Consider the following 288358-nt stretch of genomic DNA (forward strand, 5'->3'; position numbering starts at 1 on the left):
GTACATCACCGTTGCTTTTCATTTTTGCTTCCAGCGATTCACTGGATGCATTTATTTTCGATTCTAGGAATTCACTATTTGAGTTCATTGCCCTTGTTAATTCGGACTGCATCTGTCCCATTTTCGCAAAAAGTAAACTTACCCAGTCCTGTTGATCCGGTTTTCTTTCGGTTTGTGAGTCATCTGGATCGTCACTTACACCACACACGTTCGAGTCTAACATTTCTCCAACTTCCTTTTTAATTTCTTCTGATAGCGTCATGATGACACCACGTGTTTGGACACAGTTTTGACGAAAAGTTTAAAACAAAGCAGAATTGTGCATATCTTTTCACACGACGTCAATCACAGGTCTACCTCTCCGATAAGCAAGCACTTTGTTGGTTCTCACACTACTTTTTCTGGTCCAGGAAACGTGTACAATGTTATTCACGTTATACTAATTATAAAGTTTGTAATGTTCCGCAAACGAAGCACAATTAGTCCCATCGCGTTTAACTTTAATATCCCGGACGAGCCCCCAAGTTTAACAGACCTCTTCCTATGATTTCCACTGTATATAAGTTGTCCTACTCCTTTGTCCACATGGTGACTTCAGGCACTACAGGAGATTCAAATTTATAGTCCGAGGTCGTTAACAAGTACGAACAGTTTGGTACTTAACTCATATCGATGGCTGCGTTGTTGTCTTCGTGAAGTCTAGAGGTGATTCCACTGCGATGTTCCCGCGCTTTTCTTTGTGTTTGGATGAGACTAACTGGTTTGTAGGGCGACGTGGTATTTTGATTTTTAGAGAGCAAACGTTACATTAGTTTTGCACATCAGTATTTAATTCATTTATTCACATTTAACACTTCTACAAAAATATCAAATACGACATTGTTTTACACCACATCTGTATCATCACCTCCTCCAGCCCACGCTTCCTCTCTAAAGCCACTCAACCACCTCTGCCAAAGATCCACCTCCTTTCCGCATGACCAAAGATAACTGTCTCTTAGTTGTTAAACTCGCAGTCAAAGGCTATATTTACATAAAACGTTACACGTAAAGAAATTACTGACATACACGATCTTATGTTCTGTTATAACATTCAAGAAATCCTTCACGCAGGAGAATCAGACAAACATACCATCATTTGATCATCGAACAGACGCCCGTATGGATGACATAGTAATTAGCACCCCTGGTATAGAGAAACAAATGATGGAGTTGAAAGCAAAGAAGCCACAAGGTCTGGATGGAATCCCAATTCAGTTTTTCAAAGAGTCCTCTATGACTTTGGCCCATTACTTATTGCAAATCTCTCACCCAGTGCAAAGTCACAAGTGAATGGAAAAAGTGCAGGTGACTCTTGTGTATAAGAAGGGCAAAAGAATGGAGTCACAAAATTAGAGACCAATATCCCTAACATTGGTTTACTGCAGAATCCTTGAACATATTCTCAGTTCGAATATAATAAATTTTCTTGAGACTGCAAAGCTTATGTCCTTGAATCAGCATGGTTTTGGAAGGCACTGTTCATATGAAATTCTGCTTTCCTTTTTCTCACATGATATGCTGCAAACTGTAGATGGAGGGCAACAGGAAAATTCCGTATTTCTAGATTTCCAAACAGCGTTTGACACGGTACCCCATTGTAGACTGTTAAAGAAGTACAAGTGTATGGATTAGGTTCACAGATAAGTGAGTGGTTCAAAGACTTTTAATTTATAGCACCCCTTATGTTACCTTCAACAAAAGGTATTCATCAGAGCCAAAGGTATCATCAGGAATGTCCCACGGAAGTGTGATAGGACCACTATCATCCTCTATGTACATAAATGACTTGATGGACAGGGTGGGCAGCAACCTGCAGTTGTTTGCTGATGATGCTGTGGTGTACAGTAAGGTGTCGAAGTTGAATGCCTGTAGGAAGATACGAGATGACTTAGACAAAATTTATAGTTGGTGTGATGAATGGTAGCTAGTTCTAAATCAAGAAAAATTTAAGTTAATGCAGCTGAGTAGGAAAAATGAACCACTAATGTTTGGATACTGCATTAGTAGTGTCCACATCATTTAAATACCATGGTGTAATGTTGCAAAGCAATATGAAATGGAATGGGTATGTGAGGAAAGGCACATGGTAGGAAAGGTGAATAGTCAACTTTGATTTATTTGGAGAGTTCTAGGAAAGTGTGGTTCATCTGTAAAGGAGACTGCATATAGGATGCTAGTGTGACCTACTCTTGAGTACTGCTTGAATGTTTGGGATCCACATCAGGTCAGATTAAAGGAAGACATTGACACAATTCAGGGGCAGGCTGCTGGATTTGTTACAGATAGGTCAAACAACAAGTAAGTGTTACATATATGCTTAGGTAAATCAAACGGGAATCCCTTGAGAAAAGGTGACATTCTTATCGAGGGACTCTGAGGCATTTGAAGTTGACTGCTGAATGATTCTGTTGTCTCCAACATATATTGCGTGTGAGGACTATGAAGATAAGATGTGAGAGGTATATAGACAGTCAATTTTCCCTCTTTCTATTTGATATTGGAAAGGGAAAGGAAATGATTAGTGGGGGTATAGGATACCCTCTGCCATATGCCATAAGGTGGATTGTAGAATACTGATTGGAGAAGAATATAACATTTCAGATGGACCATGTCATAAAATCCTGACACAGCATCTTGGAATGCATTGTGCTGCAACCAGGTTCATCATATGGCTCATGAGCTATTGAATTGAATTGAATTTTGAATTGAATTTTATTTGATCCTGTAAGATTACATTGTGTACAGTAAATGTACGTGTAATATAGGACATGTCAAAAAGAGCTATGCTTCGCAATCTGTGAAGAGATTTTGGATCATGCAAATGAGAAAGAGATGTTCTTTCACAGAATCATAAATGTTGATGAGATGTGGGTTGTGGTTATGATGTTGAGACACTGAAAGAATGAAGATTTGCACCAATAGACAACATAAAAGAAAATTCATAGATTTCATTTCGTGCAATTCAGCAAGAGGCGTGCCAAGACAGCTTTTGCAAGTGGAAATGGCGTTGGGAATAATGTATCAATTGTAGAGGAGAGTATTTCAAAGAAGACCATGCACAATAAGCAAAAGTTAAGTGGAGAAAAATTTTGTGGACAAAGTTCCAGAATTTTTTGAACATATCTCATATCAGTGAGTAACTGTTCAAATCAGAAACTTATACAAATACTTGGGTGTAACAACACTTTGTAGGGACATGAAATGGTAAGGTCACATAGGCTCAGTTTTGGGTAAAGCAGGTGGCAGACTTCAGTTTATTGGTAGAATACTAGGGAAGTGTAATCAGTCTACAAAGGAGACTGCTTACAAATCATTCATGCAACTGGTTCTAGACTATTGCTCAAATGTGTGAGACCTGTACCAAACAGGACTAACAGGGGATATTGAATGTGTACAGAGAAGAGCAGCACGAATGGTCACTGGAATGTTTGATGCATGGGAGGGTGTCACATAGATACTGAAGAAACTGAACTGGAAGACTCTTGAAAAGTGACATAAACTACCCTGAGAAAGTCTGCTGCCAAAGTTTCAAGAACCAGCTTTAAGACTGGAATAAATACAGCATGCATGGAGGCATTCAAGCAACCATTCTTCTCACACTCCATACATTAATGGAACTGGAAGAAACCCTAATAACTGATGCAATGGTTCATACCCTTTGCCATGCCCTTTATGGCGATTTGCAGAGTATAGCTGTAGATGTAGATGTAGAAATGGCCTTCCTCCCAAAATATGGAAAGCAGAGAGCATGTAGAACAGCTGAAGTATTTCATAGCAGTGCAAATGAACAAACACTCGTAGCTTTCAAGGTATTCATTTTAGAGCCCATATTTAACAGAATTTTTTTTATTGTTTTAGTCCATACTACATCCTCACAAAATTTGGATAGCAGAGAGCTTGAAGTAGAAGTGGTGTATTTCATACGATTGGGGGAACAAGTGGTCATAGCTGATAAGATATGTATATTAAGGCCATGTCTACTACTCATTTTTTTCTTGTTTGGGTCCATACTACCTTCCTCCCAGAATTAAGAATGCAGAAAACTTGTAGTACAAGGGCGGTATTTCATAGTATGAAAGACGAACAAGAACTCGTAGCTCTTAAGGTATGCATATCAGAGCGCACATTTACTACATGTATGTTTTATTGTTTTGGTCCATACTATCTCTTACCAAAATATGGAAAGCAGAGAGATTTTAACAGATGTGATATATTTCATAGTACCAAAGATGAACAAGTGCTCATGGCTCTTAAGATATGCATTTTAGAGCTGATGCTTGTTGGCCTTTTTTTCTTGTTTGGTCCATACTACCTCCCTCCAAAGTGTGGAAAGCAGAAAGGCCCTTATATATGAGGCATTTTTTCTTATTTTGGACTGCACTACTTCCTCCCAGAGATATTAAACTAGAAGTGACTTATTTCTTCGTATTGAAGATGAACAAGTGCTCAAGCACATTAGTTATTCATTTTGTTGCCCATGTTTACTAGACACTTTCGTCTTGTTTTGGTCCATACTACCTCCTACCAAAATATGGAAAGCAGAAGATTGTAGTAGAAGTGATGTATTTCATGAAGATGTTCATCCGCAAAGTTGCATGTCTGTTCAGTTGACACCACAATGGGCAACTTGCATGCCAATGATGATGAAACGATGATGAAGACAATACAACACGCAGTTCCAGAGTGGACGTTTCTCCAACCTGGCTGGGAATTGAACCCAACTGCATGGCAGTCCCATGCGCTGTCCACTCAGATAAGGGGTGGACATTGGGAACTGGAATAAATTAATAATGGATTCATTTAACCAACTGCTGGGTCAGATGATACGGTTGCTGAATAGTTCAGAGAAAACTTGAATCATATTTCAAATAGGCACGCCACTTATACAATTGTAGTTGGTGGTGATTTCAATCTACTTTCAATATGTTGGAAAAAATACATGTTTAAAACTGATGGTAGGCATAAAATATCATCTTAAATTGTGCTCAGTCCTTACTCAGAAAATTATTGTGAACATTTAGTTCAAGAGACAACTTGAAATTTAAGGGGCTCCGGAATGCCCTATACTTGCAATGTTAAAATAACGCTTATAAATTACATCTTTCCTCACAAAGTATTTGAGGTAGGAAGTTGAACATTTTACAGATTATTTATTGGAATATAGGCTACAATTTAACACAGGGATTTTACAAAATTTTAGTTCAGTTATTAAAGATGATTTTTTTTCAATTGTAATGAAAATTCACAACATTTTTTTGCAATTTTTTATTTATATATTCAAAAATATACAGTTTTTTGGAAAAAGGCTGTGTTAAATTATGCAGAAGGTACTGTGTAACATTTACTGAAAGTTTGAAACAAATATGTTTGGAAGATCCCTAGAAAACATGTAATTAGTATGAGAAAATAAAAGTTTTGGGAATCGAGCGACAAAGATTGGATTAACTTTTTAGTGCATTCCAGGTCCATAGGATGGATTATCTTCATCCTCTGCAAACTCCTCCTCCAGCTTCCTCTTGTTCCTCCTCCTGTTTACTCTTGCTTGTATTTCTAGACTCTTTACAGCCCTGTCTGCAGCCCGAAGGCGTTCCTTGTCTAAAGCAAGCATCGCTCGTACCATGTTAGAACCTATCTTCATTCCCATATTTCTAAATACCTTGCACCTTACAATGTTGCCATCATTGAAAGTCGCAACAGCATCATACACACCAAAGTGAAGTGTTTCTATTCCAACAAATACAGTCTTGGGGATTCTTGACCATATAACACTATTTACACTTTCATTGGGGTTTTGAGTTTTTCCGTGAATACACTTTTTCAACAGTTCAGGTGCTGCTAAGTCTCTGAAAATAGGTTTTATCACCTCCATTATTGCATCAGGCAGACTATGCTTATGAGTGTACACTTCACCAGTTAGCAATCCTTTGTTATATTTACACCAACTGTCTTCTTATTTGGGACACAAGCTTTGTTGGGGATTTTCATCGTCTTTATTGTTTACAGTAATAACACATACCTTTGGCTTTCCAACATTTCTCCTTTTCTTAAAAGCCTTCAGAGGATTTCTAATAACTTTACTTTTACTCATTATTATACTTCAACAAAACAGAGACTCAAGAAACAGAATTAATTACGAATATTTTCGAGATAGCGACAGAGTAAATAAACATGAAACAATCGACAATCACACCAGTGATATGTATTGAACCATCACAGGTTAGCCACAACACATACTTTATCTCACATCACTAAAATGTACCTGATGAACACGGACATTAATAATAACACCATTTGACAGCAGTTTAACAGCGCCACAGTGGGTCACACCCATGTAGAACACATTTCAAAAAAAATTTAAAAATAGTTGTAGTCTTCGGAATTGAATAAATTATATATCTATTAAAAGGTAACAGTCTGCAGATTCAGAAAACGCAAAAAAGTAAAAATTGAACTTTTCATGATTTTGAGCCTTTCCGGAGCCCCTTAAATGGTTGCGAATACATAGATGACCTCTTAGTAACAAATAACCTCGAGCAAATAGGGAGCATCATGATGGGTACAGTGATTACTGACCACAAGGTTGTTGTAGTGAGACTAAATACCTTAACATCCAAACCCATCAAAAACAAATGCAAAGTACATCTATTAAAAAAAAGCATTGCTAAAAGATAATCTTTACTTCCTCCTCTCTGACTATGTACACATAGATCATGTGTCTTCTGAACTCAAAGAAATATGCCTAGTATTGAGTGCAGTTGAGGAATACATACCACATAAATTAATAAACAATGGTACTGATCCACCATGGTACACAAAACTGGGCAGAACACTGTTGCAGAAACAACAAAAAAAGCACGCCAAATTTAAAAGAGCACAAAATCTCTAAGATTGGAGAAATTTTACAGATGCTGAAAATTTAGTTCTAACTTCAGAGCAAGATGCTTTTAATAGTTTCCACAACTAAACTCTGTCTTGAAATCTGGCAGAAAACTGAAAGTGATTCTGGTCATATGTAAAGCATACAAGTTCAAAATGGGTCAAATGGCTCTGAGCACTATGCGACTTAACTTCTGAGGTCATCAGTCGCCTAGAACTTAGAACTAATTAAACCTAACCAACCTAAGGACATCACACACATCCATGCTCGAGGCAGAATTCGAACCTGCGACCGTAGCGGTCACTCGGTTCCAGACTGTGGCGCCTAGAACCGCACGGCCACTCCGGCCGGCCAAAGCATACAAGTGGCAAGTCACAATCAGTACCTTCACCACATAATAAGTACTGTGATGTCACTGATGACAGTGTCACTAAAGCAGAGTTACTAAGTTATCTGAAACTCCTTCACTGAAAAAGATGAAATTAATATTTCAGAATTCGAATCTAGAACAACTACCAACATGAGTTAGAAGTAGACATCATATGTGTAGTCAAGCAGCATAAATCACTTAATAAAAGGAAGGCTTCTGGTATATCATATCCAATATTCCTCATTGAAAGTCCAATATCTAAAGACTGGAAAGTTGTACAAGTCACACCAACACCCTAGAAAGGAAATAGGAGGGATGAATTACAGAGACATATCACTAAAATTGATCTGCAATGGGGTTTTGGAACATATATTGCGTTCAAAGAATACAATTTATTGACAAATAGTCAGCACAGATTCAGAAAGTATCATTCTTGTGAAACACAACTAGCTCTTTATTCTCATGAAATAATGAGTGGTATCAACAGGGGATATCAAATTGATTCTATTTGTTTGGATTTCCAGTAGGTTTTTGACATTGTTCCTCACAAGCATATTCTAATCACATTGCCTGCTTATGGAGTATCATCTCAGTTGTGCAACTGGATTCTTGAGTTCCGGACAAAAAAGTAACAGTTTGTAGCAATTGCCAGAAAGTCTTTGAATAAAACTGAAATAATATCTGGGTTACTGACCTTTTGCTGTTCCTAATCTACATAAATGACATGGAAGACTATCTGAGCAGCCCTTTCAGATTGTTTGCAGATGGTGCTGTCATTTACCATCTTGTAAAATAAGCAGATGATTAAAGCCAATTGCAAAATGATTTACACGTGATGTCTGTATGTTCCAAAAAGTGGGAATTGACTCTAAATAATGAAAGGCGTGAAGTCATCCAAATGAGCACTGAAAGAAATTTGCTAAATTTCAATTACATGATAAATCACATAAATCTAAAGGTTGTAAATTCAACTAAATACCTAGGGATTACAATTGTGAATAACTTAAATTGGAATGATTACGCAGCTAATTGTGGTATACACCACTTCTAACCAACACCGAACAACGCGCTCCAGTACGCGGCTGCCAAATGCATCACTGGCCGCACTTCTCTGGGCGGCCCGCTGCTTCCATCACTGGCCGAGAAATACATCGCTGGCCGCACTTCTCCAGGGGGCTCGCGGCTACCATCGCTGGCCACCTTCGTGCGCGCGCGTTTGTCAACACCCAGCAATTGGCTACGCCAGGAAACATTGCGATTGGTTTTCCCTGGAAAACAGCGATCCCAGCTGACGGCTCCATTAACTAGCAAGCCTTATATAAACCCGGCCGCCGCCACAAACGACAGTTCTCATCAGGAAGTGCAGTATGCCGTGTTCCAGCTACTTGTGGATGACTCGCCGCACCACTCGAGGTTACCTGGCTGCTCGGCAGAAATCTTGCGACTTCACTTGGAGAGACTGAACTTCACTGGACTTGGGAATAAATATGGGACGTGCACCCCACCATGCATATTTGGACATTGGTATAACCAAACTTTAATTATGCATTACTTCTGAGTGTGAGCCTGGGTAGACGCTTGGCTAACATAACTGTTAAAAAGTGATTTGTGATTTAATAAACCAGACTGAAGATGTTATTGTGTTATTCCTGGTTATAACACAATAAAATGGTGATGAGCACGCACCAGGGGACGTTGGAAGATCTCCTCAAGAAACTTCTCCAGCAGCAGGACGAGAACCACAGGCTGCTCCTCAACACCCTCCAGCCACTTATGCAAGGGTTCATGCAGATGCAGGCCACGCAGCAAGTACCGCCGTTTCCATCTTTTGAAGAAACGGTAGAGGACTGGGAAGCCTACGAATCCTGATTGTTGGAACATTTCCATGCTTTCAAGGTAACTGACGTTGGCCTCATGAAATCTTTGTTTTTGTCTTGGTCTAAAACTGAGATTTATTGGCTCTTGTGCAAACTGGCCCCCTTATCAAAACCTTCGGAGCTGACTTTTGCCGAGATTCGCTCGTTGCTCATTAAATATTACCAGCGCCATACCCATGTTATTTCATCTTGCATCGTCTTTTACCAATCCAAGAAACAGCCGAATCAGACGCATAGAGAGTGGGCAGCGGAATTGCAAGGCTTGGGGCGACGATGTCACTTTGTTACCTCTAAAAATAAGGACTCCTACGCCGAAGAAATGATCCGGGACATGATAATCAGGGGTACACCAGACAGGGAGTTCCAACATGAGGCCCTTCAGCTCGTCGACCCCTCATTGGATAAAGTCTTGGACTTGGCACAAAGCTTCGAGGTGACCCGTGCAGCAGGCAAGAAACTAGAATCATGGGTCGACATTGCAGCAGTCAATGTAAACACATCAGAGCCGGCGGCTAAGGCCCGCCCGAGTGATGATTCCGAAATAGTGATAGTGCGGGCAGGCCGCCGGTCCACTCAGCAGAACCGTCCACCACCTCGCTCCAACCGCTCAAACCGGTCGTGGGTGCCAAAACGTTTGCCATCATGTCCTGATTGTTTTAACAAACATCAACGAGATGAATGTCCTGATCGATGGGCCTTTTGCTACAAATGTTCTTCCGAGGGCCATTTAGCTTCTGTGTGTCGAAAGTCCCGCCGGCCGCAGCAACCTTCGGATCTTCTGATGGATGTTAATCTGATCGCCGCTATTGATCATCAGGAGACCACCAATAGGCTTTTTATTGAAGTCCTGATTGCGGAAAAACCGATTCAGTTACAGGTCGACACTGGTGCAGCCGTGAGCATTCTAAATTATGCCACATATTTGAGACTTGGCGCTCCTCCCTTGCACGACACGCAGCGGCGCCTCATGGCGTATGGTAAACATTCCATTCCAGTCTGCGGTTAAGTCGACTTGCCGACGACATACCGGAATGTCACCCGCCAGGTCACCTTCTTAGTCGTTAACAGGGATTCCTCTGAGAATTTATTTGGGCTGGACGCATTTCGGAAATTTGGTTTTTCAATCGACGATTCTGTGAATTTGGTGTCGGATGAGGTTCCGTAGTCGAATCTGGACAGGCTTTGCCAGGATTATGCAGACCTGTTCACCCCGGCCTTGGTTCCGCAAAGAATTTTGAGGCACACATCACACTGAAACGGAATGCGCGGCCTCGGTATTTTCGCGCCCGTGCCGTTCCTTTCGGTCTCAGAGATCAAGTGAAGAAGGAGTTGGACCGCCTCACGGCAAGTGGTGTTCTTGAGCCTATTCCTTCTAGTCAGTGGGCTACTCCCCTCGTCATCGTTCGGAAGCCGTCAGGGTAGCTCCGTCTCTGCGGCGACTTTAAAGTAACAGTTAACACCCAATCAGAGATCGAGACATATCCTATTCCCAAGCCAGAGGAGTTGCTGTCCAGATTGAAGGGTGGAAAATTCTTCTCGAAAGTAGACCTCGCTGAAGCCTACCTACAACTCCCACGTGATGCCGCATCTCAGCAGTTCCTGACCCTCAACACACCGCACAGGTTATATTGTCTGAAACGCCTTATGTTTGGGATAGCCAGTGCCCCTGCCATTTTCCAGCGGTTTTTGGAACAATTAGTCCTTAAAGTGGATGGATGCATTAACTATTTGGACGACATCGTGGTGACAGGTCGTACGACGGAGGAACGCCTTCACAACCTGCAATCTTTATTCCGTGTCTTACAGGATGCTGGCCTAAAATGTAGGAAAGAAAAATGTTGTTTTTTCCAACCTGAAATTGAGTACCTGGGCCACGTCATTTCCTGTTCGGGTGTTCGTCCGTTAGAGAAACATATAGAAGCCATCATCAAGCTGCCACGACCTACAATGCTGACACAAGTTCGTTCCTTTCTGGGGAAGATTTCATATCACCGAAAATTCTTACCCACGGCTGTGATGGCAACTGCCCCCTTGTCTCAGTTATGCAAAAAAGGGGTTCCTTTCGAGTGGACGCCGGCATGTGACCGCGCCTTCCACAGGTTGAAATCCCAATTACTGCAGGCCCCGTGCCTCGCACGTTTTGACCCTACTAAGCAAATCGTCATTGCAACGGATACCTCGGATACAGGCATCGGGGCGGTCCTGGCTCACAGGGGAGGCAGATGGGTCGGAGCACCCTGTGGCCTATGCATCGAAAATATTAACGGATATGCAACGCCGGTATTCCCAAATTGAAAAAGAGGCACTGGCCATCATCTTCGCCTTAAAGAAGTTCCATGTTTTTTTGTATGGTACAAAGTTTCACCTCATTACGGATCATAAACCCCTCATATCATTATTCAATCCTGCAGCAAAGATCCCTGACCGGACTGCTCACCGTCTTCAGCGCTGGGCTTTGTTTTTGGCACAATACCAGTATGAAATCCACTTTTGCAACACAACCGAGCATGCCAACACTGATGCCCTCTCCCGCCTTCCATGGGGACCGGATTTGGATTTCGACAAAGAGGAAATTCCGTGTTTTCACGTAGACGAAGAAGCACAGGCCACAGTAGAGGCGTTTCCCATTACCAGCTCTCGCATAGCGGACGCAACCAGTAACGACGAGGTGCTCCGACAAGTCTGTCGTCACGTGCGTAACGGATGGCCCGAACGACCGCCTCCCACGGCTTCTGCGGCGTTTCGTCAGTTCTTTACTGTCTGCCATCAGCTTCAGTTGGTTGACGGGGCCCTTCTACTTCTTTCGGGCGATGGACATCCACGGGTCGTCATTCCGCAGTCTTTATGTCAGCACGTTCTGCACCTGTTACACCAAGGTCATTGGGGGATATCCCAGACGAAGCTTTTGGCTCGCCGGTTCACATACTGGTCCGCTATGACTCAGGAGATTGAACGCCTCACGCAGATGTGTCCCTCCTGCCAACGCCAGCAGGCAGCTCCACGACATTCCTTTGCCTCTTGGCCACCATGTGCTCGCCCTCGGGAACGGGTGCACGTTGATTTCGCTGGGCCGGTGTTTAATGCCATGTTTTTTATTGTCGTCGACGCATATTCCAGGTTTCCATACATTGTCCGCTGCAACTCCGTTTCCACCTCCACCACTATTGCAACCTTAGAAAAAATATTTGCCATTGAAGGTGTGCTGAAGGTTCTCGTCTTGGATAACGGTCCGCAGTTCCGCAGTGAGGATTTTCGGGTTTTCTGTGCCCGGCATGGCATTCGCCACATTCCGACGCCCCCCTTCCATCCTCAATCTAATGGCGAGGCGGAGAGGATGGTCCGCACCTTCAAAATGCAGATGAAGAAATACCTCCAGGATCACTCCCCCGACGCATCTCTTACTTTTTCCTTGAGCAGTTACAGGTCCACGCCCATCGGAGATAAAAGCCCGGCGAAACTTCTTCACGGACGGCAGCCCCGGACCCTCTTGAATCTGCTTCTGCCGACACCTCGGTTGGCTCCGTCGCTGTCTGCTTCTCGTTTCCGCCCAGGTACTCTGATGTGGGCGAAGGGATTCGGCCGACAACCAGCCTGGATTCCGGCCACCATCATCCAGGGCAGGGGCAGGAAAGTCTTCCGGGTTCAACTTCCCGACCGGGAGGTTCTTCGACATGCCAATCAGCTTCGCCCTCGCCTGCCTTCCCAATCATTTTTCTCCTCCCCACTCGGCATATTCTCCTCCTGTCCCCTGCTTCCCCTGATTCCCCATGCCAACCAGGGGAGGACACGCCCGGGTGGTCCTCGCAGTTGGCCCCCGGTCGGCTCACGGACGACGCATCCCAGCCAGAGCTTCTTTCCTTGGACGTGGACCAGACCAAGCCACAGCCTGCGGGGGACTCCGAGGTCTCCCCCAATCGCCACCCCCAGGTCACTCCGGATGCCGATGAAGACATGCCACTGGTTCCTCCTGCACTGCCTCCTCTGCTGCCGCGGTCCGCACGCTATAGCCTACGCCCCCGGCCGGGGCGTTTTCACCCGTATGCTCCTGTGCCCAGTCTCACCACCGACGCCGAGGTTTCAGAGGAGGAGGACGCCATGGACGTGGCGTTCATTCGCAGCCAATGTTTCCACACTTCCCCACGGGGCAAGGGGTGTGGTATACACCACTTCTAACCAACACCGAACAACGCGCTCCAGTACGCGGCCGCCAAATACATCGCTGGCCGCACTTCTCTGGGCAGCCCGCTGCTTCCATCGCTGGCCGTCTTCACACGCACGCTCCCTTACGTGGCCGAGAAATACATCACTGGCCGCACTTCTCCAGGCGGCTCGCGGCTACCATCGCTGGCCGCCTTCATGCGCGCGCGTTTGTCAGCACCCAGCAATTGGCTACACCAGGAAACATTGCGATTGGTTTTCCCTGGAAAACAGCAACCCCAGCCGATGGCTCCATTAACTAGCAAGCCTTATATAAACCTGGCCGCCGCCGCAAACGACAGTTCACATCGGGAAGTGCAGTACGCCGTGTTCCAGCTGCTTGTGGATGACTCGCCGCACCACTCGAGGTTACCTGGCTGCTCGGCGGAAATCTTGCGACTTCACTTGGAGAGACTGAACTTCTCTGGACTTGGGAATAAATACGGGATGTTCACCCCACCATGCACATTTGGACATTGGTATAACCAAACTTTAATTATGCATTACTTCTGAGTGTGAGCCTGGGTAGACGCTTGGGTAACATAATTGTTAAAAAGTGATTTGTGATTTAATAGACCAGACTGAAGAGGTTATTGTGTTATTCCTGTTTATAACAATACTGTTGTCGCTAAAGCAAACCAAGGACTGCGATTTATTGGCGGAACACTTAGAAAGTGCAACAGGTCTACAAAAGAGACTGCTAACACCATGCTTGTCTGCCTTCTTCTGGAGTATTGTTGTGCAGTATGGGATCCGCAACAGATGAGACTGATGGAGGACTTTGAAAAGTTCAAAGAACGGCAGCTCATTTTGTATTATCATGAAATAGGGGAGACAGTGCTGTGCACATGATTTGTGAAGTGGGGTGACAATAATTAAAACAAAAACATTTTTTGTTGTGCCAGAATCTTCTCATCTGATTTCAATCACCTGCTTTCTCCTGCAACTGCAAAAATATTCTGTTGGCGCCTATACACATAGGGAGAAATAATAGTTGTGGCAAAATAAGTGAAATCAAAATTCACACAGAAAGATTTGGTGCTCATTTCTCCCATGTGTTTTTTTTAGAGTGGAATGGTAGAGAAATACACTGCCAAAAATGAAAAATTAGTGCACATGGAAAGATGACATCAATTTTGATCTGATGATGGCATATGCCACTTGGGGGATAACAGACGTAATGATAATGGTTTCAATGTTGTCTGCAAAAAGATAGCCATCTGTGTCTGCCCTTTAATAGAGAACGCTCACATCCAGAAGGTTCAGTGTGGTGCAAATACGTGAAGCAAGCAGGCAACCATGCCACAGAGACACACTCGTGCTTTCTTCAGCTGACTGAGTGAGTCTGAAAGGTGTCATAATGTGCCTTGCAAATGGTCCTTTCAGAGAACTGCCACACAAGTTGGATGTGCTGCGTCAATTTTGCAACAATGCTGGTATCAGTGGCCATGTGAATATTCTCACACTCGTGAATGAGGTTCTGGATGTTCAGGCAGCACCGACGGCTGGAAGGATTGTCGTATTGTAATGGCAGCAGTGGTAGATCGTGCAGCTACCACAGCACAGATAAGAGGGCTTGTGAGCCCAGTTGTGTCAACACAAACTATCGTCAATCAGTTATTAGTGGTACGACTATGGGGATGCACTCCTCTAGTCCATCTTCAACTCATGCTACAGCATAAATGTGCGTGGCTCAACTGGTGCCATCAGAGGATCACTTGGAATATGGAATGGCACACCGTCATCTTCAGTGATGAAAACACATTCTGCCTGCATACAAGTGATGATTGTCTGTGCATATGACATAGAAGTGGTGAATGCTGTCTCATAGGGTGCTTTCATCCAAGATAAACTGGCCCTACCCCAGGCCTTATGGTCTAGGGCACAATAAGCTACAACTCTCGTTCATCCTTGGTGTCTCTGGAGGGGCTGCTGACCAGTGCTCAGCACAAGCAGAATGGTGCTAGACATTTTTTTTGCTGTTCTTGCAACAGGAAGGTCATGTTTTATTCAAAGAGGATAATGCTCACCCACACACTACCTGTGAAACTCAATGAGCTCTACAAGATGTGCAGCAACTTCACTACTCAGCTTGATCTCCGGACTTGTCTCGACTCGAGCACGTGTAGGGTACGACTGGATGAGAAGTGACTTGTGCGGCTTGTCAGCCGACAACTGTTAGAGCACTACAAGAACAGGTTGAACAGGTATGGCATAACATATCCCTGGACAGGATTCTCCATCTGTGTGACTAACTAGGTGACAGAGTCAGTGCCTGCATTGCCACCTGTGGAGGCTACACCACGTGCTAATACGTTTCAGCATGGGTCGATACCAAATACCTTGGAACCACTTGTGTAATTGATCTGTAAATGTAATCATTTAGTGTAGTGTGCATGCACTGTTTTAGTAATAAATCTTGAGTGAAATGGAAACCTCTGAAAAAGGTGCACTATTTTTTTTTTCTGTCAGTGTAGCTTGAAGACTTTCAGGCACTTAATTGTGAATTACAGAGTAATCATGTAGATGTAGACGAAGATGAAATCTAGATGACAAACAAAAGCTGAATGCAATGAAAATGAGGGTAAGGAGAAGAATGAGAGATGTGTTCAATGACTTTGGAAGTAAAACTTAGTCAACTGTTCCATCTGCAAACCCTAAGAGGTTTTGGTCTTACATAAAATCAATAAACAGTGAGAAATCATCTATTCACACACTCAGTGACCATAATGGCACTGAAATAGAAAATAACATAGAGAAGCCCATATACTGAATACTGTCTTCCAAAACTGTTTCCCTGTGGAAGATTGTGCCATGACCCCTCCTTTTAATCATCATATGAATTTTGAGATGGAAAATATTGAGATAAATGATGGTGAAATAGAAGAACAACTACAATCAGTTGTAGTGGAAAGGCATCAAGACAAAATGAGATACATGTAAGATTCCACAGAGATTATGCAGAAGAACTTGCTCCTCTTCTAGCAGCAATTTATCTTAGGCCACCAGAGCAACGAAGGATACCTAGAGAGTGTGAGCTGTAACCATTACGTTGCTGCTTGCAAAGGTGGAGAATGTAAAGAAAATAGTCGTAATCACCAACCATTTCGCAGCAGGATGTCATCTCAGTAATGTTAATTGAAATTAGATAAGCAGTGCTTGTTGATTTCTGTTGTGATTTGCTATTACTCTGGACTGGTGTTTGAGAAAAACATAAAGTTACAGACATGGCCAAAATAATTTTGAAAATGTGAGTGCATAATGCCATCAGTCAATCGTGTCAGTCACGTTATGCTGTGTGGTTAAGTGAGTGTTGGGCTTCATTTCTGAGGACTGCAGTTTCATTGGTGAACAATGAAAGATCTAATAATTTGCTTATTTTCCTTGGGATCTGTCGAATGACTAAAATACAGGCAGTTACACGAGTCATCATTTGACTTATCAATACCACAAAATTAGAAGACAGATATATACAAATAAAAACAGTATACAATTTTACATATTTTAAACAAATAGTTGGCCAGGTCAGTTTCAGTCATTCACATGTGAGTTATCTGTACATAGTGCATTAATTTAATATCTAAGCAGTATCATTGTTTCAAGGGTAGGAGGTTAAATCAGTTAAATGGTGTGTTTGCATGCGGGAATTGGTGCAGCACATTAGTCCACTGCTGGATTGACATCACAGGTGGCTTCTTTGATGTCAACTGGTTGGGGACGACAGGCTGAGTGTGAGCTCTGATGTTTAAGATTGGGTGATACAGTTCAGTTCTGCAACAGTACCATTTATATGTGAGTCCATCTGCAGTTCAGTTTGCAAGCGAGTGACACAGTGCGCACGTATTTTAAAGCTTCATTGTTGAAGGCTGGTGCTGGAAACATGTTTTAAGGAGTCCTGTGCCTTGGAATTGATGGACTTCTGTTTGGTGCCACATTCTTAGGAGGAAACAGTCCTAGCTTTCCACAAGGTAAGTGCACATTTCTTCACATGATGGAAATGCTGTCGTGTCATCCTAGTGGTTTTTTAGTGTTCCGCAGGGGACCAAGATTACATGCAAGCACCTCAACTTAAAAACACTCATTAGCCACTGGCTTAATACTTTGCCATTATAGGTTTTGGGTTTATTTGGTTAAAAGTCCAAGTACACTTGTACAATTTCTTATGTTTATGATGGGCTTTTCATGTTGGCATGCACTATTTCCAAGTCTCTCGCATTTACTTTCCTTAATCATCCAGGTGTCATTATTATTATTATTATTATTTTTACAAAGGTTAAAATGTTAGGTTATTGGCTTGTAATTTCAATAAGTTTTAGAGACTGGATGAAAGTGTTTAGACATCACTAAAACTAAAATTGCAATAGATCACACTCATATAAAAGACAGGTTAGAGAAATGCCACTACTGCACACCATTACCCAAAGTATGTGTGTCCAAAGTAAAAAAAACTTCCACTAAAAACAGATTAAGCATCAAACAGTCACAGTGGCTCGATTGAAGTGAGCAGAGATAAAATCTCAACTAACAAATTTCATGTCAGCAGCACGCTACTCTCTTTGTTACTTAGTATTAAAGAAGTACTCCTTGATTCTACTTCGTAAACAAACAAGTGGGTTCAGTGTTTGCGTGTCATTTTGGAGCAGTTTAGCTGGTTCAGAACATATAGTTCAGTGTATCTGTCTCAAGTATTTCCTACATAAATGTTGTTCTTCCCGTAATATGATATCATTCTACAAAATCATTTAATCAGTTTCATAACATTTTATGATTATCTTCCCTTTGCATGAAATGAGTATCATAGTATTACTTTGCCATAGGCATGTTGGATGTTCAACATTGCTTTGATCTCTGGTGCACATCTGCACTCAGAAAAATAAATCCTAAACCTATTATATAGATAGATATAACTTGATCATGTTGTGAGTGTAGTGTTCATTCGAAAGCAAAGTCAGGACATCTGATGCTTCAATTTAGGTATTTTTTACACTTAGCTCACAAATTCACAGAGTCATTGGATTAGTGTGGTAATTGAAGTAAGTCTACAAAGGTGATTAGTGCAGTAATTTAAGTAAGTCTACTAAGGTTTCAAGGTTTCATGTGTCTTTTCTCTCACACAGAGTTTAACATGTTGTGTAGGAGCCTGGTGTCATGGATGATACTTACTTTTCAAGCTACTGATTTACTACATTTTGTGTAAGTTCAAATATTTTTGAATCTTTATGCTTATATAAACTTTGGATCTTGCTGGTTCTAGGCTTCACGAGTAGATAGCAATCAGGATGTGGAATTTGTGTGATGATGTATAGTTCTTCATTAAGTAATAAACATTTGCTATTCTTGCATTTGAGCTGCAAAGATTTTCAATGAGTTTTCAGTAAAACATAGTTCCTCACTTCATGATTTTGTATATGTTTGAGATTCTTGTAGTACTTAAATTTCCTAATGAGTGCCTGATGATTGGGTGCAACCAATACAGTCATTATCTTCCTTTCGTGGGATTCAGCATTACATGGAATTTTTGAAAGAGGATCCACCCACTCATTGTTTTTACCACTGTTCAGCATCAAGTCTGCAGGAGTGTATTGTGTATCACAGATAGGAAGGTAATTCACTACTTGCTCAAATAAATCAAGATATTCTACCTAGTGATGTGTTGATTGTGTATAGGCCTACACATCCTCATAAAATGATTAACCTCATGGAACACTCATTCCACGGATTTCCTTGTGGGCTATATCGGGATAATAAAATTATATGTATGTTATTTTCTTGTAAAAACATTTTCCATCTGTACCCAGTAGAGTATGGTTTGATGACTGTGCTGTTTGGTCCCCTCACTCAAATCAACCAAACATCCAATAAAGTAAGGTGCATTATCTGTTAATAGTGTTCCGGGTTTTCCTGCTGTCGAAATGTAGTTACTTGATAAGTTTGCCTTCACTTTCATACACTGTGCATACACACTAACAGTTTGTGTTGGAATGCCTTCTGTACAACAATATGTTACTGCTTGTTTTACCCTGTTTCGAGTGTGAGTAGAGGGACAAGGCTGGCACTACTCCAATTTTGATATCAAATTATCAGATTATTTAATTGATCAATTAACTACCTCCTTCCACCAGCACTCCCACCCCCAGATGATGTCATGGGTTTTCCCCAACCACCATGTAGGTCCCCACCCCTTCCCCCTCCCCTTCCCCCCACCTGCCCTATTGGTGGGAATTTCAAATTTTGGTGGGAAATTCAAAAAATGGTGAAAATTTTAAAGATGGTGGGAATTTCTTTGTCCAAACTCTGGCACCACTTCTGCGTGCAACTGCCCAACTCGCCCCAACAAGCAGGCATCGGCCAGCAATAGCCAGAGGCTCTCTGCTTCCAGCTAAGCAGGCAGTCTGGGCACTCAGTGCTATCAATGCCGACAAAAGCTACACATACATAATAGCCCATGACTCCAGTGGGCCACAGAACAAAGCAAAATAAATGACAGCCATCCCAACCCTGTGTGGTTTGTTGTGCCACACACACCCTGCTGCAACCGACTGCTTCCATTGGAACCCATCATTCTGTGAGAAACAGTGGTATCTGTTGTCAGTACACCTCTTATAAATGAGAATCTGTTTAAGAAGAACACAATTATGACAGAAAAAAAGGCAGGGGCAAGAAGACAATATAAAAATAGGCACAGTCCATTTCCTTTTACACTCCTGGAAATGGAAAAAAGAACACATTGACACCGGTGTGTCAGACCCACCATACTTGCTCCGGACACTGCGAGAGGGCTGTACAAGCAATGATCACACGCACGGCACAGCGGACACACCAGGAACCGCGGTGTTGGCCGTCGAATGGCGCTAGCTGCGCAGCATTTGTGCACCGACGCCGTCAGTGTCAGCCAGTTTGCCATGGCATACGGAGCTCCATCGCAGTCTTTAACACTGGTAGCATGCCGCGACAGTGTGGACGTGAACCGTATGTGCAGTTGACGGACTTTGAGCGAGGGCGTATAGTGGGCATGCGGGAGGCCGGGTGGACGTACCGCCGAATTGCTCAACACGTGGGGCATGAGGTCTCCACAGTACATCGATGTTGTCACCAGTGGTCGGCGGAAGGTGCACGTGCCCATCGACCTGGGACCGGACCGCAGCGACGCACGGATGCACGCCAAGACCGTAGGATCCTACGCAGTGCCGTAGGGGACCGCACCGCCACTTCCCAGCAAATTAGGGACACTGTTGCTCCTGGGGTACCGGCGAGGACCATTCGCAACCGTCTCCATGAAGCTGGGCTACGGTCCCGCACACCGTTAGGCCATCTTCCGCTCACGCCCCAACATCGTGCAGCCCACCTCCAGTAGTGTCGCGACAGGCGTGAATGGAGGGACGAATGGAGACGTGTCGTCTTCAGCGATGAGAGTCGCTTCTGCCTTGGTGCCAATGATGGTCGTATGCGTGTTTGGCGCCGTGCAGGTGAGCGCCACAATCAGGACTGCATACGACCGAGGCACACAGGGCCAACACCCGGCATCATGGTGTGGGGAGCGATCTCCTACACTGGCCGTACACCACTGGTGATCGTCGAGGGGACACTGAATAGTGCACGGTACATCCAAACCGTCATCGAACCCATCGTTCTACCATTCCTAGACCGGCAAGGGAACTTGCTGTTCCAACAGGACAATGCACGTCCGCATGTATCCCGTGCCACCCAACGTGCTCTAGAAGGTGTAAGTCAACTACCCTGGCCAGCAAGATCTCCGGATCTGTCCCCCATTGAGCATGTTTGGGACTGGATGAAGCGTCGTCTCACGCGGTCTGCACGTCCAGCACGAACGCTGGTCCAACTGAGGCACCAGGTGGAAATGGCATGGCAAGCCGTTCCAGAGGACTACATCCAGCATCTCTACGATCGTCTCCATGGGAGAATAGCAGCCTGCATTGCTGCGAAAGGTGGATATACACTGTACTAGTGCCGACATTGTGCATGCTCTGTTGCCTGTGTCTATGTGCCTGTGGTTCTGTCAGTGTGATCATGTGATGTATCTGACTCCAGGAATGTGTCAATAAAGTTTCCCCTTCCTGGGACAATGAATTCACGGTGTTCTTATTTCAATTTCCAGGAGTGTAATTTTATCAGCAAAGTAGGTATCGTTTGTCAGCATTCCTCATATTCAGATTATAAATTGTCATGCACATTACATTCTGTTCAGTTGCTTGAATTATCAATATAGAATGGCATCTATACAGCCATTCTTTTACGCTCGACTGCAGGTTGCCATTCACATCTCTCTCTCTCTCTCTCTCTCCCTCCCTCTCTCCCTCCCTACCTCCCATTATTTTGTGACATCCAACAATCTGGAAAAACAGCTACAGCCTTACCTCTGGCCCAAAATGTGGAGCTAGAAATACAGAAAATGGAGCAAATGTACTGCATCTGCAGAATATATGATTTTAAGTGACTGGGTGCATTCGAGCACATTGCTATACTATACTGTCTGACTAATGTGCTGTTCTGTCTCATACATAAGAATAATAGTCACAAAGGGCTGTCTCTCTCCATCAATGGACATCTAACACAAAATAGTGGTATTGGGATGATCACGTGCCGTCATCGTAGATCTTTAAGAATATAAAAGAGGTGTGATAGGTGCATCAGGATTCCTTGATTCATTGTTATTACTGGAGAATCTAGACAATCTTTTTATGAAATATTGGTAATATAACTTGCATGAAAGATGTTATGCTCTTTAGCAGGAGGAATTTAAATGTGCTTATACACCCTACAGAACTGGTTTGCAAACAATTTTTTGCTATTTGCACAGCTGTAGCACTGTCAAAAATAAATTACAAGTGGTTGAGATTGAGATTTCATGATTGTCAATATGCATGCAAAGTCTCTATGTGTATATGTATAGTGCTGTTAGTGCTCGACGGTTGGAGTTTGGATGTATAACTCACTAACTGTTCATCTATAAATTACAGTGCCAGAGAAATGCACTCCATAGGTAGGGAGAAGGGAAACTCTTATTGTCTAGTATGTGAAGTGCAGTCGACACTCTGTCAACTAATGAATAACTTATTACTAGTGTAAAAAAAATTATCCAAAATCCACAGTTTGTAGATGTCCTGTCAGGGTTATGGGAACATATCAGAGATGAAACATATAAACAAAGCAGTAAAGTTCATCTGGTAAGCAATAAGAACATATACCTTTGGGAAAAATACCAGAGCAGCAACAGAAGTCAACTCTATATATATATATCAACTCCCCATTGCAGATCCCTACATAATAGAGTAGAAGTCAAATGAACATGTAGAACTGTTTCCAGACTTTGAGTTTCCATCAAGTGCATCACTACATGAGTCTGCAGACAAGTTCTCTGATGTGTCATAGCAGCACATGGAATTGTTTCCAGACTTCAAGTTTCCAATGTATCCATCATCTGGAGCAGTTTTAGAGTCTCAACTAGGTATGAAGTGAGTGTTACTATACCTTTCATGATCATCCTATTCAAAATGCATGCTTTTAGATCATTGGGAAGAGGGGAATTCTTAGGATTTTTTGGTAGGTTGTTGTATGGGATGCACAAATATTCTCATAGAAAATTGAACAACGGATGGGTATGTCAGCAATATGACCATGTACATATGGAAATCTACCAAAAAAGTATGAAAAATGGCATAAAAACAGCAAAGATCGAGAAAAACGTGATATAATTATGACAAATTGATGAGAAATATGTAAAATTGAGGGAAATATGACAAAATATGTAAATTATGAAAACTTTGCAAAATTACGTAAATTGATGAGAATACATAAAATTAAAGAAAAATTACCGTGAAATGTAGGGAATTGAGGTGGGATGGGGGTACCTGGATACCCATGACTGAGAAAAGCTTAAAAATTATGCTCTGCCTGCATTCATTTTAACCCTCCAACTCCTCCTGTAAACAATGTGGGTTTTTGTAACACGTACTTCAACAAAGGCAATATAAGTATTACACAGAAGCACTATATTAAAGCAGGTGAAACACATGTATCCCAATCCAGGACAGTGTTCTCGCACATTTAGATGAATACAGATATTACCGAGTTACGGATAGTTCTCACAAGCAATTTTATTCCGTGAGTATTTAGGAGAAGAATCAACGTGTTTAATAGACTTGAGCTGTTCCGTAGAGTGTTCTGTAGGAGAGTGGATTGATGCCACATATATCTGCCTTAATAGTATAAGGAGGGTGTACTCTGGAGATGTGGTGTTAAGAAGAAATTGATATATTATCCTACACATAAGCAAAACTACCTACCATCAGACTGTGACTTCTGTGTGCAAGAGGAAGGCTACCAGGGCTGTGGTGATGCTACTGTAAACAGCTATAAGACTGTTACATCTCCTTTTGCAACTGATCATGGTGCTTACACCCTTGTAAGAAGTTGCTGTCTTTTTGTGTGCATCTTCATGCAGCAGGGGGAGGATGGTAACTCAATGTACCAACTATCAAAAATTTTCATGTAGTTTTTCCTCACATGTCTGCATCTGTCAAAACCACTACTATTACTAGTAAGCACAACTGACACGGGAAATGTGATTGAGGGTACACATGTTCCTGGCTTAAAAAGATGTATAAAATTTGTCAATTTCCTAAGAGACAGAACAGTAGTCTTCTGACTTCATTCTAGTTGGTTTATAAGCAGTTTGAGTGGCAGATACACATTGATGATATCTTCATAGTAAGGAACAGCTTGATCACCTCCTAGGACCTCCGAATAGTGCAGAAGCAAGTAGTTCATCTTAAAGTTTGTCACTGTGGTGACTTGGGTTAAATACTTGCAAGGTGGTTGTATGTCAGATGATTGGTGTATATGACCTGCATTCGAGTATTAAAAATGGCTAATATAATGGAAACCATACGGCTTTAACAAAATAGCATTTTTAGGAGCAGATCCATGTAGCCTTGGGAGTCTGTGCATTTATGCTCTACAATCATTTCTCTCTTTCCAGTACCTTTTTGGTACTGATTCCAGACATTGGAATAATACTGTATAATTGTAAAATGTTACGAACTCCATCTGTCAGGAGCTCCATCATGCATAAACCACACGTTTCTTCTTAACCATCTGTTATATCACCATAACACTCTCCTGTCTACATGAGACAACAATGTCATCCAGATAATTAATGCAACCCAAAACAGGCAAAGTCAATTGCACTAAGAATTGCTGTAAAATAGCAGGGGCACTAGTCACACCAAAAGGGAGACACAAATATTGATAGAGACCAAAAAGATTATTCATAACCAGTGCTCACTGAGAGTCTTTGTCCACAGGAACCTGAAAATATGTTTCAGACAAATCAGTTTTAGAGAAGTATTGGCCACCTGATATTTTTGCTAATAGTTCCTCCTGGCATGAGAGAGGATACATATCCACGATCAACTATGTGTTGACAGTAGTACTGAAGTCACCTCAATAGATTAAGTTTCCTTTACACCTCCAAAAAACGGGCCTAGGAACTCCTCAAACAATGTTTCCAATTGAGAATATGATACCTGACTGGGCACAAGGTATACTGCTTCAGTGATAGAAAATCAAACTGCCTGAAATCCATCCATTCCAAACAAGTTCTCAACAGTGGCATCAGCAACTGCCAAAAATATAATGGTATGAACCAGTGACTTGTAAGAGGCAGATGCTATAAATTGTCCCAACAGTGTAATGCTCTGTTTGTTATAACTTACCAGCTTCTGTGTGACTGGTGTCAACCTCTACCCAGAGCACTTGGTGAAAAAACTTAAGTTGATAAGCTTGGGAGAAATCACAAGCATTGGAGTCACATAGTTTACATCCATGTCCATATAGCAACCTTCGGCATATGAACAGGAAGGTGATGTGGCCTTTCTTCTGACAAGTGTTACATGTAGCTCAGTGCTTAGGCCACACCAAACATTTGTGCTGGACAAAACAGAAAGGACAAAATGGAAAGCACTGTGGGGGTCACGGCTTCATGGGCCAGTGTTTTGCCTTCTGTGATGTCGTGTAACTCTTCATTAATGTAGGTGACAAAACTCAATAAACATGCAGCTTCACCTTCCATCACCTACTTTCCTTTTCTGTAGCTGAGAGTTTCATGTGCTGGAATTTTTTTACGCATTTGACATCAAAGAAGGATCAGTGCCTAATGCTAAAATTGAACTTATGATTTATATGCAATTATATACACAAAACAGAATTTGGAATGTAGAACAGAAACGTGTGTGAAAAGTAGTTCCTATGGTCTAATTAAAGTACAAAACTCAACTCAAATAACTTAGTTTTATTTAAAAATTAACAGTAGCAAGGTTATTACCTTTTGTGAATGTGTGTGTTCAATGTGGTAAACACACATGATAATGAGCAAACATTTGTAACATCTTAGAAAAAAGTCTTCATTAAAAATATGGATCCATTAAAACTGGACTGTGCAACTAATGTAACATTTCTTCATTTTAAAGAAGAAAAAAAGTTAAAGGTCAAACTGATCTTACAATGTGTTCAGATTTAAGAAAAGGAAACTACAACTCCTTTTTATGATGTCAACACATGTAGACTGATTTCTCTTTAACTTAAAAATTGGATATTCTTTGCCTCTTCGTACAAGTTTGAAGCACAAAAATATAGGTTCTCAACAGGGGAAGAATTGTACACAATTTTCAGATCACAGTACTGTTTTAGAAATATGTTGCACTGGTATGTATTGTGGAAACCATCAACTGTAACTACAGTTCAACACATTTCCTCTCTGTCACCTCAAATGTTCACTTCACAAATAGCTGCTTCTAAAATTATTTTGTCACTAAAAACTCATCTTTACAATATAAAAACACATCTTATTACATCATATCAGGTACATCACATTTACATGTGGTATTGAAAATATGGAACACAGTAATTTAATAAACTGTGTCAGATATTGTTTGTAAGCTACCTCTGTATAGTTCTTATATATATTTGGAAACAGTTGCAGCAATGATGTTGCAAGAAAATTCTTAATGAATAACAGTTTCACAGCTGACCATTAATAAAATGATGACATTCCTATGAACATTACGTAAGGCGACCCTGAACACCAAAAACTGACCTCTGAAAGTAACTTATGCCTCGACTAATTAAGTTCATATTAAATTAACACACACTACTGCAGTGGGTATGCAGAACAGTTTGCTTAGAATCTTTTTGAGGCATCACTTACAGATGAAGTGGTTCATAATCACAATGCAGTCATGAATGATATTCACCTAACATATCAGTGAAGATATGTTCTGTATATAATATTATATGAAAGAAACATAACACTAAACACACTGGTTACTCAACTTTTTCATGCAGTATTTTCCATTTTATACACACAGTATGTATGTGCTGTGCACACTTTTAGAACTGTATATGCTTTTGTATTTGGCTTTAACATGAATTATCTGCTAGAAAATAAAATAATTTAGAGGCCTATTGCAGAGTCAGCATGATACTATTATGTTCTTCAGATACAAAATTAATTTAAACTATATTACCTTTATTTTACAATATGTAGAATTACATTTTAATTTATAGAAAAGGCAAGTGTTCAAACTATTGTACAAAATGTATATATATGTCAGTGTGCTGGAGATTGTACCAGAGTTGAACTGGAACAAAAGTTATGTTCTCACAGGTGAAATAAATTTTCATTTTAAAAACATATGTTTCACTTCAAATACAACATAAAACAGTGCAACAACAATCCTTTTACCAAAGTTGTCTTTCATATGCTGTTCAACAGTCTTAAATACTTTTCTTTCACTTTAAAAGGAAGCTGAATATCCATTTTTCTCAGAAGTTAAAATTCATTTCCTTCTCACACTTTTAAAGAAGAAAATGTATCATTGGGTGCCCAATGACACCTTCTACCTTCAAATTGCCAGGGGCTGCTTTGGTCAATTGTGCGCAACCTTATAAGTCCAATAAGCCTCTGCACTTCAACTAGCCCTATTCCTCTGACTGTCTTACACTCTGTTGTGCCCTTATTTTTGGCATACATGTAAAGCTGAACTTTATGTAACATGCTGATCTATAGACTGCTGGGAGCAGTTCCTTTCAGCATGTGTCCCAACACAGACTTCTATTTGAAGTTCTGACTTGAGTATGTTATACAACTTTCACACAAGAATGGTCTTTATGTTCACACAGAAACCTCATCAAGAGCAGAATCCATCATGATCTTTGTACACTCAGGCACATCACTGAAATCCTCATCTTCCTCAGCAGTTTCTTCTTCCGCTTCTGGTGGAGGAACAAGTAAGGAGCTGTAGTATAAATCTAGCTCTTTTGCCCTCATGCTGTGTCTGAAACAAGAGAGAGAAAGCTACTTTTATCTCTTGTAAAAGTGAACACTTGAAAAGTCTGGAAGAAAATTACCAATGCACTAATCTATAAGAAAGTAATGAGGGAAATTTGAATGGAATGAGGATTGTACACTTATATTTTAACATTTTAAACTAAAAAAGGCGTTCAGTGAAATGTGTTGCAAACAAATTTGTGTCTGTTTAAATAAATTTGCTGCTGTTCCTCACCTGCGCACAATTTGTGCTGCCTCTGCAACAGGTCCCACTGACTGAGGAAGATACTTGAAGTCATACATTTGCCCTCCATTTGATGCTCTTTGAACCCATACTCTTAGGAGCACAATGGCAAATAATCCAACACCAACAATGAATGATAAATACACTATCACCTTTTCTAAGACTGGTAGTACATTCAGGTACAGATAGTAACGTGTGTTAAGAAACCGTGGCAGGCCATACATACCCTGAAAAAGAAATAGGCAATGAGGAAACAATATTTGCAGTTACTGAGAAAACAAATATAATCATGATATAAAACAATTATTTTCTATTCACTTTCAGGTACAATGACACTTCCCCTGGATTACTTCATTGCATTCAGAATGTGCTTCACTTGGTCTTTTTTCAATTTCTTTTTTGAATTGGAAAAATGTACAATTAATCATCTTATTTTGATAGCATCTACCTTATTGAAAGTAATGTTTTATGAGCTACATTTGATGTTTTGCTTTAGGGTGCAAAGACAAATAAGTTTTATGCTTCTACAACATGCAAATCATCAACATCATCATCATCAATCACCATAATCACCCTCATCATCATCATCTTGAACAGTTTTCAGCCCCAGGCTGGGTCTGTTTGGAACATAAGCCTCACAATCTAGTCCTGTTTACCCACCATCTTTCTGTATACACTCTGGTCCAGACACTCCTTCACACCTTTCAGCCCTCTATCCCTGGTCTTTCTCCTGGTCATTCTTCTCACATCTCCATTTTGTGTATCTTCTTGAGAATCTTCTTATTTTCCATTCTCTTTAAGTTCTCTTGCCATCTTAGCTCTGATGTTTCTATCCTGTTCTGCAAGTGTTCCTGTTTTAGTATTTCCCTTACCCTTTCATTCCTCATCCAATATCTTTTCCTTATTACTCCTATCTTACTTCTGAGGAACTTTATTTCACATACCTGTAATCTGCTTACATCTCTTTCCTTCATTACCCATGTTTCAGATGCATGGATCAGTATTGTAGTAACTTCTATATACTACTACTTTGCTTTTTTCTGGGACATCTTTGTTCCAAATGACGCTCCCAACAATTTGCAGGAATACTTCTGCCTGTCTGCCATGTTCACTGATCTCTTTCTCATTTCTTCCATTTTCCTATATCACACTAACCAATTACTTGGTACCTGCTACCTTATTCAGTTGTTTACCTCCAATTTCTATTCCATTAGTTGGTCTATCTTTCTTTCTAGCTGTAACTAGGATCTCACATATTTTGCCATATGTTTGCCCATGTGAGAAACATGCAAGTCAGTATTTGGACCACAATTCCACTAATGTCAGTTAATATTTCCACTTCTATGACAACATTTAGATGCTGTTTTTGTGAGGGAATGCTGAGAAAACTGGCTGAATTTAGGAATTCTATTGGGACATTGTTTCTGTCATCACAGTTCATCACTGTGTCAATGGATTTAAATATTTTTTTCTTCCCCTGGTGTCATATTCTGTATTTTTTGCTTTGTTGAATTACACCATTTTTGCTGCTAAAATTGTTTGATCACATGAACATATAAATGGATAGACTTATTCGACAAGCTGTTCCTTTGTCTTTGCTCAGCTTATCAGTTAAGACAATCTTGTCAGAGATCAGTGCAAAATGTGCCTTCTCCAAGCTGTATTCTAGAACATTCAAGAATATTCAAGAACATTTGTTAACCTTTGAGAATATTCATTAATACAAAAGAGACAAAATATGTTCTGGTAGCTACAACAATGTAATGCCAATGATTTCAAACACACTGTCTTATCTCCACAAACATGACAGCTACCAACACAACTATTACAGCAAATGACAGGGAACCAAGGGTAGCATTAGACATGAAATGCAGTGTCTGGCAGTGAGTTCACCCACAAACACTTTAAAATACATAAAATTAATTTATTTACAATTTTTTGTTTACACTCAAACTGATGTTTTCTGTAAATGTCAAACAACTTTACAGATATCTGTATGACTGGCACATGAGATGCTAGTAAGAGACCATGGACATGGATAGTCAAATAAAACAATTCAAATAAAACAAATCAGTATGTTGTTCAGCACTGTAGGAACCTTCATACAAGGATGTTGGAGCCTGACAGTGGCAGCACATCAGAGTTTTACAGGCAGAAACTAGAAGCAAAATATATGCTTTATTCCCACCAGTCCTGTGGTATTAATTTATTCTGATACCTTTATACCACTTTTTGTCATAATCTTTTCACTTTTTTCCTCCTTGCACTTCTTGTTCTTAGGTGTATCTTCTTTCCTCCTCTCATGTTGCCTTATTTTATTTATTCATTTGTTTCTTTCTTATATACTAAAGAGGAGAAATATCTCCAATTCAAGTATGTTCATAATTCACTCTTGAAGAATTGGAGATATATATACATAAAAGAGACTATCTGCACAAAATACTAAATGAATGCACAGATTTTAAACATAAATATTATCTATAAAACTTTATTAACATATTGGAACACAAGAAAGCATAACACATATGGTCAACAAAACATACTCAGACCAAAAACATAATTCTCAGAAAAAACCAATCCGTGTAATTTAACATTATCATTGCTTAGCTAATTATACTTTGTAAACATATGGCATCATAGTAAATGAACTGTCAAATAAATGCCAGATCTTACTTTATTGCAAACAAACAGTCAAGTAAGTGGCAAAATGTATTCTATATGTTTATAATTATTACATGACATATAATAACTATGAATTAGACAATATAATCCCCATATAGTGGAGATGATGAGTCACAGATACACACTACAGGAAAACTATCAGAAAGTGAGCTTTTGCCCAACAAGGTTTTCATCAGAAACAGTCAACATACAGAAAAACACTTATGCAAATGCAACTCACACACACATGACCGCTGCTGAGGTCACACTCAAGCAGCAACACATGATAGGAGTCGCAATGGCTGGTGGGGCTAAAGAGGAGGCTGTGATGGGTAGAGGGGGGGATAGGAAGGTAGGGATGGGGGATGGAGAAGTGCTGCTTATGGAAGCATACAGGGAGAAGCTGGAGAGAAGGTAGGGCAGATAGGTTGGGAGGGTAATTACGGTCTCTGAAGGCCTCAGTGATGTCCTCGGTATATTTTGAGAAGGTTCACTTGTCATTACAGATGCAACAGCTGCAGTGATGAGTGGTCCCTCGCAAAATATACTGAGGACCTCACTGAGGCTTTCAGAGACTGTAGTTACCACCTCCCCCCCCCCCCCCCCCCCAACCTTGTATAAGAACAAATCTTCTGTGTCTAATCTCCCCAGTTACCCACCCATTTCTCAAATCCCACTGTCCAGCCACAGAGGAGCATTCCCCTTGTGACTCAGTACCATGAAGGAATAGAGCAATTGAATCAAATTTCCTGTCAGGGTTTTGATTACCTCTTGTTATGCCCTGAAATGAGTAATGCCCTACCTACTAACCTTCTCACCCCTCTTACAGTGGTATTCAGTTGCCCATGGAAAATACACAATATCTTCATCCATCCCTAAACAACTCCTGCTCCCAACCCCTTGCCTCATGGCTCATAACCCTATAATAGACCTAGGTGCAAGACCCTCCCACCACCACCTACTCCAGTCCGATCACATACATCACCTATACCACCAAAGGCAGGGCTATCTGTGAAACAAGTCACACAATCAACCAGCTCAATTACAACCACTGTGCTGCACTGTATGTGGGCATGGCAACCAACAAGCTTTCTGTCCACATGAATGGCCACGTGCAAACTATGGCCATGATACAGCTGGACCACCTCATTGCTAAGCACACTGCCCGACATGGCATTCTTCATTTCAGTGGCTGTTTCACAGCCTGTGCCATCTGGATCCTTCTCACCAACACCAGCTTTTCTGAATTGTGTGGATGGGAACTCTCCCTGCAATATATCCTTCATTCCCATAACCATCCTGGCCTCAACCTTCATTAGCCATTGTCCATACTCACATAGCCCCTTCCCTGTTCCCATTCCAGCACTACACAGACCTCTATTCCACCACTGCACCCACATTCTTCTCTCTTTTTCTGAGACCCCCCTCCCCCTCCTTCCTGCCCTCAGTCTAATCTCCTGGCTACAGACTACACTTAGCTGCTCTACCCTCTCTCCACCACCTTGTCCCTGTATGCTTCCACAAGCAGCACTTTACCACCCCCTCCCCCCCCCCCCCCAAACCCTGCTAGCCCTCTCCCTCCCCACTCCAGTATCATCTTTACCCCCATCACCTGTGGCTTCTCCTGTGATGCACTGCTGCTCATAGTGTGGCACCCAGAGACTGTGGTCATGTGTGTGTGAGTTGCGTTTGCATGTGTGTGTGTGTGTGTGTGTGTGTGTACTCTGTTTATCTCCAACAAAGGCCATGTTGGGCAAAAGTTCACTTTATGACAGTCTTTTTGTTGTACATATCTGCAACTCAGCATCTCCACTATATGGTGAGTAGCAACTATACTTTTCATAATATTGTAGACATACACTATGTGATCAAAAGCATCTGGACACCTGGCTGAAAATGACTTACAAGTTCATGGTGCCCTCCATTGGTAATGCTGGAATTCAATATGGTGTTGGACCACCCTTAGCCTTGATGACAGCTTTCTCTCTCACAGGCATACATTCAATCGAGTGCTGGAGGGTTTCTTGGGGAACGGCAGCCCATTCTTCATGGAGTGCTGCACTGAGGAGAGGTATCGATGTTGGTCAGTGAGGCCTGACTTGAAGTCGGCATTCCAAAACATAGGATTCAGGTCAGGACTCTGTGCTGGCCAGTCCATTACAGGGATGTTGTTATTGTGTAACCACTCCACCACAGGTCATGCACTATGAACAGGTGCTCAATTATGTTGAAAGATGCAGTCGCCATCCCCAAATTGATCTTCAACAGTGGGAAGCATGAAGGTGCTTAAAACATCAATGTAAGCCTGTGCTGTGATAGTGCCATGCAAAACAACAAGGGGTGAAAGCCCTCTCCATCAAAACCACGACCATTCCATAACACCACTACTGCTGAATTTTACTGTTGGCACTACACACACTGACAGATGATGTGATGTTCACCGGGCATTTGGCATATCCACTCCCTGCCATCGGATTGCAACATTGTGTACCTTGATTCATCATTCCACACAACGTTTTTCCATTGTTCAATCATCCAATGTTTACACTACTTACACCAAGCAAGGTGTTGTTTGGCATTTACTGGCGTGATGTGTGGCTTATGAGCAGCCGCTCAACCATGAAATCCAAGTTTTCTCACCTCCTGCCTAACTGTCATATTACTTGCAATGGATCCCGATGCAGTTTGGAATTCCTGTCTGATGATCTGGACAGATGTCTGCCTATTACACATTATGACCCTCTTCATCAGTCGGCGGTCTCTGTCAGTCAACAGATGAGTTCTACCTGTACACTTTTGTGCTGTACGTGTCCCTGCACGTTTCCGCTTCACTATGACATTGAAAATAATGGATCTAGGGATATTTAGGAGTGTGGAAATTTCATGTACTGATGAATGAGACAAGTGACACACAATCATCTGACCATGTTCGAAGTCCGTGAGTTCTGTGGAGTTCCCCATTCTGCTCTTTCATGATCTCTAATGACTATGGAGGTCACCGGTATGGAGCACCTGGCAGGAGGTGGCAGTACAATACACCTAATATGAAAAACATGTTTTTGGGGGTGTCTGGATACTTTTGATCACATAGTGTAAGTACCTATGTATAATTATGGACCTGGACAATCACTACATGTATAGATACTGTCACCAATGTTGTAGTCTGGACCTTTCCTTTCAAACTGTCATGTTATGATATATATATCCTGTAGACCCAATCAAATGAAAAATCTTGAAAAGTTCTTGACCAATTTACTGCAAATTTTTACACAATATCCTAATGAACATTCCATTGTACACGGGCTATATACGTTTTTGATGTTTATAGTATACAAATATATGTTTAATATATAAAGGGTAAATGTTTTTACCAAAAATCTTGAAAAGATCTTGATTGATTTACTTCAGACTTTTACATGATTCTCTGATAAACATTCAGATGGAGATGTGTTACATATTTTTTAAATGACAATTTACAGGTTTTGTATGAAAACAAACCCTGAGAATAAAAATGCTGTGCTGTGCTGAGAAAGTGTGCAACAATTTTGATATTTTTCCTGCAGTCATGTTGAACTGTGTTAAGAGAGCATGTAAACCACTACACAAATTGTTTTTCCCACATACATTCTTTCTCCCTATACGTATTTTCAAACTCAAATTGTGTACACAACAATATTCTGTAAAACTGGCAAGAGGAAAAAAACAAAACAGAAAACAGGAAAGATGTATTTATAGCTTATTGGCCTATGAGTAGAAATCATATGAATAGTCTGAAACTTTGTAATCCTAGCCATGCACAGATTAAAACAGCACAAAATACTGTCATCGAGGCAACTGTCCTTGCAGGCACAGCAGCTAGAGAGGTGTCTCTCACAACCCATATACCAATAATCCCAAGCAATTTACACTTTCATTATATGTGACTTCTGTTTCTAATCAGTATTTCATTTTCAATGATAATAAACATGGCTCAATGCCAGAGAGAAGGGTAGGAGAACAGAGAGAGGGAGGAGCAAATGGACATAGAGAGGGGAAGGAGGGGATGAGTTGAGAGAGGGGGGAGAGGGGAATGGGAAAGAGGGGGGAGGAGGAAGAGGAGGAGGAGGAGGAGGAGGAGGAGGAGGAGATGAAAAAAGAGAAAAGGAGGAGGACAAAAAAGGGTGAGGAGTAGTTTGGGACGTATATCAAATTGATATACATATTTAACAATTGCAAAGCATTCCTGGGTTCACTAGTTTGTTATAATATCCACTACAACAGTGAGACTGTTAAGCGAGAAAGCTACGGTGCAAAGTTTTTTCCCCTTTTTTCCAATTAAGAAAGAACAGGAGCACTTCTGGGAGAGTGAGATATTACACTCTACAGATTTTTTTTTATTAAAATTAATTATTTTTATGAAAAATTTTGGAACCTGATATCAATATTTACTCAAACAAGACTATAATAATTTAGCAGATAAAGATCTAAAATAGTTTCACGTACCACTTCTGTCCAGAGCATCGGTATAACCATGTTGCTAAACTGACGAACAGAGCGAAATGATGATACGTCTCCCATTGCCATGTTTATCTGGAATCTGACTTTTACCTCAACTGGTAGTCCAGCATCCTGTCAGACAAGAAAGCACCAAAGTTAATTTTTCCCACATAATTTACATGATAATTGTTACAAGATTTCTATTAAGCACTGTGCTTACTCAGACAGAATACATGACTAAGTTTCTGAAAATTTACATACAGTTTACATTCAGACTTTTTTAATAACAACAACAAAACTTTTCTGGAACTTTCAGCAATACTGTATGACTTATCAAAACTGAAAATACAAGATTTTTCATTATTTTTTATGAATAGGTACCATTTAACAGTTTCTGGGCAGTATATACACTCCTGGAAATGGAAAAAAGAACACATTGACACCAGTGTGTCAGACCCACCATACTTGCTCCGGACACTGCGAGAGGGCTGTACAAGCAATGATCACATGCACGGCACAGCGGACACACCAGGACCCGCGGTGTTGGCCGTCGAATGGCGCTAGCTGCGCAGCATTTGTGCACCACCGCCGTCAGTGTCAGCCAGTTTGCCGTGGCATACAGAGCTCCATCGCAGTCTTTAACACTGGTAGCATGCCGCGACAGCGTGGACGTGAACCGTATGTGCAGTTGACGGACTTTGAGCGAGGGCGTATAGTGGGCATGCGGGAGGCCGGGTGGACGTACCGCCGAATTGCTCAACACGTGGGGCGTGAGGTCTCCACAGTACATTGATGTTGTCGCCAGTGGTCGGCGGAAGGTGCACGTGCCCGTCGACCTGGGACCGGACCGCAGCGACGCACGGATGCACGCCAAGACCGTAGGATCCTACGCAGTGCCGTAGGGGACCGCACCGCCACTTCCCAGCAAATTAGGGACACTGTTGCTCCTGGGGTATCGGTGAGGACCATTCGCAACCATTTCCATGAAGCTGGGCTACGGTTCCGCACACCGTTAGGCCGTCTTCCACTCACGCCCCAACATCGTGCAGCCCGCCTCCAGTGGTGTCGCGACAGGCGTGAATGGAGGGACGAATGGAGACGTGTCGTCTTCAGCGATGAGAGTCGCTTCTGCCTTGGTGCCAATGATGGTCGTATGCATGTTTGGCGCCGTGCAGGTGAGCGCCACAATCAGGACTGCATACGACCGAGGCACACAGGGCCAACACCCGGCATCATGGTGTGGGGAGCGATCTCCTACACTGGCCGTACACCACTGGTGATCATCGAGGGGACACTGAATAGTGCACGGTACATCCAAACCGTCATCGAACCCATCGTTCTACCATTCCTAGACCGGCAAGGGAACTTGCTGTTCCAACACGACAATGCACGTCCGCATGTATCCCGTGCCACCTAACGTGCTCTAGAAGGTGTAAGTCAACTACCCTGGCCAGCAAGATCTCCGGATCTGTCCCCCATTGAGCATGTTTGGGACTGGATGAAGCGTCGTCTCACGCGGTCTGCACGTCCAGCACGAACGCTGGTCCAACTGAGGCACCAGGTGGAAATGGCATGGCAAGCCGTTCCACAGGACTACATCCAGCATCTCTACGATCGTCTCCATGGGAGAATAGCAGCCTGCATTGCTGCAAAAGGTGGATATACACTGTACTAGTGCCGACATTGTGCATGCTCTGTTGCCTGTGTCTATGTGCCTGTGGTTCTGTCAGTGTGATCATGTGATGTATCTGACCCCAGAAATGTGTCAATAAAGTTTCCCCTTCCTGGGACAATGAATTCACGGTGTTCTTATTTCAATTTCCAGGAGTGTATCTTCAAGAGTAATGTCAGAACGGCCAAAACAGACATCTAAGTACATATGCTATTGTAGCTTTTGGCACTAATTGTTCCCTCCTTGCACAGGAGACATATAGATTGTGGTAAGTTAAAAAGGAAGGGGTGGATCACAGACTCCAGGATTAGAGGCACTCAACCTACCTTCCCTCCCTCCACAGAAGGTACTCTTAATACAGAGAGCTATGATGATTTGCGTACTTTCATGTATGTGTACTGGTAGTACCAACATTTCTTGTAAAATTAGGTGCTGGCTTGCAGTCTGTCTCATAATTCTATAGTTTCTTGGGAGAATTTTCATTTTGATCCAATTAACATTGTTAAGAAATGTATTGAGTCCAGGGGTAAATTTATTAGTTCATTTTGCATTATTCATTCATGCATGCATATTCAGTGAATCCTTACATTGGTGAGCCAGCTCTGATGTGTAAAATGCTAAAATTATGATTACATACAGTACGATCCACAACTGTCCCTATTTTTATTTTGCTGCTGTTCAGTCAGAAATGAAATAATAATAATTTTAATGTTATATTATGTTCTGTTCTATGCAATTACATAATTTTTACCTAATTGTTACATAAGAGTCGTTTGTTCCAAGTTAACCATGAATAAGTAAAGATTATACATAAGTTAAATGTTTCTGACTATTCTCTGACAGCAGTTAAAATGGATATATGGTAATCTCCCACAGCAGAACAGAGATGGTAGAGACAGGAGAAGGGGAGATATATGACTCTGGATGTGGAAGCAATAAACTGTTTATGCAACTGGCAAAGCAGTGTTAGCTTTAGTCTCTTCAGTGATAACTGTCTCTGGGGGCCAAGCACCCTTCTGGTGAGCAATCAAACCCATACATAACAAATTTGCAAAGTTGCGAGAATCCCTGAGACAATATCCCTGGTTTATCATATGGTTCAGTTCAATGGTTAAAGAAGAGGCCATGGAAACCACACTTTGTACACACATTTTCAGCAGAGGACTGTGATGTTAGCATGGAGTTTTCTGAATGCATGAATGCTGAATGGGTGGAAGAGGTACCAGACATCCTCGGCAGCATTCTGTGTCAGATGAGGCCACGTTCCGTGGGGGTGGGTTCATAAATCACTAGCTGTTGTACTTAACAAAAACAATCCTGAAGCTGAAATAGAAAAATTGCAGTCATGTCTAGTGTTGACTGTATGCTGTGGTATTCACGATGAACCTCTTGTCGCTCTGTACTTTCTTCAGGAAACAGCAAACGTGGTGAAGTATGTGTATATGCTACAAACTTTCATCTGTCCTGTCACTGCAAACTGGGACAATGTGCACTTCATACAAGATGGAGGATCTTCCCATTTTGCATTGATTTCACAAGATTGGCTTGGTGGTGTTTTTGCAGGCCATGTTATTGCACACTGCAGAAATGTTGAGTGCTACCACAGAGTCCAGATGTGACACTAATAGATTTCCTTCTCTGGGTGACATTTAAAAGAGAAGGCCCACACTAGAAAACTGTGATCTGGACATATTGGACGTATTGGAAGCAGTGATTGGGGTAGTGCACACACATAACAAACAGTATGTTGCCCATGTTGGCCAGGAATATAGCATCCTGACTGAAATAGTGTGCCACTAATGCTGGTGCCTATGTTGAAATGTGAAATGCCAAGAACTTTAGTACCTAATAAAAGTGAAATTAACCATTTAACAAATTTCGTGACAGATATATAATGAAATAAGAATAGGGACATAATAGTGGACTTTTGCATGAAGATTGCATTTACTATCCCACAGATATACAAACAGGTAATATAGTATCACAAATATGGAAACATAATTACCTTCACATTTCAATGTTGTGTTCAGAACAGTTTGCTATACTTCTGGGAAGTCAGCGATAAATGTGTAAGCATATGTAACAAAAAAACATATTCACACTGTTGAGTTGCTTTGAAAGAGAAAAGAATATATACACAATTTGCAACAGGAGGCTCCTGGACTTACTCTAAAAATGATTCTAATCACTCATTTCTGAGCAACAAAGATTCATTAAACAAGAGAATACTGTAAGAAGTGAAACAGATCTGTAATTGTTCACATTTGAAGCCACTCACATTCTTGGAACAGGCCAGGCTTTACAGTAGCAGATTCCGTGCTTTCTGGAAATACGCCATGGTACATTGCCAAGTTAAATGAAAATTCAAAGCCAGGCTTGAACTGTACCTACAAGAGGTATTATTTTCATATAATTTCAAAAGAGAAATTTAGTTACAAATCATTTGTGCGGACTGTGCATCAATTGTAACAAAATTCTTCTGGGTGGACGACATTGTCACACCACTAAATGCCTCAGTGTTTTGGTCCACTGTTAGAAGTAGCCTTAATGAGGTGTTATTTATATTACTGATCTAGTTCCAGCACTGTGTGTGTGGCTGCATCTCCCTACCACTGTTATGTGACAAGCACGTCATGGAAATTGTGACTCACTGATGGGGTCAGGGAGGTTGTGGGGAGGTGTTTAATTGTGGAAATTTTTATTTAATTTTTAATGGCAACTATAGATGAACCAGGTAGGAAACATTATTATTACATAACACTGCTTCTTAAGTGCCCAGTGGTGGTTGAGGCATATCAGTTGTTGGCAACCAAGATGATGATATCCATCATCATGCTTCATGTCAACTGGATTACTGGGTCATCCAGTTTTGCAAATTTTAAGACAGTGATACGGAAGCTACATGTCACCATCAGAATCAGTGGTAACATAAAAAAAGCCATTGACAGAATTGTAATATGGCACTGGTTTGGTGAGGATGAGGAAGAGGAAGAGGAAAACTACATTACTCCCCTCCTGTGTGAACAGGATGTTACTGACTATGAGAAAACTTTTAAACTAGAAGAATTTTATTTGTACATCTTAAATGTCCTGGTTATTTAACTTCAAAACAGTGCCTTGTTTTCAACCACAAAAATGCAGCTTTCATAAATATTGGTGGTATCTTACTGGCTGAATAAGAAATCTCGACTCGTGTTTCTCTGGATCAGGATGTATTCCTTCCACACCTTCTATAAGACTTTTGTCAGCTTTGTAGAAGTGAGGATATGAAACTGCAATAGGAAAACCTGTGAAAAAGTAAAATAATTGTCAAACATTTTCAGAAATATAGTACTATCATACTCATTTGTTCAATTACTTCCACTCAGATAAGCTGTTACATGGTAAGTAGCATAAGACACAGGAAGACAAATATGAACAAATGGTGAAAATACTACTTGTTGTCCCTCCTCCCCCTTCCAACCATTACATTAAGCAACTGGAAAGAGCAAAAAATGTAAGCTTTTCTAGAAGAGTTGTGTCATTTGTGACAAACATCTTTAGTTCATACAACTTTTCTAAAAATAATTAAAGAACTACACTGAGGGTAATATGAAAAAAAGATGCTGGATTACTTGAAAATTCAGCAAACTTGCCTTTGTAAGATGTTGAGAAAATTTTTTAATGCTGAAGCATAAAAATTGGACAAGAATCACAATAACAAAATAAGAGAAAATGAAAATGTACCATATCTAGAATGTATAATCAAATAGAAGCAAAAACAAAAGGTACCAGTAGATATATACAGTGCTCTTTTTCTGGGAGAGCACTGGGGGACATGTATCTCTAGACTTTTCTTGTCTGCAAAGTAACTTCTTTCTGATGTTGGAGGACTTAAAAGTTTGCCAACAAATAATTTCATGCAAGTAAATCAGATTTACTTCATTTTTTCATGTTGATAATAACAATATAAATGGTGCAGTGCAGTCTGTGGCGGGAAAATGACACATTTAACTGTTTCAAATGTTTTGAAGCAGCAGGCAACTGTTCTTGGCAATTGAATTGCTGGCAGCCAATATGAAAGCCTCCTTTCATGTTCTGTGAGTGAGATGGCAGATGGGGTATAGCACACTTGGTTATTCACTTACTTTTCCCTCCTTATTTCTTGTACATATGACTGTATGTTGTGTGCTGTCTTTTGCTGAAAGCTAGCTTAGACATTAAGGCAAAATCAGTGGCAAAAGAACAAATAGTTTACTTAACAGTAATATGAAAATGATAGATTGTTACCTACTGTAAAGAGGACACATTGAGATGTAGATAGGCACAAAGAAAAGGTGTTATATATGAGCTTTTGGACAAAGCCTTCTTCAGAAAAGAAAAATGCACACTCATTCACGCTAAAACACATGTGGGAATGCTCTGTCTGGCCAGAGAGAGTAGCAATCTATCCTTTTCATAATATTCTTGATATTCCAAACTGGACTTTCCATTGCTTAAAGTATTTTACTTGTGTTCATGCATATAAAAAGCTAAAATTTGCCAATAACTCTTGTGTGAGGGAAAAATCAGGAATTTTACACTGTCAGAGGATGATAAAAGTGAAATTGTAAACTTGGACACTAATCCCATGTGTGAAAATAATCAGCCATCTGAGGTTCATTAAATTAGTTGTTGATGCACTGCAGTTGTTGGGCTATGTGCACTCTTGATTTATGAAAGGCAGACAGACATCTTGCTACTGATACCAAGAGTCAAATGAAAACTTTACAGGTGGAAAAAAGTAAGTAAACTGTTTATTATTTCAAAGGTAATTGGCATAACTGTCAATACATTTATCCCACTGTGAGACAGGATGGTCAATATCTTCATGGAAGAATGTTTGCAGTTGCCTAAAGAACAATTAATACACCCAGGCATGCACCTCATCACTGAAACAAATCAATTGCCTCAAATGACTTTCTTCAGGCCTCTAAGAATATGGAAATTGCATGGGGTGGGATTGAGGTTTTATGGAGGATGTTTAAAGATTTCACAACAAAATTCCTGGAGTGTAGTTTGAACACCTGGCCTGCATACATGTTGCCGAGGTTGTTTGCAGTACACTGCAAAAGTTTCGCTGGGAAGCCCTCATACAGCCTCTATACAGTTCTGATCTCTCTCCATGTAATCTTCATATTTTTGGAGCCCTGAAGAAGGACATTTGCAGCCATCAGTTTGTTTTGGACCTGCAGACCTGGATACAATTGTAGTTCCCTAGGCATCCAGAAACATTTTTCCATGAAGGCATTGTCCGTCTTGTCTCACAGTGGAATAAATGTATCAACAGCTGTGGCAGCTGCCTTTGAAATAATAATAATTTTGCTAACTTTTTTCCATCTGTCTCATTTTCATTTGACTGCCTCTTATACGAAGGCCTGAAGACTACAGCAGCCATGAACTGATGTTAGTTAGGAAACTGTTGTAATGCTAAGTGATGTTAATCAGAATGTAGTTTTATAGTCAAATAAATAATCAGCTACATTGAAGACTTTTTTAACTGTGCTGCATTACATATAAAGAGAGAGAGTACTGCCAAACACAGATACAAAAAAATAAAGGCAAAATGTCACCCCTCCCCCCCCCCCCCTCACACACACACACACACACACACACACACACACACACACACACACACACACACACAGAAGAATTAACTTTTGGTACCTTCACCCAGCAAGAGATACTAAAATATTTCAGTGAAGGAAAGACACAACTGTTTTACCAAGAACTGCATTTATGTTAACTTATTCTTCCATTGCTTTTTACTAGAACAACACAATTATAAATGAAATTTTTCATTTATGACTATATTTATTTAAACAATTTACTTGCAATGTAATGTTCCTAAGATCAAGTGAAAACAGGGTGGTTTGAGTACAAGTTATAGAACTTACCATAATAGCAGTCTGTTACATCAATTAAGCCCTCCTGGAGACAGTGCCCATTTCGACAAAAGCATTTGTTTCGTGGGTCTGTGCGACCATTATCCAAAACTCCATCTACGAACTTGTAGCTATAAGCATACAAACCATTCTTTACTGTACTTCCTGTACGGACCTGTAAAAGATTCAACATGTGAAATGATCTGCAATGTAGGAAATATATATTTCACTTAAAACAAATCTATAAAACAGACCTACTGTGGTCAATGACTTCACTTGTGGCTCACAAGGTCTACATATGTGATGGTGATTATGTGTTCAAGGGCTCTTAACATCTTGATCATCAGTCCCTAATTGCCCTGGAAATTCACATAAAATGATGTGAACTGAGAAAAGAACAACTGTCATTGCCAACGTGGTTGAAAATTCATGTGGTAGTGGCATAAGTCAGATGGTTAAATAGGAGGTACAACTCAGGGAGCTAAAAGCTATATCCAGTTGAGGAAAAATACTCCAAGAAGGGTCATCACAGTCAGTACTACTAAACTCAAGACTGTGTGGAGTAGAGAGTCAGTTAGCTTAAACTGTTAGTTAAATGAAATTTCTATTAGATGAAACAAATTAAAAATGCATAACAGTGCAGAGGTAGAAAGTAGCTGGAGACCAGTTGTGGCACACACTGTAGCTTTCTCCGCACCCTTTCCTGAGACAGAATGTTAACATACATAAAATTTTACTACAAAATCCACTTGATTTTGTAAGCTGCTGTCCTGTCCAGAGTAGGGAGATAGACTGGTTGATGTTTCATCGCTGATTAGTGTGTAGTGTACAGGTTATGAGAATGTGGGCTATCATGAGATGAACACAACAGCTGCATGAAGGGAAATCCTCTTGATGCAAAACATCCTCATGAGTAAGTCTGCAGTGGCTGATACACAGTCGGCACAGTGTGATGGCATCTTTCTGTGAGGCCTGGAGAGAAGTATGTCACACCTTGGTGGTCTCCTGGGATGCTCTCAACTTGTTGAGGGTTACAGTAGCCTGCCATTCCATACGCTAAGTTTTTAAAATTTTATGTCGTAGTTGCAGCCATAGATCTGTGCGTGGTACTCCGAGTTCAAGTTCATCGTAACCTCTGTGTTTCCCACATGTCATACATGACAGACAGAATGGATATAGATATGACCTAATGGAAACACCTTGCTTGAAAGAAGAAATCAAGGAAACAAACTGAATGTATCAGAGAAGTACTAAATCTTATCCAGGTGTGCCATTCATTATTCTAGACTTCTCTGATAGAAAGAACAGCGTTGACTTCATCTCAATAATGCAAGAAAAGCTCAGATTAGTTCCCAGTTAATGGAACACACAAATAACCTTCACAGGAAGCATAAGCAATCTGGTATCCTGGCTCGATTTGAAATTGAATACACTGATGACAGGTAAGGATCGTTTAAATGGGATAAACACTAATACATGAGAAGGTAAAATAAATGCAATTGATGAAGTGGTTTGCATTGAAAAGGCGTCACTCGTTCCTGCAGTACCACCAATGAGCCCCAACATCACTAAAATTGCAGTCACAGCCACTACAGCAGCCAAGATGAAGGATAATGCTACCACCCAGATGTTATCCATAAATAATTTTTGTGGATATACATACCACAGTCAAAACCACCAGATAGGGACTGTCACTCACACAGTAAAATATTTCATCTTTAAAAGTGTAAAATTTTCAGTATAGATGCACTATTGGGTGCTGCAGAAAAGTGACAGTGGTGTGTTTTAATGAACAATGGTCTCAAAAATAGGAAATGCTTCTGTGTAACATACAGAACTGTTCACTAGCAACAAGTTTTTGTAGGTCAGACTATAATATATGTATATACCTGGGCATGCATATGTGTGTGTGAAAATAAATAAATAAATAAATAAACAATAGAAAATCCAAGATTCTCTTATTGTCAGATGGGATATCAAGTGAAATTTGTGACTGGATTGTGGACTTTTTGGTAGGGAGGACACAGCATGTTATCTTGGATGGCGAGTCATCGTCATATGTAGAAGTAACTTTGGGTGTACCTCAATGAAGTGTGTTGGGACCCTTGCTGTTCATGTTGTGTATTTATGACCTTAGAGACAATATTAGTAGTAACCTCACCCTTTTTGTAGATGATGCAATTATTTATAATGAATTACAATCTGAAAGAAGCTGCATAAATATTCAGTCAGATCTTGATAAGATTTCATTGTGGTGCAAAAATCGGCAACTTTCTCTAAATGTTCAGATGTGTAAAATTTTGCACTTCACAAAACAAAAAAATGTCATATCCTATGACTATAACATAAATAAGTAACTGTTGCAATTGGCCAACTTATACAAATACCTGGGTGTAACACTTTGTAGTGATATGAAATGGAATGATCACATAGGTTCAGTCATGGGTAAAGCAGGTGGTAGACTTCAGTTTGTTGGTAGAATACTGGGGAAGTGCAATCAGTCTACAAAAGAGATTGCTTACAAATCACTCATGTGTCCCATCCTAGAATATTGCTCAAGTTTGTGTGACACCTATGAGATAGGACTAACAGGGGATATTGAACACATACAGAGAAGGGCATCACAGATAGTCACAGGCTTGTTTAATAAAGAGTGTGACAAAGATACTGAAGGAACTGAACTGACACTCTTTGAGACACATGTAAACTATTCGTAGAAAGTCTATTAACAAAGTTTCAAGAACTGACTTTAAATAAATACACTATTTTGTGTGTATGTTTGTGTGTCTATCGACATGCCAGCACTTTCATTTGGAGATTGAGGCCTGGTGGGTAACGGGAAGAGAGGATATATTGAAGAGCAAGTTCCCATCTCCAGAGTTTGGATAGGTTGGTGTTGGTGGGAAGTATCCAGATAACCCGGACGGTGTAACACTGTGCCAAGATGTGCTGGCTGTGCACCAAGGCATGTTTAGCCACAGGGTGATCCTCATTACCAACAAACACTGTCTGCCTGTGTCCATTCATGCGAATCGACAGTTTGTTGCTGGTCATTCCCACATAGAATGCATCACAGTGTAGGCAGGTCAGTTGGTAAATCACGTGGGTGCTTTCACATGTGGCTCTGCCTTTGATCGTGTACACCTTCCGGGTTACAGGACTGGAGTAGGTGGTGGTGGGAGGGTGCATGGGACAGGTTTTACACCGGGGGCGGTTACAAGGATAGGAGCCAGAGGGTAGGGAAGGTGGTTTGGGGATTTCATAGGGATGAACTAACAGGTTACGAAGGTTAGGTGGACGGCGGAAAGACACTCTTGGTGGAGTGGGGAGGATTTCATGAAGGATGGATCTCATTTCAGGGCAGGATTTGAGGAAGTCGTATCCCTGCTGGAGAGCCACATTCAGAGTCTGGTCCAGTCCCGGAAAGTATCCTGTCACAAGTGGGGCACTTTTGTGGTTCTTCTGTGGGGGATTCTGGGTTCGAGGGGATGAGGAAGTGGCTCTGATTATTTGCTTCTGTACCAGGTCGGGAGGGTAGTTGCGAGATGAGAAAGCTGTTGTCAGGTTGTGAGTGTAATGGTTCAGGGATTCCGGACTGGAGCAGATTCGTTTGCCACGAAGACCTAGGCTGTAGGGAAGGGACCGTTTGATGTGGAATGGGTGGCAGCTGTCATAATGGAGGTACTGTTGCTTGTTGGTGGGTTTGATGTGGACGGACGTGTGAAGCTGGCCATTGGACAAGTGGAGGTCAACATCAAGGAAAGTGGCATGGGATTTGGAGTAGGACCAGGTGAATCCGATGGAACCAAAGGAGTTGAGGTTGGAGAGGAAATTCTGGAGTTCTTCTTCACTGTGAGTCCAGATCATGAAGATGTCATCAATAAATCTGTACCAAACTTTGGGTTGGCAGGCCTGGGTAACCAAGAAGGCTTCCTCTAAGCGACCCATGAATAGGTTGGTGTACGAGGGGGCCATCCTGGTACCCATGGCTGTTCCCTTTAATTGTTGGTATGTCTGGCCTTCAAAAGTGAAGAAGTTGTGGGTCAGGATGAAGCTGGCTAAGGCGATGAGGAAAGACGTTTTAGGTAGGGTGGCAGGTGATCGGCGTGAAAGGAAATGCTCCATCGCAGCGAGGCCCTGGACGTGCGGAATATTTGTGTATAAGGAAGTGGCATCAATGGTTACAAGGATGGTTTCCGGGGGTAACAGATTGGGTAAGGATTCCAGGCGTTCGAGAAAGTGGTTGGTGTCTTTGATGAAGGATGGGAGACTGCATGTAATGGGTTGAAGGTGTTGATCTACGTAGGCAGAGATACGTTCTGTGGGGGCTTGGTAACCAGCTAAAATGGGGCGGCCGGGATGATTGGGTTTGTGGATTTTAGGAAGAAGGTAGAAGGTAGGGGTGCGGGGTGTCGGTGGGGTCAGGAGGTTGATGGAGTCAGGTGAAAGGTTTTGCAGGGGGCCTAAGGTTCTGAGGATTCCTTGAAGCTCCGCCTGGACATCGGGAATGGGGTTACCTTGGCAAACTTTGTATGTGGTGTTGTCTGAAAGCTGATGCAGTCCCTCAGCCACATACTCCCGACGATCAAGTACCACGGTCGTGGAACCCTTGTCCGCCGGAAGAATGACGATGGATCGGTCAGCCTTCAGATAACGGATAGCCTGGGCTTCAGCAGTGGTGATGTTGGGAGTAGGATTAAGGTTTTTTAAGAAGGATTGAGATGCAAGGCTGGAAGTTAGAAATTCCTGGAAGGTTTGGAGAGGGTGATTTTGAGGAAGAGGAGGTGGGTCCCGCTGCGACGGAGGACGGAACTGTTCCAGGCAGGGTTCAATTTGTATGGTGTCTTGGGGAGTTGGATCATTAGGAGTAGGATTAGGATCATTTTTCTTCGTGGCAAAGTGATATTTCCAGCAGAGAGTACGAGTGTAGGACAGTAAATCTTTGACGAGGGCTGTTTGGTTGAATCTGGGAGTGGGGCTGAAGGTGAGGCCTTTGGATAGGACAGAGGTTTCGGATTGGGAGAGAGGTTTGGAGGATAGGTTAACTACTGAATTAGGGTGTTGTGGTTCCAGATTGTGTTGATTGGAATATATAAGCTTTTATTTGGTTAATCACATGATTCTTCTTGAAGACATAAAATTCTGTGAGTGCAAGACACTGCTTTCAATCTGATAAAATCATACTTAATGAACACTATCAGAAGTAGAAATATTACATGAGGAGGGTAATAAATATTACTCAAAGATGGGGAACATTCTAAACAGTGTGCTCCAGGGAAATGTTAGAGGGCAACTACTTTCCTTAGAATATATTAGGAATGTTCCTGATGAAATACAACAAAAATCCATCATATTTTCAGATGATACCTATGTTTTTATTGAGGGGATGGATCTGGAAGAGCTACACATGGAGCTAAAAGAGTTTTACTTAGGCAAGATAACTGCTTTAGAAATTGAAAACTGATGCTAAATTACACAAATTCAGATAAGAGCAGCAAGGGTAGTGTAGAAACATAATTATGATGAAAGAAATGTCTCACATCTAGCTGCATCGGAGCACTGAGTGAACTCAATGGTGCAGATGAAAATTTGTGACAGGCAGAGAGTCGAATGTGCATTTCCCGCTTTATGCAAGTAATTGCCTCAGCCACTTCAGCTGTCCCAGTTCATCCCCTGCCTGACTCATATCTTCATATGCTGCCAGTTAGAGAGAAATGCCCCCTGTCAATTAACCCACATGCTTGCTGCCTATCTATATTCCCACAAGGATTCAGGTATTGTTGTGCATCCCCACTGAAATATCATAATTCTGTGTGAAATATATAAATGTTATACAGGGATGGTGTCTATGTTCTTTGACTTGTATGTTCAAAAGAACAGAAATCATCCATATATAAAACTTAATTATTTATATAGACAGTTCATTCATCCCAGGAATTGAGAATTTCAATGATTTTTGCTTGTTATCAATATCTATACTGCAAAATATCGAACTGTGTGACATAAATGGCTATATCTTTTGACTGTATTGACATAGAAACTTAAATATTTTACATTACCATGGAAACATAGACTATAGGATGTGGCATAAAATCCTACCCATTTCTGAGAAAAAGTGTTTTTACAGTAGGACAGACAGACAGACAACAGACAACAAAGTGATCCTATAATGGGTTTTGTTTTTACCAATTCTGTAGGGAACCTTAAAAAAGCAGCATCATAAGCCTTAAAAGCAGCTAACCAACACAGAAGAAGCCAGAGCTAAAAATCAACAAACTTGAGCAAGTATCTTTGTAACATTTTTGGGTCACCACCTTTATGATAAATTAACATAGACAGAGCAAATCAAAAGTGCAAGTAGTAAATTAAATTCAGTCTGCTATGCATTATGGAAGTCAGCTGACATAGTTGGTATTGAACTCCTTAAAACATTTTACTGTATACACTTTGAATCCATTTCATTATAAGGAACAGAACTGTGGAGGAGCTCAGTAAATATAAAGAATATCCAGGTCTTCATTTAATGATACAACATGTATCAATTGCAATACATCAAATGGCTGAATAAATAAATAAATAATATATTCTTCATATCTCTCCATTGCATCGTAGACTTGAGCCACAATTCCTCTGCATGCTCCTATCCAGAGCTGAATGCTTAAATCTCTTTACTGAGATACAATACTACTTCAGTTTATCTAGTTTACTGAAATCTTTCTACATGCTTTCACTGCCCTTTGCAATTTGGTTATCATTTTTGCTGCAACTATCTCATGGGCAAAGATACCAGTTCCAATATGAACATCCTCAAAGAGGTCAAGTCTGTTCATTGACATTAACTCCAACACATTTCCATGATGAGTGGGTTTCTGTACTATCTGTTCTAGTCAGTTTTCAGAGAAGGCATTTAATGTTATTTTGCAGGGTGTCTTGTCTTACCTACCACTTGCAAAACGAATTTATTGGAGGAAAAAATTATTATTCTGAAAAAGAAAAATTGGTCAAATGTTTTACTTTTATACAAAATATTTCACAAAACCTTTGAATGACATTTTTCAATTTTTTTATTTTCAAGTTTTGTTAAGAAAGCCTGGATTTATTGAAACCTCATTCAGGAATATGTGGGATATGATACCTCATTGGACTAAAACTGAGGTGGTTACTAGGCAGATGAGGGTGTCAGAACTTTAAAGATTTTCTCGTGATTGATGGGAATAAATTTTTCGTATTACAACAATTTTTTCTCCTAATATTATAATGGAGGGAGCTATAGACTCTTACTGAGAGAAAGATATTAGAAATAATAAGTAGATTATTGAAAGTTATTAGCAACAATCAGGGCTGAAGGACAGGGGTTTAGTAAAACACATGAAACTATTTTATTTTTCAAAACACTGACACCTTGAAAAGAGTTAAACATAAAGAAGGGAAAATAATGGTACATTTTCAGCAAATTTCAAATGTCTGCTCCATCACTTAATAAGGTGTTCTTTTTTACTCTGATTCAGTGAAAAACACAATTTTAGCTACTTATTTAGCAGTAACCAGAAAACAAATAAAATCATAAATACAGAGTTATGACTCACCATGGGCATTGCACGACACACTGACTTGCGATACATGAGCAATGTGTCATTGGGATTGATGAGTGATGGAAATTTGGAAGCATCACTGGCACCCACAACACTGCTGCAGTGATCTCCATGCCAATGTGGCAGGTGCTGCGAGCCACGGTACGTGTCAATTAAGCCTGCCTTCCCCAGATGTTTTGACCCTGTGAAGATTGTTGCTGTGTCACCTGAGAAGTCGTACATCTGTAAACAGAGTGGTATGTTACACCAGAACTCTCTTCTCAGGCAGCATTTTCACTATTCATTCATTCACACATTCTGTTCTGTAACTGTCATAACATAGAGCCTTCAAGGATTTGAAATTTTGTTTCTCTAAACTATACTAACTACAAATTTTGGCTACAGTTAATCTACTCATGCTGATGATAATGAGTCATACTTCTAGACTACTCTGTGCATGATTATATATGTTTATTAGGACACAAAAAAGCTACTTCAAAAAAGGCCATATTACTCCTCTTAAAACACTACAGTGACACAAGCATTTATGTCACTTTCCACAGAACACTCTCAGCTGCCTACATATTGGCAAACTCAAGAATTCTTTAATACAAACAGTAGCATTATATATATAAAACAAGTCCAAATATTCTTATAAATTGTAGTAGCAGTGATTAATAGTGTTGGTGTGACTCAGACAGCCTCTGCTGTGTCAGCTTCCCCTTCCTGTGGTGCAGCCTATTACCACAAATGCGGCTCTGACAGCTGAGTACACAAAGGGAATTATAGGAAATAACATTCCCTCCCCATGTGTAGCACCTTGATTGGGAGCAACTGCACAGGCTCAAAGGTGGCAGCCCACCATGGCAATCAGCTGTTGTAGGCTAGTAACCTGTAAATGCTTGAAATCAATATGTCTATATCTTGTGCAGTTGAAAATTGTATGTGGAAAGAACACTTGTCAGTAGACCTCCATATCAACTCTTAATTTCTGTATTTTTCTCATTGTGATCATTTTATGAGACATATATGAGAGGAAATAGTATGTTGCCCAGCTCTTCCCAGAATGTAATGTCTTGGAATTTCATAGTTATCCTCTACCTGATGCACAATGCTTCTCTTTTAGCATCCTCCATTGGAGTTTGTTGCACATTTCTGTAACACTCTCACACCGAATATGTGATCTTGTGATGAAATGCATCACTCTTTGTTGGGTCTTCTCTAACTCTTCTATTAATCCTACCTGGTATGGATCATACCAGTATGTTGAGCAATATTCAAGAATCAGTCTAACATTTGTTTAGCTAGCCACTTTATCCTGCACAAGTTACATTTCCTTAAAATTTTTCCTATGAGTATCAGTGTGGCATCTGCTTTTTCATCAATTTGTTTTATGTAGGCATTTCACTTGAGGTTGATTTGGATGTTTACTCTTAGATACTTTTGGTAGAGACTGTTTCCAACAGTCTTTTCATCACTGGTGTAGTTTTACAGCAGTGGATTTATTCTCCTACATATGTTACATTTATTCAATGTATGAATACATGATCTTTCACCATTTTAGTCACTAGAGAAACCTTTGCAGACACCAAACTGAGCTGTAGCTACAACTTTAGTTTCAGAGAAGTGGTTTACTACTCTATTGTAAGTTAACTTATCAAACTTTTGAGGAACTGGAATCCGTTTACATAATCACCCACTTGAACTTGAAGGTGCATACACAAAGAAAGCAAGTTAATCTGCATAGGAGAGGCCATTGTGAGGCAGCTTGAACTGCTGTAAGAAATATGTCTGTGTTATCTAATGGAGCAGCACAGAGTGGTAGCTCGATGTCGGCACAGGCAGCAGCAGAAACACACCAGCCTATGAGCCAGAATGTACGACACATTGTTTGCCAGCATCTTGATATAATGGGTCATATTTAGTGCATTTACTTCCACTCAGGCATGCTAATGATAATGAAATATTTGTAACATCCCTTGAATTTCATAAACAGTTTGAGATGTGAAAACAAGTTTTTGGTAAATGGCAGCACACAAATAGGATATTATTTTTGCATGTGGTTTAAATGCAGAACTTTCTTATCTACTTCAATATGCGAGTATTTACAGACTTTTTGAACAGAATAATATCATTTTTTAAGTATCAACAATAACTGGCGAAATGAAAATTAGTGTGGCTTTGCAACAGCTTAAGTGAAGAAATTACATGCTTACTTTTATACTGAGAATGTGCTTTTCTCATAAGCTGTTGACCTGACATGTTTTCAGTTCCTCATTTAATAAACCACTGTTTCATGTTTCTGTCACAATTTCAGCTGCATTAGCATGTTAGTAAGGTGACAATTTCCAGCACATGACTTGGGCTGCTTTTGCACCAAATTCAACAACAATCTTAAGAATATGAGATACCTGACATGCAGTAAGGAAATACTTCTGCAGTTGTGCAATATGTTTGTCACCTATATATTATAGTACACTACCAGATTGAGTGCTTCTTCCTAGCCATTCCAAGCAGAAGTCTGTTGTTTTGTATATATTACCCCCTGTCACCAGACCACCTCTTGTAAGTTTTTCAGTGCAGATGATATCATTAGCTATAGGCTTACTGATCTTTGATTTCATTCTGGTGGCTTTTTGACCTCAACTGTTCTCCCTGCAGTAATTCAGAGTTAAAATTTCTGTGGAAGTTTCTATGTTCAGCAATTTTTGAGAAACTCTGACTCTGCTTTCTTACTTTCAGGTTGCTATCATGCCTTTCACAAAGGGTTTCTCTCTTTATGGTCACTTGTGATAATCTTCATCACCTGTAGCTTTTTTCCCTAGTGACTCTTCCACTTCTTCCAGATTTTCATTCTGCTTTTTCCCAATGCACTTATTATTATTTTAGGAATTGTTATTCTTGCTGTATTATATATTTCCAGGTACTCATCATTCTTCCCTGTCTATAGCCTGATATTATCAGCCTAATATCTCAGATATTATAAAACAATGTCAAACAAACCAAAACTTAAACACAAGAAAATTTGAAAATAAATTAGAAAAAGGTGTCTTGTTGAACACTTTTGCTTCAATGATGTGTGAACTATTCTGAGGGGAAACAGAAATCTTTAGCATATGCACCTTTGAACCCAAACACGAACCTGAAAACATATGTATCTGTAATCTGCTTTTGGTGTTAAGCATTTCAGCCAGGCCTCAAGTAAATTCTCACTAAACTCTCTCTCTCTATCTCTGCTTTTAGTGTTAAGCATATCAGAAAGGCCTCAAGTAAACTCTCTCTCTCTCTCTCTCTCTCTCTCTCTCTCTCTCTCTCTCTGTGTGTGTGTGTGTGTGTGTGTGTGTGTGTGTGTGTGTGTAACTTACCCGGTCGACAAGGCCAACTTTTTCAAAGTAGATCCAAGAAGGCATCAATGTATTGCCAAGCGTAGTCAGTGTGCTCTCGTAGCCAAACATGAACTCACGTGCTGTCATCCGCACCAGAGGCTGTGAGTTGGTGTTTCCAATCACGATATTCAGCCCCATTTTCATGAAGAATGAAGAGTCCTTCATGACGTGTGTAATACTCTGTGTGAAAGAAGGCAGTGTAGTGAGAGGCATATCATTCTGACAGGCTGAATACAGCTACTAAGGTACACTCATTAACATGTGAGGATAATTTGCCTTTTAAATTTTGCACAGATTTGTTGGGCAGCTGATTGCAACTTATGGAACAGTACTTTGGAAAATGAGGCACACTGTTACATTTAGTAAGAGATACTGAGAAATAGGTTGAAAGTTTAGTATGCATAGTGTAACAATCAATCACATTATGACAGTAGAAATCCAGGAATATAGCTTTAAATAATCAGGGATGTCGTTATACAGCAGTAGTATTATTAACAATTATAATAATTTATTATGTAATCCAATTAGCATTAACTATTTAGACACATCCAATTATTATTAGTTTAATATTGAATGATAACTTACTATTTGTAAAGCCTTGTAGAATTTTCTTTCACAGTTTTATTAGGAGTAGCTAAAATATTTATGATTCTAGTGGACAATGTAAACAGCAGATACAAGGTATGCTCAAATTACACCAACAAACTATTAACCTCAGGGTCTTCTTGGAGAATCTGTCACTTAAAATTAACAAAATGACAATAAAAAACTTTCTAGTGACTACTTGTAATCTAATACACACTACAATAACTAAAAAATTATCCACACTTCAGTTAATTGATATAAAAAACAAGCAAGGGTCAAAGTATATTTTTCTCATTGGAAACAGCATGCCCACATGCAGGCAGTCATTTTTACAAACAATTACTCAGGCAGTGAGCTGTAGGTATTGCTATCATCAGTGCAGACAATAGAGGGGAAATGAGGGAAATATTAATCGACAATCATTGCTACAAAAGACAGGAGCAGTCAACAGTTTTCAATATAAATTCAATGTGAGGTAACACAGCAAGTTATTTGTACTGACTTGCACAATACAACTTGCATGCAGAGGAAAAATAGGGCAAGAAATATGATGCATGTTACATGAAGATGTGATTCAACATGCAGTTTCTGTATATGAAAATCCACTGAGAGTCATTGAGAAGGAGGACAGATCTATATGTCCTGTGTTGGATTCCAGACAGACCAACACAATCATGCTGCCATAGATGGACAAGCCAGAGAAACTAGAAAAACTATTTCAGAGATTTTATATGGTGAAAGTGTTCTTGTTGATTGATCTCAGATTAAGCTTCTAGCAGATAGGAGTACATCCATTTTGCCACAAATACACAGCTTTACTATCAATTCTGATGACTCCCCTTCAGCCAAAACAAATCTTTGGTTATGTTTATTCATGGGCTTAATGGTATCCTGGATAAATGAGTGAAGGAGGACATTACCTGTCATATGGATGACCTGTTAATTGCAAAAGAAACTTGGAAGGATCAAACAGAACCCTAAAGGTATTGCTCAGTGCTCTGAGGAACCACAGAATAACCATAAATTTAGAGAAATCTTATTTTGGAACATGAAAATAATTTCACCAAATTCAGAAAAGTTAGTAGAGACAATCACACAGTTCACAACACCTTCCATCAGAAAGGATTTAAGAAAATTTCTTAGAGTCATCAGTTTTTATAAAAAGCTCATCAAAATGGACATGTTAGCTCTGAGACTCTGTGGATTAATGGGAAAAAAAGACTCCAGGGGTGTGGTATGCAAATAAAGAAACATACATTGGTAATGGCACCAATACTGTCATCCTGATTTATCAGATGTCCGCCCCTGGTAGCTGATTGGTCAGCGCAATGGAATGTCATACCTAATGCCCTGGGTTCAATTCCTGGCTGGGTCAGAGATTTTCTCCACTCGGTTGGGCTGACTGCAGACACACAAAAATCGCTTCGTGCAAGAAGAAATCTCTGACAATGTACTTTTTTTTCGCACAATGAAGAGAATCGAAGCGTTTGAGCTGCAGTACTATAGAAGTATGCGGAAAATTGGCTGGACTGATAAGACAAGAAATGAGGAGGTTCTGCAGAGAATCGGGGAGGAAAGGAACATGTGGAAAGCATTGGCAAGAAGAAGTGACGGGATGATACGATACGCGTTGTCATCACGGAATAACCTGTATAGTACTAACAGGGGCTGCAGAGGATGAAAACTGTAGGGGAAGACAGAGATCTGAATACATCCAGTGAGTAATTGAGGACGTAGGGCGTGGAACTGCTACTCTGACATGGAGACCACATTGCAGTACCATTTTCGTAATTTTTTATATTCATGGTACAGAAGTACAGAACTCAGCTATCGATTCAATAAAACATGTAGATGCAACTCTCATAAAGTCTCGGGAAAATCGAATCTGAAGTTTTCCGAGTGTCTTACGACTCTAAAGTAAAGTCGTTTTCTCAAAGGCCGTTTGGCTCTGTGGTAGAGTCCTCGCCTGCCAAGTGGGTGGTCGGTGTTCGATTCCAGGATGATGTGAAATTTCAAACGAATGTTGATGTTCCACTAGCATTTACAAGGAAGCATAAAATATAGTAAAAAAAAGGAAAAAAAGCGCTAGAGCTCGAGACTGGTAATAGCTGGATTGCTGATTTGAGTCTCGTTTCGGTCATTATTTTCTCTGTTCCTTTCCGTTTAGTTTGAATACCAATACATTTAAATATAAAATTCATCGAATATACATTGATCAGCCAGAACATTATGACCACCGACCTACTATAGATATAAACCCGTCCAGCCGATAGTAGCGTGGCCTAGTGAGGAATGACCACTCCATGTGTACAACGGGGAAGCGGCGCAATCTGAATTTGACCGAGGCCAGATTGTGATGCGACCACTACGTTCGCAGGTTCGAATCCTGCCTCGGCCATGGATGTGTGTGATGTCCTTAGGTTAGTTAGGTTTAAGTAGTTCTAAGTTCTAGGGGACTGATGACCTCAGAAGTTAAGTCCCATAGTACTCAGAGCCATTTTTGAACCAGTTGTGATGGCCCAGAGGCTCGGCGCGAGCATTTAGGGAACAGCACGAGATGTCAGGTGTTCGAGAAGTGCTATGGCGAGTGTCTTCAACAGGTTGCGAAACGAAGGTAAAACTATATCCAGACGTCGTGATGTTGCATGCGACACCTGATTACAGATGTCGGAGGTGTAGGCTCGGCAGACTGGTAAAACAGGACAGGCGGTGAGCTGTGACGGAACTAACATCAGACTTTAATGCTGGGCAGAGTACAAGCGTGTCTCAGCACACAGTGCACCGAACACCCCTAATGATTGGCCTCTGCAGCCGATGACCTATGCATGTGTCAGTGTCAACACCACGACATCGGCAACTACGACTGACCATCGGCGCTAGACGTCGGCGCAGTGACAGAGTGTTGCATAGCGTGATGAACCCCGATACCTTCATCATCGTGCCGATGAGAGGGCACGAATCCGTCGTCTTCCAGAGTAACAGGTCCTTGAAACCTGTAGTGTGGGACGGAGAAAAGCTGGTGAAAGCTCCATTATGCTCTCGGGAGCATTCACGTGGGCTATGGGATCAATGGATCTCGTGCAAGGCACCGTGCCGGCCAAGGAGAATCGTACCAAAAAATGTTCAAATGTGTGTGAAATCTTATGGGACTTAACTGCTAAGGTCATCAGTCCCTAAGCTTACACTAAACTAAATTATCCTAAGGACAAACACACACACACCCATGCCCGAGCGAGAACTCGAACCTCCGCCGGGACCAGCCGCACAGTCCATGACTGTAGCGCCTCAGACCGCTCGGCTAATCCCGCACGGCGAGTATCGTACATTCGCTGCAGGCTACGTATACCTCTCTATGACGATCATGCTTCCCGATAGCAGTGGCATTTTTCAACAAGATAATGCGCCATGTGACAAGGCTAGGAGTATGATGGAGTGGTTCGAGGAACACAGTGGCGAATTCCAATTGATGTGATGGCTCCCTAATCGCCATATCGGAAGCCGATCAAACACATCTGGGATGTGTACCATGTGTACCATGAATATAAAAAATTACGAAAATGGTACTGCAATGTGGTCTCCATGTCAGAGTAGCAGTTCCCCAGAATTTACAGGAATTAAGTGACTTGTAGATGAAGATGAAATGGGAGATACGATACTGCGTGAAGAGTTTGACAGAGCACTGAAAAACCTGAGTCGAAACAAGGCCCCGGGAGTAAACAACACTCCATTAGAACTACTGTCGGCCTTGGGAGAGCCAATCCTGAAAAAACTCTACCATCTGGTGAGCAAGGTGTATGAGACAGGCGAAATACCGTCAGACTTCAAGAAGAATATAATAATTCCAATCCCAAAGAAAGCAGGTGTTGACAGATGCGAAAATTACCGAACTATCAGTTTACTAAGTCACGGCTGCAAAATACTAACACGAATTCTTTACAGACGAATGGAAAAACTGGTAGAAGCTGACCTCGGGGAAGATCAGTTTGGATTCCGTAGAAATACTGGAACACGTGAGGCAATACTGACCTTACGACTTATCCTAGAAGAAAGATTAAGGAAAGGCAAACCTACGTTTCTGGCATTTGTAGACTTACAGAAAGCTTTTGACAATGTTGACTTGAATACTCGCTTTCAAATTCTAAAGATGGCAGCGGTAAAATACAAGGAGAGAAAGGCTATTTACAATTTCTACAGAACGCAGCATGTCATTCTCAATGGAGAGAAGTCTTCCAAAGTAAGAGTGATTTCAGGTGTGCCGCAGGGGAGTGTCATAGGACCGTTGCTATTCACAATATACATTAATGACCTTGTGGATGACATCGGAAGTTCACTGAGGATTTTTGCAGATGATGCTGTGGAGTATCGAGAGGTTGTAACAATGGAAAATTGTACTGAAATGCAGGAGGATCTGCAGCGAATTGACGCATGGTGCAGGGAATGGCAATTGAATCTCAATGTAGACAAGTGTAATGTGCTGCGAATACATAGAAAGATAGATCCCTTATCATTTAGCTACAAAATAGCAGATCAGCAACTGGAAGCAGTTAATTCCATAAATTATCTGGGAGTACGCATTAGGAGTGATTTAAAATGAAATGATCATATAAAGTTGATCGTCGGTAAAGCAGATGCCAGACCGAGATTCATTGGAAGAATCCTAAGGAAATGCAATCCGAAAACAAAGGAAGTAGGTTACAGTACGCTTGTTCGCCCACTGCTTGAATACTGGTCAGCAGTGTGGGATCCGTACCAGATAGGGTTGATAGAAGAGACAGAGAAGATCCAAGGGAGAGCAGCGCGCTTCGTTACAGGATCATTTAGTAATTTCGAAAGCGTTACGGAGATGATAGATAAACTCCAGTGGAAGAGACTGCAGGAGAGACGCTCAGTAGCTCGGTACGGGCTTTTGTTAAAGTTTCGAGAACATAGCTTCACCGAAGAGTCATGCAGTATATTGCTCCCCCCTACGTATATCTCGCGAAGAGACCATGAGGATTAAATCAGAGAGATTAGAGCCCACACAGAAGCATACCGACAATCCTTCTTTCCACGAACAATACGAGACTGGAATAGAAGGGAGAACCGATAGAGGTACTCAGGGTACCTTCCGCCACACACCGTCAGGTGGCTTGCGGAGTATGGATGTAGATGTAGATGTAGAACGAGATGGCAGTTATAAGAGTCGACGGGCATGAAAGGTAAGCAGTGGTTGGGAAGGGAGTGAGCCAGGGTTGTAGCCTCTCCCCGATGTTATTCAAATGGTTCAAATGGCTCTGAGCACTATGGGACTTAACATCTATGGTCATCTGTCCCCTAGAACTTAGAACTACTTAAACCTAACTAACCGAAGGGCAGCACACAACACCCAGCCATCACGAGGCAGAGAAAATCCCTGACCCCGCCGGGAATCGAACCCGGGAACCCGGGCGTGGGAAGCGAGGACGCTACCGCACGACCGCGAGATGCGGGCCCCGATGTTATTCAATCTGTATATTGAGCAAGCAGTAAAGGAAACAAACGAAAAATTTGGAGTAGGTATTAAAATCCATGGAGAAGAAATAAATACTTTGAGGTTCGCCGATGACATTGTAATTCTGTCAGAGACAGAAAAAAGGACTTGGAAAAGCAGTTGAACGGAATAAACAGTGTCTTGAAAGGAGGATGTAAGATGAACATCAACAAAAGCAAAACGAGGATAATGGAATGTAGTCGAATTAAGTCAGGTGATGCTGAGGGAATTAGATTAGGAAATGAGACACTTAAAGTAGTAAAGGAGTTTGCTATTTGGGGAGCAAAATAACTGATGACGGTCTAAGTAGAGAGGATATAAAATGTAGACTGGCAATGGCAAGGAAAGCGTTTCTGAAGAAGAGAAATTTGTTATCATCGAGTATAGATTTAAGTGTCTGGAAGTCGTTTCTGAAAGTATTTGTATGGAATGTAGCCATGTATGGATATGAAGCATGGACGAAAATAGTTTGGACAAGAAGAGAATAGAAGCTTTCGAAATGTGTTGTTACAGAAGAATGCTGAAGATTAGATGGGTAGATCACATAACTAATGAGGAGGTATTGAATAGAATTGGGGAGGAGTTTGTGGCACAACTTGACAAGAAGAAGGGACCGGTTGGTAGGACATGTTCTCAGGCATCTAGGGATCTCAAATTTAGCATTGGAGGGCAGCGTGGAGGGTAAAAATCGTAGAGGGAGACCAAGAGATGAATACACTAAACACATTCAGAAGGTTGTAGGTTGCAGTCGGTACTGGGAGATGAGGAAGCTTGCACAGGATAGGGTAGCATGGAGAGCTGCATCGAACCAGTCTCAGGACTGAAGACCACAGCAGGAACAAGTGACTTGTGTGTGTAGATGTGATGGCAACTCCCTCCAGTGACCTACCAAAGCCTCACTGCTTCCATGCCATGCTGCTGTTATCCGTGCCAAATGTGGACACACTGGCCATCACGTAGATGGCGATAAAGCTCCAGCTGATCAGCAGATGCTACCTAATGGGTACGTAAATGCGATTTTTATGAAAAATATGCGGCCTTCTTATTTCTAATCACATATGGCACACAGAAGACTGCTAACGTAAGTTACTAGTTACCGATCTTTTATAAAAGATTGTCAACAAAGATTGAATAAAAAGAATACAATTTTTTTTCATATTTCACATATTCAGTGAAATGATCGTAGAAATGCGCCAATATTTAAAGTTTAAGACAACCAGGAATCGCACCCAGACTGCCCACTGTCACAGAGCGGAGCTGCCTGTTGAAAAATCGACTTTACTTTTCGGTAATTAGCATGGTCGGAAAAGTTCACAGTCGATTTTATCAATAATTTTTGAGAGTTGTATCGAACGGTTTTGTGTTATTGATGCCTGAGTTCTGAACTTGACATACCACAATTATAAAAATCCGATTGCCGCGCGGTCTCGTTGTAAGGTGAGGAGATTTATTTATTTATTTATTTAATTTATTTATTGATTCATTTAACCTGGGAGGATTAGGGCCCTCAGGCCCTCTCTTACATCTAACCAGGCATTCTACTTATTTTACATTCATATGTTTTAGTAGGTATGTTAAACTACATATAGTACAAAAAGTGAAATAAACAATTACAAAGGCACACCTGGAAAGATACATACATATAGAGTTTATATTCGTAGTTCATAAGTACTGTTATAATTAGACATTATTGAAGAGACAGATTTTAGATAGGAGTGCTAGCAGCAGGGAGTATGAGGGAGACTGATGGTGAAGGGAGAAGAATAGAGACATGATGAAACATAATTAAGGAAATGCAAAGGAAAAGGAGATTGCGTGGCTAATAGAGATAGGTGAAGAGGAAGGCATCTCAGGAGCAAGACAGAACACGCTAGCTTTGCTATTTGACAGATGAGAGGATTGGCCTTGTACATTAATTTTGTGGAGAACGTTATGAGGATGATGACAGGAAATGCTTCAGCTTCTTCTTAAAAGCAGCAGGAGATTGAATTTTGCGCAAGGTAAGGGACAGTTTGTTCCAGAGGCGGACAGCGGCAACTGAGAAGGAATTTGCAAAAGTTTTTGTTTTGTTAGGATACCAAATAAGAGTGACCTCGTGTTTCGATTATGATGGCATGACAGGTTTTTAATCTCTGAAGCAAGGTACTGGGGTGCTTGCGCGACGAGGAGTCGGTGAAGTAGACATACAGTGTGGTAGTCACGCAATTTGTCCGACCGCAGCCACCCTAGCTGGGAGTATGAAGCACTGACATGATCGGATCGGCGAATGTTGCAGGTGTAACGCACACAGGCATCCGTGGTTAGTTCTAACCGTCTTTTGTTTTCACTACTCATTTGCACAGGAGAGGAATTCGTAGCATGCCGCATCAAAGCAGACACTAGATGGATAGGGGAGAAAAGTTCTGCGAGCTGACCGCTGGCGACTCACCATGAGGGCGATGTGCGGCAGCACGAGCAGGTCGTCCTCGCGGCGCAGCGGGTTGTGGTCGGGCGCCCACACCAGCGGGTGGCGCGGAGATGTGCTCAGCGTGCCGTTCTCGTTGAACGTGACGTTCGCGTGCTCCAGCAGCTCCCTGCCAACACAGCGCCGCGTCACTGCCCTGCCGCACACCCCGTGGAACGTCTAGTAACTTGTGTAGATTACACCACGAGAACCGTCAGCTAACGGAGGAGGGTCCCAGAAACACTGAAAAACTGCTCACTTTTTTCTTTATAACGTTCTACGATAAAATAAAGTACTCTCGTAGAACTTAAGAGGGGTAGGACGTCAAACGGAACGACTTGAAGCAGGAGAGACACCACAGGACAGTTTAATTTCTACTGTCTATACTTTTAAAAATAAATTCATAAAACTTTCTCAGAATGACCAGAAAGGATTCAGGATTTACACTTATAGTGGTGGAAGTTCAAAAATATAAGAAAATAATTTATTTTTTTACATTTGTATTTCACCTTTTTTCACTTACCAGTGGCTGCATTTGTTGCTATAGGTACACTTTACTTCATAAGTGTTGTGTACATAGTTCCGCGTAGTCAGCGCTTACACAACTTTCCCACTAGAGCGCGACCCGCTAAGCAGGACAGCGCAGGCGCAGCGCTCGTCCGTCTGCGCTCTACGAGATGGCGCTGTCATCAAGACGGACCAAATTCTGCTTCCACCGATCCGCGTATTAATATGTAACGCAGCCAATGAGATTGCTGCTAACGTAGAACCTTTTCTCCTCGCGGATCACACTCGCGCAGTGATACCTGAACGCTCGAGGTATTATAACGAGTGTACAGACTTCCGATTAGTCAGTCTGCATTTGTCTGTACCAGTCTATAGTCAAGTTTCAGTCTGCGCCTAATAAGATTATCATATTCCTGTACATAGCCATGAAGAGAAATTTATAGACACTTTGTCAAGTATCAGAGATATGTGAGGAACTTCAGATTGTCAATTGTAAACAGCACCCAGAATCAAGTTACGTAATATCTACGTTTTTTTATTATTTTAATAAATGTGTGTGAAAATTAATCAAGTTCTGTTTAAAGTTGGTCACCGTCAATCTGCTACTCTAAGCGGGCAAGTGGCATTTCTATCGTCTGACCTAACGGCAGAAGACAAACATGCCACGATAAGACCACGACACATATTGCTGACACTCGCCTACTTCGTTAGAGAGACAAGTCAAATAATCTGATGGTGTGTGTACCGAAGGTCTTACAGTACGCACACCGCAATGAGTAAGGGAGATTCTTCGATGAATTTTGCACAGCATACAAACCATACCTACAGGTGTATGAAACTCTACAATTTTTGCAAATCTATTAAAAACTGTGGTAAAAATTGAGATAATTAACTATGAAATTTAAGTTTTTTCTAAACATGAACTTTAAAATATAACAGCACATTCATTTTTTCATAAATTAAATAATTTCTAGAGTTTCATACACCTGTAAGTATGGTTTGTATGCTGTGCAAAATTCATCGAAGAATATCTCTTACTTATGAAGAAATGGGTACCTATAGCAACAAACGCAGCCAATAGAAGTGAAAAAATGATGAACTTTCACACGTAAACAAAATTATTTTGTTATGTTTTTGAACTTCCACTGCTATGATTGTGAAACCTGAATCCTTCCTGGTCATGCTGACAAAGTTTTATGAATTTATTCATAAAAGTATAGACAGTGGAAATGAAAATGTCCTGTGGTGTCTCTCTTGCTCCAAGACGGCCGTTTGACGTCCTACCCCCTTAAACTGCCTACAATTTTCACCACTGTCACCAGTATAACGAACTCTAACGGTATGGCAATATTCTCAAGTTACCGAAATACTGCGAGGTGTTTATTGTCAACTTTTTATTGGTCTGCCAAAGCGGTAACTTCATTTCTTTGTTAAATAAATACACAAGAGAATTTTAATAAGATAAGCATCCTAATTATTAAACATAACTTTACATATAAGACATATAGCATTAAGTTTTGATTTTATGAATTTATATGTATTTCGGTTTTACAGTATCTACTATCAGTAACTATGATTTGTAATACAGGCAAACGCATAAAGTAATGCAGATCAAAATCTTGTAAGGGGTCAACCGCCTCTTTCGTATTGAGAATAATATGTCTTTGCCTCTCGCAGGTCGCCGTAGGTACTATCGATATTCGAGCGCCCAGTGCGCCAGAGGGGAGTCAGTTTTGAGGCTCCAGGCAAGTAAGTTTGAGTCTCGGTCCTGCACACAGTTTTAATCTGCCAGGTAGTTTCATATCATCGCACACTCCGCTGAAGAGTGAAAATCTCATTCTGGAAACATCCCCCTGGCTGTGGCTAAGCTATGTCTCCGCAGTATCCTTTCTTTCTGGAGTGCTAGTTCTGCAAGGTTCGCAGGAGAGCTTCGGTAAAGTTTGGAAGGTAGGAGACGAGGTACTGGCAGAAGTAAAGCTGAGAGGACGGGCGTGAGTCGTGCTTGGGTGGCTCAGTTGGTAGAGCACTTGCCCGCGAAAGGCAAAGGTCCCGAGTTCGAGTCTCGGTCCTGCACACAGTTTTAATCTGCCAGGAAGTTTCAAGTATTCTGTTGGCTGCTAAGCGAGCAGGGTGGATTTCGGCAGGACGACCGACCGCGTTTGCAATTGTTTAATGACTGCGTGTGTCATTCAAAGATGCGGGCCTGACGCCCAGCAAATACGTAGATGGCGTTAATTGAGTGATTTGTTTGATGTGGTTAAGTGTTCATTTGTGCACCGTGATTAAGCGACAACCGTGCCGGACACCCACAATTTGGATTGCATTGATGATTGTGTATTCAGTGCCAAGTGAAGAATTTTGGCGTGTGACGATATTAATAGGCGACCTGTGACGAATTAACCGTTACTACTTTGTCAGATGAATGGAGTAAGTGCCTCATTAGTGCTGTTTAGACAAAAGATATAGAACATTAACAACAAAGTATGTACCGATTATTGTTACCAGACATCGTAATTAGCGTTGTTGGATTTGATACGAAAAGCTCCCGTGCTGTTAACTGATGGGCCTTTATCAGTTGCACAAGGGCAAACTATTTTAAACCGTTAGGCTATAATCCACTAGTCATTAACGGTGGGCTTAATAGAAAGTGATTCAATCTGCTGGCTTGATTGTCAGTTTCAAAACAGAAATAAATAAAAATTTTCCAGGTTAAGTTTCAGTCATCAGTTGCAAATAAATTTTGTTATGGTTTAGTGGTTTCGACAAATTAATTTGTCATATTCAGAATCTTAGTTTTGCTGACAATCAATATCTTTTTCGTAGAAGGATTACGTCATGGTATGCTCGGAAATTTAAATATTGTATGCGATTATTTTATACACTGTTTGACAATTTGTAATAACTGTATCACATCTACTTATACATTTATACTAAAAAATAGTACTGCACTTGCTCAAAATTGCAGCCACGAATAAAATAATAAATAAATAATAGCTGAGCCACACGCGTTGAATCGAACGTACAAACGACTGTAGCAGCTTGTCTGTGGAATCGAGCATCTTGCTCTTGCGTGGTATTTCATAAGGCGAGAACGGTTCCACCAATCGAAATCACTGTACAGTCGTGTAAGGCTTTGCAATCTCTTTGAGAATTCGTAATGAAGCGTTTCAGTCGCTGAAAAATAGTCAGTCGTGGGTGTTGACGACAATTGAATCGATTTTCGGGAAACGTTGCGCGTCACAAACTAGAATTTGGTTTATAGACGTTTTTAATTTGTGTTTAAAAGTGTAAATCTCGTCAGTCACTCAGTCACATCTGTTAGTAAATATTTACCCCTTGCACTGAGAGATTTAATGTTCAAAATGGTTCAAATGGCTCTGAGCACTATGGGACTCAACTGCTGTGGTTATCAGTCCCCTAGAACTTAGAACTACTTAAACCTAACTAACCTAAGGACATCACACACATCCATGCCCGAGGCAGGATTCGAACCTGCGACCGTAGCAGTCCCACGGTTCCGGACTGCGCGCCTAGAACCGCGAGACCACCGCGGCCGGCGGATTTAATGTACGCTCTATTGTTCGTCCTGCATATTGCTTTTGTGATTGGTGTTGTTATGACGTTAGAAATGAGTGTTTTCTCCATAATAGTGTGGTGGTATATGTACTTCGGATGGCGTGCAAACGATACGAAAAGTAGAGCCATTCCCGTTCTATATTGAACGATGAGGCTTGTCGACTCTTCCATCTTAACGCCCAAGAACTTCCAATGAAGAACGTCAACGCAAAACGTACACGACTGGTATTGCTAGCATACAACTGGGGGCGCCAGAGGGCGATTGCCTGGCTACTGTAGGGTCTGGCTGCGCCACCGTCGCGCCCGCCAGGGCTGAGACCCGCCAACCGCCGGCTGCTGGCCGGACGATGTGTAGCGCACGGTTGCCGCCTTGCAGGCGCCACGGCCCGTCTCCACGGAGCAGCCAGGCTTATGTTGTGCATGCGGCTACTCCGTGTGGAGCGTCACAGGCGCGTGTCGCCATGCTTAGGATCTCTCACGCGTCTATACTCTTTATTATGAGAGACAGGAGAGAGATGCATTCGGCGGATAACGTAAATACCAATAAATGAACTCCAGCTGCGTCAGAAAGCCGCGGTAGTTCAAACAGTCTACCAGGTGGCCACGGAGTTTTAACTCCCTCATCTCCCAGTGGTCTTTAATTTCTTTTCGTCAAATTCCATAGGAGTTGTCGGTGCCCGAGGGTTACATCTGAACATTCTGCTGGGAGTTTACGAGACGTCCAAACAGAAGAACGTCAGGCGCACACGGTTTCGTCGAAACCTGTTATTTACGAGATTTACTGATGCATTTAACCTCACGGTCCAGTACGGTAATAGAGAACAATTCGACACTCGCGGCTTAAACTTTCCAGCCCTTTTTCGCTATCAGCAGCAGCGTGAGACGCATTTTTTTTTAGGGAAATGTATACAAGCTTAAACAAGGCAAAGGTATATCTGTACCGAATCGATTTACGTATAGGAAGAATGACTAATGACACAAATGCGGATCAAAAGTGGTTTGAGGGACTTATTGAGAAACCTAGAATAGCACTTACTAACAAATTAGCCAAATTCCCTTTGAACGGACTTGATTCACCTGGTCTACCATGGCATACTTACGCGGATAAAAATCTATATGCGTTTACTGTCTGTTCGAAATGTAAGAGACTGGCGGAGTCCAGTGAACTAGTTACGTAGATCTTGGAAAAAAATGATGCGTATGGCGGAGAATAGTGTTTCAAGAAAAAACCCATTTTATTGTGATATACAGGACATAAAATCCCGTCTGAGCCTGCGATCATTTTATGTTAATAATTCGCAACCAATTCACTGATACAATTGACTCTAAATAAAAATTGAACATCTCTTGACTTTATTGTGATTGTACAGCATTGGTTGCCAATTATTACCATTTTATTGTGACGTACTTTTATCAAGATTAGAACTTAAGAAGGATGATGAAGTATGTTCATAAGTGAATATTTATCGTTTACGGTAACAACAAATTGTATATGGAATTGTAAGATGAAATCTAATGTAGCTTTCCAAACAGAGATTAGTGTGTTACAGTTCATGTCGGCTGTGAGATTTTTTTTTATTTGGTCTGGGACAGCCTCCGGAACTGCTCGTCGTCTCTTCCCTCTCACACAGTGATGAGAGGATACAACATGTAGCGCTAACTTGCTGTGGAAAGAAAATAATTTTTTCTGCGGTTGTTATTGTTTTGGAGCAATTGTGTACTTCAAACCAAATTGATACGAACTGTTAAAATTTATTGAGAGATCTACAGGTACTTCATCTTCAAGTCGAATGGATATGGATTGTACGTGCAGTCATAGCGTGCGCACGCACACACACACACACACACACACACACACACACACACACACACACACACACACACACACACACACACACACACACACACACCCCTCCTTGCGACAGTTGCTGGTACCTAGTCCTCACGGTCTTCCATTAAGTTCTGACATTGCTCACAGTACTGCATTCACTGGTCCGCACAGTCTCCACTTGTTTGTTCAGTATTCTAACGTTCATTTTAAACTCTGCAAATTGGAAAATGCGGTAGCTTGTCTGAACAACCCCCTTAGGACAAATGACGAATCCGTCAGATTCGTGACAGGATGGCGTTTGATAGTCTCAAGGGCAAATGCCACTCTTTGCCACTGCTTAACAACAGTCATTGTGGCCCACGTCACACTTGGCACTTCTACGAAGTTTCGTTACTAGTCCACAATCGAGCAGAGCCCCCTTACCCCCCCCCCCCGCCTCCCCCCTGCACTTTCTGTCCACGCCATAGAGGTGCTCCGGAACTACCAGCTTTGACACGTCACGCAACAAATTTTAGCTCCACGGAAGTACAAGGTCTTCCATCCTCCATTGACTCAGTGCTAGTTTTAATTATCAAAGCTTCTATGAGAGTGAGTCAAACGAAAACCGTGAAGATGTAACAAAAAGAAAGAAGAAAAGGCGAAGATTATCTGCAATAACTTGTAAGTCACCAACACCGTTGACCAGGCGTTAACACCGTGCAACTACGCAAGCGACAGCGCAGGACAGGACACACTTGAAAAGGTGCGTCTCGATTTGTGCTCCTTACTCCTGTGTGTGCCTCACACGCAACAGGAGGCATGCGTGTGGCTGCACTCCTCTTTCTCGACATGCGCTCGTGACTGATTCCATTCATTCCTAGGTAGGTACACGCACGATGTTCCTGTCGTCAAGGTACCTGCTTTCCTAGCACCAACTCTCACCACAGAAGCTATATTTTGAGATAAAGGTAAAATTGTGGAAAGGAGACAGTGTACTGGGATAATTAATACCTTTCGTGTAATGCACATGGGAGCTTGGTAAAAGAGTTGGAGTATGTATTTTAGTAGCGAGATTGGCAACGCTTTGCAATTGCTAAGTAAGAGCGGAAGTTGGATATACTTCCCAGTCTCCTCCCCCCTTCACCTTCCTCTCATACCATCATCCACTTCCCCCATATCCTTGTCCACCTCATCCATCCTCCCTTTCTCTCTGTGCATCACCTCCTGCCCCCCTCACTGTCCATTCACCCCACCCTCTGTGTGTTCTGTTGCCAGTCTCTCTCACCGTGACCCTCGCTTATTTTTATTGCTAACGACACCTGAATTGGGAATCGAAGTAACTTAAAATAAATGGGTAAGTCGCTTGGAGTCGTTGGTATAAGGTGCACGAGAGACAACCCCAGCTGTTGGATTCGTGAGGACACTAGCTTCAGCGACAGTATTTTGCATAGTTTAATGTGTGAATAGGTAGGATTTCAAAGATACGGAAGATTCAGATCCCGTAGTAGTATTCTAATCTCAAGCCAATAAGTCATAAATACAACTTTCCTGTTTTTCGTAAAACTGACATTGAGCGAGAAAGCAAAACAGCGCATTGTGGTGTATGCAGTTTTTGCTTGAAAATATGTGTAAGGAGAAAGCAAACAGCGCATTGTGGTGTATGCAGTTTTTGCTTGAAAATATGTGTAAGGAGAAAGACCATATATGGGAGAAACAATATTTCTAATGGTTTCCATGTCTCCCTATAGTAGCTGAAACTGACTGCGAGAAAGAAGTCAAAATGGCACATTTACACAGCACAGCATGTTCTTTATCACAGTCCGTCTTAACAGAAAACCTATATATTGTTGTTTCAAAAGGTATGTAGCCTATGTCCATCTGAATGTTTGTTAGAGTACCACGTAAAAATTTGAAGTAAATCGGCCAACACCTTTTAGAAATTATTGGTAGCAATGTTTCCCCCTCATATATCACATACTTAGTTACATATTACAAACATTAAAAAAATAGATAGCGAATGTCCGTCAGAATGTACATCACAGTGTCATGTAAAAATTTTAAGTAAACTGGTCAAGTACATTTCGAGCTATTTGCCATAGGCCGTTGTCTGTCCGCTTTGCAGAGCGATCAGGCCTCCGAACGGCACGTTATACGATGGGGCGTGGACGTTTTCCTACTCGTGATTTCACCGTCCTTCAACCACTTTCCACAGGCTCTGGCGACAGCAGGGCGCGAACAGCTGTCCGATTCCGCCATTTCCGGGCTGCTCGTGCTCCGGCGCCTGGCCATAGCAATCTGCCCTTTTTCTCACCGTCGTTTGTGTCAGTGGGTTTCCACTGTTACGGCTCACTTCGTCGCCACTCACCTCTGCTCCGTTTACATACTTTCCTTACCGCCCCGTCACGCATTCGCAGCTGCTCTAGTCTAGCGGTTCGCAGTGGTCACAGTGATTTGGTTCATCATTGTGCAGGTGTTCTGTTGCAACGTGATAACGCTCTATCCCATCGGCATGTACAACATTTGCCACTATGTCAGATCAGAAGTCTGTCTTCTGCATCGGAGGTACTCACCAGACGTCCCGAGAGATTTTCGTCTCTTCGGAGACGTCTGGCGGCAAGATGTGAGTGGTCCGCCACAAGAGGCACGAACGACGCGCGCAAGCTGCGTGAGGAGCTCTTCGCTACAGGAAGTCTGGGCACCTCGAAGGGCAAGACACAAGTTTCAGACGGAATTTGCAGTCTCCCCTCCACAACGGCCAAAGGCCGGTCACGTGATTCCACCTCCACACGGACAGGGGGCGGGGCGTGACTGCCAGCGCTCCTGGATTTATTTGAGTGTACTATGTTCCCATGTTGCCTTTCCCGCCAGAAAACAAACACACACTCGCCTGCTTTGTGTCTGAAAGCAAGACCAGCAAAGTGCACTACACCCAGATTGCACAGATTATTCTTAGGTTTTTACTACGAGTTGTTTAAAAACGTACAGCCCAAAAAGAGCCTAGAAGATTAAGTGACTTAACAAAAGTTTGCCCTCTTGTTCCGTTTTGTTTCTCAAAATAAATATTTTTCTTATTAACTTTCGTGTGTAGCGAACATGTGTTTCTACTGTGATGTTTTTATTGCTGAAAATAAAGTGTCTGTGACAAAATTGCCGAAGGAGTCAGCTTTAATTTCGTGTACGGTAATTAAAAAGGCTTAAGTTCGTGAAATTTCCACTTTAACATGCTGTAACAAGCCGGCTATTTCTTTGTACATAAACATTTAGCAGATGCAAACAGTTCATTGTTAGTTTCGTTTCTTTATTAAAGTTGCTATCTGCTGCTGTTCTTGTGAGATTTTATTCCGCATACTTCAAGCATTATGTTCATAATATATCCGTGTCTTAGGCTGATATAACATCTAATGCATAGTTTGGCAATACATGGGATATGACTTTTCAGAGTTTTACAGTCGGCTGAAGAATGAGTGTCCAACATTTTGTCCATTTGCTGCTCAAATAGAATACAATAATTATTGAACTGTCAATATTTTCCATACAGTCGTTCTCAGCAAACTGTTAAATAGGAGCGCTGGCAGTCACGCAAATTCCGTGTGAAACTTGAGTCTTGCCCTCGAAGGAGGGAGGAGGAGGGATTAGCGTTTTAACGTGCCGTCGACTACGAGGTCATTAGGGACGGAGCACAAGCTCAGGTTAGGGAAGTACGGAAAAGAAAATCGGCCGTACCCTTTCAAAGGAACCATCCCGACATTTGCCCGAAGTGATTTAGGGAAATCTCTGAAAACCTAAATCGGGATGGCCGGACGCGGATTTGACCGAATGCACGTCCAGTGTTAATAACCACTGTGCCCCCTGCTCGGTCTGGACACCTCGGCGGCTTTGCACTGTGCTCGGGGGAGACTGCGCCCCCGCTGCTGACAGTAAATGCTACGGAATGTACTGACCTGTAGACGTAGGGGCCGACCTCCTCGAAGCGCAGCTTCGTGTCCTTGCCGCTGAGGAAGGCCTCCGCGTTGGTGATGTTGAAGAGGTACACCTTGAGGAACAGGTCCACCGGCGGCTTCCGCCACAGCTCGAACGACTCGCCGCCGTCGAAGAACATGATTTTCTGGCAAACACACAGACGGGCCACGCTCAGCGAAGCTTACTGCAGGCAGACAAAACGTACACAATCCGGTGAACGCGCTCTGCGGAACGCTGAACCTTTGTTTACGGGCAGGTAGTGCCGCCGCCTCGCTGTTACAATACTGTGCGTATCTGCACTGTGTATTGCAAAACGTAACTCCGAATTGTTCTCAATTATATGCAACTTTGGGTAGTGCGAATTGGCTGGCTAGGTTCACTAGAATAGAACACAGCTTACATTGCAGCTAAGCTTATATTTAAAATCAATTTACTTTCCGATACAAGCAACGCTGTCTTTACTGATGGCCAGACCAATCACGTGTTAAATTACTGGCGATTGTACCGTAAAATGATAAAAAATAAAATAACATTAAAACTTTTTCAACTATTGTACCAATCACAGTGCCCAGAACATTAAAAAGCAGTTTTTACAAAGTTTATGCTATTTACTCATTGAATGATATTGTAGGGAAGTTATAAATATAGTACAACACCTTTCCATAGAGCCTTTCCTGCTTGGTTCGATCTTAAAGGACAAAGGAGCAGTGTGTGTGTGTGTGTATGTGCGTGTGAAATCTTGTGGGACTTAACTGCTAAGGTCGTGAGTACCTAAGTTTACACACTACTTAACCTAAATTATCCTAAGGACAAACACTCACACCCATGCCCGAGGGAGGACTCGAACCTTCGCTGAGACCAGCCACACAGTCCATGACTGCAGCGCCTTAGACTGCTCGGAAAAGGAGCAGTGGGAGAGGAAGAAGGGCAAAATTGGCAGCTCAGTACGGTTCTGCTTTCACATATTCATCGATCTGTTACATTAGCCACCAGGCGAGAGTTGAAATGTCTGCCTGCCTCCACAGACGCCATAGTCTGTATTGTCTTCCTGTCGCGGTCCCCAAATATGGTCTACGGTAAGAACAGCTTACAGTCTTTCTTGAATGACGGTTCCATAAGTTTGTTCGACAGAATATTTACTCCAAGCAATAAAATCTGTAGTCTATCAACGACTGCTGTTTCATTCCTCTAAGTATTTGTGTTACACTATGGCACGGACTACATCTACAAGTAAAGATCCTTGCAGAGCGTATTTAAGTTAAACAAGGAACCGTTACGAGTGTTGCAGTAATTTGACTTTCCTTAACAGGTCCTCTCCACTTTCGGGGAACTGTCCCAACAAATCTAAATTCCCCACTCGCTTTCCACGCTATGGGTTCCACGTGATCGTTCCGCAATTACACCTCTTGAAAGCGCTACCACTAGGCATTAAACGATGCAATAGACTACAGCGTTAGCCGCACGTTTCTCGAATAAATCTATCCACTTGGCTGTGTTGCTTTTCTGCCACTTATTCAGTCCTGCGGTGAGTGCTCACAACATTCAGAGGTGATAGTATAACGAGGATTGCTCGTTCACTGCGAACGACACCGAATAATTCCACCAAAGCTGAAACTCTTGTCACACGTATTTTCACCTACAAGTTCCAAGTGTGCGATATAACTAGTCTGTTTGTTTAAACATCAGGAATTACACTAACGGATAAAAATCGCAAACCAAAAAAATAATGTAGAATAACAAAAATTTCGGGAATACATTTGTTTAGGTAACATATTTAAGAGATTAACACTGCAAGATCACGTGTTAATGTAAGCGCGAGACAGGCCACCAGAAACGTGAAGTGCTGGTACTTTAATAACCGAAGTAGGGGCCAGGATGTTGAATGCAAGCAGGAAAACGTGCATGCATTGTGTTGCACAGGTGCCGAATGTCAGTTTGTGCAATGGATTTCCATGCCTGTTCCACTTGCTCGGTCGATAGAGGACGCAGATCTGGTGATCGAGCAGGCCGAGGCAACATGTCGACACTCTGTAGAGCATGTCGGATTACAACAGCGGTATGTGGGAGAGTGTTATCCTGTTGTCAAACAACCCGTGGAATGCTGTTCATGAATGGCAGTACAACAGGTCGAATTACCAGAGTGAAGTACAAATTTGCAGTCAGGGTGCGTGGAATATCCAAGAAAGTGCTCCTACTGTCATGCGAAATCGCACGCCAGAAATCGCGCCGGCCCTTGTTGCTGAGCGGTTCTAGGCGCTTCAGTCCGGAACCGCGCTGCTGCCTCGGTCGCTGGTTCGAATCCTTCCTCGGGCGTGGATGTCTGTGTTGTCCTTAGGTTAGGTTTAACTAGTTCTAAGTCTAGGGGACTGATCACTTCAGATGTTAAGTCCCATAGTGCTTAGAACTATTTGAACCATTTTTTTAAGCCAGAAATCGCAGGTCCATTGTGTCTAGTACGCAGACAGGGTGGGTGCAGGTGCTGAATTGACCTCCTCTTAACCAACACGTGGTCGTCACTAGCAGCGAGGCATAACCAGCTTTCTTAGGAACAGATCCCCGCCCTGACCTCCAATCAGCTCTCGATTGACACAAATGAAGTCGCAAACGGCGTTGGTTTGGGGTCGGTTGAACGCACGGTACACGGCATCTGGCTCGGAGCTGTCCTTGAAGTAACCAATTTGTAACAGTTCGTTGTGTCACCGTGGTGCCAACTGCTGCTCAAATTGCTGCTGCAGATGCAGTACGATACGCCTCTCTGTAGTGCCACATGGTCGTCCGGAGCCCAGTCTTCTTTGTATTTTCTCGCGACCACCGCTGCCAGGAGTAATATTACGAGAGGAACATCCAGCTTCTCGTAGGCTTTTTACTCAGTGAGACGCTGGTAATGGCGTCTTTGTCCCATTCGAGGCATTTTTGACTAACTTCAACTCACAGCGTTCAGTATCAAAGGTAAGTAACGCTCACGATCGTTATAGCGTGTACTTACAGCAAACCTGATATGCATCCTCATAGAGGCGATACTAGCGCCACTCTTATTGGACAGGCGCGAAGTTTCAATAGACATCTACATCCATACTCCACAAGCCAACTGACGGTGTGTGGCGGAGGGCACCTCGAGTCTCCTATTGTTCGTGGAAAGAAAAATTGTCGGTATGCCTCTGTGTGGGCTCTAATCTCTCTGATTTTATCCTCATGGTCTCTTCGCGAGATATACGTAGGAGGGAGCAATACACTGCTTGACTCAACGACGAAGGTATGTTCTCGAAACTTCAACAAAAGCCCGTACCTCGAGCTACTTAGCGTCTCTCTTGGAGAGATTACTAAATGGTCCCGTAACGAAGCGCGCTGCTCTCCGTTGGATCTTCTGTATCTCTTCTATCAATCCTAACTGGTACGGATCCCACACCGGTGAGCAGTATTCAAGCAGTGCACTGTAACCTACTTCCTTTGTTTTCGGACTGCATTTCCTTAGGATTCTTCCAATGAAGCTCAGTCTGGCATCTGCTTTATATGGTCATTCAATTTTAAATCACTCCTAATGCCTACTCCCAGATAATTTATGGAATTAACTGCTTCCAGTTGCTGACCTGCTATATTGTAGCTAAATGATAAGGGAACTTTCTTTCTATGTATTCGCAGCACATTACACTTGTCTACATTGAGATTCAATTGCCATTCCCTGAACCATGCGTCAATTCGTTGCAGATCCTCCTGCATTTCAGTACAATTTTCCATTGTTACAGACTCTCGATAAACTACAGCATCCGCAAAAAGCCTCCGGGAACTTCCGATGTTATCCACAAAATCATTTATGTATGTTGTGAATAGCAACGGTCCTACGACACTCCCCTGCGCCACACCTGAAATCACTCTTACTTCGGAAGACTTCTCTCCATTGAGAATGACATGCTGATTTCTGTTACCTAGGAACTCTTCAATACAATCACACAATTGGTCTGATAGTCCATATGCTCTTACTTTGTTCGTTAAACAACTGTGGGGAACTGTATCGAACGCCTTGCGGAAGAAACACGGCATCTACCTGGGAACCCGTCTCTATCGCCCTCTTCTTTCAGATGTAGAAACACGCCTACCAACTTTCAATTGTAACTCCTTGGCGTGGCGTATTTTTCCCATCAGCGTATTACAAAGGATTTAATACGATTTATTCATCCTTTAACGGACAATGTTGCTCTCGAGCAACATAGAGTTCCAGTACCTCTGAGCGAGCACAGAGTCCTCATAATGCGTTCTAGCCGACACTTTTTCTCTGACGCCATTCGTTAATTGGCCATTCGTTAATTGGTTGGCAGTGTCTGCCCGTGGCCAGGGCTGTTTTGTCACCAGGGGGCGCACACACAGCACGTTGCACGAGTTCTGGGAGCTGCCGGATGGCGCCTGCGCTTTTGCTACTCTGATCGTGAAAACTGGCAAAAATAATATCAGCCTGTTATACTCCTACGGCTGCACCATCAGATTGTGGCATACTACTCGCAATCCTATGTACACTTAGTTCTTAGCTATGGGAATCTCTTCTCGGGATCAAACTCACAAAACATAGATCATTTTCAAACTCGCAAGAGTAACTAAAAGTAGCTGTCGGGCTCATTGAAGAGAACTATTTAAAAAAGAGAAATTGGCAAACATACTGCACCAAGTGAGTAGATGTACCAATCTGTTGTTCGTATCAGAGAAAACGTTACTAAGGTTTTCACCAATAGTTCTGCACATAGTCAAGGAACAAGACCTAGTTTGGGCTTACATTTAACAAGGAAAAACAAACAGAAAACTCAAAACAGCATTCTCTATCACGGAAAACTGTAATATACTGTTCAAGAAGATGAAAAGATTACTGAACTACATCTGTTTGGAAAAATGGCAGCTAGAACATACTTAGTAAGTAATGTATACTACACACATAGATTACCTAAAGTAGGCCTTGATAACGGAGGGGTACGACTGAAACTTTCTGTCACTTTGCAGTCCATAATCGCGGTGTAATGTGTTTACAAGCGGAGATGCGCTGGTCTATAGTGCATGATAGCAATTCCATTGAGTTTAGTATCTCACTCATCAGGAGAGATGTTGACTTAGTTTTACAGATGGACTGATGGGACACGGGGACATGCGTGTGTATATTTGAGTTTTATATTTTCGTTATGTAACGAAGACTAAGCCTGTATGATTTTGAGATAATACCTGGAGCTATAAGTAAGTAAACATGTATTTTATCATGATACAAATTTTAATTAATGCAAAGATCAGTAACATTAATGTGTATTAGCGTTACCCCGTGTCAGGGCACTCTATCCAGGCTGCCCTCCCTGCACACACCGCGGTGCTCCGTTATTTCGTTTATAGCTTACGGTCATTTCAAAAACGCCGTGAACTGCCGCGTTTCTGTCTCCCACTTCATTTTTATTCGAAAATTTTCCGGAGCCACAGATGGTGTGGCACTCGCAAGAAGTGTCCATACCAGTTTAACCATCTTGTTTCAGTCCTACCACTGTTTCACTTGTCCTTATTGCAGCTCTTACTCCAACATAAGTTTTTTCCCGATTCTTGAGATTGTGGCTCTCCTTCGTAAATAATCAATTTCCACAACTGTCAGTTTCCTTAGATCAGCATTTAAAACCTACAGTTTTGATCCATAGCACAGGGCAGACTCTTCCATTAGCCTAGCCACTCTTTCCCTACTAGTGTTGGAAATGTTCTTCTCTCGCCAAAACAGAAATCATACGCTCTATGACTTTTCTGCTTTGTTGCATTCTGTATTTTACTTCCGTATTTTTTCAGTATATGACGCTAGACACTGAAATTTTTCTAGCTATCTCGTAAGTACTCCGTCAAGGTACTTCAAATCTAGCACCATTATTCACTACCAGATTTTCGATTTTTGTTACACTTACGTGTAGTCCCATCAGCCATATTCCTGATATAAAGGGTGTTCCGGCAGGAATGGTCAGTATTCAGGGATGTAACAGGAAATCATTCGAAGCAAAAAAAGTCTAACAAACATCGGTTCTAAAATGCATACCCTAATATATATAAGCCCTTCTTAGTCGTCGATACTATGAAGCACATCTCTTCACCTACCAGCTCTTTGATTTCCATGTTTTGGGAGGTAGTGGTATGGACTAAAACAAAAAAGATTGTCCAGTAAACACGTGGTCTAATATGCATGTCGTGAGAGCTACGAACACCTGTTCAGTAGAATAGTTGTTTTTCACGGAAGCGAAGATGAACAGTTGTTCATAGCTGTTAAGGTATGCACTATACAGCCCATGTTTGCTGGACTTTTCCCCTTCGAACGATCCTTCCTGTCCTGTCCCTGAATACTGATCATTCCCCCTGAGACATCCTGTACACACAAGATGTTTGATTATTATACACCGAGGTTACAAAAGTCGTGGGGTATCTCCTAATATCATTTCGGATCTCGTCGTGGCATGGACTCAACAAGGCGTTGGAAGTACTCTCCAGAAATATTGAGCCATGCTGCCTCTATAGCGAAAGTGTTGCCGGCGTACGAACTGACGTCTCGACTGTGTCCTTCAACTGTTCGATGAGATTCATGTAGCTTGATCTGGATGGCCGAATCATTCGCTCGAATTGTCTGGAATGTTCTTCAAACCAATCGCGAACCACCGAGGCACGGTGACTTGGCGCACTGTGATCCATAAAAATTGCATCGCTCTTGGTTGCAAATGGATTCCAAGTAGCCGAACATAACTATTTCCATTCAATGATCGGTTCAGTTGGACCAGTCCGTTGCATGTAAACACGGCCCACATCGTTATGGAGCCACTATTAGCTCGCACAGTGCCTTATTGACAACTTGGGTTCGTGGCTTCGTGGGGTCTGCGCTCCACTCGAACCCTGCCATCGGCTCTTACCAACTGAAATCGGGCTGTTCATCTGATCTGGCCACGGTTTTCCAGTCGTCTAGGGTCCAGCCGATACGGTCACGAATCAATGAGAGGTGCTGATAGCAAAGGCACTCGCGCTACTCGTCTGCTGCCAAAGCCCATTAAGGGGCTCCGGAACGCCCTATACTTGCAATGTTAAAATAACGCTTATAAATTACATCTTTCCTCACAAAGTATTTGAGGTAGGAAGTTGAACTTTTTACAGATTATTTATTGGAATATGGGCTACAACTTAACACAGGGATTTTACAAAATTTTAGTTCAGTTATTAAAGATGATTTTTTTTCAATTGTAATGAAAATTCACAACATTTTTTTGCAATTTTTTATTTATATATTCAAAAATATACAGTTTTTCGGAAAAAGGCTGTGTTAAATTATGCAGAAGGTACTGTGTAACATTTACTGAAAGTTTGAAACAAATATGTTTGGAAGATCCTTAGAAAACATGTAATTAGTATGAGAAAATAAAAGTTTTGGGAATCGAGCGACAAAGATTGGATTAACTTTTTAGTACATTCCAGATCCATAGGATGGATTATCTTCATCCTCTGCAAACTCCTCCTCCAGATTCCTCTTGTTCCTCCTCCTGTTTACTCTTGCTTGTATTTCTAGACTCTTTACAGCCCTGTCTGCAGCCCGAAGGCGTTCCTTGTCTGAAGCAAGCATCGCTCGTACCATGTTAGAACCTATCTTCATTCCCATATTTCTAAATACCTTTGGCTTTCCAACATTTCTCCTTTTCTTAAAAGCCTTCAGAGGATTTCTAATAACTTTACTTTTACTCATTATTATACTTCAACAAAACAGAGACTCAAGAAACAGAATTAATTACGAATATTTTCGAGGTAACGACTGAGTAAATAAACATGAAACAATCGACAATCACACCAGCGATATATATTGAACCATCACAGGTTAGCCACAACACATACTTTATCTCACATCACTAAAATGTACCTGATGAACACGGACGTTAATAATAACACCATTTGACAGCAGTTTAACAGCGCCACAGTGGGTCACGCCCATGTAGAATACATTTCAAAAAAATTTTAAAAGTAGTTGTAGTCTTCGGAATTGAATAAATTATATATCTATTAAAAGGTAATAGTCTGCAGATTCAGAAAACGCAAAAAAGTAAAAATTGAACTTTTCATGATTTTGAGCCTTTCCGGAGCCCATTAACGTCAAATTACACATCACTGTCGTAACGAATACGTTCATCGTACGTCCCACAGTGATTTCTGAGGTTATTTCACAAAGTGTTACTTGCCTATTAGCAGCGACGTCTCTAGACCAACACCACTGCTTTGTCCGTGGTGACAGGTAATGCCTGCAATTTGGTATTATCGGCACACGCTCGACACTGTGGACCTCGGAATATTCAATTCTCTAACGATTTCCGAAATGGAATGTTTCATGCGTCTGGATTCAATTACAATTCCGCGTTCAAAGTCTTTTAATTGCCGTCGTGCGGCCATAATCACGTCGGAAAGCTTTTCACATTAATCATCCAAGTATAAATAACAGCTCTGATAATGCACTGCTCTTTTATATCTTGGCCGCCATTTGTATATGTGCATATCGCTATCCCAGTGTAGTTACAAACTAAAGGTACGAGTCGGAAACTGAAACGAGCTAACAATCCTAATAAATATAGTTCCCGAGTCATGTCACTCTTACAAAAGTGTTAATATCTACAGCTACGCTTATATGGAAATACAGTGAGACGTAAATTACAAAGTGATGAACTGCTCTCGTTTACGATCATTCTGGGTATCCAAGTACCGGTAAATAGCGTCTCGACAAGAAGTATCTCGGTCGTGACCTCCCAGGTCCTCGTGATTTGAAATCTCTGGATTTCTTTCTTTTTTTCCAGTCCAGGCCCGGTGATAGTGTCGATAAAAGCTGGTAACGCGTTGTGTACGGTTGTTAACGCCCAGGGAACACACCTGGGGTTTCCGTATGTTGAGGAGACATTCTAAAGCGTGCCTTCACATGAAAGAATGCCACGGGGAACGCCAGTTGTAATGCGTTCGCCCTCAAGTGTATAAGTGCTGTGTCTAGCCTGGTTGTAAGTTGTTCAAGTACTCAGTCGTAATAGGTCGTATCGGCAAAGCCACTGGTTTCCGGACCTATGTTTACCGCGATTACTTTCTTGTTTCATCGTCGTCTACTCGCCCCTTTCACAAGTACCTGTAACACCGTGGTGAAACGCTCTGTACAACAGTAAACTGAATAGAATGAAAAGACACGCAGAATCTGTCAGTTCACTTTTAGAAAATGTACAGTTAAGCTTGCACACATATAAAAACAAAGTAATGTTTTAGGCACTCTGAACAACTTGCCGAAAGAAACACCCAATCTGTTTTTTTAATTACATGAAAATATATTTACATAAATGCACTCTAAGACAAAAATACGACGCAGCGCAAAGGAATTATGCAGATGGTTCGGAAATCGGTAGAAGTGATGTACATGTACAGACAAACAAATGACTACAGTTTCAGAAAAACTGAATGATTTATTCACGAGAAAGAGCCTCGCAAATTGAGGAAGTCAATAACGTGTTGGTCCACTTCTAGCCCTTGTGCAAGCAATTATTGGGCTTGGCATTGATTGACAGAGTTTTCGTATGTCCTCCTGAGGGTCACTGTGGCGAATTCTGTCCATGTGGCACATTAAATCGTCAAAATCCGGAGCTGGTCGGAGGGCCCTGCCCGTATGCTCCAAACGTTCCCAACTGGGGACAGATGAGGTGACCTTACTGGCCAAGGTAGGGTTTGCCAAGCACGAAGACAGCCAGTAATAACTCTCGCCGCGTGTGGGTGGGCACGTAAGCCCCTGGATGGCTCGCCATGAAGGACAACAAAACGGAGCGTAGGATGTCGTCGACGTACCGCTGTGCTGTATGACAGCCAAAGGCGTCCTGCTATGAAGTGAAACAGGACCGTATGGTGGACGGCAGACAGGTCTTCGCTGGTCGTCAGGGCTCAGTTCGAAGCAGGACTCATCACTGAAGACACTTCTGCACCACCCAATGAGATTCTGGGCCGAATGTGTCCGACGCCGCTGTAAACGGGGTTGGTGAGCAGAGGTTAATGGTAGTCGGCGGAACGGGCTCCGTCAGCTGAGCAACCTTTCTGTGAGCTGCCCGTTAATGTTCCTTGTGCTCACTGAAGCTCCAGTTCCACCTCGGGTCGATTATGATGAGTAAACGTTACTCCGTCTTGCACCTATAGGGTGTGGAACTGCGCCTGGCCGTCGAACTGTAAAACAAGTATTCCAACAAGCGTTATTTGTATAACTTTTTATTTAGACTACCAGTTTCGACTTCTCAATAGAATCAGCTTCAGGCCCTCCAGCATGAACGACAGAAAGCATCCAGTCGTACACGTACATAACAGGGAACCAATATTTGCGCCTGGTTTCCATAGAAAACTTCACGAGCAATCATACATTTTCTCTTATATACATGCACGACTGGATGTTTTTTGTCGTTCACGCTGCACGGCCTGAAGAAAACCCTATTGAGTAGTCGAAACTAATTTAAACTAATTAAAAAGCTACAAAAATAACAGCTATTGGAATGTTAGTTTTAAAATCCGAGGCTCCCGAGTGTCTCCTGACGATTGCTCGGGCCTCTAGATTGACAACTTCCTTCTTGACGTTGTCTTCACGTATGATTCACCCATTCCAGTCAATATCGTTCAACAGTGGCATCGCTCCTATTCAAATGTCGAGTGATTCACCGATTATTCCAACCGGCTTCTTCGAGCCCAACTGCATGTCCTCTCTCAAATGCTGACATCTACGTATATTGTCCACATCTCTGTCTGCCAGGCATGGTTACTGCCCAACTGAGTACGCGGAATGAAATTCGCAAAGGTATCGACATGTCCTCTGTTTACTATCCTTCACAGTTGCGTGGTTAAATTGCGCTGCAGCGTGACACAGTCACCCACCGGCCGCCAAAGTTTACAGTTTTGCATATTCCGTCGATAACTGTATGAATATCAATTTGTGACCAATATGCATAGCTCCTTTGTGGTACGTTTTCTTTGTCTCAAAGTGTACTTGATTGCGTTCATAATATATTCTGTCCTTGAAAATTTTAAAACAGTGCCAAATGGTTAAAGCTGCGAAGCACAAGATACGTAGAGGGTACGTACCATTCTGAAGAGCAGGTCGTACGGCTTGAGCGCCATAATGCCGGCTCCCAGCCCTACGGAGAACACGCCTGCCAGCACCAGCAGCCACGAACCTGCAACAGTGCGAACAAATGTCAGCCGGTTGCATGGGCTGACACTCAGTGGATGCCGTTTTGCAGGCGCGAAAACTCCCAAGCCATCATTTTGAGTCGTAGATGCCAAACACTAACACGAATTATTTACAGAATAATATGTAAAGCCTGTAAAGTCGACCTAGGGGAACATCAGTTTAGGTCGCGGAGAACTTCAGGTACACGCGAGCTGACAGTGAACCTGGGACTTAGCTCGGAAGATATACTGAGAAAAGACAAACCTAAGTTTACGTTTATAACAGACAACAGTTACAAAACTGTAAAGATATTAAACAGAAGCTGTGGGACAGGATGCTAGTCTATCGCCAATATTATTCGATCTGTACATTGAGCAACCAGTACAGGAAAAACGGGAGAATCTTAGACAGGGAATTTAAGAAAATTAGAGGTCTGTCTGTTACATTGCACAGACACAGCACAGGACCTTGATAGTGTCTTTAACAGGGATGTAAGATGTACACCGACAAATTTAATGGAGTGTAGTCGAATTAAATGAGGCGATGCTGAGCGAATTAGGTTAGGAAATGAGACACTAAAAGTAGTAGATGAATTATGGTATTTGGACAGCAAAATGACTGATGACAGAAGTACAGGCGATATAAAATTCAGACTATCGATTGCAAGAAAAGAGTTACTGAAAAAGAGTAATTTGTTAACATCTAGTACAGACGTAAGTGTTAAGAAATCTTTTCTGAAGCTGTTTATGTGGAATGTAGCCTTGTACGGAAGTGAAACAACAAGAGAAAAGAAGCTTCTGAAATGTAACGTTACAGAAGACGTTTGAAGATCAGAGGGGTCGAACGAGTAACTAATGAGGATATATTGATTCGAACTGAGGAAAATAGATGTTTATGACAGAATTTGATAAAAGAAGGAATCAGTTGATAGAACGTATCCTGAGGCATCAAAGAGTACTTTTCATTTTCATACCGGCCAGCTATCGGCCGCAAAATTTCAACACTTTTGTCCTTTAGTTTCGTTCGAGTGTTCCGGCATCCTTCTCCGACGAGTATTCTTCTGTTCTTAGGTCCATATCTTTCCTATAGAGCTTTATGTTTTAGCTAGAGACTTTCTTTGGTACTGAGAAAAATATCGATAGGTTAACGGGTTGAATCTCATCAACTCTGTGAGCAAGACCTCTTGTCTTTCCTTGTTAAAAACAATGCAGGCAAAGAATCGAGTGGACCGTTTTTGTGATGTCTTTCATGTTAAGTTACTGAGTCTTGGTAGGACGTCAAACGGGCCAACTTGTAGCAGGAGAGGCACCACTGAACATTTTAATTTCCACTGTCTATACTTTTACAAATAAATTCATAAAACTTTTTCAGCATGACCAGGAAGGATTCAGAATTCACACTCTTAGCAGTGGAAGTTGGAAAACATACGAAATAATTTTTTTTACATTGAAATTTATTCATTTTTTTCACTTACTAATGGCAGCATTTGTTGCTGTAGGTACACTTTTCTTCATAAGTAAGAGAGATTCTTCGATGAATTTTGCACAGGATACAAACCATACTTAAAGGTGTATGAAACTCTAGAATTTTCTAAATCTATTAAAAACTGTGGTAAAAATTGAGGTCATTAACTATAAAATTTGTGTTTTTTCTGAACTTGAAGTTTAAAATATAACAGTTCATTCGCTTTTTCATAAATTAAATAAGTTCTAGACTTTCATACACGTGTGAGTATGGTAAGTATGCTGTGCAAAATTCATCGCAGAATCTCTCTAACTTATGAAGAAAAGTGTACCTATAGCAACAAATGCAGCCATTAGTAGGTGAAAAAATGATAAAACTTTGCACGTAAAAAAAATTATTTTGCTATGTTTTCGAACTTCCACTGCAATGGGTGTGAATCCTGAATCCTTCCTGGTGATGCTGACAAAATTTTATGAATTTATGTGTAAAAGTATAGACACTGGAAATTAAAATGTCCTGTGATGCCTCTCCTGCTCCAAGTCGGCCCGTTTGACGTCCTACCCCCCTTAAAGCAGCGGTAAAAAGAGATATTTCTCGTGAAAGAGGCATTAGAAAAATCTGAGCTTCACTGGCCACTTCAAGTTGGACTTTATAGTTTCTACCAGCGAACTCATTTTATTTAGTATACAATCTGATCTGCCACTGCTATCTTGGCTACCGAATTGATGATCAATATTTTGTTTGTTTAAAACAGAACTTCGTTCGCTTCACGGAAGAACTCCGATTCGCCCGGCTATAATTCCACATTTACTATTGCCGCCGTACTTTTATAGAGTGTGGGTGCAGAATATGGGAAAGGAGAGGGGAAGGGATGAGCGTGGAGAACGCGGCTTGTATGGGAATGAGGTGGAGCTGGTGTGGAGCCGTGACACCGCGGTCTGCTCTTGCATAGTCGTCTCCTCTCGTCCCCTGAGGCCGCATTACGAGTTGGCTTTCCGCGTGTTTCACAACTCAGGCCTCACCCGGGGAAACCGCGTCTGCGGGTCCAAAGGCGGTCGGTGGGGTAACACGGCCGATCGCAGCTAACGCCCACCTCAGCTCTTAACCTCACTCCTCACCCATTGCTTTTAGCAACACGCACCCTTGAACTATTGAATGACGCAGACAAGGCTGCCTGTTTGATTTTTATTTTTGCTTTGGTTGAACCGGCATCGGGCTTCATGCCAGTCCTGCAGAACACACACAATACATAATGCTGCACTCTACGGGACGCGTTTGCTGTTCTGGATTACTTTGCCCCGTAGTTACGTGTAATTTACTATTGTGCTCTCTTAAAATTTTCGTAGACTCTTTTTGGATATTCTACGTTAACTTTTGATTAGCTTTCAGATCGTTCTTGGCATATTACACACGACGCAGTGTGGTTTATATTTAGATCTGTGTATTCTGTCTTCTATGACATCGACATTGTAGGTTCATGTCATCTGTGTTTTGCATAATATGGTTATTGTTTGCTGTGACAAGTGATCTGTACATTCGTTTCATTTGATTACTTTGGTTGTTTCGAGTATTGAAAGTAAAATACGAGTATATAATTAGTATACGAGCAGACCTCTGAACACCCATGCGACGAAAGATGCGAATAATATTCTAAAATCTAAATGAACAAACAGAGCAATGAAACGAGAATTTTATCGCATATTTCACAAACGTCCTCACAATAAAGAACTCCTCAAGAGATGAAATCAGTTCAAAATACATACAGCTGAATTTATGCTAGTTATATTTTATACGGTTTTCCTTTATACTAATTATATTTTATATATTTTACTTTCAATACTCTAAACAACCAAAGTAATCAAGTTAAACAAACATTTCACTTAAGTCACAGGAAGCAACATGCACATTACGGAAGATACAAATAACACAAACCCACAATATCGATATGTGACGACAAAATAAATAACTGGTAATCTAAGGTACACTGCCTCATTTGTAACATGACCAAGACGCGCTAAAAACAAATTAAAAGTTGAAGTGAAATATCTAAAGACATCAAGTACGGAAATTCTATGAGGGAATAACAGTAAATTATATGTAAATATTGAACAAAGTAACGCAAAATTGTGAACGCGTGCCGTATCATATAGTATCGTGTGTTGTGCGTCTTCTACAGGACTACTGAAGATGGGCATGCAACTGAAAATAAAAATAAACAATAAAACACAGTTGTCTATGTACGGACACATTCAAACAGTCATACACCAAGTTCATACAGGCTGCATAACACCACGAATTCCTAAACTGTACAGGTTCACGTTCTTGTAAGTAGTATATCCACAAAGTACAAAAAAACAAAAGTGGTGTGTGGCAGAAGGTACTTCCCATTGTACTGGTAATTAGGGATTCTCCCCTTTTCATTTACGTGCGGAGTGGGAGAATAGGTGTTTAAGGAGGGTAGGACGTAAAACGGGCCGACTTGGAGCAGGAGAGGCATCTCAGGACATTTTAATTTCCAGTGTCTATACTTTTACAAATAAATTCATAAAACTTTGTTAGCATCACCAGGAAGGATTCAGGATTCACACCCATTGCAGTGGAAGTTCGAAAATATAGCAAAATAATTTTTTTTACGTGCAAAGTTTCATCATTTTTTCACCTACTAATGGCTGCATTTGTTGCTATAGGTACACTTTTCTTCATAATTTAGAGAGATTCTTCTATGAATTTTGCACAGCATACATACCATACTCACAGGTGTATGAAACTCTAGAATTTATTTAATTTATGAAAAAACTAATGAAATGTTATATTTTAAACTTCATGTTTAGAAAAAACACAAATTTTATAGTTAATTATCTCAATTTTTACCACAGTTTTTAATAGATTTGGAAAATTCTAGAGTGTCATACACCTTTAAGTATGGTTTGTATGTTGTGCAAAATTCATCGAAGAATCTCTCTTACTTATGAAGATAAGTGTACCTATAACAACAAATGCTGCCATTAGTAAATGAATAAAATGATGAAATTTCACACGTAAAAAAATTACTTCGTTATGTTTTAGAACTTACACTGCTATGAGTGTGAATTATGAATCCTTCCTGGTCATGCTGACAAAGTTTTATGAATTGATTTGTAAAAGTATAGACAGTGGAAATTGAAATGTCCTGTGGTGCATCTCCAAGTCGGCCCGTTTGACGTCCTACCCCTTAAACGGCTCTGTGATTAATCTAATCTTGGCCTCACTATCCCTATGTGAACGATACGTAGTGAGTTGTAGTATATTCCTAGGGTCACCATTTAAAACCGGTTCTTGAACCTTTGTTAGTAGAGTTTCTCGGTATAATTTACATCTGTGTTCAAGAGTCTGCTACTTCAGTTTCTTTAGCATCTCTGTGACACAAACGTCTGACAATTCGTGTTTCCCTTCTCTGTAGACACTGTTGCTCCTATTTGGTACGGGTCCCACAAACGTGAGGCAGTATTCTAGCATGTTTCGCACGAGTGTTTTTTAAGCAATCTGCTCTGAAGATTGATTGATTTCCCTCGTATTCTGCCCATGAATCGAAGTTTCCCAGCCGCTTTATCCGTGACTGAGCCTACGTGATCATTGCATTCCATATTGCCGCACATTGTCGCAGTCAGGTGTTTGTACGATTTGGCTTGCTGGTATTTTAGTCATAGGACACTAGGGTTTTTTGTTTTATGAAGTTAACAGTTTCACTTTTCTGAACATTTAAAGCAAGTTGCCAGTCTCTGCGTCACTTTGAAATCTTACCGAGATCCTGCTGAATATTTGCAAAGGTTCACTGTAGATAACTGCATCATATGGAAAAAGTCTGAGGTTACTATTAATATTGTCCGCAAGGTCATTAGTATACAAAATGAACAGGAAGGGCCCAACATACTTCCGTGGGTACACCCGAAGATACTTCTACATCTGTCGATGACTCTCTAGCCGTGATGACGTTCTGCGTCCCAAAGGCTACTGCTCTACGGCCTGCAAATTTTCTCATTAGCGCTAGCTGAGGAGAGCAGATTCTTCTCTGGCACAGCACGAGGCGACCGTGCGCTGACTGGGCGCCGAGAAACTACAGCGTCGAACAGTTTCTAACACGAGAACGGAGCTCAGCTGGTCGGGGATTCTCTGTGGCCCGCTGGTGAAAGTAATCCACGCCGGCAGTGACATCTGGCGCGTCTACGCCGCGTGATAGTGACTCAACAGTAGCAGAGCCGTCGTAACGCGCGGATCTGACACAGCCAGTTCCCGGCAAGAGAAACCCGCTGTGTGGGCCGCCGCAGCTGCGGGCAGGCTTTCACGGTAGAGTCTATGGCGTCGCGAGGCGCAGCTTGTAAGCTGCGGGTTCCTCTCCCGTCCTGTCTGATTTCGTCTCCTCATCAGTCGTCGCACTATGAGATATCCTGTAACTTATGTTCAAGCTTATAACTGTCTTCGATTAATGCTCCGACATTGTGATACCGGCCGTTACCTATTGTACCGTTACAGCGCTTTCGAGTCTTGGTGCTCGGTTCCTATTTGAGCTACCCTTTCGAACATCTGTTTTACTGTAGCTATCTTGCAGTATATTAAGCAATGTTTGAACGATGAACCAGAGCTGGCTCCCAGGCTATTTGTCGCAATCGATTAATTCCTGCCGGCCGCTGTGGCCGAGCGGTTCTAGGCGCTTCAGTCCGGAACCGCGCTGCTGCTACGGTCGCAGGTTCGAATCCTGCCTCGGGCATGGATGTGTGTGATGTCCTTAGGTTAGTTAGGTTTAAGTAGTTCTAAGTCTAGGGGACTGATGACCTCAGATGTTAAGTCCCATAGGGCCTAGAGCCATTTGAACCATTTTGATTAATTCCTTTTGCAAGAGATCGTATTTGGTCTGAATTAAATTCTCAGGTAATGGCGCCATTTGTATTTACACAGTGGGGATTTTAGGTGCAAAAATAGTCACCCCTGAATAACTCCGGACAGGAGTGGACCTGATGGTTTGAAGTCGGTCTACTGGTGCATCGGACCTTGGTCTAAGGTAAGTGTGAACCTTTTGGCAAAATCTTGCTTCGTTTGAATTTTAAGTGCAAAAGAAAAAAAGAATACATTTTCTGCGAGGTTTTCGAAGCTCATCACATGTGTACTTTAAGATTTGTACGAATTCGTTCAAACTTTGCATGAAGGAATTAATGGATAAAGTCAAAAACAAATTTTTCTACCCAATAATCTCTAAGTCGGGCTAAGTGTAGCAATTAAAATTCGTTCTTACGTGAACTGAATCCGTAGAAACGGTTTAAAGTGAATAAGATACATAAAAAAAGCTTGTTCTGATAAAACGGATAAGCCGATTTCAGAAATCTGGCTTCATACGCACTTCGCGTGCAAAAGCACGTTTTTTTGTGAGTTTTTTCTATGTTTCGAACTTGTGCGAATCGGTCCAACTTTTTTTTAAGAAGGTAGACAAATACATCAAATTAATGATCGTCCTGTTGTTTTGCGAAAGCTTTACTCGTTGCCTCGACACAAGCAACATGGTTCGAAAGACAGTACAAAAACCTATGCCGCATCAGTGGCCGCCCGAGTCAACAAAAATCTGCACGCTATGACGGCCTCAATGTCAGAATTAACATAGAGTAAAAGTTGGGAACGAGAATGAAAAACGCTCCTGTCGTAGCACAAAAAAAGATCAATATATCCTGTGTGGTTTTAGGTATGTAAAAGAAGGGAAGTAGCTTTTCGACTTATCTAGCAGCTACGAAGAATATCTTGACATATTTTTTACCAGTTAACCCTACTTCGTCCGCAGCTCGTGGTCGCGCGGTAGCGTTCTCGCTTCCCGCGCCCGGGTTCTCGGGTTCGATTCCCGGCGGGGTCAGGGATTTTCTCTGCCTCGTCATGACTGGGTGTTGTGTGCTGTCCTTAGGTTAGTTAGGTTTAAGTAGTTCTACGTTCTAGGGGACTGATGACCACAGATGTTAAGTCCCATAGTGCTCAGAGCCATAACCCTACTTCCCCAGTTCAGTCGGCTCTGTTAGCTGCAAGGGAATTGGTACACCTGCATTTTGCAATGCATAGGCTAAGGTCCCTGTTCCTGTGCCCAAAATCATGAAGATTCGTGAGCCATACTAAACAACAGTATCATATGGCTGAAGACCATACAAGTAAGAGCTAACAAAGTTTTTCTGGGGCGATAAAATTTGCGGGGCTGGATTAAAAGTGCGTAAATGTCAAGATGTTTTATTTTAAACAATATCTCTGAACGTGCCAGATAAGTCGGAAAGCTGGTTTCCTTCTTTTGCATTCCTAACTCTGCTCAGGACATTTTCGACTTTTCGTGCTATGATAGGAATATTTTTCATTCTAATCAATTGCTGTTGTCTTTTCAGCACTCAGATTTCATTCTTTGCGTCGGGATGGTTTGGTACGAATGTGGTTCATAACAGATTTTGTTTGATAACGTTGAAATACAACTATCGTAAAAGGAGCGGTCATTTATTCATCCGAGACAGATTATACTTAACTCATCACATGCAAATATGCAGTATGCCACGATTATTATTCGAACTTACGCACTGCAACTTTATATTTAATGACGATGAACAAATGCATTTTTTTCTATTCCACTCGTGTCGTCAACTTTTTACATATTTCTGTGTCCAACATGAGCCTCGGAAAACCGTTATCTAACGCCGCCCACACGACATACGTAACACGACCACGCTCTTCGAACAACCGCCAATCGCACGCAGACTCCAGCCGCTCGCAACTTAAGCACACGTCCCATCTGAGGGTACAGTGTCCTCATAAGCTGGAGGGAAGAAAAAGCAAAAAACAAAAAAAAAGGATAAAAGAGGAAGACGAAGAGATATCTATACGTTTTATTATCTTTTTACTGATAAATGGAAATTCCCCTTTATCTCCTGTGACACAGAGAGTGTATCGGACAGATAATTATTTGAATAGCGACTCTTATTGGGAGAGATGCTTTTCCTGTCCTGCTGGTGATGTAATGAGTGAGTGCTATCGACACGGGCTCTCTCAAGTTGATCCCTTATTTCTAGATTCCCAGAAGGCTTTTGTCACCGTTCCTCACAAGCTTCTGCTAATGCGATTCCATGTGTTTGTAGTATCGCCTCTGTTATGCAGGTCACACTTCGTAGTGAATGACGAAAACTCAACGAGTAAGACAAAACTAATATCTGGCGTTCCCGGCAGTGTTACAGGCCTCCTGTTGATCCTGGCCAAGACTCATGTTCAGAAAAAACAGAACATCCTGAACGACTAGAGATAGGACGCTCATATTTAAAAGACTTGTACGTTAGTATGTTCCTCAGAAATGATCATTTCAGTCATGCCGGTTCAGCATGTCTCCTGTTGCCTACTACGCACAGGATCCGCCATGGGCCATAATAATTTGTTCCGTGCGTGATGGCATCGACGCGTATAAGGCGCGAACGGCGTCCTGTGGTACAGCCATCCGTGCGGCTCTCACCTGGTTCCAATTTAGATTGGCGACATGTGTGGTGACTTGGTGGGCCACGGTAAGAGGCTGACGTCCTGTGACACCAAGAAGGCACGTGTTCACGCAGCAACATGTGGTCTTCCATTGTTTTGCTGAAAAATGGCGTCTGGGGCAGTGTGCAGCGAGAGTGAGGCTACGGGTCGCCGTATAGTATTCACGTAGGTTACATGCCCTGGACACACACTGAATGTGATTTATCGTTGCACCCAATAGCAAAAAACTGGTTCAAAATGGTTCAAAAGGCTCTGAGCACTATGGGACTTAAAATCTGAGGTCATAAGTCTCCTAGAACTTAGAATTACTTAAACCTAACTAACCTAAGGACATCACAAACATCCATGCCCGAGACAGGATTCGAACCTGCGACCGTAGCGGTCGCGCGGCTCCAGACTGAAGCGCCTAGAACCGCTGGGACCCAATAGCATCCCACACCATAATGTGCGAATGCAGTCACTGTGATGCCGCTTCCCCTGCCTGCGGCGAACCAAAATGCGGCCGTCATTTTGAAACAACGAGAACCTGAATTCGTCCCAAAACGCTATCTCGTGCCATTCTTGTACCTATTAATGTCGTTCCATACACCATTGCCGCCTAGTATGTTCCTGCACATTCGTCAGAAGTAAGCGGAGAAGTGGACGACGCGCACGTAACCCATGCCGTAATAAACGGTGACGGACTATCACGTCTGTTAGTATACGATGTGAAACTTCCTGGCAGATTAAAATTGTGTGCCCGACCGAGACTCGAACTCGGGACCTTTGCCTTTCGCGGGCAAGTGCTCTACCATCTGAGCTACTGAAGCACGACTCACGCCCGGTACTCACAGCTTTACTTCTGCCAGTATCTCGTCTCCTACCTTCCAAACTTTACAGAAGCTCTCCTGCGAACCTTGCAGAACTTGCACTCCTGAAAGAAAGTGCCTAAGCCATGTCTCCGCAGTATCCTTTCTTTCAGGAGTGCTAGTTCTGCAAGGTTCGCAGGAGAGCTTCTGTAAAGTTTGGAAGGTAGGAGACGAGATATTGGCAGAAGTAAAGCTGTGAGTACCGGGCGTGAGTCGTGCTTCGGTAGCTCAGATGGTAGAGCACTTGCCCGCGAAAGGCAAAGGTCCCGAGTTCGAGTCTCGGTCGGGCACACAGTTTTAATCTGCCAGGAAGTTTCATATCAGCGCACACTCCGCTGCAGAGTGAAAATCTCATTCTGAGTATACGATGTGATACAATGTTCCACTGCTTCGCCAGAGCCGAGGAAAACGCAGATATGTTCTGCAATGCCATTCGGATAAGATGTCTTCCCGGGTGTTGGTCTGGGTGGTGCGACCTGACCCATCTCGTCGTGTTCCACGGCCTTCCGTGAATCATTCTGCACACTATTTGACCTGCCGAAACACTTCATCCTACACGAGCAGCTATTTCCCGGATGGATGCATCACATTCTCTCAGGCCAATAATGCGCCCTCTTTCAAACTCACTGATTTGACGGTAGGATTCGCGCGTGCGTCTGCGAAGCTCCTTCACGTCTGCTCAAGTCACTCTGATCCGTTACCTTCGGCTTATAATGACAACGAGAGCCGCAGGCACATTTTACCGGTAGTTGGTGTTGCGCCGCCATGTCGATGTTGACGTTGAACCCCGGGCCGACATCGTTCAGATGCTAATCATCTCTGCAGAACATTGTAATGTACATGTCCTGTGAATATGGACGTCCTATCTCTAGTCGTTCAGTGAATATTTCTTCTGAACATTGAATATACATAAAAGGAGACACTGTGAGCGACCGTCTTTACTGCTTGCAGGTGAGGCTGTCATTTACTAACGTCATCAGGTGATCAAAATCAATTACAGAATGGTTTAGACAAGATATTGACTCTAAATAATGAAAAGTGTGAGGTCATACACACGAGTACTAAAAGCAAGCCGGCCCATGTGGCCGAGCGGTTCTAGGCGCTTCAGTCCGGAGCCGCGCTGCTGCTACGGTCGCAGGTTCTAATCCTGCCTCGGGCATGGAGGTGTGTGATGTCCTTAGCTTACTTAGATTTTAGTAGTTCTAAGTTCTAGGGGATTGATGACCTCAGATGTTAAGTGCCATAGTGCTTCGAGCCATTTGAACCATTTTGAACTAAAAGCAATCCTTTAAGTTTTGGTTACACGATAAATCACAGAAATCTAAAACCTAAATATCTAAGGATTACAGTTACGAATAACTTAAACTGCAATCTTTAGGTACAAAATATGTGGGTAGAGTGAACCAAAGACTGTATTTTACTGGCAGAGAGCTTATAAGATGCAACGGATCTACTAAAGAAACTACCTAGACTACCCCTGTCTGCCCTCTTACAGAATATTACTGACAAGGGAACCTCCCCATCGCACCCCCCTCAGATTTAGTTATAAGTTGGCACAGTGGATAGGCCTTGAAAAACTGAACACAGATCAATCGAGAAAACAGGAAGAAGTTGTGTGGAACTATGAAAAAAGTAAGCAAAATATACAAACTGAGTAGTCCATGTGCAAGATAGGCAACATCAAGGACAGTGGGAGCTCAGGAGCGCCGTGGTCCCGTGGTTAGCGTGAGCAGCTGCGAAACCGGAGGTCTTTGGTTCAAGTCTTCCCTCGACCGAAAATTTTAATTTTTTGTTTTCAGACAATTATTATCTGTCCGTCTATCCGTCCGATGCGATCACTTTTTTGGGAGTGATAATCACATCCACAAGAAAACCTAAATCGGGCAAGGTAGAAGAATCTTTTTACCCATTCACCAAGTGTACAAGTTAGGTGGGTCGACAGCATATTCCTTTCACGTGACGGACATGCCGTCACCAGTGTCGTATAGAATATATCAGACGTGTTTCCCTGTGGAGGAATCGGTTGACCTATGACCTTGCGATCAAATGTTTTCGGTTCCCATTGTCGAGACACGTCCTTTCGTCTACTAATCGCACGGTTTTGCGGTGCGGTCGCAAAATACAGACACTAAACTTATTACATTGAACAGAGACGTCAATGACCGAACGGACAGATCATAACTTTGCGAAAATAAAAAAAAGTAAAAATTTCACTCGAGGGAAGGCTTGAACCAAGGACCTCTCGTTCCGCAGCTGCTCACGCTAACCACGAGACCACGGCACTCCTGAGCTCACATTATCCTTGATGTTGCATATGTTGCGCATGGACTACTCAGTTTGTATATTTTGCTTTTTTTTTCATAGTTCCACAGAAATTCTTCCTGTTTTCTCGATTTATCTGTGTTCAGTTTTTCAAGGCCTATCCACTGTGCCAACTTCTAATTAAATCTGAGGGGGGTGCGATGGGGAGGTTCCCTTGTGAGCAGCGTGGTATTCATACCAGTTAGGATTGACCGTCTACGTGGAAACGTTCAAAAAAGGGTAGCTCGTTTTGTATTGAAATAGGGGAGAGAGGAGTGTCACGGTTATGACATGCGGGTTGGGGTGGCAATCATTAATGCAAAGGGGCTTTTCTCGTCGCGGTGAGATCTTTTTAAGGAATTGCAAACGTTCCTCTCTGGATGCGAAAATATTTTGTTGATGCCGACATATACAAGAGAAGGCTCGGAAGGATGTGACTTATATTTTTCCCACGTGGTCTTCGGAATATAGTGTGAAGATGGTTCTATGAACACACTACACAACACTTAAATGTGAATCGTAGAGCAGTCATCGTAGATGTAGATGATACGCTCATCATGGGGCTTTACTAGGCATTGTCCTGTTGGAGATGGCACGCCGTTTTCTTTGTCTGTTCTTCCGATCGGACCAGCTGTAGATGGAGCTACAGTTTAATGGTGTTCCTCACTGTGATGGACCTTCACGTTTTTCACATCAACAAATCATTGCCAGTGAACGGGCGTGCATCAAACATGTAACGTTACATGTTGAATGCTGTGCATTTAGTATGTCCTTACGCATCTGTTTGCATTACCAAATCAGGTCGGTGCTGGAATGTAAGTGTTACATATTTGCTTCGTTTACCCAGGGAAACATCCTTCCTGATTAGCATAAGAGCTTAATTATCCTTACAGAGCGACTAGTGTCCGCCATGTTATTTTATTCACTGCTGACTTTGTTTATCCTGATGTCGGATCTGTACTAAACTTTTCATTTCGCACTTGTTCTACGTTTTCTTATGTTCAGAGAAAAATATATCATCTTTGAACAGTAGTTTTCCCACAATATCACCAGGAAAGCAAACTACCGAGCGAGGTGGCGCAGTCGTTTGCACGCTGGACTCGCATTCGGGTGGATGACGGTTCAAACCCACGTCCGGCCATCCTGATTCAGGTTTTCCGTGATTTCCCTAAATCATTCCAGGCAAATGCCGGAATGGTTTCTTTGAAAGGGCACGGCCGCCTTTCGTCCCCATCCTTCCCTAATCCGATGAGACCGATGACCTCGCTGTTTGGTTCCCTTATCAGAATTAGACAACCAACCAAAAAAAAAAAAAAACTTATTCGGGAAAACGCCGTCCTATTTCCGTAATCAAACCAAACGTCAGTCTCCGTTTTGAGCTGAAATGGAAGCCGAGTCATTTACGAAAAACATTTGTTTGCTCTTCTTGAATTTGAAGAATTTAAAGCTCTGTACCCAAAAAATTTAAAGATCTAGGCTCTTCTGACCTGAATACTATGCACGAGTACAGTACGTCGACTATTTCTGTTTTTTTTTTTTGTAGAGGTGGCAGCACTTTATGTCTAACGAGCCCGAAGCATCGCTTAACTAGAATGGCGTAATCGGGAATCGATACGTGTTTCTTATCTAACACGAAAAACGTGCCAGTGGACGCTGTCCTTGAAGATGTGTACACGCCAGCTTCAGCTGCGTATAAGGTGCGGAGTGTGAAAGCTTGTGGGTCACGGCTGAATGAAGCTGGCTGCCTGCCTAGGGGGACTGGTACCACCATCCGTTACGTCGGAAGGAAAGCAAATGCACCTGCGGCAATGCTGCATTACACCCCTTTAAATGACTGACACCCGTCAATTACTGCAGCCTTTTTTATTTTTTAAATCGTATTTGGCCTACATCCAGCTATTTATCTCTGCCCACCTCCTCTCCCCCTCCCTCTCCCCCTCCTCTACCTCCTCCTCTCCTCTTTATCTGCATCCTCAAATTTCCTCCATCTTCTCCTCCCTTCTCTATCTGTCCACCTACTCACTCATTCTTTCCTTCTCCTCCTGCCCCTGTGTCTGTCCCTCTCGTCCTTTCCACTTTCTATGTCCATTGCTTCGATCCCTCGGTCCATCTATGTTCTTCTCTCTGATCTTAAGTATTGTTTATTATTGTTACAAGCTCAGCTTTTGTAATAGTGTTCTAATCATAAGTCGATAAGTCACAAATACATCGTTCTTGTTTGTTAACAATGTGTAAATCGATCAAGAACTTTTTGAGATTTTTGGTAATAACGTCTCCCCCCTTATATATAATACAAAACACGCGCACATTCGGTGTAACCTTGCGTCAAAATTTCAAAGCAGTCGTTGGAGAACTTTCGGAGGTACATGATTTTAAACAAACGAACATTTACATTTTTATTTACACAGTTCTTCATGAAGTGCATATTCATTTCATATTTTTTACAGGGAAGCTCCGTGGGGAGATGCTAATGAAACAGCAGTGTGAAACGCTATTAGACCCGATCTGCAATCCAAGGCCACTCCGCTCACTCGTTTAGATTCTCCCCAGTTAAACCCGACACGCTGCCTGCCAATAACAGAGTGTCGGCTGAATATTTTATCCATAAGGGACGGCGTTATGAGGAATGCGACTGTTGGCAAATAGAAAAAAAAAAAAAAAAGGTTCAAATGGCTCTGAACACTATGGGACTTAACATCTATGGTCATCAGTCCCCTAGAACGTAGAACTACTTAAACCTAACTAACCTAAGGACATCACACAACACCCAGCCATCAAGAGGCAGAGAAAATCCCTGACGCCGGCCGTGGTGGTCTCGCGGTTCTAGGCGCGCAGTCCGGGAACGTGCGACTGCTACGGTCGCAGGTTCGAATCCTGCCTCGGGCATGGATGTGTGTGATGTCCTTAGGTTAGTTAGGTTTAAGTAGTTCTAAGTTCTAGGGGACTGATGACCACAGCAGTTGAGTCCCATAGTGTTCAGAGCCATTTGAACCATTTTTGAAATCCCTGACCCCGCCGGGAATCGAAACCGGGCGTGGGAATTGAGAACGCTACCGCACGACCACGAGCTGCGGGCAGGTAAATACAAGTAGAGGAGTTTCTGCGTCAGTCACTTGTTTGTTTTGCCACTACGCGTTTCGATGGTTCACACCGTCATCTTCAGGTGGAGAATTGTTTACTTATACGACTGGCGTTAGTGAAGAGTACACACGTGCAGGACAGTGTAGGTTATTTTGCGTCTTCTGCTAATCATAAAAACTGTTTATTCGGAAAAGGCACTTTAGAGATTAAAAACATGAATTCCTAACTGTGAATTGTACTTACAGAGATGGTTCAGTAATAAGTACGATTCACTGTCAGTAATTTGTGTTTTTTCGCCTCTGATGTGCCTTTGCTAAGTAATCAATTTTTGTCATTAGCAAAAGTCGCAAAATAACGTATACTGCCAATGGTTTGAGACAGTAAAAAGGCGTCTGCACTCTTCGCCAGCACCAGCCGTGTAACTAAACAATTCTCCACCTGAAGATGATGGTCTGAACCATCGAAACGCGTAGTGACAAAATAAACAAGTGACTGACGCAGAAACTGTTTTACTTGCAGAGTAACGACTGTTCCATTATGAGCTACCGTCAGGACGTTTGATCCCTTCTTCTTCCAGGCGACATTATGAGTACTAGGGCCTGCCACCGTGTTACTTCCCGCAGGCCGCTGTGATCCACACGGCCCCCAGCGCGCGGTGGAGCTGCGTTGTGTAGCTGCGGCCCCGGGCACTGCTGCCCACGCAGCAACACATGGAACTGGCTCTGCGTCGTTTTATTTTATCTGCTCTGTGATATTATCTCTTATTGACTTGCAGCAGTTATTCTAATTTTTCTAAGAACAAAATTCTCACGAAGTAATGAGTGCTATCGACAGGGAACATCAAATTGATTCCGTAATTTTTAGATTCCCAGAAGGCTTTGACGGCGTTCCTTACAAGTGATTTCTAACCAAATTACGTGCCTGTGGAGTACCGTCTTAGTTGCGTGACTGCATTCGTGATATCGTGTCAGAAAGGTCACAGTTCGTAGTAATAGACGGAAAGTCATCGAGTAAAACAGAAATATCTGGCGTCTCAAAAGCCCCCTGCTGCTCCTGATCTACATACCCAATTTAGGAGAAAATTTGGGCAGCGCCCTTGGACTGTTTGCAGATGATGCCGTGATTTACCTTCTTGAAAAGTCTTCAGATGATCAAAAAGAATTACAGAATGACTTAGACAAGGTAACTACATGGCACAAAAAATGGCAATTGACTCTAAATAACGAAAAGTGTGATGTCATCCACATGGGTACTAAAAGGAACCTGCTGAATTTAACCTATACGATATATCACACAAATATAAAGGGTTTGAACTCAACAAAATACTTAGCGATTACAAATACGAGTAACGTAAATTGGAACGATCACGTAGATAACGCTGTGAGGAAAGCTGCGGCTTATTGGCAGAACACTTAGAAAATGTAACGAGACTGCGTACTCTAAGCTTGCCCGCCATCTTCTGGAGTGGGGGATCCGCTTCAGGTAAGACTGACGGAAGACTTCGAAGAAGGCCAAAGGGGCGTCTCGTTTTGTATTATCGCGAAATTAAGGAGGCGGCGTCACCAATACGATACACGATTTGGGGTGAAAGTCATTAAAACAAAGGTGTTTTTCGCTGCGGCAGAACCTTCTCATGAAATTTCAGTCACCAACGTTCTCCTCAGAATGTGAAAATATTTTGGTGGAACCCACCTACACAGCGAGAAATGACCATCGTAATAAAATAAAGGAAATCAGAACTCGCACGGAAAGATGCAAGTGTTCGTTTCTACCGCGCGCTGTTGAAGAGTGGACTAGTAGAGAAGCACCTTGAAGGTGGGTCGATGAACCCTCTGCCAGGCACATAATTGTGAACTGCAGAATAATCATGCGGATTTAGATGAGCTCGAGCGTGAGAAATTATATATTTATGGCATATTTTAAGAAGAGAACAGAAAGAAGAGAGGAAAGAGTAATTACATACGTCTCTTCACGAACACCATCCGGAGAAGAGGACTTTGTATGGAACTTCATGTCCAGTGTTCGTGCATGGTGCTATCCTTGCTAGTACTATCCGCATGAAAGCCACTCCTCGGGAAAATCCGACGTGTTCAGTCGATGCGGAGCTAATCTAGAATGGATTGGTGTTGTTTGTTGGCGTGCTGTGTGTTAATGTTTGTTAGGTTACAAAAGAAACACTGCTGATACATTATTAAGTAAATAAATTTTGTGTGGCTTTGGAACGATATCTTGCCGTGATTTAATCTAATTAAGTTATGTACACATGTTATGTAGCTGTAGAAAAAAATAATAAGACGCAACTAACTCAATTATTACTCCTGTAAATACGTATTTGTATAATAAAACTAATTTCTTTGAGTAATGTATTTGTAAATTTTCTACATATTGAGTAATATCCTGTGTATGAACACTGCCTGATTGCCTTGTGTCTATGTGTTACTTTATATTACATTCATATTGTTACATTTACCATGACATGTCCATTTTTATTATTACTTTATAATGATGTGTACAGGTTTAGAATAGTTTCTATCCGCAGACGATTCTAATTGCTTCCACTTTTAATTTCCTTCATGCACAATGGTGATCTTTGACTAACGTGCATCTTAATTGTGTACGTTTTGTGTGTTTTATGTTATGTTTTGTGTGTCTATGTTCTGTCAGCGTTGTCTGTGTTACTCGTTTCATCGTCAGGGTACAACTATTCGAACTATCTATGTCGACTTGTCCTTGTCTTCTGCGCCTTCTCTGCTTTTCAGACGTTGTTAGTGATGGTGTTCAGTTGTGTCCTTGTATCTTGGTTCTTCAGTGCATCGTAAAGAGTATTTTTCGTTGTGTGTTCTATGTTGTTACGTAAGTGTGTGTGTATCTAATGCCTTTTGACAGGAACTGTTCTAGGGGAGCAATGTTCTCGCATGTGCACCGATCGGTGTGTGAAAGCGACACGCACTCCAGTGCGTGAGATAAAGGCTGTGTCCAGGCGCATCCGCAGCTGGACTCTCCGGAAGATGCGGGCAGCTTAACTCGGGGTATCTACGTCACGAATGTAACCACAGTGTCCTCGAGCGAACACCGTTGTTCAATGGTGCGCTCAGTTTTCCAGCAAGATGCCACCTTCAATTTCACGGTGTGTTAGCAACTAGATGATTGCAGGTCTGACCATTACTGTAAATTTCCCTACCTGCTGGAAAAGGTTTCTCATTTACGACTGCGGACGTGAATGTTACGGCCGTGAAACCCAGTGACGTTCGTACGATAACCTTCACGCTTTGATATCAGGGAACGCATGAGAAAAGGGTTCGGCCGCATCCTGTAACATGATGCGGTATTGTTTTTAGCGGTAACCATCCAAGAAAAACTTCTCGGCCCCGGAATCCAATATTTATTAAAATGGGTACTGCAGAAACTCATCCCAGATTCTTTAAAAAATTTAATTCGAATGTATAAATCAGCTTTAAACGTCCGTTTACCGTACGAATGACGTAGAGTGTTAAACATTTGACGTTAAGAGTCTAAAGTCTTTTTGGGTGAAGATACAAAATCGTAATTACGACGGTTTTATTAGTTCCGGATTATGCTAATGAAAACTTCAGAACCAATACTGGTAAGGCCTTCTTTATATACTCATGTAAGATGTTTCTATGTATTTGACGATCAGGAGCTAAATGAAATATTATTTCAAATTGTACAGTTCCTGTGACTAAATTGGCATTCGGCGAATAATTTCGAATAAGATCTTTCTGGTAAGTAGGGTGTAGTGTCAAATCATTTTCAAGGTTTAACCACAGCAAAAAGTAAGCTACAAAAGCGAAGTATGCTGGAAGTCGCTAAGTGCGCTCATTATTGAATATACTCTGGGTAATTTGCACGTAGTGAGTTAAACTGGTCTGAGAAATCCATCGGTTCTAACTTGTCTTATTGAGTTAAACCTTTAACGTAAGATTATATGTGTTAATGAGTAGATTACGACAGCATTTAAATTTTTAAACGCGGTCAGTAATTGTATAAAAGACTGAAAATCAAATTTTTGTTGCCCCTGGAACCTGCTGAATAGGCAACTTGCAACTTGTATAGTGTGACCGTTTTAGCCGTTTAGTGATAGAGGTCACAATTCAGTTGCAGCAGGGCAGGTACTGACGGTTACTGCTAAAACTGAACAAAAACGATTTTAAAATGTGGAGATGGCTCTGTCCCATCACCCATCAAGGTTTTTTATATGTAAATTTCTGGATTTGTGTGTAATCGTTGTTTGGAGATTGACGAATCTAATGAGGCCTAGGTCGTAGAAGAAACAGTGCGAGCGGCAGGTATACGAGTCACAAATGAAGTGTCATTTTATAAAAAGCTGAGTATTTTCTTGAAACAATTCATGTTGACACTTGTAACGCGTAAATGGTTCAAATGGCTCTGAGCACTATGCGACTTAACTTCTGAGGTCATCAGTCGCCTAGAACGTAGAACTAATTAAACCTAACTAACCTAAGGACATCACACACATCCATGCCCGAGGCAGGATTCGAACTTGCGACCGTAGCGGTCGCTCGGTTCCAGACTGTAGCGCCTAGAACCGCACGGCCACTCCGGCCAGCTGTAGCGCGTAACAGACTCATATTTCCCGAAAGGGATCGTTGCCTTGTGCGTTCTTTCCTTATGCGTCATGGTAGTGGAAATGTGGAGTTTCAAATTGAAAGTGTCCATCCGGTTGCAGACAATGCCCTCGACAGCCACCAGCAGAGCCTGCTCCACGTCTCGGACGAGACTCCCCGCTAAACGTACTGAGTGCACACTGGTTTTCTTCCCCGCCCTGCGTGCTATTTCCCTGAGGGGCTCCGTTACGCACCCAGTACTGCTGCAAATCACTTCTATAACCGCCCTCCGCGCTTGTCCGGACAAGAAAATCAGCCCAACAGGAGAGGAGGCTCATGCTTGCTGAGAGGTAGTGCTATCAGCACGAGGTAGCAGCTCCTAGCTGCGGCTGAACCGTAAGGTGCCCACCGCGCTGCGCGTTTTACCACTTTCTCCCTCATCCCGGAGATACGGGAACCCACCACTGTCCGCCGTTCACTCTCGAGTGGAGCGGAGTTGTCAGACGTAGCGTATCGGAAGACGCAGCGACATAACGGTTACTAGGGGATTCCTCCAGTACCAAAGACGTCGCACGTCTCGTCACTGGTGCCCCGACGTCGTTTGAGTTTCGAGCAGTAGTCTGAAGCCTGTCCACAGCAGGTTCCAAATGTTTAGGGACAGCTGTCAATTCTCGTCGTGTCCGGACACAGCAAGCGCAGTGGCTTTCCACAGAACGTTTCTCGTTGTTACAGGTCGGGACTGACGGCTGCTCGAAACACGCTACAGACCACGGACGCAGGCCGTTGGAAGTAGTATTCTGCAACGGAGGGTGCGGATCTGAGCTACCAAGAGACGATTGGTAGTAATCGAAAGCACTGACATCTACATCTACACCCATACTCCGCAAGCCACCTGACGGTGTGTGGCGGAGGGTACCTTGTGTACCTCTATCGGTTCTCCCTTCTATTCCAGTCTCGGATTGTTCGTGGAAAAAAGGATTGTCGGTATGCCTCTGTGTGGGCTCTAATCTCTCTGATTTTATCCTCATAGTCTCTTCGCGAGATATACGTAGGAGGGAGCAATATACTGCTTGACTCCTCAGTGAAGGTATGTTCTCGAAACTTCAACAAAAGCCCGTACCAAGCTACTGAGCGTCTCTCCTGCAGAGTCTTCCACTGGAGTTTATCTATCATCTCCGTAACGCTTTCGCAATAACTAAATGATCCTGTAACGAAGCGCGCTGCTCTCCGTCGGATCTTCTGTATCTCTTCTATCAACCCTATCTGGTACGGATCCCACACTGCTGAGCAATGTTCAAGCAGTGGGCGGACAAGCGTACTGCAACCTACTTCCTTTGTTTTCGGATTGTATTTCCTTAGGACTCTTCCAATGAATCTCAGTCTGGCATCTGCTTTACCGACGATCAAAATGGTTCAAATGGCTCTGAGCACTATGCGACTTAACTTCTGAGGTCATCAGTCGCCTAGAACGTAGAACTAATTAAACCTAACTAACCTAAGGACATCACACACATCCATGCCCGAGACAGGATTCGAACCTGCGACCGTAGCGGTCGCCCGGCTCCAGACTGTAGCGCCTAGAACCGCACGGCCACTCCGGCCGGCACCGACGATCAACTTTATATGATCATTCCATTTTAAGTCACTCCTAATGCGTACTCCCAGATAATTTATGGAATTAGCTGCTTCCAGTTGCTGACCTGCTATATCGTAGCTAAATGATAAGGGATCTTTCTTTCTATGTATTCGCAGCACATTACACTTTTCTAAATTGAGATTCAATTGCCATTCCCTGCACCATGCGTCAATTCGCTGCAGATCCTCCTGCATTTCAGTACAATTTTTCATTGTTACAACCTCTCGATATACTACAGCATCATCCGCAAAGAGCCTCAGTGAACTTCCGATGTCATCCACAAGGTCATTTATGCACATTGTGAATAGCAACGATCCTATGACACTCCCCTGCGGCAAACCTGAAATCACTCTTACTTCGGAAGACTTCTCTCCATTGAGAATGACGTGCTGCGTTCTGTTATCTAGAAACTCTTCAATCCAATCACACAATTGGTCTGATAGTCCATTACTTTGTTCATTAAACGACTGTGGGGAACTGTATCGAACGCCTCGCGGAAGTTGAGAAACACGGCATCTACGTGTGAACCCGTGTCTATGGCCCTCTGAGTCTCGTGAACGAATAGCGCGAGCTGGGTTTCACACGTTCTTTTTCGAAACCGATGCTGATTCCTACAGAGTTGATTTCTAGTTTCCAGAAAAGTCATTATACTCTAAAATAATATGTGTTCCAAAATTCTACAACTGATCGACGTTAGAGATATAGGTCTATAGTTCTGCACATCTGTTCGCCGTCCCTTCTTGAAAACGGGGATAACCTGTGCCCTTTTCCAATCCTTTGGAACGCTACGCTCTTCAAGAGACCTACCGTACACCGCTGTGGAGTAGTGGACATTCTTGTGGACCAGGTGCTTCGCTTCGGCTTCTGCCTTTCCAGACGGCGAGGGTATCTTCCAGCAGGAAGACTGGCCGAGTCACGAGACCAGGATCCAGCTACAGTGGTCCAGCTACAATGTTGTGAACTCGCGTTGGTGTCTCGGCCTCAGATTCTCCTGTTCTGAACCCGATGGCACCCACCTGGCACTCAGTGTTGCGCCCACGAACCGCCGGACCGTACTTTACGACGACCCTAAGAAGGCCGTTGAGGACTCGTGGAAATCGTGTCGGACGGAATCGCCGCCTTCCAGTGGTGGACCGGCGCGCCGTGAGGCAGCTGGTCTCCGGTGTAGGTGGGACTGAGGCTGTGGAGCAGAGAGGAGGCGGCAGGCGCGGCTTTCCAGCACGCTCGGCTGCCCGCGCCCCGCCTTACGTAAGGAGAAAGTGCGGCGCCGGCGGCCGCTTCCGGGCGCATGCGCACTCCGCCACCTGCCGTACCGCGGCGCGTCCGACCCTGGGCCCGCCGCGTCACGCCCGCCTGACCCAGAAGGTGCGACCCTTCCGTACGCTACCCGCCTCTCCTCGCTGCCAGAGAATACGCTGCAGGCTGTCTAACGTTCGTGGTGCCTTTGCGAAGGCGGGAAGGCTAATCGCGCCACCTGCTGACTTGGCCTTTATGGACCTCTGTTGACATTTAACCAATCCTGTTACGCGACTGCCAAACTCTCTCCCCCCTCCCCCCCCCCCCCCCCATCTCCCTCACGGTCAGCTCACCGGATTGGTATGGGTGTTGTGTTACGTCCTATTCTACTGACGCGTCACCGACACAATACAAGCACACTACGTTTACACTGAGCGCCAGCTATAGGATGCGCTACGAAACGAAACCGAATGGACATTATTAAATATAATAACAGACAAAGTGTCAAAGGCAACACACCAAGAATACCGGCGCACACGACTGTACAGAAAACAAGGCAATGCGATAATAACTTCCATAGGGTGGATAGCAACACGGAAGACGACACAAGAGAGCAATGCGGCGGACGCTGCAGACGATACCACGTTTAGTAACCAGACCGCTACTCAACTTATTCATTTAACTGTATCTGTATTTAGTAATACGCTAACCGCCGACGTTTGGTTCTGCACATTAGGCTAAGGTAGTTAGTTAAGTGCCGATGCATCGTAACAAATTGCCAAAGGCAACGGGCACTATAAACCTGTAAATAGTAACTAGATAAATAACTAGGGGTATTTTAGTATAAATTAGCATTAAAAGCGCAGGCGTATTGTCACAAATTGCCTACGGTAAGTGGCACTATAAACGCGTAAATCCGTGTATAGACACAACAGTTACGATATAGGAATATAGTGTAAGGACCATCCTACTTGCCGGCCGGGGTGGCCGAGCGCTTCTAGGCGCTACAGTCCGGAACCGTGCTACCGCTACGGTCGCAGGTTCGAATCCTGCCTCGGGAATGGATGTGTGTGCTGTCCTTAGGTTAGTTAGGTTTAAGTAGTTCTAAGTTCTAGGGGACTGATGACCTCAGAAGTTAAGTCCCATAGTGCTCAAATGGTTCAAATGGCTCTGAGCACTATGGGACTTAACATCTATGGTCATCAGTCCCCTAGAACTTAGAACTACTTAAACCTAACTAACCTAAGGACATCACACAACACCCTGACCCATAGTGCTCAGAGCCATTTTTGAACCATGCTACTTACTGACATGCAAGATGTCTGGGACTCAGTGGCTCGAAGTACATTCCGAGATATTCACACTCAGACATCTAGGTGGCGGAACTAATGTTTCTAACTCTTTTTTGTTTCTTTTTAAAGTCAACAAAATCTTCATATTCCCATTTCCAGTTCACGTATTATATTTTGATAAAGCGCAAAATTGCTAAACGAACAAACGAACAAACAAACAACATCAAAAGACAGAAATGAACAAAAGGCCGCCTCCATGTGACGGGACGCGGGCAACGGTATGATCTGATGTGGTCGCCGGGGGGAATTGTTACTTACACCCATTCGGGTCCCATACACCGAAAAGTCCCATAAACCGACAATAGCGGTCAACAGGCAATAAATGATCTACCGTAAGCAATCAGGCGGTGGATCCGTAAACATAAGCAGCAAGATAAAAAAAAAAGGTCCTTACGTTCGTATCGTCATAATTGACATTCCACTGTTGACGTGGCTTAATGGACAGGTCCCGAAAGCCAATAATAATAATAATAATAATAATAATAATAAAAAGCCACTCCTGGAAACCGCAGCATATTCGGAAATTAACAGCTAACTATTTGTAAGAAGCAAGAATAAGAAAGCCAGCGGGGCTATTTTCATTCGCAAAAAATTCATATTTCGTTTTTTAATCAGGCTGAAGTTACAGAATAATTCCTGGGACTGTGCGCTCTTATGTACAAAGGTATCATAATTAATGGCGTAATCGCAAAATTGTATGATACTAGAAACAAAGGAGTTGCAGTATACATGGACTCTTAAATGCATACCGTAAGAGCTATGAGCACTTATTCTCCGCTACAGTGAAAAACATCTCTTCTACTGAGCAAATGTTCGTAGCTGTTAAGGTATGAGTTTTAGAGCCCATGTTTACAGTAAATTTTTTGTTTATTTGGTCCACACTACCTCCTTTCAAAACATGGAAAGCAGAGATCTCGCAGTATAACAGATTTGTTTCGCAGTAAGGATGATGAAGGGTCCATAGCTCTTAACTTCCACGTGTATTCACATTGTTTTGCTTCTTGTATCGTGTACTTTAACTGCATGCGTTTGCGTCATTAATTATGACGCAGCCTGTATAAATAGCATCGTATATTACACAACATACCTGTGTTACATTGATAACAACGTCCTACAGTCTGCTTGAACGGTAAGATGATATCAGAGTAAAACTTGCACCGCAGATATTTCGGAAATGGAAAATGGTATTGATGTGTAGCTGTCGTAGAACGGATAAGTAGTCAGGGGCTCATATTGTTAGCGAATAAACAGATTGTAATAATAGTTAGAAAGTGTATTTTTGTGCAAAAATACACTTTTTAAGTGGAACAATGCCTATTGAAAAAAATGGCTCTGAGCACTATGGGACTCAACTGCTGTGGTCACCAGTCCCCTAGAACTTTGAACTACTTAAACCTAACTAACCTAAGGACAGCACACACATCCATTCCCGAGGCAGAATTCGAACCTGCGACCGTAGCTGCAGCGCGGCTCCGGACCGGAGCGCCTAGAACCGCACGGCCAATGCCTATTGACATTAACAGACTAAAAGTAGTGTAAATTAGAGTCTGAGTGGTGCCTGTTGAAGGATTCTAGTGCTAGTCATTTATGAGATATCGAATCTTGAAAAGTTTCGACATCGACACTTAATTGTGCCATTCAACCTTCTTAGTTGCTAGCTTAGCTGGTACCTTCAAAGCAGACTAGCATCTGTAAAAAGGGCATTCCTGACCAGGGAAAGTCTACTAGTATCAAACATAGGCCTTCAATTGAGGAAGAAATTTCTGAGAATGTACATTTGGAGCGCAGCAACGTAGGGTAGTGAAGCATGGACTGTGGGAAAACCGAAAAAGAAGAGAATCGAAGCATTTGAGATGTGGTGCTACAGAAGAATGTTGAAAAGTGGGTGGAATGATAAGGTAAGGAATGGGGAAGGTATTTGCAGAATTGCTGAGGTGAGAAAAGTCTGGAAAACATTGTCAAAAAGAAGGGAAAGGATGGTAGGACATATGCTAAGACATCATTGAATCCTCCTGTTTCACCCCATTAGGGGTAAAAGTTCGAAAAATTGCTTCTTAAACGTAGCCTACAGTATAAGATAAATACTTTCTACGAATTTCAATTTTATCCTTAGTGGTTTGGGCTGGGCGATGATGATTCTGCTGTGTTGGCAGAAGAGCCAACACCGTGTTGCTAGAGGAGGCCGAAATGCACGCGTCTAATTACACGCAGACTGGCGTGAGGTCTGGAACAGTTAAGGGAATTTTTAGTAGCAAATAAAGTACGTAGTTGATGTAATACTTAACTTTAATCCATAACTGTAGAACATCGGTCTGACGGTACAGGCATCACAAGTTAAATATCTATTGATAATGGCCCCTTGCTAGGTCGTAGCAAATGACGTAGCTGAAGGCTATGCTAACTATCGTCTCGGCAAATGAGAGCGTCATTTGTCAGTGAACCATGGCTCGCAACGTCGGCTGTACAACTGGGGCGAGTGCTAGTAAGTCTCTCTAGACCTGCCGTGTGGTGGCGCTCGGTCTGCAATCACTGACAGTGGCGACACGCGGGTCCCACGTATACTAGCGGACCGCGGCCGATTTAAAGGCTACCACCTAGCAAGTGTGGTGTCTGGCGGTGACACCACAGATTCAATAAGTGAATCAGATTGCATTTCCCACGTATTCTGACACTCAACCTAAGTCTTTATCTACAACTGTCTATGAATTTCATATGCCTACAAAATATTGCACTTGCACGAATTGTTCCATTCCAACGGTGACTCATTGCTTATTCGTTTCGTGAAGTACACCATTTTACATTTATGAACATTTAAAGCAAGTTGCCAATATTTTCACAACCCCTGTAGCGTGTAAAAGTCGTGTGCTCTCTCGCTTGGAGATGTCTCAACATGAATTTCAGAAGTCGGGACGACGGTGTGTGAAATTTTACTGCATGAGCAGCATACATATAAGCAATAAACATTTTCGTTTTATTATTATTATTATTATTATTATTGTGTGTGTGTGTGTGTGTGGATAAGTCGCCGAGTGTCCTGGTTCTCGAATACTGAATGAGTTGAGTCTGCGTCGTAATTTGCGCCTCGTGAGTTCCGCTGCCCCACTATATATGCCCAGTTTCTAACTTAAATATCTTTCTTATTGTGTCAAACGTTTGGCGTAGTATTAGTCCTCCTGATGAGCTGATCCCGACAGCATTTAATATTTTCAAAATCGACCAATAACTATACGAAGTACTGTAGATCAATAAATTCGTTACCCCTGCAAGCCGTTACATAGGCAACCTGCAACAGAGGCTCTGCATCGTTTTACTCGTTTAGTAACATAAAGTGCCTGGGTATTGACCGTAGCTTACTATCTGATAATGAACTAAGGTCGAAACTGCAGTTATGGAAATTGTAACAAAGAATCCATTTGGTGGCGAATATAGAGTCATTTAAAAAATTCGGTGCGACGATAATGCCAAAACAAAGTTTGTAAATTATGACAGTGGATGAGATCCAGATACCCTTTTTCATTGCTTTATCGAAGCCTGAGCCAGCTCAGTGGGAATACGCAGGTTCGCATCCACGAAAGGAATTCTAGTAAGGAGCAATGCTGGCTAAAAAGAGGGATGGAGCCACAGTTCGCGACAGCGATGGTGTATTCCTCACTCACTGCCCTCCAGACTACGGCGTCTGCTGCGAGATACGAACACGTTTTGGAGAAAAAGCTCATTCCAGCAATGCAGCCTGGAAGCGTTGATGGGTTGATGGGTTCACCGAGACACAGCATCATAGATTTGGGGGAACGCGGCACAGAAGTTTCAACGTGGGCACAACGCTGAAATCATTTCTCATGTTCCTTATTCACCAGACCAAGAATCTAGTCATCTTTGGCTTTTTATGACGATGAAAAAGATGGTCGCACGCTCTTCAGTCGTGGCGTTGTTGCGTGGGTCATTGGTCAAAACGAACTTCCAAAGAAGCATTCGCATCGGCCATGGGATCTTGGTGTCGACATTGTGAACAGTATGTACAGCTGAAGAAGTGAGATTACGTTTCGGAAGTAACAGCAGTTTCGGTTTTTTGTGTGACTTCTGTGGAAAAAAACATCAGAGTCCTTAGAAGTTTCAAACACCTCGTACGAATCAGTATGTAAGCAATTTTAGACGGTCAAGGTGAAGGTAGTGGATTCGCTGAGTGCCGTGTTTTAACACGGTGCAGCCGGAGCGGGCTGCGTGCAGACTCTTGCAGCACCGGTTGTGGACGCGCCGAACGGTTTGCCTGCGCCGCTGTCCGCTTTTGAATCTGGTCTGGTGGTCTGGTTCCACCCACCGGAATTCCCAGGCAACTCGTTCACGCTTCACACGCGAGGGAAACCCGCTGTTACGAATTGCAAAGTGACGTTTTGTGGAAGGTCCTTAAGCAGTCGATAGCTGTCGTAGTTTCCCGCGACTCGTGCGTCTTCAATTTCGGGCATTTCTTCGTTTCGTAAGGGCGCTTTTTGCCGCGGTTCAATGGCGCAATGCTGTATCTGCGCGTTACTGTCTCGGTTGCGACATTCCAGTATTGCAGTTTTAATCAGCATGTCAGAGATCCTAACATACGTAGTTTTAAAAAAAATCGGGCTTTAGCTAAAGATATCTAAAGAAAGATAAAAAAACCTGAAATTCTGTTTAGAATTGAATATAACAAACGAGTAGTTTATGAGACAGTTGATGACACGATTGTTGCAACTGTTTCATATCGCATGTATGCGTCATTGTTTTAAATAATCGGACGTTTCTGCTCTAGGGAAAGTGACTGCGCAACTTATCTGCTGCCTGTATATGGTCTACCCCTATTTCAGTTACCAGGTGAGTATCATAGTATTAAAAATGTGTTGTCATTTATAATTTATGCATTAGAAATGTTTGTTGAGAGCCTGCGATTGCAAAAAGAACTGGTTTCTGTATAAACTTGCTCTCTCTACAGCCATTCACGACTTCATTTTTATTTTTTATACAAGTTGCTTTGGGGACTCATTCCCGTTTTGAAGTGCGTGTATTGTGTGATTTATACGTGATGTTTTGGATATATGATGTGCTGCGTAGCTCCGTTGTCTTTAGTGAAAAATACTGGGCGACTCAAAAACAAAGAACAGATTTCAGATGTTCATTAGAGACAAACTTTATAGACAGAAACACGTTACGTACGTCACTGGATAGGGGAAGGTTCAAAGTTTTGACACCGCTGCGCTGTTATTCGTTTGTAAAAACGTGACGGCAAGACCACAGGAGGAATTTTTTTGGCTATTGAAATTTGCGCGAAGTCAATGCATTGTTGAAGTGCAACCTGCATTCCGCCGTCGATGCAGTTAGAAGCCCCTTCTGCAGAGTCATATTATGACTGGCGTAAAAAATTCTTGGAAGTTTGATGCATATGCAAAGGGAAGAACAGTGGTAGGTCACGCACGTCTGATTCTTTGAAAGAGGTGAGCAACAAGATCTTGTTCATTGCTTTTGGTCTCGCAGGTCACTAGAGCTCACACCCTGTGATTATTTTCTGTGTGTGTGTGTGTGTGTGTGTGTGTGTGTGTGTGTGTGTGTGTGTCAGTGTGGGGAGGGTTACATAAAAGACAGAAGAGCTGAGAAATCGAATTGTTCAAGGTGTTTATTAAATAAACAGACCTGTTGGTTCGTGTGTGGAACGAAATGGTATATCGTTAACATATTGTGGACAATTCGAGCGAACAATTTGGGCACCCAGATGGCACCACATGGATCCCATCGACCACTCACAGGACGTAATCGAGACGTCAGTTTGTGCACAAAATCCTGCAGTGGCAACACTTTCGTAATTATGGATGACTATATGGGGGTGGGGGGGGGGGGGTGTAGCTCAGTAATCCTGCAGGGCTTCCAGCGACTTGCTGAGTCCATGCCACAAAGAGTTGCTGCACTACGACTGGCAAAAGGTAGCCTGACACGATATGATAAGGTACGAGGGCAGTTCAATAAATAATGCAACACATTTTTTTTTCTGAAACAGGGGTTGTTTTATTCAGCATTGAAATACACCAGGTTGTTCCCCAATCTTTTAGCTACACAACACTATTTTTCAACGTAATCTCCATTCAATGCTACGGCCTTACGCCACCTTGAAATGAGGGCCTGTATGCCTGCACGGTACCATTCCACTGGTCGATGTCGGAACCAACGTCGTACTGCATCAATAACTTCTTCATCATCCGCGTAGTGCGTCCCACGGATTGCGTCCTTCATTGGGCCAAACATATGGAAATCCGACGGTGCGAGATCGGGGCTGTAGGGTGCATGAGGAAGAACAGTCCACTGAAGTTTTGTGAGCTCCTCTCGGGTGCGAAGACTTGTGTGAGGTCTTGCGTTGTCATGAAGAAGGAGAAGTTCGTTCTGATTTTTGTGCCTACGAACACGCTGAAGTCGTTTCTTCAATTTCTGAAGAGTAGCACAATACACTTCAGAGTTGATCGTTTGACTATGGGGAAGGACATCGAACAGAATAACCCCTTCAGCGTCCCAGAAGACTGTAACCATGACTTTACCGGCTGAGGGGTATTGCTTTAAACTTTTTCTTGGTAGGGGAGTGGGTGTGGCGCCACTCCATTGATTGCCGTTTTGTTTCAGGTTCGAAGTGATGAACCCATGTTTCATCGCCTGTAACAATCTTTGACAAGAAATTGTCACCCTCAGCCACATGACGAGCAAGCAATTCCGCACAGATGGTTCTCCTTTGCTCTTTATGGTGTTCGGTTAGACAACGAGGGACCCAGCGGGAACAAACCTTTGAATATCGCAACTGGTGAACAATTGTGACAGCACTACCAACAGAGATGTCAAGTTGAGCACTGAGTTGTTTGATAGTGATCCGTCGATCATCTCGAACGAGTGTGTTCGCACGCTCCGCCATTGCAGGAGTCACAGCTGTGCACGGCCGGCCCGCACGCGGGAGATCAGACAGTCTTGCTTGACCTTGCGGCGATAATGACACACGCTTTGCCCAACGACTCACCGTGCTTTTGTCCACTGCCAGATCACCGTAGACATTCTGCAAGCGCCTATGAATATCTGAGATGCCCTGGTTTTCCGCCAAAAGAAACTCGATCACTGCCTGTTGTTTGCAACGCACATCCGTTACAGACGCCATTTTAACAGCTCCGTACAGCGCTGCCACCTGTCGAAAGTCAATGAAACTATACGAGACGAAGCGGGAATGTTTGAAAATATTCCACAAGAAATTTCCGGTTTTTTCAACCAAAATTGGCGAGAAAAAAAATGTGTTGCATTACTTATTGAACTGCCCTCGTATCTCGTGACTTTCGTCACCTCAGTGTAAACACAGGTTCCTTAACTGTCCTCTGACAAGGAGACCCTCCATACTGTAAATCCCGGATTTTGATGCGCTTCAAATATGTTGTAGATGCACTTACCCTGAGCACCTGGCTATCCAGTTTTTTAGCGACGGGCTTTGGTTTTTGAGAAAATCGATTTTGAGGTTTATTGCCTGCTTTGTATACCCGTACATTACTTAAATTTCGAGTAAGTCATCGCAGCGCAGCGGTTAAGGTTCACGGCTACCGTGCAGGAGGTACCGTGTTCGAATCTTGCTCCTGCAATTGCCCATTATCGTCCCTTCTCCCGTGAATACCGTTAGCCATAGCGGGAACCCCAGCTCCTTGGCCAATGAGGATGCGAGTTCCATTCCTTTGCGTTCGCGTCCAACTACAGCGACAGCGTCTCTAGTGGCGTGTGTTAGAAAAATTCCGTGAAATGGAAGAACCAAGTGTTTCTGCAGTAGTGCAGCCAGAAGAAGGTCCACAAGTAGAGGAGTTGAACGAAGAATCTAAAGGCGAAATCACAAATGCTATTAAATACGCCGAAAATCTACTCCGCGATTTAAATCTCGTAACGAATACACCGCCTAGCGTTATCTCTGCCAATTCCGTTGCAATTGCCGATGAGATATGTATCGCCATACAGGATCTCATGGCTGAAAGACAGATGATGAATTGATAGGTTCCAGCGAAGAAGACGAACTGGGAGAATATGATGCGAACCACAAACGGAATCAGAATGAGATTTTCACTCTGCAGCGGAGTGTGCGCTGATATGAAACTTCCTGGCAGATTAAAACTGTGTGCCGGACCGAGACTCGAACTCGGGACCTTTGCCTTTCGCGGGCAAGTGCTCTACCAACTGAACTACCCGAGCACGATTCACGCCCCGTCCTCACAGCTTCACTTCTGGCAGTACCTCGTCTCATTCTGGAAACATCCCCCAGGTTGTGGCTAAGCCATGTCTCCGCAATATCCTTTCTTTAAGGAGTGCTAGTTCTGCAAGGTTCGCAGGAGAGCTTCTGTAAAGTTTGGAAAGTAGGAGACGAGGTACTGGCAGAAGTGAAGCTGTGAGGACGGGGCGTGAGTCGATCTCGGGTACCTCAGTTGGTAGAGCACTTGCCCGCGAAAGGCAAAGGTCCCGAGTTCGAGTCTCGGTCCGGCACACAGTGTTAATCTGCCAGGAAGTTTCACAAACGGAATATTTGAAAAAATTAATAACTGAATATATCCTTATAATTTGACACACCTTACACTGTTTGTTGATATTCTTTGAAATAAAACTGAAAAATTCGGTCGATTTTGAAAAAAAATTACACGAGCAGGATTCGAACACCGTACTTCTAGCGCGATAGCCGTGAACGTTTACCGTTGCGCTACGCTGACTTGAAAGAACTGTACGTAATGTTACTGGTATACAAAGACCGCAATGAACTTCAAAATCGATTTTCTCAAAAACCATGACCCGTCGCTAAAAAAAAAAAAAAAAAAAACCGGATAGCCAGGTACTCAGCGTAAGTGCCTCTACAACATATTTGAAGCGCATGAAAATCCGTGATTTACAGTATGGAGGGTCCCCTTGCGAGACGTGGGGTCAGTATTGCTTCGTGGGTTCCTAAATTTGTGGTCTCAGTCTAAATATAGCACCAACTTTTGTAGAGTGGCTGGAAGGCCAGTAGCACGCGGACACGGGGCTGGTGCGCGCTGCACCCAAACAGCCGGCCGGCCGCCCCGCGAGGCCTTGCCGTAAGTTTCCGCCCCTCCCCCCTCCCCTCCCCCTCCCGCCTGCCCACATCTGACGCCCACGCACACGCCGCTGGACGCCAGGGGCGTCCGGCGCTGCCGACTCGGGCGTCGCCGCGAGGCCGCTGCAAAAACATTGTACATAAATTACCCGCTATTATCGCGTTAGCTGTATCGCTTTGCTACAACAGCGTTACCATTATCTCTGATCCGCGGCGGACAGCATTTGAATTGTCTGTTCTCTGCCAGAGCGCGCTCCTCTGTGACGATTCGCCGTTTTGTGTAATTTTCCGTTACGTGGGCATTGTCCAGAGGTTCTTGCCGTCGGTTTTCTGCTGTCTGTTGAAGAGGCTACTGCAAGAGTGTTATACCTGCAGATAACTTCCTTACGTTGTGTCGAGATGGCTAGCCCTACGGTAATCTGATACCTCAGTTCTAACTACGCAAAGACACTAATAACCCAAAACATTATCACCGCTATCCACGCCGTAGTGGAGCTGTGGACACATTGTGGAGTAAGGACAGTACACCAGCCTGCTCGTATTGGAGCACAAACAAAAAATGGGAACATGTTCCTGTTTATTTAAAAGACTGACTGAAAGGTGAGGTACCCGTTGCCTCATTCTACCTCTCCCACCACTTTTAAAAATTTTCCCAAAAAATTTGCATGCGAACACATTCACGCTTTTTTTTAACATGCGACGAACCTCAAACTCCTAAAAGCTCCCCTAACTGCAAATCGCTCATACCCACTAGTATATCACTGTAAGTCGCTCATACCCATCCACTACCATCTGCGCATTCTCACTCACTCATTCAGCCCAACTCACTGCCGTTATTCCTTTGCGTCTCTCTGTCATTGTCTCCTGTGTCACAGAAACAGTCCCCTTCGTTCTGCCCTACTACTACAGTCTCCATCACTTTCACTGTCTCCCTCTTTTCCTCTCTTACTATGTCATTCATTCCTTCCTACTGCTATCGCTTCTCGTCGTCACTACCTCGTTGTGATTCTCATAAATTCTGTCTCTCGTTTTCACTTGCTCTCGCCCGCTTCCACTTTCTCTTCATTCCTCCTCCATCACTGTCTCCTCCACCCTTTCCTTACACTGTCAACTTTGTTGTACCACTGCCGCTGTGACCCTCTCTTTCTTTCACACTGTTATTGTCCCCTTCGCTCTCTCTACGCCGCAGCCACTGCCTACCACCTCCCAGTATTTATTTCTTCTCCATCTCTTCGCCACTGCCATTGTCTTCTTCTCTCTCACGATAAAAAAGCGCGAATACGTCCGCGTGCCAAAATTTTTGGGAAAGTTATTACAGTTGCTGAGGAGGGTAGAATACGGCAGCTGGTACCCCACTTTCCAGTCAGACTCTTTTAAATAAACAGGAATATATTCGCATGTTTTCTCCTACGATAGGAGCATTTTTCCGTTTGTTCCTCTTCCCTGCTGCATCTGGGCATGTAACTCATATGGACAGAAATGTATTGGTCAATAGAATTTACATAGTTTACTTATGTAAAACTAAATAACGCAAATCTAATTTTACACCTCAGACCGGATTTTAACTGCATGTGCTTCACTACTACAACATGCGGTTCCAAGATGATAACGGAGACACTTCACAACATATTTCTCCGTTCGACGCCACTTTATAAACTTCACTTTCGCCTCACATCGGATTTTGCGTGCGTACTTTACGCGTGCAAGTAGGGTAACTTTGAACCTCTGGATCTGCGCATAGCGGTTTCGGTCTCCTCGGCTGGGTTTTGGCCCGCTGGTCTCCGAAAATATGGTAAAAAACTTTTGTGGGGTTTTCCAAGGAACCGCCCATGAATTAATGGTGCCTCCCCAAGTCCCATCAATCACACTGTAGACCACATAAATGCAGAAAACACCAACCAGTTTGTCCTTTTGTTTACTCAGGAGGAAGTATGCAATACTGATGCTTCGAGCCTGTAGTGTAGGATAGTGACACGAGCACGATGCTGTTACTGGTTATACAAATGGTTCCGAGCCCAAGGGTTGTCCAATATTTTTATCACCAAGGTATGAGCGCCGGGAAACCCCCTTCTTATGTGCGGCGTTTTGGAACATATTACGAGGGTAATCCCAAAAGTAAGGTCTCCTATTTCTTTATAAGTACATAGACCTGTTTATTTCTACAATGGTTTACATCAGTTTACAGCTTGCACATTTAGCTATTTTTCGACATAATCACCATTTCTGTCTACGTATTTTTGTAGACGCTGTGGCAGTTTTTGTATGCCCATGTCATACTAGCTCGCCGTCATGCTATTCAGAAAGTTATGAACCTCTTTTTTCACCTCGTCGTCGGAGTTGAATCGCTTTCCGGCGGAATGTTCTTTTAACCTAGGGAACAGGTGATAGTCACTGGGCGCCAAGTCAGGACTATAGGGTGGGTGGGTGATTATGTTCCACTGAAACTGTTCCAGGAGAGCAACGGTATGCCGAGCGATGTGTGGGCGAGAGTTGTCATGGGGAATGTGTTCGCCCTTGCTCAACATTCCTCTCCTCCGGTTCTGAGTTGTCCGTTTGAGATTTTCCAGAGTCTCACAGTAGCTGTCAGCATTAATTGTGATCCCAGCGATTCAGCTCCGACGACGAGGTGAAAGAAGAGTGCGGTGGCACGGTTCTTTCTGTCCCTTTACGAAGAACCTGGCCATACCTGTGAACATTGTCTCAGCATATCATCAGTAGGGAAGCAGAGTGAAACCTACTGTACTTCGACGTGAACAAGGCTGCAATTAAAGTCACTAATCTACGTTTCGGTAGAAAGCTTTCACACGAAATGAAAGGTTGGGAAATTTCGTCCTTACTTAATATATTCTGAAACTTAGGTGAACAAGTATCACTACCAAGCGCGTGCTAGTCTTAACACAGTCACTCACAATCCCTTTCACTCACGTTAGCAAGTTTATGGTGTTGCATTTCCCGAAAACGTAATAACTACAAAAATACGGATTGTTTTTGATTGAGAATGCTCGCCAAATATTAAGTCTGTCGGTACCTAATGCAGTCACAGTTTTTAGCCACCGACCTGCTCAATACGCCACGCGGAATTTATGTCTTTTCTCGTCACGAAATTCACCTAAAAATTCCGAAATTTCTACACACCTATCGGAATACTTATTCCGTCACTTTACAACACTTTTGATGTATGAAACACTGCTAGATCCGGCAACTTTTCATTTCCATCGGAACTACTACTACACACGTCCGAACTGTTTCATGGCTAGGCTCCGACTCTTCTCTAGAATACTCTGTCTTCTCTACCAGCAGAGAAAGGCGCGCGAAGAATATTACTTTACCACTGGTCAGTTTACTCAGCAGCCAATAGCAAAACAACATTCTCCCGCGTCAGTCCGCGCTTTTCATCAATAACCAATCGCAAAATAGTAAACCTAACGACTGCACTTTTTACCGACGTAATATCTAATATGTTGAAGTTTTGTTTATGCATAAAGTTATTTACTATTGTTGTTTATACCTGAATTAACTTTCCCTTTACCATAAACTTACTTTACAAATCTATTCTACAAAAATCCATTTGTCCACATCCATACTTCTTCGAAATGTTCCCACAATAAATCCCACTACATAACTCGTTAAACAATTATCTTCATATTAACCTTAAACCCCATTCACGCATTATGCATAATGCTGAAACACATTTATAACAATTTACCTACACAAAAAGACATAATAACATTTTATGAAAATACTAGAACAGTTTATGGGAAACATTCTATTACTTTAGTGCACTATAGTGGGCACAGTCGAAACTAAATCAGTCCCCTATCCAATATTGTCCTCTATCGGCTGATACATAAACTACGTGCGCGTCCAGTCTCGCGTCACCATCTGTCACTATCCAGCTCTGAGACACATCTCCCACTTAACCGCCTCCAAGGCAGGATCGGTATACGGCGCTACGCCTCAAGGGGTTAATAACTTTCTGGACGGCATGGCGGCGATCTGGTATGACACGGGCATACAAAATCTGCCACAGCGTCTACAAAAATGCATCGACAGAAATGGTGATTATGTCGAAAAATAGCTAAATGTTCAAGCTGTAAACTGATGTAAACCATTGTAGAAATAAACGGGTCTATGTACTTATAAAAAAATATGAGACCTTGCTTTTCGGATTACCCTCGTAGCTATGCGTTCTGTCGCATGCACACCGCAAGGCGCAGTAAAGAGGAATGGGGAATCATTCTAATGAAGATTCGGACTGCAAGGGAAAAATCAGCTGACATGAGCGACCTCTGACTCATGGAAAGTTGTTACGGCCCAGGGTCTGGGAACGCGCGCCTCTTGAAATCGTAGAAGCTGGCCGGCTGGAAAGACATTGAAGGACGGTGAGCCCACGAGCAGGCGACAAGACGTCCAACGTCCGCGTCTCACGACAGAATGCGAAGGTCGCAGGCCTGACCGCCCTGAAAGGCCGCAGAGGCTATTCTGGTGCAGCACAGCGTGGAACTGCGCTCATAACGCAGTCTTTGTCTCAGGTGTGGGAATGGAAGGCTCGGGACCCAGCTGTGCCTGGCGAGAAGGAGATTTGCGCTGACACATCCTCAGCTCCTGGCGGCTAACGGACGTCGCCTTCATTACGGAAACTTCCTCGCTTCGAGCGGGACGGAAAATAACAGCGAATTTAATCAGTAAACACTCGTTAAGACACCGAGTCTTTTACTTTTGCAAGAAGGATACCCGTAGTCCGGCTGTGTGGGCCAGTACGCCTAAACGACAGCAGCATCTCCTTCAACAGTTCGACGGGTCAAAGACAGAGCCTACATGATATGTGGAATCTGGAATCGTGGCGCGAAAATATTGAGAATGAGTGCTACTCTACCAAGATAGATCCAAAATAACAAAGTATCTGCACTTGTTACTTTGTACTCTGTGAGCGGAGCCACATTTCGGTAATTTGTTCCATCCTCAAGTGCTGCAGTATCGACCCATACTTCAAAATGGCGTCTGCGTCAGTATTGTTCTGTGTTTGAGTGCAGTCTCCATCTACTTTCGCACTGCGGTGCGGAAAATTGTGGTAATATTGTCGTTAAGGAAAAAAATTGACGTGAAACTTAAATTGTGTCTTATCCACTTACGATTTCAGCGAATCTTTCCCACTGCTGAGATGTACGCAATTAACGTACCATTTGCAAAATTTTGACGTCACGTAACAAACGCCGGCCGAGCGGTTCTAGGAGCTTTAATCTGGAGCCGCGCGACCGCTACGGTCGCAGGTTCGAATCCTGCCTCGGGCATGGATGTGTGTGATTGCCTTAGATTAGTTAGGTTTAAGTAGTTCGAAGTTCTAAAAGACTCAGATGTTAAGTCCCATAATGCTCAGAGCGATTTCAACCATTTGAACCACGTAACAAACACAATACAAAGAGATCACGATATCATTTGCTAGTCAAAGAGTGCATATACTTCAGCAAAGGCCATGGGTAAGCTATCTAGTGAAAATCCTATGCCATCAGACAGTCTTTTCGTGTTATTATTACATGCAAGAAAATATTTGATAACTTTAGTCTATTCATTACCAACATAGTAGTTCATCAAGATACAAAGGAATTATTACACGTAGCTGCTAGTAGGCACTGATTTACATCAATGCGGAAAGTTGAAAATTTGTGCCGGATCGGGATTCGAAGTCGGGTCCCTGCTTTGCGTTGCTTGTTTTGATTTGATATACGGGGTGAACATTAAAAAAAAAACCGACAAATTGCAAGGACGGATTCCTGACTGGAGATGCAGGAAAAATGGCCCTATGAACATGTATCCGGAAAAGCTTCGTTGCCACTGTAGATGGCGCTGACGAATGAAACTTCCTCTGACGTCGTGCAGTTTGTTCCTTGTGTGTTGCGGGCTGTGTGATTGACGCAGCGTACTGCAAGCAGCAGAATGGTCCGGTATTCGTGTCGGGAACCAGCCGAGATGGTGTTTCTGTACGACCAAGCAGATGGAAACGGGTGAGAGGCAGTACAGCTATACCGAAACCAGTACTCTCACAGATACCAACCACATCCAGCAACATTTCAAATCCTTTTTGGTAGTTAGAGAGATCATGGGTCCTTTCAGGGAGGCGGCGGATTGTGCGTTTACCAGATTTGTAGGACCAGGTTCTATAGGATATTGAGACGAACCACAGTAACATCCTAGTACAACGTGCGAAAGTATGCTACCTGTGAGCGCGTGCATTGCCTCCCATGGAGAGCACTTTGAACATCTCTTATGACACGGATGCGATGCAGTTCTGTACAGTGTTCCGGGATGGGTTGTTGTTGCACGCACACCATCCATTTCCGGACACATAGGACCGTTTTTCCTCCATATACAGTAAGAAATCCGTCCCTCTAGTTTGTCGGTTTTATTAATGTTCACTCCGTATATGTGTAATAGTGAATGCGTTCACAATATCTGGTGCGGAAACATAGGTCTACAGATGTTTGTCGTACGTAGTAGCATGAGCAAATTTACCATAGAATTTCGTGTATCGAAGTTAAGGATGTGGGATGAAAATTGTTTACGTAACTTAAAGAGCTAGGTTGAGATAGTAGACTATAATAAATAGAACAACTTTCACTAGCTCTCAGATTTGTGAGTTAGGAGAGGTAGGTTATCAAATTATTCGATACTAATGTTTCGGTAACCATGGGTTACGTGAACATGCCGCAGATTATACTCACCTCTGCCAACTTCTTCGTCTGAGAGCAGCACTTGCAGCCAACGTCCTCACTTACTTGTCGGATATATTCCGGTTTCTGTCGTACTTTACAGGTCTGCCGTCTACATCTGTCTGAACTATCATGGAAGTTTAAATGCGAACATTTTAGGTTAGACTTTACCGTGACTGTTATTCATATCGAATGAAACAACAAGTTCACTGTTACCAGCCACTGATTTGTTCGTATCCACAATGCGTTTCTAAGGTTTGTTCCCCATGATTAGGTGGATTTACATGTGTTGGTATGACATATGTGCTTGTTGTGTTACGATTTTAGGGTAATTTGTGGTACTGTCTTTAGTGATTATAGGCTCCTTTCTCTATCGTAACACATCACATATAACTGTCATATCTTGCAAACAATAATGGTGTCTGGAAGGTGATAGACACCATCTTTGTTTACAAAATATGACAGTTATGTGAATTCTAACGACAGAGGAAGGAGCCTGTGACCACCAAAGACAGTGCCACAACTTACCCCAAAATCGTAACACAACACGCACACATGTCTTACTAACACATGTAAATCCACCTAACAATGAAGGTGTAAATCGTCGAAACGCTTTGTGGATGCGAATAAATTAGTGACTGGTAACAGTAAACTTGTTGTTTCATTCGATACCGGGGAAGCTACTGCTTGTTGTCTTAACAAATGTCCTATCGTCCTGTCCCTTTCTCTTGTCAGTGTTTTTCTCATATTTTTATGGTCGTCAATTCTGCGGAGATTTTCAACATCGATCTATAGCACTCTATTTGAAACGTTTTGACATTCCTGTTTCCCAATTTTCCCACAGTCCATACAATGCTGTGCTCCAGACGTACCTTCTTAGAAATTTCTTCTTCAAAGCAAGGGCGATGTTTGACACTATTAGATTACTTTTGGGCAGGAAAACCGTCCTAGCCTGTGTTACTCTGCTTTCATGTCGTCCTTACATCGTCTGTTATGTATTATTTTACTTCTAACGTGGCATAATTGCTTTGTTCGATTCGTGATCTCCAATCCTAATGTTAATTTTATTAATAAAATAACACCTGATACAACCCTTCACTCTCGTCTTACTTTGGTTTCGTCTCAGTTCACAGTGTGTGCTCATTACACTTGATTCAGTTAAACAGGTGGTGTAACTATCGTTTAATATTTCTGAAGATGACTTTATCATCAGCGAATATTATCAATTAATCTTACCCTTTCACCCTGATATTTTAATGCTACTTTTGTAGCTTTTCTAATTTCCGTTATCGGTTCTTCAGTGTACAATCGAAAGGCTACATCCTGCCTTATACTTGGTTCTTGATCATCCATTCATATTGTTTTCTCTTGGGTCTTGTATATTGTACATTACCTGTCTTTCACTATAGCTTACTCGAATTTCGTGGACATTTGCGCCATGAAATCATACGAAAGGGTCTCGATTTCTCTTAAGTCTTGCTTCCATTATCAAGCTGATCGTCAGAATGCCTGCCGTGTGACACGTAAATGACGCGGCCGGCCAGTGATTTGAAGCCAGTAACTTGCGAGCAGCTCTCCAACGGCTTCACCGGTCAGGTGAATAATGACGCGGACCTCGCTGCAGGCGGCTCGTTGCGTACAAATGGGACGGCCTAATGTGCGAGCCACAGTAGCGGCGGTAACCGCTGCCACGTCCGCTAAGCACGTGTCGCACAGACGCCGGAACACTGGAATTCACGGTAAACAGCGGCCGCCCGTGTCGTCACCGCCACCGCTGCTGGAATGTTCCTACGGATTTTGCTGCGGACGTCGTTTCGACACCGACCGCCTCGGTGCGCTCAGGCGCCATTCATTGTTTGCGCCTCCAGCGGCTGGTGGTCTCTCAGCGTGCGCCCCAAGTGACAGTCGCGGTGTACCTCTCTTAATGGGGTTCCACAAGGGTCAGTCTTGGGTCCTTTGTTGTTCTTATTATATATTAATGACTTGCCATTCTATATTCATGAAGAGGCAAAGTTAGTTCTCTTTGCTGATGATACAAGTATAGTAATCACACCTGACGAACAAGAATTAACTGATGAAATTGTCAATACTGTCTTTCGGAAAATTACTAAGTGGTTCCTTGTAAACGGACTCTCACTGAATTTTGATAAGACACAGTACATACAGTTCCGTACAGTGAATGGTATGACGCCATTAATAAATATAGACCTTAATCAGAAGCATGTAGCTAAGGTAGAATATTGCAAATTTTTAGGTGTGTCCATTGATGAGAGATTAAATTGGAAGAAACACATTGATGATCTGCTGAAACGTTTGAGTTCAGCTACTTATGCAATAAGGGTCATTGCAAATTTTGGTGATAAACATCTTAGTAAATTAGCTTACTACGCCTATTTTCACTCATTGCTTTCATATGGCATCATATTTTGGGGTAATTCATCACTGAGGAATAAAGTATTTATTGCACAAAAGCGTGTAATCAGAATAATAGCTGGAGTCCACCCAAGATCATCCTGCAGACATTTATTTAAGGACCTAGGGATATTCACAGTAGCTTCTCAGTATATATACTCTCTTATGAAATTTGTTATTAACAACCAAACCCAGTTCAAAAGTAATAGCAGTGTGCATAACTACAATACTAGGAGAAAGGATGATCTTCACTATTCAAGATTAAATATAACTTTGGCACAGAAAGGGGTGAATTACACTGGCACTAAAGTCTTTGGTCACTTACCAAATAGTATCAAAAGTCTGACAGATAACCAACAAGTATTTAAGAAGAAATTAAAAGAATTTCTGAATGACAACTCCTTCTACTCCGTAGAGGAATTTTTAGACATAAATTAAGAAAAAAAAACAAAAAAATATTAAAAAAAATAAAAAAAAAAATAAAAATAAAAAATAAAGAAAAACACAATAAAATAAAGTTGTTATATTAACTTAAGTATGTTGTTAAATTAACCTAATTATGTCATGTATTGGAAAATTCGACTCGTTCCACATCATTACGAAATATCGTATTCATGATCCATGGAACTAGTATTAATCTAATCTAATCTAATCTAATCTATACATCGATTATTTGGTATCGATACCAATACGGCGACAGTATCGATATCTCGTTAACCCACTGACATCGTACACTCATAAGCCAAAGAGTTATGTCCACTGCCCTGCGACTTTGGATGCCACCTTGTGGCGACGCGGGCAGATGACGCGGTAACAACAGTATGTAAGAGGAGCAGAGAAGGGTGGAGGATAACCGTAGCGAAAATAAGCGACTATGACAAAGGGCAGATTATTATTACACAGAGCCTGTGAACGTGTTAACATGTTGATCCAACGACATCGACACTTACGACTGCAGTGGACACGGGTGCACGAGCTATAGGACACAGCATCTCCGAGTTAGCGATGAAGTGGGCATTTTCCCATACGACCAATTTACGAGTGAACCGTGAATACCAAGAATCTGGTAAAACATCAAATTTCCGACGTCGCTGCGGCCGGAAAAAGATCCTGTAAGAACGGGACCAGCGACGACTGAAGAGAAGCGTTGAGTGTGACAGAAGTGCAACCCTTCCTCAAATTCCTGGGCCATCAACAAGTGTCAGCGTGCGGACCATTCAACGGAACATCAACGTTATAGGCTTTCGGAGCGGAACGCTCACTGGTCTACCCTTGATGACTGCACGGAAGAAAGGTTCACGCCTCGCCTGGGCCCGTCAACATCAACATGGAAACATGTTGCCTCGTCGGACGAGTCCCGTTTCAAATTGTATCACGCGGATGGAAGTGTACGGGTATGGAGACAACCTCGTGAATCCGTGGACCCTGTATGTCAGCAGGGGACTGTTCAAGCTGATGCAGGTTCTCTAATGGTGTGGGGCGTGTGTATTTGGAGTGATATGGGATCCCTGATACGTCTATACACGACTCTGACAGGTGACACGCACGTAATCTTCCTGTCTGATCGCCTGTATCCATTCATGGCCAACGTGCATTCTGACGGACTTGGCAATTCCACCATGACAATGCAACACCCCAGACGTCCAGAATTGCTACAGAGAGGCTCCAGACTTGAAACACTTTCGCTGACCGCCAAACTCTCCAGAGATGACCATTATTGGGCATATCTAGGATGCCTTACAACGAGCTGTTCAGTCTCCACTCCCTCGTACTGTTATGGATTCATGACAGCCCTGCAGGATTCATGGTATCAGTTCCCTCCAGCACTACTTCAGACATTAGTCGAGTCCATGCCACGTCGTGCTGCGGCACTACTGCGTGCCCACGGGGGCCCTACTCGGTATTAGGCAGGTGTACCGGCTTATTTGGCTCTTCAGTGTAGAATCGCTTTGTTGTCCGTCTGTCTACATGGCCGTCTGACTGTTCAGAACTCCTTTTCTCAGGAACAAGAAGACGGGTATAAAGTTGAAATTTATGTCACATATTGAATTCCAAAAATTGATGGTTCTAACAAGGGAACCTCCCCATCGCACCCCCCTCAGATTGTTATAAATTGACGCAGTGGATAGGCCTTGAAAAACTGAACACAGATCAATCGAGAAAACAGGAAGAAGTTGTGTGAAACTGTGAAAAAATGAATAAAATATACAAACTGAATAGTTCATGTGCAACATATGCAACATCAAGGACAATTTGAGTTGAGAAACGCCGTGGTCCCGTGGTTAGAGCGAGCAAGTACAGAACGAGAGGTCCTTGGTTCGAGTCCTCCCTCTAGTGAAAATTTTACTTTCTTTATTTTCGCAAAGTTACGATCTGTCAATTCATTCATTGACGTCTCTGTTCACTGTAATAAGTTTAGTGTCTGTATTTTGCGACCGCACCGCAAAACCGTGCGATTAGTAGACGAAAGGACGTGCCTCTCCAATGGGAACCGAAAACATTTGATCGCAAGGTCATAGGTCAACCGATTCCTCCACAGGAAAACACGTCTGATATATTCTATACGACACTGGTGACGGCATGTGCGTCACATGACAGGAATATGTTGTCGACCCACCTAACTTGCACACCTGGCGAATGGGTAAAAAGATTTTTCTACCTTGCCCGATTTAGGTTTTCTTGTGGATGTGATAATCACTCCCAAAAAAGTGATGAAAACATAAGACTTTGTCACATAAACTACAACAAATGAATGCAACAGTTTCACAGTCGCACAGTTTTCCCTGTGCTCTGTCAAAACATACGTTTTTTACGTTTTCAAATGTTTCCGTGTGTAGACCGTCAAATCCTACATATGTCCAAGCAAATCTAAACATGTCCTGGAATTTTGGAGAGCGAAGTTGATTATGTGTGAGTGCCTGAACTTTAATAATTGTCTGAAAATAAAAAAATAAACTTTTCACTCGAGAGAAGATTTGAACCAAAGATCTCTCGTTCCGCAGCTGCTCACGCTAACCACGGGACCACGGCACTCGTCAGCTGACACTCTCCTAGATGTTGCCTACCTTGCGCATGGACTACTCAGTTTGTATATTTTGCTTATTTTTTTTCATAGTTCCACACAACTTCTTCCTGTTTTCTCGATTGATCTGTGTTCAGTTTTTCAAGGCCTATCCCTGTGCCAACGTATAACTAAATCTGAGGGGGGTGCGATGGGGAGGTTCCCTTGTAAGTAAATGCAATCAAAGGTACGACCATTTATGTCACATGTATTGATACTATCTCTCTCATCAAAACTTACAGGCTACTTCTCGTTGACTTAGAATCATGAAATTTGGGAAGAAGCAAGGTTTCGCTCCACAAGTAAAGGGAAACAATCCGGAAATTTTGAATTTTTAAGCACATCACACTAACAGAATATTTGTTTTCTTATTTGTTATCCAACTTGAAATTAGTTCTGCATTCCGGCTGAGTGGACCGCAATGGTAAAAGTCACCCATCAGGCAGGGAATGACTTTATTGATCACATGACACGTTCCGGAATTTATCCATCATTAGACATCGTGCATATCTGTTGGGTATGGAAGATCACAAAACAGTCTTCTGAATGTAGAGAAACGGCATACTTCTCACACGGCTATACACTTTCAGCTCTTTTCCTCTCGAGTAGCAAACAGTTGGACTTGTTTTTGTGGCATTATCCGTTACCGCTTCATCACTATAAAGGTGAAGTCCCGGGAGGTGTTCTGGAAGTTTTGGAAACAGATGAAATTCGGATGGGGCCAAGTCGGCACTTTGTGGAGGACGATCGACGACAGCGAACGCAAGGGCCGGATTGTTGTTGGCCTCGCAGTGCTGGTGTGTGGTCTGGTATTGTCACGCTGCAACACAGGGCGCTCTCTGCGTGTTCCAACTCTTCGGATTCCAAACTTGGTTACGGGACACTATTTCTCACGCAACGACTTAGTTACGTTACACGCTGCGATTCGGTGTCATCTAGCGGTAGAGGGCTGAAAATATGTAGAACGTTAATATCGATTGTTTCGTTTAAAAAGCTTTAAATGTTTTCGCATTAAAAATTCGGCGGCATCAGTTTTTACCATGCCCTCCTGCATGTATATTATTATACGAGTGAGAGAGGTGGGCAGCAGGAATACTCGTTTCGGGCCGCTGCTGTAGCACAAAATGTCCGCTCCCACTCCAGGACGCTCGTACCGGTGATGGAGGAGACCGCACAGTCGCGACGGTGGGCGGTGTCCCTGATACACGGTACGCTCGCCACAGCCAGTGTCGCACCCGCCGGAAAACTCCCCCCTTTCTGCGAGGCGAGGCTGCACGCCGGCCGAGCTGTTGACCCGGGGCGGTCGCCAGCGGCCGGCGGCTGTTTACCGGGCCCCGAAAATGGGCGGAAAGTTTCTGTAGTGCGCCGGCGCGGCTGTCGGTTCCTCGCGAGTCCTCGGCCACCTGTGCTTGTCCCCCAACTCTGGTGGCAGGTCCCGATTTGAGACCTGCGGGCAGCAACGGCGGTTATCGCTGCAGAAACCGCGTTTCGTGTACGTTGTCCTCGCTGATGAATATTCATCGGAGGTGAGGGTATCATCTGCAGTCCCCCAGGGAAGTGTGGTAGGTCCGCTGTTGTTTCCTATCTACATAAATGACCTTTCGGAGAGGGTGAATAGCAATGTGCGGCTGTTTGCTGATGATGCTGTGGTGTACGGGAAGGTGTCGTCGTTGAGTGACTGTAGGAGGATACAAGATGACTTGGACAGGATTTTTATTTGGTGTAAAGAATGGCAGCTAACTCTAAATATAGATAAATGTAAATGAATGCAGACGAATAAGAAAAAGAATCCCGTAATGTCTGAATACTCCATTAGTAGTGTAGCGCTTGACACAGTCACGTCGATTAAATATTTGGGCGTAACATTGCAGAGCGATATGAAGTGAGACAAGCATGTAATGGCAGTTGTGGGGAAAGCGGATAGTCGTCTTCGGTTCATTGGCAGAATTTTGGGAAGACGTGGCTCATCTGTAAAGGAGACCGCTTATAAAACACTAATACGAACTATACTTGAGTACTGCTCGAGCGTTTGGGATCCCTATCAGGTCGGATTGAGGGAGGACATAGCAGCAATTCAGAGGCAGGCTGCTAGATTTGTTAATGGTAGGTTTGATCATTACGCGAGTGTTACGGAAATGCTTCAAGAACTCGGGTGGGAATCTCTAGAGGAAAGGAGGCGTTCTTTTCGTGAATCGCTACTGAGGAAGTTTAGAGAACCAGCATTTGTGGTTGAATGCAGTACAATTTTACTTCCGCCAACTTATATCTCACGGAAAGACCACAAAGATAAGATAAGATAGAATACGGCTCGTACAGAGGCATATAGGCAGTCATTTTTCCCTCGTTCTGTTTGGGAGTGGAACAGGGAGAGAAGATGCTAGTTGTGGTACGAGGTACCCTCCGCCACGCACCGTATGGTGGATTGCGGAGTATGTATGTAGATGTATATCGATTTCTTTCCACGCCGCTTTAACCTTACAACCACTAAATATAGCCGGTTTACGAAATAACCATTTCCGTTTTTTCCCCGTTATGTCGTGCAATAAACGCTGAAATCGAATTAAGATTGGAAAATTTTTGTCTCTCCCAGTTTGTTAAAACGGCTCACGGGAACCGGTTTATCAAGTAACAGATTTTCAGTTTTTTATTCCCATTATTTCAGCGAGCGAGGTGGTGCAGTGGTTAGCACACTGGACTCGCATTCGGGAGGACGACCGTTCAAACTTGCGTCCGGCTATCCTGCTTTAGATTTTCCATGATTTCCCTAAATCACTTCGGGAAAATGCCGGGATGGTTCCCGTGGAAAGGCCGGCCGACTTCCTTCCGCATCCTTCCCTAATTCGATGGGACCGATGACCTCGTTGTTTGGGCCCTTCCCCCAAGTCGACGAACCAACCTGTCATTTTCTTTGATAAACGTAGACAGCGAACAAAGACTGAAAAATACTTGACTAACTCAGTTTCAAGATACATAGAAAGAAAATATTAAATTAAAGACACAAAGAAAAGAGAACATAGCCCATCCACCGTTCGCTGCTATTCATTAAAACTGATAGGTAGTTCAATACTACAAAAAATAACCAGCATTTTTCTATTGACAATTATTTTTTTGAAACCCTGCTCAAAAGCCACGCTGTAATCGGGGATCATATCGCTATTTGGGCATTACGAATAATCGGTGCTTAAGGGTGAAAATTGAGGTTGAGGAACTATTTTTCGTGTCAATTTGTCCGTTTTCAAGGCCTACAAGCAGATAAAGGCATGTTATGTAGACACAAGCAGCACATAAGCTACTTTCTATTTTTATTTTACTAAAAAATGGCTCTGAGCACTATGGGACTTAACACCTGAGGTCATGAGTCCCCTAGAACTTAGAAGTACTTAAACCTAACTAACCTAAAGACATCACGCACATCCGTGCCCGAGGCAGGATTCGAACCTGCGACCATAGCGGTCGCGCGGTTCCAGACTGAAGCGCCTAGAACCGCTCGGCTTTTTATTTTACACTGTGAATGAATTATTGCTAAGTTTTTAATTTATTACTGTTACCGTAATTTTCTTCCTTCTTTATTATTTCATAGAAATGGCAGACAGTTCTTTAATCTTTTAAAATAAACGAAGCATTGTACTTCGTTGTTATGGCACTTCGTAAAAATATTTCCACACTAGGGCTGGTGCCGTTCTGCAAAGCAATGGTTGTCGGGCGACGACGGCGAGAAACCACCGTACAGATCAGGTGGGGGCAGGTCTTACACGTTACACGCACAGGAGTACTTTAAGCCACGACACACGGAAACAGGGACGTTACTGTCTCAGCAATGCTGTACCAATTTTTACGCTCCGTGTTTGTTCCTCGTTTCTGTCGATATTGTTCTTGAAATAGCACTGATAGTTTTTCCAGCCGGCCGCGGTGGCCGAGCGGTTCTGGGCGCTTCAGTCTGGCACCGCGCGACCGCAACGGTCACAGGTTCGAATCCTGCCTCGGGCATGGATGTGTGTGATGTCCTTAGGTTAGTTAGGTTTAAGTAGTTCTAAGTTCTAGGGGACTGATGATCTCAGATGTTAAGTCCCATAGTGCTCAGAGCCATTTGAACCATTTTTGAGTTTTTCCTATTTTCTCTAATAACACACTATTTCAAACCAATGCACATTTTAAGAATAATTTAAAAAAAAACGGTTTACAAGGCCATCTTCAGACATTTACACAGCCACTGCTTCGATTATAATGTTAATGTTAAAATGAAGTACCACCACACTCTCAAACTGTAGGTTATTTCTGTTTATCTTATTGATATTGCTTAAGTTCCTTATGTATTCTGTATTTACATTGATAACTGTCTCTTCTTTAATTGGTTGTGTATCAGTCTTCATGTTTCTTGCCTCCTGATGCAGCCTTGCCGAATACTAATTTTATTTTATTTTATTAGTTTTGTTTATTAATAGAAACTGTTATGTAGGCATGCTATTCCTATTTTGTGCTAAAGGTTTTCCTGTCTACTCCATTGTTATTTATGCACTGTTCAGTTTTTACTTTTCATTGCAAATATGTTACTTACTGTATGTTTCTACTTCAGTCTAGATGTGTTACTTCTCTTCCAGTGTTGTTTGCTAACATTTAACTTCTTTGGTGATAATACTCAGTAAATGTCTGAAGATGGCCTTCTAAGCCGAAAACCGGTTAACAATAAAAGTAATATTGTAGAACAAATGCGAACTGGTGCTTTTCATTTATTACAATGTTCTACCAAGAACCGACGGGAGATTCTGTTAATATAAAAAGACATTGATTTAGAAACGAAAAATTTTAGCAGTGGTGCTACGACTTATTGCTGTTTCAGTTTTTTTATTCCCTTATTAGCCAAAAATAGAAAACACATTTTGTAGCCTACACCAAAGAAATGCCGGTTATTTAGAACTCAAAGACCGTTATCGGTTTCAACCGGTCGGTTTTTCCCACTTGTACCTGTAGATCGCTAGCCTTATTACGCGGCGTGAGCCCTACAGAGAAAAACTTTTGTAACAACTTACTCACGAAAATAGCACGTGGAATTGAAAGGCTACGACGCAGCTGCGATATCGTCGAGTGCCGAGAGGGGCGCAGGAAGTATCGACTACAGCAGAGATGTTGCACAACAGAGAGTATCATATCACGAGGCGTCAGTAGGACGCTAGGAAGGAGACGTGCCGAGGCGTCAGTTCCACACCTCTGCCCTGAGGTAGCATCGCCAGAGGCCAGAACGGCAGATCTGTCCCAGGTCGCATCCCGCCCTCTTCCAGAAGATCCAGTCGGAGTAACGTTGTAGTGCTGCACAGTCGGCATGACACAGCTCGTATTAACCGCCGGGGAGTGAAGAGACTTCCGTCTCCTGTGAGCGTCAACGCTATCAGAACCGTGTCAACAAGTGTCTAAGAGCTTATGTTTTCCAGTGACTGTCGTGAAGCCACAGTACGGCCATTATGAAATTGTAACAATTTGCCACTCAGTAATCGTGGCTCACTTAATGTGTCCTGAATCGACGTTTGTTCTTGAACCAGTAACCCCCTCCTCCCCCCCCCCCCCTCTTGACACCATTCTTTAACGAATCGCACGCCCTCCCATGTTCTGCGTAATTAGCGTTCAGCTTTAAGAAAATAGGGGTTTTCACGCAATTCGTGATTCGGTTATCACATTTACTGAACTACGTGTCGTACAATGATATAATTTTGCTGGTACGCTGGTGTACGTGGATACTGTCTGAAAAATGTACTGCGGATAGATCTACAAGTAAACAAGTAATAAATTAAAACATCATGCCTCATGCTGGAGTTTAACTGCATGGACACCAAAAATGAAGTACATAGGTTGTTTTCCTTTCATTATTTTGTGTCTGTGCGTGAAGGGAGAGCTAGGATACGCGATAAACTATTTCCGTTTCATTATTTTGTGCGTGTGTGTGTGTGTGTGTGTGTGTGTGTGTGTGTGTGTGTAGGGAGACCTGGCGTTCAGATACTGGATGCATATAGTCTGGTGAATTTGCGAGTCGTGAATTACACTGCCTGAAGGCACGTACAGAGATTCTAACTTTAATACTCGACTTATTGTGTTCAGTCTTTCACATAAAATTTTACCTCGTAATGAGTAGATTATGACAGCGTTTCAAGTTTTTAATTCGGTCATTCGTTCCCCTAGAAGCCGTTCGATAGGCAACTGAGACTGGATGTTTGTACCGCTTCAGTAATATAAAGTCTATTAAACTTCACAGTAACATTTCTGATTTGTTTAAAAGGACAACAATTGAAACCTTCAATCTATTTAAGATAGTTTATAACATTGCTAAGAATAACTATATTTCATCAGAAGTTTTGATTCACGTCTGTGCGGGAATCAAAAGTAATCCAACTTTTTTTTTTTCCTTGGCTAACATCGGTTGAAAAACGCGGAATTTATTGGAGGGTATCGTGCTTCATTTCGTGTAGTTTCATGAACTTCCGGTAGGTGGCAACGCTACACGTACCCTTTGTAACGGAGGTACGTTCCAAACAGAGACCTGTCGTACTGCCTACAGCAGTCTACATCTACATCTACATCCATACTCCGCAAGCCACCTGACGGTGTGTGGCGAGGGTACCTTGAGTACCTCTATCGGTTCTCCCTTCTATTCCAGTCTCGTATTGTTCGTGGATCGGTCACAGGCCCCCACGATTAATTGGATTTGATGATAGTTTTAGTGTCTTACGCATTCCGCTTCTCGCTGAACTCTGTGCGAAGCGTTGACTGATTTTTTGCACTGAGCCGTACGTATTGCGGACGAGCTAGCTTTTACGATAGTAATCCACTTGCCATGTAAACTAAATAGCACAGGTGAAATATCCTCAAACTTCAAGCACAATATAATAACTCGTATTCCAAAGATGGTAGATGCCAATGGATGGGAATGTTATCGAACCATAGTAACAGGAATTATTTACGGAAGAATGGATAAACTGGTAGAAGATGATCTCGGAAGAGATTGATTTGGATTGCGGAGAAATGTGGAAACACTCGAAGCAATACTTGTCTTAGAAGAAGAGCTGAAGGAAGGTAAACCTACATTTATACCTTTGTAGACTAAGAGAAAACTTTCGTCGATGTTCATTGCAATACACTTTTGAAGTTATGAAAGTAACAGGGATGTATTATAAGTAGCAAAAGTTCATCAACAACTTTTACAGAAACCGAATTATAATAGTCGAAGGGCATGAAAGGGAAGCAGTGGTTGAGAAGGGAGGGAGACAGGGTTGTAGCCTATATCCGATGTTATTCAATCCGTACGTTGATTGAGCTTCGACGAAAACCAAGGAGAATTTTGGAAAGGAAACGAAAAATCTGAGAAGAAGAAATTAAAACTTCGGTGTTTGCCGACGATTTTGTACTTTCGTCAGAGACGCCAAATGACGAGGAAGAAGAGCTGAATGTACTGAAAAAATGCTGAAAAATGAGATTAGAAAATGAGACACTAAGTGTGATAGATACGTTTTGCTATTTGGGCATCCGAATAACTAACGATAGCCGAAGTACAGGGGAATTGTAAGGGGTGATCAAAAAGTTTCCTTTCGAAGGCCTACATGTCCAGGCTTACATATCCGCGTCAGAGTCGCGCTGGGTTGCATATACGCTGCAGCAGCGCTCTCAAGCGGAAACTTTTTGATCGGCTCTTATACACTCCTGGAAATGGAAAAAAGAACACATTGACACCGGTGTGTCAGACCCACCATACTTGCTCCGGACACTGCGAGAGGGCTGTACAAGCAATGATCACACGCACGGCACAGCGGACACACCAGGAACCGCGGTGTTGGCCGTCGAATGGCGCTAGCTGCGCAGCATTTGTGCACCGCCGCCGTCAGTGTCAGCCAGTTTGCCGTGGCATACGGTGCTCCATAGCAGTCTTTAACACTGGTAGCATGCCGCGACAGCGTGGACGTGAACCGTATGTGCAGTTGACGGACTTTGAGCGAGGGCGTATAGTGGGCATGCGGGAGGCCGGGTGGACGTACCGCCGAATTGCTCAACACGTGGGGCGTGAGGTCTCCACAGTACATTGATGTTGTCGCCAGTGGTCGGCGGAAGGTGCACGTGCCCGTCGACCTGGGACCGGACCGCAGCGACGCACGGATGCACGCCAAGACCGTAGGATCCTACGCAGTGCCGTAGGGGACCGCACCGCCACTTCCCAGCAAATTAGGGACACTGTTGCTCCTGGGGTATCGGCGAGGACCATTCGCAACCGTCTCCATGAAGCTGGGCTACGGTCCCGCACACCGTTAGGCCGTCTTCCGCTCACGCCCCAACATCGTGCAGCCCGCCTCCAGTGGTGTCGCGACAGGCGTGAATGGAGGGACGAATGGAGACGTGTCGTCTTCAGCGATGAGAGTCGCTTCTGCCTTGGTGCCAATGATGGTCGTATGCGTGTTTGGCGCCGTGCAGGTGAGCGCCACAATCAGGACTGCATACGACCGAGGCACACAGGGCCAACACCCGGCATCATGGTGTGGGGAGCGATCTCCTACACTGGCCGTACACCACTGGTGATCGTCGAGGGGACACTGAATAGTGCACGGTACATCCAAACCGTCATCGAACCCATCGTTCTACCATTCCTAGACCGGCAAGGGAACTTTCTGTTCCAACAGGACAATGCACGTCCGCATGTATCCCGTGCCACCCAACGTGCTCTAGAAGGTGTAAGTCAACTACCCTGGCCAGCAAGATCTCCGGATCTGTCCCCCATTGAGCTTGTTTGGGACTGGATGAAGCGTCGTCTCACGCGGTCTGCACGTCCAGCACGAACGCTGGTCCAACTGAGGCGCCAGGTGGAAATGGCATGGCAAGTCGTTCCACAGGACTACATCCAGCATCTCTGCGATCGTCTCCATGGGAGAATAGCAGCCTGCATTGCTGCGAAAGGTGGATATACACTGTACTAGTGCCGACATTGTGCATGCTCTGTTGCCTGAGTCTATGTGCCTGTGGTTCTGTCAGTGTGATCATGTGATGTATCTGACCCCAGGAATGTGTCAATAAAGTTTCCCCTTCCCGGGACAATGAATTCACGGTATTCTTATTTCAATTTCCAGGAGTGTATAATGCAGACTCGTAACAGCAAGAAAAGAACTTCTCAAAACGAGAAATTTATTAATATCTGGCATGCATTTAAATATTAAGATGTCTTTTCTGAAGTTATTTGTCTGGAATGTAGTCTTGTACGGAAGTGTAACGTGGGCAGTGTATAGTTGAGACGAGATTGGAAGCTTTTGAAATGTGAGGCTAGAGAAGAATGCTGAAGTTTAGTTGGGTGGTTCCAGTAAGTATTGAGGAAGTATTGAATCAAACTGATGAGAAAAAAAATTATGGTGCAATTTGGAGAAAAAAGTGGAATTGGTCCATAGGAGACATCTGAGATGTTATGGAATGTTCACTTTGGTAATAGACGGAGATGTGGGGGAGACTGTCTTGGTAATGGACGGAGATGTGGGGGAGACTGTCTTGGTAATGGACGGAGATGTGGGGGAGACTGTCTTGGCTACAGTAATCAGGTTTAGAGCGTTATAGGTCTCAATAGTTGTACAGAGACGAAGAGGCTTGCATAGGATAGAATACAGTTGCATCAAACCAGTCTTCGGACTGAAGACCACAAGAGAAAGGGCTACATCGGCATCCATATTCTGTAAATCATCATTGTGAAACGTATTTGAATTTCTTCTCGTTCTATTCTCGTGTGGAGCATGCGAACAACGTCGGCATATTCGGCTCAGCGTGTGCCGTATTTCGTCCAATGCAGCTTTCGCGGTCCCTACGGAAGCACAGGATAGCGTGTTCGTAGATTCTTCACTTGATACTGGTGCTTGAAACTCCGTTGATAGGGATTAACGGTAAAACTCACGTCTGCCTTGATGCGTATGCCAAGTCAGATCCCTCTGTATATCCCTGGTGCTCTCCTACTAATGAATCACACCTGTGACCGTTAGTGCTGCTGGTCTTGGTATATGTTTAGTATGCACTGTTAATTCTATTTGGCCCCACACAATCAATATGATGAGGTAGGCGAATGCTTTTTAAGCAAGCTCTTTTGTAGACTGTGTTTTCTCACTATCCTATCAACAAACAATTTGCTACACCGAAGAATGAGTCATTGCGACTATTAAATTTCATATTCACACAGACTGTTACATCCAGTTATTTGTGTGATTTGATTGATTCCAATTGTGACTCACTATTTTTTTTTCATAGTTATACCGTACTGTGATTCTCGTATTTTGTGAAGTGTCGGAATTCTGAACTGAATTCTTTATCGGCATATGTAGCCGTTTGCCTATATCTACGAAAGCCTATTTTCGGCGCACGCTTTTGTCTTGATTTTGCGGACGAAGAAAACGACATTTGTTCCAACATGTCATCATTTTGTTAATATTTTTCAATTATCCTATGCATTCTGATAGAAAATATATTGAAAATGACTTTGTTGCACGTCCTGTAAGAGGGCTTCGGGAATTCCCGTCGATGACTAATGTTCCGGATGGAAGGGGTTTTTCCAGCTAGTGCGGCGATTACTGGGAGCGTCCTATGTGGACACAAAAATGATTTCTAAAAAGCTAAAGTTTAAGGAGTAAAACTATTTCATCAGATTTAGCACTACTTTTTATTTTAACTGTAAACATAAATCACGAAAATCAACTATTTTTTATGCGTTCAACTAGGGGTAAATATGTTGTCCTCTGTTTTTGTAGATAGTAACTTTTTATATAACTACAGCAGAAAGGGTCGTCTCGCTAAAGCTGGCACTCCGTAAGGCGCCACATGACAGTAATCCACTGGCGCTGAAACAAAAATAGTAGCAGCAGCAGGTGATGTTTTCTAAAACGCGAAGGTCGGACTGGCTGAGTGAGAGGAAATTTACCGACAGCGGCGCTCCTGCGGGTGTTTTTGCGCCACCGGCACCCTCTGACGTCCGCAGAACGCGTTCCACGGCCAGCCGGTCTCTCCACTTCTTTTGCTGCTGCTGCGGTTTTCAGCCAGAAGACTGGTTTGGCGCAGCTACTGTATCCTGTGGAAGCTTCTTCATGTCTGCATAACAACTGCATCCCACATCCGCCTTCAGTGTCCTGCTCTCCACGGTTACCTGCATTCCCAAACAGGAGCCTCAGGATGTGAATTCCAATCAACAACAACTGCCATGATGAGAAACATAGGTATCCTCGGAGTAACGAGCAGCTTAAATCACTTAATAAAGGCGAGGCCTCCGGTCCAGATTGTATACCAGTCAGGTTCCTCTCACTGTATTCTGATAAAATAGCTCCATATTTAGCAGTTATATACAACCACTCGCTCACAGAAACATCCGTACCTAAGGAATGGAAAATTGCTCAATTCACACCATTACCCAAAATGGGAAATAGGAGTAATCCGCTGAATTACATCTACATCTACATACATACTCCGCAATCCACCATACGGTGCGTGGTGGAGGGTACCTCGTACCACAACTAGCATCTTCTCTCCCTGTTACACTCCCAAACAGAACGAGGGAAAAATGACTGCCTTTATGCCCTAATCTCTCTTATCTTATCTTTGTGGTCTTTCCGCGAAATATAAGTTGGCGGCAGTAAAACTGTACTGCAGTCAGCCTCAAATGCTGGTTCTCTAAACTTCCTCAGTAGCGATTCACGAAAAGAACGCCTCCTTTCCTGTAGAGACTCCCACCCGAGTTCCTGAAGCATTTCCGTAACACTCGCGTGATGATCAAACCTACCATTAACAAATCTAGCAGCCCGCCTCTGAATTGCTTCTATGTCCTCCCTCAATCCGACCTCATAGGGATCCCAAACGCTCGAGCAATACTCAGGAATAGGTCGTATTAGTGTTTTATAAGCGGTCTCCTTTACAGATGAATCACATCTTCCCAAAATTCTATCAATGAACCGAAGACGACTATCCGCCTTCCCCACAACTGCCATTACATGCTTGTCCCACTTCATATGGCTCTGCAATGTTATGCCCAAATATTTAATCGACGTGACTGTGTCAAGCGCTACACTATTAATGGAGCATTCAAACAGTACAGGATTCATTAATTTACATTTATCTATATTTAGAGTTAGCTGCCATTCTTTACACCAATCACAAATCCTGTCCAATTCTCCTACAGTCACTCAAAGAAGACAGCTTCCCGTACACCACAGCATCATCAGAAAACATCCGCACATTGCTATCCACCCTATCCAAAAGATCATTTATGTAGATAGAAAACAACAGCGGACCTACCACACTTCCCTGGGGCACTCCAGATGATACCCTAACCTCTGATGAACTCTCACAATCGAGGACAACGTACTGGGTTCTATTACTTAAGAAGTCTTCGAGCCACTCACATACTTGGGAGCCAATCCCATATGCTCATACCTTAGTTAGGAGTCTGCAGTGGGGCACCGAGTCAAACGCTTTCCGGAAGTCAAGGAATATGGCATCCGTCTGATACCCTTCATCCATGGCTCACGAAATATCATGAGAAAAAAGGGCGATGCCTTCTAAAGCCGTGCTGATGCATGGACAGCAACTTCTCTGTCTCAAGGAAATTCATTATATTCGGAGAATATGTTCCAGAATCCTTGAAGAAACCGATGTTAAGGATATTGGTCTGTAATTTTGAGGATGCGTCCTTCTACTCTTCTAACAGGCCTATATCACTAACGTCGATTTGCAGTAGGGGTTTGGAACGTATACTGTATTCGAACATTATGAAGTACCCCGAAGAAAACGATTATTGACACATAGTCAGCACGGATTCAGAATATATCGTTCTTGTGAAAGACAACTAGCTCTTTATACTCATGAAGTAATAAGTGCTATCGACAAGGGATGTCAAATTGATTCCATATTTTTAGATTTCCAGAAGGCTTTCGACATCGTTCCTGGTCAACCGTCTTCTAACCAAACTGCGTGCCTACGGAGTATCGCCTGAGTTGTGAGACTGGGTTCGTGATTTTCTGTCAGAAAGCTCACAGTTCCTAATAATAGACGGAAAGTCATCGAGTAAAACAGATGTAATATCCGGCATTCTCCAACGAGAAGAGTAAGGAGAACTACAATAGCGGCTGAGTAGCGCTGCGGCATGGCGGTAGCTCGGGCCGGTATTGGCAACAGTTTTGGTTATTCTTGCTGTTTTACTGTTCCTTTTAATACAAATCGATAAATGAAATATTTCCTTCATCAGCGTAGGTTTCACAACGTAAGAACGTAGGCTGCTGCACAGGTCCTTAGACATCCGGAAGGAAATAGTGAGGGAGAAATTCGTGTACGGCGTAGCTGAAGGAACCACACCCAGCAGGGAATATTTAAGGCAGCATGCGTGTGCTGCGATTGGGAACAACTTCTGTACGAGAACACACTGTGAACGCCGCCTTCAGTTGCATTCTTGTGTTACGAAACGACGCAGATTTTTTTTCTCCTTTCGTTTTTCTGTTTTATTTGTGTAGTAGAGCTAACGAGGCGCTCCAATTCAGATGTGAAAGGCAGAGACCAGTTTGTCAGTTGGAAAGCCGTTCTTTAGTCGTTCCTTGACTTTACCTCAAGTAAACGAAACGTTTTCTTTATTACTGACAAGAGGACACCAATACGTTCGGATCACGGATTTACTTTGGACTTTGTGCAGTTCATTAGGAAGACATAATGTGCAAGTAGTAACCCGTCCCACTTAGACGATTTCGAGAAAATCGCAAGAGAAGTTTTACACGTCAGGAACTGGTGGCGGCCTCGTTGTTAGCGTCCAGGCTCCGCATCTGGTGGATCGAGGGATCGAGTCCCAGCCATGATTTACTTTTTTTAATATTTGTAGTTTTTTGAATATTACTCATATCTGATACATATTACATTTGAAAGGTACTATGATGAAAAGACATGCTCTTGCATGAACATTTGTTGGATTTCCAATATTATTTGGATGTTTTCTAATTTTTAGTAGCTCAACAAATGTTATATTTGCAGTGATCAACACGTAAACGACCAAATACTTAACAGTTCTCCTGAAAATGTGTGCCTGTCGTGATTTCCAAAATCCCTTATACCTGCAATCGGGTCAGGTACCGTTGCTTTGCTCCTGGACGCTTCGATAGGCAGACAGGGGTTCAAGGACGAGGGACAGGGTTCGAAAGCCCAGGTCGAACATCCATAAATGAAGGTGTAAACAGCTTTATTCAATAACAGAATGAGTTACAGTATGCCATGATACGAGGTTAAGGTACGAATGATCATCGGATGTGCTTTCGACATTAAACGTTGCGGGATATAGTACCTGTATATACAGTTTTTCCGCATGCACAGTCGTGCGGTTAAAGGCGCTGCAGTCTGGAACCGCGAGACCGCTACGGTCGCAGGTTCGAATCCTGCCTCGGGCATGGATGTTTGTGATGTCCTTAGGTTAGTTAGGTTTAACTAGTTCTAAGTTCTAGGGGACTAATGACCTCAGCAGTTGAGTCCCATAGTGCTCAGAGCCATTTGAACCATTTGAACCGCATGCACAAGGACTCCTCAGTGTCTCTCTGAAGACGCAACGGCGTCGGCTTGAGGGACGTAAATAATTATTTTTAAACTGAGACGACCATCACTAAACGGTATTTTCCAGCTGCGCGACAAAAGAACATAGTAACTGGCTAATGTTATTCAGCGGGCTACAACCGGAGTGAACGCCAGAGCTCTAGAAAGAGCACACCAATTCTGTGCGTCTGTAGTGTAGCGGGGCTGAAACAGCTCCTTTAACACATGGCTCTTTCTGCAAAATTTTCAGTGTCGCACAATTACTGCCAAGGTAACAGAACCTGGAAAGATAACTTTATCGGCAGAATGCAGTGAATGAAATGGTATCTACTGAAAGATGGGCACGCTTACGGAATCTTCTACACCAGTGAGCCAAAATACCGCATTACGGCCAGCGGCGAGCGCGAGAGTGGACGCCGCTCGGTGGTGTTTCGAACCAGTGACTGGGTAAGAAAAGCAAGCAGTGTGTGAAAGCCTTAACGGTTTGATATCAGATACTCGTGGTCTATGAAGCTAGGGGACAAACAGCCTCACACATGCCTGCAAAAGCCACGTAAGGTACATCGCAAGGGCGCCGAGATAGAGTTTTGCTACGATGTCTCGGCCTCTTGTGACATCGGCTGTCGTTAACATTAGTGAGTTAACATTTCGTGTCGGAGTAATGAAAGAAGAAAACGCTTTTGAACACGATATGCAAAAAATTATTACGTATCCAGCTCGATCTAAATGATAGAGGAGAGTTACCGGCGTCAGCCGCACGAGGGCACTGAATTAATACAACGGCGACAAGTGAAAGTTTGTGCCGTCCGGGGCTCGGTCGGTCACTTTAACACTTCGGCTATCCGAGCACGCTTCCCACGCAGCCCATATTCGCAGCTTGTCGCACACTACTTCCTGGTGCCCCTTGTCCACTCAGTGCACACAGGACTTAACATGATTACCGCAAGAGGTCAGACCTAGGGTGCATCGCACGGGAGATATCATGACCTGCCGTCAAAGCGTCTACAGGGTTATCCTTATTGACGTTTAAAAAACCCGGAAGCGACGTAGATCACACTACGACAAGTAATTTAACATAAGACACAATGGGGAGACAACTGTCGGCAAATACCCCAAAAGTGGATGACAAATGTTGAACGTATGACGTCACCAGACGACGTACCTCGCGGTACGTGCTGCGATTGGCTTCGTCGATCCCACCCTTGCCAATAGGGCGCAGTGCTGCAAATCGCTCCGCTAGGTTACTCTGTTTTCAAACAGCTTTTGTAAATGTGATATGTTGTAAACATACAGGTTATGAAATTGTTCTCGCTGTAACCAAGCAAAAGCAGTTGTAGTTTTGTCCCTTCTTTTTTTATTTGCAGACTTTATTTAGTAAAGAATGAGTAGGTCATTCACTGGTAGCGGTGCAGTTCGGAACCTTACACTAATTTACTTGTGATACAATAGAACGGGCTTTTGTTGTACTCTACTTTGCAGTTAATCAGCCGGCCGCTGTGGCCGAGCGGTTCAAGGCGCTTCAGTCCGGAACTGCGCTGCTGCTACCGTCGCAGGTTTGAATCCTGCTGCCTCGGGCATGGATGTGTGTGGTGTCCTTAGGTTAGGTAGGTTTAAGTAGTTCTAAGTTATAGGGTGACTGATGACCTCAGATGTTGAGTCCCATAGTGCTCAGAGCCATTTGAACCATTTGAGCAGTTAACCACAGGAGACCACGAGACAGGTAAACACACAATTGTCCAACGCAATGCCAAAAATACCGCGTGCCAGACACAAGACTGAAATCCTGAGCCCCACGAACTAAAGCCGCGTGAGCAGGCCCGGAGACACACAGACGTGAGTTCAAATGGCTCTGAGCACTATGCTGTGGTCATCAGTCCCCTAGAACTTAGAACTACTTAAACCTAACTAACCTAAGGACATCACACACATCCATGCCCGAGGCGACCGTAGCGGTCACGCGGTTCCAGACTGAAGCGCCTAGAACCGCACGGCCTCACCGGCCGGCCTGACGTGAGTACTGGACTGGTTTTGCGCCGATCAAGTGCGACAGACTGACAAGCTCCACCACTGCAGAGGAGAGACGCGACTTTGACAAAGTGTACATTGTTATGGCCAAATGCCTGGGAACAAGCATATCAGAAACTGAAACGTCCCGGCAGATTAGAACTGTGTGCCGGACCCACACTCGAACTTGCGACCTTTGCCTTCCGCGTGCAAGTAGAATATCTTTTCTTCCAGGAGTGCTAGTTCTGCTAGGTTCGCAGGAGAGCTTCTGTGAAGGTTGGAAGGAAGGAGACAAGTGACTGGCGGAAGTAAAGCTGTGAGGACGGGTTTGGGTAGCTCAGTTGGTACAGCACTTGCCCGCGAAGGGCAAAGGTCCCGAGTTCGAGTTGCAGTGGTCACGGCACCATCGAGAATGGGCCGTGGTCCAGTGGGAGCGTGCCGGCCGCTCGGATGATTCACGGTCCCCCTCCAAGCCCCACGACGGGCGCTGTGTTGGTAGGTGGACCACGCACAGCGGAGCAGGGCGTATTGCTGCTGTCCCAGCCTGACCTCGTGTCCAGCTGCGGCCGGCATCCGCGTCACTGAACACAAGTGCGGCGGACCTGTTTGCCATCAGCGTGACGTCACCTGATGGAGTCGCCGTTTCCCCGCCAGCCTCACTACTTGTCAATAATAGACTCGCTCTCCCAGGCAACCGGCCGCCGTTGCGACACGCAGCAACTGGGAAAACAAGGTGTGCGGGCATCGAAAAGAAGAGAAAAAGCGCGAAGGTGTCCGGCGGAGCGATGGGGCGCGGGAGCGCAAAGTGTGGGCGGCCTTCGGGTCTATTTTTACAGCGTTGTAAACACCTGCTCAATCATTATTTCCAGGTACATATAGATGCCACTTGCCGGCCATGGGCGACATGCGTCTAATTACACAAGATAGCATAAGATAAACTATGCTTACTCCTCGATATCACTTAGTTAAAACTCAAGAACACTGAACCCACATCTGACCACCTCAGTTTTTTGTCATCAGCCATCACACTTAATCGATATGGCACGCTACGTATGCCTCTTGCGCCAAACTCTTCCTCTCGTTGTAGCGCTTGCACCCGCCATCTACACTAATAATAAATCTGTGAAAGTGTCGTGTCTGTCTGGTCATCCGTTTGAAAACGATAATCTCCAGAAGTACTAGACGAATTTTAATGGGGTTTTCGCAAGTAACTTGAATATATCTTGGGGCACCGTACACACTTTATTTCATGAAAATGGGATCACAGGTAAAAAAGACATCGTGATTTAAAGTTTTCGTGTTTGTCTGAACGGGATTTTTTCATTAACTTAAGGATAGCTTGAAACACCACATAGGCTTTATTTCATCAAAATTGGATCATGAAAAATAAAAGATATAGTAATTGAAAGTTTTATGCATACTAATGTTATAAATGATAAAGTAATTCTGTTACATTTTAACGACTAACTCGCTGAACCGTTTTTGATGAAATGTGGACACAGCTTGTATGCTGAAGAAGAAAATAGTCTACTTTAGAAATAATATTAGGCGAATTAGGGAAAAATCTTTACTCTTTGAAAGAGCTATTTACTCTTTGACTTGGGGCCATCATATTTGTTAAATTGCTTTTATTGCTTGATATTTACCATAGGTTCAAACTAATGAATATATAATGCTTATAAAATCTTTAGTGACTGTAATCCATACCTCCACAGTACTTGTTGCAACATGTACACATCGTATAATGTAGATGAAGTTCGTGTACTATGAAATACCATTTACTTTTGTTGTTGTATCTTCAAATTGAACTCATTCTCAACTCTCAAACATATTTTATCCTAAACATCAACTCTTTAGCAAGAAGTATTTGTATTTCCCTCAGTAAAATTTAAAAGGCTTGCCACGAAAAAAGCAGTTTAAAAAGTTAGGCTTTGAGGTTACTATGGAATGGTCGGAAAAATATGGAATACATTTCGATGGCCGAATGAAAGCTGCATATTGCCCATCATAGACGTAAAGCAAATCTTTGGGAAAAAATTATGGTGACTGTTCAAAAAGTAGATATCGAGGCTTATAAAACAGCCTAAGGTATTCAGCTTTTTCAGCATGTTGGCTAGAAGAAAAATTTAATGTGTGTCATATTTGTTACTGGAGAATTTGGCACCAATGTACTCGAATGGATATCAAAGCCTCCGTTTCACTGTGAATATTGATTCAAATTTGGAATCGAACGTCGGTTCTCGAATTTCAGTTCCAACAAAAACGCCTTCTTTCAGGTGAACAGACTTCTCACAAAGATACTCGGAACGTTCTCCGTTTGAGTGTTTCACCAAGTGTGTGATTAACCCATCGTTTAGTATAGAAATCGCAGGAGAATTTTTTTTTCTGATCCAAAAATAGGAGTCAAAGAGCTTTTCCTAAGAAATACGAGAAATACTAACCATTGCAAACACTGCCACCGAAACGTTACCATCAAATAGTTATTGAAATAGTGTATAAAACACATGTAATTAAAAACTCTTAAAACACTTACTAGGTTCACGGGCCTAGCCTCGAGTTGTGTTTTCGAAGCTGTCGCCTCTAACACACTATCTGATCAGAACTGTACGGACACGCTCGTGTAATGCGGAATGTCACGAGAGGCGGCTCCGCCAGTAAAGGAGGCGGGGACTACCGTGTTGTCAGCAGAGAAGCAACAACAGCAGACTGGGCCTGTCAGCACGGCTCAGTGACTTCGAACGAGCTGCTCACCAGGGACATTTCAACCCTTCTATAGCAGCCCAAGTCGATCGTTGGTGATGTGGTGGTGAAGTGGAAACGCGAAGTAGCGACCACAGCCAAACCAACACCACTGACGAACAGGGACTGTCGATCATCGCACATAAAATCAGCGGAAGGTGTTACTTGTGAGTTACAAAGTGCTACTAGCAGTCCAGGCAACATAATGACAGTGTAGACAATGTAGTATAAGAGTAGTGCACCACAGCACCAAAAGAACTGGTATAGGCAAGCGTATTCAAATACAGAGGTATGTAAACAGCCCGAATACGGCGCTGTGGTCGGCAATGCCTATATGAGACAAGTGTCTGGCGCAGTTGTTAGTTTGCTTACTGGCACGTTATCAGGAATTAAGTGAGTTTGAACATGGTGTTGTGGTCGGCACACGAGCGAAGGGACGCAGCATCTCCGATGTGGCGATGAAGTAGCGATTTTCCCGTACGACCGTTACACGAGCGTACCGTGAATATCACTAATCCGGTAAAACAGCAAATCTCAGGCATCGCTGCGGCCGGGAGATCGGGACCATCGACGACTGATCGTTTAACGTGACAGAAGTGCAACTCTTCAGCAAATTGCTGCAGATTTCAATGCTGGGCCATCAACAAGTGTGAGCGTGCGAATTATTCAACGAAACACCATCGATATGGGCTTTCGGAGCCGAAAGGCCACTGGTGTACTCTTGAAGACTGCACGACACAAAGCTTTGCGCCTCGCCTGGACGCGTCAACACGAAAATTAGACTGTTGATGACTGGAAATATGTAGCGTGATCGGACGAGTCTCGTTTCAAATTGCATCGAGGGTATGGATTTTCAAGGCTATGGGGACAACCTCATGATTCCATGGACACTACATGTCAAAAGTGAACTGTTCAAGTTGGTAGAGGCTCAGTACTGGTGGAGACATGTGCAGCTGGATGATATGGGACCCCTGGTACCTCTCGATACGCCTCTGACAGGTGATACGTACGTAAGCGTCCTGTCTGATCACCCGCATCCATTCGTGTCCATTGTGCATTCCGACGGACTTGGGCAATTCCAGCAGGACAATGCGACATCCCACACGTCTAGAACCGCTACAGTGGCTCCAGAAACACTGTTCTGAGTTTCAACACTGCCGCTGGCCACCAAAATCCCCAGACATGACCATTATTGAGCACATCTGGGATGGCTTGCAACGTGCCGCTCAGAAGAGATCTCCACCCCCTCGTACTCCTACGGATTTATGGACAGCCCTGCAGGATTCATGGTGTCAGTTCCGTCCAGCACTACTTCAGACATTAGTCGAGTCCATGCCACGTCGTGTCGCGGCACTTCTGCGTGCTCGCGGGGGCCCTACACCATAGTAGGCAGGTGTTCCAGTTTCTTTGACTCTTCAGTGTAAATGCAGTGTAGACAGTACGATCCAACGCTAACCCCGTGAACTTTCCAAGCAGTTATTACTTAGGGAAATCCTCCAACAGCACTGTTAGCATACATTTAAAAGTACTGAGTTTCACTGAAAAGAATGACAATAGAGGACTTTATTCTTATAGCATACAGTGATCTAAAAAACTCAGAGGTCACATTCAGAAATTAATCCTCATTGTATGATATCTATCTGCATACTGGCAACCGACGATTCTGACCCTGAAACAGGGTGCAGAACGGCAGCGGAAACGATGAAGCAAATAAAATAAAAATAAGTGTATCTATCTTTCACTTGAATCACACCTTCCCTTGAAGATAGTCAAGTAGGTCAAAACTGCTTGCAGTTTGACACCCACCTCGTACTTTCTCGTCTGCAGTTGTCTAGTCAAGGCCGCGTGAATGCGGGTAATGATAGCATTTCGAGGGACACTGGAAGCGAACCACCTTCGTCTGGATCTCGCTCGAGGCAGCAACGCGGAAACTGCTTCGGCAGGCTCGATGGCCGGCCCGGAACCGGCCACGCACCGGCCTACTTTCGATCGCAGTTTGCGCACTTGCTGCAGGGTCTGCCTGCCGCTTCAAGTGGCGAAGACTATCAGCGCGGGCGCGCTTTGCTGGTGCGTCGTGGGCCAGGCGCTGCCACGCAGGGAGCGTAACTGGGAAAAGGAGAAGCTGGTGTCGCGGCTTAAAGTCCGGTCGGCGACAGAATGATGAGGGACGGAGCAGTAGCTCAGATAGGGGAAGCAAATCGGCTGTGCACTTTCGAACAAACTTCCCTGACATTTGCCTTAGCCCCTTCACCCTGGAGACATTTTTAAAGAAAATGGTGAATAGCCGGCCGGAGTGGCCTGCGGTTGTAGGCGCTACACTCTGGAGCCGAGCGACCGCTACGGTCACAGGTTCGAATCTTGCCTCGGGCATGGATGTGTGTTATGTCCTTAGGTTAGTTAGGTTTAATTAGTTCTAAGTTCTAGGCGACTGATGACCTCAGAAGTTAAGTCGCATAGTGCTCAGAGCCATTTGAACCAAAATGGTGAATTAGTACAAATATCAGAATTTTCTAGCATATTCAACGATGAAAAAAAGTTAAAAAATATTTGATCAAACATTTAATGGGAAAAGAACTACCACTATCGTGCGGGACAACTTTTATTTCTCCTTAATGATGATTCTCTGAATTACTGTAACAAATTTGATATTACACCGGGGTGACAAAAGTCATGGGACATCTTCTAATATCGTCTTGGAGCTGCTTTTTGCCCTGGATAGTGCAGCAACCCGACGCAGCATGGAGTCAAGACGTCGTTAGATGTGCTCTGCAGAAATATTGAGCCATTATTCCTCTGTAGCCATCCATCATTGCCTAAGTCTTGCTGTGCAGGATTTAGCACACAAACTGACCTCTGGATTACGTCCCATAGATGTTCGATGGGTGCATGTCAAGCGATCAGGATGACAATATCTTTCACTCGAATTGTCCAGAATGTTCTTCAAACCAACGGTGAGCAGTGTGATTCAAAGGGCAAACCACGCGGACTGTACAGAAACGATGCGTCGAACACCAGCGGTACACACGTCTTCTTCAGTCCAACAAATCAGCAGTTGCCGAACATTGCATTTCTACTGGCCATGCCATGGATTACAAAGATGTTAAGATTTTAACTACTGCTTCATCTTTCTGGGACTCAGTTGTTAAGGAAGCTGTAGAAATACAACTAGCCGACAACCTGCTAAACCGTGACGAAGGATTTTATCTTGACAATGCTTGGAAACCGCTTATTTCACACCTTCGTTCGGAAAGAATTTCTGTATCTTGACTTCCGACAGATGTTACCACTTTTAAAGATTAATTGTTTATTTACAAGCACGGTGGATTCGCAGCAGCACTATTTTGTTTGCACTCTGCGCGTATATGGTTATCTTTGCTATATACATCTTATCTATGACTAGCGCAGTAGTGGCGACTTTGATATCTTTGACGCATGCGCTTTCAATCCTCAGCAGCTTTGTATCACGTCACTCTCCGTATAAATAGGCACGCGGAAACGATATAAACTCAGTCTCCGACTCGCCTTGAAGATGGCTGGGAGGTTTCTAGCCGAAATATCGCAAGAAGAATTGCCACTGTCCCGTGTGCACGCCCGAAAGATGATGGAACAACCGTGAGCAGTTGTGGCCTGGAGACATGTTTAGGATCTTTAAGTCCATGAATGGCTGCAAATGGTCTCCAAGTAGCGGGGCATAACCATTTCCAGCCAATGACCGGTTCACTTGGACCAGGGGACCCAGGCAATTCCACATGAAGACAGCCCACACCGTTACAGAGCCACCACCAGCTTCCTCAGCGCCTAATTGACAACTTGGGTGCGTGGCTTTTGGGGTTTGCACCACACTCCAACCCTCCCGTCAGCTGTTACACGCTGTAATCGGGTCTCATCGGTTTTCCAGTCGTCTAGCGTCCAGTCACGGGCCCGGGCGTGGCGCTGCAGGTGATTTCGTGTTCTTAGCAGAGGCACTCGCACCGCTCGTCCGCCGCCGTTGCCCCTTAACGCCACATTTCGCCGCACTGTCGTAAAAGATACGTTCGTCGCACGTCTCACATTGATTTCTGCAGTTATTTCACGCGATGTTGCTTGTCTGTTAGCACAGACATCTCTACGCAAACGCCGCCGCTAAGTTGTCCGTGGTGAGAGGTAATACGTGACATTTGGTATTCTCGACAAACTCTTGACACTGTGGATATCGGAATACTGAATTCGCTAAAGTTTTCTAACAAATGGCTCTGAGCACTATGGGACTTAACGTCTATGGTCATCAGTCCCCTAGAACTTAGAACTACTTAAACCTAACTAACCTAAGGACATCACACGACACCCAGCCATCACGAGGCAGAGAAAATCCCTGACCCCGCCGGGAATCGAACCCGGGAACCCGGGCGTGGGAAGCGAGAACGCTACCGCACGACCACGAGATGCGGGCGTTTTCTAACATGCAATGTCTCAAGCGTCTAGCTCCGACTACCATTTCGCTTTCAAAGTCTGTTAGTTCCCGTCATGCGACCATAATCACTTGGGGAACCTTTGCACATGAATAGCCTGAGTACGAATGACAGCTCCGACGATGCATTGCCCTTTTAAAGCTTGTCTACGCCACACTTCTACCACCTGTATGTGTGTTTATCGCTATCCCATCACTTTTATCACCTCACTTTGTGAGAAAAAATAACGAATAAAACCGTCTCCAAATTTCACTTTCTTCTGATAGAAATGCGAGCAAAATGTTACGCAGTTTACAGCTAATACAGGGTGTTTCAAAAATGACCGGTATATTTGAAACGGCAATAAAAACTAAACGAGCAGCGATAGAAATACACCGTTTGTTGCAATATGCTTGGGACAACAGTACATTTTCAGGCGGACAAACTTTCGAAATTACAGTAGTTACAATTTTCAACAACAGATGGCGCTGCAAGTGATGTGAAAGATATAGACGACAACGCAGTCTGTGGGTGCGCCATTCTGTACGTCGTCTTTCTGCTGTAAGCGTGTGCTGTTCACAACGTGCAAGTGTGCTGTAGACAACATGGTTTATTCCTTAGAACAGAGGATTTTTCTGGTGTTGGAATTCCACCGCCTAGAACACAGTGTTGTTGCAACAAGACGAAGTTTTCAACGGAGGTTTAATGTAACCAAAGGACCGAAAAGCGATACAATAAAGGATCTGTTTGAAAAATTTCAACGGACTGGGAACGTGACGGATGAACGTGCTGGAAAGGTAGGGCGACCGCGTACGGCAACCACAGAGGGCAACGCGCAGCTAGTGCAGCAGGTGATCCAACAGCGGCCTCGGGTTTCCGTTCGCCGTGTTCCAGCTGCGGTCCAAATGACGCCAACGTCCACGTATCGTCTCATGCGCCAGAGTTTACACCTCTATCCATACAAAATTCAAATGCGGCAACCCCTCAGCGCCGCTACCATTGCTGCACGAGAGACATTCGCTAACGATATAGCGCACAGGATTGATGACGGCGATATGCATGTGGGCAGCATTTGGTTTACTGACGAAGCTTATTTTTACCTGGACGGCTTCGTCAATAAACAGAACTGGCGCATATGGGGAACCGAAAAGCCCCATGTAGCAGTCCCATCGTCCCTGCATCCTCAAAAAGTACTGGTCTGGGCCGCCATTTCTTCCAAAGGAATCATTGGCCCATTTTTCAGATCCGAAACGATTACTGCATCACGCTATCTGGACATTCTTCGTGAATTTGTGGCGGTACAAACTGCCTTAGACGACACTGCGAACACCTCGTGGTTTATGCAAGATGGTGCCCGGCCACATCGCACGGCCGACGTCTTTAATTTCCTGAATGAATATTTCGATGATCGTGTGATTGCTTTGGGCTATCCGAAACATACAGGAGGCGGCGTGGATTGGCCCCCCTATTCGCCAGACATGAACCCCTGTGACTTCTTTCTGTGGGGACACTTGAAAGACCAGGTGTACCGCCAGAATCCAGAAACAATTGAACAGCTGAAGCAGTACATCTCATCTGCATGTGAAGCCATTCCGCCAGACACGTTGTCAAAGGTTTCGGGTAATTTCATTCAGCGACTACGCCATATTATTGCTACGCATGGTGGATATGGGGAAAATATCGTACTATAGAGTTTCCCAGACCGCAGCGCCATCTGTTGTTGAAAATTGTAACTACTGTAATTTCGAAAGTTTGTCTGCCTGAAAATGTACTGTTGTCCCAAGCATATTGCAACAAACGGTGTATTTCTATCGCTGCTCGTTTAGTTTGTATTGCCGTCTCAAATATACCGGTCATTTTTGAAACACCCTGTATTTTATGGCATAAAATGAAGATATCAAAAAGGAATTGTAACTTTTGTAATACAAAGTTTTGGTTCAGACTGCGTCACTTTTTGTTCAAAAACGTTGAGATGTGTGTGAAATCTTATGGGACTTAACTGCGAAGGTCATCAGTCCCTAAGCTTACACACTACTTAACCTAAAGTATCCTAAGGACAAGCACACACATACCCATGCCCGAGGGAGGAGTCGAACCTCCACCGGGACCAGCCACACAGTCGATAACTACAGCGCCTTAAACCGCTCAGCTAATCCCGCGCGGCTCACTTTTTGTGAAAGAGTTTGAAGCAATCCTTTACCTTTGAGAAACAGACGTACTGATTGCATTTTTTGCATTTTTGTAGATACGATACTGCCGTGCTCATATTGAGATGTTCACGGTGAAAAGCTGTCAGCCCCTACGTGTTGCCAAGTTAATTGAACGACATCGTCAGTTACAGTTTTAGTGGGTACTAGATCATCGAGACCGGATCTTGGATCAGTGTTAAAATGTCGCCTAATAGGATGAATCACGTTTCTTCTTGCAGCAGGTCGACGGGTTGTGTGCACTTACGCCGTCATCCAGGCTCGGAGCTTGAACAGTGTGCCGGTAATCGAACCCACGACGACAGCTATGTGCGTTACTGCGGGCAACCTCCATTCGTTCATGTTGGACGTCTTCCGAGACGGCGATCTCATCTTCCATCGTGATAACTGTCCAAATCGTGAGGGCTGAATCGTGTTACAGATGTCAGAATAGAATAATAGCCAACTCTGGTTTATGTCTAGTGTATGTCTTGGCCACGAAATTGGCTTAATCTGAGGACGCAGCTCCGCGCCCCCAAACCATCGTCCTGCAATCTACGGCAATTGCGTGACTTGTGCCTAGAGCTCTGGTGCCGCCTGCACGGGTCAGCCAAAATATTATGTCCACTGCCCGCTGCAAGGCTGGGTGCCTCCTCGTGGCGTTACGGGCACGTGATGTAGTAAGAAAGCCCAGCAGACACGGACGGGGTATTACCCTAGCGAAGATACGGGCTGCAAACAGAAAAATCCATTGAGATAAGTGACTTTGACAAAGGACAGGTTATTGTTACGCAGAGCTCGTGAACGAGTATCTGGAAGACGGCGAATCTGGTCGAATGTTCACGTGCTACTGTCGTGAGCATCTGCGGAAAGTGGTATAGGGGCAGTGAAACTACCACGACGTGTGGTGTTTGGAGGCTTTTTATATTAGGATAGATGGCGATCTGTGGCACCTCTGGCGAAAGAGCAAAATGCCGGTGGTCGCAGAGAGCTCCGCAGCACACCACCCCTGTGTGTTCATACGTTGACCAAACGACATCGCCAGTTACAGTTGTAGTTGGCTCGCGATGGTCGAGATTGAGCCGTGTCGTCTCACTCGGATGAACCACGTTTTTGCTACACAAGGTCAATGGTCGCCTCCATAAACGCTGTCGCAACGTGCATCGCGCCGCGGACGCCGGCTGGTGGGAGCAGTATTATGCTATGGGAGACGTTCTCCTGCTCTTGCATGTGGTAGTAATCGAAGACACCATGTCAGCTGCGGACCAACTACAACCCTTCATGCTGCATGTCTTCCCTGACGACAATGTCATCTTTCAGCAGTACAGTTGTCCGTGTATCGAAGCCACAATCGTGCTGCAGTGGTTCGAGGAGCATGATAGTGAAATCACTTTAATGTGTCCGTCCCTATGGATCGCAATCGAGCGCCATCACCGCGTACAAAAATCAGCTGTCAGTTGTTTACGGTAATTTAGTGACCTGTTGTAAGTAGGCTGTTTATGTTTTCTTGTTGGCAACGTTACGTAGCGCTCTGTATGAAAATCACTGGCTGTGCTGTGTGCAGTCTGTGGCTAGTTTGCATTGTTGTCTGCCATTGTAGTGTTGGGCAGCGGTAGCTGGATGTGAACAGCGCGTAGCGTTGCGCAGTTGGAGGTGAGCCGCTAGTAGTGGTGGATGTGGGGAGAGAGATGGCGGAGTTTTGTAATTTGTAAGACTGGATGTCAGTTATGACTATTAAGGTAAATACATTGTTTGTTCTCTATTAAAATCTTTCATTTGCTAACTATGCCTATCAGTAGTTAGTGCCTTCCGTAGTTTGAATCTTTTATTTAGCTGGCAGTAGTGGCGCTCGCTGTATTGCAGTAGTTCGAGTAACGAAGATTTTTGGTGAGGTAAGTGATTTGTGAAAGGTATAGGTTAATGTTAGTCAGGGCCATTCTTTTGTATGGGTTTTTGAAAGTCAGATTGCGTTGCGCTAAAAAATATTGTGTGTCAGTTTAAGCACAGTCTTGTATAATTGTTCTAAGGGGACGTTTCATACTGTGTGTAGATACCTGGTGCCACATAGCTCCAGAAATCCACCAACGAACTGCAGAATCGGTGATGTACTGCGTTACAAAGATGGCCCAAGTAGGTGGTCGTAGTGGTTTGGCTCCTCAGTGTATTTCCGGTAACCCATCAACAGTCTTGCCGAATTTATGCCTAGGTATTACTGCTGTATTTCCTTCCCGAGGTGGACAGGCACGCCGTTAACCGGACAGTCAGCATGTTTTGGCTCCTCAGTGTAGATAGCAGCCGGCCTCTGTGGCCGAGCGGTTCTAGGCGCTTCAGTCTGGTACCACGCTGCTGCTACAGTCGCAGGTTCGAATCCTGCCTCGGGCATGGATGTGTGTGATGTCCTTAGGTTAGTTAGGTTTAAGTAGTTCTAAGTCAAGGGGACTGATGACCTCAGATGTTAAGTCCCATAGTGCTCAGAGCCATTTGAACCATCTAGGGGACTGATGACCTCAGATGTTAAGTCCCATAGTGCTCAGAGCCATTTGAACCATTTTGTAGATAGCAGGAGGCACTGATAATCACTGGCAGAAGGAAGGTATGTTTAACGCTCCGTCACTAGGTCGCTAGAGACGGAACATGAGTTGGAACGATACAAGTACGGGAAAGCACATCCGCCGTCTCGTTTTCAAAAACACTGCCGCGACATCGCCCCATGTTGTTTAGAGAAATCACGGTAAACCTAAATGTAGGCGGTCGAACGGCGATTTGAAGCGATGACCTCCTGAATTGTACTATGCAATCTACGTCACTTGTACTTATGCTTAACTGTACATGTTCAGGGGATGTTTGACGACCTATAAAAAGCTCTAACATGTTCCTATCTACACTGTGAGAAGTGCCATTGCATTCCAGAGTGTCTTTTTCACGTGCTAACGCGGTAGGTGCTAGTGTAATTGCCGCTGAGAATATACCCACTTAGGGAATTCCATTATTGGGCGTTCTTTCCGACGGTTGTCTGAAATTCCGTAGTTAAAAGATTGCTTACAGTCGAGGTGGGAATAGCCTCGTGGGAAGGTGCTGTGACCACCCTGCTACAGCTTTTATGTAACATCGTTACGTGATGATGATATCAGCTCCCATGGCCACAGCATTTATTGCTGGAACTTGTTTTATGAAGCTAATGATGCAACAGGGTAATATAAGCAGTGTTCTAGCTCATCAAACAGAACAACAAAACTAAGAAAAGAAATAACTTTAAGAACCGACATGCCTGAAGGTTGGGTGGATGACAGAGAGTAAGATTAGACTTAAATGTCCCGTCGGTAGCGATGTCATTAGGAACTTCGCGCTACCGTAGTAGATCTAGGATGAAACGGTCGTCTAACGGTTTCAGCGAGGAGTCAGAATGGCATTCCTCCGATACGATTTACGGAAATTTAGGAAGACTTAAGTCACTCCGGTATTCGAAATTAGTTGTCCCATTGTTGCAGAGAGTTATGTTCGACAACCACGCAGCAACTAAGTTGCCGTATGCTGTCGATATTACTATCGATCATTTGGACTGTACGATAGAAGATGGACGTCGTGGCCTTCATTCAGTTCTACTCATTTTTTATAAACGTTAAAAATATTGATTTATATTGTTATATAGTTACTACGCATTTCATCGTGTATTCATCATTTTATTCACTGTACGATTTTTAGATTGATGTAGCAGATTTGCGCCGGCCTTGGTGGCCGAGAGGTTCTACGCGCTACAGTTTGGAACCGCTTGACCGCTACGGTCGCAGGTTCGAATCCTGCCTCGGGCATGGATGTGTGTGATGTCGTTAGTTAGATTTAATTAGTTCTAAGTTCTAGGGGACTAATGACCTTAGAAGTTAAGTCCCATAGTGCTCAGAGCCATTTGAACCATAGCAGATTCGCAAAATCTGTTGTAGATATGTCTAAAAGTGCAGTTTGCTTTTTTCTTTTTTTTTATAATCAGAAGCGGCTCGTCGTAACTGTTCATGAGTGACGATAGATCAAGTACGCTCCTGTTGTATTTGCTACTGAGTCATCAATAGTGCTGGACTGGTCGCCGATGATGCTGTTGTCAACAAGAGAGAGACTAACTGCAGAACTATCATTCACTCGCCACTGCCGTTACTTATTGTGCGGAACGGCAACTCTCAGTAAACGTGAGGAAATGTAACGCTAGAAGAAAATAAAGAACCCTCTGTTTGAACAAATGAGAATACTTGCTCACACATCGGACTATTGGGATTCTGTGAACTGGGAAGCATTTGAAATTAGACTACAGTATAACAGCTTTAATAGAGACACAGGCTGTGCGCTTAGCGTAGACTTCTCACAATTTAGCGACTGATTTGAATGTACAGGGTGACAATTCTTGAACTAGATGAAAAAAAGCGTAAATTAGCTACCAACTACGGTGTGCACACACTTTATTCAACACGTAAACGTCACTGCTGATATTCCGATTTAGATGATGACATATTCGATGTGCCTGCCATCATTGGTGATGATGTGGCGCAGACGAATAGCGAAATTCTGTTGATCCGCTGAAGTGTCGGAACATTGATGCTGTCGATGACCTCCTGAATGTCTGTTTTCAGATCAGCAGTGGTTTGGGGTTATTGCTGTACACCTTGTGTTTAATAAAGGCCGACAAAAAGGAGTCGTATGTGTTCAGATCCGGAGAATATGGCGGCCAATTGAGGCCCATGCCAGAGGTCGCCTCTAGGTACCCCAGAGCCAGAATGCGATTCCCAAACTGCTCCTCCAGGACGTCACTCTCCTGCTACGTTGCGGTCGAGTTCCGTCTTGCATGAACCACATCAGAACGAAACCATGGTCACTTTCGATAATGGGAATGAAATCATCAAATGGTTCAAATGGCTCTGAGCACTATGGGACTTAACATCTGAGGTCATCAGTCCCCTAGAACTCAGAACTACTTAAACCTAACTAACCTAAGGACATCACACACATCCATGCCCGAGGCAGGATTCGAACCTGTGACCGTAGCGGTCGCGCGGTTCCAGTCTGTAGCGCCTAGAAAGGCTCGGTCACTATGAAATCATCTCCCAAAACCTTCACGTACCATGCGGTAGTCACCGTGTCGTCAAGGCATATAGAACCGGTTATTCCGTGACTGGTCATTGCACACCACACAGTCACTCGTTGAGGGTGAAAAGACTTCTTGATCGCGAAACGTGGGTTCTCAGTCCCCCAAATGTGCCAATTTTTCTTATTGACGAACCCAAATGAAACTGAACTTCATTGCTAAACCAAACAAGAATGCGCAAACTAATTCCTATCATGCCCCGCGGCCAACCGTGCAGTTTGAACCCCCTAACGCAAACCGTTCAGAAGTTATGGCGATTTTATTTCATATAGTTCAATAATTGTCACCCGTATGTAATCTATGCACAAAGAGGGTGCCATCTCCGTGGCGTAATGCAGCCAGAGAGACGTTTTCTCCGAGCGCAACCGGAGGTGGATCCCCAGTTGCGCGATGGCCAGGCATAGCCACTGACCACGACGATGGTGGCAGTCGTCGAGAACTTGGGATTTTATCTGAACGTGACGTGGCTAGTCAGCCGAGAGCTTTTTGTGCAAGCACTCCGTCGAGAAGGACTTCATTCACATCCTTAACTGTGCTTTCGTAATAACGAACTGTCTTATCACAAGTCTGAGATTATGACAAAGTATTTTAGTCGAGGGGGACGTCCAAGTGTGCTCTGAGACAAGTTTGAAGTAACCTAGGAACATCTAAGCCGTGTTACTCACACGTGTAGTATATGACAAGCTGCCGTCTAGATCGAAACTGGTACTTTAACCTGAATCACTGAGAATATTGTCTTGTCACTGATAAATATGATAATTTTTGAATATCTCCCTGGGATGACCATTGTTATAACTCATTTTTATAAACTTTTTCTAGGTGTAATATTACCATAGTAATTCTGAAGCTTCGTTATCTGTGAACTGTGTTGTACAGGGCATCCCAAAAGTACCTACTTGAAACGGAAGTAAAACGCCTAATATACTAATTATAAACTTTTAGTTTGTGGCAAAGGACTTGGAAGAGCAGTTGAACGGAATGGATGGTGTCTTGAAGGGAGGATATAAGATGAACATCAACAAAAGCAAAACGAGGATCATGGAATGTACTCGAATTAAGTCGGGTGATGTTGAGGGTATTAGATTAGGAAATGAGACAGAGTAGTAAAGGAGTTTTGCTATTTGGGGAGCAGAATAATTGATGATGGTCGAAGTAGACAGGATATAAAGTGTAGACTGGCAATGGGAAGGAAAGCGTTTCTGAAGAAGAGAAATTTGTTAACATCGAGTATAGATTTAAAGGTCAGGAAGTTGTTTCTGAAAGTATTTGTATGGAGTGTAGCCATGTATGGAAGTGAAACATGGACGATAAATAGTTTAGACAAGAAGAGAATAGAAGCTTTCGAAATGGGTTGCTACAGAAGAATGCTGAAGATGAGATGGGTAGATGACATAACTAATGAGGAGGTGTTGAATAGGATTGGGGAGAAGAGAAGTTTGTGGCACAACTTGACTAGAAGAAGGGATCGGTTGGTAGGACATGTTCTGAGGCATCAAGGGATCACCAATTTAGCATTGGAGGGCAGCGTGGACGGTAAAAATCGTAGAGGGAGACCAAGAGATAAATACACCAAGCAGATTCAGAAGGATGTAGGTTGCAGTAGGTACTGGGAGATGAAGAAGCTTGCACAGGATAGAGTAGCATGGAGAGCTGCATCAAACCAGTCTCAGGACTGAGGACCACAACAACAACAACAGTTTGTGGCAGGTTGTTGCTATGACCTTGGAGATTAATCATGGACAGGTGGAATAATGAAGAACGAGCTGCCATAGCTGAAATGTGCTTTATACGTGGAAAAAGCGTTGTGCAAACCCAGTGGGCGTACAAAACAAAATGTTCGTACTGCATCATTAAAAGACGTCATAAGAAGTTGCCGATACAGTAAGACGACCAAAACCCTCGCGGAATGCAACGAATATTGACAACTCCCGTGTGTCAGCGGGAGCAGCCCCGAAAACTCACTTCGTCGTCGGTCTCAAAAGGATGACACACCAAACCCCTCGTTACATAGGAATAGTAAAAACTGAACAGTACATAAATAACAATGTACTGCTCAGTTTTTACTATTTCATTGCAAAGATGTTACTTACTGTATGTTTCTACTTCACTCTAGATGTGTAACTTCTCTTCCAATGTTGTCTGCTAACATTTAACTTCTTTGGTGATAATACTCAGTAAATGTCTGAAGATGGCCTAGTAAGCCGAAAACCGGTTAGCAATAAAAGTAATATTATAGAACAAAAGCAAACTGGTGCTTTTCATTTATTATTGCAAATTATATCTAACAAACTTACAAATTAAGACCCACTAATCATATAATTATTATTGAAGGTTAATAAAGAATTAGCCGGCCGCGGTGGCCGTGCGGTTCTGGCGCTGCAGTCCGGAACCGCAGGGCTGCTACGGTCGCAGGTTCGAATCCTGCCTCGGGCATGGGTGTGTGTGATGTCCTTAGGTTAGTTAGGTTTAAGTAGTTCTAAGTTCTAGGGGACTTATGACCTAAGATGTTGAGTCCCATAGTGCTCAGAGCCATTTGAACCATTTGAACCAATAATGAATTTTTTTTCTTTAAAAAAAGTTCTAGGGGACTGATGACCTCAGATGTTAAGTCGCATTGTGCTCAGAGCCATTTGAACCATTTGACCAGTGTAGGTTGTAAATGTGAACTTTTGAGTTGTAACGCCGCTAGTAAACAAATCACGTGTTGCCTCTGCCGAGGTGCAGTGATACTCCTCTAGTTCCCAAAGCACTCTGGTAGATAGAGGTCTCTTCATACGTGCTAGTCTGGTGTTCCCTGACACTCGACTAAGATCCACCAGAGTGGGCTGCACCCTCCTGCCTGGGCCCACTTATTCCGGAAACCGGAGGAAGGGGCTAGCGTACGTGAGGCGCGGTCCCCTTCGGCCGTGTTGCGTCCGTCTGCGGGTCAGGTGGTGGGGCCGCGGGCGAGCTGCCGGTGTCGTCTCGGCTGCTCGGGGACGGGGGAGGGCAGCAGAGGAGAGCGGAAGCGGCCGCGGGCTGCCCGCTTTCTCCCGCGCCGGGGCAGGCCGGGCAGCTGAAGACTCTGGCAGGCTCCCGCCCACTGAGCGCGAGGGCGCAGTCACCGAGGCGTTACGCAACCTCTGCGCTGATGAGCCACAACGTAACCACCACTGTCCACCGCGAGACTGAACGTCGCCTGCTTGCTCTGCGGAACGGAATCGGAAGGAGAGTCATTCCAGCGACTATACTGGCTCCAAATTTTTTACATCTACATCCATACTCCGCAAGCCACATGACGGTGTGTGGCGGAGTGTACCTCGACTACCTCTATCGGTTCTCCCTTCTATTCCAGTCTCGTATTCTTCGTGAAAAAGAAGGATTGTCGGTATGCCTCTGTGTGGGCTCTAATCTCTCTGATTTTATCCTCATGGTCTCTTCGTGAGATATACGTAGTAGGGAGCAATGTACTGCTTGACTCCTCGGTGAAGATATGTTCTCGAAACTTCAACAAAAGCCCGTACCGAGCTACTGAGCGTCTCTCCTGCAGACTCTTCCACTGGAGTTTATCTATCATCTCCGTAACGCTTTCGCGATTACTAAATGATCCTGTAACGAAGTGCGCTGCTCTCCGTTGGATCTTCTCTATCTCTTCTATCAACCCTATCTGGTACGAATCCCACACTGCAGAGCAGTATTCATGCAGTGGGCAAACAAGCGTACTGTAACCTACTTCCTTTGTTTTCGGATTGCATTTCCTTAGGATTCTTCCAGTTAATCTCAGTCTGGCACCTGCTTCACCGACGACCAATTTTATATGATCATTCCATTTTAAATCACTTCTAATGCGTACACCCAGATAATTTAGGGAATTAACTGCTTCCAGTTGCTTTGCTGACCTGCTATATTGTAGCTAAATGATAAAGGATCTTTCTTTCTATGTATTCGCAGCACATTACACTTGTCTACATTGAGATTCAATTGCCATTCCCTGCACCATGCGTCAATTCGCTGCAGATCCTCCTGCATTTCAGTACAATTTTCCATTGTTACAACCTCTCGATATACCACAGCATCATCCGCAAAAATCCTCAATGAACTTCCGATGTCATCCACAAGGTCATTTATGTATATTGTGAATAGCAACGGTCCTACGACACCCCTGCGGCACACCTGAAATCACTCTTACTTCGGAAGACTTCTCTCCATTGAGAATGACACGCTGACGAGATGGAGTCTGACGAAGGGCGGCGCCTGGGAACGGATCTCTCCGGGAGGGCCAAACCCGTAGGCTGTCCCCGAGGTACACAAGTGGGCGTCTCTGCTGCAAAGTGGTTGAAGGACAATGAGGCCACGGGCAGGCGACAAGAGGCTCGTTCGAGCGGCTACTAGTGGACTCACGCGCTGATGCAGAACTGAGATCTGGTGTATCCAATGCCCTCTCCAGCTTCTGCTTCCTAGGGATACCTAAAACCGACCGTTTAATACTGATACCGTTGTTTTAGTTCGGAATAACTGGTAATTTTCGCCATTTATTCGGTCTCGGTTATGACAGGCGATTATTTTTTATTCATAAACGAGTATGTATGTCTGTGTGATATCGTATGGTACTGAACTGCTAAGGTAATCAGTCCCTAAGCTTTCACACTACTTAATCTAAATTAACCTAAGGACAAACCCACACACCCATGCCCGAGGGAGGACTCGAACCTCCGCCGGGACCAGCCGCACAGTCCATGACTGCAGCGCCTTCAAACCGCTCGGCTAATCCCGCGCGGCATAAACGAGTAAAAAACCGAAAATCAATTAGCTATAGTGGCAGTGCTAAATTTTTTCTTTTAAATAAGCTTATTTTTAAAGAGGGAGTACTTTTTATTCGTTTCTTATACTGCGTTATTAGATAAAATGGGAATAGCGATCACTGGTATTTTTTATAACAATGCGAACAGAAGCGAGCAGCAAACACGCGACATAAGAATTGGTACAGCACTGCTGAGACCTTAATGTGGCTGTTGCCGTGTGTCGTGGCTCAAAGTACGCGTGTACGTGCAGCGTGCAACACTTGTTGCTGCCTCGTCTATTCCGGTAGTTTCTCGCTGCCGTCGGCGGATATACTCGTACATTGTATTGCAGAATCGTACCACCGGCAGTCTGGAAATATTCTTACGAAGTCAGATAGCACAGAAGTACAATGGTTTGTAAATTTTTTTTTGTTTATTTATAGATGCAGTCACATTCTTATGACACAGTCATAACCGGTTTCGGCCATACAATGATCATCTTCAGATTCTAAAGGCGGCATGCACTGGACACAGCTTCATGATTTTTTTTTTTTTTTTGACAACGCATGTACCTGTGTTCAGTGTATACCGCCTTTAGAATCTGAAGATGGTCATTGTATCACCAAAACCGGTTATGGCTGTGTCATAAGAATGTGATTGCGTCTATAAATAAACTAAATATTTTTACGAAATAATCAATCAGTCACTCACTCCAGTGACAAAATGCCGTTTTTCCAAAGTAGAATGCTTAGTTTATTTTAAAAGACTGAAGATCTGTCTGCCATTTCTATGAAATAATAAAAGAGGAAGGAACTATGGTAACAGTAAGAAATTAAAAACTTAACATTCATTCATATTATACTATAAAAATAGCTGTTCTGCAGCCTGCGTCTACATAATACGCATTTATCTGCTTGTAGCTCTTGGAAACGGACAAATTAACGAAAAACAGAGCTCAGCTACCTCACTTTTCACACTTTGGCACCTATTCGTAATGCCCATGTAGTTCAAAAATGGCTCTAAGCACTATGGGACTTCTGAGGGCATCAGTCCACTAGAACTTAGAACTACTTAAACCTAACCAACCTAAGCACACCACACACATACATGCTCGAGGCAGGATTCGAACCTGCGACCGTAGCAGCAGCGCGGTTCCGGACTGAACCTCCTAGAACCGCTCGGTCACACAGGCCGGCGCCCATGTAGTGGTATGATCCGAAATTAAAACATAATTTTTGAGCTGAGTTTCAGACAGGTTCAATAGGAGAATACCGGTGATTTTTTGTGGTGTTCAACTACTTATGATTTTTCGAGAAAAGTGGCTAACAGTTGACGGGCTAAGTTTTGTTTTATTTGCCTGTTTAAACTAATAATTTGATTTATGCATTTTGACAATAACAGAAACAAAATTTTTCAAACTTAGTTGGAATTATACATTTATTATAGGAAATAGTAGGAATAAAAAACCAAAAATCGGTTTGAGAAACTAATTATTTTGAACGGTTTTAACAGTGAGATTAGCCGGCCGCGGTGGTCTAGCGGTTCTGGCGCTGCAGTCCGGAACCGCGAGACTGCTACGGTCGCAGGTTCGAATCCTGCCTCGGGCATGGGTGTGTGTGATGTCCTTAGGTTAGTTAGGTTTAAGTAGTTCTAAGTTCTAGGGGACTTATGACCTAAGATGTTGAGTCCCATAGTGCTCAGAGCCAACAGTGAGATTAAACTAGCAGGGAAAGAAACCGGTGTATCCGAAAACCAGTTGTTTCAGCGATAAGGGCCATCCCTACTGACTACTTGGAGCGTGGCTTTTTGCTGTCTAAACAGTAAAGGCAAGCAGCCAGAGTCTGCCCAGGAAAATTCTTCTGGCGCTCACAAGCTGGGGGCAGAGCTGTGGTGGTAGCCTCCAGGTGACTTGTGTTTTGTTCGTGGCGGCTTCTTAAATCTTTTGTAAGCTGTTGCAGTTCCCCTGTTGGACTATTTCATGTTTATACTTCATCGTTAAGTGTCAGGTAGGCATTTTACTTGCTCCTACAAAATCACCTGAACTTGTGAAAGCGCCAAAGAATTGCAGTTGCTTGAAATATGAAACTTATAAGGGCCGTTTATTCCGGATGTCCAGTCAATCAGAATCAGATTTTCTGTCAAGTGACAAGGAGCTGGAAGTGTTACATCGTACGAAGAAAAAAACGAATTTATTTCGAGAATGTGGAACCGTAGTATATTCTCACTAAATTTATGGAAGTTTTTCGTGTGCGGCGTCGTGCAGCAGCAGGATTAAGTCAAAAATTCACAGACGCTAGAAGTCGGCAGTGGGACGCTGCTTCCTCTACAGCTTATCTGATTTTCTGTGGGTCGCTGGTCACGAAACAGTAAGCTATAGAGAAGTGACAGGCAGATTTAACATCGCTATTGCTAAGTCTCACTTTCAAGCAATCGCAATTCTTTTGCGCTGTGTCGGTCACGAAGTAGATGGCGTTAATGAATTCTGCTACCTAGGCAGCAACATAAACAACGGCCGACGGACCGAGGACGATGTCAAAGGCAGACTAGCACTGGCAGCAAGGGCATTCCTAACCAAGAGAAGTCTACTGTACGAAATATATGCCTTAATTTGAGGAAGAAATTTCTGAGGGTGTGTGTTTGGGGCACAGAATTGTATGGTGATGAAACATGGACTGTGGCGAAAAGCGGAATAGAAGAAAATCGAAGCATTTGATATGTGGTGGTACAGACGAAATTTGAACATTAGGTGGACTGATACGGTAAGGAATGAGGAGATTTTGCGCAGGATCGGAGAGGAAAGGAATATGTGGAAAACACTGACAAGGAGAAGGGACAGGATGATAGGACATCTGTAAAGACATCAGGCAATGACTTCCATGGTACCAAGGGAGCTGTAGAGGGCAAAAACTGCAGAGGAAGAATGGAGTACAACCAGCAAATAGTTGAGGACGTAGGTTGCAGGTGTTACCCTGAGATGAAGAGGTCGGCACAGGAGAGGAATTCGTGGCGGGCCGCATCAAACCAGTCAGAAGGCTGATGACACGCACACACACAAAAGAATGGTTCTTTGCACCATGGTACAGGAGAAGTGAATTATTTAGTTAGTGGTTTAGGAGACTACGTTATAAAGTGGCCATCTGCCGTGCTATGTTCGCGAACCTTCTGACACTTCTTCCCCACACAGCATGCAGTTGTTACTGCAACACGACTGGGACATGTTTTATTACATTCGCCAGACAAATAATAACAAAGTAAATGGAAGTCGTGCTTTACTTTAACCTCGTACAGTTTTGCGATGGCTTCACATTAGCGAAGTTGCTGAATTTGAGGCAAAATCTTTTATTAGCCGTAACTAAACATTTGCGGACCTATGTTTACACGAACTTTTTTCTTTAGTTTTGTAGGATGAAATATTAAAATATTTGCATAACTTCGTGAACCGCGCTGTATATGGAGCGCTTTTGGAAAGGAAGTGTTTCAAATATAGTTATACAGTGCAATGAATAACATTTTCTTGATAGTAGCTTTTCATTGCACTGAGAAACTACTATCAAGAAAATGAAAACTTATAAGAAAGCTTTCTGAACATATCGTGCATGAAGGCTCTATGTTAAATGACGCATATCAAGTCAACGAAACCACAAGGTGGTGACAGCTAATATCACAGCAGCGTAATAAGGGACAGGGGTTTGCCATTTCCGCTGTTTCTTTACCTTTTATTTTTAGCAGAGAACAATACGACTGGAAATAACAAGAATAGCGAACGCGAGGAGTGCTATCTAATTCCATCTTGTTTTGTTACATAACGGTAGCGACAGCTCTGACGTCAGAGAACGAAAACTAACGCCCTGAGAGTATCCACTCGTCTTCTGAAGGAGCGGAAGCTCTGCTTCCCACACGTGCTGTAACCTGAACTGCTCGACGTATAATAATCACTTGCAGTTCACGCTACAGGTATGAGTGCTGTCGTTAAGTGTAGGGGAAGGTTGAGTGGTATTTCGACACACAAGTCTCTTTTTTAAATTATAAACATTTAATGAAGTGTCTGTTGGAACATTATTCACGCTAAACATTGCTATGGTACGTTACTTGATAGCGTTATAAAACTCGACATCATTAGAATATGCGTTCGTTGCAATATAAAAAAAAAATTTTCCCCTCTTTGTATTGTGGTTGCTTGAATTTGTGGACATTAAATTGAAATGTATAAAAAAGTCATTTTTGTTTCAGTAAAAGCTGTAATTTGATCGTAAATGGTTATAAATTTGAATTTGTCCAGCAACTCAGCTAGTCTGTCAAACAATCCTTAAAGTTGTTTCCTTGCTGCAGCCTGCGTCCAGCTACAAACTCACGAATTCCACTTAAGCCTTCATGTCTCTATAAAATCATAATACGAGTCTTCACTCGCTTTTATTTTTCTCTTATTAAACCCATGCTTCATTACCTGTTGCTTCGGACATTTATGCACTAGACTGAAGAACTCATTTTTACTCAAAGACAGAAGCTGGCAATCAAAAATTTTAAGGTGACAGTACAACACTGTTTTCTGCTCATCACTGAGTGTTCTCGGCAGGGAGCATTACTTCCTAAACGGGTTTCATAGCCATTTCTTTGTTTTCCCTTAAAACTTTTAAGTCTACCTCTCAAAACTGAACTTTTCTCATTTGCTTTCCTGTCCCTGACTGTCATTTAAATGTGTATGGCTTTTTATATGACTTATATGGCTTCTTTCGTCTTATTTTTATCCCATTATGTTCTGCCTTCTCCCTAGTTGCCTATCAAAGAGAAAAAACCGCACAAATTCAAGTTATTATACTAAGTGTTTTATCCGGTACACCTCGAAATTGCTTTGTCCACTGCAACTGTTGATCTAGCTTAATATTCCCATTGTAATCGCTTAAGCTGGACGTTGTCACAGCCTGCAGTATAGACAATAATGACCTATATAACTGAAGACACAATAGAAGAGTAATATTGCTTGAAAAGGAAACACAGCACTCGAAAGTTGAGTTCGTGCACCGAGAAAGTCATTAGGAACTGATAACTTGTTCGTCCGTAATTGACATTGCAACGGCACGACTAGCGCCAGAGTTCAGAAACAGCTCTCGTCCGATGCAGTCTGCTCTTCGACACTACACGATTTTCCACCAATCACAAATAACGGTCTGAACGTGGCTCTGAGTTCACGGTAGTTCTGCCTTCCCAGCTGGTCTCTCGAATCAGTGGAATACGGCACTGCCTTAGCACCTACGGCGCAGCTGCGCTGGTTCATCCAGCCACGGTTTACTGGGTGCTGTAGTTCTCTTGGTCAGGTTCTCTGAACGGCAACCACTGAGCAAGTGTGGGGAGTCGCCCGACAGAACCGAGTCCGGGCCCGCCTGGATTCCCGCGGGCGGAAAAACACTCCCGGGCGCCGCTGCCGACCTGTTGTGGTCTTCAGATAACCGGAGGTGCGGAGCACGGATACAGCTCCCAGTAGAGCTTAACAGCTCATGCATCGAAGCTACTTACAATATACAGAAGAATGGAAAAGAAAATTGAGAATGCGCTAGGTGACGATCAGTTTGGCTTTAGGAAAAGTAAAGGGACGAGAGAGGCAATTCTGACGTTACGGCTAATAATGGAAGCAAGGCTAAAGAAAAATCAAGACACGTTCATAGGATTTGTCGACCTGGAAAAAGCGTTCGACAATATAAAATGGTGCAAGCTGTTCGAGATTCTGAAAAAAGTAGGGGTAAGCTATAGGGAGAGACAATATGTACAACAACCAAGAGGGAATAATAAGAGTGGACGATCAAGAACGAAGTGCTCTATTAAGAAGGGTGTAAGACAAGGCTGTAGCCTTTCGCCCCTACTCTTCAATCTGTACATCGAGGAAGCAATGATGGAAATAAAAGAAAGGTGCAGGAGTGGAATTAAAATACAAGGTGAAAGGATATCAATGATACCATTCACTGATGACATTGCTATCCTGAGTGAAAGTGAAGAAGAATTAAATGATCTTCTGAATGGAATGAACAGTCTAATGAGTAAACAGTATTGTTTGAGAGTAAATCGGAGAAAGACGAAGGTAATGAGAAGTAGTAGAAATGAGAACAGCGAGAAACTTAACATCAGGATTGATGGTCACGAAGTTAATGAAGTTAAGGAATTGTGCTATCTTGGCAGTAAAATAACCAATGACGGACGGAGCAAGGAGCACATCAAAAGCAGACTCGCTATGGCAAAAAAGGCATTTCTGGCCAAGAGAAGTCTACTAATATCAAATACCGGCCTTAATTTGAGGAAGAAATTTCTGAGGATGTACGTCTGGAGTACAGCATTGTATGGTAGTGAAACATGGACTGTGGGAAAACCGGAACAGAAGAGAATCGAAGCATTTGAGATGTGGTGCTATAGACGAATGTTGAAAATTAGGTGGACTGATAAGGTAAGGAATGAGGAGGTTCTGTGCAGAATCGGAGAGGAAAGGAAGATGTGGAAAACACTGATAAGGAGAAGGGACAGGATGATAGGACATCTGCTAAGGCATGAGGGAATGACTTCCATGGTACTAGAGGGAGCTGTAGAGGGCAAAAACTGTAGAGGAAGACAGAGATTGGAATACGTCAAGCAAATAATTGAGGACGTAGGTTGCAAGTGCTACTCTGACATGAAGAGGTTAGCACAGGAAACGAATTCGGGCGGGCCGCATCAAACCAGTCAGTAGACTGCAACTGTGTTTCCATTTGTAAACCGCAGTGCCGTGCTCCGTACTTTGCGACAACAGAACAGAGTAATATCTACAACTGCTCGTATATGTATTATGACACTTTATAAGTTTTCTAGCTTACGCATCTTATATAACCGGATTTTCCTTTAGGTATGTGAATCTCAACCTTATATACGATAATGATGTAAGCTGAAGAAACGAGTGAAAATTTGTGCCACTGCTGGAACTTGAATCCAGGTCTCCTGCTTAGTCGGCAGAAGTGTTACTTATTACATCAGCGTAGCAGTGTAGGTAACACAGCTGCATGGAACTACGGTAGTCCAAAGCCCTCCCTGACACAAACTCCCTACTTAAATCGTCAGTATTGCTCAGGCTCTCCGTTATTGAAATAGCATCCCACCTTTGTACGCAATGGGGAGATCCTGCCTGTACCCGAGGCGTATATGGTCTATATATCTTATATAATTAAATTTTCCTTGAGACGTGCGAGTTCAACTTTATTTATGATAATGATAGAAGCTGAAGAAATTAAGATTTGTTCTACAGCCAGGACATGAACCCATGTCTCCTGTTTACTAGAAAGATGATAGGAAAGTAAGCTGAAGGCGTGAATTTGCACTTTGTGCTGAAGAGGGCACTGTACTTTGGTGGTCTGCGCAGCTGCGTTGCCGCTACCGCTGTGATAGCGTCATGGCTAATATATCTGCGTAGTAAGCAGGAGAGCTGGTTTCAAGTCCCGGCCGTCAAACTAATTTTAATTCATTCCTTCAGCTTCTATCATTTTGTACTTTATTTTTGGTATTCAAGGGAAGTGATGATGTAATCTCTATTTTCATTCAGTATATCATATTTCACAAGTGCATACTGTATATTTTTTTCAAACAGTAGTTTTCGATGCTCGATATGTTACGTCACAGAGTTCCTGAGTACAAGCACCGTGATCTTTGGTTGCTAGCTCTCCTCCTTTTTATTCCCCTCATCTGTCCAGCCCCCCCCCCCCCCCCATCCCCCTCTGACCTTGGCTGTGGTGTGTTATCTTCGTGCCAACTTTTTAGTGCAGTGTTTCACGTGAGTGTTTAGAAGTGTTGTCTGTCTTTTCCGAAGTGTTGCGAACGGAAATCATACTGTCGCTGGGTGTGATTTTTATATCTCTTGCTAACAGAAACCAGACTGTCGCCGTGTTTTTTAATTGCCTGTCAACTACTTTACCTGTCTGCTTCCTGTGTATTTTATTAGCATCGACAACCCTTTGTTTTATGTTTTAACGTCCACAATTTTGCGCCACTTTACAATTTAAGTCACCGTTTTTATCGCTTGCTTTTATTGTTTATTATCTTCTTCTTATGTTTTAAAAATTCTGTAGGCTGAACAGCGCCGTACTAAGCTGCTGCCAGCCCACCCCCTTCGGGGGGAATCGAAACTCAATAATGGAAAAAAAAAACTGGTTGCTAGTAGCATTGTCGTTGCAGTAAGTATTCTAAGAGCAGCTATGGAGACAGTCGGAATGTTCGCTATGGTACTAAGTGAAAAGAAATTGCTTGCAGAGCCCAGAGATAAAGGTACAAAGAAGGATGAAATGTGAATTATGATTTTGTAAAGATTAATTCAGAAAGTGAAGATTTTTTGAGGTAAAGTGTTGTTGCACTGCTTGCTTGCGCGTAATTATGATGTGCGTGAATAAAGGAAAGCTTTAGTGGATTTTTTTATTGCTTCGGGTTTGTTGATGCATTGTTCAGACGAGAATAAGTATTGTTTTTTATTCACATGGCTTCCACTTTACCACTTCCTTAGCATTTTTCAGAAATTATTACTTGTCAGAGACACGTTAGTAATAAAATATATTTTTTTGCAAAGATGATTGTAATAGACGAAGACTTTCAGTTTTCGCAATATAATTTTTTAAAGGTCAGTTATTTTCAATCATTTAGCAACATAAAATTCCACCCCCGTGTCCTCAGAGAAGAGTGTAATTTTTTTGGTTATTTAAGTTGTCGCATTGTACTTTGCGGAACTGAGTGACTGAAGCACGAGCTGCTCATAATAACTGCAAGTCATTGCACTGCACCGCGCAAGGCTGTCCTCTCCTTTTAGACTACACGCTACTGCGCTGCATAGTTTGTGTTCATCGCTTCGAGCAGTACGAAGGTTTCGTTGCCGCAGGTAAGCCACACATGAAAATTGTTAGGGTCAGTTTCCCAGTACAGTTAGATCTTCAGTTAGCTTTCATTTTCAAAATTCATTATCAGAGTCAGTTTAGGTAAAATTTATTTCAGTTTCCATTTCATATGCAGACAGTTTTATTTTTGACAGCACGTTACATTTGCTTGTGTATTATTCTGTGTCTACAAATTTCCCAGTCAGAGTGCCTAACCAAATTAAGAGGGCGTTTTTAGAGCAACATTTTGATGATTCATCCTTTCAAAATTCAGTCAGTAATTTTAGGTAGCTTTTTCATTCTGCTAGCTTTGTATGTTGCAATCGCAAGTCACGTATTGTTACGTCATGCATCGTAGCACTGCTCACTCCTGTACAACACGTAACTGCACTGAACAACTCATTCAGTTCATGGTTTTGGTTTCCTAATTACTTTGTTAATTTAAAAAAAAGTTATAGCGTTCAATTTTGGTGGCTCAGAAACCAGCTCATTAATTACACCACTTGTATTGTTCAAGATAACAATACAGATACACGAGTATAAAGAATTTGTGTTCAGTTCACTGTCCACAAGAATAGCAAGTAGAAAAGTTACAATTTTCGGATGCCACTTAAAATTTGAGAGAGAAAAGCCGAAAATAAACGTAGGCCAACAACTCACTCAGGAGACTGAATTGGAAGTTTTCAGAAGATTGGTTTACAGCACGCACGATATTAGACCCTATACAAGTGACAGTATTGGAGGAAAACGAAAGGTCTTCGCAGTCAATGAAAACAATTAGATCAGCACGCAACGGAAAACCATCTTCCACCAGGACTGTTGCAGCCCGCTGAGACGAGAAAGTACCTCTACACCTACATAATACTCCGCAAGCCACCGTAATATGCTAACAGTCTTTCCTCTTCCACTGGCAAATAGAGAGAGGGAAAAACGAATATCTATTTGCCTCCGCATGTGCCCTAATTTCGCTTATCTTGTCTTCGTGGGCCTTAAGTGAAATGTGCTTGGGAATCGTACTGTAGTCAGCTTAAAATGCCGGTTCCCTAAACTTTCTCAACAGTGTTTCTCGAAAAGGACGTCGCCTTCGCTCCCGGGATTCCCATTTGAATTCCGAAGCATCTCCGTAGTACTTACGTGTCGACCGAATCTACCGGTAACAAATCTAGCAGATCGACTCTCAATTGCTTCGATGTTTTCCTTTAAGAATGGGAGTTACCAAAACAAAGACGGGCAGCAGTGCCTAGTAATTAACATTGTTTCCATTTTAATTTGTTGTCCTGTACCCTATTGTAGTTAGGCTATTGTAACAAATAGGTACGTCTAGAAATGTTGTTATTGTTGTGGTCTTCAGTCCAAAGGCTGATTTGATACAACTCTCCATGCTACTCAATCCTGTGCAAACCCCTTCATCTCCGAATAACTTCTGGAAACTACATCCTTCCGGAAACACTTATTGTATTCCTCTCTTGGTCTTCTTCTACGATATTTGCCCTTCACGCTTCCATCCAGCACTAAATTGGTTTCATATTGTTCAAATGGTAAGGAACATGTGATAGGAAAATATTTTCCAAAACTATTGATTCTCGTATAAAAACAGCGTCGCATCCATGTTGCTCAGGAGTCGCTAGATAAATTATAAATGTTACGGAACTACTGAAACGAGTCATAACAGGCGATGAAACAAGGATTTACTGATGTGATTTCGAACTACGGCTCAATCGTCTGGTTCGTTAAGATCGGGAAAATGACAAGTGCGCTCGGATTTACAGCTAATGCTCACTGTGTTCTAATCGCCCATTACTTTTTGTACGCTTGTTACACAAAAAAAAAAAAAAAAAAAAAAAAACCCCACCTCTGGTTCTTATTTCCAGTAATGTGGACAGCAGTCCTTACGTTGGTGACCTATTATTGTGGTCTATCATCAAGGTTTCCGTGACTATCTCTGAAAATATAATCCAATACAGCACTGTGTGCGTATTCTTCTAACCTACCTCTACCTCCGAACACAAAACTGACACAGAGCTGAAGCACTGTAACGACTACAAGTATCTGTAAACCAAGCTGAGGTAGTCGGATGGGTGCCATAATAGCTGGAAGCTCTACATTGAAGTTTTGAACCCTGTATTCTTCGTACTGCTCTATATATACACATCATAAGTGAACTTCCGCTCTTTGCTAACCTTCCTGGAGTTACCATTTTAATGGGCAGCAGTTTATTTACTAAGTGGCGGTGACAGTGCGAAGTCCTCATGGAAGTAAAGAACTGAGGCTAAGATGGAAAAAGAAGTGCTTTCTATGGCATGGATTTATTTAGTAGGTAGGCAAGTAAAGTATGTTATGTTTATGTAAATAAAGAATTCGAGGAAGATAGTGTTTGACGGCTAGATTACGCAGGAGATTTCAATGCTCGGTAAGGAAACGAACACAAATATCTAAGGCTGTGTAATGTAGAGGAGAGTCTTTATTGAAAGGTATCTGATTTGATGGTGATGACTCCAAACAGGCTTCGAAAGGCCCAACGGCAACGACCGACCGCCGCGTCATCCTCAGCCGAGAGGCGTCACTGATTGCGGATATGGGCGGCATTTGGTAATCACACCTTTGTCCCGGCCGTTGTCAGTTTTCGTGATCGGAGCAGTTACTTCTCAGTCAAGTAGTTTCTCAATTAGCCTCATAAGGGCTGAGTGCACCCCGCTTGGCAACAGCGCTCTACAGACCCGGAGGGTCACCGATCCACGTGCTAGTCAAGCCCGACAATACCTAACTTCGGTGATGTGAAAAGTGATGGTTCCTGTGTTTTTTGATTCAGATGGTCTGTTGGTTGTGGATATCACGCCACACGAGACCGCTATCAGTTCTGACGCTTATGTGGCAACGCTTAAAAAATTTCGTGCTCGGATCTGTCGCTTTCAACACTGGCGAATGATAACACCACCACCGAGATGAAAAGACTTGGTTGGACGACATTGTTAACCACCCACCCTACAGCCATGGTCAGGCACCATGCGATAACTACCTCTTTGGTAAAAAGAAGGAAATGCGGAAAGCGATTTGAAGATAACGACGCCCTTGTGACGGCTGCTAAACGACGGCTTAAATGTGCCAGTACTGATTTCTATTGTGCGGGAGTGCAGCCCATAGTTCCACGTCATGGCGGCACCAGACTCTTCCCGCCTAGGTACCTCGCGATTCGATAGGCGACTCACCTTGCTAAATGAACAACTGTGAACTTCTCAGACAGGTCTCACTAAGCGCCTAGTGACTAAGGAAGTCGCTTCGCGTGTCGCTAGACGGTCGTGTTGGTTCTACTTAGTCTGTTGCCTAGTGGCTTCGAATATTATACTACATGATACATGCTGCTGATAACGAGATTTCGTTTGTTCCTTCTCTACCACTGATGACGAAGAAATAATATCGGCAGCTTTCAAACACTGATACACTATTTCTTCTGGCGCAGGAAGAATAACAATCGATGTAACCACTGCCGGCCTCCTTTTAGTCGAGCGGTTGTAGGCGCTTCAGTCCGGAACCGCGCGACTGCTACGGTCGCAGGTTCGAATCCTGCCTCGGGCATGAATGTGTGTGATGTCCTTAGGTTAGTTAGGTTTAAGTAGTTCTAAGTTCTAGGGTCCCATTGCTCTGAGCAATTTTTCGATTTAACCACTTTACAAGACAATGATTCTTCGAATGGCGTTGTGTTATCACAGCCTCTCATACAATTCCCCAAATAAGTGTACCATCATGTCAGTTTTCCTTATGCTATCATCGATTCCTTGGAAATGTAAATTAAGTTTTAGAAAGTTTCTTTTTACTAAATCATTTTGTGATATGCATTCATCCCGCAACTCTTTTTTTTCTTTCAACGAATGCATTGCGTTTATATTTGTCCATATTAATGTTACCGATACGCGCCCCTCAGGAGATATACTAGCTCAATAACGGTAGCTTCTTTTTGTAGTTTTTCTGTAACTGACGTGAGAACGATGTATAGCGATTTTACATTCATTCGTAAATAACTGAAAAATTTGTCTTGAAACTCCCGGAGTTGTACCACGTGTTGAATTCACCATATTCACTTCCCTCACAATTAATACTATGTACCCAGCGTGATGGTATTTTCCGCAACAGTTCATATTTAAAAAATCTGCCAGTAGTATTTTCTCACTCGGAACTGGAAGAGATATTTGACACTGCGATCGAACAACACGCCTACAGCGTCGATGCTCCAATGTGGCCACCAGGCATCCAAGCGCTTCGCAAGAGGCTAGTCGCGAGGTACCTGGGAACCAAGCGAGGCGCGGCTGGTGTGGCCGCAGCCTGAGGCAGTTGAAAGGGACTGAAGCTTTTTCGAAAAATGATGTTTTGTCTCTCAAGGACGTATCAGTATACTGCAAAAGTATGGAAAATAAATTGGATGTTTGAGAAAACACTGCACATTTCTTTTGGCATGACCGTGGTATTCTGAAGGGGATGACGTTGATGTAGACAAGTACAATGATCAGCCACAACATTGTGACTACCAACCTGCTATAGATATAAACCTGTTCCGCCGTTGGAACGTCACTGGCGGGGAATTGCTAGTCATACAGACGCATGGTGCAAAAATTGGTTCAATTGGCTATGAGCACTATGGAACAACATCTGAGGTTATCAGTTCCCTAGAACTTGGAACTACTTAAACCTAACCAACCTAAGGGCATCACACACATCCATGCCCGAGGCAGGATTCGAACCTGCGAGCGTAGCGTTCGCGTAGTTCCAGACTGAAGCGCCTAGAACCGCTCGGCCACACCGGTCGGCACGGATGGTGCATTTAATGTCAGTGAACATAGTGTCCGTGTGTAGGATGGAGAAGGCGCGTAGTCTATCCGAGTTTGACTGAGGGTGGATTGTTATGGCCCGCAGGCTCGGCACGTGCATTTCGGAAAGTGCACGACTTGTCAGGTGTTCGAGGAGTGCCTGTGGTAAGTTTCCTCGACACGTGGATAAACCAAGGTGAACCCATTTCCAGACTTCGTTGGATGGGCGGCCACCTCTCATTACACATTACACATATAGGATGTTGTAGGTTGGACAGACTGGTAAAACAGGACAGACGACGAACTGTGGCGGAACTAGCATCAGTTAAAGCTGGGCAGAGTGCAAGAGCGTCTGAACACACAGTGCACCGAACACTCCACATCGGCAAATACGACTGAAATGGGCATGTGGCTAGCGGCACTGGACACTGGAGCAGTGGTAGAGCGTTGCACAGTCTGATGAGACCCGATACCTCCTTCATCATGCCGATGAGAGGCTGAGAATCCGTCGACTTCCAGGAGAACAGCTCCTTGACACCTGTCCTGCGGCAGCGGCTCCATTGTGCTCTGGGGAACATGCACGTGGGCACCCATGGGTCCAGTGGAGCTCGTGCAAGGCACGATGACGGCCAAGGAACATCTTACACTGGTTGTGGACCACGTACACCCTTTCATAACGATCATGTTTCCCGACTGCAGTGACATTTTTCAACAAGTTATTGTGCCATGTGACAAGGCCAGGAGTGTGGTAGGTGGTTTGAGGAACAGAGTGGCGAGTTCCAGTTATTGTGCTGATCCCCCAACACGTCAGATCTGAACCCGATTGAACACATTTGGGGTATTACTGAACGGAATTTACGGGAATTTTTTGACTTGTGTGTGGGGATGTGGTGCCAACTCTCTTCAGCGACCTTTCAAGGCCTCATTGCTTCCATGCCACGACGTGTTGCCGCTGTTATCCGTCCCAAAGGTGGGCGTACCACCTATTCGGAAGGTGGTCATAATGTTGTGTTTTATCAGTGTAAATATTTATTTTTCGAAAAATTAAAAACTGCCGTCAGTTTCTGAATGTATGTCTTACAAATGGTTACGGTACGTGCACACCTTCCGTGCTGGGCTGCCCTCGCCGTGTATTAACCAGTCGGCACCCAGGTGGACTATTCGAGCCGGCTTCCGCGTCGCTGCAAGGACAGTTTGCAAAACGGTCGGCAGCCGGTATCTGGAGGCAAACGGGCAGACGCTTAGCAGGGGTGCTACGCTTGACACAGTTGCCCGCGGGCGGCAGGCGAGGTCGCCGACAGAGCACAGCGCCCGCCACTGGCCACTGTACGCTGGCTGCGGGCGTCGGTCCAGACCGTTCTCCCAGCAACGCACCCGGCGCGGGCGGCCTGACAGTACAGGGAAGCGGAGGCACGCGAGTACTGGCCGCCGCGGCTATCGCTCCTGGTGCCGGCACTGCCTGTCGTATCTCTCTACACGCCTGCTGCTAAACGGCTAAACTGGTGCACAGTTACAGTTGCAGACTGTCAGTCTTACTGCTTTCCGGGAAAACCGAAATTTTAATTTTAATATTTCATATAATTACTGTTGTTGTTGTTGTTGTTGTCTTCAGTTCTCAGACTGGTATGATGCAGCTCTCCATGCTACTCTATCCTGTGCAAGCTTCTTCATCTCCAAGTACCTACTGCAACCTACATCCTTCTGAATCTGCTTAGTGTATTCATCTCTTGGTCTCCCTCCACGATTTTTACCCTCCACGCTGCCCTCTAATGCTAAATTTATGATCCATTCATGCCTCAGAACATGTCCTACCAACCGGTCCCTTCTTCTTGTCACTTGTGCCACAAACTGCTCTTCTCCCCAATTCTATTCAAAACCTCCTCATTAGTTATGTGTTATACCCATCTAATCTTCAGCATTCTTCTGTAGCACCACATTTCGAAAGCTTCTATTCTCTTCTTGTCTAAACTATTTATCGTCCATGTTTCACTTCCATACATGGCTACACTCCATACAAATACTTTCAGAAATGACTTCCTGACACTTAAATCAATAGTCGATATTAACAAATTTCTCTTCTTCAGAAACGCTTTCCTTGCCATTGCCTCTCTACTTCGACCATCATTAGTTATTTTGCTCCCTAAATAGCAAAACTCCTTTACAACTTTAAGTGTCTCATTTCCTAATCTAATTCCCTCAGCATCACCCGACTTCATTCGACTACATTCCATTATCCTCGTTTTGCTTTTGTTGATGTTCATCTTATACCCTCCTTTCAAGACACTGTCCATTCCGTTCAACTGCTCTTCCAAGTCCTTTGCTGTCTCTGACAGAATTACAATGTCATCTCCGAACCTCAACGTTTTTATTTCTTCTCCATGGATTTTAATACCTACTCCGAACTTTTCTTTTGTTTCCTTTATCGTTTGCTCAATATACAGATTGAATAACATCGGGGATAGGCTACATTCCTGTCTCACTCCCTTCCCAACCGCTGCTCCCCTTTCATGCCCCTCGGCTCTTATAACTGCCATCTGGTTTCTGTACAAATTTTAAATAACCTTTCGCTCCCTGTATTTTACCCCTGCCATCTTTAGAATTTGAAAGAGTATTCCAGTCAACATTGTCGAAAGCTTTCTCTAAGTCTACAAATGCTAGAAACGTGGGTTTGCCTTTCCTTAATCTATTTTCTAAGATGAGTCGTAGGGTCAGTATTGACTCACGTGTTCCAACAAAACCATACAGTTAAGCTGCATGCCCTCGGGAAAAATTACGGCTCTAGTTTCCCCTTGCTTTAAGCCGTTCGCAGTACCAGAACAGCAAGGCCGTTTTGGTTAGTGTTACAAGGCCAGATCAGTCAATCATCCAGACTGTTGCCCCTGCAACTACTGAAGAGGCTGCTGCCCCTCTTCAGGAACCACATGTTTGTCTGGCCTCTCAACAGATACCCCTCCGTTGTGGTTGCACCTACGGTACTGCCATCTGTATCGCTGAGGCACGCAAGCCTACCCACCAACGGCAAGGTCCATGGTTCATGGGGGAATTACTGACCTAATTTAAAAATTTAAAATGCTGTTACAGTCTACTCATCAAGGCGTATAACTATACCTTAAAAGTTTAAAATAATAAATCAAGTGTTGTCGGTAAAAACGGAGTACATGTCTTGAGGTACAGTAACTCGAGGTGCCCAAGTCACCCAGACTATAGTCATCTAATATTTAAGGATGGGAGCACTTAGCGTCTTCCTACAAACTTTGCAAATAAATTCAAGTATTTTCCAATTTTTTTTCTCGCTCGCCCTATAAATTATTGAAAGGATGAAAGTTTATTGCCTGCCATATTTCCACTGTTATGCAGTAAAACTTCAGCGCCAGGTACGATGTTTCAGTTTATTACTTCCTCACTACTAACTCTATTCGCGATAGATTTTGCATAGTGTGTCCACATATACCACTTGACGCACCAGCAAAATTACATCATTGCTCGACACACAGTTCAGCAGATGCCACGTCACAATCGTCGACATGCGTGGAAAACCAGCTTTTCTTAAACCGCAGCGCTAGTTACCCGGATTATACTCATCCAGTGAATAATACGAAACTAATAAAACCAACACAATTACAATTTTGCACCTTCGATCATGAAGGTTTTACACACTTAACGCCAAATATTTAATATACTGACTCATTTGTAAAGTGAACAGACATCTGGAGCCGTTTTTTTTTACGGGCCCGGAATGTAAAGTCGTTTCCATACACTAAATTTAAACTCATGAAATGTTAACAAATTTTTGTTTTTGATCAATGATTTAATCAGGCTCGGTGTCAACAACCTTTTGCCATCAAGTGCAGGATCGACGAAAATGAATTGGCGTTTGAGGAAAATATCAACAGATGGCATTTTGGACGTCGTCCATATTTTCAAATTTTTTGCAGCGTTCGCAAGAAACGGAAATCCGATCGTGCAATATCGGAAGAGAATGTTGCGTGAGGCAACATCTCCCAACACAATTCATTAGTTTTTTCTACGGTTCGTCTTCAGCAAAGTGGTCTTCCATCATCATGTTGGAGAATAACGCGTTTTCGCAGTGGCTAGCACACTGGACTCACATTCGGGAGGACGACGGTTCAATCCCGCGTTCGGCCATCCTGATTTAGGTTTTCCGTGGTTTCCCTAAATCGCTCCAGGCAAATTCCGGGATGGTTCCTTTAAAAGGGCACTGCCGACTTCCTTCCCTATCCTTCCCTAATCCGATGAGACCGATGACCTCACTGTCTGGTCTCTTCCCCGAAACAATCCATTCCAATAACTCGTTTTTTTGTTGACAATCACTGGGCACTTTTCAATTAATGACTGATTAATTAGATTCTGCCGCCCACTGTTCACGTTTCAGCACTTCAAAAGGAACGACCCAGTACGTTCTGCGTTATGGACTATCACAGAGGATCCATTTTTTATCTCCATTGATCAGGCGAACACGGAACACTTCTGTATTCTGGTGATGAAGCAATAAGTTGCATGTAGGGGATCCTTTAGCTTTGTTTGTCTTTACCGATCTGCCGCAAATGTTCTTGGATGGTCGGCCGAGGTTGGTTTAGAGTATCTGACGGTTTCTCGGTTGTATGATACGAAGTTGCTCGCACGTCCTCCCTTAACATGTCATTGTCTAAGGTTGCTCGTCTTCTTGATCGATACGAGTCGGGAAGTTCAAATTTATCGGATTTGAACTTAGAAAATCACCTTTAGCATTTACGAACGACTAATGCACTTGGATAAACACCATTAATATTTTTGGTAGCTACTATTGCGTTACTACTCTTGCCAAACACAGAAAGCACACCATGCCGCATTTGTAGCTCTTGTGGTATTTTGACTGCGAATTACAATTGAAAAAAAGTTATTTACTTATAAACAGGTCACTATAACCTTAAAAATCTTTGGTACACTTTTGAAGTGCATAATAAGTTGACAATTGACAAACGAATATCGATTCCCTAATTCATAGGAATCGATCATGGGGACTACTGCTATTTATCCGACATAGCGCCATGCATCCAGAAACCGTCATTTCCTTCGCTGATAACACAGTGATACACGTATTACAAGGACATCAAAGTAATTAGAATTCACAGCAAATTCCAACCGGCTTTACTACTGCTCGAAAAATGGTTTACAGAATGGCGGGTAAAAATAAATTTGCACCTATTATGCAATTAAAAGGCAGCATTTACAAACTCCGCTGCTGTTATTGAGTGCTTTGAATCCGCCATATGTACTAGACTTCCCTTGGATGAACACTTTATCTTCAAGAAACATATAACGAACATAGTGAACAAAGCAAAGACTTCGTTAGCTGCCGTATATCCCTTAATGAACATAAGGTCGTCTGTAAATACTTTACAGATCGATAGCAAAACTAAAAATGTTGTATTTTTCACCCCAGATTAGGCACGTTGCCTCTACGCGTGTTAACGAACTTCAGTTGTGTCCGACAATGATTTAAGAATTAAAAAGATTTCAGAGGATATCCACTCCATTTCTCAAACATTATGCAACAAACTTCCTCACTCAGCCAACACACTAATTCGTTAGTTACCAAGGTGTGACCTACATGAGCAAAAAAATGGCTCAAATGGCTCTGAGCACTATGGGACTTAACATCTGAGGTCATCAGTCCCCTAGAATTTAGAACTGCTTAAACCTAACTAACCCAAGGACATCACACACATCCATGCCCGAGGCAGGATTCGAACCTGCGACCGTAGCGATCGCGTGGTTCCAGACTGAAGTGCCTAGAACCGCTCGGCCACACCGGCCGGCGTACATGAGCAACACGAACCTAAACGTTCAATGTTATGATTGCACGTCACTTATACGAAATGAGGGGTGCCCAAAACACCGTAAACATTGTAATAGGATATTCATGTATGTTACAGGCGAAGTAATTACTGTAAGTAATATCTTGTTCGTTTTTTTAACATAAAAGTGATTCTTCACAATGTAGTTTTCTTCAACAATACCGAAGTAATTACTATAAGTAATATCTTGTTCTTTTTTTTAACATAAAAGTGATGCTTGACAATGTAATTTTCTTCAACAATATCAATTTTTTTCTGTCGAAAAGTACAGTGATATGGAAGGGAAGAGACGTCCTAGTGACAACCACGGTGTGATGGCGACCACTTGAAACTTAATTCGTATCTTCACAGCCACAAAAGCTGCTGGTGCACAACGCTGAAGAAAGGTTAGCTCTAGGCACAAAAAATAGAGACTAGGTGTGTGGGTTTGAAGATATCGTGAACTTTGCTCATAAACGTTTTAATATGTGTGTATATGCAGGTTGTTCCAGGAAATCACCGACAAACTTTAGTGACAGGTTCCTTACACGGGAATAAGTAAAAAATGTGTAGTAAACATGGGCTCTAAAATGCATACATTAAGAGGTATCAGCAATTGTTCATCTTCACTGGTATGAAACACATCTCTTCTAATGAACCAGCGCTCACAACTCTTAAAGGTAGGCATTTTAGAGGCCTTGTTTACTAGAGTATTTTTTTCTTATTTTGGTGTATACTAGCTCCTCCCACAATATCAAAAGGAAGGAGTTTGCAGTAGATTCGGTGTGTTTCAAAGTATTGAAGATGAACAAGTGTTCATATCTCTTAAAGTATGCGCTTAGAGCCTTTGTTTACTAGACATTTTTCCTTGTTTCGGTGTAATGAACCTGTCCCTAAAGTTTGTCGGTGGTTTTTGTTTTGGGACACCCTGTGTATATATATCGTATATTTGTTTAGTAGAAAGGAAAGACCGGTGTATCGATCAGTGAGAGCGCAACGACGACGCTAACTTCCTCGGATTTCACCATCACGCGCTGGATCGATGGAGAAAGGCCAACGCCTGTACAAGAGTTCAGTGAATTTACAATGTAATAATTTTATTATTTTCATACTGAGACGTCTCTACGATCCACTATCCTTACGAACGATCTGCAGTAATTTATGTCTTTAGCAAACAGTCATCTGCATAAGCATTTTCCTTTATGTCAGGAAATGACGTTTCTTCGAAATTTATAAGATTCTAGAAACACCTTCGAAAACACAAACGTTGGGAATCGTATTGGGGCGAGGTCAGATTTCGGGTTTAGACCCCTGCATGTTTTTGAAAACTCATCAGTTTTTCCACTGGTTCGATGTCAGAGCAGCTTCATTTATTTCCATTCTGTGAAAGTGTTTTAGCTATTGTATGCCAGAAAGGATAAACGCTCTTAATAATCGGTAAAATACCTTCTGAGTCACCTTGTTCTGTATTTTTGGAAACATCACGCCAGAACGTACATGCTCATTCGTGGCTACAGACTGCACTCCAGCGAATGTTGGCCGACCATCCTTGGAAGAGCGTATTTATTTGCGCCGAGAGTTATGTCTTCTTTTTTTAATCACACGACACAAATAAAAACTGTCACAATTGATTTTTAACCATTTGGCTTACATAACTCGTTACGTATCAACACGGCGCGCTGGAATATCGAGTAGCTGCGTTACGTGGCCCCTGTCGCAACACGCTACCCTCTGCTTTCGATCTGAAAAGCGACGCTGGCTTTTCAGAGTCAGCCCAAAACATACAGTGTCAAGATGTTACCATCCGCAGCGATTCACGGAACAACGACCACATAAATCTGATCATGAGGAGCCGGCCGCGGTGGCCGAGCGGTTCTAGGCGCTCAGTCCGGAACCGCGCGACTGCTACGGTCGCAGGTTCGAATCCTGCCTCGGGCATGGATGTGTGTGATGTACTTAGGTTACTTAGGTTTAAGTAGTTGTGAGTTCTAGGGGACTGATGACCACAGATGTTAGGTCCCATAGTGCTCAGAGCCATTTGAACCATTTTTTTTATCATGAGGAAGGCCATTGCCGTGTCGATTGTGAGTTTCATTAGAAGAATTGTAATGAAGTGCAATTCATTATTCATGAATGACGACACTTCCGCAGCTGTCGTACGATCTGTTCTGGAGTATTATTCAGCGTTCTAAGACTTTATTTTCAACAAGACAGGCTAGGTTTTGCCCGCATCTCGTGGTCGTGCGGTAGCGTTCTCGCTTCCCACGCCCGGGTTCCCGGGTTCGATTCCCGGCGGGGTCAGGGATTTTCTCTGCCTCGTGATGGCTGGGTGTTGTGTGCTGTTCTTAGGTTAGTTAGGTTTAAGTAGTTCTAAGTTCTAGGGGACTTATGACCACAGCAGTTGAGTCCCATAGTGCTCAGAGCCATTTGAACTATTTTTTGAACAGGCTAGGTTACGATATAGAGAAGAGATACATGATCCACAGCAATTTTGTTTGTCAGTGGATTTCCTAACAGGTGGGAGTTAACGGTACGAAATCGATCGATGTAAAGGTAATTTCGGGGACAGTCATACGAAAATCTATGGAACCCTTACTGTTTACACTGTATGTAAGTGATGTAATGGATGACGTAGAAGCTACGTGAGGACACTGTCGTCTGTGTGAAGGCCGCAGCGCTATAAAACTATAGCGAAAAGAAAGAAGACTTGCGGAGGATCGTCAACTTGTGCAGTGTCTGCCAGCCGACCCTGAACGTGAATAAATGTGAGGCGCAGTGCGTAAGTAAGCAGGGAGGGCCGTTGCTGACAGCGCAGTTTCCAGCGGCGACATTCATGAAGAAATTCTTCACGGAGTTCTTACCGCGTCAGATTTATATTCAGTGTCAAGCTTTCGACGACTTTCTCAGTCGCCAGGAGTGTACTGCAGACCGCTTGGTACTTTATTTAGTTGGACGAATTATGTCATGGAGACGTCACAAAGTCAGGGAATTTCGTGGTGTATGCGTGAGTCAATTAGGCCAGGTAGAGAAAGAACCTAAAACTCAAGACGACGACGAAGGAGGTAGTCGTAGTAACCTTGAGACTGAAAGCAAATACGACGCGACAAGAACTCCGTGAAGCATTTCTCCAAGATCCATCTGCAGAGAATCTAAATAGTTGATGTACACTCCTGGCCATTAAAATAGCTACACCAAGAAGAAATGCAGATGATAAACGGGTATTCATTGGACAAATGTATTATACTAGAACAAACATGTGATGACATTTTCACGCAATTTGGGTGCATAGATCCTGAGAAATCAGCACGCAGAACAACCACCTCTGGCCGTAATAACGGCCTTGATTCGCCTGGGCATTGAGTCAAACAGAGTTTGGATGGCGTGTACAGGTACAGCTGCCCATGCAGCTTCAACACGATACCACAGTTCATCAAGAGTAGTGACTGGCGTATTGTGACGAGCCAGTTGCTCGGCCACCATTGACCAGACGTTTTCAATTGGTGAGAGATCTGGAGAATGTGCTGGTCACGGCAGCAGTCGATCATTTTTTGTATCCAGAAAGGCCCATACAGGACCTGCAACATGCGGTCGTGCATTATCCTACTGAAATGTAGAGTTTCGCAGGGATCGAATGAAGGGTAGAGCCCCGGGTCGTAACACATCTGAAATGTAACGTCCACTGTTCAAAGTGCCATCAGTGCGAACGCGTTGACGAATACACGCTTCCAATGTGCGTTCACCGCGATGTCGCCAAACACGGATCATGATGCTGTAAACAGAATCTGGATTCATCCGAAAAAATGATGTTTTGCCATTCGTGCACCCAGGTTCGTCGTTGAGTACACCATCGCAGGCGCTCCTGTCTGTGACGCATTGTCAAGGGTAACCGCAGCCATGGTCTCCGAACTGATAGTCCATGCTGCTGCAAACGTCGTCGAACTGTTCTTGCAGGTGGTTGTTGTCTTGCAAACGTCCCCATCTGTTGACTCAGGGATCGAGACGTGGCTGCACGATCCGCTACAGCCATGCGGATAAGACGCCTGTCATTTCGACTGCTAGTGATACGAGGCCGTTGGGATCCAACACGGCGTTCCGTATTACCCTCCTGAACCCACCGATTCCATATTCTGCTAATAGTCATTGGATCTCGACCAACGCGAGCAGCAATGTCGCGATACGATAAACCGCAATCGCGATAGGCTACAATCTGACCTTCATCAAAGTCGAAAACGTGATGGTACGCATTTCTCCTCCTTACACGAGGCATCACATTAACGTTTGATCAGGCAACGCCGGTAAACTGCTGTTTGTGTATGAGAAATCGGTTGGAAACTTTCCTCATTTCAGCACGTTGTAGGTGTCGCCACCGGCGCCAACCTTGTGTGAATGCTCTGAAAAGCTAATCATTTGTATATCACATGATCTTCTTCCTGTCTGTTAAATTTCCCGTCTGTAGCACGTCATCTTCGTGGTGTACCAATTTTAATGGCCAGTAGTGTAGATTAGGAACAGTCGCGGGTGCATATCACTTTCTTCGGGAACCGCAAGTATCACTTCGTGTCATTCGATGACTTTCCGTCAGTTACTTCGAACTGTGACTTTTCGGACAGGAAATCGAGAATACAGTTGCATAACTGAGACGATACTCCGTAGGCACGCAGTTTCATTAGAAGCCGATTGTGAGGGATGGTGTCAGAAGCCTTATGGGAATCTAGAAACATGGAATTAATCTGAGAGCCTCTGTCGATAGTATAGATGTTGATGTCAGTGTTTTAAGGAGGACAGCGTCAGACAAGTGTTTCACAGCCTCCAGTAGGAGACGATACAGGACACGTGCATTCCGTCAATTAAGGCTCACTCGTAACATTATGGGAGCGTAAGATCTAAGGCAACTCCAGTGTACGTCACTCGTAGTGACCACAGCGGTAAAAACAAGGAAAGCGGACAGGCACTAACGCTCGACCCCCATAGGCGTTAAATGGGGCGACGAAATTTTCGTTCCACAAGGAACAAAAATTACAGGACTAAACTGCGCCTAGGCTGGAGTTGCTGATGTATCTGACGGACAGACATGAGAATGGAACAATAACGTCGGAAAAATTACGCAAATGTCGCCACTGTTTACAAAAAAGGGGAAAACACCGTAAGTAAAACGGCAGGCGCTACCTGTTGACGGTTTTCTTTGACAACTTTGAATTGAAATCGGGGTTAAGGCCTGTGGCAGACTTCGGTTCGTTGGTAGAATACTAGAGAAATGCAGTCAGTCTACAAAGAAGATTGCTTACAAAACATTCGAGCGACCCATCTTAGAATGTTGCTCAAATGTATGTAGAACTCGTAGCAAATAGGATGGAGATGGGATATTGAAAGTACACGGGTTTGTTTGGACCGTGGGAGAGAGCCAGGGAGACACTAAAGGAACTGAACTGGCAGGCACTTGGAGACAGACGTAAACTCTCTCGTAAAAGTCAACTCGAGAATTAGTATCGAGTGAAGAATGCAATGCACTACGGTCCCTTACGGATCGTTCCCGTAAGGATCGTGAGGACAAGATTAAACTGTCCCCAGTACGCCCAAAGACTTCTAAAAATCAATCTTCCTGCATTCCCTACGCGGACTGAAAGGGTGCAATGGGACCTATCTCCCGCCATGCACTTAACTGTGGTTTGCAGTGTGCGGATGTAAATGAAGAAGTCACTTCTGGCACCATTCAAATTCACCGAGTGAAGCATTATTTTTTGCAAGTCTTTCGACACGTTGCATGCCACAGCGAGATGTCACTGTTCAGGAGATTCAGTCAGCGCTAATACTAGCTGACATTGACGGCAAAGTGTTAACAATTTATCCCCATCCTGTCGTGATACTTGATAGCAAGCTATTCACGGCTGTTACATCATATGCTGCATTGTCTACAAGGATGCCCTACTTGTCCACTGGCAAGTTTTTGACACCTCCGTCGTGACTTAAACGGTTGCTGCATTTTTCTGATACATAGATTGTTCGACGGAGTGGGGGTCTTGCAAATGAGGCGGCGGGTGGTTGAGTGGTTACGTGTCAACCGGCCTTCTCGGCTGTGTCATACGATAGTTTTTTCGCCGCGGAACCTTCAGCGACATTCACGCGTGGAGCACTGGCGGCGTTTCGGTGTTAAGGTCGCCCTGAAACCGCGAGGTGAACAAGACGGGTCCCGAAAGTCAGCAAAGTCTGAAACCAAACTCCCTCGCTGTGTTTTGAACGCTGTATTTCTGCTAAGGTCTATCTTTTTGGCTAACGTACTGTATATGACTTTAAAGTGACGCTCTCTGTGATGAAAATACGCCGGACATCGATACGTCAATAACATTACTCCGCAAGGCACCTAATACTGCATGTGGAGGAGTGAGCATATTGTTATATTGTACGAGGTTCAACACCCTCCCTCCTCGAATAGCACGTTATGAGAATGACTGTGTTGCTGCTGCTGTTGTCGGTGTTGTTGTTGTTGTTGTTGTTGTATTGCAGTCGAAGATGCAGCTCTCACGTTAGCCTCTTCATCTGCAGCCTTCATGTATATGCACCATCTTTCTGTGGTTGAGCCTTGGTTTGGCTCTGCAATTTTTATCACCCGATACTTCTATTACCAAACTGCTGATTCCTTGACGATTCTCTGCGTTTTCTATCTACCGACATGTTCCTTCGGTCAAGTTGTGCCGTAAATATCTTTCTTTCCCATTTCGATTATGTACTTCCCCTTCAGTTATACGGTCTACCCTTCTAATCTTCAGCATCCTTCTGTAACATTACGTTTCAAAAGCTTCTACTCTACTTTTATCTCAACTGTTTATCGTCCGCCTTTCACTTCCGTAAAAGGCTACACTCCAAACACCTCTTAAATTTATATTTGAGGTCAACAAATTTATTTTCAGAAACGAAGTCCTTGCTTCAACCAGGCTACATTTTATATCCTCTCTATTTCGGCCATGATCAGTTATTTTGGTGCAGAAATAGCAAATCTCGTCTACCGTACTACTTTGAGTCTTTGATCCCGCGTGCCTTATTTACTTCGATTTTATTCCATTATCCTCGCTTTACTTTTGTTGATGTTCATCTTCTAACGCCTTTGCAAGATACTATCTATTCTGTTCAGCTAATTTCCAAGTTCTTTACCGTCCCCGATAGCATTACAATGTCATCGGCGAACCTCGAAGTACTTGTTTCTTCTCGCTGAACTTTAATTCGCTTTCGAAATTTCTGTTTGGTTTTCTTTACTGCGTTCTAAAAGCACAGCTTGAATGACATCAGGCAGAGCCTACCACCCTGACTCATTCCGTTGCCGACTACTGCTTCCCTTTTACGACCTTCGACTCTTAGAACTACAGTCTGGTTTCTGTACATTTTGTAGATAACCTTTCACTCTCCGTATTTTATTGCTACTACTTTCAGTATTTCAAAAATTGTATCCCAGTTAACACGGTAAAAACATTTCTCAAAATCTTCAAATGTAAAAGCACTAGGTGATCAAATGTCCAGATATCAATTACACTTGACATTAATATGAGGTACGTCCACCCTTCGTCTTTATGACGGCTAGAGCTCTAGTATCCACACTTTCAGTGAGGTGTTTGAATGTCTGTGGAGGAATGGCAGCCATTCTTCCTCAAGAACCGAAACTAGAGAGTGTTGGGCGCTGAGGTCTGGAGCCAAGTCGACGTTCTAGCACATAGCAACAGTGTTCCACTGGGTTCGCGTGGGAACTCTAGAGAGGCAAGTGCATTTCAGGAATGTTATTGTGCATAAACTACCGCTCCACAGTAGCTGCTTTATGACAAGATGCATTGCCACTCTGATAAAAAAAAACATCCTCTCCGAGCTGCCTCTCTAGTATATACACTACACAACGCTGTGTAATGTGTTGGTATCCTTCCGCATTTAGCGTTTTCTTAAGTGCAACAAGCAGAAAACAATCTACGCATTAAGATCACTGCCATATCGTCATACTGCGCCCTCCGTACTTCACTGTTGCTATTAGAGATGATGGCAGGTAACGTTCTCCAGGCATTCATCAAACCCATCCATTCCGTCGGATGACCAGAGCCACAGGGTACAGCATGATTCATGTCTACAAATCACTAGTTTCCGATCATCCACTGTTCAGTGGCTTTGCTCTTTACTCCACCTTAAGCGTCACTTTGCGTTGACTGCGGGGGACGACGGTTCAAACCCGCGTCAGGCCGTCCTGATTTAGTTTTTCCGCGGTTGCCCTTTATCGCTTCAGGCAAATGCCGGAATGGTTCCTTTGAAAGGGCACTGCCGATTTCGTTCCCTACCCTTCCCTAATCCAAGAGGACCGATGACCTCGCTGTTTGGTCCCCTGCCCCAAATCAGCCAACCAACCAACCAACCAACCAAGACCTGATCGACCATTGTACCCCATTGTGTTTTTAACTCGCTACTCGCAGCGACTGCACGAGCTGGACTGCTGCTAGCACTGCAAATCGCGAGTGATTGTTTCCTCTGATTTCACGCGATTTTCTACACCCACCATCCGCATTGCTCGGCGGCCCTTGCCCGTCAGTAAATGAGGTCTTCCTTGTTTAGCTGTAGTGGCTCCTTAGCGTTTCCACTTCACATTTATCTCACCAACGGTCGACCTAGGCATCTTTAGACGGGTTGAAATGTGGCTGATGGACCTGTTACTCTGGTGACCTCCAGCGATTGTTCCGCCTTCGAAGTCAAAGAGCTCTCCGAAGCGACCCACCGACAGCACAGTACTCGCCGCCTCTGGTGAGACCTGCTGGTCGACTCATCGTGTAGGGCATCGGACTGCTTTTGATCAGGCAGTGTGTGTCACGTGAAATGCGTTGCGCCACTCGTGACTTCACACTGGTGTGTCAAAAGCGTCTATCCACAGAGCTGCTCACTAACTGAAGCTGGAGACTGACGATGGGGCATTGACAGAGCGATTGACGCTCGTGTTACGAGGGAACTTCCAGTAATGGGAAACGCTTCGTAACACAGCCATTGAATCACTGGCGCTGTGTATCCTTGCATTTTCCAGAGTGAAATATTCGCTCTGTTCTACTGTGTTTTTCACATACGTGTCTGAGGTAGTTTGTGCTTTCATCGAGAAAGATCGGTCGCACTCTACACTCTTGTTTTCACGCCATGCAGAGGCTCTTCATGTAAAAGTATTTTTAGAACTTCAGAATCGACTGTTCTGCTAGCAATCTAATCGGTCGGTCGATGCAGTACGTTTACTCTGTAAGGTTTCAGTAGAGTTTGAGCAGACCAGCTCTGTGGAGGGACGCTACTGAGAGGCCAGTTTGTAGCGATAAATTCTGTATGCAGCCAGAGACTCCAGAGCTGCTTTCTCGTTTCGAAATCGCATTTGACTGTTGGCTGTTCGTGCGATGTTCGTGTTATGCCACGCGTAGGAGGGATCAGAATTCCACAGTGGCAGCGTCGCGGGTTATCGAAACGCACATTATCATTTTGCGATAATGCTGCTCGCTTTTGTTAGGATCTCACGACTGTCATGGGAATACATTTTTGACGTCTTATGGCCGGTGGCTGCGACCTATCTTTGAGGTCTCTGTGACGTTACCTTTCAACAAGACCCCCTGCTGCCTGAGATGCCGCGACCTACTCCCACATAGAGGGTGTTCGACTGCCGCACTAGGCAGTGCATTTTCCACATACTGAAAACATGTAGACGAGTGTTGCCGACAGACTGGCACCACCACTGATGAACTCTAGCACAGAGTTGAAACAGCGCGGAATGACGTAGCCGTTTACCGAAGCGCAGTTAGACTCCTTGTCTGTGTCATAAATTTCGCACCCCGCATAAATGCAAAATGCCTAAAAGATTCATGATGATTTCTTCCGATTGTACTGTATGTAAAGAATAAGTAAACTTTTGTTATCAGCTATCCTTCCCACTTTTGCTGTTTTAATAGTCGGCGGCGTATTTACCATGGCGGCACTTTACATCGAAGACTTCCCGGAAATTAAGAAACAGGGCTAAGATTGCAAAAAGTACTGTCTAGGCCGTGGATTTAGTTATGAATATATGTTACATCAACTAGGAGGGAGTGTGGCATGTTTGGTATCAGTAAAAAACGATCGAGGAAGAAAATGCTATATGCCAGCATTAATAGGAGATTTCGACGATCGGTAAGGAAACGAACTCAAGTTTTTAACACCTTAAAGTCAAGGATGGGGACTGTAACACCTGACCTGGTGGGTGAGAGCACCCGTACGTACCCTACGTTCACAGCATCAGCGAGCCACATAGATCAGTGTAGAGACGAGCATGAAGAAGATTGAAAGTTCAAAAACTCTCTCACAAAATCGTTCTTGCTCACCCTTAACTTACAGTAGAGAGCCAGATATTGCAATATGCGGACATCTGAAGTAAACAGAGGCACAGTTCTTCTACTGAAGTTTTTAAAAGGTGGCAGATTTCCAATGTCTAATCAATAAAGTAATACAGAGTAAGATTGCGCACTTACAGTTTGAATGGAGATGTACTGAAGGGAATTTCCGAACAGCAGTAATATTTTGACTGGCATTTCGTCTGACTTATAGCTATAATACATATAACATTGTCTGAAAGGGGTATGTAAAATTTAAACTGTAGAGCATAATTCGAAAGAAAGTCCATGAAAATACATGAGATAATGGTGCGTTTCTAGTGCGTTAAGATTTGGCATTATTGCTAAAATGAAAAAAAAATATATTTTTTTCTTTTCATTTAATTCTCAGTATGCAGTCGTATAACGTAATCAGTTTTTCAGCAAGCAGTTTGACTTAATGAAAAATTCTGATGCTCATGAACAAGGCAGAGAAAAATACACAAAATCCTGCGAAATTACTCTAATCAGAGGAAATGCTACTTAACAATGATCATAAATGAAGCAGGGTCATGTCAACACTGTTTGCACTTTAGGCATTAAATTCAGTCTGTAGATGGAGGATTATTGTAGTTTTACAAATGAAAAACACACCATTCTTCTGCAATATTCTATTTTTTAAATTATTTAACTAACCAGTTTTCGGCTGCCAAAATCGGTTTGTAAAATAATTAATATTGTAGAATATTACACAAGTGTGGTTTTCATTCATAATGTATAAAAGATTCTACCAGTAACCACTGAAAAAGTCAAGTATTGCTTTGTACTTGTGAATACAGTTGAACAATGAAAAGTTTGTAGATTTACTGCATTTTTGTTTGTTTGATCAGAATTAAATAGTTTTGTGTTTTGTTCATTCTTTCTTTTTCTCTTAACTGCGATTAGAGATATGAGTTGGTTTTTTGTACTGGCCCCTGGACACCATTTCTGACTTTTGCCCTTTCTGTTGTTTTTGGCGATATTATATTCTTGCCAAAGGAACTGGAAACCAAGGTACTTGGTGTCGATGGGTTCAAATGGCTCTGAGCATTATGGGACTTAACATCTGTGGTCAGCAGTCCCCTAGAACTTAGAACTACTTAAACCTAACTAACCTAAGGACATCACACACATCCATGCCCGAGGCAGGATTCGAACCTGCGACCGTAGCCGTCGCGCGGTTCCGGACTGAGCGCCTAGAACCGCTAGACCACCACGGCCGGCGGTGTCGCTGGGGTTCAATTGTAGATGCCTGTTGAATTTTACTCTGGAGAGGTTTATATTCAAGTGTGATTTAAACGCTGCGCAGTTTTGCCCTTGCTGCAATGAGTATTAAGCGACTGCAGTTTTTGTCTGCACAGGGAAACGGCTTGTAGGAACGCCAACGTTTGGTTATGTCACAAGAATGACAATACGTTATAGTACATGATGGTGTGACATTAAATTTCATAAGCTCATTACTGCTTGAGCGATAGTTTATTTTGGCAATATAAAAATTTATCTGAAAATAATGTAACAACTTTTTTACCGCACCGCACAGCAGTTAACGGCGGGACAACAACCCACCTACGCAACAAAGTCAGCCACAGAAAGCTGTTACTTGTCCCCAGAGCAGCCAGCTGCTGAATTACTGAAACTGAGGTATGGGCTTTGCGTAGCCTTATCTGCTACGACTAATTGTTCTAGTCTGTTACTGTTGACGCTGTTTTCCGAAATTACATGTTTAAATTTACACGCCTAGCTTCAAATTATTGGCATAAAATTTTTACGAATATGAATAGCATCCAAAGGAAATAACATCGTCTACACTGGAAACTTGAGTTGAACCAACAAGAGCTGTTTACGCTGACAGTGTTTGATGTATGTTGCGAGATTACACATATTCCAGAAAAACCTGTTAGTAGTAATAACTTTCTTGTAAGTATTGTGTTCAAAATGTCAAGGCTATCTGAAGTGAAGGAGAAAACGTTGTGAAATTGCAGTGAACAGTCGACAACGTTTGAGCAATGTTTAAATATGTAAGCAATATTTGCGAGAAAAGCTTTAGGATGAAATTAAAGGCACACGGAAAAACTACTTGAAAGAAATTTAATTGCTTATTTGGATGGATTTATGTAGCGCTGCTACAGGAAGGTGGATTTACGAAATCACATGAAACAGTGACAGTGTGTGTGGCTCTTTTTCTCTCACAATTAAGGGCCGACTGGAAATGGAAAAAGAGACCATATTTTAACTACATGTAGCCATCTAAAGGTTAGATCACTGGTAACAGAAACAAAAATAAGGAAAAATAGTTTGACATACACTGGAAATTTAGTTCAATATTCAAAAATGAAAAAGAAAAATATTACCAGAAAGATTCACACAACGTACTTCTATGTGTAACGGTCCTCATTATCATTCAGAAAGCCGACTGCAATAAAAAAGGGTCAGTATCAGTATCTGTCAATAAGAACACGCCAACGAACTGAATAAATAATTTAAAATATCAAAATAACGCGGCATCAGACGTAGCACAGTGAGACTGGTAAGTAACGGGAACAGACACACTCGCAACCAAATACAAGTAACAACGGAAATATCAAATGAACACTACCGTATACAAAATAGGCCTACATACAAAAAGAATATTGACTTGTATAAGCAAGAGTGACTGGTACTGAATACTGATAAGACTAATGGAAGTACTATCTCTTTCATTCTGTTGATGTCTGCATTTCTTACCGTACCCATTACTGTGTTTTGCAACGCCATCTCGAAAACGTCATTTCCGTCACGTAGAGCCTTTATTTAATCGTTTTTGACTGTGTCTACACTTCTGCGCCGTATAGCACAGTGTTTTCGATAAAAACTCTTGCGGAGGTGCTTCTCTGTAGCTTTGGACACACTGTCGTTCTGTAACACTGGATGTGCTGAGGTGAACTGATTTTCACTACCTTCAGATCGTTTTCGGTACACAAAAGTTGGCTGAGGGAAGGTGGATGGCGGCTGATATTTTCCACAGTGTCCAGCAGATTGGTCTCAGACGTATGCTGGTGTCACAAGACATCCGTTCAAGTTGATCGTTGATTCCTTGACTCAGCTACTGTGCCAGCATATGCTGGGTGTTTCTACCCCATTATAAAATTACAGGATACACACTGGGTGCTAGATAAAACCTTGAATGAAAACCCACTTTTGCATATGTACATTAATCCACTGTATATCTGCGGAAATTATTAAATTTCTATTCAGTTAACTCACGTTGCGAGAATTTCCCAACAATGCTGTACTCATAATTGTGGAATGCGATGTGGACCACGAGTGGTAATACAGAGAGCGTGTGACCTAAAACGTTAGCCTCGGTGTGAACATAAAGACGTTAGCGAGCTGGTTTCAAATTAATTAATTACGACAAATCACTATTTAGCTAAAAAATTTCCCTGAGAAGTGCGATAGCGGAACATATTGTGGTACGTGTGTTCAGCTGTAGCTCTGCGCAAACTCTTCGTTTTCGAATGTGTACCTAGAGGTTCATATGGAAATCAGTATCTGCCCCGTGCCTGTTTCATATCCTAGGAATGTGTAGAACGTATATACAGGGTGAACGTTAATAAAACCGACAAAATGCAGGGACGGGTTACTGACTGGAAATTGTGGAAGAAAGCTCCTATGAACATGTGTCCGGAGATGAATCTTTCCGACGGTAGATGACGGAGACGAACGACGGTTCCTCTGAACACGTGCCGTGTGTTGCAGGCTGTGAGGTTGACGGAGCGTACTGTAAACAGCAGAATGGTCCGGTATTTGTGTCGTGAATAAGGAGAAATGGTGTGGGTGCAAACGAGCAAACAGAAACGGCAAGAGGCAGCAGGGTTTTACCAAAACACACGCCGTCACAGACACCAACCACATCACAAAACATTTCAAGCTCTTTTTGGGCGTTTGTGGTATCATGGCTCCTTTCAGACAGACGAACGTGCAGGGAGACGTCGGACTGTGCGTACACCAGATTTACAGGATACTGAGACGAACCCTAGTACGAGGCCTGTTCAGAAAGTAAGCTCCGATTGATTGCCAAATTGAAACCACAGTGAACATCAGAAATGTTTTACTTGTAACAATTAGCTACACCTTTCAGCTACTTCTCTACGTAGTCGCCGTTCTGACTTAGACTTTTGTCATAGCGTTGTACCAACTTTTCAATAGCCTCATCATAGAAGGCAGCTGCCAGTGCTTTCCGCCAATTCTCCACGCTGGCCTACACCCCGTTGTCTGTGTCAAAATGTTGTCTTCAAAGACAGCGGTTCATGTGACCAGAGATGAAACTCAGGGGGAGACAATTGCGGACTGTATTGTGGGTAATCTAACATTTCCATTTGAAAACGATGCAGGAGCATCTTCATTGCCCCTGCAGAATGCGGCTGAGAATTGTCTTGAAGAAGAAACAGCACGACAGTTATGTAATGTTAGCTGCATAGCTTCAGGCGAAATTTCTCACCAGGCCCTCGTACTTGGCGGCAGACACTATTTTCTAGACATCTTTACGCACTCACTGCGAGCTCAGAAATGAGAAGAGCGACGTGATGCTAACTGGGGTTATACTAGAGACACTACCCAACACATCTGTGCAAAGCTTTATCGGATTTTCATAGTCGTTTCCATTTCGCGACCGATCGGAGCTTACTTTCTGAACGCCCCTCGTACAATATCATGGCAAGTAGTCTGCCAACATGGTGCAAACCAAAGTACGATTATATACATCCTGCATGACAACAGCTACTATCTGTCACCTGCAAGCTCACGGAGGCCACTTTGAACATCAGTTGTGACGTGGGTGGGATGCAGCACTGTAATGTGTCCCGGGGCGATCTGTTGTCGTTGCACGCACATCATCCATTTCCGGACACATATTCACAGGACCTTTTTTCCTCTATTTCTAATCGCGAATCCGTCCCTGCAGTTTTTCGGTTTTATTAACGTTCACCCTGCATAATTTAACAGCGCTGCTTGGACGAGAGATGGTTTTAATATTACCGGGAATTGGTAGCCAATAAACATGAAGGTTGGGCTGGGTTGGGTTGTTTTCGGGGAAGAGACCAAACTGCGAGGTCATCGGTCTCATCAGTTTAGGGATGGACGGGGAAGGAGGTCGGCCGTGCCCTTTCAAAGGAACCATCCCGGCATTTGCCGACAGCGATTTAGGGAAATCACGGAAAACCTAAATCAGGGTGGCCGGACGCGGGATTGAATCGTCGTCCTCCCAAATGCGAGTCCAGTGTGCTAACCACTGCGCAAACATGAAGGAAAAACTAAAAAACCCCTAAAAATATTTCCTGACGAAATGGCGTAGTATAGTGATCTACTGACGAGCGCTACGTCATGAGACTGCGCAAGTGGAGAAAGCATAGGATGAATGATTACTTGGAAGAGCTGAAAGAGAGGATGAACGCACCGAGAGCTACGAGACAACGTGGAGTGGCCGAACGCATGACAGACGGAACGATATTATTCGCTTTGGGAAATCGGTACATGTATGTGAAATTAGCGAGACTCGCTTAGCAAGCACGCTTTACGAGGTGTGGCTAGAAAAAAACCGGACTAGTACTGGTGAAACAATAAAACGAATGCAATAAGGCTGAAAGTCGCGTGGCCTGTCACGTGACTCTCGCTCCGCCTACTGCTCGAGAGTCATCTGCCTCCTGCACTCAGTCTGCCCGTGGCGTCTGTTTTAAGTAGTTGACGTTTTGTCTGTGCGTCGGAAAATGTTGAGTGTACAGAAAGAACAGCGTGTTAACATCAAATTTTGTTTCAAACTAGGAAAATCTGCAAGTGAAACGTTTGTAATGTTACAACAAGTGTGCCCGCATCTCGTGGTCGTGCGGTAGCGTTCTCGCTTCCCACGCCCGGGTTCCTGGGTTCGATTCCCGGCGGGGTCAGGAATTTTCTCTGCCTCGTGATGGCTGGGTGTTGTGTGCTGTCCTTAGGTTAGTTAGGTTTAAGTAGTTCTAAGTTCTAGGGGACTTATGACCACAGCAGTTGAGTCCCATAGTGCTCAGAGCCATTTGAACCATTTGAACAACAAGTGTACGGCGATGATTGTTTATCGCGAACACAAGTGTTTGAGTGGTTTAAACGATTTAAAGATGGCCGCGAAGACACCAGTGATGACACTCGCACTGGCAGACCATTGTCAGCAAAAACTGATGCAAACATTGAAAAAATCGGTAAACTTGTTCGACACTTTCCTTGTCAACTCCTGTTAACTCAGACACTGCTCTGATTGTTAAACGGCGATCTTGTCGAACAAGTTTACCGATTTTTTCAAAGTTTGCATCAGTTTTTGCTGACAATGGTCTGCCAGTGCGAGTGTCATCACTGGTGTCTTCGCGGCCATCTTTAAATCGTTTAAACCACTCAAACACTTGTGTTCGCGATAAACAATCATCGCCGTACACTTGTTGTAACATTACAAACATTTCACTTGCAGATTTTCCTAGTTTGAAACAAAATTTGATGTTAACACGCACAGACAAAACGTCAACTACTTAAAACAGACGCCACGGGCAGACTGAGTGCAGGAGGCAGATGAAACTCGAGCAGTAGGCGGAGCGAGAGTCACGTGACAGGCCACGCGACTTTCAGCCTTATTGCATTCGTTTTATTGTTTCACCAGTACTAGTCCGGTTTTTTTCTAGCCACACCTCGTATGTCTTTGACCCCAGAAATCTACGAGACAGAACAGAAGCAAAAGCGAGTTCAGATGGTTCAAATGCCTCTGAACACTATGGGAGTTAACACCTGTGGTCATCAGTCCCCTAGAACTTAGAACTACTTAAACCTAACTAACCTAAGGATATCACACACATCCATGCCGAGGCAGGATTCGAACCTGCGACCGTAGCGCTCACGCAGCTCCAGACTGAAGCGCCTAGAACCGCACGGCCACCCCGACCGGCTGAAAAAGCGAGTTCAGCACGACTAGGTCGTGTTGAGCGGACGTAGTCGGCGGCCAAATCGCAATAGGTGGTGCGCACAGCGTATTCAGTGCTGGAATCGCGCACGAGAGCTACGCGCTTCCCTGTATTCCGCGACTCCGGCAGCTCTACGGGACATTGTCTTACGCAAGAGCGCGGCCTTGTCGCCGTGACTGAGTGCCGCGCCGCTAATGTCCTCGCTGTCCACTGCGGGCACAGCAGCGTCCAGTGAACGTCCCGCGGCGGGCTTCTCGGCATACACAGAGCTCGATGCATGCAAACTGCCGCGCACGTCTCCGCTGGCGAGGTTGCTGGGAATGAAGTGAGCTGTACGACGGAAATACTGGAAAACAAACAAACAAAAACTTTTCAGTGTAGTAAGTTTACGCGCTGACGAAATAGAGACGCTCTCACTAGATCACTCCTAGTAGCGCCTCGCAGGCTGCGGTGGGGCAGTATAGACAGGCATAAGGTCCAACCACCCACCGAGTGGTGTGCTGCTAAAGGCGTGGAGTCTGTTACCGTTACACTACAGTTCAGGGACGAGCAGAAAACCCGCCAGAGACCACAGGTGCGCCTCGAGGTCACGTTTCAGCACTTACTGCGGAATGCATGTTTATCTGCGAAATTGGACACTCCTGTAGCACACACGGAACCTTGAGTCCTTCTTCCGGGGAAGCAGACACAGACGTAGGCACTGCTGACAAGGACGACGACGCCGCGATAAGCGTGGAGTCCTCTCACCGTCGCCAAGGACGACCGGACTCCAGTTTTACAGAATTTGGCCGCACCGCTATGGGAACGTCCGGAGAAGGACGATAAACTCTGAAGCTGGACAGTCATTCAGACTTTTTATTTATTTTTTATTTTTTACATCTATGTACGAGTATTTTAGCCCACCAGCGGGAGGCGTTGGTCCGTGATTTCGTCTTATTTACATTATTTTCGGTTATTTTAACGGTGTAAGATGCAGTGAATATTGTTGTATTTAATCAATGAGTTTCGATCAGTACTTAATTTATTTTATATGTGCACAAATGTCGCTATAGACTGCGACATATGTACACTACTGGCCATTAAAATTGCTACACCACGGAGATGACGTGGTACAGACGCGAAATTTAACTGACAGGAAGAAGATGCTGTGATACGCAAATGATTAGCTTTTCAGAGCATTCACACAAGGTTGGCGCCGGTGGGGACACCTACAACGTGCCGACATGAGGAAAGTTTCCAACCGATTTCTCATACACAAACAGTAGGTGACCGGTGTTGCCTGGTGAAACGTTGTTGTGATGGCTCGTATCGCGACATTGCTGCTCGCGTTGGTCCAGATCCAATGACTGTTAGCAGAATTTGAAATCGGTAGGTTCAGGAGGGTAAAACGGAACACCGTGCTGGATCCCAACGGCCTCCTATCACTAGCAGTCGAGATGACAGGCATCTTATCCGCATGGCTGTAACGGATCGTGCAGCCACGTCTCGATCCCTGAGTCAACAGATGGGGACGTTTGCAGGACAACAACCATCTGCACGAACAGTTCGACGACGTTTGCAGCAGCATGGACTACCAGCTCGGAGACCGTGGCTGCGGTTACCCTTGACGCTGCATCACAGACAGGAGCGCCTGCGATGGTGTAGTCAACGAAGAACCTGGGTGCACGAATGGCAAAACGTCATTTTTTCGAATGAATCCAGGTTCTAGAATGAGATTTTCGCCCTGCAGCGCAGTGTGCGCTGATATGAAACTTCCTGGCAGACTAGAACTGTGTGCCGGGCCGAGACTCGAACTCGGGACCTTTGCCTTTCGCGGGCAAGTGCTCTACCAACTGAGCTACCCAAGCACGACTCACGCCCCGTCCTCACAGCTTTACTTCTGCCAGTACCTCGTCTCCTACCTTCCAAACTTAACAGAAGCTCTCCTGCGAACCTTGCAGAACTTGCACTCCTGAAAGAAAGGATATTGCGGAGACATGGCTTAGCGACAGTCTGGGGGATGTTTCCAGAATGAGATTTTCACTCTGCAGCGGAGTGTGCGCTGATATGAAACTTCCTGGCAGAAGTAAAGCTGTGAGGACGGGGCGTGAGTCGTGCTTGGGTAGCTCGGTTGGTAGAGCACTTGCCCGCGAAAGGCAAAGGTCCCGAGTTCGAGGTTCTGGGTACTGATTTCTCAGGATCTATGCACCCAAATTGCGTGAAAATGTAATCACATGTCAGTTCTAGTATAATATATTTGTCCAATGAATACCCGTTTATCATCTGCATTTCTTCTTGGTGTACCAATTTTAATGACCAGTAGTGTATTTGATAAGAAAGGGTAATGTTGTAGAAAGGTGACATTGCGTCCCAAGCACAAAACAGTGTTCTTGTTTACATTTGTATTTCAATATTTTGGGAGAATTATGGCATCTACCGATCTGAAGTACTGCATGAATATTAATGAAACCAACAAACTGTAGGAACGGATCCTGACTTGAAAGGCAGGAAAAAAAAAAAAAAACCATGAACACGTGTCTCGAAATGCATTGTTGCCACGATAGGTGGCGCTGACAAATGAGAGTTCCTCTGACCACGTGCCGTGTGTTCCACGCTGTGTGACTGACGCAGCGTTACTGTAAGCAGCAGAATGGTCCGGCATTTATCTCTGAAAGAAGCCGAGATGGTGTTTGCGTGCAGCCAAGTAGACGGAAACGGTCGAGAGGCAACACGGCTACACAAAAACAAGTACCAACCACGTCACACAACATTTCAAGCCTTTTTTGAGAGTTTGTGTGACCATGAGCTCTTTCAGACGGACGAACGTGCAGGGAGGTGGAGGACTGTGCATACATCTGAAAATTTGGATATTTGTGGTAAGATCCTATGGGAACAAACTGATGAAGTCATCGGTCCCTGCGCCTACACACTGCTTAATCTAACTTAAACTAAGGACAACACACACACACACACACACACACACACACACACACACACACCCATGCCCGAAGGAGGACCGTGTCAAGGCGCTCTAGACCGCGCGGCTACCCCGCGCGGCTTGCATACACCAGATTTACGGGACCGGATTCTACAAGTTATTGAGACGAGCCCTAGGACAAGCTCCAGGTAAGTGGTCTGCCAAGATGGTGTAAGCCAAAGCACGATTATGTATATCCTGCATGTCAACCGCTGCTACACCCGCCAACTGCAATCCCACGGAGGCCAGTTTGAACATGTGTTGTGGATGCGATGCAGCACTGTACAGTGTTGCGGGACAATCTGTTGTTGTTGCACAAACTCTTCCATTTCCGGACACATGTTCATAGGACCTTTTTCCTCCATCTGCAGCCAGGACCCTGAAGGTTTGTCGGTTTTATTAGAGTTCATCCTGTATTGAGAGGGTGATAGCTGGCGCTTTAGTCACACACTGCTCCTCGTCAAAACGTTCCGTTAGGTGCCTGCCGTCCTCTCTGTACGTCACATCTGAAAATTACTGACTCCGACAGAATCAATAATGTGTTCTTGGAAACTAGTTATTGAACACAAACATAAAATGTGAGTATGGAAGATACGAATGAGTCGAAGTGATTTAGATTCATAATCATATTAGCGTTTCCGTACACACACACACACACACACACACACACACACACACACACACACACACACACACACACAACAGACACATACACACAGACAAGTGCGCGCGCGCTCGGCGTTCCAAATAAAGAGACTGTACCTTTCGTGACGAGGTAAGGTAAAACTGGGTTTCGTGCGGCAGTCCTCTTCCAATTACGGCAACTGAGCAAGTACCGGCTCGGCTCCAATTACAACTGCACACCGTCGATTTCACCTACGCCGTTTGCTCAATTGGAGTAGCACAGGATGCAGAAAGAAGATGAGGAGAAACTACTTACTTCGACTGGTATGACTCTTTCTCTATTCAATGGAAGGGCATCGTGTTCGTGGGGGTGTACTTAGGCAGTGAATTACTGTGTTCAAAAATGGCTCTGAGCACTATGGGACTTAACTGCTGAGGTCGTCAGTCCCCTAGAACTTAGAACTGCTTAAACCTAAGGACATCACACACATCCATGCCCGAGGCAGGATTCGAACCTGCGACCTTAGCGGTCGCGCGGTTCCAGACTGTAGCGCCTAGAACCGCTCGGCTACAGCGGCCGGCAATTACTGTGTTTGAAAACAATTTCAGTCTATTTCTGCAAGAAGTTGTAGATTTGGCTGATAACAAAGTCGTCAAATCTAATGTTTCATATTCATTCGTAAACACGATGTAAATTTGACCTATATGTTGCCTGTTTTTGTATTATTTCTATACACAAACTTAGTTACTGTAATGTGTTTTGATCCCGTCCTAGCCGGCCGGAGTGGCCGTGCGGTTCTAGGAGTTACAGTCTGGAGCCGCGTGGACGCTACGGTCGCAGGTTCGAATCCTGCCTCGGGCAGGTTAGTTAGGTTTAAGTAGTTCTAAGTTTAAGGGGACTGATGACCACAGCAGGTAAGTCCTATAATGCTCAGAGCCATTTTGTTCCCGTCCTATATTGTTACGGAATTGCTTAGCTTTTAAAGGCAATCTCACGTCCCTGACCTGAAAGCGATGTCGGAAAATAACGGTGGCCTCTCTCTGCTCACAGATGTCAAGTTGGAGGCGCGTAGGCTTCCCGGAGACGAGAGTCGGAGTTACTTCAGTGGAGGTGCGGTGCTTACACCGTCGGAGGCGGGGAACAGCTTTCGCCGGAGCGGCGCCTTTGCGGAAGCGCGTTATGTCACGAGGGCCCAGCGGGGGAGAAACCTGGCCCCGTTGCGTCAGAGAGGCTCCGCTCCGCACGTGGAGGTCTGGACTGGACGCTGGAGAGGCGGACGACGGCGCTCCAGGACAGAGTGCAGGCCGGCCGGCGGGTCACGCGGGCTGCGACATCTGACACCTGCAGCTGTAGCCTGGGGACCTCACAGCGCAGCACTGCAACCTCAGTCTGCACCTGCATCACCACTTCTAGTGATGCCCATTCTTACTTCTAAAATTACTGTGGCTGCAACAACCTCTTCGGTTTCTGCCTGCGAGTTTGACGTTCTAGGATAATGGTCGTCCAACGCTGTTGCTCACGAACCAATACTGACATTGTGAGCCGGTACTTTGGGCCGCATATGTAACGATGTTGTTATTGATTGGTAACGTACACGACCTGCTATATTAAGAGCGCAAAAATGGTTCAAATGGCTCTGAGCACTATGGGACTTAACATCTTAGGTCATCAGTCCCCTATAACTTAGAACTACTTAAACCTAACTAAGGACATCACACACATCCATGCCCGAGGCAGGATTCGAACCTGCGACCGTAGCAGTCCCGCGGTTCCTGACTGCAGCGCCTAGAACCGCACGGCCACCACGGCCGGCTTAAGAGCGCAGTCCCGAAGTATTACTAATCGTTCAGAGTCGGCACCATTCGACTTTGTGTCGACTGTTCTTTGTGTCAGATTGCTTCCACCCTCGGTGACCCCAAAATTGGGGCAATGTAATCGCCTGACGAAGTGCTGTTGTGTTGTCAGTGTGAGCGGATGATTAATAAAAGTAATCGTATATTCAGATGCATTATGCGATACAGGACACGGTCACAAATGCTTACTAAATGTCTTGAATGTAATTTTTGGCGAGCGGTCTAAGGCGCTACAATCATGGACTGTGCGGCTGGTCCCGGCGGAGGTTCGAGTCCTCCCTCGGGCATATGTGTGTGTGTTTGTCCTTAGGATGATTTAGGTTAAGTAGTGTGTAAGCTTAGGGACTTATGACCTTAGCAGTTGAGTCCCATAAGATTTCACACATATTATTTTGAAAACATCTTCTTTGTATTTTCTCGCGACCACCTTTGCCAGGAGTCATGTACAGCGGCTACATTCCTGTCAAGTCTTTCTATACTTCTCACAAAGATACTCGGAACGTTCTCCGTTTGAGTAAGTGTTTCACCAAGTGTGTGATTAACCCATCGTTTAGTATAGGAATCGTGGGAGAATTTTTTTCTGATCCAAAAATAGGAGTCAAAGAGCTTGTCCAAAAAATACGAGAAATACTAACCATTGCAAACACTACCATCAAATAGTTATTGAAATAGTGTAAAATACATATAATTAAAAACTCTTAAAACACTTACCAGGTTCACTGGCCTAGCCTCTAGTTGTGTTTCCCAAACTGTCGCATCTAACACACTGTGCGGACACCCTCATGAAATGCGGAATGTTAAGAGAAGCGGTCCCGCCAGTATAAAAAGGAGGCAGGGAATACCGTGTTGTCGCGTGGGATTAGCCGAGCGGTGTGAAGGCGCTGCAGTCATGGACTGTGCGGCTGGTCCCGGTGGAGGTTCGAGTCCTCCCTCGGGCATATGTGTGTGTGTTTGTCCTTAGGATAATTTAGGTTAAGTAGTGTGTAAGCTCAGGGACTGATGACCTTAGCAGTTAAGTCCCATAAGATTTCACACACTTTTGAACATTTGAATGTAATTTTTCTTTTACTAATTGCATTGTATTATAACAGCCTTAATTTAATTTCACATTTATTGCTACAGATGTGTACCGCATTTGAAGACGACTGTCTGTCTAACGCGCATTCGCGATTCCATGTCACTTCCGCGTCAAAATGTATACCATACCAGCTGATCGATACGAGTCGCACACACCCGTGATTGTCAGTAATAGAAGACGAAGATAAACAGTATAACTAGCATTATCCCCCCCCCCCCTCGTATCCTCCTCACCACGCAGTGACAGCGCTATTTACCCCTCTGCCCCTAAGGCAAGCGCCCAAACTTACTTAGCTGGCGGTCGAATTAGCCAAATTCAATTAAAATTAAGCACATTTTAAAATACTACTGTTTCTTTAAATATTTTGTTTGTTACTGAGCAGAGAAACTATGCAGAAGCGCATAACACTAGTTTTTTGGCTTGGGCTGTTAGATGCTAGACGCATATATTATAACGTACGGCCTGGAACCGCTGAGCGCAGGAATACTTGATTCGCTATTTGACTATCATTGGCCTGTTTTACCACCTCCCGTGCCTTTTTTTCGGCATTGTGGAGTCGCACCGCCGTTATTACAGTTTCTAATAAGCGGCCATTCGAGAACGTAGGTGTCGGGAGCCAGAGGTGTCTGGAGCTACCAGTAGAGGTGTCGGTCGGATTGTTAACATGGGGATCGGCGGCCATCAAAGCTAATGACGACACTGAAACGAAGAATGTCGAGTGAGTAATTATTGAAAGTCATGTATATCAAAATTAAGCTCAAATGGCTCTAACAAGGGAACCTCCCCATCGCACCCCCCTCAGATTTAGTTATAAGTTGGCACAGTGGATAGGCCTTGAAAAACTGAACACAGATCAATCGAGAAAACAGGAAGAAGTTTTGTCGAACTATGAAAAAAATAAGCAAAATATACAAATTGTGTAGTCGATGTGTAACATAAGGCACATCAAGGATTATGTAATATGAGGAGCCCCGTGGTCTCGTGGTTAGCGTAAGCAACTGCGGCACGAGAGGACCTTGGTTCAAGTCTTCCCTCGAGTAAAAATTTTAACTTTTTTATTTTCTAGCAATTGACGTGTGCCAATTATCAAAGTTCAGGCACTCACACAATCAACTTCGCTCTCGAAAATTCCAGCACATGTTCAGATATGCTTGGACATATGCAGGATTTGACGGTCAACACACGGAAAAAATTGGAAAACGTTAAAAACATATGTTTTGATAGAGCACAGGGAAATCAGTGTGACTGTGAAACTGTTGCATTCATTTGTTGCAGTTTATGTGACAAACTCTTATGTTTTCATCACTTTTTTGGGAGTTATTATCACATCAACAAGAAAACCTAAATCGGGCAAGGTAGAAGAATCTTTTTACCCATTCGCCAAGTGTACAAGTTAGGTGGGTCGACAACATATTCCTGTCATGTGACGCACATGCCGTCACCAGTGTCGTATAGAATATATCAGACGTGTTTTCCTGTGGAGGAATCGGTTGACCTATGACCTTGCGATCAAATGTTTTCGGTTCCCATTGGAGAGGAACGTACTTTCGTCTACTAATCGCACGGTTTTGCGGTGCGGTCGCAAAACACAGGCACTAAACTTATTACAGTGAACACAGACGTCAATGAACGAACTGACAGATCATAACTTTGCGAAAATAAATAAAGTAAAATTTTCACCCGAGGGAAGACTTGAACCAAGGACCTCTCGTTTCGCAGTTGTTCAAGCTAACCACGGGACCACGGCGCTCCTGAGCTGACAATATGCTTGATGTTGCTTATCTTCCACATGGACTACTCAGTTTGTATATTTTACTTATTTTTTTCCATAGTTCCACACAACTTCTTCCTGTTTTCTCGATTGATCTGTGTTCAGTTTTTCATGGCCTGTCCACTGTGCCAACTTATAAGTAAATCTGAGGGGGGTGCGATGGGGAGGTTCCCTTGTAAGCACTATGGGACTTAACATCTGAGGTCATCAGTCTCCTAGACATAGAACTACTTAAACCTAACTAACCTAAGGACATCACACACATCCATGCCCGAGGCAGGATTCGATCCTGCGACCGTAGCAGCAGCGCGGTTCCGGACTGAAGGGCCTAGAACCGCTTGGCCACAGTGGCCGGCTCAGACGATTGTAAACCCAATGTTTGCGTGGTATAATTATGGTTGGTGTACGCGTACGTGGAGACAGTGTTTGCGCGCAGCAGTAGGCGACATAGTGTAACTGAGGCGGAATAAAGGGAACCAGCCCGCATTCGCCAAGGCAGATGGAAAACCGCCTTAGAAACCATCCACAGGCTGGCCGGCACACCGGACCTCAAGTCCGCCGGGCGGATTCGTGCCGGGGACCGGTACGCCTTCCCTCCCGGAAAGCAGAGAGTTAGTCAGTCAGGTCGTAGCGCGCCCAAATTCGTGCAGACCGCTAGGAGTAGTGTTGTCAAACTTGTTCTTCGTTTGGTTTCCTCAAACAGAACGAAAGCATCTTTTGTTAACGTAGCTTAAATGTATCACCTCCCGAAAAAGGCACATTTTAGATGGTAATGTGTATCTGAACAATTGGTAACTCAAGGAACCAGTCATATCTATGCATTACCGCATTTTAGCTCGTGTTAGTGCTTGAATTTGCACATACAATGATCTGACTGGCTAATTTCAATGTTAAATAACTACGAAACGGTGCAAAGTGTCGAATTTTTTTCTTGACGATAGTTTGTCAGCACAACCTCCCCTTACAAGTTTTTGACTATGACCACCCTGTACATATAAAAGTTCCCTCCCTGGAGATTTGAACAGGAAAGTAGTTTACCGCCAATTTACGTTCACAAAGGGATGGATATCTTTACGCTGGCGAGAGACAATGTATTTGAAGAAGCGTTGCAATACCTTACGCCGCAGCGTGGTCACACAGGCGGGCGACTGATTCAGAACGAGAACAAACCCTCAGAGATGGTGATACGAAAGTTGTTGGTGATACACAGTTTCTGGGTTGGTAGATAGATAGGTCACTTTCAGATACGGAACACCAATCCAGCGATAGAACGTGTTACTTCTCCGCCAATGAAATAAGTAAATCCACGAGTCGTTGTCTGATTTATTGCAAACGTAGTTTCTGACATTGTGTTTAGACAAACCCGAACACCTGCACAAAAGTGCGTCGTTTTCCTGACAGAATCACTGCCCACGTTGTTGGAAGGTAGCGCCATAATATATGGAGTCTGATACTTGATTCATGTAGTAGCGTAGGCCATCACAACCGGGGTGCCTTTCAGTGAAATTTTCGGGGTCTGCCACATTGCCAGAAAGGCAGACTGTCTTCAGTGTGATACCACCCTGATGCAGAACGACGAAGACAGTTTTATGGCGACATGACAGTTTGGTTGAAATCTGATACACAGATGCTAGGAGGCAACGGCGGCATCCACTTGTGCGCTACAACACGGGCTTTTGATCGAAACTAACAAATGGTGCCAAATAGAGCGCTTATTTTAACCGAAATTTTGGTGGAAATGACGATGTCTTTCTTTGAACCTGTCCAAGCTCTGGTCCCCAGCAAAAAATAACTAATCAGCGATGTACGTTGTAGCAACCACGACACAGTGAATAAGATGGTCGAGCTAGCAGTGTATATGTATTTGAGATACGATAAAGAGAGAAAGCACGTCATGACCTGCCTACATTGCGTAGTAACGATCCGGCAGACAATATTAGTAGCGACCTCAAACTTTTTTATGATTCACATATCTATAATAAATAGTACCAGTAAACAACTTCTCAAGTATTCAGTCCGAACCTGATAGGATTTGAATGTGCAACAAAGAACAGCACCTTTTTCTGAATGTTCACAGATGTAAAATAGTCCACTCTACAAATTGGAAAAACGTAATCTCGTAGTATCAGTGAGGCACAGATGGAATCATTTAATCCATACAATTACCATGTTATAACATCAAATTAGGATAGGTGAACCAAGAACTTTTTATACAAGGACTTCGTCGCGAAAACTTCATAGACACTATATTGTAGCAATTTGTGGTGATACGCAAGACCGCTACGGTCGCAGGTTCGAATCCTGCCTCGGGCATGGATGTTTGTGATGTCCTTAGGTTAGTTAGGTTTAACTAGTTCTAAGTTCTAGGGGACTAATGACCTCAGCAGTTGAGTCCCATAGTGCTCAGAGCCATTTGAACCATTTTTTTGTGGTGATATGTGACGGAGTGATCACAATGCGAGCGTATGAGCACTGCCTTTTGAATTTTAGATACATTACTGTTTATTTATTGTGCGGAAATTTTGCATTAGCTCCTCTACGCTCATTTCCTCAGTTTTAGTGCACATTTTTTGTCACAATAAATTATCTCAACACCATCATCATATGGATTACTCTTTAAATATCTGTCTAAAACTCTTTGCTGTAACTAAAACAACATATGTTGGAAAGGGTGAGAGGGGGAGGGAGTGCGAAAGAGAGAAAGAGGGGGGCGACAGATGAAAATATATGATTTACTGGTGTACAACTAGTCGGCGTCCTCCGCGTCATTTACGCGTGGTATTTGTTGCTGACTGCTAAGTCTGAAATGTAAGACACGAAGCTCAACGTGTCGACGAGCATCAGATCTCAGAATAGGGCGGCCAGAACACAGCAGGGCGTTGCTGGCGTTGGAACTGCAGGTGTCCCAGCCTGTGGTTACGCCTGTGAGTGGGCATTTGTACGAGGGCGCGCTAAAAAGTAATGCCTCCGAATTTTTTATGTTAAACCGCTTAAAGCTTTTTAAATAAAACAAACATGATTAACATTCCACATCTTTATTCTTCATTTCTGCATATTTATTTCTCAACATAGTCACCTTGGCGACGAACACATTTTTTCCAACGACAGACCGATGTGAAATTTCCTGGCAGATTAAAACTGTGTGCCGGACCCAGACACGAACTCGGGACCTTTGCCTTTCACGGACAAGTGCTCTACCAAATGAGCTACCCAAGCACGATTCACGCCACGTCCTCACAGCTTTACTTCCGCCAGTACCTCGTCTCTTACTTTCCAAACTTCACAGAAGCTCTCCTGCATACTTTGCAGAACTAGCGCTCCTGGAAGATATTGCGGAGACATGGCTTAGCCACAGCCTGGGAGATGTTTCCAGACTGAAATTTCCACTCTGCAGCGGAGTGTGCGCTGATATGAAACTTCTTGGCAGATTTTCAGTCTGACTGACCGATTTGTTGATACCGTCGCTGTAGAATCCTTGAGCCACAATCTCACTTCTGCATGCACCGTTTCATCACTATCAGAGTGAAGTCCTCGAAAGCTTTAAGTTTTCGAAACAGATCAATGTTGCACGGGGCCAAGTCGGGACTCTATGGAGGATGATCGATGTCAGCGAACCCAAGGCGTCGGATTGGTTGAAGATATCGCAGCGGTCGTGGATTTTCCGGTATTGTTATGCTGAAGGAGAAGCTGCTCCACGTGTGGACGAACTCTTCGAATTTAAAACTCGATTACAGCACGCTGTTTCTCACGCAGCGACGTAGTTACGTTACACACTGCCACGTTGCACGCTACTATTCAGAGCTGTCTAGCGACTGACCGTTGTAAGTATGTAGTCGTGAAGAATAAAGATATAGAATGTTAGTAACGTTCGTTTTATTTAAGGGGGGTAGGACGTCAAACGGGCTGAGTTGGAGCAGGAGAGTCACCACAGGACATTTTAATTTCTACTTTCTATACTTTTACAAATAAATTCATAAAACTTTGTCACCATGACCAGGAAGGATTGGGGACTCACACTCATCGCAGTGGAAGTTCAAAAACATAACGAAATAACTTTTTTTTACATGTGAAATTTCATCATTTTTTTCACTTACTAATGGCTGCATTTGTTGCTATAGGTACACTTTTCTTCCTAAGTAAGAGAGATTCTTCGATGCATTTTTCATAGCATACAAACAGTAGTTACAGCTGTATGAAACTCTAGAATTTTCCAAATCTATTAAAAAACTGTGGAAAAAATTGAGGTAATTAACTATAAAACTTGAATTTTTCCTAAACACGAAGTTTAAAATGTATCAGTTCATTCATTTTTTCATAAATTAAATAACTTCTAGAGTTTCATACACCTGTAGCTATGGTTTGTATGCTGTGCAAAAGTCATCGAAGAATCTCTCTTACTAAGGAAGAAAAGTGTACCTATGGCAACAAATGCAGCCAGTAGTAAGTGAAAAAAATGATGAAATTTCACATGTAAAAAAAAAATGCGTTTTGTTACGTTTTTGAGCTTCCACTGCTATGAGTATAAATCCTGAATTCTTCCTGTTCATGCTCTTAGTTTTATGAATATATTTGTAAAAGTATAGACAGTAGAAATTAAAATGTCCTGTTGTGCCTCTCCTGCTCCAAATCGGCCTGTTTGACGTCCTACCCCCATTAAAAAGCTTCAAGAGTTTTCACATCCAAAATGACTTTTCAGCACTTCCTCGTACATCGTTGCCCTGATGGTGAGCTGCAGCAGGAATGGCCGAAACCTGAGAACTTGCGCATTACGATGCACTCACACACCGAGGACGCTGTAACGGTAGAGATGAATAATTATTGCAATTGTCACATCGGACATAAAGCTGTGAAACAAACAGAGGGGAGTGGTGGAGACAAAAATAAATGTGAAGGGGACAGATGCATGGTGGGATGTGGATATGTGGTGCACGGTAGAGAAGAGAAGGGGGAAGAGGAGTGGGAGGAGAGAGGGGAAGAGGGCTGCGGTGGGGGAAGGGCAGAGGGAGAGGGGAGTGGAAAGATGGGTGAGGGGGGAGAGGGGGAAAGGGGAGCAGGAATAAGGGGGGGGGGAGGGAGGAATCCCGATAAGCAGCGCTGACCGTGTTGTGCCGAGCACTGCCGACTTAGCAGATGCCCGTACTTATATGCCCAAGCGCTTCATAGTTGGTGCGGATGTCTACGGGGAAGTGACACTAAAAAAATCCAAATACGCCTCTACAGAGCATCGTAAGTAGTCAGCCTGATGCAAAAGGTTGTCAGTAACTATAAACGTGAAGAAATGTAAAACCATCGCGTCAGTATTTGCAAATGCGCTGCCCGTGGTCCACATAATTAAACATACCAATATTTGGAAGCAGCAAGGCGTGGGAAAATGATGATGACAGATCATAAAGGTTCATCTGTGGCTAATTGGCAAGACTGGGAAACTGTAACTTGTGAGCAAATGAAGCGTTTGTCCGGCCTGTATGGCAGTAATTTTCAAATAGGTGGGGTGTACATCATGGTGCCCTGACAAGGGAATCGTGCGTTTAACAAGGTCAGTTCGATGGTCGCAGATTGGTCTCATTAGCGAGAACTGGTGAAACCAGTCAGCACTTGTAGAAGGATGCCACTCACGAAGAATTATTTCGAAAATCTTAAAATTGTCTTTTCGCTGTGTTATTTACGAATATTCCTTAGCTGTTTGCATACACTACTCGTATCCGAACAAAAGCTCGTGTTAGGGTGCATGAATAGCCTTTCCTGCCATTGGCCGGTCACCAGAAGAAGGGAAGACATGACACAAACTGGTGCAGTAAAATGTACTGTGTGTCGCTCACCTTACAGTAGTAAGTAGAATACTGCTCTGGATGGAGATGGAAGTGAAAGAAGAGGGTAAAAGAGAAAGAGAGAGAGAGAGAGACAGAGAGAGAAAGGGTGGTAAGAAACTGACAATCATTATTTGCAAAAAGACACTCCTGTGTTCTGCTCAATATCGAGCGAGCCCTTTTCATGTTTTGTCATGTGTTAGGCCAACGGCCTTCACGTCTGTCGGTAGAAACTTTGTGTCATTTTCCTCATGTACCAGCGTCTACTTGGTCGTAGAGCTGGGACACTTAATAACATTCCTCCCACCATTACTCACATATTTTCTGTTGTTGAAATCAACAGCTTATTTTTTTCGATTAGTTGTTTCGTTCTCCGTCTTATCAATATTTCTTCGTCTTCCATTCGGTTGTGTCACGTATTTTCAAATGCATTGGTTAGAAAGTAACCCCCGTCTGGTATTTTTATTTTGTTTGGTGCTGTTGACGAGAGTGTTTTCCTTTATTTTTCAGAAAGGCTGATAGTACAAACATTGATCGTAGTTTTGTCCATCACTGAACGTAGTTTCCTGCATTTTCTTTCTTTCTTTTTTTTCAAAAAAATATTGTATCCGTCTAAGTATCGGCCAAGACGAACTTATCTGTTATATCCGAGGTGCGACATTTTTCAACGTAGAAATAAAAAAAAAATTACGTTACACTCGTGTTATTTATCAAAAATGTCGAAGAAGAGTTTCTTGCCCCAAAAGAGTGCAACTTTCATATCTGGATGTTGTACGAAAATTTTTTATGACTGAAAATATAGAAAACGATCTAAGGAAAATAGACACTGCTCTGGGATCTGTCAGAATCCGACCTAGCGAACAGGACTCCGTCAGATCGTGCGATTGAGTCACTATGTTGCTGTTAAACACCTCGTATCATAGATTCTGCGCTAGTTACTTTTGCCAACGTGACTCACTTTATTCGATCAGAGGATAACATTTTACGTTTTACAATCTTTTGCTGCTACTTTGGATATATTTTGACTCCCATGTGGACGTGTAATTGGAAAGGCTTCCTGTGAAGCTGACACACATGCATCCATGCTCCCGCATCGCCATTTGAATTTCAATGTGAGTCGCACATCTTACTAACAAGTAGCGCTCTCAGCTCGTAAGACACGTCACAACCTTGTAAAATGCCTCCGTCCATTTGTAACGACCTGCGATGACGAAACTGCACAAAGCGGTTGCTCGGCGCAGCAAGGTTCCGTTTCTGCCTCATCTCCGTCGTCGGTTTCTTAAGTCTGCCTGCGAGAGCTTTCACCGCGGGTGACGTCTTCAGGCTCGTTTGCCGAGTTCAAGAGTCCACCGGGTACCGAGGCGACCCGGCTGGAAAATACGCGCAATCGCTGATCCACCTCGTTTCTAGTCTGCCGGCTCTAAGAGGACAAGCCAGTCCTGCCAACTTTGCGCAACGTAAGGACAGTAGTCGTGAACTGGCGACCCGCGTTAACAGGCCAGAGATACCAGAGAGAACGAAAAAAAAAAAAACAATAACCGCGAGCCCTAAAAATTACTCAGTTCAAACTATGGCGTTCCAAGATGGATGCAGACAGGTTATTTGTGCAGAAAAAAGAACTAGTCCAACAGTATTCCGTTTTACGTAAAAAGCTCAATGTGAAATGAACGACTCACCCTACTCCATTTTCTTCAGACTTACAGCACTTCTTTTCCTTTTCTTTCTTTTTTTTTAAGGCACTCCAATAAAATCTCCTTTCAATCTTGCGAAATTTCCATCCGCCGTTAACTAGGAGTATTTAACAACATTTCCGGTAGGTAAGTGAATGCTAGTTCGCTTCTCGCTAGCAATAACTCTTGTTTCTACTTTTATTTTAATTCTGCATATATTATTAAATTCAAATATTAATTAACAAATAACGAATCATTATTTTTAGTAAAAACAGCATCTTTCAATTTTTTATCACCAATCATACGAAACAAACAAAGATTTGACAAGGACATAACGAAATGCCTCATCGTCACACGAAAAAAATTAATATCATAAATATTGTTCAATCTTTAGAAATAGAAAACATCTCTTTTAAGTGTCATTTTTGTACCAAATTTTAATTAATTGTGAACTCTCGAATTTGATTGCAATAACTAATTAAAAAATGGAAAGATGTTATTTCTCTGAGAACTGCGTCGTGTGGCTTTAGGACGTTGATAACTTGGCACTGGCCTCGAAATCCTGTAAGTATGGAGAGAATCGAAGCTCCCCTTGTGGGTGAATCTGTATTTGCGAAGTTAATCCTCACAGAGAACGGATAACGCGATACAACAACAAAATTATGTATCTCCAACCAGTCGGGATGACTTCACAAAAAAAACTTCAGTTCATACAACGACCAAAGTCACAGACAAATGGATTCTGGGGCTGGTACACACCGCAATACCTTAAACACATACAAAATGAAAAAGTAGCTTTACATATGAAGTTTTTAAAAGGTGTGAGCAGGCTCTCCAAGGCAATTTGGAAAAAGAAGTGTGGTTATAGGAATCACCACCCAGGTAGCAGTATCAGATCGATGTTACACAAAATCGAGTCAGAGGAAAGAAGAACTGACTGTAGGGTCTGTACTACTTTTTAATTATTGGAAATATGCAAAAGTGATTTTCTTCTGGTGGAGTCCTTATGAAATACACCTGACGGCTCTTCAAGCTAGTGAGCAAAGCAGGGAATGTGGCCGAAAGAAGCATGTTCCCTCTTTAATGTGGCGTTAAGGGTGCAACGCAAAGCGTTACAGATTCGTACACTTTCTGCATGTATAGATATATACTGATAAACTATTGAGGCTGTGAAAGCAAAACACGGACAATGAAACAGTTGCTAGATATAACATATTAAAAAATCTTACAAATCGTCTTACGACAGTCGTGTCTAAGTACGCAATATTATGAAAAATTATTTTAATCTGTATACCCCGTCATCCTGGAGATTTCTTGAATTGTAAAGTTCTGTATGCGGAAACTATAAGAAACATGAGATACGTATTGTTGAAGTGTAGCTGATTAATCGACCTCCGGTACACGAGGAAAGATGAACAGCGAAGGTTATTACAAGTTGGCTTGTTGCCTGTAATCATCAACATTAACGGTTCTTAATTGAACTGAAATATGCTCTTACGTAAGTTAAGTCCTTCACTGCTCTGTAACACTGGATTAACTTGAAGATGATGACGAAGAAAAAATTGAAACTTTTCATCCACGTTACATAATAGAATAGGTCGTTCGGAAGAAATATGAAAGCCCCCAGCTTAGTGATTCACAGTCGTGGCTAGCTAGGTACGTGCAAGTCACTCCCCCCGCCACAGAACGCGGTCACTGCCTGCGGCAACAATGAACGTGAGGACTGCCAAGTAACACGGTTCACAGATCGGTCGTACGCACTTCTGCGTGTTCTCAGACAGGAAAATGTTAAACACAGAGGTATTTATATCGCGCTTCTCAGACTGGTCACAACTTTTCTTCACAAAATTTCTGAATGTGACGCTTCGCGTCTCAGTTGCTGGCGATGTCGTCATGACATTTTAAAGGTGGTTGTCATGAGCAACTCAATGAAAAATTTTTAACGTAGACATTGGCGTTTCACTTCATTTTTTTCTGAAACTTCTTCATCGGCTAAGTATTGCACTTCTACATTCATAATGAGCACAGATGCCTCGGAAACGAGTTTTTCTGATACAATAAACTATTTACACTGATTAACACCGCAAAACACAGCACACATTTCCACATCGAATAGCCTTCATCTGTTTCAGTTAGACGTGCAGGGGGGTCATAAAGTGGTGACCAAAGAGTTTCCGTAATTTTGTCTAACCGCTGAAGTAAACACATCATCTTTTATTTTTCAATCAGAACTGAAGTTTCGGCTGCAGAATAGTACTCGTCCGTGAAACAAAATCAATGACGGGGTATTTCGTAAGCCTGACGAAAAACGACGAATTTGCGATATGTGTTGATTGTGGGGCAAGCTCTATGAAGAACCGCTTGGAAGTTAATGCCACTCTGAAAGTAGTTATCCGTCAACAAGATCTGAAGTACCTGATCACAAGTGTTCTACTTTCCATATAGATAATGGAAGAGGGACATTTTCGTTAATAAATGACTGGGAACTCTTGTGAAAAAATTTAAGATGCGTTGTTTGCCTGTCGTACAAGTGCACTTTTAAGTTAGCATTGAAATGACCTGTTGAAGGGCACCACCAGTATATAGTGATCCAGTTTGTCTCAGATGGTGATGGAAAAATGGTTCGAGAAAGATTGTAACACGTGATTTCTGAGATGCTTCCTGACCAAGACATGACAGTTCGACGAGTTACAGCTGCCCCCAACAAAGTAATTTGAGAATCAAAGTGATTATTCGTCAATCCCGACATTTGAGATGAGTTACCCATCTACAGAGGCAGGGACACACAGCTGTCCGTTCACAGTCTAACAAGACTTTTTGACATGTAGAAATCACAATCAGATGTGAAAAAAGCGATAAGTGACAGAAAGAGATCCAATGACCGACAGAGGATTCGGAGGTTTGGGTCCGTAGTACGAAACTTTGCCACTTAACCACAAAGCTGCTCTGGCAGTTTGCTAGAAGAGCCGAAAGCGAGAACGTCTGTAACTATCATACCAACAAATAAATGTCTTCCAATCGCCTTGCCCGATACTGATTTTACGTGTTGATTTCGCGTCGCTTCTTCGATTTGCCACAAATATTTATACGATGCGACGTGCTCAAAATATTGACCACGAATCTTGAGATACTGAACAGTTGTTTGTTACAGGCATTACTTTACATTTCTCAGCATTTAAAGAGAGTACGTTTCATTACCACTAATGGAAATGTCCGAATCTTTCCGAAATTCCTCAAAATTGTCCATCGACGCTACTTTTCTGTACGCAGCAGCGTCGTCAGCGAAAGATATTACAGCGCTGCTGATCCTGTCTAACAAACCATCCACGTACAGGGCTAAACAAACGACGTATACAAAATGTGAGAGTGTTTAGAGAAGACAAAAAGGAACATTTTTTTATGTGACACCAACGTTACAGGTGCACCGTTGCATGAAAGGTTGCGCACTGGACTTCACCTAGGCCAAGGTTCCCGGTTGTTTTGACTGTTTCGTAAGTAACATGTTGGTATACTCTGATCTGCAACATAATAACATCTTACTGCTAAAAGGGCAAGTTTTCGTTGTTAGCGGTCTCCACGTTCCTGGATAAGGAGTTACATTGTTATTTATCTTGTGATGCGTTTACACGGAAGTTTCTACTCACGTTTACAGTTTCTTGATGGCTGATTACACTCTAACCGAGTTAGCTGTCACAAGCGTCATTTATGGAGATTTAACGCAAGCAAACATTTAGACAACTTTTCCGCAAGTAGCTGAATTGCGAGGGGTTTGTCAGCACCGTGGCCGTGATTTTCTCACGACCTACCCTTATGAATTTCCTTCTGTGGGGAAGAGATGAATCGTTTGGTGTACGAGACGCCGACAGACACTGCAGGAGATCAGGCTGACAGTTCGGCTATTGCTCCAACCATTATTTGTGAAATTCCTGGCTGTTTTGAGCGCGTTAGAAAGTCATTAGTACGCAGATCCCGGTTGTGTATTAACGTGAACGGACAACATTTTCACCAACGTCGTAGGGACAATATTCATCACACGGTAGTTTCAACACCTGAACAACATCGTCGAAAGCTTGAAGGAGCCCTAGTGCGGAAATGGTGCACCTGTGACATTTCTGTCAAATAAAAAGTGTTTCTTTTTGTCTACTCCAAACACACTAAATCTAGTTTTCTTACACCCTACATAAGGGGATTGAATATTATAGGTACAAAAGAAAGGAACGAGTAGAGGAGAACGCAAAAAGCAAATAATCATAATAATCATAGATCCATGACCCAATGGTTTCCTCCATTCGACTCATTTGTGCTAACCACATGAGTATCTTGTAACAGAGTCCCCGAGGATCCAGGGAAACACATTACAACAGGCTTTAGCGGGTTTATTCATCGATTCCCATACCCGTTCAGAAATGCCAGACGCGTTCCCAATGTGTTGGCAACCACCCACAAAGCGTTTTTGGAGTTCATCGACACTACCAAGAGCGTTGGTGTAAACTAAAGCTTTTAAATGTGGCCTAAAAGATCCAGCTTGTTCAAGACGGACAACCTGGGAAGCCACGGAGTTGCCGAGCTACGATCGAAACACGTATTGTCGAAGATCTGCGCCACATTAAGCTGTCCTGGTGCATCATCGCGCTTGTAGTGGGTGGTTATAACCAAAAACTAAAAACCTGCTCGCGGAGGTTCAGGGTGGGTTGTAATCATATAGTACGGTAGCGAAAGTTGGCAACTATTATAATACGTTAACGAGGAACCAATTTATGCTGAAAAAAATTAAATTTCGGCCACCAGACGCAAATTTAGCGCTGTACACCAACTCGTAGACGTCTCTGGTGCTGATATTGAACAAACTGTGTAAGTGGTGATTGCGTAGGCTTTCCCGGCGTAATAAGTCTTGAAAGTCTCTTCGGGTTTGCTGCCGGATCCTAAAATCAACTTGACTCGATTTTTCGGCGATCCAACTGTTCGCCATCTTCAGGAAAATGCTGCCTCTGGTGATGAGTCCCGCTGATAACTGTCAGTTCAGCAGAGGAAGCATTTTCCTGAAGATGGCGAACAGTTGGATCGCCGAAATATCGAGTCAATTTGATTTTAGGATCCGGCAGCAAACCCGAATAGACTTTCAGGTGTAAGTGGTAATTAAAAATAGAATCAGCAGTATGCGTCTGTCGCTCGTCTGATCTTTCCTGCTCGCGTCCCATTTCTAGTCTATTACACATCAACCATTTCTACACGTCTCCTCTTGAATTCATAGCGCCAGATTTGTAGCTGGTGGCCAAAACTGCAACTGATTTTTTTCGAGTGCGTTAGAATATCTACCAAGTTTCGCTACCATACAATAATTACAGCCACAATGGAACTCTCCGGATAGCTGAACTTTAGTTGTAACTATCCAGTATGACACAGACATTTCACCATAAGGAAGATCATCAAAAACACGATAACAGTGATGTAACACTGGGACGAATGCACTTGTGCATATGTCGTATCGGGGAAACCACTTGTTTCCTGAGCTTCGTTCATTAAGATTATTAGCTTGTTCCGTTATCCTCTAAGGGCTCCTTTCGTTTGTAGCTATGACTATCAAACACGCACTATATGGTTAACATTAGAGTCTTCGTTGTGGCACACGCGATGGTACTTTCGTTTCCGTGGTACAGTCGCCGTCCATTGTCACCTGTTAGGCTAATACTGAGCGAATCGATGACACATGAGCGAAGAGCGAACAGGGCGTCGCGCGTCGAGGCTGCGGACTTACGCCTGAGGTGGAGCCGGCGCTGGTAGTCGGGGTCGTGGAAGGCCCTGTTGACGACGACGCCGGGCTTGGAGCCGCGCCGGCCCAGCTTGGCGGCGGCATCGCAGGTGCTGGTGCCCTCCTGCTGGGCCTTCTGGAGCTCCTGCTGCTTGTCGGCGGCGTCCGCCTCGGTCTTGGACGAGCTGACCACGCGGTACGACTTGGCCACGAAGCCGAAGAGGCTGAGGAAGTCCTTCATGGCGGCGGCTGCCTGGAGCTAGTGTGCGAGGCGAGTCGCGGGCAGCGCGGCACTGGAGCGGCTAGCGGGCGGCCGTCACGACGCGTCACTGCACTGGGGGTGGGGGGCGGACACTGTGGGAGCCGACCGGAGCGCGCGCGGGGTCCAGCTGAGAGTGGCGGCGCGCCGCGCGGCTGCCGCAATATCAGACGCGGCCGGCCGGCCGGCTCCGGGAAAACCGAAGCCGCCGCCGGGGGCGGGGGGCGGCGGCGGGGGGCGGCCAGGAGGCTCGCCTCCCCCACCAGCGGCCGGCGGCCGGCGCGGCGCGGCGCCTCCTCAGCTGAGCTGAGGCGTCGCGTGGTGCGGTAGGCCGGGCGGCGGGGCAGACCCCGCAGCATCCAGCGTCCAGTCCTGGCGTGTGGAGCGCAGCCACACTCTCCTACCGTCCCCCGACCCCCAAATATAGCTTACCATTATACCGATTTTTAATGCGCCAGAGAAGCCTGCTTCTTCTTGCGTCCCTTATTTCCATGCCTCTCGTTCTCTGCCGTCTTGTACGGAGATACCATACTGCAATCGAATTTCTACAATCCATACATACACTACTGGCCATTAAAATTGCTACACCACGAAGACGACGTGCTACTGACGCGAAATTTAACCGACAGGAAGAAAATGCTGTGATATGCAAATGATTAGCTTTCAGACCATTCACACAAGGTTGACACCGGTGGAGACACCTACAACTTGCTGACATGAGCAAAGTTTCCAACCGATTTCTCACACACGAACAGCAGTTGACCGGCGTTGCCTGGTGAAATGTTGTTGTGATGCCTCGTGTAAAGAGGAGAAATGTGTATCATCACGTTTCCGACTTTGATAAAGGTCGGATTGTAGGCTATCGCGGTTGCGGTTCATCGTATCGCGACATTGCAGCTCGCGTTAGTCGAGATCCAATGACTGATAGCAGAATATGGAATCGGTGGGTTCAGGAGAGTAATACGGAACGCCGTGTTGGATCCCAACGGCCTTGTATCACTAGCAGTCGACATGACAGGCATCTTATCCGCATGGCTGTAACGGATCGTGCAGCCACGTCTCGATCCCTGAGGCAACAGATGTGGACGTTTGCAAGACAACAACCATCTGCACGAACAGTTCGACGACGTTTGCAGCAGCCTGGACTATCAGCTCGGAGACCATGGCTGCAGTTACCCTTGATGCTGCATCACAGATAGGAGCGCCTGCGATGGTGTACTCAACGACGAACCTGGGTGCACGAATGGCGAAACGTCATTTTTTCGGATGAATCTAGGTTCTGTTTACAGCATCGTGATGGTCGCATCCGTGTTTGGCGACATCACGGTGAACGCACATTGGAAGCGTGTATTCGTCATCGCTTACTTGCTTATCATCCGGCGTGATGGTATGGGGTGCCATTGGTTACACGTCTCGGTCAGCTCTTGTTAGCATTGAAGGCACTTTGAACAATGGACGTTACAATTCAGATATGTTACGACCTGTGGCTCTACCCTTCATTCGATTCCTGCGAAACCCTACATTTCAGCAGGATAATGCACGACCGCCTATACGGGCCTTTCTGGATATAGAAAATGTTTGACTGCTGCCCTGGACATCACATTCTCCAGATATCTCACCAAATGAAAACGTCTGTTCAATGGTGGCCGAGCAACTGGCTCGTCATAATACGCCAGTCACTACTCTTGATGAACTGTGGTATCGTGTTGAAGCTGCATGGGCAGGTGTACTTGTACATGGCATCGAAGCTCTGTCTGACTCAACGCCCAGGCGTATCAAGGACGTTGTTACGGCCAGCCGGCCGGTGTGGCCGAGCGTTTCTAGGCGCTTCAGTCTGGAACCGCGCGACTGCTACGGTCGCAGGTTCGAATCCTGCCTCGGGCATGGATGTGTGTAATGTCTTTAGGTTAGTTAGGATTAAGTAGTTCTAAGTTCTAGGGGACTGATGACCTCAGCTGTTAAGTCCCATAGTGCTCAGAGCCATTTTTGTTACGGCCATAGGTGGTTGTTCTGGGTACTGATTAGTCAGGACCTATGCACCCTAATTGCGTGAAAATTTAATCACATGTCATTTATAGTACGATATATTTGTCCAATGAATACCCGTTTATCATCTGCATTTCTCTTGGTGTAGCAATTTTAATGACCAGTACTGTATTATTAAAATGGGTGTATGTACACCCATCAGCCAGAACTTTGTGACCACTTACCTAATAGCCGGTATTGGAAAGCGTCGTTGCATGGAAGCAATAAGGCCTTGGTAGGTAAGGGGGGGGGGGGGGAGGGGACCCGCCAGAGTAGCCGAGAGCGCTAACGCGCTGCTTCCCAGACTTGAGTACGCCGGTGTGCTGGCCAGCCTCGATGTGGTCTTAGGTGGTTTTCCACATCCTACTAGGTGAATGCCGTGCCGGTCCCCACACCCCACCTCAGTTACACGACTCGCAGACATTTGAAACACATTCACACTATTTCTACGTCTACATCTACATCCATACTCCGCAAGCCACCTGACAGCGTGTGGTGGAGGGTACCTTGAGTACCTCTATCGGTTCTCCCTTCTATTCCAGTCTCGTATGGGTTCTAATCTCTCTGATTTTATCCTCATGGTCTCTTCGTGAGATATACGTAGTAGGGAGCAATATACTGCTTGACTCCTCGGTAAAGGTATGTTCTCGAAACTTCAACAAAATCCCGTACCGAGTTACTGAGCGTCTCTCTTGCAGAGTCTTCCACTGGAGTTTATCTATCATCTCCGTAACGCTTTCGCGATTACTAAATGACCCTGTAACGAAGGGCGATACTCTCCGTTGGATATTCTCTATATCTTCTATCGACCATATCTGGTACGGATCCCACACCGGTGAGCAGTAATCAAGCAGTGGACGAACAAGTGTACTGTAAGCTACTTCCTTTGTTTTCGGACGGCATTTCCTTAGGATTCTTCCAATGAATCTCAGTCTGGCATCTGCTATACCGACGAGTAATTTTATATGATCATTCCATTTTAAATCACTCCTAATGCCTAATCCCAGACAATTTATGGAATTAACTGCTTCCTGTTGCTGACCTGCTATATTGTAGCTAAATGATAAAGGATCTTTCTTTCCGTGTACTCGCAGCACATTACACTTGTCTACATTGAGATTCAATCGCCATTCCCTGCACCATGCGTCAATTCGCTGCAGATCCCCCTGCATTTCAGTACAATTTTCCATTGTTACAACCTCTCGATATACCACAGCATCATCCGCAAAAAGCCTCAGTGAACTTCCGATGTTATCCACAAGGTCATTTATGTATATTGTGAATAGCAACGGTCCTACGACACTCCCCTGCGGCACACCTGAAATCACTCTTACTTCGGAAGACCTCTCTCCATTGAGAATGACATGCTGCGTTCTGTTATCTAGGAACTCTTCAATCCAATCACACAATTGGTCTGATAGTCCAGATGCTCTTACTTTGTTCATTAAACGACTGTGGGGAACTGTATCGAACGCCTTGCTGAAGCCAAGAAACACGGCATCTACCTGGGAACCCGTGTCTATGGCCCTCTGAGTCTCGTGGACGAATAGCGCAAGCTGGGTTCCACACGATCGTCTTTTTCAAAGCCCATGCTGATTCCTACAGAGTAGATTTCTAGTCCCCAGAAAAGTCATTATATTCGAACATAATCCATACATATTATGAAAATGGGTGCACGTATCAGCCACAAGATTGTGACCACCTACCTAATAGCCGGTATTGGAAAGCGTCGTTGCATGGAAGCAATAAGTCCTCGGTAGGTAGCTGGGGGGGGGGGGGATGACATCACATCTGCACACACAGGTCACCTAATTCCCGTAAATTCTGGGGAGAGGGGCGATGAGCTCTGACGCCACATTGAATTACGTCCCAGAGGTGCTCGATTGGGTGCAGATCTGGCGAGTTGGGGGAGCCAGCACATCAGCTGGAACTTGCCACTGTCTTTCTCGAACCGCTCCATCACACTCCTGGCCTTGTCACATGGTGCATTATCTTGCTGAAAAATGTCACTTCCTTTGGGAAACATGATGGTCGTGAAGAGGTGTACATGGTTTGCAACCAGTGTACGATATTCCTTGGCCGTCATGATGCCTTGCACGAGCTACACTGGAGCCATGGATGCCCAAATGAATGTTCGACAGATTATAATGTAGCCGCCGCCAGCTTGTCTCCGTCTTGTAGTAAACATGTCTACATCTATGTGACTGCTATTCACAATAAAGTGCCTGGCAGAGGGTTCAATGGACCACCTTCAAGCTCCCTCTCTACGGATCCACTCTCGAACGGCACGCGGGAAGAACGAGGAATTAAATTTTTCTGTGCGAGCCCTGATTTCTCTTATTTTATCGTGATGGTCATTTTTCCCTATGTAGGTGGGTGCCAACAGAATGTTTTCGCTATCGGAGGAGAAAACCTGGTGATTGAAATTTCATGATAAGATCCAGTCGCAACGAAAAACGCCTTTGTTTTCATGATTGCCACTCCAATTCACGTATCATGTCTGTGACACTATTTCCCCTATTTCGCGATAATACTAAACGAGCTATTCCCCTGCAAGATGCCCCCTCCCCAATCGGCGTGATGAAGAAGGTATCGGCATTCGTCAGACCATGCAACGTCTACGTGCCAGTGTTACTCATATTTGCCGATGTCGTGATGTTAACATTGTCACACGCATGGGTTGTCGGCTGTGCAGGCGCATCAATAGGAGTGTTTGGGCCGGCCGTTGTGGCCGAGCGGTTCTACGCACTACAGTCTGGAACCGCGCGACCGCTATGGTCGCAGGTTGGAATCCTGTCTCGGGCATGGGTGTGTGATGTCCTTAGGTTAGTTAGCTTTAAGTAGTTCTAAGTTCTAAGGGACTGATGACCTCAGAAGTTAAGTCCCACAGTGCTCAGAGCCATTTGAACCAGGAGTGTTCGGTACATTGTGTCTTGAGACACAGTTATGGTGTGCCCACCATGTAAGTCTGATGTTAGTTCCGCCCAGTTCACCACCTGTCCTGTTCGGTCTGCCCAACCTACGACGTCCCGACATCTGTGATGTTGGGTGACCGCCTAACCCCACGACATTTAGACGTGGTTTCACCCTGATTTCGCCTCGTGTTAAAGACTCAACACAACTCCTAGAACACCCGACAAGTCGTACTGTTTTCAAAATGCTCGTGCTGAGCCCCTGGGCCATCACAATCTGCCCCACTCTACACGCCGACAGCTCGCTCACTGATACTAGATGCACCGTGCGAGTGTCTGACTAGCAGTTGTTCCTCCCCAGGTGACACCGCTGTCGCCTGGACGGGTTTATATCGATATTAGGCTGGTGGTCATACGTTCTGGCTGATCAGTGCATAAATGTATTTCGACATGTCCCCCTAAACCACTCGACTGACATCACCAAAACTTGGTACACATATTACTTACCCGACTGTCGAATACCCATACTTCATGCATACAGTATCTGCGAATGAGAGCACTTAGACACTTGCAACGAACTTTATACGTAATTTAAAACCTTGACGAAACTCTTTCTGTCTGGCGGCCCCCATAAGATCTGGGAAAGAAGAAAGCTTATTGATTCCTATATTTTCGCCGTTCGTGCAGTAAAATTGCCGCATGAAGCATCGCGTTTTAGTTTATTACTTCTTTACAACTAACTGTATTGGCGACACATTCTGCAGACACTGTTCAGACATGCCAGTGAATGTACCAGAAAAATTATACGTCAGATAATTCAGGAAATATGACATGATACTGACACGATTGAAAAACTGCTGCATCCATGACGGTTTAATGTACCACTAGTTTACCACCAGTTCTACTCGCAACACATTTCGCAGATAGTATCCATATGTGTTGCTGAGTGTACATAGGTGATAGGAGATGAAGAGAGCGAAGAATTGGACGAGATGGGTGAAGCAGGGCATGGCTAGAGAGAGGGGAAGGAGGGGATGGATGAATACAAGATTGGAAGTAATACATACCCGGACAAAAGAGAGCGAAGAATTGGACGAGATGGGTGAAGCAGGGCATGGCCAGAGAGAGGGGAAGGAGGGGATGGATGAATACAAGATTGGAAGTAACACATACCCGGACAATGCACGTTTTCAGCTTGTTTTTCTGGATTTATGGCACTTGAAGTTCTGGATATCAAAAATCAATAATCCGAAGCATTTCGATGGAACTCGAACTCTGCGTTAGAGTGCTTGCCTGCCATGACGGCAGCTTGAGTTCGATTCCTGTCTGATGCAAACATTTAAACAATGGTGTATGCTCTATGAGCATTTCCGTGAAGCGTAAAATACATAAAGATGGAAAAAATCGGTAGCACTCGTGATTAGTAATCGCTGGTTCGAATCTACTTTCACTCATTGTTCCTTTCCCTTTTTTCCATTCAGTCCGAATATCTACTACAATTAAATATAAAATTCGTCAAATGTATGCTAATTAACACATACGTAATACTCATTTTTATGAGAAATGCGTCTCTTCTTATTTCTAAAGACATATCACACATTGCAAATAGAAATACTTCATTACTGATGATATATGGAAGATTGTTAATATTGTTTGTTTACATTTAAAAAATTACTAATAATTTCAAAAAATTCAAATAATTTAAAAAATATATTTTTTCAAGTTTCTGTTTTATTCTTCACTGAAATGCTCGTTTCTACGAGCACTTCCCTTGAAAACTTTCCAATGGATAGAATCGAAGCAATGGGTGCCGCCGTGGCAAGCAAGCATTCTGCCACTGAGTTACACTGGTCATAAAGTAACTGATCGTACCTTAAGGTGCTAAAGGCGCTCGGAAAATTCCAAAGTAGATTTTGTCGAGAACTTTTGAGAGTTGCAACCAGCTGCTGGGTAAGACTCATATGTGAGTTCTGAAGTTCACGTCACATAAATTTAAAAAATACAGAAGTAAAACTGACAGGTTGGGTACTCCTTAGTCTTGTTACCCTGTTCTGAACTTATTCGCCTCATTTCAGCCTTTACTCCCATCAAAGAAGTAGAGAATATACAGGGTGCCCCGGGAGAGATGGTCACTATTCAGCGATATGACAAGAACAATCATTCGAACCAAAAAAAGCAGTAAACATGTGTTCTAAAATGCATATCTTAAGAGCTATGAGCACTTCTTCGGTAGAAAAGATCTACTACACAGTAGCGACGATGTACAAGGTATGCAGTGTAAGGTATGCACTTTAGAGACCGTGGGAATTTTTTTCTTGTTTTGGCCCACGCTACTACCTCTCAAAATGTGGTAAGCAAAGAGCTTGCACTATAAGAAATTTGTTTCACAGTATCGAAGATAAACAATTGTTCATAGCTCTTAAGGTATTCATTATAGAGCCTGAACATTCAGCCATTAGTGTTTATTAGTGACAGACAGAACCGAAATTACTCCCGATTATTGTGGACGACCGCATGCTGTACATCGTCTTTCACCAGTCACTGTAACGTATAGATAGGAGTATTGTGGCCCCAGACGTACGGCTGGGTGACTTTCACAACGAGTTGACATTGTCTTGGTGTGGTTTAATTAATATATCCTTTGCTGTACGTAAGACGTATCGGACACGGAAACATTGTAAAATCTGTAGGCGACGTGCGTAATCCAGAAGTTGGGAAGAACAGAGATTTCAGAGAGAAACGTTCTAAAAAAAATTACTTTATATAAATTGTTTGTGGTAAATTTGTATTTTAAACGAACTGTCTGTGTTATGGATCTGGCTCACGGATGAAATACGATACGATTTAACCCACACAGTCAGTCGAATATACAACGAAATTGTTGGTTGATACTATGTTTATAAAATTAATAGCTGAGACACTACCTGGCTAAATTGTTTCTCGCCTGAATCAGTTTATCATTATATGGAATCAGATTCAAATAGATTTGTTTATAGAGATATCTTCTGCTACCAGTCACGATTTTTCTTTATTTACTTTTCGCACGACGCGTTTCGGGAAATGATTCCCATTTTCAAGTGCGTTTGTTGTGTGTATTAAGCCATTTCTATTGATGTTGTCAATGTGTGAGAGTCTGCTTCATTTCGTTGACTTTTATTGCAATACATAAGAAACACGCGATTTTTTAGTTGGTTATCGATTCTTTTGGCGAAGTTAGAGGCGAAATTTAGAAGAATTTCTATTTACAGTTTTCCAATGGTCCATTTGTGCAGAGTCTGACACGCACTAAAACATAACACTCAACTTGTTGTACACTATACACATCGAAAATATCTTATACAAACAAAACAGTTACAAAGATTATAATGGATCAAATCAGAGGAATCAGATTTTGCAAAATAATTAGCCAGGTGCAAAAAGATACCAAGATTGCTTCATAGAGTAATTTGTACTTTGTACTTTTCACCTTGCTTACGAAGGACTCCTACTCAAATTCGATATAGTAATTTAAAATTAGTATCTATTTACTCACAAGGTATTACAGACTTCCTTGCCTGTAATCCACATTTTCTAATGTGAAGGTATACTTCATTTAAAATGTAACAGAAAACAGGAAGAGCAGTTATTGTAGTAACGCCTACTGCAATCGTCAGCAACTTAATAACACTCCTACAAGAGAGCCATAGTTCGCCATAGGTTTCCAACCGGCAACAATGTTATGGTAAGTCTGCAGGCTTTCGTGGCTGTTGTCACTGAAGTTAAAATCTTCTGGGTTATTAGGCCGCGTCATGTTTCTTCTAAAATGATCGACGTTTCTAGCCCTCTGCTGAGATCTTCTACAGGATCTTCTGGTGTCCACTACTGCTATGAGAGGTAGCGGACACCAGAAGATCCTGGGGAAGATCCAGCAGAGGGGTCGAAACTTCGATCATTTTAGAAGAAACATGACGCGACCTAATGACCCAGAAGATTTTAACTTCAGCCACAATGTTGTCAGTCACAACAAAATGTTTGGATCTTCTTTCCCCTAAGGTATCAGAAGTGTTGCAAAATATACTGCAAACGTTTGTCCAGATTTATTTATCGTCACAAAATGCTGGTGTCATGTAGGTTAAGGTATGTGGCAAGGAATTGGATGGAACAAGCTTTGTTACACAAGTAAACAAATACATCAATGTACACAAAATTCAGCTCAGTTGCATAAGTAGAACTACGTACACGAGTCTTAGATCTTCTCTTCGGATATGTGCGCTTATTTATACCCTGGACACACGACAGGTACGATTCCGAAAAGAAATTCAGCGGTTGTGTAGCTTATAAAAGAAAACACCGACTCTGTCGCTTGGCTTAATTCTAGCTCAGGGGAAACACCAGTCACGGTGCGGTGGTTTTTCTCTTCTGCTCGTAAGTCGGTGACGCCTCAGTTTTGCGTAGTTAGCGAGAGGCGAGATAATAGGCGGTGAATTTCTAGTGCCTTGTCACAAATGTTTCACTTTATTTGGAACAAGTCCCGAATTGTGTGAGGTTATGGTGAGGTTGGAAAATACCGCAACACGAGCAGCAATTAAATTTATTATCTTGGTTGTCACAGGTATTTGACTGCATTTTCGTCGAATATTTCAGGAATTACGAGGATGTGGTATTTTGAGGTGAGAGTGCCACAAAATCTCTTAGTTCGGAACACGCGTCAGTCCGCTGCACTCTCATTAGCTACGTACAATCAGCAGCCGATTCGCCTCTTTCGTTGCCGTCATTTGCCACGGCGACCGCTGACAACATTGCCGCAGTCTCTGGGGTAGACATTTACCCTCTCGCTTTCGTAACAACAGCACAACGGCCACATAAAATGTAGCGGTAGCACTATGGCGTGACGCCGCAGCGAGCGCTACAAAACGTGTCACAGCAGCCAGCGGTAATTTCGGTTCTGCCTGTCACTAATAAAAGCAAATGGCTGGATGTTACTTTGTAGTTACGTGACACATTATGTGCCACTATCCCACAAAGGGTCCATTTGTTCTGACAACATAAAACATGGCGGAGAGTTGCTCAGCTTGCATCACTGTCGTCGCTTTGTTACCTCACTGACTTATTGACCCTTTGATTCCCGCCGTTTTCAGGAGCTTTAGGGTCCTAATATGGTGTCACACCTTTCATACCCAAAATATTCGAAAAATTCCATGGCATTCATATGCCAAGGTCGTCAGTTACTCCTCTACTTGCTATCCTACAATCATTGATACCATTTATTGCACTTTTTCGACGATTTCATCTTCTTCACGGCGTTCTTATAAATGCTTATACCACTCATAAACAATTATTTTACCCATTGCAGGTTCACAAAAACAATATTCAACATGACTAAAATTTTGCTGCAATTTATTCCGTTCTTGTAGCAAAATTTAACACAAATTTTTTCATCTACACACATCAAAAAAAGTTTTGTATCATCCCGGTTCCCAGAACTCCGGAAGTTAGACGTTGACTGTGGATATTCTATCACTGACACAGTCCCTTTGACTGTTCAGAGATGTCAGTAAACCCGACCAAAGATGTAAATAACCATGCATGAGCCTATTAGACGGAGGGGGTGCGACAGCCGATCAGTTCCAGCCAATTCACCAGGAAGGAGGTACACGGCTCGTGTTGTCTGTAGTTCAACTTTGCCTAGACGGTGAATACCGCGGTTCGATCGCGACCGCTTTGTTACTTTGTGCCGGGAAGGGCTCTCAACAAGGGAAGTGTCCAGGCGTCTCGTAGTGAACCAAAGCGATGTTGTTCGGACATGGAGGAGATACAGAGAGACAGGAACTGTCGATGACATGCGTCGCTCAGGCCGCCCAGTGGCTACTGCTGCAATGGATGAACGCTACCTACGGATTATGGCTCGGACGAACCCTGACAGCAACGCCACCATGTTGAATAAAGCGTTTGGTGCAGCTACAGGACATCGTGTTACGACTCAAACTGTGCCCAATAGGATGCATGATGCGCAACTTCACTCCCGACGTCCACCATGCAGCGCGGTACAGATGGGCCCAACAATATGCCGAATGGACTGCTCAGGAGTGGCATCACGTTCTCTTCACCGATGAGTGTCGCTTATGCCTTCAACCAGACAATCGTCTGAGGTGTGTTTGGAGGCAACCCCGTCAGGCTGAACGCCTTGGACACACTGTCCAGCGACTGCAGCAAGGTGGTGGTTCCCTTTTGTTTTGGGGGGCATTATTTGGGGCCGACATACGCCACTGGTCGTCGCGGAAGGCGCCGTAACGGCTGTACGATACGTGAATGCCATCCTCCGACCGATAGTGCAACCATATCGGCAGCATATTGGCGAGGCATTCGTCTTCACAGACGGCAATTCGTGCCCCAATTGTGCGCATCCTGTGAATGACTTCCTTCAGGATAACGACATCGATCGACTAGAGTGGCCAGCATGATCTCCAGACATGAACCCTATCAAACATGCCAGGAGCAGATTGAAAAGGGCTGTTTATGGACGACGTGACCCACCAACCACTCTGAAGGATCTACGCCGAATAGCCGTTGAGGAGAGGGACAATATGGACCTATAGTGCCTTGATGAACTTGTGGATCGCATGCCACGACGAATACAGGCATGCATCAATGCATGTGGACGTACTACTCGGTGTTACAGGTACCGGTGTGTACAGCAATCTGAACCACATCTGAAGGTCTCGCTGTATGGTGGTAGAACTTGCAATGTCTGGTTTCCATGAGCAATAAAAAGGGCGGAAATGATGTTTATGTTGATCTCTATTTTCTGTACTGGTTCCGGAACTCTGGGAACCGAGGCGATGCAAAACTTTTTTTTGATGAGTGTATTTTTATATCTATTAATAAAAAAGCTGTTGAACAGTCGTCTCAGGCTGCTTGAACACGCTAATCTCCGAAGTAACTATACAAACTTTCATTGGTTTTTCAACGTTAACTTGAGTGTAGCTTGGGGCAACGTATAGGCTTCATTTCATCAAAACTGGCTCGCGAAAAAAGATATCGGAAGTTAAAGTTTTATCTAAAATCTTCTGCTTAGCTTAGTAGATCAGAAGTTTAATGATCACGAAGCAGTATATCAAAGAACCAAAAGCCGTTATTTTCTTTTAACTCAAAAGGAACCCGTTGGGTGCGAGGTTCGCGAAAGGCCAATGATGATTACCGCTTTCGACGTTCCTCGTATTGTCAATCATGCAACCACAATATGGGGTGCTAATGGCAACGAGGGGTGACACTGGAGATCTCCGATGGTGGGCACAGCATGAGGATACGCAACGTAGTTGAACCGCTTAATAGAAGGGTAACTCAATACAATGGTACAGTGCTAGTAGCGTTGGTATAAAGCATGGCAATACAACGATAAACAAAGCAGACATTGTATTATATCTATAACAGTTCCCGAACTTGACATTGTGTCAGAAAGGAACCCAAGGAATTCTGCAGAGTAAGAAAGAAGTGGCAGATGAAATACTAGCTTTTCTGCAAGATGAGTCAGTGGAATGTGTGGTGTCGCATAAGTTCGACTGTGCGAACAATGTACATGACAGGTACAATGAAGGCGATACGTGCTTAACAAGTGAAAGTGATACTGAAACAGGTGTTGAGCCATGTAGTTCATCATCGTTGCCGGACAGGAAGCCACAAATGCCATGTCCGGTTAGACGTACTGCTCCAAGGAGCAGGTACTACACATAATCACGTACATGGTAGAAAATCCGCAGCATGGCAAAAATTAAAAATGAACAGATTTCGAATAAGTCTGCAGCAATATGACCGTGTAGTGCATACGAAAAGCTACAGATATTCAGGGGAGCACAAGGCACATTTGTTACAACAACCGGTGTTCGCGCGTTTCAAGGATGCTCGACCAAGGTGTTTCCAGGGTGTTCATGATAGTGACCACATCAAACTGCGCGTGTCACAGGTTACTGTGATTTCAAGGCAAGTAGTTGATGGAAGCGTCAACTTGACGATGCGCAGCAAACTGCGGAATCCGGCCGAAAATTTATAGATGAGATAAACGAACTTATACCATCGTTCAGAAAGGCATTTGTTTTCAACACCAACCAATCGGGATTTGAAGAGGAAGTGAAAGGTACCCTGGAAATCAGAGGTATCTTAACGCTTTCGTAGACAATTATGGTGACTGTTAATCTGGACGGTAAATTTGCTGAAAAATAATTTATTGTGCTGCGAGAAGTTGAAGGTCGACGATGTCCATTTTATGAAGTGTAATACATGCAGCCCATAGAAGAACCCAACGACCTTGCCGGTGCCCGTCAGATCACCAAAGTTAAGCGCTGTCGGGATTGGCTAGCACTTAGCTGGGTAACCGTCTTTGTCTGAAGCAAGCTGGGTGCACTCAGCCCTTGTGACGCCAATTCCGGGGCTACTTGATTGAGAAGTAGCAGCTCTGGTCTTGGAAACTGCCATACGGCCGGGAAAGCGGGTTGCTGACCACATGCCCCTCCATACCCGCTCCAGTGACGCCTATAGCCTAAGGATGACACGGCAGTCGGTCGGTTTCGTTTTGCCTTTCGAGGACTCTTCGGTCGGAGATAATAGAAGGTTGACACTCATTTTCTGTCGTCCTCCTGACGCAGATGGTGCATCATTAGTAGCTTGTATTTTTCCTGTCGTAACTGTTAACACAACACTTTCATGTGAGCCTTACGAAAGACTGATATTGTGACTTCGCACTCAAGGGCTTCCTCCTGAGTGACCTACGTATTTTCGGAAGTTTACGTCAGTGACAGAACTGATAACAGCAATCTTATCTGTACAAATACATGCTAACAATGAATTTACTTGACTAGAATGTATACATTTACTGATTAGGCTTTGTGTTAAAAAAACTTAACGACATTGCTTTGTTTTTTCGATAGGTTTTATTTCTTTATTTTTATAGGAAAAGCGAATTTATTAAGTCTGGTCTGTGATTTGGGTGCCTACTCATTACATTTTGATTTCGTTTTGTTTGCGAATAGAGATTCATACAAAATGATTGACTTTTTCTCAATACATCAGAATGACTAAAAAAAAAGAATGGCTCTGAGCACTATAGGACTTAACATCTGAGGTCATCAGTCGCCTAGAACAGAATTACTGAAACCTAACTAAGGACATCACACAAAACCATGCCCGAGGCAGGATCCGAACCTGCAACCGTAGCGGTCGCGCGATTCCAGACTGAAGCGCCTAGAACCGCTCGGTCACAACCAGGATATTAGGATTTAGCTCCATCTTTGTAAACTTGTTCCGAAAGCGACGTAACTCTGATCGAGAGTGTCATGCGTTATCTCGCTTCTGAGAACCCTTCACCCACAGAGAAGGAAAGTTACTTCTCTCCAATGTAACACCACGGAAGCGGAAATTTTGACTGGAAGTGGTACAGGCGAGCGAGATCCTATTTAAGCTGATCTGACTTCCGACCCCTGTTTCACACACACAGTACCTTTTTTACACCATAATAATAGTTTTAATTAGAATGATAATAGTTTTAATTAGAATGATCTGAGTGCCTATAGTGACAATAAAACTATGTCTGTGCGGCGCACTGGCACCACTTCATCACTGCTGGACACGACGCTGTGTATCGCCAGAATTTCGCGATGAACGTGTGTGGAGTTTAGCTGTTTCACCCACGAGAGTCGCACTGTCACGCTTACTTGAGCCATGAAGTACGGTTCCTGACGTCGCGCCATTCCACTCACACACACTGTGATGCAACTGCTAACAGTGCAAGAAACCCATAACGTGCACTCTTCTCTGACAATGTTCCATTGTTATTGCGCAATGATGTTAGCGGGGGGAGGGGGGGGAGGTGGGGAGGGGGGGAGGGGGGAGGGGGGGGATTACCTGTGTAACGTACTTTTCGCTGTCCCTTCGTGTATTACATGTAATGTATAATATGTTCATCGCAACACATGCAATATAAAACACGTAGAACGCCTTGTTAGGTGCCAGGTTATATAAAAAGAAAAAGAAATGGGACTGACAAAATACACTTAAAACTATACTGAAACACCGCACAGATTTAATAATACACAGTAAGAAATATCAATGTGTAGGAACCAATAAAACCAGCAACTCGTGACACTGACAGACATTTAGTAACGAAGTGGTCCACTGAATGGGAAACATCACGAGGCGAGACGCTATATACAGAACTGACGCGACACTAAAAAAATATAAAAAAAAAGTGTCTAAACGTTAGAGTAAGACGCTCCGAACACCAAAGAGCACTAAATGAGAAACTACACTCTCCACATTTGCAAACCATCACTTAAAAGAGGGTCAATAACATAATGACTTGGAGCATAGACCTCCAGATACTAAAGCACAGGCCTCAGCAGTGACAATTAGTAACAACCGAAGAAAAAAAGATTCACATAGTACAAGGACAGTGTCAAAAGCTTTCTATAAATCCCCAAAATGTCATTACGCATGGTTGCCTTACATCAACGTGTCTTCTAATACAAGTCGTAGGGCCAGTACTGCGTCGCGTATTCCTACATTTCTCCGAAAACCAAATTGGTCTTCCTCGAGATATACACTATGCGATCGAAAGTATCAGAACACCGCCCCCCCCCCCCCCCCCAAAACATACGTTTTTCATATTAGGTGCAATGTTCTGCCACCTACTGCCAGGTACTCCATATCAGCGACCTGATTAGACATCATAAGAGAGCAGAATGGGGGGCTCCGACGAACTCACGGACTTCAAATGTGGTCAGGTGATTGGGCATCGGTTGTGTGATACGTCTGTACGCGAGATTTCCACACTCATAAACATCACTAGGTCCACTGTTTCTGAGGTAATAGCGAAGTGGAAAGGTGAAGGGACACGTGCAGCAAAAAAGCGTACAGGCCGACCTCGTCTGCTGACTGACAGAGACCGCCGACAGTTGAATAAGGTCGTAATGTGTAATTGGCAGACATCTGTCCAGACCATCACACAGGAATTCCAAACGGCGTCAGGATCCACTGCGGGAGGTGAGAAAACTTGGATTTCATGTTCGAGCGGCTGCTCATAAGCCACACATCCCGCAGGTAAAGGACAAACAACGCCTCTCTTGGTGTAAGGAGAGTAAACATTGGACGATTGAACAGTGGAAAAACGTTTTGTGGAATGGCGAATCACGATACACAATGTGGCGATCCGACGGCAGGGTGTGGGTATGGCGAAAGCCTGGTGAACGTTATCTGCCAGCGTGTGTACTGACAGCAGTAAAATTCTGAGGCGGTGGTGTTATGGTGTGGCCGTGTTTTTCATGGAGGGGGCTTGCACCCCTTGTTGTTTTGCTTGGCACTATTACAGCACAGGCCTACATTGATGTTTTAAGCACCTTTGTAGTGGACTGACAAGGCAGCCAGTCCACAATGACGGGTAGCCGAAAGGGCACACGTACACACACGCCGACTGGCGCGAAGTCTGGAACAGGATTCGTAATGAATGCAATAAAGAAAAGAACGTAGCTACTAGAACATTTAACTTTTATATCGTCCTTTGGTATACAGCAATCTTGATGAGACAAGTGAGACTATCTTGAGATACATGCAATGGTACAAATGGCGCCTTGCTAGGTCGTAGCCATGGACTTAGCTGAAGGCTATTCTGTCTCTCGGCAAATGAGAGAAAGGCTTCGTCAGTGTAGTCGCTAGGAACGTCGTCGTACAACTGGGGCGAGTGCTAGACCGTCTCTCGAGACCTGCCTTGTGGTGTCGCTCGGTCTGCGATCCTGACAGTGGCGACACGCGGGTCCGACATGTACTAATGGACCGCGGCCGATTTAAGCTATCACCTAGCAAGTGTGGTGTCTGGCGGTGACACCACAACCTTCTTGCTTCCCACTGTTGAAGAGCAATTCGGGGATGGCGACTGCATCTTTCAACACGATGGAGCACGTGTTCATGAAGCACGGCCCTTAGCGAAGTGGTTTCATGACAATAACATCCCTGTAATGGACTGGCCTGCACAGAGTCCGGACCTGAATACTATAGAATACCTTTGGGATGTTTTGGAACGCCGACTTCGTGCCAGGCCTCACCGACCGACATCGACACCTCTCCTCTGTGCAGCATTCGGTAAAGAATGGGCTGCCATTCCCCAAGAAACCTTCCAACACCTGATTGAACGTATGCCTGCGAGAGTGGAAGCTGTCATAAAGGCTAAGGGTGGGTCAACACCATACTGAATTCCAGCATTACCAATGGAGGGCGCCACGAGAAGTCATTTTCAGCCAGGTGTCCGGATAGTTTTGATCACATAGTGTATGACGTATTAGGCTCATGCGAAGGGGCTTCAAAAAATACGTTACACATATCGTTCCACACTATGACAATTGCGCAGCAAAAGTAGCTCACTGTCCAAAGGGAGTACGTGGCCGGATTTCCTGCAGACACAGTGTAATGGCACTTCCTAGATGTTTACAAAGAGGTATACGCAAGATAAAAGAGGAAGCGATGCGCTGCATCAGAAATGTTGTTAGATGAGAGAGATGTGACTGCCACCTTTTTTTTGTTAGTTTGGCAAAAAAAGAGGAGTATGTACTGTGTCTTGATGAAGAGAGGACGCGAACATTTTATCGCTCTTCCTATTGTAACTGTTTTGTTAATAGTATTGGATTTTGAATTAGCATAAATAACGTCAAGTAAAATACAGTGCCTGTCTCTTTATTTGACTAACAGTTCATCTGACAGCATCGAGATTTGAGTTTCTTTCATTAGACAACACGGTCGATAATTAGCAACTTCTGCGGCGGCGGTATTTGAGACGACCATTGCAGCAGAAGAGGTAAAGTTTCCCTCTGAGAAAAAAATACAACTAAGAACATTTACTATGAAATGTCCTAGAAAGTTTATTCCACGTATGTCTGATGGTGTCTGTTCGGCAGCTGGCTGTAAAAGCTTTCCTTTATTTTCCATTTATGCCTTACCAGTTAAAAGTCAGAAAATATTTCCAATTAAAAAACTCTAATTTATTATCTAGTCAGTAGTAAAAAAATGGAATACAGGAGTGGTGCTGCAACAACAGGTACATCACAGCGTGCGATTGAAATGGCTCGTACTTTAAAGTTGGAATCCTCGGGGCAGTACGATTCTTTCGGGCAAAACGCCTAAACTGCACTGACATCCATGGCAAAATTCTGGTGCCATACGGACCGAATGTCGCCCCTAGCTGTTGTGAAACGGTGTCAACAATTTGACCGAGGCCGCACAGACGCAGGCAGTCGAGGAACTGACTCACAGCAGTCCAGATTTTCCGACGATGCGGACGCTATACAGCGGTTCTAGGAAGTCTCCGTGACAAGGGAGCGAGTTTCTGTCGTCGAGAATGTGAATGATTGACTGTTTACAGAGACTCTGTGACTATGTTGAAAAATAGTGTCACGTATCTGAGTCACTTTGAAGTGCAGGACAGCAGTCAATACAACTTACATTGCCTGGCCCAACTGTGTGTAACTTACTTTTTCACGTCCCCTGTATTATTCACATCTGCCAGAAACTGTCTGCTTTGGAACTGGGATTATTGGATTCATCCTGGTGTCAGAGAGTAATTCGATTGTCTCGTATATCTTACATACTTACGGAATAATTTTGTCAAGTTATGTTCCCCAAAGGACGTCAATAACTGTGAGGGAATTTAATCTACTTGTGGAGCCTTGTTTCGAGTTGGATCTTTTAGCGCCCTGTCAAATTCTTGCAGCACCACAACTCCCACCTCATCATCTACGTCCTCTTCCATTTCTATAATGCTGTCTTCGAGTTAGTTTCCCTTGTGTAGACCCTCTACACAGGATGAACGTTAATAAAACCGACAAACTGCAGAGACGTATTCCTGACTGGAAGTGGAGAAAAAATAGCCCTGTGAAGATGTGTTCGGAATTGGAGGTGTGCGTGCAACGACAGCAAATCGTTCCGGAAAGCAGTACTGAGCTGCATCGCATCCACGTGACATCAGATGTTCAGAGTGGCCTCCATCTCCTTGGCCGTACACAGACACCATTTCGTTCTCGACATGGACATCGGACCATTCTACTGCTTACAGTACGCTGCATCAATCACAGAGCGTGGAATACACAAAGAACACACGGCAAGTGGACAGAGGAACTGTCATTCGTCAGCGCCATCTACCGTGGCTACGATGCATTCCCGGACACATGTTCATAGGACTCTTTTTTCTCGGTTCCGACTCAGGAATCTTTCCCTGCATGTTGTCGGTTGTATTAATGTTCCCCCTATATACTCCTTTTTTGAAATCTTGCCCTGTCTGTCAGCCTCATCTTTTACATTTGCCTACTCCCTTCTGCCTGCTTCATTTGTTACATTCTTATAGTTTCTTCTTTCGCATATTATAGTGAATATCTCGTGTGTTATCCAATAATTTCCACTAGGTCTTGTCTTTCTATTTTATCTTTTGCTGTCTTCACTATTTCATCTCTCAAAGCTATCCATTCTTCTTCTGTTGTATTCCTTTCCCCTATTTCAGTCAATCGTTTACTAATACAGCCTTTGAAACTCTCAGCAACCTATGTTTCTTTTAGTTTATGCAGTTTCCCTTATGGAAAGAGTCCACATCTGCAGCTTAAATATTTTTACAGTTTGAAGCCAGGTTTCAAAATCTCTACCTTTAACTCTTCCATGCAGACAACATTCTTCCATAATTCTTAAACAAAGTATATGCAAACGATTAAGTTATTCTTCTTCTGTTGTACATTCACTAATGGATGTTTGCGATCACATTTGCACAGGCTTCTGTGCCTCTTCCAGTGTGGATCAAGTTCCATTTCTGTTCACTGTCTGACGTTGCTCCTACCAATTCCTCTCAAGCCTTCAGTCTTCCCCTCAATTATCAGTTGAAGAAACTGATACCTTTCATTTGGTATCACATGACCTAAGTAGGCCGCTTTTTACGTTTGATTTTGGTTAGTAGTTCTCGGTCTCATTTTACTATTCCCAAGAGCTCTTCATTTGTTTTCCTTGCTGTCCACGGAATTTTAAGGATTTTCGATCTAACCACATCTCGAATACTTTAAACTTGTTCATAGCACTTACCTTAAGCGTTCAACTTCCCACGCCGTACAGAACTAGTGACCACACATAGTTCTTTATAAATATAATTATGTTATGAAGATCAAAGTCAGTGCTTATAAATTGTTAAATTTCATTTTTGCCTTTTTGGTGTTGATACTGAGGCCCATCTTGCTACTGTGTTCTCCCACTGCAGTAAGAAGCTCTTCCAGATCGTTCATGTCGCCATCAATTAAGACTGTGTCAGCCGCATATCTTATGCTGTTAATCCATACCCCATTTAGTTTGATACCTGTCTGACGGTCTTCAACGCCTCCTAGAATATGTGTTCTGATTACAGATTAAAGAGGAGTGTTGAGAGCACATATCCTTGTGTAACTCTTCTACAGATTCTTGTGCTTATGACTGTCAATTTTGACCTCAGCTTGATTCCAATAAAGATTTTCTATGCAGCGAATATCTTTTCCGTCTATGTCAAGTATTCTCAAAATTGAGTTATAGTCTGTTCAAAATTCTTCCAGGCGGCTTCCTCTCGCATTCTTTATACTAAAGTTCATGTTCACCTGCTATTTTTCTTCTATTGTACGTGCTGATATTAATTCCAGTCCTTAAGCATTAATTTTGGCCTCAATATTTTTTTTATCTCATCACACATTCTTGAATACAGCAAGTAGATTCAAATGGATGTACACTGCAGTACTCGCGCAGACATGAAGAGACTCGCACAGCGTAGACCAGAGTGCAGACTCGCCCAAGTGCTCGCTTTGCGGAGTGGGCAGCACGTATAAAACCCGTGGCCTCACTTTCTAATTTCCGCAGCCTCTTGGATGACTGCGGCCCAGTTGTATTTACTAGTTGACAAAAGCGGCATTATCCGGGTATCCATTTTGCAATTATCTGTTAAGAACGAAAACAGAAAAGAATTGTTTTTGTAATGTGATATCGAAAAATTTCATTTCCATGAATCGTGAAAACTCGTTTAAAATTATGAAACATTCGTACTAAGAAATAGGCATAATGTTAAAATGCATAACTTCAGTATCCAAATTAGGAAACGTAATATGCAGTATACAAATTCTCCGTAATGTTTGTTTCTATACGCTGGGCTCAGCTGCTTCGCGTGCCTACAACACTATTTTGTAAACGTCTGTATGGCACCGCCTCTTCGAAGCTCTACACGCCACGGCCGGCCGGTGTGGCCGTGCGGTTCTAGGCGCTGCAGTCTGGAACCGCGTGACCGCTACGGTCGCAGGTTCGAATCCTGCCTCGGGCATGGATGTGTGTGATGTCCTTAGGTTAGTTAGGTTTAATTAGTTCTAAGTTCTAGGCGACTGATGACCTCAGAAGTTAAGTCGCATAGTGCTCAGAGCCATTTTCTACAGACCACGTTTTCTCAAGTATGTTCCTTGGAGCAGTGGGGTTCCCCACGAAGTGAATAAGTTCTGAGCGGAAAACTTAACAACATGGCGTTTTTTCCGACATTTTGACTATACAAATTATTTTTTAAATTTCATTATGATTTATGTATTATTAGATATTTGCTGATTGAAATAATCTAAGTAAAACAACTTTTTCTCATTTCTTAAAATTTTATCAACCTAGAAAATAAACATGATGTTCCACCAAAGCACCAGGATTCTCGAAGTTTTCCATCAGACGAAAAGTTTGGGAACCCGTGCGATAGACGGCTATTGTTCTTGCCCACAGCTATTTGCGCTTCGCAGTTGAAAGCTGTCAAAATGGTTCTGAGCACTATGGGACTCAACTGCTGAGGTCATAAGTCCCCTAGAACTTAGAACTACTTAAACCTAACTAACCTAAGGACAACACAAACATCCATGCCCGAGGCAGGATTCGAACCTGCGACCGTAGCGGTCGCGCGGTTCCAGACTGTAGCGCCAGAACCGCTCGGCCACCAGCGGCCGGCTGAAAGCTGTCAAAAGCGCTGCCAGGTATCAGAGATTTTCTTATCTTGCCTCCACTGTGGAACTAAAGGTGTGTCTTAGCAGTAAGGAATAAATGGATTAAAACTTTATGCAAGATTCGGCATTTTTTGACGCATTTTAGTGTTTATGACATCATATCTCTTGAACTATGTGTCGTGCATATATATTTCGTAGGTACATTCAGCGCCATATGTGAATACTGTCTACGATATATGTTCCGAACAGTTAGTAGCAAAGAAGTAGTAACTTTAAAAGTCATGCATGACTCCGCAGTTACACTACTGGCCATTAAAATTGCTACACAAAGAAGAAATGCAGATGATAAACGGGTATTCATTGGACAAATATATTATACTAGAACTGCCATGTGATTACATTTTCACGCAATTTGGGTGCATAGATCCTGAGAAATCAGTAACCAGAAAACCACCTCTGGCCGTAATAACGGCCTTCATACGCCTGGGTATTGAGTCAAACAGAGCTCGGATGGCGTGTACAGGTACAGCTGCCCATGCAGCTTCAACACGACACCACAGTTCATCAAGAGTAGTGACTAGCGTATTGTGACGAGCCAGTTGCTCGGCCACCATTGACCAGACGTTTTCAAATGACTGATCTGAAAAATGTGCTGGCCAGGGCAGCTGTCGAACATTTTCTGTATCCAGAAAGAACCGTACAGGACCTGCAATATGCGGTCGTGCATTATCCTGCTGAAATGTATGGTATCGCAGGGATCGAATGAAGGGTAGAGCCACGGGTCATAACACATCTGAAATGTTCAAAGTGCCGTCAGTGCGAACAAGAGGTGACCGAGACGTGTAACCAATGGCACCCCATACCATCACGCCGGTGACACGCCAGTATGACGATGACGAAAACACGTTTCCAATGTGCGTTCACCGCGATGTCGCCAAACACGGATGCGACCATCATGATGCTGTAAACAGAACCGGGATTCATCTGAAAAAATGACGTTTTGCCATTCGTGCACCCAGGTTCGTTGTTGAGTACACCATCGCAGCCGCCCCTGTCTGTGATGCAGCGTCAAGGGTAACCGCAGCCATGGTTTCCGAGCTGATAGTCCATGCTGCTGCAAACGTCGTCGAGCTGTTCGTGCAGATGGTTGTCGTCTTGCAAACATCCCCTCCTGTTGACTCAGGGATCGAGACGTGGCTGCACGATCCGTTACAGCCATGCGGATAAGATGCCTGTCATCTACACTGCCGGTGTTACGAGGCTGTTGGGATCCAGTACGGCGTTCCGTATCACCCTCCTGAACCCACCGATTCCATATTCTGCTAACAGTCATTGGATCTCGACCAACGCGAGCAGCAATGTCGCGATACGATAAACCGCAATCGCGATAGGCTACAATCGGACCTTTATCAAAGTCGGAAACGTGATGGTACGCATTTCTCCTCCTTGCACGAGGCACCACAACAACGTTTCACTAGGCAACGCCGGTCAACTGCTATTTGTGTATGAGAAATCGGTTGGATACTTTCCTCATGTGAGCTCGTTGTAGGTGTCACCACCGGCGCCAACCTTCTGTGAATGCTCTGAAAAGCTAATCATTTGCATATCACAGCATCTGCTTCCTGTAGGTTAAATTTCACGTCTGTAGCACGTCACCTTCGTGGTGTGGCAATTTTAATGGCCAGTAGTGTATGTTAATGCATCTCAGTGTGTGTTACGTCATATTTCATGGACTGTGATAGGCAAGTTGTTCTTACGGCCACAGCGATTGTTGCCTGACACACACACACACACACACACACACACACACACACACACACACACACACACTCGTATCTACATCCATTTTTGTAATATGTGTGGATTTATTTAATTTTATGGGCGTTTGGCGGAAAACAATACAGCTATTACTGTTTTAATACAAAGCTATTTTATACATATAAATTCAAAAATTCTTTATTTGATACGTCTGAGCACTATATCCGCTTCTTGTACGTAACGCACATTTAAACCGTTAATTTTGATGTTGTTCTCACCGATTAGCGTCTTAATGTTTGTCAGCAAGGGAATCTTCATTTTTATGTGGTTTTCCCACAGTCTATTTTGGGGTGAAGCATATTTAGCACATGCCAAAATGATATGGTTGAGATTTCCGTCATCTTCTGGATGTTCGCTGCATGCGTGACAGTCCGTCACTCCAACGCTGCTGAGACGTGGGGGGAAACATGCGTGTTCGTACCTTATTCTAATAACAGATGTCACGGAACTCCGGTTGTGCCACGGTTTTGATGGTATAGTGCGCTGGACTGAAGCGAGCGAAAAGCCCTTTTTCTGGTGTGATAGTTGCCACCGCTGTTCTCATTGATCGTATCTCTCTTGTCGCGAAATGCGGAATAAATCTTAATACGTAGTCTCTGGCTTATTCATAACGCTGTTATTGGCAGCAACTATGTTTCTGTGCTCGCTGTGAATCTGGTGTTCGGTACGGCTCAGTGGGCACTGGGACACCTGCTGCATGTGTGTGATTTCGTTCCTTCATCGACAGCCGGTTGCTTTCCAGACAAGGACAGCAATAGTTATGGTGGAGAGATTTAACTTTTATAGAGGATTAGCGAGACAAATACACTGAGAACATTTAGTACAACAAATGCGTCGTGAAAGATTTGTGTGCTCAGGCGAAACTTTAATTTCAGAGCATCGTGCAGAATGAAACGCTGGATCCATGGGGCAGCGCACGATTGTGTAGATGGAACGTATAGATCGAAAATCGGAAACTTCAGAAGAGTTTCAACAGAAGAGAAAGACGGAGCATTTTAGGCAAGTTAAATGAAACAAAAAGGGTAAATGCATCCACCGAGCCTACGCTAGGGTCATCTTATATTTTCTTCTGCTCGTCTGACAACCTTCGAATGATGTCAAGACGATGCGGCTGTTGCACAAATACGAACAAACAGTTGAATTGTTGCTGCTGCCGCTACCAGTAAAGAGTTCCGGTGTACTCGCTTTTCGTAGCAGTCAGTACTGGAGACTCGAAATATCTGCCTGTGTAGCCTCTGGTGACGTTTCACGTAGTAAGATATGAATAGCTACCCAGGAAACTGTGTTCAAGATCTCAGACTATTACTAAAATCTGTGTATGACTATCTTGTGTTACAAAAGAATTTTGAAGATTGGTTGGATAGATCCCATAAATGATGAGGAAATACTGAACTGAACTGACGAAGAAAGTAGTTTGTGGCAGAGCCTGACTGAGAGGTCAACGATTTTTCTTCTTTAGTGCCAGCAGCGTAATATATGTCTGATAACGACATGATTGTTATAGTATATACACCAAATAGCTGCTTACGCATTATAAGCAGCTATTTGGTATATCTTCTGTAACAATCATGCCGGCCGCGGTGGTCTCGCGGTTCTAGGCGCGCAGTCCGGAACCGTGCGGCTGCTACGGTTGCAGGTTCGAATCCTGCCTCGGGCATGGATGTTTGTGATGTCCTTAGGTTAGTTAGGTTTAAGTAGTTCTAAGTTCTAGGGGACGTATGACCACAGCAGTTGAATCCCATAGTGCTCAGAGCCATTTGAACCATTTGTAACAATGATGTCGTTATTTGACTAAGAGGGCTCTGTTGATGTGATACATTACATCCTGAGGCATCAAAGAAATGTCAGTTCGGTGTGGAAGGAAGCGTGGGTGGTGAGAGATGTAGAGGAAGACCGAGGCATGTTTGCAGTAAACAGGTTCAAATGGATGTAGCTTGAAGGAGTTATGCAGAGATGAAGACACCTGGAGAAGATAGAGCAATCATAACACTCTCTCCCAACAGAACTATTAGTCCTGTCATGGTAAAAGTACTGAACTATTCTCATTTCTCGAAATAAGACTATCGAAAGGAAGCAATAGCAGAACAGACGGCTTTTGAACCAACATTCTATTAATTATAAGTAAACAGAATTTACGTAAAAGGAAACTTTCACCAGCCTAATTAGACAAATTTGTACCAAGTACTAGCAATGTTCATAAAGAGAGTTAACTATTCAGTCTGACATTACTTGATACTGAAATTCTGTTCTGTATGTAAGGTACAAGCTAATAGCGCGATTTAGCAACAATCTAACAGTGGAGAACAGCTGTGGCAACAGCTGTCTCTCAGTAACATTTACTAACTCTATACTATAGTGGTCATTACAGGTATGTGACTACTAATGGAGGATGAATATTAACCTGGAGAAGAGGTTCCTTTATCTGCTAAATGGAAAATACCATCATTGAAATGTTTTTCAGGTAATTCTCTATTCTGATAACTATTTATTTTCGCAAGAAGCGTTCACTTTTATATACTGTATAGCTCAAATGAAATACGTGCTTCCTAGGTCTGTTACAGTTGAACAGAGGTAGCCAGTTACTTATTACAGCAGACACAAGTTATAAGAATGAAAGTTACACTTCTTTAGTACAGTTATTGTAATTTGTACTGCAAAACTGGCTCAACAACTGGCATGGGGACCTGGAAACTATTCTATAAACTGACTCAGATAGAAAATGAACATTCTAGGTAAAACACATGAGAAGCACCTTTTGACAACATAGACGTTAATATATAAACACTATTACAAACCTGTACCGTAATTGTTCCTGGTGCTGATCCTTCTTTACTAGCCAGTAACTATTCTGAATTATCTCAGTCTTGATGAATTCTTTCGGGTTACCAGCCGAGTGGTGGTGTCGTCTTGTCGCAACGTTTCAATGAGTTTCGTACCCATCATTTTCGCCAGAAATTAGATCATCTCTTTGCAATTGTACTTTCGCGAAACTATCTTTTTATACGAACCAGTTGGAGTACTTCAAACACTGGGCACACTGAATAATTAAGAAATTTACGGCTCCACAGAAATCATTAAATTTTGTTATAGAAAATAATTACTTTTCAGTTCAATAAAATACGATACTCGGAAACATTGCAGCACTTGGAAAAGGACCCTGTCCCAGTAAATGATAAGGGATTAAATATGGGTCTTCGACAAGAAGTTTAAACAGAGTAGCGATATTATTAGGATAAGAAACCAAATTACTGGTCCACGCTGTTATACAGTACTCAGCTGATAATTTGAGACGAAGGTGGTGGCTGTGGGGAAATCGTGCGGCTACTCAAAAAGGCAGCGAAAGTACCCAAGGCTCTTGCTCTATAGCAAGTTCTGAAAATTCTCTTCTTAGCGTCGGATTTTGGTAGCGCAGAGCTAACTAATGCACGTCATGAATAATCAGCAAAACTGCTTGCACATCCGAGGCTATGTTGAATAATTTTGCCACTCTTCTTGCGTCATTCGCACAGAAGTTGCGAACGCTTAGCTTGGTAGCCACCGACTGACTCTTGCCCCGAAGGAGCCTTGCCGATCGACCACCAAATCCATTTTGTCTATTCCCGGCAGGGCGGTTTCGTTGCGGAAGGACTTCGCCCCACCTTTTACATGATCACAAACCTAGGTAACCTATGTGTGAACCAGTATTAGATGTAAAGTTTTAAAATTTCCATTCCTTTTTAGAACATTACTTTTAAATTATCTCCACAGATTAATTACAATGACCTAATGGACATAACTAGTGAATAAAACATTTACATAGATGTTACATCGAAGGCCATGGTGATAGAGAAGTTATATTAAAGACAAGCAGACAAAAAAATTAGATAAGAATAGATAATATAAAAAAAATGGTTCAAATGGCTCTGAGCACTATGGGACTCAACATCTTAGGTCGTAATTCCCCTAGAACTTAGAACTACTTAAACCTAACTAACCTAAGGACATCACACACACCCATGCCCGAGGCAGGATTCGAACCTGCGACCGTAGCAGTCCCGCGGTTCCGGACTGCAGCGCCAGAACCGCTGGACCACCGCGGCCGGCTAGATAATATCGATAATGGTGTTACGTAGTGTGTAGAACTACATCAAGCCGGTCGTCGGACTGAAGACTGCAACAACATGTATCACCAACAAATGTAATACTCTGAAGAGCCAAAGAAACTGTTACACCTGTCTCTAATATGGTGTAGGGCTCCCGCGAGCATGCAGAAGTGCCACAACACGACGTGTCATGGGCCAGACTAATGTCTGAAGCAGTGCTGGCGTCAACTGACGCCATGAATCCTGCAGGGCTGTCCATAAATTCGTAAGAGTACGGGGCGGTAGAGATCTCTTCTGAACAGCATCCCAGATATGCTCAATAATGTTCATGTCTGGGGAGTTCGGTGGCCAGCGGAAGTGTTTAAACTCAGAAGAGTGTTCCTGGAGCCACTCTGCAGCAATTCTGGATGTGTGGCGTGTCGCATTGTCCTGCTGGAATTTGCCCAAGTGCGTCGGAATGCACAATGACACGAATAGATGGATGTGATCAGGGTGCTTACGTACGTGTCATCTGTCAGAGTCGTATCTACATGTATCATGGGTCCCATATAGCTGCAACTGCACACGCCCTACACCATTACAGAGCCTCCACTAGCTTGAAGAGTCGCCTGCTGACATGCAGGATCCATGGATTCATGAGGTTGTCTCTGTTGTGTCGGCAGACTTGCCAACACTACGCACACTAATTGAAAGAGGCGGCCAAGATGCACGCGCTAACTCACGAAGGATGGAGTGAGGTCTGAAACAGGAGACTTAATGAATGCTATAAAGAAAAGTACGTATCTTCTGGACTACTTAACTTTTAATCCTTCCTTTGTATACATCGTTCTTGATGAGACATCTGGAGATTGTGGCGATACAAGTGCGACTCTTTAGATACAAGCTATCTAAGGCTAATGGCGCCTTGCTAGGTAGTAGACATGGACTTAGCGGAAGGCTATTCTAACTGTCTCTCGGCAAATGAGAGAGAGGCTTCGTCCGTGTAGTCGCTAACAACGTCGTCGTACAACTGGGGCCGAGTTCTCGTACGTCTCTCGAGACCTGCCGTGTGGTGGCGCTCGGTCTGCGATCACACAGTGGCGACACGTGGGTCCGACATGTACTAATGGACCGCGGCCGATTTAAGCTACCACCTAGCAAGTGTGGTGTCTGGCAGTGACACCACAGTCTCCATACCCGTACACGTCCATTCGCTCGACATAATTTGAAACGAGACTCGTCCGACACCGCAACTTGTTCACAGTCATCAACAGTCCCCTTTCGGTGTTGATGGGACCAGGCGAGGCGTAAAGCTTTGTGTCGTGCAGTCATCAAGGGTACACGAGTGGGCCTTCGGCTCCGAAAGCCCATACCGATGAATTTCGTTGAACTGTTCGCACGCTTTGTTGATAGCCCAGCATTGAAATTTGCAGCAATTTGCGGAAGGGTTGCACTTCTGTCACGTTGAACAATTCTCTTGAGTCGCCATTATTTCGGTTCTTGTAGGATCTTTTTCCGGCCGCAGCGATGTCGGAGATTCGATGTTTCACCGGATTCCAATTCACGGTACACTCGCGAAATCCCTACTTCACCACTACCTCGGAGATGCTGTATCCCATCGCTCCTGCGCCGACTATAGCACCACGTACAAACTCATTTAAATCTTGATAACCTGCCACTGCAGCAGCAGTAGCCGATCTAAAAACTGCACCAGACACTTGTTGTCTTATATATTCGTTGCCGACCGCACCGCCTGTTTACATATCTCTGTATTTGAATACGCATGCCTATACCAGTTTCCTTGGCGTTTCAGTGTAATGTGTTCGAGTGCAGTGCCGCTGCTATCCTCACTACACAGTCGTGGAGAGTATTTACATACTGTCGTCAACAGTGTAGTGAGGAGCGGCAGTCACGTGCGCGGACTTTACCTCTTCCTTCAGTGATGTGATCGGTAATTCCGCTGAGAAATGAATGAGGCGCCACTGCTGCGCGTAACCGCGAATGGCCTTATTCGCGGAAGGGAGTGCGTCAGTCAGTGTTACGTTGCGGGCGCCGGGGAAACGGCCAGCGGAAGGCAGACGTTTCCCGGGCCCCGCTCGTCCTTGAGGGAGGACTTGGCGGAAGCCTGCGGTCAGAACGTGGCAACATACCTGCGATAATAATAAAAAGTAAAAAAAAAGGAATCTGGAGCGGAACTGAGTTTTCCACTGGTAGAAATGTTTGTGGAACACGCGCATCACGTCATATCTGAGCAGCTTACCATCATTGTGATACCAGTGTTGAATGTGCTGTGTATGAATAAAAGTGCGTGTTTCCCAGGTTGAAAGTTAGTTCAAACTGCAATCTTTCTTTAAATGCCAGGAAGTCTTTAGAGTAACATTTCGTGAAACGAAGGTGTCCAACAAATCAACGATTTCACGCACAGTCGTTCGTTTCAGAAAAACTGGTAGTGTGAATGAATGTCAAGTTTGTGGTCGACGTTCAGTGTTACTTGATGCCTCACTGGAAAATATCCGCGTATGCTTGTTATTTTCATCAAGATAGTCCACACGAAATCTGTGTCAGCAAGCTGGACAGAGTAGTCACAGAGTCACAAAGAAGCTCAATCTCCTTCCGTATCACATTCACATTGTGCATGAGCGTCGAGGACCTGATACAGGAGAAAGATTACATCACTGTCAACAGTGTGTGTTTTATATTCGCAACAGTATTCACGTGTTGAATAATGTTTCCTACTCTGATGAAGCATGGTTTCATCTAAGTTCAGAAAATGGCTCTGAGCACTATGGGACTTAACATCTGTGGTCATCAGTCCCCTAGAACTTAGAACTACTTAAACCTAACTAACCTAAGGACATCACACACATCCATGCCCGAGGCAGGATTCGAACCTGCGACCGTAGCGGTCACGCGGTTCCAGACTGAAGCGCCTAGAACCGCACGGCCACACCGGTTCATGTAAGTGCCTATGCGAACATCCAAAGCGATAGAGTTCAGAAAACCTTCACGTTTTTCACGGGACTCCGTTATATTCACAGAACGTTAGAGAGTGGAGTGCAATTTCGCATAAACGAATTGTAGTCTCATTTTTTTCCCCGGATACGATAACAGGTGAACGTTAGCCAGACATCATCGTGGAATTCGTAGCATTGATAGAGGCTGACGAACGAAACTGCTGGCTGCAGCGAGGTTGTGTAACAGCGTAGACGGCGAATAGCCCTATGGTACTGTTACCTGAGTTCTTTGGTGGAGAGATCATTTCTCGTGACCTGTGGCTGAATAGATTTCTACAGTTATCTCCACCCAACTTGTTTCTTTCCAGGCGTCTACAGGACGGTCACAGGTTCGAATCCTGCCTCGGGCATGGATGTGTGTGATGTTCTTAGGTTAGTTAGGTTGAAGTAGTTCTAAGCTCTAGGGGACTAATGACCTCAGAAGTTACGTCCCATGGTGAACCATTTTTTGAGCCCTCTATAACCGCTGTTTTGATTAAGAACAATATTATCTTGCTTATTTTCACCTAGGGGACAGGTGATCGATAATATCGATAATAATTAATAGCATTGAAACAGATTTAATTAAAATTATCGATATATAATCTCTCATGAGAATAACAACCGCAGCGAAGTAGCGCCTCAGGGAAATCAAAGAGCGTTTAACACGGCTACTTTTGTTTCTAAATTTTACTATAAACCATGAACGGGTATTGTTAGTTCTCTTGTCTTGTTTTCTGCGCTCTGAATAAGTCTACGTAGCTGCGGTGTGCGATGTAGCGGGCATTTCCGTGTGATATGCTACGGAAGGGTTCAGGGCACGTTCGTTAATTTGCCGTAAGGTTACGGATGGAGAGCTGCATCAAACCAGTCTCAGGACTGAAGACCACAACAACAACAACAACAACAACAACAACAACAACAACTACAACAAGGTTACGGACTAAGAATATCTATGGAATTGTGTGCGCGAGAAAAAGTAGCGTTCAGTATTAAATTCTAGTAGACGCCGAATAACTGGCAACTGGATCTGTGGACCATACGAAGGGACGGTAAATTGAATATAAGAACGGGGTTTGACATTTAGCTTTGTGAAAATAAAAGCGTACGTAGTCTGAATGACTGTATCGAAGTATAGTTTTCGTTGCTATCATGTCTCTGAGTGACGAACTATAAAAATCACGTACATTTTAGTTGCCGTAATTGCTGAGAATAACTGTAGGGTCGGCCCTCCTTTACCCTCTATACAAAACTCAATCATTCATGGTCATTCAATTATTATTGAATGTTGTTAATATAAAAACTAAAGTGATTTTCATAATGACGTGTTACTAGTAAATAATAAGTAGCATCCAAAGGCGTTACTAACTATCGTGTCTTGGGTAACGCAGCAAGAAATGAAGGGTGATCGACTAAGCAAAAAGGTAACATTAATTATCATTGAAACTAGAAATTTAGTCGCCGATACAGTGAAGGTGTTTGTGGCTGCTCCATCTGAGGTACGGATATAACGAACAGTGAGGCGTATACAGTGGATAACAACATAAATACCGTACGTCAGAGAGGTGGACGGCAGCAGATCGACGGAGGGCGGCTACAACTCACACAATCGACCAATTGAAGCACAACATCGAAGACGAAATAGCCCCGCAGAAGTTCGTTGATCATAACACGAAGAAACGTGTAGAGGCGTGTGTTGCAGCACATGGATGACATTTCCAGTATGTATTGCGAAAAAACGTATTTTGACGTCGTATACATTACAAGTACGTTAATAATGATTTGAATTTAGTACTGCGTAAAATCTGGCTGATCCTTAATAGTTGAACATGGCACAAACGGTAAACACTTCGGATGACTTATAAAAAGGCGGAACGGATGCTACTGTTCCCCCAGGCTGCTGTCAAGTTCTGCTGGAAGTGGGTAATCTGCCCCATTTCTTCTTCTCCCATCCGGGAACCCGAGCACCTTCATCTATAGGGGCTGGACGAAAATATGGGAACACGGCGAGATATGCACGCTTGAACATACGAGGTGTGGCTAGAAAAAAACCGGACTAGTACTGGTGAAACAATAAAACGAATGCAATAAGGCTGAAAGTCGCGTGGCCTGTCACGTGACTCTCGCTCCGCCTACTGCTCGAGTTTCATCTGCCTCCTGCACTCAGTCTGCCCGTGGCGTCTGTTTTAAGTAGTTGACGTTTTGTCTGTGCGTCGGAAAATGTTGAGTGTACAGAAAGAACAGCGTGTTAACATCAAATTTTGTTTCAAACTAGGAAAATCTGCAAGTGAAACGTTTGTAATGTTACAACAAGTGTACGGCGATGATTGTTTATCGCGAACACAAGTGTTTGAGTGGTTTAAACGATTTAAAGATGGCCGCGAAGACACCAGTGATGACACTCGCACTGGCAGACCATTGTCAGCAAAAACTGATGCAAAAATTGAAAAAATCGGTAAACTTGTTCGACAAGATCGCCGTTTAACAATCAGAGCAGTGTCTGAGTTAACAGGAGTTGACAAGGAAAGTGTTAGGCAGATTCTTCATGAAAGTTTCAACATGAACAAAGTGTGTTCAAAAATGGTTCCAAAGTGTCTCACAATTGAACAGAAGGAACGCCGAAGAATGATTTGTTCTGACATCCTGGAAAACATTGAAAGTGATCCCACCTTCTTACAAAATGTTATTACTTGCGATGAATCGTGGTTTTTTACTTACGATCCCGAAACTAAACGCCAATCGATGCATTGGAAAACTCCTGGTTCTCCACGACAAAAAAAGCACAAATGTCAAAATCGAAATTCAAGGCAATGATGATTGTTTTTTTTTGACATCAAAGGGATCGTGCACATTGATTGGGTACCAGAGGGACAAAAAGTGAATCAGCATTACTACATTAGCGTCCTGGCTACCCTACGTGAGCGAGTACGGAGAAAACGGAACGATTTGTGGAGAAAAAAGTCGTGGATCCTTCACCAAGACAATGCCCCAGCTCACAGTGCGTTGTCAGTGAAGACGTTTTTGGCAAAACACAACATTCCCATCTTAGATCATCCACCCTACTCACCTGATTTGGCCCCCTGTGACTTTTTTTCTTTTCCCTAAAGTCAAGTCAGCTTTGAAAGGAACTAGATTTGAGACTGTTGAAGCAGTAAGAGAAAAAGCGACGGAAGTAATGTATGGACTTACCGAAAATGATCTGCAGCATTGCTATGAACAGTGGAAAATTCGTATGGAGCGGTGTAGAGACCGAGGAGGAGAGTACATTGAAGGAGATAACATGAAATTGTAAATAATTGTAAATAAATGTTTTTTCCAGCATCAGTCCGGTTTTTTTCTAGCCGCACCTCGTACATGCAGATGCTGGAGAAGCCTGCAGGTGGTGCTGTCGTACGGCACCTGCCCAAAGTTGTCCTCGGCAGCCTACAAGTGCCACACGTGGTCCGAGCAGTGTTCTGTGTAGTTGTGAGCGCTTTATGTCGGAGCTAAGTGAATCCGAACGCGGAAATATTGTTCGTGGTGGTATGTTGGATGCTTCCGCAACTAAGGTAGCCGAAGTGTTTGCTGTTTCAATGTTTCAAGAGGCACCGTACCGGACACAGGGCTAGCAGAAAATCATCATCCGTTAAGACACAACGCGGACGAAAGTGTTTTGAGTGATCGCTGCGGACGCTTATTGGAGAGGACGAAAGCTGTAAAAGTCACTGCAGAACTCAACGCTGTCAGTACCAAAAAAGAAACAGTAAGTTCGATAAGCAGGGAATTGTAGGGCAAGCTGAAAGTCCATTGCCGCTCGTCTGTGATGCAGATGCCCATAAGAAGAAAACGTGGTGCCGACATTGACTGCGAAGTAATGGAAGAAAGTCGTTTTGTCCAGTTAATCTTGTTTCACACTGTTTCCAACTTCCCACCCAAAGAATCAAACATGGTGGGGGTTCGGTGATGGTACGGGCACATCTGGCATGTGTTGACCATAGGAACTTCGGAACCGCCTTGTTACATGAAACCACAAGACACATTGCGCTTCCTTGTGTACAGACGCCACTGTAACAGGAGCACTCCTAAATTACGCTGCTTGTCACAAGGGAGAGAGAAGGAAAAGAAACCCAGTGCTGTCAGAGTACATGTAGAAGTACAGCCACAAAAGCTTCACCAGTTAAGATGGCATTTGCAAAAAAACGGTGGAGACATTTTCAAGCGTATGTATGAAAACCTTGCCTGAGCTAAATTACTATTTGCGACGAACAACATAGATGTATCCAGCTTGGTTCCTTAATAATAAATTTTTGTAATCAAGGAAATACTTTACGCTCATCCTGTGTTTTAGTTTGTAAGTCGACATTTATAAATCGTGTGTATGAAAGGAGCACCCAAGTGAGCTTGTGGTTGTATATCCGTCCTTTTGCTCTACATACATTGGCTTAAGTGTATGTTCATTAATGACTGTATGAGTCCCTACTGCGAGGCTAAAAGGAAAACAAAAAGTATACGGGAGTAAACTCATTGCTCCCATTTACAACAGTGAACTGAGCGGTAAGTTTCCTGTATTCTTTTCATGTTTTACTTACATCTACATCTACATCTACATCTATACTCCGCGAGCCACCTTACGGTGTGTGGCGGAGGGTACTTATTGTACCACTATCTGATCCCCCCTTCCCTGTTCCATTCACGAATTGTGCGTGGGAAGAACGACTGCTTGTAAGTCTCCGTATTTGCTCTAATTTCTCGGATCTTTTCGTTGTGATCATTACGCGAGATATATGTGGGCGGTAGTAATATGTTGCCCATCTCTTCCCGGAATGTGCTCTCTCGTAATTTCGATAATAAACCTCTCCGTATTGCGTAACGCCTTTCTTGAAGTGTCCGCCATTGGAGCTTGTTCAGCATCTCCGTAACGCTCTCGCGCTGACTAAATGTCCCCATGACGAATCGCGCTGCTTTTCGCTGGATCATGTCTATCTCTTCTATTAATCCAACCTGGTAAGGGTCCCATACTGATGAGCAATACTCAAGAATCGGACGAACAAGCGTTTTGTAAGCTACTTCTTTCGTCGATGAGTCACATTTTCTTAGAATTCTTCCTATGAATCTCAACCTGGCGCCTGCTTTTCCCACTATTTGTTTTATGTGATCATTCCACTTCAGATCGCTCCGGATAGTAACTCCTAAGTATTTTACGGTCGTTACCGCTTCCAATGATTTACCACCTATGGCATAATCGTACTGGAATGGATTTCTGCCCCTATGTATGCGCATTATATTACATTTATCTACGTTTAGGGAAAGCTGCCAGCTGTCGCACCATTCATTAATCCTCTGCAGGTCTTCCTGGAGTACGTACGAGTCTTCTGATGTTGCTACTTTCTTGTAGACAACCGTGTCATCTGCAAATAGCCTCACGGAGCTACCGATGTTGTCAACTAAGTCATTTATGTATATTGTAAACAATAAAGGTCCTATCACGCTTCCTTGCGGTACTCCCGAAATTACCTCTTCATCTGCAGATTTTGAACCGTTAAGAATGACATGTTGTGTTCTTTCTTCTAGGAAATCCTGAATCCAATCACAAACCTGGTCCGATATTCCGTAAGCTCGTATTTTTTTCACTAAACGTAAGTGCGGAACCGTATCAAATGCCTTCCTGAAGTCCAGGAATACGGCATCAATCTGCTCGCCAGTGTCTACGGCACTGTGAATTTCTTGGACAAATAGGGCGAGCTGAGTTTCACATGATCTCTGTTTGCGGAATCCATGTTGGTTATGATGAAGGAGATTTGTATTATCTAAGAACGTCATAATACGAGAACATAAAACATGTTCCATTATTCTACAACAGATTGACGTAAGCGAAATAGGCCTATAATTATTCGCATCTGATTTATGCCCCTTCTTGAAAATGGGAACGACCTGCGCTTTCTTCCAGTCGCTAGGTACTTTACGTTCTTTCAGAGATCTACGATAAATTGCTGATAGAAAGGGGGCAAGTTCTTTAGCATAATCACTGTAGAATCTTACGGGTATCTCGTCTGGTCCGGATGCTTTTCCTCTACTAAGTGATAGCAGTTGTTTTTCAATTCCGATATCGTTTATTTCAATATTTTCCATTTTGGCGTCCGTGCGACGGCTGACGTCAGGGACCGTGTTACGATTTTCCGCAGTGAAACAGTTTCGGAACACTGAATTCAGTATTTCTGCCTTTCTTCGGTCGTCCTCTGTTTCGGTGCCATCGTGGTCAACGAGTGACTGAATAGGGGATTTAGATCCGCTTACCGATTTTACATATGACCAAAACTTTTTAGGGTTCTTGTTTAGATTGTTTGCCAATGTTTTATGTTCGAATTCGTTGAATGCTTCTCTCATTGCTCTCTTTACGCTCTTTTTCGCTTCGTTCAGCTTTTCCTTATCGGCTATGATTCGACTACTCTTAAACCTATGATGAAGCTTTCTTTGTTTCCGTAGTACCTTTCGTACATGATTGTTATACCACGGTGGATCTTTCCCCTCGCTTTGGACCTTAGTCGGTACGAACTTATCTAAGGCGTACTGGACGATGTTTCTGAATTTTTTCCATTTTTGTTCCACATCCTCTTCCTCAGAAATGAACGTTTGATGGTGGTCACTCAGATATTCTGCGATTTGTGCCCTATCACTCTTGTTAAGCAAATATATTTTCCTTCCTTTCTTGGCATTTCTTATTACACTTGTAGTCATTGATGCAACCACTGACTTATGATCACTGATACCCTCTTCTACATTCACGGAGTCGAAAAGTTCCGGTCTATTTGTTGCTATGAGGTCTAAAACGTTAGCTTCACGAGTTGGTTCTCTAACTATCTGCTCGAAGTAATTCTCGGACAAGGCAGTCAGGATAATGTCACAAGAGTCTCTGTCCCTGGCTCCAGTTCTGATTGTGTGACTATCCCATTCTATACCTGGTAGATTGAAGTCTCCCCCTATTACAATAGTATGATCACGAAACTTCTTCACGACGTTCTGCAGGTTCTCTCTGAGGCGCTCAACTACTACGGTTGCTGATGCAGGTGGTCTATAGAAGCATCCGACTATCATATCTGACCCACCTTTGATACTTAACTTAACCCAGATTATTTCACATTCGCATTCGCTAATAACTTCACTGGATATTATTGAATTCTTTACTGCTATAAATACTCCTCCACCATTGGCGTTTATCCTATCCTTGCGGTATATATTCCATTCTGTGTCTAGGATTTCGTTACTGTTCACTTCCGGTTTTAACCAACTTTCCGTTCCTAATACTATATGCGCACTATTTCCTTCAATAAGAGATACTAATTCAGGAACCTTGCCCTGGATACTCCTGCAGTTTACCAATATTACGTTGACTTTTCCTGTTTTTGGTCTCTGAGGACGGACGTTCTTTATCAACGATGATGATGTCCTCTCTGGTAAGCCGTCAGGTATTTTATCGTTTCGCCCAAGGGGGGGTCCCTCTAACCTAAAAAACCCCCGTGTGCACGCCACACGTACTCTGCTACCCTAGTAGCTGCTTCCGGTGTGTAGTGCACGCCTGACCTGTCTAGGGGGGCCCTACAGTTCTCCACCCAATAACGGAGGTCGATGAATTTGCAACCATTATAGTCGCAGAGTCGTCTGAGCCTCTGGTTTAGACCCTCCACACGGCTCCAAACCAGAGGACCGCGATCGACTCTGGGCACTATGCTGCAGATATTAAGCTCAGCTTGCACTCCGCGTGCGATGCTGGTTGTCTTCACCAAATCAGCCAGTCGCCGGAAGGAACCAAGGATGGCCTCAGAACCCAAGCGGCAGGCGTCATTCGTTCCGACATGTGCTACTATCTGCAGCCGGTCACACCCAGTGCGTTCAATAGCTGCCGGAAGGGCCTCCTCCACATTACGGACGAAATACTCTGGCAATTAGTGTGTGAATGTATGCATTGCTATGCGCAATAGTATTAAAGGTCTGTAATGTTTGAGAGATTATTCCTAGGATCAAAAATGTAGCGTATTCGTACTACCGACAGAGTACGTCCCTTTTCTTTTAATTTAATATCTGCTTACCTGTTTACGCTATTGGCTTTGCTTTTTGACCTCGGGATGTGGGAATCATCCAGTTGCACGATACCGCCCGCCCCCAAACTGCCTATCGGACGAAGGCGAAGTTTCAGCAATATGGTTGGGAAACACTGCACCATCCTTCGTACAGCCCCGGTCTTTCACCTTGTGATTTTCACGTCTTTGTCTGCCTGAGGAAAGACAGGAGCAGATGTAGGTTCCAGTAGGACGAGGAAGTGTTCTACAAAACTGCAGTTGATCGTCTCGTCTCCCCGTGGGATAAACGTCTAAATACGTGTGGTAATTATTTTTGAATGGAACCGTTCCATGGCCCACTGTGGAGGGTGTTCACTATTCACTGGACTGCCCCGCATAAGTGCGACGGAAGGGAAGATGAAAGATTAGTGTTTGACGTCCCGTCGACTTAACTGAGACAAACTCGGAATCTTTCAAGAAAGGGGAACGAAATCTGTAGTGCTGTTTCAAATGAACCGTCTGTCATTTGCCTGGAGAGATTTAGGGCAATAACAAGAAACCTGAATCTGGATGGCCAGACGCGGATTTGGATTGCCGTCGCTCCCAGTCGGAGCTAGTCTAGTGTGGTAAACACTGCGCCGCTCCTCTCTGTAGTGCAAGTTTATTGAGGTGAGTAGCTGTTCTCGTAATTAATAGTTATTATGGTTCAAACGGCTCTGAGCACTATGGGACATAACAACTGAGGTCATCAGTCCCTAGAACTTAGAACTACTTAAACCTAACTAACCTAAAGACATCACCCACATGCATGCCCGAGGCAGGATTCGATCCTGTGCCCGGGCGGTCGCGCGGTTCCAGACTGGAGCGCCTAGAACCCCTCGGTCACAACGACGTCCGGCTCACTGTTTCAGTTGACTATAAGCTAGCACTTCGTAAGCTATATTTACGTTAAGTGTAACGGAGGGTTACTCCGGGCTCTCGCTGTTTGGGAACAAACTGCTACAGAGAGTCTGTAAAGTGAGCGTCTGTGACCTATTACGAGGACTCGTACCGGTTTAGCGTGAAGTAATGTGGGTGAGCACCGCGCACGGGGTTCGAACCTCGGTGCTGCTGCGTGCCGTCCTTGGTGGCGGCTGCTGGCTGCCGGCCAGAGCTAGCCAGTCGCGTCGCGTCTTCCCCTGATCTCGCATTCCTCCGCGACGAGGAAGCCGCGCGGCCGCTGACTCACTTCACACTGCGACGCTTCGGCGGCGGGGGCACCCGTTCACGGCGGAGAACTCTCTGGACAGTCTGCTCCATCAGCTCCACCTCCTGCACTGATCAGTCATTACATTATTTCCACAGTCCAACACGAGGCTAAATGCCCCGGCCAGGTGACGCGCTAAGTATACAAGGGGAGTAGAGGGGAATGGGGAATAGCTCTAGCTAAGGTAAGGCACGCAAATGGGCCAAATTCACTGAGACTGGAGACTCTGACAAAAGGCGGACTGCGATGGCCCAGCGCCGGCGAACGAGCGCTAGGAATGGACCGAGCTGGTCGGCCGTTGGTGTGCTGCTGTCGGGAGCAGCTATGGGAGATGGCCGAAGGACGGTGTAACGGCGAGTAGGTGCCAGACAGCGCGCTGGGCGTCGTCATCACAGAACGTGGAGGTGGGGAGTTTGCCCGCTCAGTAAAACACGCTAGGTGGCGATCTGTGGGAAGTGTATCTGACACCTGAGGACAATCCTGGTGTAGGCACAAGCGTGTCGGAGCACATCGTTCAGCGCGCTTTGCCGAACGTGGCACGGCGTAACTGACGACCATCACAATTTGCACAATTCAACAGAGCCGACCAGAGTGGCCGAGCAGTTCTAAGCGCTTCAGACTGGAACCGCGCGACCGCTACGGTCGCAGGTTCGAATCCTGCCTCGGGCATGGATGTGTGTGATGTCCTTAGGTTAGTTAGGTTTAAGTAGTTCTAGGGGACTGATGACCTCAGATGTTCAGTCCCATAGTGCTCAGAGCTATTTGAGCCAATTCAACAGAGATGTGTTCTTTTAATTGTCATATCAGCCACTTCTGGACGCCGCACAGTCCTCGCGTCCCATTCGAACACGACCACCCACATGTACTGAACGTACGGGTCAGTAATATCGTCGAATGACGTTATCGGACCAAACCTCCTGTCATCAAGTTTGAGTGGAGTGAGAAAAAAAAACTTAACCGAACAGCTTGTTCCTCCACTGTTACAGGATGTGCCACTTAAGATCTGTCGTCAGATGTGGGTGCAGTAAAAGGAGAAGCTGCTCACTTTTCTGTGCAAGCACGTGACGACCCACTGCCAGACATCCCAGGCGCTGGATCGGAATGGGCAGTCCTATTTGCACGGCCACGTCGCTCGCCATGTGACGTCCCTCACTGTTACTTGCTGGGTGGCGCGTCAACAGCGTCGTGTACGTCACAGTTTCCGTCTTCTGTATTTGCAGCACCTGACGACGTTCGCGCGCTGCCCCTGGCACAGTGGGTCAGCATGTTCTACGAAGATATTAAGTACGTACTGAATGCGGTGGTCGCTATTTTGCACACCTTTTGTAGTGCCCAGCATTGATGTGTAAGCAGTACAGTCTATAACGGTACTTCGCGGGCAGGCGTGTCAAATGGTTCAAATGGCTCTGAGCACTATGGGACTTAACATCTGAGGTCATTAGTCCCCTAGAACTTAGAACTACTTAAACCTAACTAACCTAAGGACATCACACACATCCGTGCCCGAGGCAGGATTCGAACCTGCGACCGTATCAGTCGCGCGTTTCCGGACGGAAGCGCCTAGAACCGCTCGGCCATCGCGGCCGGCTCAGGCGTGTCAATTAGCATGGTGTTAATTAAAATCGGGGAAGAATTAAAAAGGGGAAAGTAATACGAAACTTTAATAGCTGCACGGTATTACTAAGAAGCGATATAATGGAAGGTAATAAAAAGCAAAGTAGCAAAGACCAAGCGGGACGGAGAGATATAGGGGCGCGTTTGTTTTTTTAATACATATAAAAGAACATGTAACACATTATTGAGCTCTCTACCTTCAGTGATCGCGATCTGGCTAGTCGATGAGAAAGTGGTACGCGTCTGCGAAATTCGTTAAGGAGATTATTTAAAGACTCTTCAAGCACGATTAAAATACATTACGTGTGACGAAGTGATCAGAGACATTTATTGTCGGGTGAAGTAAAAATGTATCCGATAACATAATTCGAACTTTGTGTCAGCTGGGAAAAATACTCTTGGGAATCTATTATGGTTGTGGAACCCACGAAAGCTGTGCGCAACGGAAAGCTATAGTTTACGTAATTCTGCATTTTATAAAATGGTGAAACACGTGTGCGCGGAACATTAATAGAAACTTATCCTTGGACGGTTGCGGGGGCAACTGATACAAACAACGCGCCAGCATAAAAAATAGTTCGCTTATTAACTACCAGATATTAATTAACGGGGTCCTAAATAAATCCCGATTCATATTTCATATTTAATTAGTGAAAAGAGAAGTGTTAATAAACATACTACATTTCAATTTTATCCACGATTTTGGCTTCATTTCGTAGTGTTGACTAGATGATAAACAATATCTGTGGAAGTTGTATGCAACGTGTCGTCATAATATTTAGCCAACCGATATTGTGGGACACCAAAAACGTAAATGCATGAAATCGTTCTTACAGTGGATGTATAACGTGTGAGTGCGACGAACTGTATTGAGAAACTGAACATCCATTACGTACTTGCATGTTTATCTGCCAAAATGGTCATTGTCGGTACATCAGCATAGAGTTCGAATAGAATCGCTGGAACATTGCAAACCATTCAGATTAATCGATCTAAATACGCATAATGCTGGTACCACCAGGATGTGTTCTTTCTCCTCACCCCCGTGGCAGTAATTGAATTAAGAGTCAGGCGGGAAATAAATTTAAATCAATTGACGATAATTGAGCTAGCGTCACGAATTTTCAAACGTCCACTGCCATGTATGAAGGCGAGTGACACCACGAGTGCTAACGTCGATCTACGGGTGTCGTCGTGATCGTATTGAATGACATTAAGCGGTTACAAGTCTCTTTGCTGAACTTGGGACGCGTGTGCAATGATTGTCTGTTGTTCTTGCATTCTAAAGCTTTCACTGGTTCAGGATCATTTCCAGGAGGATAAGTTAGTTGTTGTATTTTATCTCCTCTACGAACTTCTTCAGTTTTAGCGCAATCTTTTGAATAATCCTGTGTAAGACAGTACTCTTTGCTTCTATTCATCCTGCAGCCACGTTACATGAAGGGAACAACTGACAGTACACAGTATCAGACACACAGTCCATGCACAATCTTGAGGGTTTGGTAAGGCGAGAATACAGTGGGTAATTTGAAACTTGCTGACAGATTAAAACTGTGTGCCGGCCGAGACTCGAACTCAGGACCTTTGCCTTTTCTGGGAAAGTGCTCTAACGGCTGAGATACCCAAGCACGACTCACGCCCAGTCCTCACAGCTTCAATTCTGCCAGTATCTCGGCTCCTACCTTCCAAACTACACAGAAACTATCCTGCGAACCTGCAGAAAGGATGTTGCAGAAAGAAAAGACATGGCTCAGCCACAGCCTGGGAGACGGTTCCCGAATGAAGTTTTCACTCTTCAGTGGAGTGTGCACCGATATGCATATCAGCGCACACTCCGCTGCAGAGTGAAAATTTCGTTCTGCAGTGGGTAATTTCATTACGGCAGCCGTCGACGTAATGGTGCATGCCTGGCCCACGTACTGGTTTCTGTGAGTCGCGGAAAAGTGAACCTGTTACGTTGGGTCAGCTGACAGGCAGCTGAGCGCGGGCTGTTGTTTCTGGTAAGACTGGTTTGCACTCGCTCACACGGAAGCGGTGAGGTCGTCACACGTCACCTGCGTCTCGTTTCCACCGCGACTCGCTGAGTCACTTTTTCAGAAATACAGGAATAAAATCTGCTTTCAATGTATATACTACTTGATTTCTTTTGAGAAAAACCGTCCCGAAAAGTTATATATTTATTAACAGTGCACAATATATTCCGTGAAAACATATTTGTATTTTTGCATGATGTTCTACTAAAAACTATCTATTAACTTGAGTGATTGTGAACTGTGATCGTAATCTTGGGTCCTTTGGGTAAAATTACGAATTTTAATTCAGGTGCCGGCCGCGGTGGCCGAGCGGTTCTAGGCGCGTCAGTCTGGAACCGCGCGACTGCTACGGTCGCATGTTCGAATCCTGCCTCGGGCATGGATGTGTGTGATGTCCTTAGATTAGTTAGGTTTAAGTAGTTCTAGGGGACTGATGACCTCAGATGTTAAGTCCCATAGTGCTCAGAGCCATTTGAACCATTTATTTCAGGTACCTATATGACGTTATGTCTTGGTGAAATAAAGATTGGTCCAGTAATTCGCACTGCACTAATTGCATACCTCGCTCCTGCTGGCACGTCATGCTGACGCTCTTGAAAGAGGTACAGGAGTAGGATTCATAATCACTGGTCGACTTGACTGTAAGGGGCGTGCCTGTGATAGGTGTACGGGTCTCGTACATAATAGTAGCTATGGAGAACCCACGGCATCACACCCATTCCCCTAATCAACAAGTGCTCCCTTGCACTGAAACAACTGAGCCACATCCCGTGTCTGAGGAAAGCAGTTGGCAAACCGTAGTGATCTGTCAAATGTAATCAGTTCGAATTTGTTGCGAGTTATGGTACCCCTTAGGAAAACTGCAGCAAGGGATGCGGAGAATCACGTGGTGCGCTCTGTACGTATTGTTTTCAGAACTGACCTTGCCTACCTGGGTCTGAGTCGAGTGAATGGTCTGAACCATAGAGTCTGTGAAAAGCTAGGCTGCAACTTCCAGGAGCACAGGGTTGACAATTAGAAATCAGGTGCTGCTACCCAGGTGTGTGGGATGCCAATAAGAGTACATTCGAGGAAACGTCAACTCTGAGGTACAGCGCTTCTTACTTCTTGGTAGAGCACTTGTCCACGAAAGGCAGAGGTCCTGAGTTCTAGTCTCGGTCCAGCACGCGTATTTAATTTGCCAGGAAGTTTCATATGAGCGCACACTCCGCTGCAGGGTGAAATTTTCATTCTGGAAACATCCCCCAGGCTTTGGCTAAGCCATGTCTTCCCAATATCCTTTCTTCCAGGAGTGCTAGTTCTGCAAGGTTTGCAGGAGAGCTTCTGTGAAGTTTACAAGGTAGGAGACAAGGTAGTGATGGAATTGAAGCTGTGAGAACGGGTCGTGGGTAGAACATTTGCCCGCGATAGGCAAAGGTCTCGAGTTCGAGTCTCGATGCGGCACACAGTTTTAATCTGCCAGGAAGTTTCAGCGCTTCTTACTGTTTTCGATAAATGGAACCCTTTTTAATGTCCACTTGTACTGTAGCACTCCTTCCTGTAGCTTACTTCTTTAGTATATTTTTATGCAACAGTTTGTAAATAAAGTATTTGTAACAAAGATGATAATTATTTCAAATAATGTATATTTGCCTCAAAACTGACCCAAAAGTTCTTACAGTTATTTTACCTTAAAGTAAAATAACCAATCAGAACTTTAAATTTTAAATTTGAATGAGAAGTGTTCTACTGGCTCTCATTTTCACAGATATCTTTGCTTCTGAGTACAGTCTCGACATGAAGTCTGTTCGGGTATTTATCTTTCGTCAACATATCAGCTAAGAACCTGTTTCACATATGTATGTTATATCAAATATGTAAAAGTACCACCACAGCTTCTTTGCAACTAATGAGGTTATTTACCTTTTAAACTACACCAGAATTCCAGTACTGGCGTTAATGAAATTTTTTTCTTCACGACTCAGATGAATGAAAAATGCTCAAATGGTCTCAGTTCCTAAGGGACAAAACTGCTGAGGTCATCGGTCCCTAGACTTACACACAAAGCCGGCCAAAGTGGCCGTGCGGTTCTAGGCGCTGCAGTCTGGAACCGCGAGACCGCTACGGCCGCAGGTTCGAATCCTGCCTCGAGCATGGATGTGTGTCATGTCCTTAGGCTAGTTAGGTTTAATTAGTTCTAAGTTCTAGGGGACTAATGACCTCAGAAGTTGAGTCACATAGAGCTCAGAGCCAGTTGAACCATTTGAACTTACACACTATTTAAACTACCTTAAACTAACTTATGCTAAGAACAACACACAAACACCCATGCCCCGGCGGGGGAGGCCGCACAATCACTGACATGGCGTATCTAACCGCGGGGCGACGAATGAAAGCTTCGTCTTCTGTTGACGTGTTCGAAGGACGTGCGTTGGCAATGAATGAATTTCTAAACAGCAATGATTTCTGGTGATAATTTGATATTCGTTTGGGAAAGACTGCTTAAGAAGTTCACTGAAAATTTTCAGATTTCGTAAAGGCGCTAAATTTTATTGTTTATTAAATTACTTTCTTGAATGTTACGAGAAAATGCACTTAACTTTCGTGGAACAATTGAAGGATGTCTACGGAACCACAAAAAACAGTTTACCCGTTCGCCTGTCGTTCAAGAAGTGGTTGGAATAATTAGTATTGTAAGTAGCAGACTGACAAAACATCCTGCAAAAAAGCAATAAGTACCTTCTCTGGAAAATACCTTCAAGAGTTGCTTTGGAAATTCTACCATAAAGGAAAAGTATTAGAGCTAATGGCAAGAAACAGACGCGACTTCTGCGGGGGTGCCCGCATTGCAGGAGTTTATTGCAGGTCGCTGGAGCACCGAAGGGTACCCAGCGACTGGAAAAAAAAGTGCAGCTCATTCCCGTTTTCAGGGAGGGCTGTCGGACAGATGCCCGTAATTATAGGCCTATACCGCTGCCGTCGGTCTGCTGTTGAATTACGGATTGTGTTTTATTCTCACGCATTATGATAGTTTTGGAGAACGAAAATCTCCTGTACAAAAATCAACATGGATTCCGGAAATGGAGATCTCGCGAAACCTCGTTCGCTCTGTTCGTCATGAGAGTCACAGTACAGTAGACGATGGCGCTCAAGTTGATGTCTTGCTCGACTTCAGAAAGGCATCTGACGCCGTCTTCACTGCCGTTTAGTGGGGGGAAAAATACGAGCTTACCGAGTATCGCATCAGATTTACGACTGGATTCAAAACTTCCCTGCAAACAGAACACGTCCCTCTTAACGGAACAACATCGACAGACGTACATGTAATTTCCGGACTACCCCAGGGAAGTGTGACAGGAGCGTTACTGTTTAAGGTGTATATGCATGGTCCAGTGGAAAGCGTCGGACGCTCTTTGACTCTGTTCGTAGACGATGCGGAGTCTACAAGAAAGTAGCAACGCCAGAAGACAGTAGCGATTTGCAGAATGAACCGCAGAGGGTTGGTGAATTGTACGGTCTCTGGCAGTTGACCTTGAAAGTAAATAAATGTAACATACTGCGCATACACAGCAAAATGATGTGAGGCTCTTAGTGTGAAATGTGTGTGAAACCTTATGGGACTTAACTGCTAAGGTCATCAGTCCCTAAGCTTACGCACTACTTAACCTAAATTATCCTAAGGACAAACACACACACCCATGCCCGAGGGAGGACTCGAACCTCCGCCGGGACCAGCCGCACAGTCCATGACTGCAGCGCCCAAGACCGCTCGGCTAATCCCGCGCGGCTGAGGCTCTTAGTCCTGTGGTTATCAGCGCCCGTACAACTTCTCAATCTTTGCACTGTCCAGTCTCTCCAGTTTCCCGAATGACGGTGGAATGACGAGGACAACACAAACACCTAGTCCCCGGGCGGAGATAATGGCCGACCCGGCCGGGAATCAAACCCGGGACGCAGTGATCCAGAGGCAGCAACGCTAGTCACTGGACCACGAGCTGCGGGCCAGACGTGGGAGAAATATCCCACTACTGCACAACTGCACGACTAATGACGAATATCTTGGATTAACCAGCCAGAGCGACCTTTAGTGGAATGACCACAAAAAACAAAGAGTAGAAAAAGTAGATGCCAAACTAAGATTCATAGGGAGAAACTTAAGGAAATTTAACTCATACACGAAACAAGTGACTTGCAAAACAGATGTTCCACTGATTTTTGGGTATTGTTCATCAGTCTGGGACTCTCGCTGATAGTGACAGAGAGGATCCGACGAAAAGCAGTGCGTTTGGCCACAGGATCGTTTAGTCGGCGTCATGCGTCCAGGAGTGGTTTGCTATTGAAATTCCGAGACAGTATTTTCCGTGAAGATTCAGAAAACGTATTACATTCTCCCACATACATCTCGCCAATGATCGCTACGTGAATATTCGAAAACATATAACTGACACAGAGGTTGACTGACAATCATCCTCCCGTCGCGCTATTCACGAACGGAACAGGGACACAGGGACGGCAACACTTAATAGTACCAGAAATAACCCCCCCCCCCCCCCCCCCACACACACAGTCAGATGGCTTGCGGAGTATTGGTGTAGATTTAGATGAAACTGATATCAGGGACCCTGAGGCAGTTGTAGCAGCAACTAATGTACAAAGGGTAGCTAAAACAAAAAGTTTTATACGTTCAGTAAACCAGACGAAAAGGCTGTGGTATGGTATCGTAAATGAGGAACTTGAACCACTCAACTCCGGATAGGACAATGTTTAAGTTCAAATGGTTCAAATGGCTCTGAGCACTATGGGACTTAACATCTGTGGTCATCAGTCCCCTAGAACTTAGAACTACTTAAACCTAACTAACCTAAGGACATCACACACATCCATGCCCGAGGCAGGATTCGAACCTGCGACCGTAGCAGTCGCGCGGTTCCGGACTGCGCGCCTAGAGCCGCTAGACCACTGCGGCCGGCCAATGTTTAAGTACTATGACTCAAGTTTAAAGTAAATAAATGTTGATAATGCACTGTGTAGACATGTAGCTACTGGCACTGTTCACGGTGGCAGGGACACACCATGGTATGCAGCCAATGCAAAGATATTGTAAAGAAACAGCGACCGCTACATGATAGGTGTCAAACAAAGCGTAGGACTGTAAGTCGAGAGATACTAAAGGAGACGAGTTTGACAAAAAGACAGTGTCTGAAGTCTTCAGCGATTACTGTAGCAGAATGCTATCCCAAGGTTTCTCATATAACACAAAGAAATTCTATTCATATGTAACAGTGAAGTAGCAGAAATGAGAACAGTGAGAAACTTAACATAAGGGTTGATGGTCACAAAGTAGGTTAAGTCAGAGAATCCTGTCACCTAGGCAGCAGAATAACAAATCAGGGACGGAGCAAGGAGGACATCAAAAGCAGAAGAGCACCGGCAAAAAGGGCATTCATGGTCAAGAGAAGTCTACTAGTATCAAATACAGGCCTAAATTTGAGGAAAAAATTTCTGAGAATGTGTGTCTGGAGCACAGCATTATATGGCAGTGGAACATAGACTGTGGCCGAGCGGTTCTAGGCGCTTCAGTCTGGAACCGCGCGACCGCTACGGTCGCAGGTTCGAATCCTGCCTCGGGCATGGATGTGTGTGATTTCCTTAGATTAGTTAGGTTTAAGTAGTTCTAAGTTCTAGGGGACTGATGACCACAGATAGTAAGTCCCATAGTGCTCAGAGCCATTTGAACCATCTTTTTGGCACCGGACGCGACGTGCCCTCGGCCCAGGGGCCGTTCAGCTACTCTCAGCCGCACGAGTAAGTTCATCTGCCCTCAGTACCAGACATACGCGGACAAACATTGAGCCGCCCACATTCGAGACCGCCGGTTTGCTTCGAAGAGGCGCACGCTTGGATACAATCATTGTTCCGTATGATACTGCAAACATTTCTCCATGAAAGCACTGACCGTGTTGTCTCACAGTGAGATAAGTGCATTAACAGTTACGGTGGTTACTTTTGGGACAATAAACAGTTTACTTCCTTTTTTTTGTATTTGTCTCGTTTTCATTTGACCGCCCCTTATATAACGATGAATCTGTATCATTACTAGAAATAATCTACCGAAAATTTTGAGAGCACTACTGCTCTCCGAAATCAGGAAATAGGTAGCTTTCCTTGCATTTCCTCCCGCTCGCTTCCAGCAGCAATTCTGTGTCATTACCCCGCGGCAGAAATTGCCTACAGTAGTCTAACGGCCCCTGACAGTCGCGTGAAAATCCTGTCGGCGTGTCCCAGAGAAGTCTGCGCGAAGGTTGCATGTGATACATGCCGACCCACAAGCCCAGAAAACAGAACGAGCATACAGTGGCTTGCTGAGGCTGCGGAACCTTCACCAATTTACGTGCAAGCACTTAGCTGTAACTTTGTTTTCATCCAGTTTTCTCCGAGTTACCAGCAGTTTTAAGTAACTGATGAGTCGACAACTGATGTAGTCCATGCGCTGGAGTCAGTAAATAGGGTAGAGTGCTCCAAAGTTTTGGGTGCACATAGTGAAGAAAACATGGAATGAAAGAAGCATATTACTGAGCTTCCCAAACAATTAAAGTCAGCTAATTTTGTTCTTCGTATAATTGCTAATCTTGGGAAAGAATGAATCAACCTCATGACAAATTTTGCATATTTCTACTGGATAATATTTTATGGAATAATTTCCTTAACTAACTCATCACTTAAAAAGAAAGGACTGATTACACAAAAGCGACCAGTAAAAATAAATGTGGGTTCATCCACGGACATCATGAAGGAACCTCTTCCAGCAGTTAGGTATTTTAACTGAGTCGGCATAATATATATTCGTTAATCAAATTCGTCATAAATATTCCAGTACAGTTTCAGAAGAACAGTGATGTAGAGGGGAAAATGTCACTCATTAACGATTTCAATTGCTGCAACAAAAAATTTAAATTATTTGCCCAATAACATAAAATGCCTATAGGTTAAAAGAAAGTTTTACATCTAACTTAAAATCATTTCTTCAGCATAGCTTCTATTCCTTTGACGAACTTCTACTTAAAAACTAATAACTAGTAAAAAAAGGAAAAATGTCTTTTTACGGTGAATGTACTTGCATGGGTAGGACTAAAAATTAATGTGTTCATTAATGTTAACACTAATCACAAATACCTATCCTCTAAACTGATTGGTTCCACATCATTTATATAAAAGAATAGTTCAAATCATCTGTGGAACATATAACTAACTAACTCTACATAACACACTATTTTTTTCAGCTCCTGTATTACACCACAAAACGTACCATTAAAATTGTAACATCTTGAAGATGGCATGAAACAAACATCACATGCTTGGATGTGCAAACTATTGGCATTTCAGCACAATAGTGCAAGGAAGGAAGGAGTATGCTATCTGAATTCTGTGTATAAGAAAATATTGTGTAGCAGGTTCGTCATTTAAAAGTTGTTTGTTTATCACAACATGACGTTATGACTTGTAGAAGATGCAGAAACATCCACCACCATGTGCCAGAATTCGGCAGTCGCAGCATTGTGGCGAATCAAGACTGCAGTTGATCGTTGATACAGCTGCTCATTTTGGTCGTAATCCACGACCGTCACGCCCATATGGAACTGATGGGCCCAGGAAAGACATCCTCAACGTCATGCTCCAAGTGACTAACACTGAAGAGGACATACGCATTGTTCACCTCATATTATTTCTTTCAGTTATTCTGTACTTTTTTAACAGGATTTAAGGGGAGAAAGTTTATTTGATAAAATAAAGTTAATATAATAGAAAACAAACTCTATGGAGAAAATCATATGAGTTCTGATATTTGAGTTATTTATAATTCCTCATTATAAGTAAGTTTAATTTACTATTTTTGGTTTGAGATACCATTATGTGCTTTCACTTACTTGATGTTTGAGGTGTAGTAATTTTTAGTTATTTCAAATTGACACTCTAATGTCATATTTTAATTAACTTTTTGAATTATCTGACACAATCAGATCATAAAAATATATACTCAAGTCCTTCCAATTAAAATTGCTCCACAAATACCTAGACATTGACCAAAGAATAATACTGTAAATGTCCCTGGATTTAATTGTTCAGGTGTAGCATCAGTTTTAATTTGCAATGCAATTACTGCACAAGAATGGGAAACATCTAATGGTCTAGTTCAGATTCAAAATTCTATATTTGTAGGTAGGACTGTTTGGTTATCTACATGTTAATCGAAACACATCAATTCGTAGATCCCTTTCTAGTGTTATATACATACTGAATTCAACATCTACAAAATCTAGGTTTTCATATTTTCACGATTACTGTCATTCAGAGGTTTTGATTGTGATTATTGCATGTACTGAGTCATCAAAAAAATATAGTCTTCACAGTGGTGATACTGCAATGGAAGTTAGAGTACTAGATGGCAGGGCTATTCAAATAATTTCAATTAAATGTCCACAGAGTAAGTTTCGATTTTTGTAAGCGATAACTAGTCTATAGCTAAGGGAATAAATTATAGTTACTGTAATTAATAGTAGTTCAGCTGAAGATACTCATGAAGAAATGATAATAACTGCACCATTAATGGTTAAGCTTCATCTTGCAATGATAAATTTGATCTTGTTGCTATTAATTTTGTAATAAAGAGTCAAACATTTATGTGAAGATGTTAAATCTATTGCACTAATTTGCCATGGAATTTATAAATGAATGGTAATTATGAATAGCTATAACAAGTTTGTTTGTATGGCCATCCTCCGCAGCAAGCATAGAAATAGTTGATGTGCATCTTCATGTTTTAGGGGCGCAAAGACTGTTCCATAAAATTTCGTGCGTGCAGCCGCATAAATTCAGCTTCTTCTAATATTTCGGCTGAATACCGTCCAGCCATCTTCAGAGTGAGTCGAGGTGGCTAACACTCCAGCACTTGCTCCGTCCCTTTAAGCCCGAGGACTGAACCACTGCGTATGCGGCATACGCAGTGGTTCAGTCCTCGGGCTTAAAGGGACGGAGCAAGTGCTGGAGTGTTAGCCACCTCGACTCACTCTGAAGATGGCTGGACGGTATTCAGCCGAAATATTAGAAGAAGCTGAATTTATGCTGCTGCACACCATAAATTTTATGGAATAGAAATACTTGATTTGTAAATAAAACTGCCTTTTCTTGCTGCAACTTAATTTATTTTTCCCAGACGCGTTTCGACTTTTTCTTGCTCTAACGAATCTTCAGTGGGACCTGTAACGACACAGCTTTGTTATTTTTAGATTATCAAACAGTTCACGTCGCGTTTTTTTTTATGTAAATAATTACTTGAGAGGAAACACAGATCACACCAAACTATAAGTAATTACTCATTTACATAAAAAACGCTGCGTGATCTGTTTGATAATCTAAATATAATAAAACTGTATTGTTATGGATCCCACTTAGGATGCCTTAGAGTAAGAAAAAGGCAAAACGCCTCTTGGAAAAATGAATTAAATTGCAGCAAGAAAAGGCAGTTTTATTGAAAAAAAACAAGTATGAATAACTATGTTCTGCAGAAGAACTATTTTATAACCATTCAGTTAATTCGCTTATATTAGCCCTAAATCTAATTGTTTGGCTAGTAACCATTTTCCTCATATCATAATTACAAATATATTGATTCCAACGATTGAAATAATAGGTCCAATTCTTGATAGTGTAAAATATTTGATCAGGTGAACATTCGCAACTGAGGAACAGATTTATAGAATAAAAATTCACTTCAGTTGCCAGTAATTTCTATATTTATTGTAATAAATTACGGAATTACTGGCAACTGTAGTGGATTTTTTCTATAAACTTGATACTATATTTCATGGTTCGTAAGCATCAGGGTAACCTGATTATCGTCATGACAAACCTGGCAATGCTAACAAATATGAGGAAAGAACGTTAATTTACTCCAGTGAATATAATTGAAAAGTGAATTTATAAATATGTATTACTCTTAGTTTGTCCTGTAAATAAAGGATATCAGTGAACAGTCTCTTATAATAGCTAATATTGCTCCTACAGATAATACATAGTCGGAAGGGTACAGCAAAATATTTTCATGTAGAACAGTTTCAAAAGATGAAATTGTTAACACTAACACTGTTAATACTGCAGTTGTGAATGGAAAAATGAATCAAAGTCCTCATAATACTGGTGGATTAATCTTTAATTTCATACCATAAAATGTTACTAATCACCTAAATGCATTAATTCCTGTTTGTACAGTCACAATTACTGCTGACGTGTTTACATCCATCCATACTGAAAATATACTCTGTGAACGTACAATGAATCCTATTAATCTTATTGTTAACACAGCCTAATTTATTCCTAACATCCTAAGAGATTCAATTTTTCCACTTTTTTGTCATACAGATAGTGGTGTTTGGTTCTGATCGTATATTAATTATTGTTGTAATAAAATTTACTAATCCTAGAATTGATGACACACCTCCTAGGTGTAATGAGAAAATAGCTAAATCAACTCAAGCAAGTTTGTGAATTGTAGCTGTATTTACAGTGTGGGGCAGGGGTGCTGGCTAGAGTTATTGTCCACTTGTAACAAACAACAGACTCAAGCAACAAGTTTGCTGTTGTAAATGGACAGTGGCAGGGGCTCACATGTCGATTCTCAGAGATTACGGAGATGCGAGTTCTGAGATGACGTTGTATGGCATGCTGGCGAGTTTAAGGCGAGTACATGAAACCCATTACTGATCTCTGCTTAAGACAGCAACGAAGGCAGTACACATCAATCTAACAACTGCAGAGAACGGGGTTCTATTAGTGTACCATGGTTCCTGAATGAAGAAAGGCCTATCAATACGAGAGCCACAGTTCCACACCGAACCATAATCTTTAATGTGCCAGCTGTCGCCTATACATCCACGCAGTTCCACACCGAACCATAATCTTTAATGTGCCAGCTGTCGCCTATACATCCACGCAGTGAGGTGGCATCTGACCAGTATACGTAATTGTGTTTGTTTATACCTCTATTCGCATAGAAATTAGTTTCAACCATAAACAATACGTCACAGGGGAAATGACGGTCTTCATGCATGTTGTGTACGCAACAGTAAGGAGAGGAGGGCTACGGAGTAGTGCTGCAACTGTCGTCTTAGGAAATCTGGACTGGAGCAGAAATGATTAGTAAACAAACAAGTACAGTAAACAGAAGATTTACTTTACTTGTGTTTCTCCAAGCATACAAAGACTGCCGACCGGAGTGGCCGAACGGTTCTAGGCGCTACACTCTGGAACCGCGCGACCGCTACGGTCGCAGGTTCGAATCCCGCCTCGGGCATGGATGTGTGTGATGTCCTTAGGTTGGTTAGGTTTAAGTAGTTCTAAGTTCTAGGGGACTGATGAACTTAGAAGTTAAGTCCCATAGTGCTCAGAGCCATTTGAACCATACAAAGACTCATTGCAAATAATACAGCAAGAAATAGAGTCGAGCTAATACAATAGCAACAAATATGAGGCTCTCTGAGTTAAAGCACGAACGATGGTGACGGAGTCACGTCTAGGTGATGCCTATATAGTGTTGCGTAGCGAAGTGGCTCTGAGTGCGAGGGTTGTGCGTGGCTGCTGCCGGCCGTCCTACGCGACGACGGCAAAGGGTGCTCGTGGTACGGAGCTGCTGGAGGTGTGACTCCGTCAGCATGCTCCATTGGGTCTTATGGATCCTGCAAGACCGCTATCGGTGTCTGCGGAAACTTGTGTTGCCGTTGACAGCTGTGATTTTCCCGTGGGGTAATATCGATATACACTCCTGGAAATTGAAATAAGGACACCGTGAATTCATTGTCCCAGGAAGGGGAAACTTTATTGACACATTCCTGGGGTCAGATACATCACATGATCACACTGACAGAACCACAGGCACATAGACACAGGCAACAGAGCATGCACAATGTCGGCACTAGTACAGTGTATATCCACCTTTCGCAGCAATGCAGGCTGCTATTCTCCCATGGAGACGATCGTAGAGATGCTGGATGTAGTCCTGTGGAACGGCTTGCCATGCCATTTCCACCTGGCGCCTCAGTTGGACCAGCGTTCGTGCTGGACGTGCAGACCGCGTGAGACGACGCTTCATCCAGTCCCAAACATGCTCAGTGGGGGACAGATCCGGAGATCTTGCTGGCCAGGGTAGTTGACTTACACCTTCTAGAGCACGTTGGGTGGCACGGGATACATGCAGACGTGCATTGTCCTGTTGGAACAGCAAGTTACCTTGCCGGTCTAGGAATGGTAGAACGATGGGTTCGATGACGGTTTGGATGTACCGTGCACTATTCAGTGTCCCCTCGACGATCACCAGTGGTGTACGGCCAGTGTAGGAGATCGCTCCCCACACCATGATGCCGGGTGTTGGCCCTGTGTGCCTCGGTCGTATGCAGTCCTGATTGTGGCGCTCACCTGCACGGCGCCAAACACGCATACGACCATCATTGGCACCAAGGCAGAAGCGACTCTCATCGCTGAAGACGACACGTCTCCATTCGTCCCTCCATTCACGCCTGTCGCGACACCACTGGAGGCGGGCTGCACGATGTTGGGGCGTGAGCGGAAGACGGCCTAACGGTGTGCGGGACCGTAGCCCAGCTTCATGGAGACGGTTGCGAATGGTCCTCGCCGATACCCCAGGAGCAACAGTGTCCCTAATTTGCTGGGAAGTGGCGGTGCGGTCCCCTACGGCACTGCGTAGGATCCTACGATCTTGGCGTGCATCCGTGCGTCGCTGCGGTCCGGTCCCAGGTCGACGGGCACGTGCACCTTCCGCCGACCACTGGCGACAACATCGATGTACTGTGGAGACCTCACGCCCCACGTGTTGAGCAATTCGGCGGTACGTCCACCCGGCCTCCCGCATGCCCACTATACGCCCTCGCTCAAAGTCCGTCAACTGCACATACGGTTCACGTCCACGCTGTCGCGGCATGCTACCAGTGTTAAAGACTGCGATGGAGCTCCGTATGCCACGGCAAACTGGCTGACACTGACGGCGGCGGTGCACAAATGCTACGCAGCTAGCGCCATTCGACGGCCAACACCGCGGTTCCTGGTGTGTCCGCTGTGCCGTGCGTGTGATCATTGCTTGTACAGCCCTCTCGCAGTGTCCGGAGCAAGTTTGGTGGGTCTGACACACCGGTGTCAATGTGTTCTTTTTTCCATTTCCAGGAGTGTATGATAACCCAGTTCCGTTTGCGTCTCGCCCATTCTGCATACTGAATCTGACGATCTGAATAGTCATTGGTGAGAAGTTGTAACGTTTGGATTTTGTAGCGGGCTCAGTCATGTGTGGCCAATTCTCATTACTGAAATACGGTTGACTGGCAAAATGCAAGTACTGTGCTCTGTGTGGCCAGAACAGTAGTTGCTTCCTCAGTAGGTCTTTTCGATCATCCAGTTTTCGGTTTGCCACAATATTTGGCAAAAGTTTAACCACTGGGCAGTGGGGTTGGTTGAAATCCTCTGCTAGAACACTTGCTCCGCTCTCTTTTTGACGTCACCTGTAAGGAAGATAAGTCAGTAAGAACTCGAGAATGTAGGAGCCCATTCACAAATGAGCGGCGCCAATGTTTTTCTCGTGTAATCCTCTATCTGTCTGATGTGACATGACACTCCTTCCATTTCAAAATTTCGAGTCACACGCAAGATGGCGGCTTCCAAACTATCCGCCATGTTGGTAACATAGCTTCACTGGTTCCCCCCTCCCCCGTCTCATACTTCTTGAATTTAAAATTTGTGGTTATTGTTTTAGAAGGGTGACTGCACACCTACAGACCGTCCTAAAGTACATGGTACTGAGTGAAAGAATGTGTAATTTACATTGACTCAGGTCTAAACTGAGTGGCATAAACATTTACAGTAGTTATATATCAATTATTACGATGTGATACTGTGCAACGTTCCCCACCAAGCAACATGCCCACCGAGCGAGGGGCAGGACAACTGCACGCAGTCCGGGGACGTGTTACTCAGTGGAAGCCTTACTTTCTTCCTCACAGCATGTTTTTCTGAACGAACTTTTTACAAATGCCACCAAAACCTGTTAGTCACTGATTTAGGCTTTTTGCCGCGTTGTACATCGAGTCAAAACACCCAATGGTGGAGGACAACATTGGTAGGAAGCATTTGGTTTCAATACGAATCCTCAAGGTTTTGTTTTTTACTTTTATTAGAAACCATAGGTGCTTTACTCCATCGTGTCCAGTTTTTACACGAAGTGCACGTTCCTATTTTATGGCTTATTAAACTCAGGACGGATAGAGAATCAATACAATGAACTAAATACGCCACAGAAGACTGATTACTGTGAAAAACTGCTCTAGTGAGTCAGATAAAAGCAGTTTGCCATCTCAGAACATTCGGTATTTCATCGATTTTTGGAGCAGAGGTTTCAAATAAATTCCAGTTTTCTGCACCGATTATCAATGTAAATTAATACATTTCTTCTGTGAAAATCTGAAATGGACCCATGTGTGGTGCGATAGCAGCCTGCTTTTTGCCAAATCGCTTTCGTCAGTGGATTTACGCATTTGCGTCCTGTACTGTCGCTAGAACGATTCCCCATTCGTCTCGGCTCTGCCTGTATACCTCCTGCCGGCCGGGGCGGCCGAGCGGTTCTAGGCGCTACAGTCTGGAACCGCGCGACCGCTACGGTAGCAGGTTCGAGTCCTGCCTCGGGCATGGATGTGTGTGATGTCCTTAGGTTGGTTAGGTTTAAGTAGTTCTAAGTTCTAGGGGACTGATGACCTCAGAAGTTTAGTGCTCAGAGCCACTTGAACCATTGGTATACTTCCTCTGTACGTCACGTCCCCGCAAAGCTATCAGGCCACATGCAATCTCACGGTGAGCAGTGGTCGTTACGTTGTGGTTTGTCACAGTATATGTCTCGAAAAATTAAGAGCGTTATTTATTCTATCAAAATTTGTTTTATAATTTCACGAAGCATTTTTATTCTGTTATTTTTGTGTGTTGGAATTGCAAGTTGTGTATTGTGACGTCACAAAAAATGGTTCAAATGGCTCTGAGCACTATGGGACTTAACATCTATGGTCATCATTCCCCTAGAACTTAGAACTACTTAAACCTAACTAACCTAAGGACAGCACACAACACCCAGCCATCACGAGGCAGAGAAAATCCCTGACCCCGCCGGGAATCGAACCCGGGAACCCGGGCGCGGGAAGCGCGAACGCTACCGCACGACCACGAGCTGCGGGCTGTGACGTCACACACTGCACCACTGTACACTGCACCGTACAGAGTTTATCAGGACACCCTGTCTCACATTTTGTTGAACACTTTCTAATTTCCTGTGCAATCGAGAAATTAAGTTTACGGAAAGCGTCGTTTGCAACGATTATCCACTCGTCAGTTGATCGAGTTGTTAATGTCTATATCACATTTCATGCGCTGTCCAACTGACGTATGGCCTGGGAATTGCAGTGACATTTGCCAGGCGCTTAGTGAAACTGTTGGGCCATTAGGTGTATTTAAGTGCTTTACGTTTCATTTATCTGCGTTGAAGCCGAGGTATCAGACATTCCAGCTAACTCTGCAAGTGTGGGTAAGAGTCTGATCATTCCGTAACAGCTTTTTCTAACGGAGTGACCTTCCTGCTCAACACCTGCGTTGCCTGCGAACAGACTCCGGGAAATACAAAACGTGTCCGACAGGGCCATTATGTAATAATATCTGAACATTAACGGTGGTACCACACTTCCACCAACTACTCCGAACGCTACATTCCCGTCTTAAAATGACATTCTTTTGGGAAACTATTGTAACAAAACAAAGTTGCTGTTCTATTTTTCAAAGTGAATGGATCGATGCCGGTTTCATTCAATTTTTCCGGCCGATAACACTTTTGGTCGAACCTCTCTATTCGCAGTTTACGCGAGGGAGCTTTATTTATTTTTCCATTTTTCGGTTTTTACTATTTCTCTTGTAACTTTTCCGAACATCAACAATATAGTGAAACTTGTGAAGAAAAAAAGACTTCTGAACTGAACAAGTGTCCTATTCTCTACAACTTCGTCTGTTGTAATGCTGAACAACGCAAGTGGCGTGCTTACGGAAACGGTATTTCGTAAGAATGAATCGCCAAAACTATGTCAAACTGTATGACTGTATTTGAATTAAAATTTAACGAACTAATTAGAAAATGTTCAAAAATATGTCAGGCAGGGTGTCCTGTCAAACTCTGTACTGTGCAGTTCACAGTGCTGCAGTGTGTGACGTCACAATACACAGCTTGCAGTTCCAACACAGAAAAATAACAGAATAAAAATGTTTCGTGAAATTATAAAACAAATTTTGAAAGAATAAATAACAGAAAATGTTTCCCAAAAAATGTATTGTGATTCTATATAAGCAACTGATTAAATAAAATTCCAAACGCTACGTAATACATACGGAAATGTAACGTTGCACTGCAAAAATAAGTCACTTTGCATAAGAAATGAAGTCTAAAATGATCTTTATCGAAATTGAAGCTGATAAAAATTCTGAAATGCAAAGTATGGCTGAATGCTTTAACTGTATCCTGACTGTAATTTTAAACTGCTCCTGACACATTTATACGGTTTAGCTGTGTGAATCTCCCTTATCTTCCTTAACAAATAGAATCATCTTTACAAAAGTTATTTCTTATTAGAAATATTATACTGCCTAGAAATTAATTACTGAAACGGTAAAGGAATAGGAAATCTATAACTTCTGAGTGCAAGTTATGTGAACGTATAACTTTATCTATTCACGCCTGAACAATGAAACTAATTAATAAATGAAAAACTATCGTTTGCTTTTCTTCTACAACATTAACTTAATGTGTTAACCGGTTTTCGGCTTACAAGGCCATCATGAGACATGTAAATGTCTGATGATGGCCTTGACGCCGAAAACCAGTTAACACAGTAAATTAATGCTGTAGTACAAAAGCAAACTAGTGCTTTTCATTCATTATAATGTTGTTCTGCCTAGAACCGACGGAAGATTAAGTTAACAGGAAACAAATTAACCCGAAACAAGAAAGAAAACTCCTACTACTCGCAAAACTCTCCGTTTTCCAAACACCTTAAATTACGCGCAGGCAAGCAATGCAGCAACAAAATTACCTGTAACACCTCTCAACAATCTTTACCAAATCTTACTCGAACTTCCCGAATTCAACATCATCTCTATCTCTGTGCTTTGCGAGATGTTTCCAGACCGCTCAGTGGTGTGGCCAATACCGGACTCGCCCGCTCTCTCACACACTTCTCACAGAATGTTACAGCAGCGACATCTCTGCTGGCAGCCAGATATTACACTGCTTGTACTCGGAAACTCTGTTGCCTGACATACGGACTATTGAAAGCTACTGTTCTAAATATTTCAGACGTGCAAATATGCAGCATGACACATTCAATGAAAATATTGAGATCACAACACATTCCCCAAGTCCCAAAAATAAAGCAGAAACTTTACACTCTACCCGTTTTGAAGCTTATGTGAACATTTGATACGATTTTATAGTAAAAATACTTGTATTCCAGATATCTGGTCATCGTGATATATTTTATGTTCAGTTTAAACAAATATGGATAATGCCGAATATTTTGTAAAGTAAAAATAATATAATGAAACAAATTATTGTGCGAATACAAAATTTTCCTCTACAATATTGAAAAACACGCAGAACTTTTGTGTCAATGTAAATGTACATATACGTATGCTTGGTGTAAAATGTTCTTTGATCTTGTTCACACGTCGTTACGCCATGTGAGTTAGTAGAAGATGATATTTTGTCCTGGAACACAGCAGTTGTGATTATAAAGAGTATTATGAGCTACATTTATTTTACAGTTTAAGAATGTATTCACAAGACTTAAGTTTTTTGCTCTGTGACTGCAAAAACCAATTTAATGATGTGGTTATGATGGCACGTCATCGAAATATGAAATGGAATAATGAAAATGGTGTTTCAGTCAAAAAGAACACAACCCGCACCTGATTATTAGAAAGTTTTTCAACAACATTGCAACCCCTAGACACCGTTTCAATAATACAAGATATCATTCCAGAAACGCCCGCTAAACCCGCTGGGCAGAACAGATGATTAGGATTGTGGAAAGGGCCAAATAAGGTGCCGGTCAAGTTCATTCAAAATTGTAATTTATTGCAATTTAATAACACTTTTAAACAAAAACGGCACATAGCCGAACTTTTAGAACTAAGACTTTCAAATGGTTCAAATGGCTCTGAGCACTATGCGACTTAACTTCTGAGGTCATCAGTCGCCTAGAACTTAGAACTAATTAAACCTAACTAACCTAAGGACATCACACACATCCATGCCCGAGGCAGGATTCGAACCTGCGACCGTAGAGGTCGCTCGGTTCCAGACTGTAGCGCCCAGAACCGCACGGCCACTCCGGCCGGCAACTAAGACTTTCTAACCGGCAATTATTTTACGGCTGAAGGCCTGCAAACAACAAAACTTACAGCAACAAGATAAATCTCAAGTGGCAAAAACAAGCAGTTGAAACTGCAAATAAAATAATTAACATATATATACACAACGAGACTGAGAGCCTCAAGACAAGGGTGAATAGACAAACAAACACGATGCAATACAAATGACTGAAGGCAGACAGTAAAATTTTCAAGATTGTAAAATAAGTTACCATAACCTTTCATAGGCAGAAGGTCATAATGTTGATGAAGACCCACATTTTGATTTTCCAAAATTCAAAATACATAAAATCCAGTAAAACCAAGTCTTTTAAATCTTTGGCTATGATAGATTATAAAGAGACAATTAAACACCGGTGAGCAGGACAATAAACAAAACGGCACTCAGAAGCCTCCAGGGAGGTCGGTCTGTCCTCGTTCACTTAGGTGAGACAGGTCGTGAGCCCAACTACACTTGATCCGTCGGAATCAAAACAAGGGACAGCCACGGACCGACCGACAAAACGACTTGCTTGCCACCAATCGGTAGATGAGAACTCAAACAGAAAAGGCTACGAACATGATTATGCACAATGAAATATGTATTAAGCTGTCAAACTACGCACCATGTTAGACAGTGACAACAGCTGAGGAAAGGACGCTGCCTGAAATTACGTTAGTGGCCGGGGAGGAAACCAGAACACTATCGGCCACAAGGCAGAAAATTCCGCTGGCACACCTGAATCTGAAATACAGTAATATAGTTAATTTCACTCAAAAGGAACACTATGTGAATTTACGTCAGTGGCCAGGGCAGGTAACCAAAACACTAACGGCCACAAGGGAGAAAATTCCGCTGGTGCACTTGAATTGTAGTCAAAAAAATGGTTCAAATGGCTCTAAGCACTGTGGGACTTAACATCTGGCGTCATCATTCCCCTAGAACTCAGAACTACTTAAACCTAACTAACCTAAGGACATCACACACATCCATACCCGAGGCAGGAATCGTACCTGCGACCATAGCGATCGTGCGGTTTTAAACTGAAGCTCCTAGAACCGCTCGGCCACACCGGCCGGCGACTGTAGCCAGCCAATATAGTTAATTGCACCGCATGGCGGCTAAATTTCAGCAATAGAAACACTGTGTGTTGTTCACAGGAAAACCTCCTCAACAGAGAACCACCGAAACGAATCACAGAACATGAATGGAGGTGGCTTGGGTAGTTGAAACCACTACTCAACTTCGACGTCCTGGGTCGGTGAACCACGAAGCTCGTAGCGATCGGACAGCTCCACACACGCTCCGACACTGCGCAGGGACCGCCAGCGGACCCAGCCGACTGCACCGCGCGGAGATAACTTCCCTGGTCCGCAGCAACCGACCGACTACCCTCAGAATTCTGACAACATCTAAAATATTCGTCAGTGGAAATAACGCCAACTACACACAGAACGTGACAAACACTTGCACGAAGACCTGAACGATACCCAACAGTCACCAAACACGCACGAAGACAAATCGGGAGTCGCTACACACACACATATACACACACACACACACACACAGCCGACTCACGAAAGATCGGCGAGCCAAAACGCGTCGTCTGGTAGGACAACCGACCGTCGATCCACCAATACCGTGGCCCGGCTCAAGTGACGTGTGGCGGCAGTGGTCGGGCGAGCCATGTCGACGCAGACGTCACTGCTCTAACCCGACTGCCCCAGTGCCGCATTACAACTCCCCGACTGGCAGGTCCGGACTGCGCTCCACACGCGTTCCAACTGACTGGCAACCTGAACTCGCGAGCCGAACTCGCGACCGGAACTCCCTTACGACAGATTTTTTTTATTTATTGATTTTCAATTCCCCCCCAAGGGGGCGGGCTGGCAGCAGCTTTCTACGCTGCTCTACAGCCTACAGACTTTTTTTTAAATAAAGGAAGAAGAAAGAAACAAGGTAAAACAGGCGATAAAATGGTGATTTAAAGTGTAAAATGGCGTAAAAATGCGGAAAGTTAAAACAGAAAGCAGAAGGGGTTGGCAATGTAGATAAAATACACAGGAATCAGACAAGTAACATAGTAGACACACAATTAAAAAACACGGGGACAGTCTGGTTTCTGTTCGCAAGAGATAAAAGGCACACCCAGCGACAGTATGATGACCGTTCGCAACAAGTCCCAAAAAACACAACACAGAACACTCACAGTAAAACACGCACTATAGAACACTCACTGGAGAACACTGCACGAAAGTGGCAGCACAAAGATGACACTCCCGAGCCAAAGGCAGATTGGGGGGGGGGGGGCTGCAGGAGGGGGAAAAACAAGGAGGGAGGAGAGAAAAAAAACGAAAAGTGGGGGGGGGGACCAAGGAGGGTGAAGACTAATAAAGGGGGAGAAGGGCAGACGCGAGAGGGAATGAGAGGAGGGAAATGCAAAAGGACGCGGGGGAGAGAAGGGGGCAAAGAGAGGGGAGGTGGGGAAGAAAGAGGATGGAAGGGGGGGAGAGGGAGCCCGGGAAAAGGACAGAGGAAAGGAGGGGGAGTGAGGATCAGAGTTGATAGGAGGGATAAATGGAGGGAGAGAGGTCATCATCCGGGAGGGGGAGTTGATAGAAGCCACCTTGGGAAAGGAGATGTAGGGTGTAGAGATGGAGGGTAGGGGGGACACAACGGTGAAGACGTGGCAGGGGGCGGGGATCGGAGAGGAGAGGAGCAACCAGGGGGTGAGGGGGTTCAAGACGGCGGGAGGTGTAGAGGATGCGGATATCTTCGAGGAATAGGAGCAGATGGGGGAAAGGAATGAGGTCATAGAGGATCCGCGTGGGGGACGGGAGGCGTATACGGAAGGCGAGGCGGAGTGCGTGACGCTCAAGGATCTGGAGGGACTTATAGAATTTGGGGGGGTGGGGGGGCAGATATCCAGGCAGGACTGGCATAACAGAGGATGGGACGGATTAAGGATTTGTAGGTGTGGAGGATGGTAGAGGGATGCAACCCCCATGTCCAGCCGGAGAGGAGTTTGAGGAGTCGGAGGCGGTTGTGGGCTTTGGATTGGATGGAGTGGAGATGAGGGATCCAGGTGAGGTGACGGTACGACAGACAACGACCGGGAAATAATAGCAGTCGAGCAAAGATTCTACGAGAGGGGATATATCGATACGCGCTACCAACGCCGCTCAGGGCCAGGCAAAGCAGCAACTCACTGACTCCAGTAATTTAAATTAACGTAGTGAGGTGGAAGTCCGTTAAAAAGAGTGTGTAAATTACATGATGGCGGGAACACGAGCCACGCACGGCTCAATCTCCTTGTTTTGTAA

The 288358-nt window shown here is 43.6% G+C and overlaps 1 protein-coding gene and 1 non-coding gene across 2 annotated transcripts; both read right to left on the reverse strand.

The window, feature by feature from the left end:
- Positions 1-26649: 26649 nt before the first annotated feature.
- LOC126203023 (scavenger receptor class B member 1-like) lies at positions 26650-222980 on the reverse strand. The gene is made up of 11 exons (XM_049937262.1): positions 222609-222980; positions 83117-83208; positions 71995-72158; positions 62146-62290; positions 53603-53803; positions 50253-50480; positions 42679-42841; positions 39932-40050; positions 35098-35223; positions 27946-28181; positions 26650-27717 (listed from the first exon to the last, which is right to left on the reverse strand). The coding sequence occupies exons 1-11, from the start codon at positions 222841-222843 to the stop codon at positions 27555-27557; spliced, it is 1872 nt and encodes a 623-aa protein (XP_049793219.1). The 5' UTR covers positions 222844-222980; the 3' UTR covers positions 26650-27554.
- Positions 202867-202941, reverse strand: Trnas-cga (transfer RNA serine (anticodon CGA)). Its single transcript has one exon. It is a non-coding gene; the product is annotated as a tRNA-Ser (tRNA).
- Positions 222981-288358: the final 65378 nt, after the last annotated feature.

The sequence above is a fragment of the Schistocerca nitens genome, chromosome 9, assembly GCF_023898315.1.
Source record: "Schistocerca nitens isolate TAMUIC-IGC-003100 chromosome 9, iqSchNite1.1, whole genome shotgun sequence".
Classification (NCBI taxonomy): Eukaryota; Metazoa; Arthropoda; class Insecta; order Orthoptera; family Acrididae; genus Schistocerca; species Schistocerca nitens.

Excerpts from the sequence above, each read along its gene's own strand:
- LOC126203023 (XM_049937262.1), bottom strand. The coding sequence starts at position 222,843 with ATGAAGGACTTCCTCAGCCTCTTCGGCTTCGTGGCCAAGTCGTACCGC. Across the intron at positions 62,291-71,994 it reads GTCGGCCCCTACGTCTACAG|GGAGCTGCTGGAGCACGCGA; the intron begins GTCAGTACATTC and ends CTGTGTTGGCAG. Across the intron at positions 40,051-42,678 it reads TGTAACAGACTGCTATTATG|GTTTTCCTATTGCAGTTTCA; the intron begins GTAAGTTCTATA and ends ACTTTTTCACAG.